Here is a 243793-nt window from a genome sequence, read left to right on the forward strand (position 1 = left end):
TCTTCCCCTTTATCTTTTTCCTCTCCTTCTGGTATTCTTATGATTTAAATTTTATTTCTTTTGCTATTATCTATCAAGAATATTATATTCTTTTCCATTCATTTTCTTTTCCTTTTTCACTTCATTATTGGTGATGGCTAATATTTTGTCTTCAATATCACTGATATGATCCTCTGCATGTTGAATTCTGTTGCTGTGACTTCTCATTGTATTTTCTAACTCATTCTTTTCCATTTTTATGGACTCTTTGATACTCTGGATCAGTTCATTTTTAAATTGGTTAATTTTTTTCTTCCAGTGATTGCTTGACTTCCATGGCCATTGCATGGAGCATTGATTTGAGTTCCTCATCAGTGAGGCTTGAGAGTTTGAGCTCAATCATTGTCCACAACTTCTATCCCTGTCTTCCAGAGCTGATGAAATATTTGATTTCACCATTGTTCATAAAGATTTGTGGGTGCTACGATTTGCATTTAAGATTCTGAATATCTAAGGTCTGATCTAACTATTTATTTTTTTCAGCAAGAAATACCCTTTATACTCTATTAGTCTAACAATGTCAGTGCCCTTAGGATGTTACTTCACTGATCATGCGGTTCAGAGTCTAATACATGTTTTTATAAAAGGATTAAAATAGGCAGAAATACATAAGGCCCCAAACCCTTAGAATTGATGGGGATGAAAGGGTGATATCATCTTTACTAATGCATCCACATAGTTTTTGGTTTGAGACGAGTTTTGGCGGGGTCTGAGACCCAAGAAGTGGTTGCAAATGGTGCAGAAGCTGAGGTTCAGGATGGTGCTGTTGCTCTTCCCACACGTGAATGATGAAAGAAACCAGAGTCAGTTTTCTGGGTTGGGGGCATGCCCTGGGTTCAAGAGGGACTTGGGAGAAGCTTCTTCTGTCAGGTGGACCCAGGAAAGGATCTCAAAGCACAGAAGTTGCTGGACAAGATCTGTTGCATTTCTAACTTTCTTCTTGAAACTGTACTTAGACTAATTCTGGGGCTTGGTAACATATTGGGCTAAATATCAAGTGAATCATAATTGGGTAGATGAATCCTCTAGGGTAATTTTATGACCATATGGAGTTATTTTTCAGTCTTCATAATGACTTTGGGTATGGGGAGGGGAGCAATCTACTTGTATTTAGTGTACAGGGTTCAGGATTCTAAATGTCCTATAGTCAGTGGGGGGCAGGACTCTTCTACCCTGGGAACAATTTTTTCCTGCCCCCAGTGACAACAACACTTCTGTAGAGAAGCATTCTTTGTCTTTACTTTTGTTTTGGGCCCACACTTGGTGGTACTCCGGGGCTCCTTCAGTATCAGCAGTGGTAGGTCAACAATGCAGTGCCTCAACTGAAGCTGGGATCCTGAATGCTATGCATGCACTTCGTCCTGTAAGTCATCTCTCAACCTCCAGAAAAGATACTTTATGGTTCTTGTTTGTTTATTCGTTTTGGGGCCATACCTAATGGTGCTCAGGGACTCTTGCTGTCTCTGTGCTCAGGGGTTGTTCCTAGCAGTGCCAGACCATGTGTTGATGGGATCAATGAAGGGTCTCCTGTATGCAAAGCGTGTGCTCCAACACTTTAAGTAATTTCCCTACCTGGGAAATATTTTTAAGAAAGCAATTGTATATGAGTCCAAAACTTTTTTTCAATGGCAATTGATAGCCTTTCATCTAATAAAAGTATTTCGAGTATTTTGGAGGTCAGAAAGTTGGCTCAAAGGTCTGAAGAGCATGCTTTACATGCAGGAGGTCCAGGTTCAATTCAGGCAAGCACAAGGTAAGTTATACCAAGCATCAGGCTGACTATGACTAAAATGAGAGAGAGAGAGAGAGAGAGAGAGAGGAGAATTTCAAATTATTTCTTCCACCTGCTAAACCTCTGTTCCACAGCCCATTCATATACCTCTTGAATTTATAAACCTCTTGAGATCCTACAGTTTATCTCCTTTCCCTTGGCATCACTCCAGTATTATTTTTAAACTTGGAGGGAAGTCCCTCTTTCAGATTTTGTGTAAATATTAAATTAACTGAGACCCCCAGAATCTGGGCTTGCAGAGCCCAACTCACTATTTTTTCTGCCCAAAGAACCATCCTTTTCTTTTCCTCTTTGTTCCCTTCCTTGAGGTCAGTCTTCCATCCATGACAAAGCCTCCCTCCATGTGACCCATTTCCTTTGTTTTAGCAAAGCTCAGGGGGGGACCTTGTCAAAAGCTTTTTGAAAACTAAAATAAATTACATCTGCTGATTCCCTTATCCACTGTTTTTTTTCTCCACTTTTTCAAAGAGCTCTGGTTGGAAAGGATTTGGCAGATTTGGGGTTTGTATGGGCTTCTGTACCCTATTCCTGAATCGTCAGCCAAGATACCCAAAAAAGGGGAGGCCTGAGCTGAAGATGCAAATAAGCAACACTGAGGAAATGGATAATTCTTCAGGAGTCCTCCATACTTTATACAGACCTGTTATTAAAGGCTCTAACTGCCTTTCTATCACAGTCATGTCCCCAGAAATTCTGTCAAGGTTCCTGGGGTCACTTGGACAATCCTCCAAATGCCTGACCAGGTGAGTCAAGAATATAAATAATTTTCCCAGGATGACTAGATATATGGATTGTGAGTATTAAACACATAAAAATAAAGAAAAATAAAGATATATAATATATCTTTGGGCTGGAGTGATAGCACAGCGGTAGGGCGTTTGCCTTGCACGCAGCCAACATGGCCAACCCGAGTTCGATTCCTCCGCCCCTCTCGGAGAGCCCGGCAAGCTACCGAGAGTATCTCGCCCGCTCGGCAGAGCCTGGCAAGCTCCCTGTGACGTGTTCGATATGCCAGACACAGTAACAACAAAGTCTCCAATGGAGACATTACTGGGCCCGCTTGAGAAAATCGATGATCAACGGGAGGACAGTGACAGTGACAATATATCTTTATTTTTATAAATAAAAGTCATCATATATATTGAGCACCTACCCCGTGCCAGTTTCTTTCCTTTCAGATACATCTTAGCAAGCCTGTAAGGTAAGTGTGATGATTCCTATTTACCTGGGAGTAAATGGATTCTCAGATAGCTAAACAACTTGTTCAGACAGTAAATAATGAATTGAAATCAATGTTTGAGTCAAATTCTTTCCATTGCTAGAAGAAATACAATCAAGCTAGGCCACACTGATCTTTCTGAAGAGACCAGATGCCAGAACCACCTCTGCTGCTACAATTTGCAGCCTATATTGGGACTCTTGGGAACCACACCCTTTAGTGTCTGCACTCTTCACCAAACCAGATGTGCTGAGAAACATAGTTGAACAGGTTACAGTTCAAAGGTATAGTAGACTCAATATCTTGCCCAGTTATATATGGCTGAGATGCATACCTGTGGGAAAACTCAAGGTCAGACAAATCAATCTTGTCCATAGGTGCCAATTAAGCATTCCAAACTCACAAACAAGTCCATTTTAGTTCAAATACCTGTTTCTTACCAGTGAGGTGAAATTTAGCAAATAATTTCTCTATGTCTCCCTTCCCAATCTTTTAAAATGAAGATAAAGAATTTTAAGGTTGATAGGAAGATTGTGAATCATTGATAAAGTGCTTAGCAGAGTATGTGATGCAGAAAGTGTTAAATAAATCTGGATTTAAAAAGGCAAAATTCTTAATAATGCCCAAGATGAAAGTCCCACTGGCCCACTGGCTATCTCATAATTTTGATTCTTTACTCTTTTCCTGTTCTTCATCCTTAAGGTTATTGACCTCTGTCCTCTGGTGCACATATCCCTGGGATAGCTCCTCCCTGCCTCCTCATCTGCCTTCATGCTTACCCCAGAGCCATCAGATCCCATACACATTGGAGCCCTATTCAGTGAGACTTTTCTTCTCCCACATCATGGTCACGATCACAGTCCTCCCGTTGTTCATCGATTTGCTCGAGTGGGCCCAGTAACGTCTCCATTGGAAACTTTGTTGTTACTGTGTTTGGCATATCGAGTACGTCACGGGTAGCTTGCCAGGCTCTGCCGTGCAGGTGAGATACTCTCGGTAGCTTGCCGGGCTCTCCGAGAGGGGCGGAGGAATCGAACTCGGGTCGGCCATGTTGGCTGCGTGCAAGACAGACACCCTACCGCTGTGCTATCGCTCCCCCACATCACATATACTCAAAACTGTGGAACCAAGAAACTACTGTCTTACCTAATTTCCATTTTTATTAAAACACCACCAAACCACACACAGTTCCTTTAAATTTCGAGTGCTACAGCTCTTCCACTTTCCATATACCCTCCTGGCCATCCTGGCGGATCTCTCTTGACTTAACAAACTTCACCTCCTGCTCGCCCCCCACGTTAGCTTGGCTGCTCCTCTCTTTCTTTAAAGCCACCTCGTTCAACTTTATCTTTGCCCCAGCTCTAGTGCTTGTCCTGAGTATCTTTATCAGGTGACAGTACATTGCATCCTGGACATCCTTATCTTCAGTGACCTTCACCTTGGCTTCTTCTCTTTTTCTCCATGGATCTTATCATCACTCAAAGATGTTCCACTTCTGGACTCCTAAATTTTGACATTGTTTTGTTTTGATTTGGTTTGTTTTTTGAGGAACATACCCACTGTTTTTCAGGACTTTGCTTGCGTGTCACTCCCAGCAGTGCTTAGAGGACCAGGTTATGCCAGGTATTCAACTGAAGTCATCAAAAATGTGTGTTAGGCCATCTCCCTGGCCTCTGATATATATCACAATTTCTTCTGTTATCACTCACCACATCTTTTCTAGCTTCTTGAGTCATCTAGAGTAGACCAGCTCTGGCTGATAGAACTTTTGTGATGATAGTTTTTTATGGTTTTACCCACGTTATTTTTAACTTCATTTCATTCAAACTAAAATGAAAATAGCTGTATGCAGTTATTCGCTATGGTGTTGAACACTGCTGTAGATTCTGACTTCTTTCCATTAATGCCCTCCACTTCTCTAGCTTTATCTTAATGGTCCATCATATTTTCTTCTTTTTTTAATACCCAGTGGTGCTCAGGGCTTACTCCTGGTTTTGTGCTCAGAGATCACTGCTGGAAGGGCTGAGGGTACCACATATCAGGTGCCCAGGTCAGCTGCATGCAAGGTAAGTGCCCTACCCTCTGTACTATCCAACCCTGGTCATCATATTCTTATCCTTCTGTTCCACCTCATGGAAACAAATTCTCAATTCTGGGTTAATCTAATTGTTCTGCTCTCTTTAGGTCCTACTGAATATTATTAGGAAAGGTGGAAGTCTCATGACTTTGTTGTCTAGCATTTTCCTCCCACAGATGATCACCAACCTCAGTAGGACTTTGCATTATGTCCAGCAAGCATTATCCTCTTCTCTGCAGTGACCTAGGAGAGATGTCCCCCATTCTCTAAATTTCAGTGTCACCCTCACTCTCTGAAGTCCACTGAAACAAGAGATGCTTTCAGACTACTTGACCACCAATTTTACAAGACTAGTTTTATGTCTTTAACCACTCTCCTTCTGCCAGCTGCTTCCTGCCAACATTCAGCATGCTCAAATAGCCTTGTCTTTAAACAACAATAAAAAATCCTGACCTTCCCTCCATTCCATGTCACCTTCTACCAATCACCCTGGCTCATTCTTACCGCTTGTTTTCACACTTTTGAAAGTTGTCCACACTTGCTATCTCTACTTTCTCACCTCCCACTTACTCTATAACCTGAGGCAGTCTGGCTTCTGTCCCCACCACTCCTGCCACTGCTAGCCAAGGTCACCATTGACTTCTCTGTGATTGAACCAAAGGATTGTTTCAGATCTTATCTTGACCTTGAAGGCACTTTACATGATCTCAATTTCCCCCCCTCATCCTTCCACCTGCTCCCTGTTTCTTGGTTTCTAGTACACCAAAATTTTGTTTTCCTCCCCTTACTCTGCCTACTCTTAAGTTCTTGAAACCACCACATTCTCTTCTTCCTAGGGCCCATCCGTTGGAGTCTGATAGCTGAAGTTGGTTGCCAAGAATGGCAGCTCCCCTTCCTGACACTTTCCTCGAAGAAGAAACATTTGGGAATTTGCTTTCTCACCCAAGAGTCTCACTCATGTGATTTGAACTCCTATTTGTGTGGTTGGATCCTGCTGCTCAGAGCCTGACATGTCTTTACCAGTTTGTATTTACAGCCCCCACTCTGCCAGGCTCTCACAACACTGGGACATCTGTGTTTTTCATTTGTGCCTTCAAAAGGCGGTATGTTCTAGGAAAGGACACTGACAAATTGGAAGTCACTGGGAGAAACTGTGGAGTAGTCAGTAAACAATGACCCATGTGAGATCATTAAGACTAGAAACACTTTGTCTGGAAGAGAGAAAACAGAAATAATAGAGAGCTGATTTAAACATTTGAAGAGAAAGAGTCTTGATCTGTGTTGTTATATGGGATTAAAATTCAGCTAACTAAAGAAGTGACAGGGGAGTGAGAGCTAACATGAGTTTTGTGTCCAGGAATGTTATGGACCTGGAGGATACAAGGTGAGACAGATCTGCTCACCAAGAATTGAGATGATCACAATAAAAGTGGAAAGTGCTCCCACTCCTACTGAAGACCTCTGACCTGTGCTCAGCTGGCAATGTAGAGAAGCTGCACTCCAGAAGTGCAGTTATAGAGTTGCTACCAAGCAAGATTTATCAAGATCCATTTTGTTGGGGTCAGAGAGATGTGTCTCAAGGGTCTGGTACGAATGGTTTGTTTGCATCAGGGTACCTCAGGTTTTGTTCCCAGGGTCAATTCTGAGTGACATGAATGCCAAGCTATTGAGCACAGCCCTAAAACATACAACACACAAGCACACACACAGAGTTGACAAAAACAAAAGAAAAATGCCTAAAGAGCACTAGATGAATCAGTCTTATAGGCTCTTCAAAATATACCTAAGACTGATGCAATGAACTGGGCTCCCTGACTTGCCTCTTTCAGATCCATCTTTGCCAAACTGTCTTTTCCCTACTTGTGCTTTGGTGCAATGCCATCAGATTATATGGTGGGTTCTCATGAAACTGCCCTGTGTTGCTCATTGTGGATACTGTTCCAGGGACGTTGTTGAGGATGTTTGGTCATTACCTCATACTGTGTTCCTTTTATGAGGCCCACCAGGAGAAATTCCTGTCTGATTTTAGTACCAAGAATAGTTGTAATTTTCTTGAGTAATGGGTTTGTTTTTTTATCTTTTGGACACTGAGAATTGTGTAACTGATGTGGTCTTCTTTTCATTTTGGCTGCAGGGGAAACTAAAGGACATTTTTTTGTGGCCCACCCACAGGACATGAATAGGACTTTCCAGGGAGGCGTTTTAGCTTTATTCCTACTCTACGTAGTCTTTTCTGTTATTTTTTTCTTTCTTCTCCTAGGTTTCCTTCTTGATTCATAAAGCCAAGAACATTAAAGCAAAAATAAATTAGAATCACCTGTAATTAACTACCCAGTTAATCCATTAACCATAATTAACAATGTTATCTTTTATGCATGCTTTAAAATTTATTTAAAAGAGAGTGCACTATGCATAGGATTTTTGAATAATGTATTATAATCTTCTTTGTATTATTTTATAATATAAATATCTCTATATAATTAAATGTTCTTTAAATCATTTTAAATCTCCATGAAGAGTTAGTAACTTAATATTAATAACTACCATTATGGTAATCCACTTACCAATATGTCCAGCCTTATATATTTATGTACATAAGAGTAAAAGAACATTCATACAGATTATATAAATGCAACATGTATGTGTACATATTTAATTTACACTATTCATATATTTTGCTCGAGTGGGCCCAGTAACATCTCCATCAGGAGACTTGTTGTTACTGTGTTTGGCATATTGAATACGTCACGGGGAGCTTGCTATAGCACAGCGGTAGGGCATTTGCCTTGCACGCAGCCAACATGGCAGACCCGAGTTCGATTCCTCGGTCCCTCTCGGAGAGCCCGGCAAGCTACCGAGAGTATCTCGCCCGCGTGGCAGAGCCTGGCAAGCTCCCCGTGATGTATTCGATATGCCAAACACAGTGACAACAAGTCTCCTGATGGAGATGTTACTGGGCCCGCTCGAGCAAATTGATGAACAACGGGAGGACCGTGACTACCGTGATTCATATTTGATGTTCACGGTCCTTTAAAGTAGACATTATTGTTCCCCCCTTTTCTATGAGGAAACCAAAGTAAAGTAAGATGCAAAACTCACCAGTGCCATACCCTGGCTTCAAAGTGTGTGCTGCTAGTGGCTAGTTTGTCTTTCAGTGCACTATTGGTAATCTACGGTCCACGGTAGTTAAACATTTTGCTAATCTTCATTTCACTTTTGAATTTAGTCTTTCCCATGTCTCCTCTTCTTCTTTCTCTTCCTTTGTTTTGGTGCCACACTTGATGGTGCTTTGAGCATACTCCTAGCATGGTGCTCCAGAGTTACTTCTGTCATTCCTGCAGTTAGAGTTCTGGAACTACAGAATGCTCAGAATCCAGCCTAGGCCTGCTGTGTGCAAAGCATGTGCTCAATTCCTTGAGCTCAACTCACTGGCTCTATTTGTCATGTTTTAAGTACCTGAAATTCTCTGTGCTACAAAACAGAGCATAAATAAACAGGTAGATGATGGTATATGGCACAAGAATGCAAAACAACAATGCTAACCCAGGGGGAGAGGATGAATTCAAGCTGACAAGCAATGAAATAGATTTATTTCCTGGGGTTATGGTAAACTCCTATCCCTGGAAAAGCAGACCTGCGGTTTCTGTAAGGGAGGCTGGCAAAAGTATTCTTCTAAGGAAACTGCCGGGCCAGAGGAGGTCTAAGGTTCATTCTTCAATTCTCAGTTTATAAAAATGCCAATAAGGAAAAAAATGATGTGCTTCAATGAAGATATTGCAGCAAGTCAGCCTTTAGACCAGGACCAGGACCCAAGACCCTTTCAATCTAGTTTATCACTAGACTATTTAAAAGTAACAAACCAACACAAGTTGGGTTCCAAAGTCTAACCGCATTGTATTATTTTCAAAATCTTTGCTGCTTTAAGATGGTTAAAGGTTGCTTTCTTCAGTCCTTTTGTTAAGAAGGCAGAAAATAAGTCAGGGTGGCTCTGGGGTTTCCCCGTGAGACAGTAATTGCGTGGGATTATGCTTTTGAAAACAACGAGAGAAAGGAGCCCAGGTTTCTATTTATGAACTCACTGTTTACTATTAGGAGACCTTGGGCAAATTCTTTCACCTCCTGAGGACTCAGTTTTCTCATTTGCACATGCCTTCATTGCAAAGCTGTTGTGGTGTTCCCACACAGTATCCTCAAAAACGCGAGGCAGGAAGTACTCGCGCACTTGCCTGGTGGGGCGGGGGTGTGGGTGGGGGTTTGGAGAGAGCCGAGTTGCCCCCTGCAGCCCCGCCCCCCCCCGAGGTAAACAGGCCTGTCTTAAAAATTTGGGGGAGAGGAGAGACGCTATTCCTGTTAGACTCCAGGGTCTTGGGAGACAAGCAGAGTTTACGTGCTCTTTCTCTTTCTCACGATCTCTGGGTGAGCTCGTGAGCCCTTCGCGCTGTGCCACTGGGGCCAAAAGGCTGGGCTTAGCGGAAGGCCCAAGCTCGGTGCAGCAAAGAAAACAAACACAGATAATGTTCTATTGGGACCGATCGAGAGACGACCGTCCTCGCCTCCACATCTGGAGTTCTCCGGGGGGCATTAAGGCCGGGAGACACCCGTGGGGCTCTCCCGGCGGCGTGGGGCCGGGAGAAGGCTGACAGTCCCGGTCCGCCCCTCCTTTCGCTCTGGGGTGCGCGCCCGGCCCAGCCCCCTCTCCGGGGTTTCCCCGGGCGCTCTTCTCGCTTTCTCTTTGTCTCTGCTTCTCTCCCCGACCTCCCGGGTCCCACCCGCTCGCGCTCGCGCTTTCTCCGAGTCCCGGGCGGGCTCCCTTTAACTTTTCTCTTTCCCGGGGTTACAACTTCAGCTCGGAGCCGGCGGCTGCTGGCCGCAGTTATTGGCCGGCTCCCCGCCTGGCAGCCCCGCCCCCCGCCCCCGCTCGCCCCTCCGCCCCCCACTCCCGGCGCTAGCCTTCTGGGGGCGTGCGTGCGTGTGTGTGCGCGCGCCAGCGAGCGTGAGTGTGTGCGCCCCGGGCGCGGGCTGGGCAGCACCGCGAGCGCGGCCGGAGCAGCGGGAGCCGGGCGGCCGCGGCGTCACTCGGGCCAGAGAGGCGGCGGCAGCGGCCGGGCCGGGGCCGGGTTTGGGGCAGCGGCGGCCGCGCGGGGCATGGAGCTGGCGAGCCCGCGCTGAAGTGGGACGCGCCTGCGAGGAGCTGCGAGAGGCTTTCCACCGTCCGTCCGGTGCGCGGGCTCTTCGGTCCGAGCCAGGCAAACTTTTCTTTCGCGTCTGTCCCCTCCGGAGGTAAAGTCTCCAGGGTGCGGTGGCTGCAGGCCGGGAGAGACTCGGGTCCCCCGCGCTCGTCTGCGTCCGAGACTTGGGGTCCCGGGGCGGGCTGACTGCGGACCGGCACACGGGCGCGGGCATGCTCCTGGGCGGCGTGGAAGTGGCGGTGGTGAGTCCGGCTCCCTCGCCGCCAGCCCGGGGAGAGGGGCGCGGGCGGTGCCGGGGATTGCGGGCGCCCATCCCGCCCGTTCCTCCCTCTTCTTCGGGGGCGCGAGAAGGGCAGTCGGATGTGGGTTATGTGCAGGGGGAGCCGGGCACCGGCCCGCGGCCCCGCTCGCCGGGGAGCGGTAGGGTGGGGGGCGCGAGGCGGGCTGACTGAGTGCAGCTTCCCTCTCTCCGCAGGAGCCTTTTGCTGCGGGCTGACCGACTCTGCGCGGCGGGACCGTGGCAAAGCTGGACGCAGCATGATGCGCGCCGTGTGGGAGGCGCTGGCCGCGCTGGCTGCAGTGGCCTGCCTGGTGGGCGCGGTGCGCGGTGGGCCCGGGCTCAGCATGTTCTCGGGTCAGGCGGCTCAGCCTGACCCCTGCTCAGACGAGAACGGCCACCCGCGCCGCTGCATTCCCGACTTTGTCAACGCGGCCTTCGGCAAGGATGTGCGCGTGTCCAGCACCTGCGGCCGCCCCCCGGCGCGCTACTGCGTGGTGAGCGAGCGCGGCGAGGAGCGACTGCGCTCTTGCCACCTCTGCAACGCGTCCGACCCCAAAAAGGCGCACCCTCCCGCCTTTCTTACGGATCTCAACAACCCGCACAACCTGACGTGCTGGCAGTCGGAGAACTATCTGCAGTTCCCGCACAACGTCACACTCACGCTGTCGCTCGGCAAGAAGTTCGAAGTGACCTACGTGAGCCTGCAGTTCTGCTCTCCTCGGCCCGAGTCCATGGCCATTTACAAGTCCATGGACTACGGGCGCACGTGGGTGCCCTTCCAGTTCTACTCCACGCAGTGCCGCAAGATGTACAACCGGCCGCACCGGGCGCCCATCACCAAGCAGAACGAGCAGGAGGCGGTCTGCACCGATTCCCACACCGACATGCGCCCGCTCTCCGGCGGCCTCATCGCCTTCAGCACGCTGGACGGGCGGCCCTCGGCGCACGACTTCGACAACTCCCCGGTGCTGCAGGACTGGGTCACAGCCACTGACATCCGCGTGACTTTCAGCCGCCTGCACACGTTCGGCGACGAGAACGAGGACGACTCGGAGCTGGCGCGCGACTCGTACTTCTACGCCGTGTCAGACCTGCAGGTGGGCGGCCGCTGCAAGTGCAACGGCCACGCGGCCCGCTGCGTGCGCGACCGCGACGACAGCCTGGTGTGCGACTGCAGGCACAACACCGCCGGCCCGGAGTGCGACCGCTGCAAGCCGTTCCACTACGATCGACCCTGGCAGCGCGCCACCGCCCGGGAAGCCAACGAGTGCGTGGGTAAGTGGGGCGCCGCGAGGACGTGGGCGGCGGGCGGGCTGACGCTGCGCCCCGGCTGGCCTCGGGCCACAGGTTCCTGCCAGCGGCAGAGGCAGCCTCAGCGAGAGCCGGCCAAGGTGTGGGTTTTGCTGGAGTGGTGAGAGCAGTTGTCCTGGATGTTCTGGACCCGGGAGGGCTGAAAGCCGAGTGTGTCCACTAGCCTTCATGGTGTGGGCAACAGATCCTCAGGTTTTCGTCCTGTGTTCTCCGGAAGCTAAAAAGCGTGAGATGCGGTGCAGGAAGACAGTATTTTGCAGAAAATATAGTCCTTGGATCCAAGGGCAAACATTGGTTGCCTTCTCAGTTCCTCCTTGGCCTCGCCCCTGTAACTGGGCGCTCTTTTGGAGATCCAGGCCAGGTTCCCAGGAAGTTCAGCATCAGAGCCACTGGTCCCTTGGGAGCCAGCAAAAAGGATTCGGAATTTGGGGGTAGTTCGAACGAACGAATATATCACTTCTGTGCCTTCCTTTTGTGTCTTATGGTCTGGGTTATTATTATTTTATTTGTAATTCTGTATAGTGAATTAGTGAAAGAATGAATGTGATTTAAATTAATTTCTATCTATAGATCACAAAGGAGAGTTCAGTAATTACTTTAATTTAATTCTTGTCTCCAAAAAAGAAGTCTACCAGAATTTTGGTTTAAAATCAAGGTTTGGTGAAATGGAACTATTTTTGAATAAAATTAGAGTCCAGCTTCTTTCCCCCCCCCCCTTTTAAAAATGCAATTTCAGTTCCTAAGACAAAAATCTGACAAAACCTGCACTTGTGAATACTATTTCGTCAGAAATGGAACTTTTATTTTTTTTAAAAGGATACTTTCTATCTCTGAATAGTAAAACTTTTTTGCTATTGACAATCTGAGGTATCCGTTTCTACCCAGAAAGAAGCAAAAGTAGGAAGGAAAAAGGTAGCAAGCTCTAGTAGGAGATGTCAGTTTCAAAATCCGGCATTTTATTTTGCTGAAAATCACTTAATCTGTCATTATACCATTTGGCCTGCATCTTTTGTAAATACATGGGATTTTTCCATCCCCTCCCCCAATCGAAAACAGTCTCTTCAATGCTTCACCCTCCCAGGCACATTGCAAAGTTTGCTGGTCCCCACAAACACACACTTTAAGGTCTGGTTCTGATTAATTGTGTCATGTTGTTGTCAAATAGTTTGTGCCTCATGATGGTGGATGCAGACTTTTGAGCAAGTGAATGGAAAACATGTCTTGGAGCTCATCGACACTGAGGCCCGTCAGGCCTGGTCTGCAGAGGGCTGCCCCTCCTGTTGCTGGCCTCCATTTTTTGCAGTCAGTGTGGCCTGCCCTTGCAGATCTAATTGTTCATCCCTTGCGTTAAGGAACAGAAGGATAGCTAGTTTGAAGAGACTTTTCAGGATTCTGCAGTGAGATAGTAGTTATGCCTCCCCAACTCCCATTTTAGTGGTGTTTGAGAATAAAATCCCTTTGATCCTTCAAAACTGTTGGTTTTCCCATTTTTCTTTCCCCCTTTCCTCTTTCTCCTTTTGTACATTAAAAAAAGCCCTTTATTGACATTTAAAGGACCTCCCAGGGTTTTGCTATCAGTTTTAGTTTTTATGTGCCTATGAAAGATAACTCTCCCAGCTTGGTTTAGATGAACAAATGCAAGTGAATATATTGAGTAGAATAAACTTAATATTGTGACTTGATATACTGGCTTGAAGTTTGTCTTGATTTGAGTATTGCTCAAAATTACCACTGCCCTATCTCTCCCTGTGATGTTGGATGTGGAGGCGTATTCTGAATTTGTTATAAAAATGATCATGTAGTTGAGGATTTTTGTCTTTTGACCAAAGTACTAATGGCACAAATTGGTTTGCCTGGACTGGACTTTTTTTAGTCAAATTGAGCAATCAACATATTAACTAATGCAATTAGTTAGTGGGGTTTTTTTTTGTCCAAAAACTTTAATTAGGCCTAATAAGTACATAATCTACATGAGAATTGACTAACAATATTTTCTGGTTTTTACTAAAGTTATTTGAATTCTCAGTAGACAGAGCATCTTTAAATCTTGCCAATTAGTCAGTCATCTCATAAAAGCAAAGCCAATTCAACTATGTAAAAGTTATTTATAGTTTCCTTTTTGAATAGATGTTCTGATACCTTGTAGATATAACTGGGAATGTCAGGTTAAAATTGCCATAATGTCTTAATTGAAGTCTTAGTGACTTTTCCATAATTCCGTAAAAAAGAAAGCCAGCAAAACAATTTAAAACGTGATTTACAATTAAAGGTTGAGCTTTTTATGAAAAGGCTCTGTAGTGGAGATATGTGAATGAATTAGTTTTTGACAGATGTTCAGAGACACTAAGGGGTCCTGGGCTAGGGAAAAGCATCTATAAATCCTTCAAACACTAACTTTTGTACTACGTTGGCTCAGATTTTTTTCCCTCCAACTATAATCCCATCTTGTGAATTTTACACTGTTGGCATATAAAGTCAAGCCTCTCAGATTATTTACAACTAAGACCAAATAAAGAAATAATTACATTTTTTATTCCCCAAATCAATCTTGATCAAAACTGAAACATCACTATTGCTATTGTCTTTGCCTTTATAAAATGAGTTGTAATTTATAATAGACCAAAAATAACTAGTTCCTTTCTAAAGGTCAGTGCCCCTTCTCCCCCCCCAAAAAAAACCCCTTAAAACTTAAATTGCAACTATAAATAGCTGTTGATATTATTTGATAGAATGGTTCTTCTGCATGGGAACAAGGTACTTTTAGATTACAAGAAATGCATGTAATCTATATATTTTCTTTAGTAAAACTCTTTTTTTTGGTGTGACTTCAAGGTTGAGTTCTTTTAATAAAAAATGAACTTTTATAAAAACCCAATTTTATTTTAAATGCAATGTTAGATTTCTCCTGGAAAGAAAAAAATCCTCAAAACAATATGAAAGACAAGACTATGTATAATGTTACAGCCTCGACAGCTCTCAGTGGAATAACTAAATACTTTCTTCCGCCCATATGTATCAGCGATGTTCACATGCTTTTATACACATGTGCATTTATATTCATCGTGTAAAGAAGCATCCATGCATGGTGGGGGTGTGTATATTCAAGGAAAAATGCATGAACAATTTTAAGCCACCTGGGTTGCTAGGCTCTTCCCTTCCTTCTTTTTTTCTTCTCAAAAGACCATCTGAAGACCAGATTGTGTTTCATAAATTATTGACATCAGTTTTAATCAGTGTCCCCCTGACGTCGGAGCTGTGTTAGTATTTAGTGCCTGATGAAGCATGCTGTTTAATCTTACTGTGGGGATGTCAGCATGAACCCCTGCCTGGTTTGTGACAGAGTGAGCTTATAAAAACTTGTTTTGTGACTCATTCAATGGCTTTGCATTGCCCAGCTGAAACCCAAAACCCATACAAAAGATATCTCTGCAAGATGAGCACCATACTGGGCTGGTCTCTGATGGTCATGGGTACCTGCAACATAAAACATAATGCTCATAATTGTTTAAACATGACTTTGAGATTGTGTGTTGGTGGGGGGGGGGGGGGGGGAGGTGGATCCCTGTAGCTGTGGTGCTTGGGTCAAGCTACCATGATCAAGCTACCATTAGAAGAAGAGGGAGATTCTATTGGTGATATTGCCATGAGATGTTGCCTGACTCAAGACTGGCAAAATCAGGAGGCTAAAATTTTTTGCTTTTCAGTCCAGAGTCTGGCACATAACGGTAGGTCAGTGAATATTTTCAGTAGTTCTAGTAATTACTGTCATCATTGTCATTATGATAATTAACCCTTGAGGGTTTATTATTTGTCGAGTACTTTAATTTTAATTTAATCAGTGTAACTATATTAGTAATAGGCACTGTTATTGTCCTTATTTTACAGATGAGGAAACAAACCACAGTCTAGAGACAATAAACGATTTAACCAAAGCCGTATGACGAGTAGTTGGTGGATCTGGGACTCCAGTCTGATGTTTATTCTTTCTTTGTTTTATCTTCCATGATGCTGCCTCCTTAGTCAGTGAATGGGTGGAGAGATGGCATAAATTTGCATATAGGAGAAATAGTGGAAGAATTTCTAATTTCTTGCTAGATCTAGAGGAGGTTAATTGTGTTTTATTGTTATATTAAATTATATTATGTTCATACATCGTTAAACATGAAATTGCCATGATGTGGATGGAGTTTAAGGATATCATTCTCAGTGAAGTCAGTCAGCAGGAAAGGGATAGAGACAGAGTCTCTGTCATATGTGGGACTTAAAGATATACAGCATGGTAGTAACAGGGTCAAAGGCAGCACAAAGAAGAGAGAGAGAACCCACCTACAAAACTGAGTTTATGGAGGATGGGGGAGTTGAAAGGGAGGGGCTGGGATTCTTGGAGGGGGGACACACACTGGTGATGGGCTGGTGTTGAAGTTATGTGCATGGGAAACCATCACTAATAATATTGTAAATCACAGTGCCTCATTCAATAAAAAATAGGAAGTTGTATATAGGAAATTGTTCTATATTTTAGCTATCAGGTGTTGTAGGGGCTGGGAGTTAGGAATACAAGTGAAGATTACTAAGATACTTTATTATTAGGGACCCAGGAGTGACACAGAGGCAAAAGTATCTACCTTAGAACTAGGATGTGTTTCAGTGGCAAAGCACTAGCACCAGTGAGACCTGGATTCAATCCCTGCCACTACCAGAAAAGTAAACAAAGTGTGCCTTGCAAGTTTGAGGTTGTGAATTCAATCTTGGATGCTCAGCTCAGCCCCGAGCATGTGCTGAGCTCAGTCCTGGCATCTCTGATCTGGGATCCCTGGATCCACAAGAGTATATGCAACCTTTGGCACATAGCCAGGTGAGTGCAAGCACCACAGCTAAAAAAATGTGCAAGACCACGTGCAAGAGCATGACCTCTGATGAGCACTATCAGAACGTGTAAGAAAGAATACTACAATTGAAAGAATGTGAATGCTCATGAGCATTTGGGCAAATATAACAGCTAAAAAGTATGTGACCCCTTGAAAGCACTATTGTTAGTGGGTGAGTGCCATAACCAAGTTTGTGTATGACTCCTGGTCGTCACAACCACCACTACCACAACAAAGGAAAGGGAAAGGGAATTAAAGAAAGTGATTCTCAGTTTCCACAGGTCCTGCTGCCAGTTAAGCCTTGCCAAATTTCAGGGCCTGTGATCATTCTGACAGGTGATGGGACAGAACTTGTACTCAGAAAAATCTCTTTGCTAAGACTGTCTTCTTCTAGTGTTTTCCTGTGGCTTTCCCAGAACAGATTGAAAAAATCTAGGAAGTGGCTATGAAGTGTTATTGAGACAGAAGAGTGCACTCTGGCTGTTGGCATAGTGCATTAGGTGCAGATTCATGTGTCAGCAGCATGGGAATCATGTATGTCTCTTAGTCCTATAGGACAGGAATGAGGGTCTCTGCTTTTTTCCTTATTGGCACCTGGGGGACAGGACCAACTGAAGCAATAAAGGTTGCTCTACCAGAGGAGAGAGATAAGTTGTGTTGGGATAAATCTGGGGCGGAAGCAGGGAAATCTGTGCATATATTTCCAGGCTCTCTTTAGCTCTGTACAGACTTTTTTCCCTGACTGTCTTCTCCTGTAGAAAAATGAGATCTTCAGGAAAGTATTTAAGACTTTATGTCCAGAGTAAATATTGGAAAGGCAGTGGGTTGAAATTCAGATGTTCCCTGGAAGAAATCCCTCCATTTTCTGCTCGCAGCTGATATCGATATTTTCTTCTTGAGATGAGTTGTGCTTTTCATTAAGTAAAAATTTTTGTCTTGGGATTAAATCAACATTGTTCTCTTAATAGACTTTTATGTTTACACTTCAGAATTCCACTTGGTTAATTTTTCATGTTATTTTGATGATGACTCCAGTGTCTGCAGTGCACACTGGCCTCACCAATTATAATGACTCTTGAGGGAACTGGATTATAAAGCAGACTTATTTGTCTATGCATAAGTATGGTTTGTTTGTGAACCAGTTGTTTTTCTACTTTTAGAAGTTATATTCATACCTTGTTTTTTTGCAATGCTAATCCTTACTACAAGACTGAGCTTTATAAAATGCCTATGATTTAAGCCTGGTACTTGCTTGTGGTCAGCGCATTTTACCTGTCACCTGGAAAATTAGCCTCAGTGATCTCTGCAGTGTTGGAAGGTGTGTCATATGTTTGGGTAGTCGGGGAACTCCAGTGTTTAGAAGGTCCAAGGTAGTTGTTAGGTTGGATCTGAAGACAGACCACAACCCTCTCCAAAGTGCCAGGTATTGCTCTAGATACTTTGTTTCAGTTAATCAGATACTCACAAGAAAATTTACAAAATCAGATGTCCCTGCCACCAAAGGCAGGTTTTGCACAATTAGAACTAAGTATGGACAAATCTACAGGGCATATATTGGTTTATCTGGAAAGATTGTTTTACACATTTACAAGAGCAAGGGTATCAGCAGCACTTGTTTTGAAGGCTGATCACATTAAAGCTGTCTCTTATTATAACCAGATCCAAGGGACAATTATGAGTAGTGCTTGAAATATGTGAGCTGCCTTGGACCTCTAGACATAGGATTGTTTACCTCTGTGGTGTCTGTTGTCCCGAGGTTTGGCTTGTTTAGCACAAAGTAGTGAGTTCAGTATTGCATTCCTCTATTCTTATTCCAAAACCGTGCTCCTATTAAATACTCAGAATTAGATTTTAATTACCCTTTGAAATGCTGTATAATTTATATGAATTTTCCCCTCTGGGATGGCAGATACCTATTTTGGTGGTCACTCCTTTGCCTGGACAGCTAATATATCCTCTCCTATTGCACCTCCTGAGAAGCCTTTGCCAGGTGTGTGTTATCCCCAACTATTGTGGCCCTGTGATTGATGACATTTGCAATGTTTCTTGCCAGAGTCTTTTCCTTCCAACATGTAAGCAGCTGCACAAGTGTCCTGAGAGAAGGACTTTTCTATCAGAGGCTTCAGTTGGCACTGAGAGAGGAGGGGAAGGTATTGTCTGAGCAGGAAAGCGTACCAGTGGTTCAGGAGTGCAGCCAAGGAAGGAATGGAGAAGCTTGCTTTGTCCATGTCAAAAAGCATGCCCATGTCAGGGCAATACCGGGGAGCTACTGAGCTTTTTGCTGTCATTTTTAATGAATTAGCTAGAGCTGAGGTAAAATGGAATCACTTTGCAGAGTATTTGTGTAGCTAAAGATGACTGAGAAGAAAGATAACTTTGTAGATCTGTGAATACAGTAGCCTTCCAGGTTAGTTAAAGAGAGGGATTTTTAGAAGACAATTAAAAGTTTTGGGGTAAGAAACTTGAAAGACAAAAAGTATCACTCTCTTTTCTAATTCGCTGCACAGTTGCTACCCAGAAAACCTTCACAGCTTTATCTGGAAGAAGGCACTTTTAGGACTAGCTTATGTGAGGACCCAGCCATCTGTAGGTGCATCCAGGCTCCCTTCTGTATACTGCAATGGATAGATTCTCTCCTTAGAAATAGATTTTTTTTGCATTTTATAGAGGATTCACATCTATGATAGTTTGTAAGGATTTAGGGCTTAATTCGATTAATTGAATCCTAGGTAACTAGAAAATGTCAAAGTTTCTTTAGTTTCCTGAGCACCTAAATATTGTGCTGCATTATGTATTTGAAGTCCAAAAGTGATGAACACTTCCTGGCTGCCTTGATTCTTGTAAGATATTCTACTAGGCTTCTGATTTCACCTGTTCCTGCCTGCAGGACATATGGTGAGGAGTTAGTAAATCACCCCAACTCTCCCATTCTGAACTCAGGGCAGACACAGATAATCAATAACAGCATTTTCTTTTGCCCTAAGTACACAAAAAGCTTATTAGAATCCTTTTCAATATAAAACCCCAGACTGCTAAATTAGCTAGAGCTGGAGTCCCAGGAGAACCCTCCAGTCCTCCTATACTCTTTTCCCCATTCTCCAGTCTATAGGAGTGCCTAGTAAGTGCTAGTAAAAGAGTATTTTTTGAGCATTCAGTGGTCAAGTAACTGTGCAAATTTAAGGAAGCATGATGCAGATGACCTCCCTGTAAATGGGGGTACTCTCTTCCTGGAGAGGTCATACACTGGGAAGGGGAATACTTGTGCACTTGTACCAACTATGAACATGGATGGACCACCCAGAGTAAGAAACTTTGCTGTGTACTCAAGATACTGGCAAGATGCTGTGGACTTGGTAAAAAGCAGATTTTGGTTTGGTTAGCATTCCACAGTGGTATCACTTTATATATTCTTCCTACACTTATTCTGTCATAGGGCGTTTGCCTTGCACGCAGCCAACATGGCTGACCCGAGTTCGATTCCTCCGCCCCTCTCGGAGAGCCCGGCAAGCTACCGAGAGTATCTCGCCCGCACAGCAGAGCCTGGCAAGCTACCCGGGATGTATTCGACATGCCAAACACAGTAACAACAAAGTCTCCAATGGAGACGTTACTGGGCCCGCTCGAGCAAATCGATGATCAACGGAGGGCCTTTACTTACTTACTTACTTGTTTTGTTTGGGGGGGGGCACACCTGGTGATGTTCAGGGTTACTCCTGGGTTTGTGCTCAGGAATTACTCTTGGTGATCCTTGTGGGACTATATGTGATACTGGGGATCAAACCCTGGACAGCTGTGTGTGAGACAAGTGCCCTATCCACTGTACTATATCCCTGACCCTCAGAATGTTTTATTTTTTTTTAAATCACATCAAGTGTGTGAGAGAATGGAGTTGACTGAAGTAAGAGATTTTTCCAGGAATGTCTGTCCTGAAACTGTAAGTTTCTCTACCCTAGGGGATCACCAGAACTGCCTTGTTTTTTTGAGACTAAAGATCATCATTGACATTGAAACACAAAGAAAATTATGTTCTAGTTGAGGTCAGACCTTTCTATACTTCATAGTGCATGAGGCTTCTGGGGGCCCTTTCTATCCTGGAAGTTGGGCCCAGGCCCCAAACTCTCTGTGTGGCACCAAGGCCTCTGCAAAGGCCATTTCCCCCTGCTTACATTTGGGCTGGCACAGAAAGTGCCGAACAATAGCAGCTCCAATCCCAGCATGAAAAAGGAAACACATTGTGTTTACAGATACAGAATTTGGCATCTGAAACATGAAAGTACCTTTGGGTTGGGCGCCCCAGGGCAGGACTGTTGGACACTGGCCCCCCTGCTTTGAGTTCTGCGGCCAACTTGTTTCCTCTTCCCAAAGCCAGATCTCAGAGGTGGGCAGGTTGATGTCAGCCAACTCTTTCTTCACAGACCCAGCCCTGTGTCATTGCATGGCTTAGATCTAGAGAGAACTCACGAGAAAGTGACTGGTCTTTTGAGCAGTTGCAAGGATAAACATTGCTTCTCACTCCTATCCACAGAAACTAGCCCTGCTAAAACCAAATTTGGGGGCAGGTTTGCATCATGATGATATCCCTAAATTCAAGAAGAATGGGACTGGGCAATCCCCTGTATTTCTGACTCCCACCCCAACCCCCATGGTTTGTTGGAATCAATATAAGCAAACTGTTTTTTCAAGACTCAAAGACTCCAGAAGACTATCATTCATGTTTAAGTTAAAAAAAAAAAAGGACTCTGATTTTCTTGATCCATGGAAATTACCAAGTTTCAAATCAAGATCAGTTAGCAAACACATCATTCTGATTTAATATGTAAGAATGATCAAATAATAGGGGTTCTGATTGAAAGAACCTACTTCCAATGTCAGACTGACCCAGTTTAAATGCTAAATCACCCAAAGTGGGCATGTTGTTTTAGAGCTCTGTGCCTCCCATGCTCCAGTGTCTTGAGGGCTCTGCTCTAGACTACGGTTGTCATATGGGTGGGGCTGAAAATGAAAGAAATGAGAATGCCCTGTATCTTGGAGGACACTCAGCTGAGGGATATTGGGAGAAGACCTGGAGCCGGAGGCTTGTCAGATATTGCATTTTAATCACCATGCATTCTTTTTTATTTATTTATTTATTTTTGTTTTGGATCATATCCAGTAATGTTCAGATCTTACTCTTGGTTCTATGCTATGGTTCCTTGAGCCCAAGGAGTGAGGAGGTCAGGGGGCCATCAATGATGCTGGGGATCAAAACCAGTTGGATCACATGCCAGGCAAGTACCTTACCTGGTATATTATCTCTCTGGTCCCTATTAGAACACATTCTTTTTTTTTTCCCTGTGGGTTTTTTTTTAATTAGTGAAACACCATGAGGTACAGTTGTAGATTTACAATTTTTTGTGTTTGGGTTTCGATTATACAATGATCAGATACCCATCCCTCCACCAGTGCCCATTTTCCACCACCATGGATAATATCCCTCCCACCCCCATCCCTCCCATCCCACCCTGCCTCTGTGGCAGGGCGATACCTTGTGTTCTCTCTCTCCTTTTGGGTGCTGTGGTTTGCAAAAGAGGCATTGAGTGGCAAACATGTTCAGTCCATAGTCTACTTTCAACATGCATCTCCCCTCTTGGGAGGATCCTCCAAACACCCTTTATTTGGTGCTCCCTTCTCTATCTGAGCTGCCCTTTCCTCTAGAATGCCCGGCTGGCCACTAAGCTATGGAGTAATCCTCCTGGTGCTGATCTCAGCTATTCTTGGGTATTAATCTCATATTTTGTTACTTTATATCCCCCAGATGAATGCAATCTTTCTATGTCTATCCATCTCTTTCTGACTCATTTCGCTTAGCATGATACTTTCCATGTTGTACCACTTGTATGTAAATTTCATGACTTCATCTTTTCTAACAGCTACATAGTACTCCATTGTGTAGATGTACCAAAGTTTCTTTAACCAGTCATCTGTTCTTGGGCATTCAGGTTTCTTCCAGTTTCTGGCTATTGTAAAGAGTGCTGCAATGAACAAACAAGTGCAGATGTCACTTCGACTATACATTTTTGCCTCTCTGGGATATATTCCCAGGAGTGGTATTGCTGGGTCAAATGGGAGCTCAATTTCTAATTTTTTTGAGAATCGTCCATACTGTTTTCCAGAAGGGCTGAACCAGTCGACATTCCCACCAACAGTGAAGGAGTGTCCCTTTCTCGCCACATCCATGCCAGCATTGGTTGCTTTTGTTCTTTTGAATGTAGGCCAATCTCTGAGGTGTGAGATGGTATCTCATTGTGGTTTTGATCTGCATCTCCCTGATGATTAATGATGTAGAGCATTTTCTCATGTGCTTTTTTGCCATTCGGATTTCTTCTTTGAGAAAGTTTCTGTTCATTTCATTGCCCCATTTTTGGATGGGGTTGGATGTTTTCTTCTTGTGGAGCTTAACCAGTATTTTGTATATCCTGGATATCAACCCCTTGTCAGATGTGTATTCGGCGAATATCCTTTCCCATTCTGTAGACTGTCTTTGTATTTTGGTCACTGTTTCTTTGGAGGTGCAGAAGCTTCTTAGTTTAAGATAGTCTCCTTTATCTATCTCAGTTTTCACTTGCTCGGACAGTGGCGTGGCATCTTTGAAGATACCATTAGCTTCAATGTCATGGAGGGTTTTGCCAACTTTGTCTTCAGTGTACCTTATGGTTTCTGGTCTGATGTTGAGGTCTTTAATCCATTTTGATCTTACTTTTGTACATGGTGTTAGGCAGAGTTCTGAGCCCATTTTTTTGCATGTAGCCATCCAGTGATGCCAGCACAATTTGTTAAAGAGGCTTTCCTTACTCCACTTCACATTACTTGCACCTTTATCAAAGATTAGATGATCATATGATTGAGGGGAGATGTCAGTGTATTCAACCCTGTTCCATTGGTCTGCAGTTCTGCCTTTGTTCCAGTACCATGCTGTTTTATTTATTACTGCTTTGTAGTACAGTTTGAAGTTCAGGAGGTTGATTCCTCCCATTTTCTTTTTCCCAAGAATTGCTTTAGCTATTCGTGGGGGCTTATTGTTCCATATAAATTTCAGGAGTGTTTGCTCCATTTCTTTGAAGAATGTCATGGGTATCCTTATAGGGATAAGTTGTTCACTCGAGTCATCCTAAATAGGATTGGCAGAACACTAGATGAAGGACAACCATGCGAGCAAGCCGGGTTCTGCAAAGGATTCAGCACCATTGACCATATCCACACGATAACCAAGCTCATTGAGGTTTCTTGGGAGTTCAAGATGCCACTCTGTTTAACATTCATTGATTTAAAGAAGGACTTTGATTCTGTTGAGACGGAAGCGGTCATTGAAGCCCTAGCCAATCAAGGCATTCAAGCCCAATACATCAGGATCCTCCGTGAGCTGTATTGCGGATTCACTACCAGGATCTCACCATTTTACAAAGAAGTGATCGTTGATGTCAAAAGAGGGGTGCAGCAGGGTGATACCATTTCACCGAAACTCTTCAGTGCCACCCTCGAGAACATCATGCGTCGACTGGAATGGGAAGGAATGGGAGTGAAGATAGATGGTCGGCAACTACACCACCTCCGCTTTGCTGATGACATTGTTTTAATAACACCGAACATCAGCCAAGCGGCACAAATGCTGGCCGACTTTGACCATGAGTGTGGAAAGGTAGGACTACAGCTGAATCTTACGAAGACAATGTTCATGAGAAACAGCCTCGTTCCTGATGCCCCATTCGCTCTCAACAGAACGACCATCTCCAAATGCAACAGCTATGTGTACCTAGGTCGAGAAGTCAACATGACAAATGACCTGGCACCCGAGCTGCGCAGGAGGAAGAGAGCAGCTTGGAACGCCTTCAAGAACGTTGAAGAAATAGCTAAGAGGACGAAGAACCTCCAGCTCCGGGCACATCTCTTTGATTCCACTGTTCTTCCTGCATTAACATATGCCTCAGAGACCTGGGTCCTACGCAAACAAGATGAGAATGCTATTCAGGTCTCCCAAAGAAGAATAGAAAGAGCTATGCTTGGAATATCACGTTTCACTCAAATGAGAGAAAGAATCCAGAGTTCTGACATCTGTCAACGATCAAGAATCAGGGACGCTGTCTCGTTTGCCAAGGTGTCAAAAATCAGATGGGCTGGTCACGTTATGAGATTTAAAGATGACCACTGGACTAGAGCTGTTACTGACTGGATTCCACGGGATGTCAAAAGACCGCATGGCCACCCACCTACCAGATGGTCAGACTTCTTCCTCAAGATCATGAACGATCGGTTTGAGGCTCTTCATGTTCCCAGAGCGAACAGATGCCATTGGGCTACACTAGCACGCGACAGGGACAAATGGAGACGTTACTGGCGCCCGCTCGAGCAAATCGACGACTAACGGGAAGTTAAGTGATTAAGTGATTAAGTGATTCTTATAGGGATTGCATTGAATTTATACAATGCTTTTGGTAGTATTGCCATTTTGACAATGTTAAGTCTCCCGACCCATGAGCAGGGGATATTTTTCCATTTCCTCATGTCCTCTTTCATTTCCTGAAGTAGCGTTTTGTAGTTTTCTTCGTACAGGTCCTTTACTTCCTTAGTTAAGCTGATTCCTAGGTACTTGATTTTCTGGGGCACAATTGTGAACGGGATTGTTTTTTTCATGTTGCTTTCTTCTCTCTCACTGTTTGCATATAGGAAAGCCATGGACTTTTGGGTATTGATTTTATAGCCTGCAACTTTACTATACGAGTCTATTGTTTCTAGGAGTTTTTTGGTGGAGGTTATTGGGTTCTCTAAGTATAGTACCATATCAATTGCAAATAGTGAGAGCTTGATTTCTTCCTTTCCTACCTGAATGCCCTTAATATCTTTTTCTTGCCTAATCTCTATTGCAAGTACTTCCAGTACTATATTGAACAGCAGTGGAGAAGTGGGCATCCTTGTCTCGTCCTTGATCTCAGAGGGAAGGCTCTCAGATTTTCCCCATTGAGGATGATGCTGTAGGCTTGTGGTAGATGGCTTTAATTATGTTGAGGAAGGTCCCCTCTATACCCATTTTGGCTAGGGTTTTCATCATAAAGGGGTGCTGGATCTTGTCAAATGCTTTCTCTGCATCTATTGATATAATCATATGCTTTTTATCTTTTCTTTTGTTGATATGATGGATTATGTTGATTGATTTCCGAATGTTAAACCATCCTTGCATCCCTGGGATGAATCCTACTTGGTCATGGTGTATGATCTTTTTGATGAGTAGTTGGATTCTATTTGCTAGTAGTTTGTTGAAGATCTTTGCATCTGTGTTCATCAGGGATATCGGTCTGTAATTCTCTTTCTTTGTGGTATCTCTGTCTGCTTTTGGTATCGGTGTGATATTTGCTTCGTAGAAACTGTTCGGAAGTGTTTTTGATATTTCAATTTCGTGGAAAAGCTTAAAGAGGATTGGGAGTAAGTCCTCTTTAAAGATTTGGAAGAATTCACTATTGAATCCATCCGGGCCAGGACTTTTGTGCTTGGGGAGACTTTTTATTACCATTTCAATTTCCTTGATGGTGATAGGTCTGTTCAGGTATTCCAGGTCTTCTTGGTTCAGCCTTGGGAGTCTGTAAGAGTCTAGGAATTTATCCATTTCCTCGAGGTTTTGATGTTCTGTGGCATAAAGCTTCTCAAAGTATTCCCTGAGGATCCTTTGAATTTCTGTAGTTTCTGTTGTAGAACACATTCTTATAACTCCAACTGCTATCCTGATCTATTATAAGCACTTTATAGATATCACTTCATTTAATCCTCAAGATATGAGTCTTATAAGATGAGCTTTGTTATGTCTATTAAGATTTATTTTGGAAGGGTATATGATCTGCCAACAAGTCAACCTGTACTTTCAGGGCGAGTATATCAGCAGCCTGATGGTGCCTTTGGGCTTCCTGACACCCCAAAATTGCCTCTGTGCCTTTGGCTGGACCCCAATAACTTGTGACCAAGTTTACCAAGATTTTTTTTTTATTAGTGAAACACCATGAGGTACAGTTGTAGACTTACGAACTTTTGTGCTTACCAAGAAATTAAATGGCCAAAAGTTTGGTGTGTGGTAGCCATGCCACAAACCACCTTCAGCTCACTTATATAAGCTCATTTATTGGTCTTATCTCAGAGACCCATAGATAAATCTCAAAAGAGACCAAAAGCCACAGTTACTCTCAGATCCGCGCATGGCTGAACAGACTGGGGTAAGTTAGGGTTGGCCTGTGCCTGCCCAAGCAGAACCCCCAGCAGCCGCTTGCTTCCATAATCCAAAATCGCTGTCATACCCCCAGCCTGACTCCACCATCTCAGGACAGATCTCACCAAGATATAATCTGCTGAAAATCAGCAGATGCAGGTTTTGTGACTGAAATCTTCAGGCTTTCATGGATTTGGGGTGGGCTAACCCCCCCACTTCCCAATACACGTGGAAGCACTGGCAGTCACCCCCCACAAACCAACTCCAGTGCACCCTGGAAACTCTATTACTGGCCTTGCTTTAGAGACCCATAAATAAATCTTGAAAGAGATCAAAAGCCAGAGACACAGCAGTGAGTCCCGGAAGACACTGCAGAGCCAGAGATCTCTTCAGGCCCCATACTGAGCCAATTTCACTGGGGCACCCGAGATGGAGCAGGTGCAGTCTCCCTGTCTACTCCAGATGGAATCCCAGCAACCAAGAGCTTCCACAAGCAAGGCCCAGGTTATGTAGGTTCCAGGATTAAACCTCTATGCTGCATAGTGGCATAGGCGCTGGGCTGTCCCTCCCTGGCTCCCCTCCTGCTTGTGAGTCTGGCTATCACCCCTATAATGTGCCTTCAGATGCCATCTTAGTGCACCAATAGAATCCTGGTCCAGAGACCAAAATGAATTAGTGCCCGACAGAAATGTCTCTGGAACCCAGCCATTTACAATCTAGGATTCCAGAAGTGTGTGGCTGCGGCATCCAAGATATTCAGAATGAGCAATGGACAATAAATGATCTAGCATCTGCCCTTGCAGGCAGGCTTGAATGGTGGTGGGAAATTCAAGCAAAACATAATGCCCAAAAGTTAGAGAGAGAGTGTTGTGGACATTGCCTGCCATGGATGCAGGGCTAGCACTGGAATGTGGTGGTGGTGGGGATATTCTGGAAAATATGGTGGTGGAAAGTGTGCACTGGTGGAGGAATGGGTGTATGATCATTGTATGGCTGAATCTTGAGCATGAAAGCTTTGTAACTATCTCACGGTGATTCAATTAAAAAATTGTGGAGTTCATGCCTAATTCAAACAGCTTAATCAATGGCTGAATAAATAGCAGTACTCCTACACTCCTACATAAAAAAGATCGCATATATATATATATATATATATATATATATATATATATATATGCAAGGCCCAACCTGTAACAACACGTTAGTACAGGACCTTAAAGGCTCCAAGGTGAGATACAACAATTTTCACATACTTTCCTATAAGGAAACCTTCTTTTGATCATTTTTAATTGATTGTTAATAACAAACAATACAAACTAAATTATTTAGCATCTTCCTTTGGGGCAGTTTTGGGTGGTGGTGGGAAAATTCAAAATAATGGTTGTGGGAAGGTGTAATGGTAGTGAGATGGTGTTGAAATGTTGAATGTAATTATTGTGAACAATTTTTTTAAAAAAAGATTTATTTTGGAGGGGGACAGAGAGATAGGACAAAGGGGTTAAAGCACTTACCCTGCATGTCACTGCAGCTGCAGTGATGACAATGGCTTGAATTCTGTCACTGCATATGGTCCCCTGAGCAATACTAGAAGTGACTCCTGACCATAAACCTATCTAATACTCTGTCATCTGTGGAAATGTTCCCCTTCCTGAGGGCTTTCTGATATACATAACTCACTTTCCTCCATTCCCTTTTCAACCAGAAGCAATTTTATTGTGTGAATAAAGTATTTTCCATCCTATCCACTCCATTTAGAGTCCCCTAAAAGACTGCTCAATCTCTGATTGGGGAACACCTGAGCCTGCCCTTCAAGACAGCTGGGCATTTCCACAGTACTCATTCCCCTGTTCTTTCACTAAAGGAGAGGAAGAAGCTCTTCCTTTTTCGTCCTCCAGTGTGTTAGCCAATTTTTCTTCGAAGCTTGCTTGTTTGGCTGGACAAATGTTCACAAAGTCAACTCATTTTTATGAGCCAAGGAATAAAAGATTTTCAGAAAATTCCATTATACTTCTCTCAGTCATGACCCCAGTGTAACCACCATGGATTTTTTACTTCTAACCATAGATTTTGTTTTGCCTGTTCTTGAATTTTATACAAGTGAAATCAAACCATATTTCCTCTTCTCTATCTGCTGCCTTTTGTTCAGCATTGTTTCCCTGTAAATTGATTTAAGTATACTTAGATCTTTCTGTTTTCTGGAAAGCACATTTTGTTTCACTGCTCTGTTTTTTTTCCCCTACCATTTCTTCTTTTGGGGAGTTGAAAGGCCATACCTGGAAAGGCTTCCCTCAGCCTCTGCACTCAGGGATCCCTTCTGGTGGGACGTGGGGTATTGAACCCAGGTCAGCTGCATTCTAGACAGATGCCCTGCCTACTGTACTATCTCTCCTGCCCCATCCTACCACTTCTTAAATGTATGTATTTATTTTTTTCCCCCAGTGTTTTTAGTTTATTTGTGTATTTTGAGATTCAACTATGATGTTATGTTGTGAGTAGCTCATACCTTTCTTTGATGACTAGTTTCCCAGTATTTGGGTTCTGTCAGTATTTATACATGCCTACTGATGGACATTTAGGTTATTTCCAACTTTTTAACATTGTAGATAAAGCAGCTATGAACATTTCTATGAATGTTTCATTTTTTCTTTTCTATTGTTACAGCGTCTGGGGTTTTACATTTGATTGTGATATATTTGCACACACTTGACTGCAGTGTCCAGAGATTACATATTTGCTGAGATGCCAGGGATCCTAATGGCAGTTCTGCTGCGATTGCCCCCAGAGATGTGTGATGAATTGAACTTGTGGTCTTGGACCTTAGCAACAGATGCTCGATCACTGATCTATGCCTGGGCCTTTAGAATATTCTTATTTAAGTCTTTGCCTAGGTTTGTTTATTTTCCTGATTTTTTCCTTGGCTTTGTTTTTGTTTGTTTTGTTTTGGGGCCACATTCAGCAGTGCTCAAGGTTTACTCCTGGCTGTGTGCTCAGAGATCACTCTATGGAGGCTCAAGGGACCATATCAGGTACTATGGATTGAACCTGGGTTGGTTGCATGCAAGGCAAGTGCCTTACTCACTATACTGTTGCTCTGGGCCCTTTCCTGACATTAAAACAAATGATAATGAAACCTGTGCTAACTATATTTTTACACATATATCATTAATAAGACTTTTACAGTTCTCTAAGTTGAGCACTATCCTCATTTTATAGGTGGTGGAAAAATTAAAAAGTTTAACTTGCCTGATGTTGCATATTTTCAAAACCCAAAGCTATATTTAGACTTTGTAGTCCCCTTAGTAACTTTGTGTTGACTGTCTGCACTGTAGCACTGTTCTCCCGTTGTTCATCAATTTGCTCGAGCGGGCACCAGTAACGTCTCCATTGTGAGACTTGTTACTGTTTTTGACATACTGAATACACCATGGGGAGCTTGTCAGGCTCCGTCGTGTGGGTAGGATACGCTTCGTAGCTTGCCGGGCTCTCTGAGAGGGATGGAAGAATAGAACCCAGGTCAGCTGTGTGCAAGGCAAACGTCCTACCTGCTGCGCTATTGCTCCAGCCCTTGTGTTGACTATTCAGTTCAAAAATGTTGTTATTCCTGTTTAGCAGTAAATCTATAAAGACTATGTCTTCTTCTCCCTAGAGTAGCTTTCTCCAATTCCATTAGTTTTGATTTGTAGAGCTGTCATTGTTACTGCTTTTACAGTGACTGTTATTGTAGTTTTGGTGCTCGTTTTTGCTTCCAGAGTATTTATTAGTTGTATTTTCATTTCAAGAGTAGCACTGTAGCACTCCTGTTATTCATCGATTTGCTCGAGCAGGCACCAGTAACATCTCACAACAAATTGTGAGACTTCTAGTTACTGTTTTTGGCATATCAAATACGGCATGGGTAAGTTGCCAGGCTTTGCTGTGCGGGCGAGATATTCTTGGTAGCTTGATGGGCTCTCCAAGAGGGGTGGAGGAATTGAACCCAGGTCGGTCACATGCAAGGAAAAGGCCCTACCCGCTGTGCTCCAGCCCCATTTTAAGAGTAGGTCCTTAAAAGATATATACACATTTTATTTAATTTACTTATTTTTTTTAAAATGTAGGAGTACTGCTATTTATTCAGCCACAGATTAGGCTGATTGAATTGTGGATGAACTCCACCTTACTTTTTTCCCCCCCATTTTTTATAATTTTATTTATTGAATCACCTTGGGGCTGGAGCGATAGCACAGCGGTAGGGCGTTCTTCTTGCACGCAGCCAACATGGCCAACCCGAGTTCGATTCCTCCGCCCCTCTCAGAGAGCCTGGCAAGCTACCGAGAGTATCTTGCCCGCATGGCAGAGCCTGGCAAGCTACCCGTGATGTATTCGATATGCCAAAACACAGTAACAACAAAGTCTCCAATGGAGACGTTACTGGGCCCGCGCGAGCAAATCGATGAACAATGGGAGGACAGTGACAATGACAGTGAATCACCTTGAGAGCAGTTACAAAGCTTTCAGTTTTAAGTCTCGGTCATACAATGAAACACCCGTACCTTCACCAGTGCCCATTATCCACCACCAAAATCCCCAGTATACCCCCATCCCACAACCTCCCCCTACCTGTAGGGCAGATGATTTCCAAATTATTCTCTCTATACTTTGATTACATTCAACATTTCGACACCACATTCACCATTATTATTTGGGATTTTACCCCAACACTCAGATCTGCCAAAAAGGCAACAGTAGACAATTTGTTTTTTATTGCTAGTTATGAATAACATATGATGTCATGTGGCTGCATTAGTGGCCTTGCGATTTTGAAATTCCGAAATTTTAACAATTAAATCCGGAGGGATTTCTTGCCAAAACCTGCTGGGTTCCGAGATTTGTTGCTGAGTCTCTGGAATCATGGCCATTAAGCAGCTTGATCAGGAGCCAGAGAGGCCTTTCATGGGTGGCGACTCTGGGTCTCGTTGGGACAGGGAGGAAAGGGCCGGCTCCAACCCCATCCCATGAGGCCCCGCATGTTTCGTCACTGCTGTCCCGAATCTGACTGTCCAGTGGCCTCTGGAGAATGACGGCCACCAGGCCACCAGGGGAACAGGCCAAGGCATGAAACCTGTTCCCACCTGGAGTGGCCTAGCACTGGTAGCCTACTGCAGGGACCAGACACATTTCTGCCAAAAGCCGTTGGGTTTCGAGATTTGTTTCTGAGTCTCTGGATCATGGCCATTAAGCAGTTCAATCAGAAACCAGAGAGTCCATGCCTCCAATTATATAGCTGAGCCAGAGGTGGTTTGTGGGTGTGGCTCCCACATACCTAACTTTTGGCTGTTTACTTTCTTGGTAAACTTTTCCCCAAGTTTTTGGGGTCTGGCCAAAGGCACAACAGCAATTTTGGGGTATCTGGAAGTCTGAAGGCACCATCCATCAGGCTGCTGATGCACTCACCTCACAGGTACAGATTGACCTGCTGGCGGCACCATACCCCCAAAAGATATATACACATTTTAATTTTTTAATGATGTATCATAGTTTGCAATAGTGTTGAAGTCTTTTTTTTTTTTAATTGGAGTATGGGGTCCACACGTGGTGTTATTAAACGTTATTTCTTGCTCTCTGCTAAGAGTGACCTCTGGTGGTACTCAGGAACCCTATGTGGTGACAGGGATTCAAACTGCAATTGGCTGCATGCAAGGCAGATGCCTTTACTCCTGTATTATCTCCCTGCCACTGAAGTCATTATTTTGTACTCAAAACTCCAACAGTGTTTCAAGATCCTCCCACTATTTACCCCATGGTCCCCTGTTCCTCTTCTCACTCCTCAGTTCCCTGTTCTGATGATAATATTTCAGGGTTTATTTGCATTGAGACTTTTCTAATGCCCATATATGTTTATTTTACTCCACCTGTGTATATTTTATATTCTGACACACTTCATTTAGCATGACACCCTCCAGTTACATTCAAGTTGCAGCAAATTGCAACATTTCATCTTTTCTCCTGGGTGAATAGTATTTCATTTTGTACATATATCACAGTTTCTTTATCCATTCATTTGTTGTTGGGCACTTATGTTGTTTCCAGATATTAGCCATTATAAACAGGGCTGTAATGAACATAGGTATGCACATGTCCTTTCAAATTAGTGCTTTTGTGTCCTTGGGCAGCAGAACCTGAATCATACAGAAATTCTGTTTATAATACTTCTCTCTCTTTCCCTCTCCCTTTCTCTCATTCTCTCTTTCTGGTTTTTGGGCCATAACTAGATCTGCTAGGGCTTACCCCTTGTTTTGAACTTAGGGATCATTCTTTGTGGGACTCTTGGAACCATATGAGATTCTGGGGATTGACTGTGTGCAAGGCAAGCACCTTCCTTGCTGTACTATCACCCAGGCCATGTTTGTAATGTTTTAAGAAGCACCTAAACCATTTCTTTTTTAATAGGCTGAACCAATCAAAAGTTCGATGAGCAGTGAACTAGAGTTCCTTGTTTTTTAAAAAACTACACCTCTGCCTTTTTGGTCTTTTTTCATACACTTTTTCATCTCACTGGTACAAAAATGTTCTCTATTGTTTTGATTTGCATTTCCCTGATTATTAGTGACAATGAACATTTTTAATAGTTGCATTAAAAACTATTAAAATAGTTGGACCATCTTTATGACTTCTTTGAGGAACTGTCTGTTTTAATGTTTGATTTTATTTTGTTGCAGCTGGTATAATTTTTGTTTTTAATAGTCTCATGTGTGTATGCAAGATCACGTTTTTGTTGGGGGGATGGGGGAAGAGGGCCACACTCAGTGTTTCTCAGAACTTACTCCTGGCTCTGTGCTCAGGGACATTCCTGTCAGTGTTGAGGGGATCATATTATAATGATTTTGGAGTTCCTCCTACTAAGTGATCCCAATGATAAAATTACCTAGGAGTAAGGATTAGAAGCAAAGAAAAGGATAGAATGATTCTTATCTGAATCAAGAGCAGTTTGAGCTGACAGCAGGGGTTGAGTTTGTTGCTTTGGCTCGTGCCTGTCTTACATGAGCATCTGCCTCATTCCTTTTGTCCCAGTAGAAGAATTACTGATATTCAGTCTGTAAGATGGAGAAGCCACAAGAACTCACTGACTTGGGATGCCACCTCCCATAATGAAATACTGCTTTGCATGAATTATTTTAATTCCAAAATATGCCAATCTTTATTCTCCCATACTTTCACAGCTCTGAGAAAGACCACTTCCATAAGAGGTTTTTTGGGGGGAAGGGTGCCGGGAGAGGAACAGGAAAGTTGTGCAGCTCCAGGTTTGCCTATGATTCTCCTCATTCTCCTGCAATGAGGGAGGGGGCATTAATTTATAAAGAAAAGAAGTATGCTGAATAAAATCATGTATTTTATAGTATACTAGAACCACGAAAAAAGGTGAAAATTAATGAGTAATATTTCTCATTTAAGAGGTTAGAGGAAAAAATTAACAAAATAAGCCAGGGGTGGCATGAGAGGGTTTTGGGGAGAGAGTCAATAATTACAGAAATCAATGAAAACACAAAAACAAATATTCAACAAAGGATCAGCAAAAGCTGAAAGTTGATTGTTTGGAAAGACTAACAAAGTAAGAAAATGTCTGGAAAGATTGGTCAAAAAAAAGGAGAAGTAAATAAGTAACATTAGGATGAGAGATATAATTAGAGATTTGACAAAAGCTAAAAAAAGGTAACTATGAGCTGTGTGATTTCTAGTATCTTGACCAAACCCATGGAGTATTTCTCATAGCACTCTCCATATATAAGCTGCATCAAACTCTCCATGAAAACAAAGGAAAGCATATAAATTGAACTTCATCAAAATGTAAAACTTGTGCTTGGAAAGGCACTATGAAGGCAATGAAGGACACTAACCAGTGGTATAAAATAGCTGCAAATCATATATTTGATTTTATTAAGAAATCTTACAGTTCATCTACAAAAAGACAACCCAGTATAAAAATAGGAAGAGTACAGGAGTAGACATACCCCCAAAGAAGATATACACATGACCAAATGACCAATAATTTTATGAAGACATTTTAATATCATTAGTCATCAGAAAAATGTAAATCAAAATCATAGGAAACAACCAGTTTAAGCCCACTAGAATGGCTCTAATCACAAAGACAGTAAAGGCCAGGGAGATAGCTCAAATGGTAGCCTAGTACCAAATTTCATACCTTTACTTCCTGGACTCCTAGGCACATCTGATCATGGTGACCCTGGTGACCCTGGTGACCCTCAAGCTCTGGTGGGCCTATCTGTATCTCAAATACTTCCTGTTATGGCTCCTTGCCTTGACAATTTTATGCTGATTGAAAGAAATCAAACACATTCAGACTGTATAGTATTTGGTTCTACTTATGAGAAATGCCCCAAATAGACAGATCCATATAGAAGCAAATTATTGATTGCTACAGACTGATGGGATGGCTGGGTGGGGAGTTACTGCTTAGTGGGTGTGTGATTTCTTTCGGGGCTGATCAAAATTAAATTAAGATGATGATAATTTGAAATCTTCTGGAGATACTAAAATCCCTAGAGCTTTACTCTGTGAAAGGGTAAGTTGGGGCTGGAGAGATAGTTAAAGTACTGAGTCAGGGTTAAGGTACTGAACCTGGTATTCCAGGTTCGGTCCCTGACACCACATATGATCCTCTGAGCACTCCCAGGACTATTCCTTGAGCACAGAACCAGGAGTAAGTCTTGAACACAAGCCCCAATTCTCTCCCTCCCCTAAAATAATAAAAAGTGTCGGATGTATATTATAATTGAAAAGTACCCTTGGGAATTGGGAAATGAGTATTGACTGGTATATTGCTAAACCTTCCCTTGGCTTAATGAAGTCACATCTCTTGGGGGTAGGACCTGAAAGTCTATACTTTGATTAGTATACTGAATGAAATCACTATGCATAGACGTTTAAGATTTACTGTCCACTTTTGATTTAAGTAGAATTCCACTTGATAAATGTTAAATAGAATGATGAAGATAGAATATCACAGTTTGATACAGAAAAAAGTAACAATCAGCCAAAGAGAAGGACCACATGGAGGGTGGGAACCACAGATCCCGGAGGGGGGGGAAAAAAAAAAAGGTTCCAAAAAGAGCCGAGATCACCGGGAAGTCCCAGATGGGGTAGGTACCGCATCCCGCCTCCCCCAGATGGAACCCCGGTGACCAGAAGCCTCTACAAGCACAGCTCGAGTATGCGGGAACTAGGACTTTTTCTCAAATCTGCCGGACTACAGCTCCCAGGTAACCTCTGATTCCGGAAGTCACGCCCACAGCCCGCCCCCCAGTGCAATCTTTACAACATACAGCCGAAGAGAAGGACCACATGGAGGGCGGGAACCACAGATCCTGGAGGGGGAAAAAAAAAAACAGGTTCCAAAAAGAGCCGAGATCACCGGGAAGTCCCAGATGGGGTAGGTACCGCATCCCGCCTCCCCCAGATGGAACCCTGATGACCAGAAGCCTCTACAAGCACAGCTTGAGTATGCGGGAACTAGGACTTTTTCTCAAAACATCTCGCGCGACATCTCTCTATATACAAAGTGATCAATGGGAAGTAAACCACCCAACCTTTCTCCTTGAAAATCAGAGTTAAGTTTGGAGCATGGCCACAGCCCCAGAAACACAAGGACTTAATGCAGAACCCAGCAGCTTGGAGCAGAAAAGTGAACGGACTATGCGTTAATCCAGGCCATCATGTCTGCCCGGAGGGGAAAAGGTGTTGCCCCATTCGCCCTCTCTTTTCTGGAAAGAAGGATGGCGGCCGCATGGGAGCCTTGTGGACAGCAGGCCATCATGTCTGCCCAGAGGGGAAAGGGTGTTGTCCCATTCGCCCTCTCTTCTCTGGAAAGAAAGATGGTGGCCGCATGGGAGCCTTGTGGACAGCAGGTATGAGCTGGGGGTGTGGGGGCGACTAAAACCTCATGGGAAGGTGGCGTTCCGGTCCGTCCTTCACACCCTACCGAGGCCACCAGTTGCCCCCCACGAGCGGTTCTCCAGCACGGCCACAGCCCCAGAAGCACAAGGACTTAATGCAGAACCCGGCAGCTTGGAGCAGAAAAGTGAACGGACTATGTGTTAATCCAGGCCATCAAGTCTGCCGGAGGGGAAAGGCTGTTGCTCCCTTCCGCCCTCCTCCCTCTGGAAAGAAAGATGGCGGCCACATGGGAGCCTTGTGGACAGCAGGTATGAGCCGGGGGTGTGGGGGCGACTAAAACCTCATGGGTCGGGGGGCGTTCCTGTCCGTCCTTCACGCCCTACCGAGGTCACCAGTTGCCCCCCGCGAGCGGCTCTCCAGCACAGCCACGGCCCCTGAAGCACAAGGACTTAATGCAGAACCCGGCAGCTTGGAGCAGAAAAGTGAATGGACTATGCGTTAATCCAGGCCATCAAGTCTGCCGGAGGGGAAAGGGTGTTGCCCCATTCGCCCTCTCCTCTCTGGAAAGAAAGATGGCGGCCGCATGGGAGCCTTGTGGACAGCAGGTATGAGCCGGGGGTGTGGGGGCGACTAAAACCTCATGGGAAGGGGGGTGTTTCGGTCCTCCCTTCATGCCCTACTGAGGCCACCAGTTGCCCCCCACGAGCGGCTCTCCAGCACGGCCATGACTCCAGAACACAGAAACCAATTTCTTAACTATCTGACTTTCAGTAGAAATACTTCCAGGGTCAATAGGTAAAATAGCAGAAATCCAAAACCAACATTTAATTCTTGAACCCAGCTGTAGAAAGCAAATCACTTCACAATGCTTTTTCAGCATGTCTGATTTGGGGGGGGCGGTAAACTCTAAATAATAGTGGTGAATCTTTTATTGAAACAGTGAATCTAATCAAAGCAGATAGAGTGTTAACTAGAATTCATCTGCCTCACAGGGACTGGGAGGGGTGGGGGGTGGGGTTTTATTGGGGTTCTTCATGGTAAAAAATAAGTATTGGTAAAGGGAAATGTGTTTGATATTTGCATGACTGAGACCTAAACCTGAAAGCTTTGTAACCTTTCCCACAGTGATTCAATAAATAAAAAAAAAAAGTAACAATCAGCAGTAGATGTAAGAATCACAATGTCTGATAAAGTTAGTGTATTAGTATGTAAAAGTATAAGAAAAATTTAGTCAGACTATCTCTCTACAAGTTCAGAAGTAACTTTACCCTGAAGTCAAGTATGCATCCCTTGAATCATGTGGTCATAACTAAGCTAATCATCAGTAGATATTCCGGCATCTAGTGTACTGACAAAACAACTTTGACTTTGTGGGATCTTGCTAAGATTCATAACCTGAATTTAATCATGAATATATGACAGCTAATCCCAAATAAGAGGTATTCTACAAAAGAATTTTCAGTGCTCTTCAGGAGTATCAAAGTAAGGGGCTAGCAGAATACTCAGTGCTCAGTGGTTCATGTCTTGCATGTATCACGACCCAAGTTTAACACTTGAAGACCCCCGAGCACTATGAAGTATAGTTTTGAAAGTTCTCAAGTAATGCTGGCGTTGCCCTGGTGGGCTCCCAGCACTGCCAGTCTAAATAGCAGCACATCACCAAGCATGAGCATTGAGCTGTCCAGCCAAGTTGGCTGAATTTCACTGAGAGTGCCCCCAAAGTTACCTGAGCACTCCTTGGGGATGCCCCTTCAAATTCAAACAGCATCAGGGTCATTTCTGACAAGAAAGACGGGGGTACACTAAAAGGCTGAGGGAGATGGAAGACTAAAATAGAATACCACAATCTGGATTAAATCTATTTGAACCAGAAAAGGACTTTAGTGGAAAAATTAGTAACATTTAGATAAGGTTTGAAGATTAGGTGTCATTATTCTTGTTTGGCATTTATGGGATAGATTTGTGAGATATTAACATTTAGGGAAGTTGGGTGATGGATAATAATCCATTGTACTGTTCTAAAATTATTCCAATTTGGAAAAGGAAAACCCAATCACTATTTTAGTCATTGTTTCCAGTTTGAAACCGTTAGTATGGGAGAAAAAAAAAAACTGGTTCATGTCTCAGTGTCAGTTCCTCATCTGTGAAACAGTATTCATCAGGTCTGTGTCCAGGGGCTTTTGGTGAGTTATGTGAAACTTGTGCCTACAATTCTATGTGAAGTGCCTGCATATATCAGGAAATGTCAGCCCCACTCATTAGTCTCATCAATTTTTTTGTCTTGGAGCTGGAGAATCAGTGCTTATTTTGGGCTGGTAGGTCCTGGAGAGGAGTCCTTGAAGCTTCCCAGTCTAGCAGTTGAGAAAAGGTGCATCACAGGAAACTGATTTGACCCAGGTTGAGATAGGGAAAAGGAAAACAGTTTGGCCCTTGAGTTTTCTCACACTCTTCTTTGGCAGGCTGCTTAAAGTCACACCAGCTTCAAACAAAAAAAGGTTTTCAGACACAAAGGAAGGCTCAACCTTGGTAGCACCAGGCCTGGCTTGGCATTTGAATTTAGAAATTCACATTCTTAGTGCTCATAGATTGTCCAGATCATCCCCAAAGAGTTTTGCCCCCACTCCAGGAATGCCAAGAACTTACTGTAGAGCTTTTCTCCTGAGCTTGCTCCCTTTGTTGACCCAGGGTTCAAATTAATTAGAGTTCAGTAAGAGCCAGTTCCCCAGGGTGTCAGTGTTGCAGACAGCGGCGCCGGGGCTGCAGCTCAAAGATGGTGTTCTCGTTTCCACTTCTGATTTCTCCCCTCAACAGTACATGGGGGTGTGATGGTGCTTTTGGTGATTGATTTACTGCTTAATTAATTAATTTTGGACCTCCTAAGCAGTGCTTAGGGAGTGCCCAGGATCACTTGGGGCCCCTCGTTGGTGCTCAGGAGCAGATAGGGGTGTCTTGAGGGTTGCATCAGTGACACTTGAGGGACCATGTGATGCTGGGGATTGAAGCAGAGAAAGTTGCGTGCAAGGCCTGTCCCTTAACACCTATGCTATCACTCTGGACCCTTAATTGAATGCCTTACAAGAAAACAAAGCAGATAATGTTAGTTTACAGTTAGACCCAGCACCTGAGAAGTTTTTCAGTCCATGTTTTTATATAAATTCTTCCATATCCTGTATTATTTAAATTCATCCATATTCTGTCATTTGCCTCTCCCATGTGACGGGAGATATGTGTGAGTGAGCTAACATTCAATTAGAGAACACGGAAATTTGGAATATCTTGGTACAATTTAAATTTGCTTGCTCTATGACCTGGGAATGCCATCTCTCTGTCCTCCCTAGAGAAATATGTAGATACATAAGAAGGCATGTATAAGTGTGTTTTTCCCAGATTAGAGAGAGAAATATGATTTAAATATGTACCAATAAATTGGCAAAATATATAGACAAAATAATAGGGTCACATCCTGGAATATCCAGGTAAAACCATAAACCTACGTGAGTACCAACAATAGGACTCTGTGCTTTATGGATTTTGATGCCACTTATGTATCAAAACAAAAGGACATTTTCTCCACCATTAAAGGATCACAGTGCTTCAGCAGAGGCCTTCATGCTCTTTTCTCTGTCCTGTCAGCACTGGCACGTAGTATTACTTCACAGTTGCCTTTGGAATAGCATCAGATTCAGAAAATTTGTGACAAGTGAATTTGCTGTTACTATGTGGATTATAAATTTAATCTTTAGTTTAAACAAAGAACCAGGCCTTCCTCAGTGCTGAACTAGACCATGTAATTGGCAAACGACAGCCTGTAGGCCAAATACTGCCTGTTTGTTATATAAATTCTAATTGGAACGCAGCCACTCTCATTTGTTTATATATTGTCTGTGTCTGCTTTTGGTGCAATGGCAGAGTGCAATAATTGCAATAGAGATGCTGTGTTCTGAAAAACATAAAATAGTTATCTGACTCTTTAAGAGAAAGTCTGTTGAACTTTGGCCTTAACTTTTTTAGAGCAACCTCATTTCTTCCAATACCTAGGTCTATTGAAAGAAATTGGCTTCCCTGCTGTTGCCGTATGAGTCAGTGGGGTTTGGATGGGTTCTTTGTAAAAGCCTGGACTAATTTTAAGACAAATTAAGAATGTCACTGTATCCCTTTGCCTCTCTAACACACAAAGACTTGTGGTAAGGTCCTATCTAATTTAGCTCCTCTATGGGAATTAGGTAGAGGCTGGGATGCCTATTCACTAAGAATCTCCCCACTGTTCCCTGGTACACTTGATCTCCATCCCAAGTACAGTCCTTTAACTATAATCTTTCTGTGCTCAGGACTTAGTGATACTATGGTTCATGGTGGGTGCTTAATAAATACACAGGGGATTAACATATCAAGGGAAGTCCTGGAAAACAAAAAGACACCTTTAGTCTCTTTTCCCTGGGTGGCCTATTCAGAGAGTGTTGCCAGAAATTAAGTAAATCTGCTCACTTAGGTGGAAGAACCAGCTGTACAAATGTGGGCAAATGACTCTGGGTCTATTGCTTCCAGGGGTAAAAAAGGATGTCATGCCTCTTTCAGTGAGGTTGAGGGAGGTGCAAGGTATCATCAAGAGGCAGTTTGGAGACGGTTCATCTTGCCCAGGCACATGCATTCTAATGTTCTTCAGGGCTGCCAAGATACTTCTCACAGCGATTGGGTGGTCATCCTTTTGCTTTGCCTGGAATTTCCATTAGATATCTAACATCTGATTTTTGACACCTTTTATAGGAAAGGCTGTCCTAAGAAATGAGAATCAGTCTGATGCGAGCTAAGGGGCAGACAGCAAACATAATTCTCCCTGAAAACTTAGCAATTGCATTCGCATATCTAGAAGGGTTTTTGTTCGATTCGCATGCCAATTTTAGCAGCAGGCTTATCTAGAATATGCCACGCAGAATGAGATCAGTCCCAGATAAGCGGAAACGTTAAGTTTAGGAAGGATCGCTTATTTAGGCTCCTGAACATCAGGACCTCCCAGATGCTCCTGCCTGTCCAAGTGTGCCTAACCTATCACTTGGAAAATGGATTGTGCTTTCTCTTTGACCTGGATGCAGGGCAAAGTAAGGAGGGGGCGAGGAGAGGATTAAATCCCCCCGCCCCTCACTCGCGCCCTGTTTGCTCTTTAATGGGGATATTCATCTTGCCTTGCAGATGAGGCCTTTCATTGGAAAGTTTTCAATGAAAAGTTTTTACCCCATGCAGTATTTAACCAAAGGTGCCCTTATTAGGCTTAAATAAAGAGGGAGTGAGATTCTTCAGGACAAGAGTCAGAGAACAAGAATAATGCTAAATATCTGAAATGAGAGGGTAAATTGAGTTTGGTGAACAAGGGAGGAGGCGCTGCCAAGTGGCAGGGATGTTGGAGGGCTGTGCTTCAGCCACAGCATCTCACTGGGCATAAGCCACTGCTCAGCCCCTCCTCTGGAACCACCTCCAGCCAGGCAGCACCAGAGCTTTGGCATGCTAATGGCCCTTTAGGAATGCTAAATGGAGCATTTCTGCTGCAACAAAGGGGTGAAATGAGGAGAGAAAGGAAAGTTCCCATCAGAGAGGATCTAACAATGGTAGTTTAAATAGAGAATGTGTAAGTTGTATCTGTGTTCTAAAAAGAATAAAATGTAAAGTCCCTCTTGATAGCATCTTGGTTGTGTTTAATGGGTGCCAAAGCAGGTCAGTAGAAGTTGAACTGGAGTTTGCAGGGTTTCCATCCCAGCTGGTCAAAAGGCAACAGGTTGAATTGAGAACTGCTGGATGGATGATTTGAAATATCTTCCTTGCTGCCTTTTTCACTGCCTGACTCATTCATGCTTACATTCATTCAGGCTGTTCATTCACTTTTGCATTTTCTCATTCATTCACTCATACTTCTTGCACCCATTCATTGACTTAGGCATTTTCTCATTCATTCACCCATTATTCACTAATTTTTCTCATTCATTCACATACTTATTGATTAATTCACCCAACAATCAGTTGCTAAAATCTTGTGTCCTCCACAGACAGGCTTCTAAATACCGCAAACACCATGGTAATGGGTAGAGTCTCTCTCTTTCTCTCATAAAGGTGATGTTTTGTGGGGAAAGACATACCCAACAAGGAAATGATGGGAAATCATAGTATTGAGTGAGAAGGCAGTGGTTAGACAGGGTGCCTAAGAGGCTTCTCTGAGGAGATGTTTTTGAACTGAGACCTTTATGAGGAGAAGGAGGCATCCAAGTGGTGGCTAGAGATAGGAACTTTCAGTTCTTAAGAACAAATGCAGGGACCCATTGAAGGATCTTGTATGGTTTGGGAATAGAGGAAAGGCCAGCAGTGAGGAAATGGGGAGATGAGGCAGGAGGGTGAAAGAGGAAGCCTCAGTTTCCCCTTGCGAACAAGAGAGGAGCCCACAGTTTCCATTTCTCCCCATAGACCAACCACATCTCATCCCCAAGGTCCTATCTTTGACATTCCTGGAATTCCCCCAGGACACTATTCTTCTATTACTCCAGGACTAGGAGTCACAAGACTAAGATAATGAATAATATCAGAGGCAGGGGACCAGAAAGATAAACCAGGGCGACCATTCTGTAGATTCCCTGCATTCTCTGTAACACTAAGACCCTGTTTTCCTATAAAAACCTCACAAAAAGAGTTAACTTAGTTCTATACGAAGTTCCTCCCCACTTGGGAGTTCCTTTTCTTTTCTCTTCTATTTTCTAATAAATGTTTCTTCTTTCCAACCCCGAGTCTGAGCATCTTTATTATTCAATATTTTCATTCTGGGAATTGCGTACAAACACAGAGATCTGCCACTGCCTCTTCTGCCTTGCCTGCATCAAAGGTTGCAATCAAGATGGGCTTGTGGGATGGGTAAAGAGGTTAGATTTTATTTTGAAGATCGTAGTGAGCATCAAAGCCTGATATTGGTACTTGATAACATTTATAAATAATACTTTTGTTGCTAGTGAAAGACAGAGTGATCCTACTCGCAGAGACCAGTCTGCTACCCTGTGCCATTGTTTCTGTCTACCCTCCTCCTTTTCTAACAGTATTTCTGTCATTGGGCAGTAAGAAGGGGTTAAGAGAATTTCATGGAGCTTCAGAATGTAATGTGGACATCCTCTCTTCATTGTAATTTCATCAGTTAGAGCCTGGGTGCCCAGCAAGCTACCGAGAGTATCCCGCCTGCACAGGCAGAGCCTGGCAAGCTCCCCATGGCATATTCGACATGCCAAAAACAGTAACGATAACAGGTTTCATTCCCCTGACCCTGAAAGAGCCTCCAGTCGTTGGAAAAGATGAGTAAAGAGAGGCTGCTAAAATCTCAGGGCTGGGATGAATAGAGACATTACTGGCCCCTGCTCGAGTAAATCGATGAACAACAGGATGACAGTGATACAGTGTGATACAGAGCCTGGATGCACCAGGGAGAAATAATACTATTAACTCTTGGAGTTGCAGAAATACTATAGAGGGTCCAGACCCTTGTTAATGAGTGAACTGAGTCAGTGGCCTGAGATATTCTCTGGGGCCAGCAAGGACATTTGGATCCTTTTGTTCACTAGAAACATTAGAAAAGTATTAAGGACACCAGGAGAAATGGCAGGAAGAAGCCAATTGGAAGGGAGCAGAGCAATAGTACAGCAGGTAGGGTGTTTGTCCTGTACGTGGGCTGACCCTGGTTTGATCCCTGGCATCCCATATAGTCCCTTGGGCCCACCAAGAGTATTCCATGGTCACCAGTGGGTATGCCCCCAAGCCAGAAAAATATAGGAAGCCAATTGGAGGATTAGTGGTGGCATTCAGGGAGCAGGCAAGAAAGACAAACTTGCTGTCGTTGGGATCATGGAAATGAGAAAGAAGTGAGTTTTTTTTCTATTGAAGAAAGAACTGATAGGATTAGGGACCCAATCTGATATCAAGGTTGGAGAGAAGTTGATGAGTCAGTCAAGAAAAGTAAGGCACAGCTGGATTTGCTCTGTGCTCACCCACTCCACCAACCAGCAGAGACCCTTTGAGATGTCAAGGGCAGGTCTTTTTGCACCACGCACTTTTCAAATGTTTTTTAGTATCAGACTTCTCTATTCATCCATAATCTTATGTAGAAATTAGTTAGTAAAAGCTGAACTGCTCTGTTGAAGGAAGTGTTTTTTTTCTCCCAGACCCTGGCCCTTCACCCAAAGGATCAAAGGACCCTCTGGGCCCCCTAAGGGATACAAAGAAGCCTGTGAGCCACTTATCCAACCTTTTATTTTTCACCTCACTGCTTTACTATGTAAACAATGGGCAGTTGGGGGTGTTGACTGAAATAATTTCATCTCTTAATCCCCAGTTTGGTTGATGTCACACAAATCCTGCAGTGACCTTTTGAGTGTTTCCTATGATTTCCCAGGGTTATCTCTGTCTTTTTTGCTTTTTGGTTTTTTTGCTGATGTGTCCCAGGGACAAAAGTATGGCTGTTCCACCTTTTGGTCACCTCTTCCCACTCTGCTCGACTTATTTTCCTCTCCCATTCCAGTTCACAGTGATTCAGAGGTATTTCTCATGCATTTTCATTTTTTTATTAAAATTTTAAAAAATTGAGAGTTGGTGCTTTACACTACCATTGATAATGGTTTTTAATCCATGTAATTTAAACACCACACCCATCACCAGTGTACCCCCTTCTTTTCCCCAGGACCCTACACTCCTCTCTCCTTACCCCCCTTTCATTTGTCTGCTATTTCTTCCTTGTTTTTATAATTCATCTGTTGAATGCTATTTACAGACCATCTCCATAAAGCTATCAGACACAGTGCAGGCTCATAACTATTTTCTATCACCAGTTTGGAGAGGTTTCCCCACTTAGAAAATCTTTTGGAAAATTATATATGTTTAACACTTCTTAATATCATTCTAATAATTTTAATAACAACCTCTCTGAAATGTATTTTATAGTTTTTTGTCTTCTAAGAGCACTCCCTAAGTTCTTAAAATTTTGTTTGTGAAACCATACCTGAATGTACTCAGGGCTTAAAACTGGTCCTATGCTCAGGGATCACTCCTAGCAGACCCAGAGTACATATAGTGTGCTGGATACTGAACCCAGGTCTGATTTGTGCAAGGCAAATACCTTACCCATAGTACTATCTCTCTGACCGCCTAACTTTTATAATCATGATCACGATCATCCTGTTGTTTGTTGATTGCCTCGGGCAGGCACCAGTAATGTCTCCTTCGCCCTAGCCCTGAGATTTTAAAAAGTGCCATATTCAAGGATCTTTCAGGGTTAGGAGAATGAGACCCATCATTGTTACTGGTATTTGGCATATTGGGTACACCATAGGGAGTTTGCCAGACTCTGCCGTATGGGCAGGTTACATTCAGTAGCCTGCCAGGTTTTCTAAAGTAAGAATGAGATAATAAGATGTCGCCTTGCTGCAAATGCGGCCGCACATGCGCTTTCGGGAGCTGGGTTTTTATAGGTTTCTCTGGGTCTTGGCTTTGATGGGATTACACGGCGGGGGGGGGGGGGGGGGGGGAGGGGGGCGGGGGGCGGGCAGTTGGTGGGTGTGACCCTGCCTACTGGAAGATGGAGGATCTGGGTGGAGGATGCTCAGCCCCTTTTATAATGACTCAGGCATATGTGTATGAATGTCAGTTATTGCATTATTTTCAATTTAAAAACTTTTATTGAGTTCAAAACTGTGAATTCAAATATGAGTTATAGAAAAAAAATTATTGCATTCTGTTGTATGGATTGTGCAAGTGAGTAGGACTGTATACCTGGTCCTAAATATCCCACATCATCAAATCTTAAGACCTAAGCATTCTGTCATAAAGTTCACTTTTCCTGCACATAAAATTGGGATAATTTTGTCTTTCAGGATTTGGACGAGGATTTGAATGTATATTTTGACCCATGGAAAGGTACTAAAAAAAAGGTACTAAATAAAATTGCCATTAGACTCTGGGGATTTCACTTAATGGTAGAGCACATGCCTTGCATGTGTGAGACCCTGGGTTAAATCCTGGCTAGTGGGGTGTGTATGGGGAGGAGGAAGTGGATGCTAGGGAGACTGAATATGTCCTTTTTTATGTTGGATATAATTTTATAATCATTATGATTGATCAGGTTTATAACACTATGACGATTTAACAATAAGGTTTTATACATATGATGTTCCAGTACTACACTCTACACCAGTGTCGCCTTCCCTCTGCCATTGTGTGGAACCTGGCTTTGAGTTTTTAACCTAGACTATCTGAAACAATTCTGCTCTGTGTGAGAAATCAGCCAAAATGTCCATCAACTGGGACTGGTGAAATAGCTCAGAAAGCTAGTGTACATACTTTGCATGCAGAAAGTCTGGCTTCAGTCCCTTGCATTGTGTGGTCCCCTGAGCACTGCTGGAAGTGACTCCTGAGTACTTTTGGGTGTGCTACCCAAACCCAGAACCAAAACAAACACCAAAGGTTCATCAGTGGAGTGTTTTCCTACAGTGCACAGTTATTCAATCATAGGAAGGAATGAAATACTGATACATGTGGCTAAGTGAAAGAAGCCAAGCATAAAAGACCATAAACCATGAAAATCCATTAACCCAGAATAGGCAAATATCCAGACCAAGAAATACCCAGAATAGGTCTATAGAGACAGAAAACAGATTAGTGTTTGCCAGGATGGTGGGAGGAGGAAAAATCAATACTGTTTAATGAACATGGGAGGTGATGAAAATGCTTTGGAACTACACAGAGGTGATGGCCGCACTACACTGTGAAGATATACAGTCCATCCAGCTAGATGCTGTCGGTGTAGGTAGTTACATGAATTTCATATCAATTTAAAATAAAAGACATGCAGATAGGACTAAATTCAAGTCCAAACTACCAGGATGTTTTGCCATCAGATTAACCCTGGGACCAGAGTGGGGAGTAGCAGGGAGCAAAGAATGACATAGAGGTACTGAGATGTAGCTTAGCAGTAGGGTTTTCCCTTAGATATGTTAGACCCTATTCACGCTCTGGAATGAACCAAAAAACACATGGCATGGGATGAAGAAAACTGGACACACTTTCACCATTGTGTAAGTGACTGTGCATATTTATTTACGCAAAATACTAGCCATTCGATTAGGTTGAATATAAGATATATAAAGATAAAAGTATATTTTTACAATAGAAGTTAGATTGACTGCCAAGTAACTGGTACCACAGTTAGCTTTGGAATAAGAGGAGCAGATGCCATTTGAAGTGATCATGTTCTTTACAGAATTGGATTGTCTGTTTTGTCATTTTTCAGTATTCAAGTGGGATAACAAGGACCAGACAACAGAGGTTTTGGAAAGAAGAATAAAATTGAGAAATTTCCTCTAGTTTTTCTGTTATGATTCTCTTAATAGAGTCATTGTAGGTTATTTTTGTTGTACTAGGGAAACACTACCATGTTAGAACATCGTAATAGATGAGCATTGTGCTGTTTCTACCAACTGTTCTTCCCAGCAGATCTGTAACAAGTAGAGATAGCAAGGCCTAGTAGAAACGGTAGAAAGAGTTCTTTCTAGAAAATGGAGCACCGGGTAGAAGGGGGTGATGGTGGAACGTTCTAGCCATTTGAGTACAATGAATGCCAGACTGAAGGGAAAGCATGGGGCTGGTATTTTCAGCAAGCATGAAGTAGATGAGAGGACCTAAGCTTGCTGTGGAAAAGTAATAGGGGATGGAGCAGAGAGAGAGAGAGAGAGAGAGAGCATTTGCAACATGGTGGTCAAGTAAAAGGATGTGGGATTTTTATGTAGGTAACTGGTTGTCTACTTTAGCTGCATCAAAGACACAGAATGCTGTGGTCCTTACCTAGAGGTTCAGTAAGTCTGGGATAGGATCCTGAAATTTACATTCCTAGTAGTTTCCAAGTGGTGCTTCTGCCTCTAATCTGGGACCACACTTTGAGAATTACTAATAAGCACTGGAGAATGGTCCAAGTGGTGACTGTTGGATATGGTTGTGAGAACAATGATTAGTTAAATCAGATGGTCATGTTCTTCACTCACTCATGTATCTCAGTATATTTTTAGCACTGGATGTTCAGCTTGCTGGCCAAAAATTATTATATTTGGTGATTACAGTCCTTCTTGGTATCACGTTCTCAGTACCAAGGCCTAAACAAAAGATTTTTGATCCTTACTGGACTAGAGAAATAATGTAGAAAAAGGTTTCCACACCTAATGTGTTATCTTTTCTGGGTGTTTTAATGAGAGACAGGGACATTGAACTGAATGTTTGAACGTAGACCTTTTTTGTTGCTGGGATCATATAGGGTCCTGGAGATTAAACCTGACAGGCTGAATAGAAGGCAGGTGCCCTACCTGCTGTACTATTTCTATGGCCCCTCAACTTAGACCCCTTATGAGTTATAGTATTTTAGCTTTCTCTTGAAAAGCAGGGCAACTTCTTGGGTAGTAGCAATTTAGATTGTTTCTGGTGCCCACTCGAGCAAATTGATGAACAATGGGAGGACAGTGCTACAGTGCTAAACATTTGATAATTTGTTATATGCATATCTAAAATCTAAAAGCACATCATTTCAAACTTCCCTGTTTTTCACTGAGAAATCATACCTCAGAAATTTCAGCGATGGACTATTAGGTTAGAATGTTTCTCAAGGATTTTGACACATTTTTTTTTGGTTCCCTATTCAGTATTTCCCACAGAAATACAGTTTTTCCAGGTGTGCACTTAACACTTGCATCTTTGCAACTAGCTAAGGAAAAAAGCCCTCCTACCCTTGGTTTCAAAAGGGTTTTGAAATGATAATTCACAACCCTGAAATATTCTGACAGCCTGGAATGTTATTCAGGGTAATCAGGCAGCTTGATTATTACAGTAGTGTGAAAGGTAAATTACTGCTACTCAAGAAGTCACCCTGCTTTTCAAGAGAAAGCTCAAGAAAATAATACTTAAAATTATGTTCCAGGCATTACATTTCCTGTGTCATGTGATGAGGATACCTGACACCTAGTGTATCTGTAAGTATGACAATATCAACGCATAGAAGTCTTACGTGCATTTGCTAGCATTGCCTTTATATTAGGGAAAAAAGACTCATCAGGGTTGTGGAAAATATTTCAAAATTTGTATGTGTATCTAAACTACATGTGAATCTAAAATCTGAAAACACATCATTTTGAACTTCCCTGTTTTTCACTGAGAAATAATACCTCAAGAGATGAGACTATTAAATCCCCAGCATATTTATTTATTTATTTATCTATTTTGAAGTTATGCCCAACTGTGCTCCAGGCTTCCTCTATAGCTCCAGGCCCAGTACCCCAGCCCCTTTTTTAAAGGAAAAGACTCTGATTTTCATCCATCCAGTAGCCTTTTAAAGAATATTTATTATTAACCTTTAAAGCTTTGTTGCCCTTTTTTGCCACACTGAACACAAAGTGGTATTCTCCATGTCTGAGAACAAAGGTAGGATTTAGTTTATAATCCAAAGCCTCCACTATTTCTGTGAAAGAGGTTAGCAGGTATATTTAGCAGAGGCCCAGTTCTGCTTCAGCCAAGATTCACATGTGTCTCCAGATACGACCTGTTGTCTTTTCTGGAGGCATACTGCTTAGGGTAAGAAGATAGATTCATCTTGATTGCTTTATCCAGTATTTTCCAGTGTGACTTACTATATTTTCTCAATCAGTTATATAAGGTATCCTAGCTAGAATTCCTGTATTTGGCTGTTTTCTTATTCAAGATCTAGGGGAGTCCTTGTAGTTTATTACTGTCCTTGGAGAAGTAGTACAAAAACTGATGGAGAGGAGAGTAAGTATATTGAGTAAATAGTCCTATTTTCTTTTCTGATTACAGTAATTGATTAGGATTGTTTGTATATTAACTCATGGATACGTTCATCCTTGCATTCACCTATGACTTGCCCACCTCTTGTTCCTGGCTATTCCTTGTACCGACTTCCACATGTAGGGGATTACTTCAGAGCATTCTCCCTTTTCAGTACTTACTTATTTTCATTAAGTTATTTTTAGAAATCACTCTTCTCTTCCCTTTTTTGTTGTTTTGTTTCCATGAGTTTTGCATACTTAGTTGAGGTGCTCGGACAACTTTTAGCTGCAGTACTAGCACATTCTTGGTTGTGTTACACTGGAGATTGCACCCTTTGTAGTTGTGCCAGGGATCCTGAATGGCAGCCAGGACAACTCTGAGTACATGTGGGACAGTTTTGGGGATCAAAATCTTGGTCTCATGCTTGTAAGATGGATACATTTTTGCTTGGCAAAGTGCGAGCTCGCCCTGGACTCTGTTTATCTCTATTGGCTTTCTTTTTGAGTTCTCACCTCTCTTTATTCTATCCATACTCCCTGCAGATAATTCATCTTTATAGAGGCAAAGCCTCTCATTTTTACCTTTCTGACTGTGTCCTCTCTCTGAACCCTTGACTTCCCAACTCTTACTTCTTACTTCCACTTAGAAATCTAATAGGCATACCACACTGCCCATGCTAAGTATCCAGTAGAGCTGTCCTCAGTTTCTCTTTAGAGCTCTTAATCTCCATCCCAAACAATTTATTACTGATTCTGATTAGAACTATCTGAAACATTTTAAATCAGTCTGCTTCATGCCATCCCCTGAGCTACCACTGTTGCTGTTCACTTAAACCACTCAGGTGGCCACTTTCCAGCTCTTCTTTTTCTGATAGCATCCCTTGTGTCCATGCACATGGCAGAAGGAGGATGTAGTCCAATACTCTGTTGTAAACCTTGAGTGGTCAGAGCAATAGTTCAGCAGGTAGGGTACTTACCTTTCACATGGCACACCTGGGTTTGATCCCTGGCATCCTGTGTGGTCCCCTGAGCACCGCCAGGTGTGATTCCTGAGTGCAGAGCTAGAAGTAACCGCTGAGCATTGCTAGTTGTGGAGTCAAAAAGCAAAACAAACAAACAAGTAAAAAACCATCCCCCCCAAAAAAACAACAAAACCAAAACAAAACAAAAACTCAAAAATAAAAACCAAAACAACAAACCAACAAAACCAACCCCAAATCCCTAAAGAACTCCCTCATGTGTCCCCCCAAACTAAAAAAAAAAAACCCAAACAAATAAGAAAAAAATTGCACCACTGACAGGGATGTGAACATGGCAAGAATTCTTAAGGTTATTCAATAATTCAGTTGAGTGTGGAAATGGAGTATAAACAAAGTCTATACTGAGTTTTAACCATATATGCAATAATACCCATTTCAAATAAGTTTCTTTGAATTTCCTTCTCAAATTTAGAATTTCCCATGATAGTAAATAGGATGTTACTGAAAAAGGACAATTTTTTTAATCCACACTCATTAAAATGCCCATTGTACCTTGGCCACCTGTCACCCAAATCCCCTTTTTCTGTAATTCTAGTTCTTATTTTTTGTCTTTCACAAAATTAAGTCTTTTGCAGGGAATTTGAGGCTCCTCTTTGTGACTTAGTCCCCACAATCTCTTCTTTCTAGCTTCTGTAGCTTCCTCCCATGTTTGCGTGGCTCATATATCCTTGGGGCTAGACTAGGATTTCTTTGGGACATTTCTGCATATTTATTTTCCTACCAGATGAGATGAAATGGGGATCGAGTCTCTGGACTCAAGGGGATGAATGCCAAGTCCATGGCTCTGTGGGTAGGATTGTCCATGCTCAGTTGTTGAACCCTCCAGTGCAAACTCACATTTTCTTTTGCCTCTGTAAAGCTCAGTTTGTGTTTCTCAGCATAGCACCTCTGTTTCATTGGAGACACTTAATAAAGGGTTATTGTCTGGATAAATGAATAAACAGCTAGGCTAAAAAAGGGACTGATGAGTTTATGGAAGTACCTCTTTGATGCAATTAGAGTTTGATTGTGTGCCCCAGTTGAGAAATTTTTTTTAATGAATAGTTTTTTTTTTCTCACTTTAGATCCTTGGAAGGAAACAGTATGTCAGCCTCAAGTTTTCAGCAGGGAATCTAAGATGGAGGAGAGGGCTGACTGGTTTCCAAATCACCTGACAGTAATACAGACTGACCTCTTACTCTCTTCCTAGCTGATGCCCTGCATTCTGGTCACACATCCACCCTGCCACGAGTCTAGGAAATAAACTTGTCTGCTTTTCAAAGTGATTTTCCTATCCTTGCAAACAGCTTCTGACTTTCAAGTGTGGCTTCTTCTAATTGTGAAAACCAGGCACCAAGATCTTTTTGTTGTTGAATTTCGCAATCTTGTGGGGATTGTGAGCTGCTAAGATACTTTTCTCAACTGTTAAATTTGAACCTCTTTGACACCAAGATTTCACTTCCCCTCTCAGGAATTTTCTTATTAAAACGTTTTAAAGGTCTACTGAACTAGTTCATAGTTATGGGAATTTAAAAAAAATGAGTGGAAATTAAGTTTTAGCAACATTTCTTTCTGGTCTTCTTTAAAGATCAATTTAATTTCCACTTTATTGGCTTTTTGTTATTCCAAAGCAGAAGAATGAACTTTTTCATATTTCATAATTTAAAAGTCCTAAAAAACTGTGTATAAACTATTTTTGAACATGGATTATTCACTCTCACTTTTTAAAAACAAAATTAAATGGAGCAGAGAAATTTATTTCCTTTTCAAGAAGAGTTTGAGTCTTCAGACTGTTAAACTTCCCATGTTCTTCACATTATCTCTGCATCTCAAGAAACTGCTTTCATGGAATTTGAGGACAGATGAGTGAAAAGGCAGCTTGAGATGAGAACGTGAAAAGCTAGAGTAGGAGAGTTATTTGGGGCTCCCAACAAGGAAAGATTGGTGAGGTTGATCGCCTCGTTAGGAAAATGGCTTTAGTTTTTATCTCCTACTTGTGTCTCTTATATGTCCTATTTTTGCCTCCCTGGGTGTATGTACCAAGACACAGCAGGACACAGGACAAATGTGCCACCTGTGTATTTCCTCAAGTGGGTGACCAGATACCCACCTTTAGAATAAAAAGGGTAAACTAGTCTTGTTGCTTTCAAAAGCACATGGCCAAGAGCCTTCATGGTCAAAGCATACTGGGAATTCTATACTCACATCTGCTTGTTAGTTAGCCACAGAGTGTAGTGGGCTCATAGATGGCTTTATACCAGTATCTACACTCAAAGTCCACTTCTACCACTTAATTACTCAGTGATATTAGGAAGGTATCTCAGGCATTCTGGGACTCAACTTCTCCTTCTGTCTTTAGGGGAGTGGATAAGGTCCCTTTATTTTGGGATTACTGGGAGGTAGTGCTTGGGACTGTATGTAATTTATAGTAAGTGCCCAGTCAAAATTAGCAACAAGTCTTCTGGGTGTATTTTAATTACTAAAGAAAATTTTATCTGTAGACATTTTCATCTTCCAGAAAGGGGATTGTTTTACTATGTCTAAATGAGTTTACTGAGTCCACTCTTACTGAGTCCATTCTTTACTGAGACCACTGAGACATAGTGAATTGACACAGAGCTGAAATGACTCTTTTAGTCAAACCTCTGAGAGTTTGTACTGTGATAAAAAGATCACTTACCTCTTTATTATGCACTTTTACCACTAATTTAAGCTGCTACTGATTTGGAGTCCTTCTGTAAGAGATATATTTGGCTGAAGAATCACTTTGTGGGGACTAGACCCACAATTGGGGCTTCCCATGATTTCTTGTTACTGTTTTTTGGCATATTCCTGCTATGTATTTCTGCTACTAGAGCCCAACTGTGGTCCCCAGCATAACCCACTCTCCACAGACCCCAATTTCTCCAACATCTCAGAACTTTCCATATCGAGAGAAGAGCCACAAACCACTAAGACTGTAAGTTTCATGAGCCCAGATTATTTTTTTTGCCTGTCAGCTGCCTGAAGGAGTTCACTCTCTGGGACACAGATCTAATTTTGATGAAACACGGATCTACTGAACACTGAAACCCTTGAAATGAGTGATTATTTTCCCTCGTATTTCTCAAAATTTAAAGAGCAGTCTCTGGAACCACTACATTAAGCTTCTGACACGGTTCAATGCTTGCTCTAAGCCTGTTTTGATCACTTTTCTAATATAACGATAGCTCTTCACATTCTCAGTAATTAGACTTTGTAATCCCTCTGTTCTACTCTTCTTGACCTTTATCTTAAATTAAATTTTATGTGAAGTATAAAATCCAAAACATGCTTTCAGAGACAAAAATATACTGAATGAATTCGTTTATGCGTCTAGCACTGTCACATTGTCACACCTCACAGAGGCCCAAGGACCTGATGTAAATCTTGCTCTGGAGCAGGTCATATGCTTTTCTTTTGCCCACCTGCCTGTCAGGGCTGAGGGAGTACGTCCCCTCCCACCCCTATGTCCTTTAGCCAGAGATCTGGAATTGAGTCCTAGGGGCAATGTGGTAGTCATATTCTGGCCTATTTCACTTGTATTGTTTTCTCTACACCCTAAAAAGAGACTTAAACTGCAAACATATGTCTCCCAAGTCACATCCGGGGTTTGCTTCTCTCCAGAATTCCCAAGACACTCTGAATCCCAGCTTGAAATCTGAGCAGATGCTTGGTGGACCAAGTGATAGGGTTATGATAAGTTGCTTTATGTGGCATGGTGCTCCCTACATATCAATACCTTGAAGAGCAGTTTCTGTTTTAGCACCCCACTTGGAAGAGACAGAGAACCCCAACAGGCTCTGGGTAGGGTTCTGAATAGATAGGTAACCCTGAAGGATGGGAGAGACATGTCAGAGCTGGAAATCAGAGCTGTCTGTCCTTCACAGAGCTGACGTCTACCGTGATCTCTCTGAAGCCATAGCCTCTGAGGAAACATCTTTTCTGTATGCACCCTCATATCCTGGGTGTCTGCATGAAATATTTTCCCCAGCTTTCCAGTGTTACACCAGCTCCTCCCTGGTGGCTCTGAGGTTTGGGTTATTTGCTGTTTTTTCAAACTAGCACCACACCCTAGGACTGTCTGCCAAGAAGGACCATTGTTCATGAGAATTCCTCTCTGGCTACAGTCAATCCTTAGCTGCATTATTCTAGTTGTGCCCCAGATTATTCCTTTTGCTTTTTTAAAAGACTCCCACCCCTCTTTTCCTGTGTTCTCTTCCTCAACTCTGCCTTCTCACCAACATTCTCTTATCTAGCCTTTTTTTTTTATTGTCTGAAGAGTTTGAGAGATGGGCATGAGTACCCTTCAAGGAAATCTAAAGTGGCTGTTTGACCTGGTCTCGAGAGTAGCTCTGCACGCCAGCTCAGAGAGGAGGCAGGGAGGTCCTGTTGGGCTCTGAGAAGAGTGTCAGGTCATCTTAGCTGGGAGACAGGGGTGCCGAGGGGGAGGGAAGGGGTGGGAGGTGGAGGTGGGGTGGAAATAAAAGTGAAGCTAAGGAATGAAAACCAATATCTCCCCCCTCCTGAATTGAGCTGATTAACCTGTAGAAATGGAGGTTCTGCCAAGCCCAACTTCCTTGTTTCCAGAAACCTTGGCAGAGAGGCCCTGTTTCTGGCAGAGGCCTGTCCTCATCAGGGGAACCAGCAAAAGCAGCTGCTGTGATTTTCTTTTTCCTCTAATTTCTGGCAATCCCGAATGGGACTGTTTACTTTTTTCTTCTCCTTTCCTTCCTCACCCTCCTGTAGCAGGGAGTTGGTTCTGGTTAATGTTGAAGATCATAACATGATTACCCCAAAGTCTCATGAAATTAAATCACTTTTCTTCAAAGGGAAAAGGGTGGGGGGACCGTCTGGCTGGTAGGCCAGTGAGGGACGAGCGGATATTGGAAGCAGGCTGGCAGCCGTGCCTCCCTATGCATGGTGGAGGCCAGGCATATAGGAGGCCACTGCAAGGGGCCCTGCTCTGCAAACAGTGACTCTGAGGAGTGAGAGCCCTTAACTGTGCCCAGACACCTGCCTCCTGAATGCAGGACAGGAGAGGGTAGGAGGCAAGAATCAGAGTTGAGGCCAAAGGTGGACTCTGGGTGGTTCAGAAAGCTGAACCTGAAAGTAAGTCATCTGGGAAGAAATTAAACCCTTAAAGCAAGTCTCCAGGAGAGTTCTCCAATCACCTCCAACCCTGGGAGTTCATTGGGTCAGGACACAGATTTTAAGGAAGCTTTCCCACTGTAGTAGTTAGAATGGAAGACTCAACTTTCCTGATGAAGACTTGGACATCTGTTTTATACTAGATAGTATGTATGCATGTGTCCATTTCTTTGCATCAGATTTTTATAGACACGAAATTTTAAAGGTGAGAGGACTCTGGAGATTATTCTGAATCTTATATCTTATTCAGTGCAGGAATCTGTTTTACACTTAAACTGACAAAGAGCACTGCATCTCTGCTTCCTCTTCTCCAGGCATGGGTGCCCACTTTCTGGTAAGGCCAGTTTTTAGAGAGGTTCTGGTAATTGTACATGTTGATTTTGAGTGTATCGTCTGTGAACAGTGATCCAGGTTGGTTAGTGCTTGGCATATTGTGTTTAGAAAGTGCTTAATGTGAAAGTGGACATTGCTTTCACTTGAATGTCAGCCTGTTGGGATTTTCAGTTCTTGGTGCAAAGAAACATCTCTGGTAATTTTTCTGAGCTGGTTTCCCAACATTTTTAAAGTGCAAGGAAAAAGAGAAAGAAGGAAGGCCTTTGGCATCAAGTTCTGGGAAATGCGTTATTCTTATTACCAATGCCCCAGCACTTTAAGCATTTTGAGGATGGGGTCCCAGGAGGCCCATATGCTGAGTGAAGACTTTAGGGGATGTCTACTGGCATAAGAATCAGAGGGTGCCACTTAGGCCATGATGCATTCTAGAGAAGACAGTGGTGCTGGCTACTTGTACTATTGAAATACAACCAGTGCAGAAAGAAAATCTAGGTTGGAGAGTATGATGGCATATAAGTTTGATTATTACTTTGTTCAGAAGGGTTAGGGGTGGGATACAGCCAGCTCACTCTGGTTGTAATATGGTGCTGTGACTCATTCTCATCAAGGATCACTGACTTGTGTTTCGGTGCACGGCCTTGGGCTGAACTCCACACCTGGCTAGCCTTCTTGAAAATGTGTGTCATTCTTTACAAGGCAGAGTTGGGGAATGGGTGAGCGGGTGTACAAATCAGGAAATTTATCTCCACCATTGGATAAACAGCTCCCAAGTTCATGACTTGTTGGCTTCAGAGGTGTGACTGCAAAGGATGGAGTTGACTTTTTTCTTTTTTATTTTTTTTACCAAACAGACCCAAGCTAACAAGTCCAGATGAGTATCCTATGCTTTGGGAGGAGAAATATTTCTTCACTGGCCTGAAAAGTCATTTTCCCAGCCTCAGGGGCAATTTTTAAATTTTTATAGTTATGGTTAATTTTTTTGTCCAAAATCAACATCACCCTAACTTGATCCCTGAACCTTCTCCTTAGATTTGATACCCAAGAATTGGGGCTGGATAAAAAAAAATCCTACCCAGATCCTGGTTCAAGAAACTGCCATCACCTAAGATCTTCACAAGTCCTGGAAATGTTTTGGGCTGGAATAAATGAACAGCTCTCACATTGTTGGAATAAATGAGCAGCTCTCACTCTGCCTTCCCTAACACCCAAGGATCTTACTCAAATAAATATATGGGTATGGATGTGGAATTTTATGGTTTGGTAAAGACCATATCACCATATTGTAGTCAGGCCTAGTTGGTCTCAAGAACTTCTATCAGTAGGATTAAGCAAGTAGCCCAGAACTGGACTACCTGTATTTAGACCAGAGTCTCTCTCCCACCTCCACCCCAACCATCTGTGGTTTTAGGGAAGTTATCTGCTCTCTACCTAAATTTTTTCATCTATAAAATGGAAAATGGAGTCTGTAAAAGTCCCATCTGGTTAGTATTAGGATGAGTTGCCTTTGGTAGATGACACAGTGAAAGAGGAGAGTCTTTTATCTTCTAGTTCATGAAGCATCCATGTTGATTCTCTTGACTCTCTTGGGAGGAGGTCTTGAGAACTTAAGCACTTCAGCCCTGGGGTCTTGGGTTTGTGCTGTATCTATCCCTGCTTTTGTTTGTAGATACCTGGAAGAATGAGCCCTGCTAGCATTATAGATAAAAAGTGAGAGTAAGTAGGGGAAAACATGCTTCCCTAGGGGTAAAAAGCACCTTTGAACTGGTGAGTGGTTGGCAAACTCTATATGGATCCTGAGTACAAAAAATAGGAGAAAGCAGTGTTGTATGTATTGAATTTAGGGAAGCACCAGGGCTGGGTCACCTTTAAACCCCAAAGTTACCCTTGATGTATTTTATTTTATTTTTTTATGTTTTAAAATCACTCTTCAATCAATGGACCAACTTCACAATTAGTGTTAGAGTTCATGACTTTTATTAACCTATATGTGTAATTATTTGTCTTCTGGTTTGTTAAAATAATAGGTCAGACAACTTTTACCACAATAATGTCTGTTGAAGTGGCTGGCCATAAAAACTCCAGCACCGTATTTTTCTATCTGAAGGACATTTCTGGCAAAGGTGACTAATTTCGCCATTCTTATTTACCTTGTAGTATTTCAGGACAGCCAGTTTAACCTTCGTTCTCTTACATTTATTCTTCTTGGGAGTTACGTAAGAATTCTTCCTTTTCTTGGTGTCACCCTAAATCTCAAAACAAGATGAAGGGTGGACTCTTTTGAATGTTGTAGTCAAAGTATATCCATCTTCAAGTTGTTTACCAGCAAAGAATAACCTTCTTTATCTTCAATCTTGGCTTTTACATTTTCTATCATATCTAAGAGTTCAACCTCAAGAGTTAATCATCTTTCCCATAAGATAGAATGGAATCAACCCTGGGTGAGCTTCTTGAAGAGTCCTCTGTTCACCAAACCAGCTACCCTTACATCAGCCACAGCTGGGAATAACTTGGAAGCGTAATCATGGAAATGCTGCCTATGTTTCCTCTAGGTCCCCTATTTAGACCACTTAATGGTCTTCAACATGCTTGGCAAGTAGAGTTCAAAGTAAATATGCAGAGTCATGAAGTTTGCTAATATTGGTGATTTCAATGATTTTTTTTGGTTGGTGTGGGAGTAGGGATTTCAAGCAGTTGCTCAGGACCTTAGGTGGCCCCACTGGCAACTTTCGGCCAATTTGGTTGTCAGTTCAGTGCAAGGGCATTGAATGCAATGCTGCTTGGACGCTGTGGTGGTGCAGACCCAGGCCACCCTGGCAGTGCCGGGAACTTATAGGACCACACCTGGAGATGCTTGGGAAACATGCAATGCCAGGAATTCAGTCTTACTTGGCTGCATGCTAGGTATGTGCACTTACAGCTGTACTATCTCTTGGCCTTGATTTCAGTGATTTTCTTGGGTATTTTGGCAGCTAGTTATTTTCATTATTTAATGTGATTTTATCACCACCTACCACCACCCAGGCTGGAACTTCTGTAAGCTAGGACTCAGGTGTCCTGTTTCCTGATTCTGTATAATTAGATGTGTGAAGATTTGTTGCTGGGGTCGCCTCTACATTCACACAAGGAAAGGTAGCATGGTCTCTTCCCATTTTCCTTGACTCTGGATTTTGTGCATTGAGAAAGAGTCTGAGCATCTTGCTAACAGTGCAGAGAAGTCAGAGGGGCAAAACACACATTTTTGAAACTGAAAGCTGACAATCTTACTTATTTTTTGTCTTTTTCCTGGAAAAGTACCATAACCTATTCTGAATTGGGTTAACATAGCATTGTGTGTGGTAATTTTCTTTTGGGGACATCTCGGAATTAATCAAGAGATAGAGGAAAGAACTGATAACAACTGAAGATATAGTGTCTCCAAAGTGTGGACAATCAGCCCCTACCCTTCAGTGGAAAATGGAAAGATTTAAAAAAAAAGAAAGAAAGAAAAGAAAAGAAATGATGTCGGTTTTGGCCAGGAAGAGGGACAAGATTTGGGCTACATGTTGTTTGAGGAATGGACCCAGGAGAACATGAGTTCAGATCACTAGAGGTGAGAGAAAGGGCATCCAGATGCAACAGGATATGGAGGTGGAGCCCTGGGCTGGGAGTCAGAGTCTTTGTTTCCCATTCAGGTCTTATACATCATCTCATTTTAGCATTTACAGCAGTCATTCACCTTTTTCAGCTTCAGTGCCCTTACTTGTAAAGTGGAGATAATAAATCTAGACCAAATTATATAATCTAAAATAGCATATTTTTGTAAGTCACTGCATAAATAATAGTGACAACAAAAATGCAGTGTCTCTGGTGGAAATGAAGTTTGGGCAGATGAACTTTTCTATTAGTAACATCCAGAAAGATGGAAGGATGATGAAGGTATCATTAGAGAAAATTTAAGACAGATGAAGTGACATCTAACGACTCATTTCCCTTGTTTTAAACAAGATATCCAGAACCTCAGCAAACCTGACAGGGCAACTGAGAACACCTGGTGAGTGAGCGTTGAAGAGCTGACGTCCATTCTGTGTCTCTTGGTCTTAAGTATTTGTGGAGGTATATGCGGTTCTGAGCTCCATGTCGGGAGTATGAAGGTTATTCCAAGAAAGATATTTTCCATAAAAAGTTTTATTATCATTGTTCAACTCTTGGTTTTAATTCCCAGACAGTGGTTAAGCTCTCCTTGTCAGTATTCAATATCTGTATGCTTTTTTTGTCCTTTCCTCGGCCCCTCCCACTCTCTCTCCTGTTTTTCTTTGAACCCTTTATTTGAGGTTCATGAAAACTGACTAAGGAGGTCTGGACACATCTAGATGGAAAGAAATTACACATCTAAGGAGGCTTCCAGTGATTTCTTTAGTCTGAATAGCTCTTCAATCTCTCTTCCTTGACCTGCCAGCATTGGGTCTTTTATTTTTCTTTTTGGGTCACACCTCGAATGCTCAGGGGTCACTCCTGGCTTTGCACTCAGGAATTACTCCTGGTGGTGCTCAGGGGACCATATGGGATGCTGGGAATCGAACCTGGGTTGACCACATGCAAGGCAAAGACCCTACCCGCTGTGCTATCGCTCCAGCCTCAGCATTGGGTCCTAGAAAAGGAGAACCACTGCAGAAGTGGCAAAGCAGCAGAAATTTAAAGATATGTGGCTTCTGGAATCCTTTGTGTAGCCTGGAATTGAGATTGTAATGGAAAGGCCTTTTCTGTAGATCTCTGTCCCCATGCTTATAGCAGTGGAACCCTGCTTAGGGGTGCAGGTCATCCATCTTGGGGTGACAGATGCTTAGAGAGTGAGCTGCAGTGGTTTGTATTTCTTCTTCTGCTTGGCTATTGTTTTAATAGCTGAAGCACTTCTCCCGTAGCTTTCGGTCTTTTTCTAGCACTCCTAAGGCATAAAGAGGTGGGCTGAGGAATTTATGTTTCCTTTCACCATGTATTGATGACTTTAGGGGTAAGCCAAGTTTCTTCTTTTCTTGGATGCCCTCCCTTTCCCCCTAACTTCTAACTTCTTCTGGGCACTAATGGAATGTCTCCCAGGCAGACATGATTTTTGGACCTTCAGATCTCTTACAGTCTCTTCCAAACTTTGGAAGGGAGTTGGATTTTGAGGTTGTATCTGATGCTGCTCTGGGGTCGCTCCTAGTGATGTTCAGAGGACTTTCTTTAGTGTTGGGGGTGGAGCTAGGGTCAATAACATTTAAGGCATCTGCCTTTTACTTGTACTATCTCACTTTCCCGGTCTGGAATTTTTAAATTTAGTTAACCAGTGACCTTGATCTCCAAATATGGGAGCTTACATCTCTGCTTTGAAGCATTTGGCTACAAAAACCTTTCCTCTACTCAGTCATCCCCCACCTATTTTAAGTTTGTGGGATATGCCCAGAGGCACTCAAGTGTTACTTCCCACTCTGTTGGAGGTTCCTCCTGGTGGCATAATAAAATAGTCAAATCCCAGCTCTATGTGTGCCAAGCATGCTTTCAGCCTATTGTGCTATCTCTCTACCCCTCTACCCTCACTCTTTTCTTTCATTCTCTCTTTCTTTCTTTCTTTCTTTCTTTCTTTCTTTCTTTCTTTCTTTCTTTCTTCCTTCCTTTTATTTTCTTTCTTTCTTTACCTCCCTCCCTCTCTCCCTTCCTTCCTTCCTCCCTCCCTCCTTTTTTTTCCTGGGCAAAGGTTTACTTCTAGTGCTTTGCATGACTGAATGTGCTCTACCATATTCCTAACACTTTCCTTTTTCTTTCTTTTACCTGTCTCTTCATGACTGTGGTTTCTCCACTCAGGCTTTGTCTGTCACCCTACTTGGTCTGGTTTCCTACTTCAGGCCTGAAAACACAGAGATGTTCTAGGATGGGCCCTTTTTTCTACTTAGATTTTTTTTATATATTGTGTTACTTTTTTTCTTGTATATGTCATGCTCTAAGTGTTACTTTGATTTGAGATTAAAGTGGTTTCTAATTATCCTTCTAGTCTTTTTTTTCCAAGATTTTTTTATTGTGAGATTAATCTGTGAGATATCTGTGAGATGCACCCTTACAAAGCTCTAGTCTTTCTTAAACTATCTAATATTGTTATGACAAATATTGGTGTCACAAACTTAGAGTGTTTGAAATCCTGTCTTTCAAACAATAAGTACTTTCTTTGTGATCTTCTCTGTTTATGCCAACAATAGTCACCCAGAAACTCCATCTAGGTCTTCTTTGACTTCTCAACCAAGAATCAAGTCTTGATTCCTTTGTAATATCCCATTTGTACCTGCTCCCTTTCCTTTACATTGCCAACCCTCAATCTCTGCTTATATGGAGATCTTTCCAGCCAGTCAGCTCTGTTCCTACTAATCCCACCTGCTCCACAGAATCCCACAGACTCCATCCTGTCCAGAAGTTCCTCCTTCATATCAAGGAAACAGACCACTAACACAGTGGATACTAAGTTCAAGCCCACCTTTCTCAACATTTTTAGTACTTTGTGGAAAGATTGTTGACAAGTGACAACCTTGTAAATAACAGGAAACTGGGGTGTGGTGGGGGGAGGGAAGCCAGAAGGAAAGCCCTTTAATGTTGCACACTTGAAGGCAATAGTTGGCTGGACAATCAAATAAGTCATACATTGAAATATTTGATATTAATTTAAGACATGTAAATGTACATCCACTTGCCAGGCTTTTGATGTGGGGCCAAGACATTTTCTTTGAGTCTGAGTCTGCTGGTAGGGTTCTGTGTTGTTTCTTGCATTAACCTTGCCTGCAATACATCGTCTGTAGTCTCCATTTTCATTGAAGTGAATCAGTTTCTCAGAGAAGCTCTTGAAGTTATCTGATTTCAGAATCTTATACTTTTAATCCTTCTCCCTTGGCCATTTTCAGGCATCTCCACCGCCATCTTAAGTAGATCTGATAACATATCTTTTGAAAATTTGGTGACTTTTGTTGAGCTTTCCTGGTTTATTTTCATAGAAAAATATGTATCTTTAACACGTTTTTCCTGGGTGGGGCCAGATGAGAGCAGCCTTATGGGTCACACAGCAGAGAGCCTGAAAGCCTATTCAGGAGTAAACCACAGTTATCTTGCTTTGGATCCAGGCCTGAGAATGACACAGAGAGAGTGACAGGTGTGGATTATTACTTTGGTCAGTACAGTAATTGATTTTGTGATTTTGATTTTGTTTTATAACTTTGGAGAACAACTTTAGTCGCAGAATTATCTTGATTGGCTACAATGACTGAGCTACATAATTGAATGCAATATTGGGGAGGGGGGAATAAATCTTGGCTATGGGTCTGAAAAAATAAATATTAGGACAGTATGATGTATCCTTATCTATAGACTTAAGGAGATACTTTAAGGCTTTAATAAACTAAAATTTGACTTTAAAATCTAGTACTTATGCTTTAAAATCCATATTTTTTGAAAAAAGCAAGACTTGAGCTGAAAAAATGGTTCAAAGAAAAGAGTTAAAATGTATGCCTCGATGGCAGACAATATTCCCCATGGCAGACAATAATCATACTGATATCATCACTCTCTACTTTTGGGTCCGGATGGGAGATATGTGCTGAAAGTAGATGAAGGACCAAACATGATAACCTTTCAGTGTCTGAATTACAAACGATAATGCCCAGGAGGGAAAATTTTTTTTAAAAAAGCAGACTTTATCCAAGTTTAAATTCTCAACATACAGGGGCTAGGGAGGTAGAACAGGGCTTAAGGAGGATACCTTGCATGTGGCTGACCTTGGGTCAATCAATTACTTGCACTATATTGGTCCCCTGAGCATTTGTATGTTTTACCTTCGAAGTCCCTGTCACTGCTGGTGTGGCTTGAATTATCCTTGATACCACAGGTCTCTAGCAGCAACACAACTTTGAACCTCCTCTCCTCTCTTTCCTCTCCTCTTCTCTCTACTCCTTTCTCTTGTCCTTTCCTCTCTTCTTCCTTTCCTGTTCATTCACTTTCCTCTTCCCTTTTCCTTCCCTTTTATTCTTTTGCCTCACCTTTTCCTTCCATTCCCCTTCCCTTCCTCCTTCTTCCTTCTCTCTTTCCCTTCTCCTTTCCCTTCCCCTTCTACCTCTACTCCCTTTTACCTTTTACCCCTTCCTTTTACTCCTTGCCCCCCCCCTCCCCTTCCCATCCCTTCCTTTCTCTTCTGCCCAACATTCACCTTACCCAGGTTTGTGACTTGTTTGATACAGTCAGTCAGAGGAGTCTCCATTCTGTGTGCCTTGATAAAACATTGATAAATACATTTATTCTGCATTGATAAATTGTTTTCTCCTGACTATGGAAAGTGGCCCAGTTTGATCTAGTGAGGCCCAAGAGGATACTGACTGGAGGCTTTGTCATATGATAAGTGACTCCTCTATAGGAGATTCTGGAAGTCAGCCTTCTTTTTTATTGAGGATGGTGATGTTGTGGATATAAAGTCTGGAACCTCTAGCCATTTTTCCAGGATGAGGAACACCCATTTTATAATCATACTGATATCATCAAGATCTTGAGTACAGATAGAAGAAACCAAGATCTTAATGATATATCTGATGGGAAGCAAGCTCTGCCTCCAGATATTTTATTACTGGAACTATAAAATTCTCTGGAGTTGGGCCAGAGAGAAAGTACACAGTTGAATACACTTGCCTAGCATTTGTGTCTGTGATCCTTGTTTGGTTCCTGGCAACACAGATCATCTCTAAACACAGACCCAGGAGTGGTCCCTGAACATAGAGACAGGTATATCTGCATCCCCTCCAAAAAATGAATTCTTAAAATTCTCTGGATTAGTTTTGAGTTGAGTTTCCTGAGATTTGGTACATAGACAATCCCAGTTGCCACAGAGATGAGAGCCGTTCCTTCTCCAGGAAGAGGCATATACTGGAATATTGCAAGTACTTCTGGATCCTGGTCTTTTAGGGACACATTATAGGAACTACACAGTAGCTGATTAACAGCCATTAGATTGGGATTGAGATATGGATTCAGGTCTAAAGGGAATGTACAGAGGTGATGAGCTACTAGTATGTGGAGATTCATAATGCTAGATCTTTAAAAGAAAATCACTACATACTTTAATAAAAGTAATTTTGTGGAGAACTGTTAACTTGTAAAGAGCATTCAAATTGCATGATGTAAGATGTACTTGTAGTCACCATGGACATGCTTGAAATAGCAATAGAAAATTTCCACGAAGTCACCAACAGTTGGAATCAATGAAGCTATTCTGGCTCGTCATTTAGTGATACAGAAACACAAACCCGCACAATTCTCATTCCAGTGTAGCCACCAGAGTGGTGTTTTCACATGGCATTTCACAGGGTGCCACTTTTAAAATATTATTGTATTTATTTAAAAATAAGTTGCATGTTCTATTTATTTTTTTATAAAGCTGTTCATGAAGATTTGTAAATTCAATATTCCAATCCCAATCCCATCACCATTGTACCTTCCCAAGGTGGCATTTAAGGGAGTGTAGAATGACTCACTGAGGAAGTGTCAGATAGAACTGATAGAAATCCTGAATGCTGTCTCCTTTTTCTTACCCTGGTGGAAGAGATGAAGGGGAGATGACTTTCCTACGGGCTTCTTTTTCTCTATTTTTGTCTTTTGCTGTTCTTAGCACTGCATTCTGATACTGAAGGAATGTGATCAGCATTTTTGTTGCTTCGTAGGGGGATGCTTCAGAGACAAACCAAAGTAATAAACTGTGATTTGGGCAAGGACCCTGGTTAGCTATAAGCTCAGTGTCTAAAAGTGGAGGCCTCAAAATGCACTGACTCAGGCAAAGTGAATGTTTACATTTCATGTAAGAGCAAGAGGAAGGGGGCGATTTGGGATGAGCTCACAGCTTTACTCCATGACATTGTGCAGAACAGGACCCAAGAGCAACAAGTAATTTGTTACTCCTCTCTGGGATGTTCCCCTTAGCTCCACGGTGGGAGTTGGTCTACCTGCTTGCTGACTTCCTTGAATTCAGCCTGCCAAGGGGTGAAGAGAGAGCAACTTCCTTTAAGGAAGTGATGTGGAAGCACTCATAATTTCCACTTAGATTTCATTACCCCTAAATTTGTCATATTGTAACACCTAGCTGAAAAATATCTTGGAACTGGCACCCAAAAGGAGAGAGAGAACAAGGGGGAATGCCCTGCCACGGAGGCAGGGTAGGATGGGGGGGGAAGAGGGGAGGGAGGGATACTGGGATCAGTGATGGTGGAGAATGGGCACTGGTGGAAGGATGGGTATTCGATCATTGTATAACTGAAACCCAAGCACAAAAATTTGTAAATCTACAACTGTACCTCATGGTGTTTCACTAATAGAAATCTAAAAATAAATATCTTGGAAGTATGACTAGGTAGTCCTGTGTCCTAAAACTAAAAGAACAAGGCAGAATGGATACTGGGGATGGTTAACTTCTCTGATTCAGAGTCTCAGCTCTTGCAACTACAGAACAGAGTCATTTGGATCATTAGTGGTCACTCTAGCTCTTGCCTCAGCCCCTCCAAACCTCAGAACCTTCATTTCTGATATAGAAACCATGCACATGCTAACCTCAGTGACAGGGGAGAGGACTTTGCACATCACGAGTGCAAATGGTAGCTGGCACTATGGCTGCTTTTATTCTCTCAATCAACAAATTGGCTATGAGTTCCTACTGTGTATCAAGATGCTGGATGGAGATTTGATAGTGAAAAGAAACAGACAAAAGCCCAAGTCAGGACATCTAGAGGGGCAGGGGAAGACAGGAGCACTCATTCAGGAGGGTCATCTCTTCTAATCATTCTTCTCCCTGGTGCTTGTTGTTAACCAGACGTGATTACTGAGTTGGGATGCTTTGCCAAGTGTCTTCTTTGTGGTTGTTTCTAGGTACAATTAGCAATAGAGCCTATGTAAGTATATTTCTGCATTCTCATTGATAATTTATTAAGACAATTTAATAAAAATCAGGGATTAGCATCCCATTTGTGTTCATTTAAAAATCACTATTTTCCTCATTTTAAAAACGAGGACTATTGGGGCTGGAGCGATGGCACAGCAGGTAGGGCATTTGCCTTGCACGCAGCCAACAAGGCTGATGCGGGTTCTATTCCCAGCATCCCATGTGGTCCCCCGAGCACCTCCAGGAGCGATTCCTGAGTGCATGAGTCGGGAGTAACCCCTGAGCATCGCCGGGTGTGACCCAAAAAGGAAAAAAAAAATGAGGACTATTTTCAATGTTGGCAGTTGGATGTAGTTGTAAGAAGGTAAGTTGTCATGGTATCTTTGTAAATAAAAACAAACTTAGTTCATGGTTGTGGCTCAGTGACAAAGTGCCTGCATTGCAGGCAACAAACTTCAACTTCTGTCCCTGCCACTGCCTCACATGCCAAGTAAGATCCAGGCAGCAGCACTACTGTTTGTGATACCTGCAACCACAACTGCAGTTTCTGATATCCTTAGGAATTTATTGTGCCCCTACTTTGTTTCTCTATATCCCACATATGAGAAAGATCATTCTGTGTCCCTCTTATTAATTTCACTCAGCTTTATGTGCTCCAAATCATCCACATAACAGAAAATTGTATGATTTCATCTTTTCTTATCAGTAAAGTAGTATTCCATTATGTGTATATACACCATAGTTTCTTTATTCAATCATTTATTGTTATGGCAAATTGCATGATTTTGTTCTTTCTTAGAGCCGCATAGTATTCCATGATGTTTATACACCACAACTTCTTGATTCATTCATCTGCAGTTGGGCATTTGGGTTGTTTCCATGTTTTGGCTATTTCACTAAGTGCTGCTGTGATCATAGTTATGCTTTGATCATAGTTCTTTCAGATTAATGTTTTTGTATTTTGGGCATAGATGCCAAGAATCAGCATTGCTTGGTCCTATGGGAGTTCTATTTATATATTTTTGATAGGTCTTTGGCCTTTTGCACAGGTCTCCCTCTAATGTAAGTAAAAATAAAGTAAAGGCCCTCCCGTTGATCTTCGATTTGCTCGAGCGGGCCCAGTAACGTCTCCATTGGAGACTTTGTTGTTACTGTGTTTGGCATATCGAATACGTCACGGGGAGCTTGCCAGGCTCTGCCCCGCGGGCAAGATACTCTCGGTAGCTTGCCAGGCTCTCTGAGAGGGGCGGAGGAATCGAACTCGGTTCGGCCATGTTGGCTGCGTGCAAGGCAAACGCCCTACCGCTGTGCTATCACTCCAGCCCTCTAATGATTAGGGAAATATTTAACTATTATCTCTTCCACTGGTCATTCTTCCCCTTTCCCATTGACCTCTTTTCTGGTGTTTCTGTGATTTGGAGATTGTTCCTCTTGCTATTTGTTACATATTGTACACTTCTTTCCCATGTTAAAAGTCACTTTTCTTTTGCTTCATCTTTTGTCTTATAGTTTGTGTTTTGTCTTCAAGATCACTGATATGGTTTTGACATTCCAAGTTCTGTGGCTGTAACTTGTTATTGTGTTCTTTATGTCTTTCAGTTGCTCTTAGATTAATTCTTTAATGTTTTGCATCAGTTTTCCTTTGAGTTAATTGAATTTCCCTTCCAGGCTTCTTTCCTTTCTTCTAGCATCATGAAGACAGTTGCTCTGAGGTCTCGCATTGTGTTAAGGTTTTAGATGGACTGGAGTGTACCCCTAAACTTTGGTTTCCTTGTACTTTAGAATCTGATTTTCTGGGATTGTTCATTCTCAGTGTTTCACGGATGGTAGGTAACAATGAAGGTTTTGGTGACCTCCTGTACTATGTCTCTGACCCCTGCACACAATTTTAAATATGTTGTCACTTTTTATTTCTTTCTCTTCTAGTTTGATATTTGCAGATTTTTATTTGTTTATTTTGGGGCCACATGTAGCAGTGCTTAGGGTTTACTGCTGGCTCTGTACTGAGAAATTACTCCTGAAGGGCTTAAGGAACATATATGATGTGAGGGATCAAATTCAAGGCAAGCACTCTACTAATTGTACTATCTCTCCAACCCCCAAATGCAACAGATTTTTATGTGTTCATCTTGTAGCCTGCTCCTTTTCTATTCCTAGTTTATTATTTTTAAGAGTTTTCTTTGTGGAACCGTTAGGGTTTTCTATGTATATTAGCATGTAATCTGCAAATAGTGATTGCTATTTTTTCCCCAAAATTGGATCCCCGTTTTTTTTAAAAAAAAATCTTTCCTGGTTTCTGTGATGAGGACTCCTGAAACTGCATTGAATTAAGTATATAAAGTAGGGTCTGATCTCAGAGGGAAGGTTTTCAGAATTTTTGCTGTTGAATATGTTATTTATTTCTTGTAAATGGCCATGACTGTCTTGAGATATGTTTGTTCTATCTCTATTTTGTTGGTTTTTTTTTCTTCCTTTTTTTTTTATCATGAATGACTGTTGAATCTTGTCAAAAGCTGCATCTATTTATATGATCATCTTTCACTGTCACTGTCCTCCCATTGTTCATCAATTTGCTCAAGTGGGCACCAGTAACATCTCTATTGTGAGTCTTGTTGTTACTGTTTTTGGCATATTGAATACCTCACGGGTAGCTTGCCAGGCTTTGCTCTGAGGGTGCGATACTCTCTGTAGCTTGCCGGGTTCTCCAAGAGGGGCGGAGGAATTGAACCAGGGTTGGCCCGGGTTGACCACGTGCAAGGCAAACGCCATACCCGCTGTGCTATCGCTCCAGCCCTTATATGATCATAATATTTTTTATTTTCCTTTTCTTTGTATGGTATATTGTATTAACTGAGTTGTGATTTTTGAGTCATCTTTGTAAACTGAAATAAATTCTACTGGTGTATGATCCTTTTGAAATATTGTAGACTTATTTTGCTAAGATAATGTTTATGATCTTTGTATCTGTGCTTATCAGAAATATTGGTCTATTTTTATTTTTTATTTTTTTATTTTATTTTTTTTTTCTTTTTGGGTCACACCCGGCAATGCTCAGGGGTTACTCCTGGCTCATGTACTCAGGAATTGCTCCTGGCGGTGCTCGGGAGACCATATGGGATGCAGGGAATCGAACCTGTGTCGGCCATGTTGGCTGCATGCAAGGCAAACGCCTTACCCGCTGTGCTATCGCTCCAGCCCTGGTCTATTTTTAAAAGTGATCTCTGCATGTTCCTGGTACTTTATGGAAAAATTTGCTTCATTGATGCTATTAAGAATGATTCCTGTTTTGGAGGAGCTTGATGAGTATAGGTAGTGAATCTGAAGATTTGTGAACCCATCCACTAGTGAACCCATTTTGATCAGGGCTTTTTGTTCTTGGAGTGATTTTTAAATTACTGTTTCAGTTTCCTTGCTATGGTCAATTTATTCATGTGTTCTATTTCCTTCTAGTTTAGTCTGAAGTTATATATTTTCACAATTCATCTTTTTTTTCTAGGTTCTCCATCTTAGTGTACAGAGTTGTTTCATAGTAACTTCTTATGATATTTTGCATTTCTGAAGTGTTTGTTATAATGTGAATGTCCCTCTTGGACTGCTTTTTACTGTATCTCATGGATTCTGATAGTTTGTATCTTTATTCTCTTTTGCTTTGAGACATTTTTTAAACTTCTTTGATTTCCTCTTTGATACATGCTATTATTTAACAATTTGTTGTTCAGTTTCCAAATTTCGGATCTTTCCCCAACTTTCTTTTTAGGATTAATTTCTGCCTTCATGGCATTGTGATCTGAAAAGATTCCCAGTACGACTTCATTTTTTGTGACATTTTTTGTGTGACTTTATGAAGCATGTGATACATCCTAGAAAATGTTCCGATTGCTGTGGAGAGTAATATGTATTTGGCTCTGTGGGAATGTGGGTATATGTCTATTAATCCCAAATCTTCATTTCCCTATTGAGGACTCTTCTTTATTTATTGATGTTTCACCTTGTTGGTTTGTCCAATAAATAGAATGGGCTGTTAATCAGGTTAATTATGTGGCCATCAGTGTATCTCCACAGTCTATTACCAGTTCTTTTATAAACTTTGCTTCCGTATCACTTGGTGCATGTATGTTGATGAGACTTAAGTTCTCTTGCTCTATTTATGTATTTGTCCCTTAACAAGTATTTCATATCCATATCTGTCTTATTTTTTATCTTGATTACTGTTTGGTCTCATATAAACATTGCTGTCTCTGCTTTTTTAAAAAATGCCTTTAGCCTTGATACTAGTTTTCTAGCTTTTCACTCTGAGCCTATGTTTATTGTGAGAGTTCAAGTGTCTGTCTCTTGTACACCAAAGAAAGTTGGATGTTCTTTCATGATTCATCTAGCAACTCTGCCTTTTGATAGGGAGGTTCAGTTCATTGGCATTTAGAGATATTATTGATATAAAGGAATTTGTTAGCATTTTTTGTAAGAATTTTTTTAATTAAACATTTTCATAGGAGGCCATTAAGTATCACCTGGAGAGCTGTTTTATATGTTTTACATATATACTATCACAACTGTTCAGCAAGCTGATCTTCATAGCTTTGGGGGAATTTTTGCGTATGTCAATACCAGTTTGGAGATAGATGCTCTGAACCATCTCCTGATGGGCAGAGCTCAGCTTTGGGGTATTAACTACCTGTTAAACCTCCTGTGTAGCAGCTCCCATTTGCTTTCGTGGGAAAAGCTGATCCCAGTGTGGCCTAGAGACAACCTCTAGCAATAGTCTTCCTCTGCATCAAGGCACAAAACTGAACTTTCTTGGATATTTTGTGCTAGGTGTTTTCTGATCTAGGTTGGAAATGGAGTCTGAAGCATCTTCTTTTGGTTCTGAGCTGGCTACTACTACTGGACTATCCCATAGCTGGAACCTAAAGATTGGGGCCTCTTGGAGCATAGCTGAGGTTATGAGCTTGTCGGGATGGGCTTAGACCGTGCGCCTGTGTGGGCAAAGCTGTGACTGTGCCCCCCACCCTGGGTTTAGCTGAGGCTGGAACCATGATTGGCAGTGCTCACTTTTAGAATGACTCCTCCTCATATGGACGAGGTATGGTCCTTTGGTAGGCTTAAGAAGTCCTGAGACTCGACATCTCATGTGATTCAATACAAAGGTGATTTCTGTGGAGAGCCTTAAGTACTCATTAGGAATCTGTTTGGTACAAAGACTGGGCTTGGACCTTCAGCTCAGGAATTGAATCTGCTGGGTAACTGTAACCCTATTAGGTGTGACTCACCCTGAGAATGGCAGCTCATTTCTCACACCAGGAGCAACAGCACATAGTATTGTGCCATGGAGAACCAAAATGAGTCTGTTTTTAACTAGTGAGCACCAGTATAAAATAAATATTCTCTAAGTCCTTTGTGCTCAATTTCTCCACTCTATTTTGGTGATTTCCGTCAGGTACTAGACTTGCATTCCCTTTTCTCATTCAGTGTCCGCATCTCCCCTCTTCACACCAGGGGAAGCATTTCTTACCTCTGCCCATATTTTTGCCTTCCATGAAATTGAGTCTCCCAGAGGTGATTGCTATTTTCTCTAGTGAATTCTTTCATTGTTTCCCCTTAAACTATGCTATGCTTTTTGCTTTTTATGTATTCTTTGTGTTAATGCCACAGGAGCACGGCAGAACCGGTCCTTTTCAACCCTAGCACTAATTCACCACTAGTTCATTGGGACATCTCTGTTTCTTTTTTTTTTTATTAGTGAAACACCATGAGGTACAGTTGTAGATTTACAATTTTTTGTGCTTGGGTTTCTATTATACAATGATCAAATACCCATCCCTCCACCAGTGCCCATTTTCCACCACCATGGATAATATCCCTCCCACCCCCATCCCTCCCATCCCACCCTGCCTCTGTGGCAGGGCGATACCTTGTGTTCTCTCTCTCCTTTTCGGTGTGGTCTGCAAAAGAGGCTTTGAGTGGAAAACATGTTCAGTCCATAGTCTACTTTCAACATGCAACTCCCCTCCTGGGAGGATACTCCAAACACCCTTTATTTGGTGCTCCCTTCTCTATCTGAGCTGCCCTTTCCCCTAGAATGCTGACATCTCTGTTTCTTTGGGCCTCAGTTTCCCTTTTTGGGGGCAGACCCAACAGTGCTCAAGAATTACTCCTGGCTCTGCACTCAGGAATTACTCCTTCAGGCTCAGGGGACTATATGGGATGAGAGGAATTGAACCTGAGTCAGCTGCGTGCAAGGCAGAGGCCTTACCCACTGTACTATAGCTCTGTCCCTTCAGTTTTCCTTTTATGAACAAGAGACTGACCTGAGAAGTCCTCTGGGGTCTCTTCCAGATAAGAGACTATATGTTAGGTCCAAACACCTGAGTGACAACACTAAACAGGAGACCAACCAAAAGGTGGATGGATTTGGAGTCCTCCCTCCACACCACTCCCAGGTGCCTTATAAATTTAAGGACTTGAGACCTCCGGGCAGCCCCGGAAGCTTGGAACACTTTCAGATTTCACAGATGGAGGGTTTTTCTGCTTCAGTTATTTTCTTTGCAGGTTTTGGGTTTTCAGACAGGGCTGGCAGCTTGGCTGATCCATGATAACTATTTCTGAGCTGGCTGGAAGCATGAGTAGAGCTCCTTAGGGTTGAAAATCTGTTCTTTCAGCACCAAGAGTCAGAATGATTTCAATACAGAGAACCAACCTTTCTCTAGATTCCTAATGGCCAACTATCACGAAATCTTCTCTTGTACCTGTCCAGTCTGCAAAATATGGTGTGATTGAACTATTTAAATGATTGAGTTTGCTGGCTAATTTCTCCTATTTCATGCCTGGACCTGAAGTGGCTACCATGAGAATAGGGGAAAGGGAAATAGTGCTTCCTGTTCAGGGAAAAGCCTCTCCTCTATAAGAGAACTGAGAAAACCAAGTACAAGGAGCTCTGTGATCTACCTCTTTATTGCTAGAATAACAGCATAAATTTTAGTTACTCTGCATTTTAGCTTTTTGAGTCTTAATAAATTCAGGGCAACATTCTGGATGTCAATAATATCTGTTTCAGAATCTACATTGTAGTGAAAGTTTTACTGTGTTTTTCCTTAGATGCTCCCTGCTACCACTCTGGGGGTTTCTTACTGCTGGTTGAACCTGAATCTTAAATGCCTTTTCTGAGAACTTCTGCTCTGCACCCTCCCATACCTTCTCAGGCTTTCTGCTCTGAGCCTGACTCCCCCAAATAACTCTGGTGGTGTCTCTTTCTACTTTCTCCAAATGCTGCAGCACTGGAGACAAGTTTTGTGTTCACAGCTGCAGCTGCTTGTGTATGATCATCGTTTTCCATTTCGGGGTTTCATCTCTCTTTAATAACCCAACTCCTGCCAGCAGCCTCCTGCAGATTCTGGTGTGCACTTGTTGGAGTGGTCAAACAGATATGTATTCATGTACAAAAAAGCTATCTGAACATAGCAGCATAGTTACTAAGAAAATTTAGCCCTTCTTCCTTCTATGCTGTGAATCCCCAAAGTGCATATGCTTATCCTTTGGTGGTCCAAATAGGGAGATGGACATTTAAGGACATGGAGGGCTTACTGAGGCCACAAGACAGGCCATAAGTGGTGTGTGAGCAAAAGGTTGTGTTCAAACTTGGCTCCTGACTCCAGGCTTTAGTTTATCTTTTAGTGGGAACAAGGGGCTGGGTGCCAATGCTAACTTGATTTTTCTCACTTTTCCAAGCAGTTAAGGACACACTGTATGACACTGAGCAGGGAGGTCATTTAATGCTTCTGGCCATGAATGAACAGAATGATGAGGCATGTTGGTGCTCCATAGGGTGAGAGGCAGATGGATTGGACCTCTTGCTGTGGTGGTGTTTACTGTCTGCCTATTCTGGCCATCACTGCTTGAGTACAGAAACCAGGCCAACTGCCTGAGGAACATTTAGCTTTTTGTTGCGAGGAAGGAAGAATTAGAAAGTCAAATGCTCCCTAAGACAAGGGGGCAGGGAGGCTGGCAGGATCTGGCCACATTCGGGGTATGTGCCCACCCTGACACTGCTGTAAGGAGGAATAGGCCTTGACCCTGAGAAGCCCTGCTGCTCTGGGTCACTTCCTTCCCATGAGATCCCTCAGTCTGGTGCCAGCGGTGAGTTTGAGCCCTGGAAGCAGGGGAGAGGGAAAAAGTGCCAGTTGGAAAAGGGTGCTAGCTGCCAGGCAGAGGAATCAGCAGTGCCAAATTAAAGGTCTCTGGAGTGTTGATTATGTCTTACTTTCTACAACACCTCGTTTATTTGGCATTATCAGAGAATGAGCTGTTTCTCCTTAGTAATTTTTAAGGCCCCAAAACTCCCCCATACTTTAAAAATTAAACTGTATTCAATTAGAATACTATAGACTATAAGAAATCCTACAATTTGCTGAGTGCCATGCTGAGTAAAGTTAATCAGAAAGAGAGGGACAGATGTAGAAGACCTCTCTTGGAATAACAAATGATCAGAAGCCAACAGTATGCAGAACTGAGTTTACCAACGTGGGGGTAAAGTTGAAGTGGTGAGTTTTTGAGTGGGGACACTCTGGTGGAGAGGGTGATGTGGGAGCATTGTATGCACAAAACCTATCATTAACAATATTGTAAATCATGGTGCCTAAAATAAAATAAATTTTAAAAGTTAAGTGGTTTTACATGTGAATTTTTAAAGGTATTGTGATAAAATGCACAAAGCAGAATGTTTGACATAGTACACATTTATTTATTTTTATTAGTTAATTTCTTAACATTAAAATCACTGTGAGATAAACAGTTACAAAGTTGTTCATGATTGGGTTTCAGTCATACAATGTTCAACATCCATCTCTTCACCAGTGTACATTTCCCACCACCGATGCCCCCAGTTTCCCTCCTTCTGCCCTCCAACCTCAGTCTGCCTCTATGGCAGGCACTTTTCCTTTCTCTCTCTCTCTCTTTCTTGCTCTCTCTCTCTTACCTTTTGGGTATTATATGTAGTACAGGACGATAGTATACATTTAAATGTATGGGTTTGTGTCATGTATATCTACGTTGTTGGGCAACCATCACTGCCATCCATTTGAAGAACTTTTTTAAAAAAATCTTTTAAACTGAAAACTTCATTCTTATTAAACAGTAACTTATTGGGGCTGGAGAGATAGCAGGTAAGGCACATAGCTGACCTGAGTTTGATCCCTGGCACCCTACATTGTTCCCTGAGTGCCTTCAGGAATGATACCTTTGTGCAGAGCCAGGAGTGAGCTATTTAGGTATGACACAAAACCCAAAATAAAAATAAAATAACTTCCCGTTTCTTGCTTCTCACAACTGCTTTCATCCACCATTCTGCTTTCAATGAATTTGACTGCTCTGGTGCCTCTTGAGTGGAGTCATGTCCCTGTGTCCTTTTGTTGTCTGTTTATTTCACTTACTATAATGTCCTTGGGTTTCATCCATATTGTGCATGTGTCCGAATTTCCTTACTTTTAAAGACCGAATAATATATGTCTTTGTATTCAGATACCGCATTTTGCTTACCAAACCTCTTTGAGTTTCTTCCACCTTTTGGTTATTGTGAATAGATACGTATTTATAATGACTATTCATAATGCTATGAATATGTTTATACTCAAGCTATTTTTAGCAAATAACTTTGAATCAATGTTCTTCTTGTTTCAAAAGTATATTTTAAACATTTAAAAAATTTAAACAAGTAAAAAGAAAATTTCTTTCATATTTTCATTCTCCATATATATTTCTGGTATATAGGCTATTAACATTTTGGTACATATATTTGTGTTTTACCTCTTTGAAAAGTGATGGGCAAAGGTTTGGGCTATACCCTGCAGTACTCAGGGTCTATTCCTGGATATGTGCTTGGGGTAGTGAGTCACTCCTAGTGGTCCTGTGGATTGCATACGTATCTTAACTCCTATAATACTTCTCTGGCCCCATTTGGGGGAGGGGGCACTGGAGGCGGGTCATACCTGGCGGTGATTAGGGAAGCTGGGATATGGTCAAAGCTTCCCACAGGCTATTAGCCGATTGAGCTATCTCTCTGGCCCATGATTTCCTCCCCTCCTTTTTTAATTGAATCACTGTGAGACACATACACAGTTAAAAAGCTGTTAATGATCTGGTTTCAGTCATAGTGTCCAAAACCTATCCTCCTCTAGTGTACATTTTCTACCACCAATACCCCTAGTTTCACTCCTGTCACCACCCTCCTAGCCTATATCTATGGTAGGCATGTTCTGTCTCTGTCACTGTCTCTGTCTCTGTCTCTGTCTCTGTCTCTGTCTCTGTGTGTCTCTCTCTCTCTGCATTATGGTTTGCAATACAGATACTGAAGTTATCATGTTTGTTCCTTTACCTACTTTCAGCACGCATTTCTTACCTAGAGTGATCATTTCCAGCTATCTTTGTCATAGAGGTCCCTTCTCTATCTCATCTGCCTTCTCCCTCAGCACTTGAAGTAGGCTTTCAACAATGACTGAATCCTCCTGGTCCTTGTTTCTAATGTTCTTGGGTATTAGTCTCATATTATGCTTTTTTTTTTATGTTCCACAAAATAGTAAAGTCATTCTGTGTCTGTCCCTCTCCGCTGACTTATTTCACTCAGCATGATACTCTCTATGTCCGTTTATTTATAAGTGAATCTCATGAGTTCATTTTCTCTAACAGTTGCATAGTATTCCATCGTCTAGTTATATCATAGTTTCTTTAACTACTTGTCTGTTCTTGGGCACTCAGATTGTTTCAGGATTCTGGTTATTGTGAATAGACCTGCAATAAATACAGAAGTGCAGATGGCATTTCTGATATTTATTTTTGGACCCCCAGGGTATATTTCCAGAAGTGGCATTGCTGGCTCAGATGGAAACTCAATTTCTAGCTTTGAGGAATGCCCATATAGTTTTCCAAAAAGGCTGTACAAGTAGGCATTCCCACCAACAATGAAGAAGAGTGTCTTTTTTCCTTCATTTGTGACAGAACTGGTTGCTCTTGTTGTTTTTGTGTACCAGTGTCTGTGTTGTGACATTATATCCTATTGTTGTTTTGATTTGCGTCTCCTCATGATTAGTGAAGTAGGGCATTTTTCATATGTCTTTTGGCCATTTGTATTTCTTCTGTGAAGAAGTTTTTGTTCATTTCTTCTCCCCATTTTTTGATGGGGTTGAATGTTTTTTCTTGTAAAGTTCTACCAGTGCCTTATATATCTTGGATATTAACCCCTTATCAGATGAGTATTGGGTCAATACATTTTTCCATCTGTGGGCTGTCTTTGTAGGCTGCCTTTGTATTTGGTCACTATTTATTTATTTATTTAAATTTTTATTAGTGAGACTATAAGGTACAGTTGTAGACTTACAAATTTTGTGCTTGGGTTCAATTTTGTGCTTGGGTTGATCAAATACCCATCCCTCCACCAGTGCCCACTTCCCACCACCATGGATCCCAATATCCCTCCCACCCCCCACCCCCCCGCACCTCACCCTGCCTCTGTGGCAGGGCATTCCTCTTTGTTCTCTCTCTCCTTTTGGGTGTTGTGGTTTGCAAAAGAGGCATTGAGTGGCAATCATGTTTGGTCTATAGTCTCCCATCCTGGGAGGATCCTCCCAACACCCTTTATTTGGTGCTCCTTTCTCTATCTGAGCTCCCTTTTCCCCTAGCATGTGTGGCTGGCCTCCAAGCCATGGAACAAAATTCCTGGTACTAATCTCAGCCATTCTTGGGTGTTAGTCTCCTATTTTGTTACTTTATGTTCCCCAGATGAATGCAATCTTTCTATGTCTATCCCTCTCTTTCTGACTCATTTCGCTTAACATGATACCTTCCATGTAGTACCACTTAGATGTAAATTTCATGACTTCATCTTTTCTAACCGCTACATAGTACTCCATTGTGTAAATGTACCAAAGCTTCTTTAACCATTCATCTGTTCTTGGGCACTCAGGTTTCTTCCAGATTCTGGCTATTGTAAAAAGTGCTGCAATGAACAAACAAGTGCAGATGTCACTTCGACTATAGATTTTTGCCTCTCTGGGATATATTCCCAGGAGTGGTATTGCTGGGTCAAATGGGAGCTCAATTTCTAATTTTTTGAGAATCGTTCATACTGTTTTCCAGAAGGGCTGAACCAGTTGGCGTTCCCTCCAGCAGTGAAGGAGGGTCCCATTCTCGCCACATCCACGCCAGCACGGGTTACTTTTGTTCTTGTGGATGTGGGCCAGTCTCTGTGGTGTGAAATGATATCTCATTGTGGTTTTGATCTGCATCTCCCTGATGATTAATGTTGTGGAGCATTTTCTCATGTGCCTTTCAGCCATTCAGATTTCTTCTTTGAGAAAGTTTCTGTTCATTTCATCACCCCATTTTTGGATGGGGTTGGATGCTTTCTTCTTGTGAAGTTTAACCAGTATTTTGTATATCCTTGATATCAACCCCTTGTCAGATGTGTATTCGGCGAATATCCTTTCCCATTCTGTAAACTGTCTTTGTATTTTGGTCACTGTTTCTTTTGCGGTGCAGAAGCTTCTCAGTTTAAGATATTCCATTTTGTCTTTCTCTGTTTTCACTTGCTTGGCCAGTGGCAGGCCACTATTTATTTTGAAATATGGACGTTTCTTAGTTTAATGTAGTCCTATTTGTTTATCTGTGCTTCCACTTGCTTGACTAGTGGTGTTTCATTTATGAAGGTGCCTTTAGCTTCAGTGTCATGGAAGCTTCCCCCCACATTTTCCTCCATATATCTTATGAATTCAGGTCTGATATCGAGGTCAGAGTCTCCTACCCTATGCCTGACTGTCTCCACCAGGGCCCAACAGCTGAAGACCACCGAGGCCCAACCAAGGCCTTGCTGGGAGCACTCTCCACACACTTGGATGAGCCTCACGCATAAAAGAACTGACAGAGGAACCCAGGTGTGTGGGACCCGGGGCTGAGATCTCCAAGCCTGTACAGTTTGGGACTGGACCTGCCAGTAACTAGACAGTTACACCCACCAACTGCCGTGTAACTCCAACAACGGCCAGGATCCAGAGATTATCACATACACACTCGCGGCCGCGCGACATCTTATCATCTCATTCCTAATTCGGTCAAACTGGCAGGCTACCAAATGTAACATGCCCACACGGCAGAGTCTGGCAAACTCCCCGTGGTATACCCAATAAGCCAAATACCAGTAACAATGATGGGTCTCATTCTCCTAACCCTGAAAAAGCCTTGAATATGGCACTAAAAAAAAAAAAATCTCAGGGCTAGGACGAAGAAGACGTTACTGGCACCTGCTTGAGGCAATCGACGAACAACAGGGTGGTCGTGATCGTGATCGAGGTCTTTAATCTATTTTGATCTGACTTTTGTGCCTGGCTTTAGAAACAGTCTAAGTTCATTGTTTTTACGTGTAGCTGTCCAGTTTCCCCAGCATGACTTGTTGAAGAGGCTTTCCTTGCTCCACTTCATATTTCTTGCTCCTTTACCAAAGATTAGGTCATCATATATTTGAGAGTAAGTGTCAGGATATTCAACTCTATTCCATTGAGTTTTGTCTTTATTCCAAAACCATGTGGGTCTGTCTTTATTCCAATACTATGCTGTCTTAATTACTACCCCTTTGTAGTAGAATTTGAAGTTGGGGAAGGTGATGCCTCCCATTTTCGTTTTCCTAAGGACTGCTTTAGCTCTTCATGAAAGTTTATTATTCCATATGAATTTCAGGAGTGTTTGGTATATTTCATTGAAAATGGCGTGCTTATGCTTATTTAGGGACTGCACTAAATCTGTGTAATGCTTTGGGGAATATTGCCATTTTGATCATGTTAATCCTCCCAATCCATGACCAGGGGATTTGTCTCCATTTCCTCATGTCTTATTTCTTGAAATAGTTTTCTTTGTACAGGTCCTTCATCTCTTTAGTTAAATGGATTCCAAGGTATTTAATTTTTTTCTTTTGGTTTTTTGGGTCACCTGGCGATGCACAGGGGTTACTCCTGGCTCTGCACTCAGGAGTTACTCCTGGTGGTGCTCAGGGGACCATATGGGATGCTGGGGATCAAACCCGGGTAGGCGCATGCAAGGCAAACTCCCTACCCTCTGTGCTATCTCTCCAGCCCCGGAACTTCATTTTTTTGAGGCATAATTGTGAATGGAGTTGTTTTTCTAAAATATCTCTTTCACTATTTTTATATAGAAAAGCCACCAACTTCTGGGTATTGGTTTGTAACCTGCCACTTTACAAATCCATTGCTTCCAGAACATCTTTTGTAGATTAGTTGGGATTTTCTAAGCATAGTATCATGTTGGGCTGGAGTGATAGTACAGTGGGTAGGGCGTTTGCCTTGCATGCAGCCAACATGGCCGACCCGAGTTCGATTCCTCTGCCCCTCTTGGAGAGCCCGGCAAGCTACCAAGAGTATCTCCCCTGCACTGCAAAGCCCGGCAAGCTACCTGTGACGTATTCGATATGCCAAACACAGTAACAGTTGTCACAATGGAGACGTTACTGAGCCCGGTCAAGCAAATTGATGAACAACGGGAGGACAGTGACAGTGATAGTGACAGTATCGTGTTATCTGCAAATAATGAAATCTAGACTTCTTCCTTTCCTATCTGAATGCCCTTGATATATTTTTCTTACCTAACTGTTATGGCAAGTACTTTCAGTATTATATTGAATAGAAGTGGTGAGTGTGTACAGCTTTGTATTGTGCCTTATCTTAGTGGGTGAACCTTTATTTTCCCCAACGCCATGATTTACTTTCAAATGAACATTTAAATCCCCATTTTCTAAAATAGGGATTTTATATTCAAATATATAATATTTTATAATCTGCTTCTTAAAAACACCCATGACTTTATTGCTGGTACATCATTTTCATAGTTACTTAAGAATATGAATATACCATATGTTTTAACTAGTTTTCCATTATTTTTCCAATTTTTCCCATTACCATCATCCTTTGAGTTAAACTTCTATCCTCGTGTTTGACTCTGTCTTTGGAACAGTTTCTTAGAACCCCAATAGGTTTTTTGTTTTTCTTACTTATTTAAACATCATATTTTACAAAGTTGCTCACAATACAGTTGTTTCAGGCATGCAGTATTCCAACTATAATCCTATCACCTGCATCATTAAACCTTCCCTCCATCATTGTTCCCAGTTTCCCACCCATCTTTCAACCTGCCCCCTTTAAAGAACAAAATTATTTAATTTTGCTTGTTACAGCAAAATGGTAAATGGGATTATCAAAAACTAGTTTCATCGCCCTCTCCTCTCTGGAAGGAAAGATGGCGGCCACATGGGAGCCTTGTGGACAGCAGGTATGAGCCGGGAGTGTGGGGGCGACTAAAACCTCATGGGAAGGGGGGCGTTCCGGTCCGTCCTTCACGCCCTGCCGAGGTCACCAGTTGCCCCCCACGAGCGGCTCTCCAGCACGGCCACAGCCCCAGAAGCACAAGGGCTTAATGCAGAACCCAGCAGCTTGGAGCAGAAAAGTGAAAGGACTATGCGTTAATCCAGGCAATCATTTCTGCCCAGAGGGGAAAGGGTGTTGCTCCCTTCCGCCCTCCTCCCTCTGGAAAGAAAGATGGCGGCCACATGGGAGCCTTGTGGACAGCAGGTATGAGCCGGGGGTGTGGGGGCGACTAAAACCTCATGGGAGGGGGGGCGTTCCGGTCCGTCCTTCACGCCCTACTGAGGTCACCAGTTGCCCCCCACGAGCGGCTCTCCAGCACAGCCACGGCCCCAGAAGCACAAGGACTTAATGCAGAACCCAGCAGCTTGGAGCAGAAAAGTGAACGGACTATGCATTGATCCAGGCCATCAAGTCTGCCGGAGGGGAAAGGGTGTTGCCCCATTCGCCCTCTCCTCTCTGGAAAGAAAGATGGCAGCCACATGGGAGCCTTGTGGACAGCAGGTATGAGCCGGGGGAGTGGGGGCGACTAAGGCCTCATGGGTCGGGGGGCGTTCCGGTCCGTCCTTCACGCCCTACCGAGGTCACAAGTCGCCCCCCGCGAGCGGCTCTCCAGCACGGCCATGGCCCCAGAAGCACAAGGACTTAATGCAGAACCCAGCAGCTTGGAGCAGAGGGGTGAACGGACTATGCGTTGATCCAGCCCATCAAGTCTGCCGGAGGGGAAAGGGTGTTGCCCCATTCGCCCTCTCCTCTCTGGGGAGAAAGATGGCGGCCACATGGGAGCCTTGTGGACAGCAGGTATGGGCCGGGAGTGTGGGGGCGACTGGAGCCTCGTGGGAGGGGGGGCGTTTCGCTCCGCCCTTCACGCCCTACCGAGGCCACCGGTTGCCCCCCGCGAGCGGCTCTCCAGCACGGCCACGACTCCAGAACACAGAAACCAATTTCTTAACTATCTGACTTTCAGTAGAAATACTTCCAGGGTCAATAGGTAAAATGGCAGAAATCCAAAGCCAACATTTAATTCTTGAACCCAGCTGTAGAAAGCAGGTCACTTCACAATGCTTTTTCAGCATGTCTGATTTGGGGGGGGGGGTAAACTCTAAATAATAGTGGTGAATCTTTTATTGAAACAATCTAATCAAAGCGGATAGAGTGTTAACTAGAATTCATCTGCCTCACAGGGACGGGGAGGGGTGGGGGGTGGGGTTTTATTGGGGTTCTTCATGGGAAAGGGTAAGTGTTGGTAAAGGGAAATGTGTTTGATGTTTGCATGACTGAGACATAAAACTGAAGGCTTTGTAGCCTTTCCCACAGTGATTCAATAGATAAAAAAAAAAAAACTAGTTTCATAAAAGAAAATTTGTGAAAATTGTTATATCTTACAATGGCATTATTAAAGTTACTGAGGATTTACTGAGCTGTTTGTTTCTAGTTGAACCTCCTGGTTATTGTTTTCATTTATTGAGCATAGTAGGCTTCTATGCTACTTTCATATATAATTTGCTGGGTTGTCAGTATTTTGGAATTTGGAGCTGTAAGCCTAAAGCCCCACACTCCAGGAGCTGTAAAACTGGTACAATTCTTTGGCTTGTCATCTCTTGAGATTAATCGCGAATCAGTGAGACTGAGCTGATTATATGCTGGAGGCTGATTATACATGGGGTGTGGGTGTAGCTGGTGGGACTTCAGAACTGTGGGGACTTGGCTTGCTCCCTATCCCGAGAGTGCCCCAGAATTTTCAACCCTAAGACTGGCATATCTGGGAGATTCATTGGCTTGGTGTCTCTTCTGAGATTAGTCATGAAACTGTGAAGCAGGGCCATTTATATGCCGAGGCTGACTACAGGTATTTAAAATTTTTATTTATATAAAAATATTATCGAAGAACTGTGATTTAAAAAGTTATTGATAGTGGAGTTTTAGGCATATAATATTTCAGCACCAATCCCAATACCAGTGTCAACTTCCCTCCACCAGTGTCCCCATATTCACTCTCCACTGCAGCCTCGCCTGCCAACTTAATAGGCATGTTACAACATTTCAATGGTTGCAGCTTAGATCTCATGTTTTCAACTCTAGTGTTGTTGAGTCTGTGTTTTGAATATATTACTATACCACTCACCCATGTCACCAGTATAACTGAAGTCCTGATGCTGTTCACCCATTATTTCATATTCTCTTCTTCCCCGCTTGATTCCTTTTTTCGTCCTTCTCCTCTCTGAACACTGAGGTCAAGGATGATCAAGGTATCTCCTTTTTACTAAACTACTTTTCCTCATCCAGTATTCTAAATACCACAGATCAGTGAGATCATCCTGTGTTTTTAGTTCTTCTTCTAACTTCATTCAACATGATATCTTCCAGTTCCAACACGTTGCAGCAAATTGCATGGTTTTATCATTCCTTGCAAATAAATTGAAGAATAGATATTTCCCTATTCTTTCACTGATCCAGAGTATTGTCATTAAAAATACCTCTGAATTTGAATGCTAGAAAATAGAATCTTGGTACAGTGGATGAGGAACTTGCCTAGCACGTGGTTGACTCAGAGTGCAGAGCCCTGAGCACCACTGGGTGTGGACCCAAAGCCCCCCTCAAAAAAGTATGCATTTCTTTGACCATTAAAAAAATTGTAAGCCATTTGATTTTCTTCTTTTAGTATTTATTTATGTATGGACCTTGTATAGTTTTTTCATTGGGGAATTAAAATTTTCATATTAATATTGGTATATGAAGGATGTAATTTGTTATATCTATTGCTGACAATTCTACCCAAGTTTTGTACTTTTTTTTAGTTTTAATTGTTGAAATTTTTTAAAATGCTGCTAAGTTGCATGGAGACTTATTTTCAAGTGTTTTCTTTTTTAACCTCTGCCATTGTTGTTATTTTTAATAAATGATGATTATCAAATTTTATAGATATTCATTCAAATTTTAGCTTATTTTATAAGTCAACGCTCTCATACTTTAATTTTTTTATTAAAATTTTATTCTATTCCCAAAGCCATCCGATGTTTAAGTTATAAAATCTGTTAGATTTAGCAAATATTTTCTGTTGTCCTCCTGTTAGAAAATGTTCTTTATGTCATGTGTCAGTTTTTACATATTTTGGTTTCTATTTATAAAACTATGTTCTTGATTTTTTCGGTCTATTACATAATTTTTTATGTAACCTCTTATTCTCTAGTTCTCACTCTCAGAGAACCCGGCAGGCTAATGAGAGTATCCTGCCCGCATATTTGCCTGACTAGGAACACCTGTAAAGGTGATTGGAGACTGCCCCAAAAGCCACCATCCCTCTCAGAGAGCCTAGCAAGATACTGAGAGTATCTCGCCCGCACGGCAGAGCCTGGCAAGCTACCCGTGGCATACTCGATATGCCAAGAACAGTAACAATGATGGTCCTCATTCCCCTGATCCTGAAAGAGCCCCAAATATGCCATCAGGCTACAATAGCACATGACAGGGACGAATGGAGACGTTACTGGTGCCTGCTCGAGGAAATCAATGAACTGGGGTGATAGTGATAGTAATAGTGATTACATAATTTTAAAATTTTTAAATTATCTTAAGGCATGAGTCTTACAATCCCAAAATTTCTTGACTGTTATGTTACTGAAATTAACTCTAGAATTATTTGGCCAACTTGGAATTTTTTTTCTCTGTGATTTGATTAAAATTTAATTAAGTTTATAGACCAGTGCCAAAGAAACTGAAATCCTTATAATAGTGAATCTTCTGGTTTTGATGTTTATGTGTAGGTCCCTCTATATAATTTAAGTTTATACAAGTGAATTTTTAATCTTTGCAACTATGGTGAGTGGTAGTATTTTCTAGTATATTTTTAATTATATGTTCTTGATATAAATTTTAAAAATGCTCCTTCACGTATTTCTTTAGTCATTGGTTTGTTTGCTGACTGAAGGACTGCCTTTCTTGGTTTTACAGGTTGATTATTATAGCTTCTTCATGGCAATTTTTATTTTTTTCCCAAGACTTTTGCTATTTGTTCTTTTTCCTTTTCTTTTTCTTTTTGCATTGGCTATGCTGTCCAGGATAATTTTCAATAGTAGGAATAAAAGCATGTTTCTTTGACTTAATTTAAGTGCTTCAAACTTGTTACAGAATGTTAAACAAAGGCTAATCTTACTTTGATGTTATATGAGATTGTTTATACATAATTTAAAATTTTATAATATAGCAATGTCATGAAGCATCAGTGATTATCAACTATTTATTTGACTCCTTGTACTTGTTCTCATTTTCTTGCATTATTGACTTACTCAAAGTTTCTTTCTATGTCTTCTCTTGCTTCCAAACTGTATCAATTAGTCTATCATTGGATCTATTTCTAGAAGTCTTTCATCTCTTCTGCTTTCTTTCTTTTTTATTTCTCTCTCTCTCTCTCTCTCTCTCTCTCTCTCTTTTGCCTTTCAGGTCATACCCAGTGATACTCATGGGTTACTCCTGGCATTTCACTCAGAAATTACCCCTGGCGGTGGTACTTGGGAAACTGTATGGGATTCCAGATGCCAGGGATTGAACCTGGATCGACTGCATACAAGGCAAATGCCCTAGGTGCTGTACTATAACTCTAGCCCTTTCCTTCTTTTTTTAAACACTGGATTTAATGAAATAATAATTCACAGGTGTTGTGGTAAACATTTCGAGCACTACAAAAGTATATAGATTTTTAAAAAATCTGACATTATAAAAATGTTACTCTTTTCATGCCAAATTCTTGCTCACTTCAGAAAAGGCAACATTCTGTATACTTCCAGATATATTCATCATAAATTTTAAGATATATAAGAATATATATACCAGAAATAAAGGATGTAGGGGAGATACTGGGATGATGGTGGAGGAAATTGGACACTCTGGTGGATGATGTGGCATTGCAGTTCTTATCTATGAGACCATACCAATAAGAGTTTTATAAACCATGGCGCTTAAAATAAAATGTGAAAGAAAACTTTACAAAGGAAAAGGGAAATCTAAAAAAAAAACTTAAAAAGGAAAGAAAATGATCAACCAGCAAAATTAAGTCTTTTAAGTTATAAAAAGGGATATATGTCCATAATTTTATAGAAGTGGAAGCAACAATTCACCCAAGGAAGTGCTTTATTATTATATGTAGATAATCTAAATCAGCATATTATATATTTTTACTGATGTATTCAAGTAACAGTTGAAGGACTGGAGATATGATAGTATGGTAAGTATGATAAGGCCCTTGTTTTGTACATAGCACACCTGGATTCTGTCCCTGACACCACATGGTCTTTCAAACCCCACCAAGAGTAATTCTTGAGCACAGAGCCAGAAGTAAGCCCTGAGCACCACCAAGTGTGATCCAAATATGCAAACCAAAATAAATAATAATGTATTTAAATAGCCCCTAAGGGGATTTGAATTCATACATAGTAAAGCAGGTAAGGCCCTTGCCTTACACTCAGTTTACCAGGTTTGATATGCATTCCTGAGCCCGCCAGGAGTGATTCCTAAGCACAGAGCCAGGAGTAAAGCCTGAGAATTGACGGGAGTGCCCCTGAAATAATGACAAAATAATTGTACACAGGTTTTCCCAGTCTTTTGAAAAAATACCTTCTGTCAACATCCATGTAAATATAAGCCTTTGGTTTCCTTTTCTAACTTTCTACTTTTAATCTGCTTACTCTGACCTTAAAAGATGAACCCTCCGGGGGTATGGTGCCGCCAGCAGGCCAATCTGTACCTGTGAGGCGAGTGCATCAGCAGGCTGATGGCACCTTCAGACTTCCAGATACCCCAAAATTGCTGCTGTGCCTTTGGCCAGACCCCAAAAACTTGGGGCAAAGTTTAACAAGAAAGTAAACGGCCAAAAGTTAGGTATGTGGCCGTGCTGGAGAGCCGCACGGCCACATACCTAACTTTTGGCCGTTTACTTTCTTGGTAAACTTTGCCCCAAGTTTTTGGGGTCTGGCCAAAGGCACAGCAGCAATTTTGGGGTATCTGGAAGTCTGAAGGTGCCATCAGCCTGCTGATGCACTCGCCTCACAGGTACAGATTGGCCTGCTGGCGGCACACAGCCCCAGAAGCACAATGACCTAATGCAGAACCCAGCAGCTTGGAGCAGAAAAGTGAAAGGACTATGCGTTAATCCAGGCAATCATTTCTGCCCAGAGGGGAAAGGGTGTTGCTCCCTTCCGCCCTCCTCCCTCTGGAAAGAAAGATGGCGGCCACATGGGAGCCTTGTGGACAGCAGGTATGAGCCGGGGGTGTGGGGGCGACTAAAACCTCATGGGAAGGGGGGCGTTCTGGTCCGTCCTTCACGCCCTACCGAGGTCACCAGTTGCCCCCCGCGAGCAGCTCTCCAGCACGGCCACGGCCCCAGAAGCACAAGGACTTAATGCAGAACCCAGCAGCTTGGAGCAGAAAAGTGAACGGACTATGCATTGATCCAGGCCATCAAGTCTGCCGGAGGGGAAAGGGTGTTGCCCCATTCGCCCTCTCCTCTCTGGAAAGAAAGATGGCGGCCACATGGGAGCCTTGTGGACAGCAGGTATGAGCCGGGAGTGTGGGGGCGACTAAAACCTCATGGGAAGGGGGGCGTTTCGGTCCGCCCTTCACGCCCTACCGAGGCCACCGGTTGCCCCCCGCGAGCGGCTCTCCAGCACGGCCAGGACTCCAGAACACAGAAACCAATTTCTTAACTATCTGACTTTCAGTAGAAATACTTCCAGGGTCAATAGGTAAAAGAGCAGAAATCCAAAACCAACATTTAATTCTTGAACCCAGCCGTAGAAAGCAAATCACTTCACAATGCTTTTTCAGCATGTCTGATTTGGGGGGGGGGGGGGTAAACTCTAAATAATAGTGGTGAATCTTTTATTGAAACAATGAATCTAATCAAAGCAGATAGAGTGTTAACTAGAATTCATCTGCTTCACAGGGACGGGGAGGGGTTGGGGGTGGGGTTTTATTGGGGTTCTTCATGGTAAAAAATAAGTATTGGTAAAGGGAAATGTGTTTGATGTTTGCATGACTAAGACATAAACCTGAAAGCTTTGTAACCTTTCCCACAGTGATTCAATAAAAAAAAAAAAAAAAAAAGTTAGGTATGTGGGAAACACACCCACAAACCACCTCCGGCTCAGCTATATAATTGGAGGTAAGGCCTCTCTGGTTCCTGATTGAACTGCTTAATGGTCATGATCCCAGAGACTCAGAAACGAATCTTGGAAACCAGCGGCTTTAGGTAGAAATGCCTCCGGTCCCTGCAGTAGGTTACCGGTGCTGGGCCAACCCAGGTGGGAATAGATTTTGTGCCTTGACCTGTTCCCCCTGGTGGCCCAGTGGCCGCCATCCTTCAGAGGCCACTGGATAGTCAGGTTTGGGCCCCCAGTGACGAGACACACAGGGCCTCAAGGGATGGGGGTGGAGCCGGGCTTGTCCTCCCCACCCCAATGAAGCCCCAAGTCATCGCCCACGAATGGCCTCTCAGGGTCCTGATCCAGCTGCTTAACGGCCATGATCCCAGAGACTCAGAAACAAATCTCAAAACCCAGTGGCTTTTGGCAGAAATGTGTCCGGACCCCACAGTAGGTTACTGTCGCCGGGCCACCCCAGGGAGGAAAGGGTGTTGTCACTCCACCTGCTCCCTCTTGGCGGCTCGGTGGCCATCATCCTTCAGAGGCCATTGGACAGTCAGGCCTGGGCCCGCAGTGAAGAAACTTACTGGGCCTCATGGGATGAGGGGGGAGCTGGGCCTGTCCTCCCCTCCCCAACCAAGTCATCGCCCACGAATGGCCTCTCTGGCTCCTGATCAAGCTACTTAGTGGCCTTGATCCCAGAGACTCAGAAACAAATCCCGAAACCCAGCGGCTTTTGGCAGAAATGTGTCCGGACCCTGCAGTAGGTTACTGTCACCGGGCCACCCCAGGGAGGAAAGGGTGCTGTCCCTCCGCCTGTTTCCCCCTGGTGGCTCGGTGACTGCCATCCTCCAGAGGATGGACAGTCAAGCTTGGGCCCGAAGTGACGAAACTTGTTGGGCTTCAAGGGATGGGGTGGAGCTGGGCCTGTCCTCCCCACCCCTACGAGACCACAAGTCATCGCCCACGAACGGCCTCTCTGGCTCCTGATCAAGCAGCTCAACAGCCATGATCCCAGAGACTCTGGAGCAAATCTCGAAACCCAGTGGCTTTTGGCAGTAATCCCTCCAGATTTAAGTGTTAAAATTTCGGAATTTCAAAATCACATGGCCCTACTGCAGCCACGCGACATCATATGTTATTCATAACCAGCAATAGAACACAAACTGTCTATTGTTGCCTTTTCAGCATATCTGAGTGTTGGGGTAAAATATCAAATAATAATGGTGGGTCTGGTGTTGAAATATTGAACATGATCAAAGTAGCGAGAGAGTAATGTGGAAATCATCTGCCCCACAGGTTGGGGGAGGGTATGGGAAGGGGGTATACTAGGATTTTTGGTGGTGGAGAATGGGCACTGGTGAAGGTACGGGTGTTTCATTGTATGACCGAGACTTAGACCCAAAAGCTTTGTAACTGCTCTCACAGTGATTCAATAAATAAAATTATAAAAAATGAAAAAAATGTAAGGTGGAGTTCATGCGCAATTCAATCAGCTAATTAGTGGCTGAATAAATAGCAGTACTCCTACAAAAAAAAAAAAAGATGAACCCAACATTGAGAATAAACTTTCTTTTTTTTCTGGATGTGAATTTAAATAGCTTCTGAATGAGTATCTGATAATTTGTATTGGGCATAGTCAATAATTTAAGTCAAGGACTTTCTGCTATTTATTGTGATTATAAAGTGGACCTTGGGGCCAGAGAGACAGTTCAACAATTGGTAGGACATTTGCTCTGCATGCAGCCTACCTGAGTTCGATTCCTGGCATCCCTTCTGATCACCTGCGCACTACCAGAAGTAATATGATATCTAGTGCCGAGCCAGGAGTAACCCCTGAGCACTGCCGGGGGTGGCTCAAAAACAAAAATTAAAATTAAATGAAGAGGACATTTTCTTCATTTCTGCATTGTGCTCTGGAATTGCTTACTTCTGAATTCACTCAGTAAGTGTTTCTTTGGGCTGCCATTCTTATGAACAAGGTTCATACCATCTGTGGTCTGTATCCGTTACAGCTATTGTCTATTGTCTATTTCTTTATCATCACTCAGAGGCAAGGTTAGCCTTCCCTGGCCAGACAGCTTCCATGGTACAGCTTTCTGGAAAGTTGCTAATCACAGCAAAAGGATTAGCAACTGGGTAAGTGGGCTAATGGAGTCCCTGTGGAACTAACTGGTCTTGAAAACTGGCTTGGAAAAGTCACTGCAGTATCCTGCCTGGTAAAACAGGTGGAAAGAGAGGGACTGCTGGAGATCCTTCCTCTTACAGGATCACGTGAGCAGAGCTGAAAGCAGGACCTGGGTGGAATAGGCCACGTGGATACACCTGCACATGAAAAAAAAAAAAACCAAAAAAAACCCACAAAAAACAAGCCTCATCCCTAAGTGTAATGCCAGCCTGAAAGAAGACTGTGGTGCTGCTGGGGGTGTGGGTCAATTAAAGTAAAGGCCCTCCCGTTGATCATCGATTTGCTCGAGTGGGCCCAGTAACGTCTCCATTGGAGACTTTGTTGTTACTGTGTCTGGCATATCGAATACGTCACGGGGAGCTTGCCGGGCTCTGCTGTGCGGGCGAGATACTCTCGGTAGCTTGCCAGGCTCTCCGAGAGGGGCGGAGGAATCGAACTCGGGTCGGCCATGTTGGCTGCGTGCAAGGCAAACGCCCTACCGCTGTGCTATTTAATGGGTAATTATTTTCTTTCTTTTCTCTCAGCAGTATAGCTTTTATTTACCTGTAATATTCATTTTCTTTCTTATTTCAAAGTGGTACTTTGAGAAATTGGAGAAAATACAGAAAAATGCAAAAGAAAAATTATTTTAAAATCCTACCTTCCAGTGAAAACACTGATAACATTTTGACATAGATTTTTCCCCTCGTGTCTTTTTCATGTTTTAAAATATTTTTAATAGTACCTGTTGCACTATTTCCTTGGCCCCTGGGTTACTTTCATTCCATTACTGATTGCTGAGTTCTTCATATTATGTGTGGTGTGTATTTCCAAAGGAATTCTTTGTTTCTAAGATTTGCACACTTCAATTTGTTGTTTTTGACATTAGTCAGTGATATCTGCCACTTTTGGTGAAAGTCTTGATTCTTGGAACACTGTTAGTAATCACTGTTAGTAATAAACATCGATGGAGGAATAGGCCAGTCATGTCTAATTCAGCTCAGAGTCCATTATGATGCCATGCTAATGACTAATATAGCCTTATTTTATGTAATATAATTTAAGTCTGTGTTTCATTATGATACTAATTGGATGGGGAGACTGAAGATACCCAACAATATAATATATTGAGATTTAAGTTATAGAAAACTACCCCTACATATCCATCAGAATGATCCAAGAAATGAGAATATCAAATGTTGAAGAATTGTTTTGCTACTAGGGGTGTAAACTGTACAGTCACTTTTTGAAAACTCTTAAGTTTGTATCAACACACGTTATGACCTGTTCTACTCAAGTATTTATCCATTATGTGTGCTTTCCAAGAGGTGTATATTAAAACATTCATCTAATATGCAACTACATGGTTAGAAAATACTTCTAATTATATAATAAATGTGTACATATTTATGGCACAGCGGGTAGGGCGTCTGCCTTGCACGCAGCCAACATGGCTGACCCGAGTTCGATTTTCCGCCCCTCTCAGAGAGCCCGGCAAGCTACCGAGAGTATTCGATATGCCAAACACAGTAACAACAAAGTCTCCAATGGAGACATTACTGGGCCCGCTCGAGCAAATCGATGATCAACGGGAGGGCCTTTACTTTACTTTACTTACTTTTACATATTTTATATATTTATATTATATATTTCTATAGTCTATACTATTAGAATAATAATCTACATTTAAAATGAGCATAGTAACAGAGAAGACCTGCCTGAAAGTATTTATAATATACATAAGTGATTGGGCTGGAGCGATAGCACAGCGGGTAGGGCGTTCGCCTTACAAGCGACCAACATGGCCGACCCGAGTTCGATTCCTCCGCCCCTCTCGGAAAGCCCGGCAAGCTACCGAGAGTATTTGATATGCCAGACACAGTAACAACAAAGTCTCCAATGGAGACGTTACTGGGCCCGCTCGAGCAAATCGACGATCAACGGGAGGGCCTTTACCTTTACCTTTACCATCTAATATATTGGAGGTAGATATATATCTATGATGGAATTTTAATGAACCAGCATATATGGGTATCATCAATGGACCAGAAAAATAAATTGTGATAGGGGCTGGAGTGATAGCACAGTGGTAGGGCGTTTGCCTTGCACACAACCAACATTGCCAATCTGAGTTCGATTCCTCCGCCCCTCTCGGAAAGCTACCGAGAGTATCTCGCCCGCACGGCAAAGCCTGGCAAGCTACCCGTGACGTATTTGATATGCCAAACACAGACTCACAATGGAGATCTTACTGGGCCCATTCAAGCAAATCAATGAACAACAGGAGGACAGTGACAGTGACATATCATTAGAATGCCATGTAATAATGAGTATGATTAACACACAATTGTATGTAATTGTGGGATGAACATCACAAACATGATTTGAATAAAATAATACAGATACTTATTCATAGGGTTCAATTCATATGTATTGTAAGAACAAGTACAGCTAATATGTTGCTGTTATAAGTCAGGATATTGGTTATTCCAGTTAGGTGGGGGAATTTTACTGTGGATATAAAAGGGGGTTTGTGGGAGGTAGTATTCTAGTTCTTGATATGAATTTAAAGGCTTCTGGATGTATTCAGATCGTAAGAATTTTATGAGTACCATGCTTATCTGAGAAATTTTCTGACCAATACAATGTGTCAAGAAAAAAGTTATAGGTATATGCATCAAATAATTGAGAATAGAAACACTAATAGATACGTGCTCACCTCTGTTCATAGAATGATAGGGAAGGATATCCTGACATGCTATGTAGAAGACAGACTTTAAAGACAGTATTATTTTCAGTAAAATAAGCCAGACTTGGAAGACAAATATTGCGCGGTTGCACTTAGTTGAGGTATATAGAACAGTTATATTTATAGAGACAAACTACAGTAGTGGTTTCCTGAGGTGGAAGGAGGAGAGAATGAGTGGCTGTTGTGTCAGAGGTACAAAGTGTTCATTTTGGATGATGAAATGATTCTGGAGATGGATAATAGTGCTGGTTGTCTTTAATGTGTATTTAAAGCCACTGGTTTATATATTAAAATTATTTAAATGATATATTTATATTTTATGTATTTGGCCACATTGAAAAATAGATAAAAATTCCAAGACATAGATCAAAGAGCCAGAGTGTATGCTTTACATCCAGGAGTCTGGGTTCAATCTCTTGCATTGAGTTATTCTCCAGTACACCAGGGTGATCGCAAATATTATTATTACTGTGACTATTAATATTTATCTCGTCTTCCTCCTCCCTCACCCTCCCCCACACAGACAAACACACACACACATACAACCAGTGACAGTGCAGCACAATGACTGCTTTGCTGAAGGACTAAAAGCACCTTCCTGAGCCCAGGAAGGGTGCTTACAGGGCTGAAGTGTGCTCTCAGGCTGGAGAGGGCCTCATGTGACATTATTCATGCAAGAGGATAAGAATTACCAAGCAAACATGTCAAAACTGGCACATTGGAGGGTGTTTGTGCCTATTAGAATGAACCTTCTCTTTCTGTGGCACTTCTGGCTCATTGGTCACCCCGATAACACTCTGGTCTGTTTTCTGAATTTAAGCAGCTTTTCTGGCAGGTTCTGTTGACAAGGCTTTAGATGATGCATTTTATCCTATGGAAGGATAGACTACCCTGTTTTATGCTTTGTTTTATGGAGTGAGAGTGGGGACCACAGTCCTGGCCCGACAACCAAGGTCTGCTGCCCATAGGACATGTCAGAGTTAGAATTAACTTTCTTCACTGCTAGTGAGCTGAAGCAGAACCAGACTCAGGATCAGAACTCACAACAACTGTCTCCATGTGCCTCTTGGTCTTGAAGTAGAAACAGAGGCTCTGCTCAACACACGGGACTGCAAGCGCTCCTTGGACTTTTCCTGTTAGGACGGAAATCTTGCTTTGCATCTAAGCCAGACAATGAAGACATTGGCCATTTAGCCCTGTGCTTTGTTTTGAGCATTCACTTTGAAAGGGGAAGGTGTGGGGCTAACTTTTTGGTTAGCAGGGGGACAAGTTTTGCAGGAGCTTCCCAATGAAGCAGTTTCCCGACACCTTAACTACTGTGGTCACTTGTGGTGGATCTGTCCAAGAAATTCTCTCTGTCTGGTGCTAAGAAATGGACTCTTCTTTATCCACCCACCATACCCCGCTGGGTCTGCTCACAAGCCAACCATCTACCTCCCCTTTCTAAGTTTTACGGAGATTTACAGTATATATTATATTGATGTGTATATATTATGGCCCTGGAAAGATTTAGGAGCATTTTGGGGCTGAGAAAAAAAGAGTACTCCCAGCCAGAAAATTAATGTAAGAGGCATCAATCCAGAGTAATTTTTCCTGCTGAGATATTATAACTGTGGTGATGTGGGAGTTCCTGGTATTATCTCTGGCTTCTGCATGGTGTGGGAGTGAGGACTTCACAGAGTATAAATAAGATTTGCTTCCAAAAGTACTTTTTAAATTTTATTTTATTTTTTTATTTTGGTTTCTTCGGACCTAATACGCAAGTCCCCCAGTCCTCCTTCCTTTGATAAAGAAGTCAGTCACTGCTGATTCTTAGGCAACCATGGGAATCCTCACCCCTTCTACACCCATAGGTGTGGTAGAAAGGGTATCAATTCATGACAGAGAGGGTGGGGTTGAAGAGAAGGAAAATGAGATGTTTGTATGTGAGCAGCTATGTGCTTATGTTCTGATCAGAGTTCACTGGTCTGGGGATGGGGCTAGGGTGGAACCAAAAGTGGTTCCCAAAGTGTGGCATCAGCATCCCCTGGGAACTTGTCAACAAAGCAAATTCTTGCATTCAAACTTAACTGAATCAGAACTTGTATTTTATAATAAGATTCTCCATATGCACGTTGAAGATTGAGAAGTGCTAAATAGGTCAGTGGTTTCAACCACAGAATTGGTGCTGGACCAGCAACACATATGGTCCCTCGAGCCCTGCCAGGAGTGTCAGCTGACTGCAGAGGCAGAAGTAAACCCTGAGCACCGCTGGGTGTTGCCCAAAGCCACCCCCCCCCCCCAACAAACAAACACAAGAAATACTGAAATACTTATCTTTTCTGACCCAGAGATATGAAGTAACTCATTTCTGCTGGCATGGATGGTTAATTGCAGAGTTGCGATTTCCTGATTGCTCTGTAGGTAAGAGCATTTGACTTTGGTACTGTGAATTTTTGCCCAGATGAATGCTTTTGCATTTTGTACCTTGGGGATAAGAGTTTTACAGGAGCTCTTATTATGGAAAGGATAGACATGAAAAGTTGGAGGTGTATTTCAGGATTAGCAAGCAGGTAGGGCTTTTGCCTTGCACATGGCCGACCCGGGTTTGATTCCTCCTCCCCTCTCGGAGAGCCCAGCAAGCTTCCCAGAATATCCCACCTGCATGGCAAAGCCTGGCAAGCTACCCGTGACATATTTGATATGCCAAAAACAGTAACAACAAGTCTCGTAATGGAGACGTTACTGGTGCCTGCTCGAGCAAATTGATGAACAATGGGAGGACAGTGCTACAGTGATACTTAATATTATGGGCTTGGTTTTGATCACTGATTTCTCATCTGTTCACTAGCATTTCAAAACTTCCTTTTTCTGTCATCACCATCACAGTGCTGACACTTTATCAAGCACTTACTAGTAATCCATGTCCTAAGTCTGACAAGCAGGATGGATGGTACCAGCCACACCAACCACATACTGATCTCCTTAAAATGTTGGAAACCTAGACTTCAAAAGATAACTCTTGTCATCTGAGTTATAAAAGAGATGCAGTTTATAGGGCTGGAGTGATAGCACAGCGGTAGGGCATTTGCCTTGCACGCAGCCAACATGGCCGACCCGAGTTCGATTCCTCCGCCCCTCTCAGAGAGCCCGGCAAGCTACCGAGAGTATCTCGCCCGCACGGCAGAGCCTGGCAAGCTCCCCGTGACGTATTCGATATGCCAAACACAGTAACAACAAAGTCTCCAATGGAGACGTTACTGGGCCTGCTCGAGCAAATCGATGATCAACGGGAGGACCTTTACCTTACCTTTACCTATATGTTAAATTTATATCAAGACATTTTATAATACAAACATCAGTGTCTGTCTCTTAAGTTTCTGTATGCGTTTTATTTAATTTAATTTGTTTATTTATTTATTTATTTATTTATTTTTGCTTTTTGGGTCACACCCGGCGATGCACAGGGGTTGTTCCTGGCTCATGCACTCAGGAATTACTCCTGGCAGTGCTAGGAGGGAACCATATGGGATGCTGGGAATTGAACTCGGGTCGGCTGCATGCAAGGCCAATGACCTAACTGCTGTGCTATCAGTCCAGTCCCTCCATATGCATTTTAATTATATTTTAATTGAAGACTGCAATGGAAATTCTGTAAATCTCAGCTAGTTAAGAACAAGAATCCTAGATGTGCAAATAAAATTTGATTTATGATGTTGTAAAAGTAGTGTCAAGGACTGTGGGTACTCACTCATCCCTGTTTAGGACATTTCCAGATCATGTATTTTAAGAGAAAGATACTGGGGGAAGCTCTGTATGAATATTGCATGTATCCATGAGTCCTTCAGTTGTGGACAATATATAGATGCCCAGGTATTTCTTATTCCTTCCAACTTCTCCAGAGGTTAGGGTCATTTTGATTATTGTTTATTTTATTAGCAGGGTATAGTGGGGTGGTTAACAAATGATTGTTTAAGGACCAATTCAGTCAGACACCTGTTTTCATAAGTGAAGTTTTATTGGAACATAGCCATACCCTTTTGTTCACATACTGTCCACGGTTGCTTTCATACCAGAAAGCAGAATTGAGTTGTTGTGACAGATAATATGTCCTGCAAAGCCTAACATGTTTACCATCTGGTCCTTTACAGAAAACAAGCTTGCTAATCTCTGGCCTAATATCTTTTTTAGTAAGGTATTTTGGATACTTTCAAAGTTTTCTTTTTTATGTATATCATAAGCTCTTGGAACTCCTCCATTCATTGGTTTATTTGTTCTCCAAATATTTTACATAGTAAAGCAGGTAAGGCCCTTATATCATAATGGTAAGATATAGTTCAGGATGGTGGGTTCATTAGAAAAACTGTTATCCAAGACAGTAAGCTTGGTAAACAGAAATATTTGATGAAGATGAATTGATCATGGTTTTTAGCAGTAGATAATGGAATCACTAACTCAAGCAGAAAGGGATTTATTAAAGAGTTATGGTAAATCAGAATTTTAAGGGCTGCAGAAAATATTCAAGGCTGGATTGTAGTCATATTTCAAATTTAGCAGTTGTAGAACAGGGCAGTGGACCCAAGGCTCAGAAACATAACTCTCTGCACAAAAGGATGGCCTATCCTCAGCTTTCTTCCAACTGATTCATACCAAAGTCTGTCAAAAATTCACATTCATCAAAGAGCCTTGCTGAAAGGAAGTTCAGGAGGAGTCCAGCTCTCCAGCCTGGGTGTTGACCAGACATCCTATTGCATTGCCATGGTAATTTTGCTTTGAAATATAGTGTTTAACTCCTTCATTTTTATTTCAAAATTTGAAAATTTCAGACATTATAAGTAACCATAGCAAAACAGACAGAACCAGGTGCCCAATAGAACAATAATAAGCATGGAAGGCATTTTTAGGCGCATTTACAAATCTCAACCATCAATCTTTATTTATTATTATTTTGGGGCCACACCTGGCAGTGCTCAGGGCTGACTCCAAGCTTTGCACTCAGGGATCATTCCTGGTGGGCTTCAGAAACCATATCCCATACCAGGGATAGAGCACAGATTGGCCACATGCAAAGCAAGTGCTTTACCTGCTGTACTATCACTCTGACCTAGTCATCAATCTTTAAAAACTCTAGTGTTGTCTACTCCAGGATGTCTTTCCATGATGGAAGTATGTCTTCTACACTCTCAGAAAACAGTTTCTGCCCACAGGAAGCTGTGCTATTCCTTTTAATAGGATAGTTATGTGCTTTGCTGTTTTGCTTTTTATTTTCATTGGTTTTGTTTATTTTGTTTTGGAGGCCTACTCTCAGTGGTGCTCAGGGCTTACTCCTGGCTCTGTGTTCAGAGACCATTCCTAGAAGGTCTTGAGGGACTATATGGGATGCCAGGGATTGAGGCCGGCTAGGCCACGTGTAAGGCAAGCAGTCGACCTGCTGTACTATTGCTCTGGTCCTTGTTTTCACTGTTTTAAAATTAGAGAACATTGTTTGTAAGGGACTTTTGAAGTATCTTTTATTCTTGTCTTTAGTTTCATTAATTTTCCTTCCTCTCGGTGAATAAATAGTATAGCAAATTAATCTTCCACACTATTAAAAAATTTTAGTAGATATGCCAGAGCCAGAAACATAATATACATGTTAAGATGCTTACCTTGCATTGCGTCCAACTCTTGTTAAAACCCAGCACTGCAAAGGGTCTCTCAAGTACTACCAGGAATGACCTGTGAGCATAGAACCAAGAGTTAAGCTCTGAACACTGCCAAATATGGCCCAAACTCCACTCCCCTCTCCCCCCCCAACAGTAGACATATATATAAAATAATGTGTTATTTTATGAATTCATATAAACACAATTACCAGATGATTCACTTTGTACTCTGTGTGTTTGGGGAGTAAGTCATAGCTGGCAGTGCTGCTACAAGGTTATTCCTGACTCTGTGCTCAGTAGCAGCTGTTGATGGCACTTGGGGGAACTTATGTAGTACAAGCAGTTGAACAAGTCACATGCAAGTACCTTACCCCCTGAACCATTTCTCTGACCCCTAGCTATGTTTTTGAAATCAACACATATTGGTGTATAGAACTCTTAATTTTAAGGGTTACATGATATTCCACTGTAAGAAAAAATTCTTATTGATGGCTATTTGGCCTTTCTCTGGCATTTTTCTCACAAATATTGCTGCATTAAGAAATTTTGTTTAACTCTCTCATGTTTTATCCCATTTCTTCTGGGATAAGATATAAGGCAAGGATATCCTCTGTCTCCACTTTCAAAGTAGAAGTTAGGAAATTAAAAAAACTAGAGCAGAAAGCAATGATACAGAAATCAAGGAAAAAATGCAAAGAGCTAATAAAACCAGGAACTGATTCTTCAAAGTAACAAACGAGATAGATAAACTGTTCGTTAGACATATGAATAGAAAAGAGAAAAATGCTTAAATAAGTTGGATTAGAAATCATAGCTTCCAAACTGGAAAGAAGTCAAACTATCATTTGATATGATAATATACATAAATGATATGTGTATGATATGATATGAAAATATACATAAAAGACCTAAAGTGTTTACAAGATACCTCTACAAACAATGAACCAATGTAGCCAAATAAGAGACTACAAATTCTGTCACAAGAATCTTTCACATTCCTATATGCAAATAATTATTTAGAAGAGAATGAGTTCAGAAAACCTCCAGAACCCAATCATTGCCATGCTCATGGCCTATCTCATTCATGAATGAATCTGTTGAAAAACTCAGTTATGCGGGTTTTGTGACCAAAATCTCCAGGCTCTCATGGAGTTGGGGATGAATGACCTCCCCCCATCCCCTTGTTTTTTCCAGCACCCTGGCAGTCATGTCAGTGAACTGACTCTGGCGTTATATAAGCTCATTAACCAGCCATGATCCAGAGACTCTCAAATAAATCCTGGAAGAGAGCAACAAGCTGCAGAGATGCCCCTGGACCCCAGAGTCACCATCCAATTAAAATTTAACTCCAGATGTATCACTCTATTTAAAATTTTAGAATTCCTGGAGCACTTGGCAGTGATGTCTCATTCTCTATACCATTGATGTACCAGGAGTAGCACACATTGGATAGGATGTAAAGTAGAAGGCAACTAATCTCAATTAAAAAAGTATTAGCAATCCAAGCCTGCCCCAATAGCAGGTCCTAAATATTTATTTTGTATTGCTTGTTATGAAAATTTCTCTAAAAATGATTTAAAAAGATTTCCTTAGAAGAAAGTATGTAAAGATTGTTGTAGCTCACCCTGGAGTCATTGAGCCCTTATATAAAAGATTACTAACATATTGTTACAGATTGAGTCTTATGGGCTAATACTTGAAAAGGATCTGAACGACTATATTAAGGCATATAGGGTGATATTAGTTACTTTTAGCACAGAAAATGCATGATTCTCTTTTTTTAAAACATACTCAAGAAACTGCCTTTCTGGGGTCCTGGTTGACATACCCACAAACTGCCTCCTGGTGCCATTTAAGCGCATTAATAGTCATGATTCAGAGACTCACAAATAAATGTCACAACAGAGCAGCTCGCTGTAGAGATATCTCCAGACCCTAATTATTTAAAATTTTTAAAAAATTAGACTTCTAGGAGTACATGGCTGTAAAAGCAGCTGCAGAACATCACATACTATTTTTTTTACTCTTTTATTGAATCACTGTGAGATAGACTCTTACAGACATCTCATACTATTCATAACAAGCCATATAAAATAATAATAGTGGTGGGAAGATGTAATGGTGGTGGGAATGGTGTTGAAATATTGAATGGAATCAATTATTAGGAACAATTTTATGAAAATAAAATTTAAAAATATATACTCAAGAAATACATCAGTTTACTTTTAATAAACACAGTATAATGTCTTCCAGTTCTATCTATGTTGAGGCAAATTGCAAGACTTTATTCTTAGAGCCTGCATATAGTATTCCATTGTGTATATATACCACAACTTCTTGATCATTCCTCCATAATTGAGCATTTGGGTTGTTTCCATATCTTGGCTATTGTACTAAGCTCAATGTAGTGGTGCTGTTTGTATTCTTCAGAGGAGTAGTGTTGGGGAGAGAGTGGGAAGGGATGTATCAGGATGTCTGCCCTTCGTCCTTCTGCTCTCTCCTTACAGCTCTGCCTCATCCATCCTGAAATTTTTTCATGTTGGAACCATGGCATAAGAAAGGAAAAGGATACCATGAAGGTATGGAGAAGGATGAGCAACTAATCTTGAGCTTACCTGTTTGAGTGGATTATAGGTGTTTTGAGAATAAGTCCGTGAGTTCAACATTGGAGAGAACATTTTGAGTAAGAAGGAGAGTTATTATTTTTGAGTGATTCTTTGAAGCTATACTGTATTGGTGTCTCATCTCATCTCTCCAGGGTAGAACAAGGGTACACAGGTGTTCTGCTCATGGTTAAACATTTTATTCTCAGAGCTTATGGCAGGAAAAGAAAACTGAGTGTCTCTTGAAGTTGTATCCTTGTCCACTGAGGTTCTGAAAGCTGGACAGATCCCTGCTGAAATTTGAAGGATTAAGTAAATATCTTAAATGCTTCCACTTATGTGTAAGGTTAAAGACCAACCTTACAAGCACAATCAAGGAGGCCTTTTAAGGACAAGAGCAGGTCAACATGAGGTCTGCACATGAAGTCTGATTCATCCTTCCCCCAGGGGTAGTTAGATATGGCTCTGAAAAAAAGTGTTTTTTTTTTCATAGATATAGCCCTCAGAGTCAATGGCTCTAGGGAGGGCGGTCCCTAGAATGACACTTCAGATGAAGCTTACTGCTTGGGGCCATCCCTATGTGAAGGAGGAGCCAGGTTCCCCTAGAACACATAAAGGGACTTTGTGTCTCCCTCTATGAGTAGTTGGAGATTTCTCCCATAAACCAAACAAACATGACCTGATGGGGTGGGAAACTTAGTGAGAGGCTGGGTAGCCTTTCATCAACCTCTGTGTTTTTCTTCAAGGAAGCAGATTGTGAAGCTTCCTGAGTACCTAGAAAGCCACCTGTGAGTTTCATCGTCTTGTTTTGTTAACCAAGCATATCAGCTCTTGGTGCTGGCGAGGCTGATAGAAGCTATCTTATGAGCCTTCCAGATCCTTATCCAGATCCTTGTCCAAGCACTTATTCTGAAGAATACCTTGATGTCACCAATAGACTTGGTGCTGCTTAACAGGGACAGCAGATGGGTCGGATGGGCAGAAATTCCAGGGGTGAAAATACAGCCCTGATTTTTCCCTCAACCCACCAACTATTGGTGTGGCCTTCGCATTTCTTGGCCTTAGTTTCCCTATATTTTGCGCCAGAAGATTAAGGCAGATAATTTCTAGAAGTTTGATTAGCTGTTTGGTTTAGTGAACCAGGAAGGGAACTGATTGGTGGAGAGTAGAGTAGGACATTTTTCCCCAGAGCCCTCTTCCCCTACCTCCTTTACTTTCCCCACATCTCTCTGAATTCCACTATTTCACTTCTAAGACTGACATCCTAGGCTGTTGTTCTGTGAGTGGGAAGTTCTCTCCATAGCTTGAAAATATCTCATTCATTCCATTCTCATTGTTAATGTGGAAGGCCCCCGAAGGTCAGTGTTCAATTGCCTTATAGTACAGACTTTTACTTGTATTTTCCTGAGTCTATACTTTCATACATCTTGGGGGGAAATATATCCTGTCCTACCCAGAAAAGGTGTAAAGAAATGTGCTCTGTTGAAAGTGGAGAAGGTGTGAGAAAATTATGAAGTACAAGTATGGGATGAAAAAATTATTAAGCATTGAGTACAACCTGCTTTTCATCTTTTAAATTCTTGACTGAAGATATCTTATCTGCTTTCAGGAAGGATTTCTGACTGAGATGCATAGGGTGGCTTTTGATATGAAAACATGTATTGTGACACTGTGAATGATATCAGGGAGAAGGGTGAGGATAGCTCCTACTTGTTGTTTGTCTCACTTGTTCTCGTAGTTGGGGCCTACATGTAGGTTTGGTCCAGCTGGGGTGATACCTGAGAAAGCTACAAGGACAAAATAGTGCTTTAGGAAAGTCTGGATCAGATATGATGTTATAGGGGGAAATGCGGTGTCTAAGGAAACAGTGTGTGAATAGGAAACAGCATGTGAATAGAGCAAGTCCAGAGTTAGGGATAGGGAGGCAAGAGGACATAAACGAAATTACCACCAGGATCCAGGGAAAGAGGGTACCTTGCAGCTGGGATATCACTGATGACAAGAGGGAAAATGGCAAAAGATGCTATTTTCTGGGAGACAAATTAGACATTTGGGTTAGAAGAACTGCAGAATGGCAGGTGCATTTTGGAAGTGCAGGACAGAGAGGGCCACTGGTCCTTAGAGGTCCACCGGTCCTTACTCTACCTGCAGGTACAGTACCTGTTATTTTGAGCAACCTGTGAGGATTTGTACTCACAGAGGCTTTACCTCCAAACATTTGGGTGACAGGGTGCACAGTAGATTCATCTTCCTCCAGGCCTCCTTTGAGAAAGACTGAGAGGAGTTGAATCTGTCCACTTTACTCCTTCCACATTTGCAGTTCCAAGTGAGAAGGAAAGTGGCCATTTCTCAGACTGTGAGTAGTTTTTCCGCAGTTCTTGGGAGTATGGCCCTGGGTTGTTGGTCTCACTTCTTCCATTGCCAAGTGGTGGTCTTCTGTGACAAGTTATTCCATATACTTCATTTTTCTTACCTGTAAAAGGGTTTGCATCAGTGCCAATCTTAGAGGGATATAAGGATTAAGTTAGTTATTTTAAAAATAGCTTTAATAAGTATAAGTCACATGTTATATAAGGCACCCATAAATGTGTGCATTAACCATAGGTTAGTCTGCTGGTGGTTATGTTGTCTAGTGCTTGGTGTTGTTGGGGACCCCAAATCTGCCCTGACCCTTTCCCTGACATATTCTGGTGACTTAATTTTTTACTAAGGTTTTCTTATCATACCCATTTTTGGTTTGTTTTTGAGCCACATCTGACAATGTTCAGGGCTTATTCTTGGCTCTGTGCTCAGGAATCACTCCTAGCACTGCATGGAGGAACTAAATAGGATACCACGGATTGAACACGGGTTGGCTGCAAGCAAGGCAAATACCCTACCCACTGTTACTATCTCTTCATCCCCACATTATCGTCATTTTATTTTGTACCAGTTACTGGTTGCTGGGGTGGCTTTTTGACTCTGTATAACCTTTTTGTTTTCTTTTTGCCTGAAAATGCTTGGGTTTGTCTAAGAATCGATCTGTCTTTGACAATGATTAAACTCAGGTGTGATTTCAAGTACCTCTCTGGCTCTTTTGGGGGATCTGATAGTCTTTAGAGAGAAAATGACTATGGACCCCAAGAATCAAGTCATCAGGATAAATGTTATCCTCAGTGGTAGATCTGGGAAAAAACCTCACCTTCAGTACAGGGTAAGAAAAATGGAGGAGGCAGGTGATCCAGAAGAATGATCAGGCAGGTAGCTGGTACTATCAGTGCGATTTCTATGAGGTGTTAACTACTCATAGAGTGAACTGGGTCTCCACAGCCATCTCCTAAGAACCCCACTAGTGATAAAGCTCCTCCCTCAAGGACAGTTTCTCCTTTTCCTAGAGGTCATTTGCATTCAGACTCTTGTTCCTTGTAGATTTTCCCTTTGAACATCGTGGGTGATCTTTCACCTTGTTGGTTCCTTTGCAATAAAATATCTGGCATTTGAGTCTCATCCATTTTTTATTTTCTCCTGCATTTCTGTTTATTCATACCTACAATGGCAGGCTGCTTTTGTGACTTTCCCCCCACAGCTCATGCACTTGTTTTCATTTTGGGACTCTTGGCCTTTCTGTACCTGCTGATGATGACAAGGATTCTGGTACCAGACTCATTTGTGTTAAAAGTTATGACAATGTCTTATTAGTCTAGTTTTGTTTTTTGTTTTGTTTTGTTTTGTTTTTTATTTATTTATTGAATCACCGTGGGAAAGGTTACAAAGCTTTCAGGTTTAGGTCTCAGTCATGCAAATATCAAACACATTTCCCTTTACCTAAACTTATTTTTTACCATGAAGAACCCCAACAAACCCCCCCACCCCTCCCCGTCCCTGTGAGGCAGATGAATTCTAGTTAACACTCTATCTGCTTTGATTAGATTCATTGTTTCAATAAAAGATTCACCACTATTATTTAGAGTTTACCCCCCCCCCAAATCAGACATGCTGAAAAAGCATTGTGAAGTGATTTGCTTTCTACAGCTGGGTTCAAGAATTATATGTTGGTTTTGGATTTCTGCTATTTTACTTATTGACCCTGGAAGTATTTCTACTGAAAGTCAGATAGTTAAGAAATTGGTTTCTGTGCTCTGGAGACGTGGCCGTGCTGGAGAGCCGCTAGTGGGGGGCAAATGGTGGCCTCGGTAGGGCGTGAAGGGCGGACCGAAACGCCCCCCTTCCCATGAGGTTTTAGTCGCCCCCACACCCCCGGCTCATACCTGCTGTCCACAAGGCTCCCATGTGGCCACCATCTTTCTTTCCAGAGGGAGGAGGGCGGAAGGGAGCAACACCCTTTCCCCTCGGACAGACCTGATGGCCTGGATTAATGCATAGTATTTTCACTTTTCTGCTCCAAGCTGTTGGGTTCTGCATTAAGTCCTTGTGCTTCAGGGGCTATGGCCATGCTGGAGAGCCGCTCGTGAGGGGCAACTGGTGACCTCGGTAGGGCGTGAAGGACGGACCGGAACGCCCCCTTCCCATCAGGTTTTAGTCGCCCCCACACCCCCGGCTCATACCTGCTGTCCACAAGGCTCCCATGTGGCTGCCATCTTTCTTTCCAGAGGGAGGAGGGCGGAAGGGACCAACACCCTTTCCCCTCCGGGCAGACATGATGGCCTGGATTAATGCATAGTCCTTTCACTTTTCTGCTCCAAGCTGCTGGGTTCTGCATTAAGTCCTTGTGCTTCTGGGGCCGTGGCCGTGCTGGAGAGCCGCTCGCGGGGGGCAACTGGTGGCCTCGGTAGGACGTGAAGGACGGACCGGAACGCCCCCCTTCCCAATAGGTTTTAGTCGCCCCCACACCCCTGGCTCATACCTGCTGTCCACAAGGCTCCCATGCGGCCGCCATCCTTCTTTCCAGAGAAGAGAGGGCAAATGGGGCAACACCCTTTCCCCTCCGGCAGACTTGATGGCCTGGATTAATGCATAGTCCGTTCACTTTTCTGCTCCAAGCTGCCGGGTTCTGCATTAAGTCCTTGTGCTTCTGGGGCCGTGGCCGTGCTGGAGAGCCGCTCTCGGGGGGCAACTGGTGACCTTGGTAGGGCGTGAAGGACGGACCGGAACGCCCCCCTTCCCATGAGGTTTTAGTTGCCCCCACACCTCCGGCTCATACCTGCTGTCCACAAGGCTCCCATGTGGCCGCCATCTTTCTTTCCAGAGGGAGGAGGGTGGAAGGGCCCAACACCCTTTCCCCTTCGGGCAGACATGATGGCCTGGATTAACGCACAGTCCATTAACTTTTCTGCTCCAAGCTGCTGGGTTCTGCATTAAGTCCTTGTGCTTCTGGGGCCGTGGCCGTGCTGGAGAGCCACTCGCGGGGGGCAACTGGTGACCTCGGTAGGGCGTGAAGGACGGACTGGAACGCCCCCTTTCCCATGAGGTTTTAGTCGCCCCCACACCCCCGGCTCATACCTGCTGTCCACAAGGCTCCCATGCGACCGCCATCCTTCTTTCCAGAGAAGAGAGGGCGAATGGGGCAACATCCTTTCCCCTCTGGCAGACTTGATGGCCTGGATTAACACATAGTCCTTTCACTTTTCTGCTCCAAGCTGTTGGGTTCTGCATTAAGTCCTTGTGCTTCTGGGGCTGTGGCCATGCTGGAGAGCCGCTCGTGGGGGGCAACTGGTGACCTCGGTAGGGTGTGAAGGACGGACCGGAACGCCCCCCCTTCCCATGAGGTTTTAGTTGCCCCCACTCTCCCGGCTCATGCCTGCTGTCCACAAGGCTCCCATGTGGCCACCATCTTTCTTTCCAGAGAGGAGAGGGTGAATGGGGCAACACCTTTTCCCCTCCGGACAGTCATGATGGCCTGGATTAACGCATAGTCCATTCACTTTTCTGCTCCAAGCTGTCGGGTTCTGCATTTAAGTCCTTGTGCTTCTGGGGCCGTGGCCGTGCTGGAGAGCCGCTCTCGGGGGGCAACTGGTGACCTCAGTAGGACGTGAAGGACGGACCGGAACGCCCCCTTTCCCATGAGGTTTTAGTCGCCCCCACTCCCCCGGCTCATACCTGCTGTCCACAAGGCTCCCATGCAGCCGCCATCCTTCTTTCCAGAGAAGAGAGGGCGAATGGGGCAACACCCTTTCCCCTCTGGCAGACTTGATGGCCTGGATTAACGCATAGTCCTTTCACTTTTCTGCTCCAAGCTGCTGGGTTATGCATTAAGTCCTTGTGTTTCTGGGGCTGTGGCCATGCTCCAAACTTAACTATGATTTTCAGAGAGAAACGTTGGGTGGTTTACTTCCCATGGATCACTTTGTATATAGAGAGAGGAAAGGTTTTGAGGAAAAGTCCCAGTTCCCGCATACTCGAGCTGTGGTTGTAGAGGCTTCTGGTCACCGGGGTTCCATCTGGGGGAGGCTGGATGCGGTACCTACCCCATCTGGGGCTTCCCGATGATCTCGCCTCTTTTTGGAACCTGTTTTTTTTTTTCCTTCAGGATCTGTGGATCCCGCCCTCCATGTTGTCCTTCTCTTCGGCTGAATGCTGTAAATATGGCGCTGGGGGGCGGGCTGTGGGCGTGACTTTCGGAATCTGAGGTTACCTGGGAGTTGTAGTCCCGACAGATTTGAGGAAAAGTCCTAGTTCCCGCATACTCAAACTGTGGTTGTAGAGGCTTCTGGTCACCGGGGTTCCATCTGGGGGAGGCGGGATGCGGTACCTACCCCATCTGGGGCTTCCCGATGATCTCGGCTCTTTTTAGAACCTGTTTTTTTTTCCTTCGGGATCTGTGGATCCCGCCCTCCATGTTGTCCTTCTCTTCGCTGAATGCTGTAAATATGGCGCTGGGGGGTGGGCTGTGGGCGTGACTTCTGTTATCTGAGGTTACCTGGGAGTTGTAGTCCCGGCAGATTTGAGGAAAAGTCCTAGTTCCCGCATACTCGAGCTGTGGTTGTAGAGGTTTCTGGTCACCGGGGTTCCATCTGGGGGAAGCGGGATGCGGTACCTACCCCATCTGGGGCTTCCCAATGATCTCGGCTCTTTTTGGAACCTGTTTTTTTTTTCCTTCGGGATCTGTGGATCCTGCCCTCCATGTTGTCCAATGGGACTATCTTAAACTAAGAAGCTTCTGCACCTCAGGGAGAGATGAAGGGTGCTTTGCAGCCTGATGTGAGGGAGCTGAGATTCCTGATCCGCACATACGCCTCTCCTCCTCGACCTCAGGGCTCCTCCTTCCAGCCAGGAGATCACCACAGGCTTTATGCCAGAGTGCCTGAAAGCCTGCAGATTCTGGTAGGTCTCCAGCATCAAGTCCCTGTAGAACTTCCGCTGAGACGCCTCCAGGCATGACCATTCCTTCGGGGTGAAGTTCACAGTCATGGAAGGTCACTGCATCCTCATGTCATTCTATCCGTCTACTTCTACCTGCGGACGGTTTATCAGAAGCCACGTCACCATCTTCTTCTGTCACTATTGTTCTGAGTATCAGCAGGAGGCTCCGTGCAAAGACCTCTGGGAGACAATGGCAGAAGCTCCTGTCTCCGCTGGGGATGCAAATTTTGTTGGCATCTGTGCTGTACTTCAGGAGAGGAGCCTGGGCCCAGGCACAATGGCAGGTGTCGTCTGCTCAGGGAGAGATAAAGAGTCAGGGGTGCTTTGCAGCTTGATGTGAGGGAGCTGAAATTCATGAGCCAAAGCTCCGAGTCCCCCACAAAACCCTGCCGGGCGGCAGGAACCGCGTGGATATCAGTGGAAAAAGCTTAAAAGTGTCCTTAGAGCCAGCTTGGCTCCGCCCCTCAGTGCAGAAACTGGGACGCGCAGTGTGGGGTGCTCACGGGAGGCCGCTAGTGTCCTGCCACAAAACCGGCCTTCACAGACCCCTTCCACGACGGACAGACAGCCTCTTCTCCCTTCAACTCTTAGTCTAGTTTTGAATGGTGGTAGAATATTGCCTCTGTATCTTGTATGAGTTAAACATGTAGCACTATAGCACCTCTCTTTGTTCATCGATTTGCTCGAGCAGGCCCAGTAACATCTCCATTTTGAGACTTGTTCCTGTGTTCCTGTGTTTGACGTATCAAATACATCACGGGAAGCTTGCCAGGCTTTGCTGTGTGGGCGAGATACTCTCGGCAGCTCCCCGGGCTCTCCGAGAGGGGTGGGGGAATTAAACCCAGGTCAGCAGGGTCTGCCGAGTGCAAGGCAAATGCCCTACCCACTGTGCTATCGCTCCAGCCTGGGTTAAACATGAATTTATTTAAATTTGAAATTTTGAGCATTTAAAAATTTTGTTCCACTCTTGCGTATAATCTTTGTGGCATTCCTCAGTCTTTTCTTCAGGTTAATTCCTGTATGTGGATGTCACAGAGAATAAGCACAAATTTCAAGCTTCAGATATTTGTAACGTCACTGTGCTCCCTTTCCTTATGGATATTGGGCATGAATCTAAAAGCTGTTGGTTTTAGAAGACAAAAGGTGGTATTTGATTGTTTTAATTTGTATATTTTTAGAAACTAACAAGAAAAGTTAATCACTTTTCCTAAATTTATATCTTGTGGATTACTTTTTAGGAAATTAATTCATTTTTCTTATTCCTAATAAACTCATTATATATTATATATAGTAACTTTTATTCACTTCACTTAATCACTTAACTTCCCATTAGTCGTCGATTTGCTCGAGCGGGTGCCAGTAACGTCTCCATTTGTCCCTGTCGTGTGCTAGTGTAGCCCAATGGCATCTGTTGGCTCTGAGAACATGAAGAGCCTCAAACCGATCGTTCATGATCTTGATGAAGAAGTCTGACCATTTGGTAGGTGGGCAGCCACGCGGTCTTTTGACATCCTGTGGAATCCAGTCGGTAACAGCTCTAGTCCAGCGGTCGTCTTTAAATCACATTACATGACCATCCCATCTGATTTTTGACACCTTGGCAAATGAGACAGCGTCCCTGATTCTTGATCGTTGATGGATGTTGGAACTCCGGATTCTTTCTCTCATTTGAGTGAAACATGATATTCCAAGCATAGCTCTTTCAATTGCTCTTTGGGAGACCTGAATAGCGTTCTCATCCTGTTTGCATAGGGCCCAGGTCTCTGAGGCATATGTTAATGCAGGAAGAACAGTGGAATCAAAGAGCTGTGCCCGGAACCGGTCCTCTTAGCTATTTCTTCGATGTTCTTGAAGGCATTCCAAGCCGCTCTCTTCCTCCTGCACAGCTCGGGTGCCAGGTCATTTGTCATGTTGACTTCTCGACCTAGGTACACATAGCTGTTGCATTCGGAGATAGTCGTTCTGTTGAGAGCGAATGGGGTGTCAGGAACGAGGCTGTTTCTCGTAAACATTGTCTTCATAAGATTCAGCTGTAGTCCTACCTTTCCACATTCACGGTCAAAGTCGGCCAGCATTTGTGCCACTTGGCTGATGTTTGGTGTTATTAAAACAATGTCATCAGCAAAGCAGAGGTGGTGTAGTTGCCGACCATCTGTCTTCACTCCCATTCTTTCCCATTCCAGTCGTCGCATGATGTTCTCGAGGGTGGCACTGAAGAGTTTCGGTGAAATGGTATCACCCTGCCGAACCCCTCTCTTGACATCAACGATCACTTCTTTGTAGAATGGTGAGATCCTGGTAGTGAATCCGCAATACAGCTCACAGGGGATCTTGATGTATTGGACTTGAATGCCCTGATTGGCTAGGGCTTCAATGACCGCTTCTGTCTCAACAGAATCAAAGGCCTTCTTTAAATCAATGTATGTTAAACAGAGCGGCATCTTGAACTCCCGAGAAACCTCAATGAGCTTGGTTATCGTGTGGATATGGTCAATGGTGCTGAATCCTTTGCGGAACCCGGCTTGCTCGCATGGTTGTCCTTCATCTAGTGTTCTGCCAATCCTATTTAGGATGACTCGAGTGAACAACTTGTAGATGACAGACAATAGGCAGATCAGGTGATAGTTGCCAATGTCATGGATGTCTCTCTTCTTGAACAGTAGTACGGTCCTGCTGGTTTTCCATTGGGATGGAACCTTGCATTCAGACAGGTAGCGTGTGAAGAGCCGAGCCAGTATATTGATGAGTACTGGCGGCAGGTTCTTCAGGTGTTCAGGTCTGACCTTGTCTGGGCCGGGTGCTGTTCATTTCTTTACCGACGAAATGGCGTGTCGGATTTCGGAAGGAAGAACGTTGGGAACGACATATCCATCCTGTGGAATTTGGTATGTCGGCAAGTGGACATGGCTATCGAAGAGATTTGAGTAGAAGTCATGGATAATCTTCTCCATTGCCGTTCTGGAGGATGTGATGGATCCATCAGGACGTCAGAGGGCAGTCATCTTGGTCTTGTAGTTGGCGAAGGACAGGCGGGCGTTACGAATACTTTTCCCGGCTTCTGCCGCATCTACCAGCACTTCTGCTCTTCTCTCTTTGAGGTCTTCCTTGATCGCATCTCTGCACTGCTTTGCGAGCTCAGACGTTAGCTTGCGGTTGCCTGAGGCATGCGCCAAACCACGCTGGCGAATAAGCTCAAGAGTTTTCGAAGACAGGCGTTTTTTTGTGGCTATCTCTCTCTTGGCGTTCCACATTCATGGAGGTGCTGTACCAGTCGATCGTATTCCTCATCAAAGTTGTCAACAATGGCATCTTCCTATGTTGCACTATTTGGCACTATTGCGGCAACATGGGAACTTTTATTATTTTTATTTAAAAAATTCAATATTTCAACACCGATCCCACCACCATTACACCTTCCCACCAATATTATCTTCAATTTTACCATCACCATGCAAGCTTGCCCCAAAGGCAGATGATAATTTATTTTGTATTGCTTGTTATGAATAATCCACTAAAATGATCAAAAAGTGTGTGAAACTTGCTATATCTCACCCTGGGGGCATTAAGCCCCTATATGAGATCACTAACATGTTACAGGTTGAGCCTTTTGTGCTAATATTATGTGTATATATATATATATTTTAAATTTTTTAAATCAAGATCGGTTTCCTTATACTTTACACTCCCTCAAATGTGGTGTGCTGCTCTTGGTATGTCAGTGACATAAAGTATGAGATAATTGTGTGACCATAAAAGCGAATTCTAAAATTTTAAATAGGATGCTAGCCTGTTTCTCTTTTTTGTGATTTATTTGTGAGTCTCTAATCATGGCCATTAATGAGCTGATATGGAGCCCAGAGGCGGTTCATGGGCATGACTGCCAGGCAGCGAGAAGCATTTCAAGATGGTGGTGGTGGTTGGGAATGAGGCTCATTCCTGTCTCCCAATTCTGTGAAGATCAACCATGAGCATGTGGCAATTGGGTTCTGGAGTTTGCGGCTGTCAGGGTTCTGTTGGGGCAGGTGTGGGGATTAGCCCACCCACCCTTCAAGGTTCCCCGGATGAAGTCAGCCTGATGTGAAATGAGGCAATATCTCTCTGGGAGTTTTGTTTGTTTGCTTGCTTTTTGTCTTACAGATAAACTTCTCATTATTACTGATCTATTGTTACTGAAATTTAAAAAATTTCAGAAATTGGTGCCTCTTCACCTCTAATGTTTGAAGCTTATATTCAGGTTGTACTATTAGTATCATTCTATGAAAGGTCTTCTTAACCTCTGTCCTTTTTGTCCCCAATATCCCTACATTTTCTGATACTGATATTATGAATAGGTCCCCTTTTGGACTTAAAGTTTTCTTTCTGATCTCATGCCAACTGATGCTGTTTTGATTCTTGCAGCTCTGAGACTTTGGGATGTCCTGTGAAGGCCCCAGTTCCATGCAAAAAGCCAAGGATTGTTCACATTGTTAGACTGAGGTGAAAGTATAGCCCATTGTTATACTTCATTATTAGACCGAGTTTGAATCCACTTCATTTCAACATCCTGCTTGGTGAGAGCAAAAGATTTGTCTGGTTCACAGCTTTTCTTCAGAGCTCATGAATCAGTGCCTTATCTTAAGCTCAAGTTTGTTAGCTATACTTAACTTGTTCCCTGAACTTAAACCTCTAGTAGTACCTAAAACCCAGGAAAGGGAATTCTGTGTCAGCATGTACCTCCAGCTCCATCAACACTTTTCTTATTTTTGTTGTTTTTCTTAAAAATCAGCAACCTGACTGCTGTCTCATGTTCACTGACTCCAGATACTTTTTTTCCATAATTGGATATTCTGGGCATAGTGGTTGCTTTTTCCTTCCTGGGGAAACCAAGGTGTCAGTGTGTGTATTAGACATTGAGGGATGCCTTTCTCACTCTTGTTGCTGTTATTCCATGCTTGCCAGTGGTACAGACACTTCACTTCCGTCTTCACTCTAGCTTCTCTCCAGAGTCCACTTCCTAAACTTGGAGGGAGATTGTGAGTGGGAAGCCTGTTGGGTGGTCTACCCAGACTTCCAAGGCATTCTTGGCCACAACTTGTGCAGGGCTTAATGTGGGCTGGGTCACATTTAGACCTTGCTCAGTCCTGCTTTGTTCTCAACCATGATACCGACAAGAATGACAAGGTTGAGGAGCTGTTGACAAATAGGCAGTGGCCGGAAGACAAAGTGGAATCCTAGAAAAGCTCTGTTCACTGATCATGATTCTATTACTGAGTATCTACCCTTTTTTATGGGAGTTCAGAGAAATCTATTCCCTTTTTTTTTCATCATTCCCCTCATGGTAGGAGGGAGCCTAGTGTTTAATCTCCTGGTTCTCAGACCCTGCATGCTGTCAACATTGATTTTGATCCCTGACTCTGTCACTATTACAATACTTAGACAAATGACTTTGCTTTTCTGTATCATAATTTCTACATCTATAAAATGGGGGAAGTGCCTCACTGGGTTGGTGTGGACATTAAATTTAGAGTAGGCATAGATGAGATTATATCTGTATTTGCAGTTATTTGTGTATGTTATATGTGTTTTTCTATATGATGGCTTCTAATTTGTTGTATTTACCATCATACAATCTTTCCCAGAGAGTAGAAAGTATTTTTATACTTTCTTGATTAAAACAGTGAATATTAATGATAATACTGATGCAAAATTACCATCCACTTGGGTTTTTTTAGCACAAGTTACCGTCATCTTGGTTTTTTTTAGCACATTATCTGATCTTCACAAAGTCTTTAAACTAGGTGTTATGTATATTTTACAGATGAGAAACTCAAAGTTCAGAAAGTCTGATATTGTCAAGGGCCCTCTAAATAATGCCAAGGCTGACAGTCAACTACAGTCAAACTGAGTTTAGTCAGCTTAAAGTAGAATTGCATAATCAATAGGGTAGATACAAGGTAAACCTGTTTGAAAGAATGAACATATTAAATAGCATTTATTTGATGGAATCTTATGAAGAACCGGTAGAAGAGAAGACAAATAGACTTATTCATGTTGTTGTGTTCATGAGGGAAATAAAAACAAAGGGAGAAAGGAAGATGAAGGGGCTTAGATATTCTCTTCAGCCTTCTAGGAGTGCTCTTTTTTTAAAAAAAATTATTGAATCACTGTGAGATAAACCATTACAAAGCATTCATGATTGGGTTTTAGTCATTCAGTCATACAGTTTTCCAACACCCATACCTCTACCAGTGTACATTTTCCAGCACATGCCCCCAGTTCACTTCCCCAAACTCCTATCCCCCAGGCTGCCTCTGTGGCAGGCACTTGCTCCCCTCTCATTCCCCCCATACACACACCCAAGGTGCTCTTGCCTGGATACTCTGCCTTTTCTGTTGCAAGCATGGGCAGAGTTTGGAGTTAGTCTTTGTGACTGGTAAGAGTTCTTTGGTCAGAAATGAGTGGGCAAGAACACCACAAGTCAAGCTCACCTGGGGAACAAATCCAGGGTGAGTGAGTTAAACTTATAGTGTTATTCCACAGAGAGGGTGGTCCTTTCTACTGGATACCACCTTGGGAAGGTAGTATGTGGAGAGTAAGGTCGGTGGAGCGGGGCAGGATGAGAGAATGTGGGGGCATATGGAGAGCAGAGGGGGACCAGGCTCTGTCATCTGGGTTCCCTGAATGCATTCAGTCTTTACTGGGCACTGTTCTCCTTCACACCATTATGGACTGGAAAGTCAGGCACAAGGCCCCGCAAGCTTCTTACATCCCAGTTCTGGGAATGGTGGAAAGTCTCTAGGGAAACCATCCAACACCACCATCACCATGATCACTACAGTCACCACCAGTGACTTTATTGATGAATGGGACTTGAGTGGCTTTGGCAATTAATTGTAGGACTCAATAAAAGAAATTTCAGTTCATTTAAGGATCTCTCAAACCACCCTGGCCACTGTGCTTTAGGAACAGGGGCTTCTGATATGATCTGTCCCCTCTGGAACTCTTCCTGTATTTCATCAGTGGAGGTGGTGCATACTGAAGCAGAGCCATGGAAAAGATATTCCTTCTGGGCATCCCTGACCCAAGGAAGACAGAGGTAGAGAGGTCTTCCTGACCCAATATCTAAATGGGTCTTGCTCCTAGTACAAAGCAGCAAAATTGCTACATCCTCTCCCATGTTCTGAAACCCACCTTGTTTCAGACTGTTAGGACTAATTTTTTCTGTCTAAACCTAAAGTTTCACTTGGGTGTTTTTCTTGGATTCAGGTCTGGAGGAAGGAAGAATCATCGCCAGGGAATTCTCTTACCTATGTCCACTCACTACAGGGTCTCTAGAATGTTGCATATTTTTCCAGGATTGCATGGCTTGACATTTAACTAAACTACACAAGTAGTGAGAAAATTAGAACCTTCCTGAAACTTTCAGAGACTTATAAAATTAAGAAAATTTCTAAAGTTAAAAAAGAAATCTCTGGGCTGGAGTGATATAGCACAGCAAGTAGGACACTTGCCTTGCATGCAGCCGACCTACCAGAGTTCAATCCCTGGAATCCCATATGGTCCCCTAAGCACTGTCAGGAGTAATTCCTAAGTGCAGAGTGAGGATCAACAGAATAGTAGGTGGAGACTTCAACACTGCTTTATCACCTGTCAATAGATCAACCAAACTAAAGCTCAGCAAGGAAATATTTTATTTGAAGGAGGATTGGAAGAGAGGGGATTATTAGATATACACAGAATTTTTCATCCCTCAAAAGCTGAATAAATATTCTTCTCCGGTGCACATGGGATACTCCAAGATAGACCACATATCTACAAAAATTAAAAGGATAGAAATTATATCAACTATCTTTTTCAACCATGAGGCACTGAAGATGGAAGTAAATCACGCACAAAAATGGATAATCAAATCAAACACCTGGAAAATAAACAGCTCATTACTGAACAAACAGTAGGTTAGAGAGGAAATTAAGAGGAAATCAGAAGATTCCTGGAAACAAATGAAAATGAGGACATAAGCTACTAGAATTATGGGACACAGCAAAAGTAGGGTCAAGAGAAAAGTTTATAGCTCTGTAAGCATTCATCGGGAAGGAAGAAAGGGCCCATATCAATAACTTAACCTCACAGCTTAAGATCTTGGAAAATGACGAGCAAAAGGAGCCCAACCAGGCAGGAGGAAAGAAATGATGAAACTTAACATAGTAATCAATGAGCTGGAATCCCAAAAATAAGTCCAAAAGACCAATGAAACTAAGAGCTGTTTCTTTGAAAAAATAAACAGGATCGATAAACCACTACCAAGACCCGCAAAGAAATAGAGAGAAACCTAATAAACTGTATCAGAAATGCACATGGGGACATCACAACGGAAACTGTAAATATCTGTAGGATCATCAGCAATTACTTGGGAAATCTTTACAGCATGAAATAAAAGAACCTAGAAGAAATGGATAAATTCCTGGATTCTGATAACTTCCCAAGGTTGAACCAAGAAGATCTGGAATACCTAAACAAACCTATCACCATCGAGGAAATTGAAATAGTAAGCACTGTCTGCACTGTCCTCGCTTTATTCATCGATTTGCTCGAATGGGCACCAGTAACGTCTCCATTGTGAGACATGTTGTTACTGTTTTTGGCGTATCAAATACGCCATGGGGAACTAGCCAGGCTCTGCTGTGCAGGTGGGATACTCTTGGTAGCTTGCCAGGCTCTCTGAGAGGGACAGAGGAATCGAACCTGAGTCGGCCACATGCAAGGCAAACACCTTACCTACTATGCTACCACTCCTATATACAAATAATGAAAGAGAAGAGACAGATGTTAGAAAAACAATATTGTTCACAATCATGCCTCAGAAAACAAATACCTCAGAATCAGTTTAACTATACAACAAACAAACAAACAAAGCTTCAAAACACTACTTCAAGAAATAAAGGAGGACACGAGAAAATGGAAACACACTTCCTGCTTATGGATTAGGAGGATTAACATTGTCAAAATGGCAGTACTCACCAAAGCATTACACATATCCGATGCAGTCAAAATGGCAATACCCACCAAAGCATTAGACAGATTCATTGCACTACACATGACTTTTTTTCTTCTTTTTTAAAAATTTTATTTTTTGAATCACCGTAAGATACAGTGTTTGGGTTACAGTCACACAATGTTCAAACACCCATCCCTCCACAAGTTCACATTCCCCACCACTAATCTCCCTGGTATTCGCCCCCTTTCCCACCCTCCACGGCAGACAATTTCCCACATACTCTCTCTCTACTTTTGAGCATTGTGATTTACAACACAGATACCGAGAGGCCATCACTTTTGGTCCATTATCTACTTCATGACTTTTTTTTTCCAAGAAATAGATCCGACAGTCCTGAAATTCATATGGAAAAACAACCCCCCACGAAGGGCTAGAGCAATCCTTGGGGAAAAGAAGATGGGAGGCATCACCTTCCCCTACTTCAAACTGTATTACAAAGAGATAGTAATTAAGACAGAATGGTACTGGAAAAAAACAGATCCACCGATCAATGGAAAAAAGTGGAATATCCTGACACTAACTCTCAAATATATGATCACCTAAACTTTGATAAAGGAGCAAGAAATATGAAGTGGAGGGAAGCTTCTTCAACAAGTGGCTTTGGAAAAACTGGGCAACTACATGCAAAAATAATGAACTCAGACCTCTTTCTAACACCAGCCACAAAAGTCAGATCAAAATGGATTAAAGAATTCAATATCAGAACTGAATCTACAAGGTACATGAAGCAAAATGTGGGCAGAACCTGCACGTTATTGATGCTAAAGGCATTTTCAAAGATGTACCACGACTGACCAAGCAAGTGGGAGCAAAGATAAACTAATGGAACTAAATTAAACTAAAAAGCTTTTGCACCTCACAAGAAAAAGTGACCAAGATATAAAGACAGCCCACATCACTGTCACTGTCCTCCCGTTGTTCATCGATTTGCTCGAGTGGGCCCTGTAACGTCGCCATTGTGACACTTGTTACTGTATTTGGCATATTAAATACATCACGGGTAGGTTGCCAGGCTTTGCTGTGCAGGCGAGATACTCTTGGTAGCTTGCCGGTCTCTCTGAGAGGGGCGGAGGAACAGAACTCGGGTCAGCCATGTTGGCTGCATGCAAGGCAAACGCCCTACCCGCTGTGCTATCGCTCTACCCCAACAGCCCACATACAGGAAAAATATTTACCAAATACCTATTTAATAAAGTGTTAATCTCCAAGATATATAAATCACTGGCAGAACTTTACAAGAAAAAAATCCAACCCCATCAAAAAATGAGAAGAAATGAACAGAAACTTCCTCACAGATGAATACAAATAGCCAAAAGGAACATGAAAAAATTCTCTATGTGGCTAGTCATCGGGGAAATGCAAATCAAAACGACAATGAGATACCACCTTACACCACAGAGACTGGCACACATCAAAAGGAACAACGCAACCAATGCTGGCACAGGTGTGGGGAGAAAGGGACTCTTCTTTATTGTTGGTGGGAATGCTGACTGGTTCAGCCTTTTTGGAAAAGAATATGGGCATTCCTTAAAAAGCTAGAAATTGAGCTCCCACATGACCCAGCAATACTTACTTCTGGGAATATACCTTGGGGACCCAAAACACACAGCAGAAATGCTATATGCACTTCTATGTTCATTGCAGCACTGCTTATAGTAGCTAGAATCTGGAAACAACTTGAGTGTCCCAAAACAGACTACTTGTTAAAGAAATGATGGTGTATCTACACAATACATACGTTAGGAAAAATGAAATTATGAAATTTGCTTGTAAATGGATGGACATCTAGAATATTATGGTGAGTGAAATGAATAATAAGATGTGGGATAGACATAGAATAATTGGAAACATTTGCAGGATATGAAAGATAAAATCATAATATGAGGCAAATACCCAAGGACAGTAAAAAGAAGGGCCAAGAAGATGAAGAAGAAAGAAGTAGGAGGAGAAGGAGGAGGAGGAGGGAGGAGAAGCAGAAACAGTGGAGGAGGAAGAGGAAGAATAAGGAGGAGGGAGAAGGAGAAGCAGAAGCAGTGGAGGAGGAAGAGGAAGAATAAGGAGGAGGAGAAGGAGGAGGAAGAAAGAGAACCAGAAGCAGTGGAGGAGGAGGAAGAGGAAAGAGGAGGAGGAAGAGGGAAAAGAAGCAGAAGAAGAAGAGGAGGAAGAGGAAGAGGAGGAAGAATAAAGAAGATGAAAGAAGAGAAAAAGAGAAGAGGAGGAAGAGGAAGAGGAGGAGAAGGAGGAGAACCTGCCACAAAGGTGGGTGGTGAGAGTAGGGAGGGAAAATCAGGATGCATTGGCAGTGGGTATCTGTGCTCTGTCTACCCTAATTCTGGTTCTGCCGATTGCTTAGTTAGGGTCTCCCTGCCTTTCTTTTCCCCTGCTGTCCTTCCTCACACCCTAGCTATCTTTGGTTTGGGGTCCCAGGTATGCTCAGTGTTCTGTGCTCAGGAATCACTCTTGGCAGTTCTCAGGGGACCATATGGGGTGCTGGGGATGGAACCTGGATCAGCCACATACAAGGCAAATTATCTACCTGCTGTACCATCTCTCCAACCCTCTTAAGGTGGTTTCTCTACAGCACTCACTCAATGTCTTGCCATGCCAAATACCCACTTTGTTCTCCTCCCTATATTCCTCACACTCTCCTTTGGGGCTCTATTTCCTCCCAGGCCACACTTTGTCCCCTAACAGGTAATGCACTATCAGAAACATTGTATATTCCTACATCCAGTCCTTTGCACATGTTATTCCTCCAGCCAGGAGTGTTTTGACCTTAGTCTTCTGTGCATCCTTTCCTCAGTTTCCTAGTACATATCCTCACAACCACTCCTGCAGCAGAGACCCCATTCTCTAAATCAGATTAAGATTTCTTTTACTTTCTTCAATCAAGATCCTTTTTTGCTTAAGAAATTTTTATGAAACCCCAGGTATATAAACTCGGTCTACAAGTCAGATTGCATGACAATAAACATACTTTTATCTTCAAACTTTCACAACCTCCGCACTTAGTTACATGACCCAATATTAGGTTTTGACCTACTTTAAGAAACCTGTGCCTGAGTCCTAGAATGTGAACTTTTCAGGCAAATTCCCATCTCCTATTCAGCTTTTGCTCCCCTTGGCCTAGTACAGTGTCTGGCCTGTGGTTGTTGCATTGGAGACTGCTACTGCCCCTGAATCATTTCAGTACCTAGGGAGTGAATATGCCTATAGTCAATGTGATATGTGTGAAATCGGATTACTTCTCCTATTTCGTCAGACAAGGCAGAAGGTGCACAGGGCCTTCCAGTCTTTTAAAGGGCCTCTCTTGTGATATCTGAAAACTCCACCAATCTTGGAAACCAGGCCTTGAAATGTGATTTAAAAATTTTTTAATGAATCACAGTGAGTTATAAGGTTGTTTATGATTGGGTCTCAGTTACACAATGCTCCAACACCCATCCCTTTTCTACCTTTCTGACCCTTCTGATCTGGTATTTACTCACCACTAGATGGTCACTATCTTACAGAAACTGAGAGAAAGTATCTGCCCCTATCCGTAGCATACCTTTGCTTCTTTACAATTATTGCCTCTATGCCTATTTCTGGCTTCTGCCTTAGGCAGCCTTCCATGACTGCACTGATGCATGGTTTCCTCTTACCTGAGCCTTTGCACTTTCTTCTCCCTCTTCTTAGAAGGTTCAGCTTAATATCTTGTTCCCAACAATATTTTTTTATTAGCTATTCTCTGACTATGATTTTTCTCATTTTTTTTTGTGGCCTTCAGATGCTTTCTGCTGCCGAACAGACTATTCTCTTGAATTGTCAAGACCCCCAGCACTGTGGGGATTTTTGGTGTATGTGGAGCATGATTGTTTATTTTGTTTGTTTTCCTGTAGGGGCTAGATCCTGAATTCCATGTGTCATGTACAGATGAGAGTTTCAGACCTCTCTGAAGTAGTCACAATGGAATCTGCTTTTCCACTACCCCGTTGGCAATCTGATTTGGCTTCTAGTTTACTGGGTGTGGTACTGGCTTGAATTTAGAGAATAAGGGTTCTAACCCTGGTTCCACCCTGTTCAGACTGAGACTGCGACTCATCTGAATTTGGCTGGTATTTGAAGCACATAGTGAGCACTCCCAGCAAAACTTTGTGTCACAGCTCCATGGATAAATGTGGATGGGACACTGGTCCTCGCCTTTCTGTGGACTCTGAGACTCTTTTTCCACCATGCTCTGATACTCTGACCCATGCTGCTTTCTGAAATCTTCTTCTAGTCAGTTCCCAATGAGGGGAAGCTGTTACTATTTGTAGAAGGGACATTCTTCAAAAGGAATGATACAAGAGGCCACCAAACAGTGTCAGCTCCTTTGTTTTTACAAAACCAAATAAAACTGAACTGAAATTACAGGTATACTTAAGAGAATAATATACAGTTAAGATGATAATGTAAAACCTATGTGTTCCCATCCCCACCCAGCATTATCAACTTGAAACATCTAACAGTTTTTAAATCCCCTTTAAAAAACATCCCTACTTGGGGCTGGAGCAATAGCACAGTGGGTAGGGTGTTTGCCTTGCACACGGCAGACCCGGGTTCGATTCCCAGCATCCCATATGGTCCCCTGAGCACCGCCAGGAGTAATTCCTGAGTGCAGAGCCTGGAATAACCCCTCTGCATCGCCAGGTGTGACCTCCCCAAAAAAGCAAAAAAAAAAAAAAAATTCCTACTTGTTACAAGGTCTTGATCTTTATGACACCCTGCCCCTCATCCAAACTGGAACATTCACTGTGGAGAGAGGGGAAGGACGTCGAAATCAGAGAACCATCCCTCCTGATGCTGCCATACCATATGGAGCTTAAGAATTTTCCCTTGGGGACCGTATCCCCTCTGACATTTACTTCCATGCTATTCCTTGCCTTGTTCCTTGTGAGCAGAACATGGCTGGAGTCCAGGGGCAGAGGGAAACCCAGTGACTTTGGTGTCCCAAAAGGAAAATGACTTACGGTCTCTTGTTTATTTTGCCCCTTTCCAAACCCTGGTCAGTTACAGTAAGAAAACTGGAGTTAGCGAGTGTTCGCCGAGTGAGTCTTTGTTGCCTTCTATGATCCCAGTGCCCAAAAGAGGACTTGCAAGAAGGTGTCACCCACAAACAGTGGAGTGAGTGAATGGACAAAGTATCCTGTCCTTGGATGGACATGTTTCTACTAGTAGGAGTTGGTGAGCATTTCAGGCATTCCAGGATGGCCTAGAGCTTTCCTCATATTTCATTCAGGAGGTGGGTGGTTGAGGATGCCAGGGCCAGAGGCTGGGTTCCTGTGTTTTGCTCTGGGTGGGTGTTCCTCTCTGATAACCTGCTACTCTAGTCACGGAGGACTGAGCAACAGACAGCCCCCAGAGCCTTCCTAGACTGATCTTCACTGCTCCCCACTGGGAAACCAGTGGCTTCCCAGAGCCACAGGACTTTCTGCTTTGCCAGAATCCTGGTGTGTTTTCCCAGGGAGTGACTTTAAATCTTCTTTACAATTATTGCTCAACTTGAAAACCCCTGCAGGCGGGTGTCTGGGCTGGTTTGGATCCTGCTTAGCATTTCATTCCTTTTCCCAAATTGCTCATTATTTCATTTGCATAAATTTTAGTGGTGAGATGTTGCCCTAGGCAGAGGAAACTCAAATAGACCTCATAATGGGGCAGCAGACACTGGTGGCAGGGGGCTCAGTCCCGCCAGAGTGCTTGTGTCTATGATTTGTTGTGTTCTCTGCAGGAGCTCCTGCCAGAGTGGCCACAGAAGAAAAACAAAAGCACATGCACACTGCTTCCAGAAGGCTCCATGCTGGATCCCAACTTGCCTATCCCTGACCTTGGTCTGTCCCCCTCTCTCAGCACATTGTCACCAAAGATCAACCAGGGAGGGAGGCAGGCCAGACAGACCCTTACTCCCACCTGGGCTCTGGCATCCCTCCCCATCAGTCAATCTGTCTACACCAACTCATTGAGCGTGCACCCCACATATTGACAGCCAGACTCTGGGTGCGGCCAGGAGGAGAAGGAGAGGCAAGACACAGAGCACAAAAGACAAGGCAGCTGTTATGGACTGTGATCAGGTGGATGGGTGACCAGAGATTTTCAGGGGGACAGGAAATGAGGTGTGCTGAGAGGGGTCTGAGCATCTGAAGGCTGAAGAAAGGGACTTGAAGAAAGTCTTAAAGATTAGCCAGAAAGCCTCAGCTTCTGGGCTGGAGCTTAGATTCTCAGAAAGCACCTTAAGTTCTTGGTGGGGGTGGGGTGAGAGAGGTGCTGAGGCTGTCTCCCAAAGGACTGTCTTCTTTCTGTTCCTGAGTGCACTGCTTCTTAACATGGCTGGTAGAGCAGAGACTGGGCCTGCTGCACCAGTGCAAGTCTGTGGAATACGTGAAGAACAAGGTAAGTCAAAGGGATCCTCAGGGCACAGTGGGTAGGGGTGGACATAGCTTTCAGTGAAGGGGTATTGTGAGGGAGGGGTGACATCAGCCAGGAGATTGAGGAAATTGGGAGGAGTCTTCAATGCAAAGCTGAGCAAATTGACCTTGTCCTGTTGGCATTCTGGAACAAGGACAACTGTCTGACCAGACAAGGGGCCAGAGAAAAGAGACACTTAGACCTTTGTAGGGCCAGAAGGAAAGCATGGGGTCCAGGAGCTCAGGCCTGACACCATGTGATTGGAATGGGGGGGAAAGGGAAGCTCTGATCTTTCAGACTCTTCACCTTCCATCTACATTGTCCTCCTACTCTGCCTCAAGGTAATACTTCGAGGTAAACTGCTTTTCTCTGAATCCTGGCTTGGAGTCAAAGGTGAGACTATTGTGAGCCCAGGGTCTGCTTTTACCTGGCAAAGTTGAAGCAACAAACTTTCTAGGCAGCCAGGACCTGGGTTGTTAGATTTTGGTTCCAAGAGAAGAATCCATGCTATATCTCAAGGATTCAGTTTTCTAAAGATTTCCTCACCTTTTCTAGAAACTCTGTCAATCTCATATGTTTTACTGTCAGCAAGATTCTTCTAGGAGTACAACACGTTTCTATGTCAGTGAGAAAATGGAAGACAAACCATAGTTTTTTTTCTTCCAGGACTAACAGAAACCATAGTGGAATTTAAATTAAACATTTTTGGATCATGATCCACTGTGAAAAATACAGTCATTATTGTGAATTATGTCCTAGTATATATACCATAATCTGTCTCTTTCTTCCTCCCTTTTTCTTTCCCTTTCACAGTTCCCTTCCCTCTTTCTCTTTTTTCTTCCATCTACCCACCCAAGCATCAATCCATCCATCTAATAGGTTAGTGACCACTTATCTGTCTGATTCACCTGGTATTTTCATACTGGCTTCTTTAAAAAGAGAAAAGTTGTCCTATGATCTTTTTTTTTTTTTTGGATCACACCTAGCAATGCTCAGGGGTTACTCCTGGCTCTGCACTCAGGAATTACTCCTGGTGGTGCTCATATGGGATGATGGGAATCAAACCTGGGTCGGCTGCGTGCAAGGTAAATGCCATACCCATTGTGCTATTGCTCCAGCCCCTGTCCTATGATCTTTTAAACTGATTCCATTATTTGCTAACAGATTGTTACCTTCAAGTTGGTTAAGTACAGGCCACACTGGAGAATTGGTGCCACTACAGGGACACCAGGGAGCAGACTTTAACTCCTCTTGAAGTCTAGAGGAGCTGAAGTCTACTTAAAGAAATCCATTCAGGGTCGAAGAGAACATAGGAGGTAAAGTACTTGACTTGCATGTAGCTTACCCCAGTTGGATCCAGGCACTGTATATGGTTCCCTGAGCATTGTTAGGACTCATTCCTAAGGAAAGAGCTAGGAATAGCCCTGGAAAATCACTTGTGGTGTGTACTGGTCATGCTAAGGTCACCAGGAAGGTGGCCTCTATCCCACTGAATGCCTGCTTCCTGCTGTATGTAGCACTACCTACCTCCGAAAAAATGGACATAAAATATTAAACCAGATATTTTAACAATAGCAAAAGTGCAAGTTAAAAAAAGTATCCTCACGTTGATTAGAGATTGAAGGCATTTGTTAACGATCACAGGATACCCTCCCCCCAGCCTGTCTCTATGGAAGTTACTTTCCTTCATTCTCTGTCTGTCTGTCTCTGTTTGTCTGTCTCTTTCTCTGTGTGTGTGTGTGTGTGTGTGTGTGTGTGTGTGTGTGTGTCTCTTCCCTTTGGGGCATTATGATTTGCAATACAGGTACTGAGAGGTTATCATGTGTGTTCCTTTACCTGTTTTCAGCACGCAGTTATTAGCCAGATTGATCATTTCCAACTGTCTTTGTTCTGGTAGTCCCTTCTCTGTCTCAACTGCCTTCTCCCCCAGCATTTGAGGTAGGCTTACTCTGTCACTGTCCTCCCGTTGTTCATCGATTTGCTCGAGCGGGCCCAGTAACGTCTCCATTGGAGACTTTGTTGTTACTGTGTTTGGCATATCAAATACATCATGGGTAGCTTGCCAGGCTCTGCTGTGGGGGCGGGATACTCTCGGTAGCTTGCCAGGCTCTCCGAGAGAGGGCGGAGGAATCTAACTCAGGTCGGCCATGTTGGCTGCGTGCAAGGCAAATGCCCTACCACTGTGCTATCGCTCCAACCGTGGATAAATCCTCCTGGTCCTTGTTTCTGCTGTCCTTGGGTATTGATCTCATATTATCCTTAAAAAAAATCTCACAAATGAGTCTTATCATTTTATGTCTACCCCTTTCCTTCTGACACATTTCATTCAGCATGTTATTCAGAAAGTGTGCACTGGTGGAGGGATGGGTGTTGGAACATTGGTTGACTAAAACCCGACTATAATCAGCTGTGTATCTCACGGTGACTCAATAAAAAATAAAAAAAAATATTTTAAATTCAGATAACTAGTCTTTTAACTGTTGAAATGTACTAGTTTTGTATATTTTTACTATTAATAGTTCAGATATGTAGTTTACAAATATCTTTCCTATTCTGTAGGCTTCTTCTTATTCTATTGATTATAAACAGTAACAACAAGTCTCACAATGGAGACGTCACTGGTGCCTGCTTGAGCAAATCAATAAACAATGGGAGGACAGTGCTACAGTGCTACTGTGCAGAATAATTTTGTGTTATGTACTTCCTCTTTTTTGTTGTGTTTTGTTGCCTCTTATGCTAATATCACAGCAACAAAATAATTATGAAGAACATTGTTTTCTCTGTTTTCCTTTAGAAGTTTTTTTTTCCAAAAATTGTGTGAATGTAATTTATACATTTTGATTTTAGTGTACAAAATAAGATGTGGATCCAGTTTCATACTTTTGACTGTGTATGTCATGTTTTTCTGCACCACTTGCTGTAATAACTATTCCATCATCATTTCATCTTATTAAAATGCTTGTCAGAAATTTTTTAAAAAGTATCACAGGATATACATGAAATTGTGGAGATGAGCAAGTATAGAGCCAGCTTGCAGTGAGAGGGTATATCAGCCCTGTAACCTTGGGACCCAGGGCATCCGCCTACCCTGACCTTCTTTACATTCGATGAGAGGAACACGATGATCTTTCCTGAGACTTCAGAACCACCAGTCAGCCCTCAGGCAAGTTTAAAGTCCAATATCATGATCCCTATGTAGGCCAAAGATACATTGAACTAGGGAGATATGGGAGAAATATGGGCATCTAAAAGTGAACAGAACTTGGTGATGGATTGGATGTTGAGGTGAAGTAAGGATGAGGTGGCAGGGCGGCTTTCAATGTCCAGCTTGGATGTGTGAGAAGATAAAAGCATTGTTTCCTAGAAGACCACTGAATGTGGGAGGAAATATCATCACTTTGGTCTTGGACCATGTCAAATTTGAAGTGCCTCTCCTGGGAATATATCCCAGAGAGGCAAAAAGGTATAGTCGAAGTGACATCTGCAATTGTTTGTTCATTGCAGCACTTTTTACAATAGCCAGAATCTGGAAGAAACCTGAGTGCCCGAGAACAGATGACTGGTTAAAGAAACTTTGGTACATCTACACAATGGAGTACTATGTAGCTGTTAGAAAAGATGAAGTTATGAAATTTACATACAAGTGGTACTACATGGAAAGTATCATGTTAAGCGAAATGAGTCAGAAAGAGCGGGATAGACACAGAAAGATTGCATTCATCTGGGGAACAGAAAGCAACAAAAAGGGAGACTAACACCCAGGAATGGCTGAGATTAGTACCAGGAATTTTGCTCCATGACTTGAAGGCCAGCCATATGTGCTAGGTGAAAAGGAAGCTCAGATAGAGAAGAGAGCACCAAATAAAGGGTGTTGTGAAGACCCTCCCAGGGTGGGAGAGACATGCTAAAAGTAGTCTATAGACCAAACATGATTGCCACTCAGTGCCTCTCTGGCAAAACACAGTACCCAAAAGAAGAGAGAGAGAACAAGGGGGAATGCCCTGCCACAGCGGCAGGGTGGGACGGGGGGTGGGGGGGAGATGGGGGGGAAGGTAGGACCCGTGGTGGGGGAGGATGGGCACTGGTGGAGGGATGTGTACTTGATCATTGTATAACTGAAACCCAAGCACAAAAATTTATAAGTCTATAACTGTACCTCATGGTGTTTCACTAATAAAAAAAATGATAAGAAAAACAAAAAAAAAACAAATTTGAAGTGCCTTTGAGATATTCAAGATGGAGGTAGGCAGTTGGATATACATGTCAGAAGCTCAAGGATTATTTTCTGGATGAGACATATAAATCTGGGCGTTATTTCTCTGCAAGAATATCATAACTGAATTGGGTGAGGTTATCAAGAGAATAGTCAGATGAGAGGAGATAAAGCCCAACTTCTCCTGGCAGAACTCCAGCTTTAATTAGGGCAAGCCTGTAGGGACTGGAGGGCGAAAGCCAGGGTGCCACTGTTCATCAAAGAAAGAGAAGACTGCAGGAGATGTGGAAAGCACTGAACTGCCAAGAGGTCTAGGAGGAGAGCTGGAAACTTCCACTGGATTTGTATCAGGGTTGCAAGGCAAGTGGCTTCTAGTAGGTGCTCTGGTGGAATAATAGAATAACCTGTGGACTGAGCAAGAGGTGAAGGAGTGAAGAAACTGAGTTGGGAAAGCTAGAGAGAGGGTTCTGGGTGAGATGTGGAGTGGGAGGGAGAACCTTTGAAGAGTCTTCTCTTTGCAATTTGAGTAAAACCATCAGAAGAGTGAGAGGATCAAGGAGGATAAAATGAGAAATGTTAGTTGAGAGAGATGGACTAAGATTCTATTTCTTGAAGAGGCATAAAGGAGTGGATTACAAACATAACTGGGGAGAAGGCTGGCTCTAACCAGAGGGAGGTTTGAGCGTGCAGGCTCTACTACAGGTAACTTCAAGGTGGGTAAAGCCACAGATTTTAAAGAGCTCTTCCTAAGGGCCTCCATTTTCTTTAAAAAGTAGGTGGTAGGGCTAGGAGCAGAGGGTGAGCAGTATTTAAAATAGGATTACAAAGAGTGAGACGGAGAGCGGTATCTCTTCAGCTAGTCACCTATTCACTTTTACTTAGGAAATTATGTTATTCTTTATTCCCTTCACTGTTGATATTGACCAAGGGTCTTTCTCATACTTGGTTATGGTGCTCACACACTCAGCTGCTGTGTTTGCTGGGTTGCCCTTCTTTCATTGTGGTCCTTGCACACATTTTGGTTTTAGTGATTGCTGGTTGAGGTGTTTGCACAATTTTTGGTGTTGTTTTGGTACCATTCTTAGATATGCTAAGGTCTTACTCCTAGCTCTGTACTCAGGGGGTCACTCCAGGCGTTGCTGGGGAACCATCTACAATGCCGGGAATAAAGCCTTCATCAGCCATGTGGAAATTAAGAATTCTACCTTCTGTACTATTCTTGCCCAGCCCTGTGCTTGCACATCTTTAATTTCAGTTGTAGAGTTCATGCCCTTGAGCAGAGTTGCTTGCATAGACTTAGCTGCACTATGTCAGGAACTCTCTTGTGGCATCAGAAACCACAGACAGCAGGCTGCCAGTGAATTTTCAACTTAAAACTTGTAAGTTAGGAACTTTAGGTTCTGAGCCGTCTCCTGCCCACTGTCCTCATTTGGTCTTAACTCATCAAGTATTACTTTGTACTTACTGCGTACCAGGAGCTGTGCTCTAGGTCTTGGGGAACAAGGAACAAGAAGGACCAACATGAATTTAAAAAAACAAACAAACATGTCTTATGCAACTTCTAGATGGGAGTGGAAGTGAATATTACATATAGTAAGCAAAAATAAAACCAATAAGTAAAGTATGTCTGCACTTAAAGATATAAGATATGTGTGACAGAGAAAATTAAGGAGAGGACATGGAAAGACCAAAGTGAGGTATTTGAAATTTTTAGTTAGGTGATCTCACTGAGAAATAACAACTGAGCCAAGATTTGTAGGGAGTGAAGTGGGACGAACCACTTCATATCAATCAATCACGAATTGATGGAAATGTTTGTCTTTCCTTTACTCCAGAAGGACTATTTGAATGAGAGTAAAAGAGAGAGTGAAAAGGTCATGGTGACCTTAATTGTTCAGGTGAATAAACAGATCAGCCAATGTGGTAACAGGGTGAGGAGTGCCACATAGAAGTGGGACCTGGTTACTGTAGGGTGGTGGCTAGGGCTGAGTCCCAGAGGGGGAAGAGTTCCAAGAGTCAAAGGTGGGGAAACATTTTCCTCCACTGGAGTGTGAGGGGTGCATGAAATCATCTCGGAGTCTGTCACCATATCTATAAATACCAGTTATCTTACTTCCCTTAACAGAGGCCTATTGTAATGTAAGGACAACTTGCCCCTTCTCAATTGCCCTCACCTTGCAGGCTCTTTTTTGTTATTTCTTTTATGTTGTCTCCTACCTCCTTGTCAAACTTTGGTCCCCCACTTCTTGCTCTGTTATAATTTTGTGTCAGTGAAGAGTACCAAAAAAAAAAAAAAAAAAGAAAAGAAAAACAAAAAACAAACAGTTGGGATTCTTTCAGAACTAAAATAGCATTACTTGAGTGGGCAAAACTGTGATCTCTGTTTGGAATGTTCAAAGGTGGTTTTCCCTTGTTTGGTTCTGCAAAGTAAAGAAAGGCACAGTAAAAATCCCTTAATCCCTGACACAAATTATGTCAGGTGAACATTGGACCTGTGGCATTTACTATTGCAGGGACTATAGACATGAGCTTGTCTGACTTCCCAGAGACTGAGGCCTGCAGAGCTCAGGGTCTATCCTAAGGGTAGCTCTGTTTGTCCCCACTCCCAACATTGGACTTATTCTTTTTTTATTATTTTTAGTAAAAGTAAAGGCCCTCCCGTTGATCATCGATTTGCTCGAGCAGGCCCAGTAACGTCTCCATTGGAGACTTTGTTGTTACTGTGTCTGGCATATCGAATACTCTCGGTAGCTTGCCGGGCTCTCCGAGAGGGGCGGAGGAATCGAACTCGGGTCGGCCATGTTGGCTGCGTGCAAGGCAGACGCCCTACCGCTGTGCTTTAAAATTTTATTATTATTATCATTTTTTAAATTTTATTGAATCACCGTGAGATAGTTACAAGCTTGGGTTACAATCACACAATGATCAAACACTCATCCCTCCACCAGTGCACATTCCTCACTACCAATATCCCCAGTATACCCGCCTTTCCCACCCTCCCCCTGCCTCCATGGCAGACAATATTCCCCATACTCTCTCTCTACTTTTGGGCATTATGGTTTGCAATACAGACACTGAGAGGTTATCATGAGAAGATAGCTTCATAGCTGGAAGCCTGCCTCATGAGCAAGGGGGAGAGGGTAGCTCTGTTTGCAGTGTTCTCTTGGTACATTGTCCTGAGCAGATTTCTCTGCATCTGTGTGTCTCCTAATAAGCATCCCACCCAGAACATAGACTTGGGCCCAGTTTTGTGCCCCTGCATGTGTGGAACTGTGCCCTCAATGTTGGGTCTCCTAGCTAGCTGTTAACAGATGGAAGCTATTATTGTCTTTATTCCCTGATAAGGAAACTGAAGCCCACAGAGGTTAACAAACATACTCAGGTCAAGTACATTGTGACAGCATGTGGCAGAAGGGATTTGAACTCAGCATCCAGCTCCAGGAAGTTCTAGGAGCCTTATCTCATCTGAAAAGAGGGTGTGGGGGACAGGGTAGGGGGTTAATTGTTCTTCATTTACAGAGAGGCCTAATAATCTACTGGAGAGGTCAAGCCAGTGCTTGGCTTTTATGAGTGAAAATCCCAAGGGGTCCCATAGATGCTTCTTGATGCCTGACTCTCCTGCCTCAGCAGCTTTTCTGATGAAATAAATGAGCAAACATGAATTAAATAGTCCTGACTAGGTCTAATTAACCCAGCAGTTGCAGCTTGTTTGCATTTACTAAGTTAATTTGTTTTCCAGACAGAACCACAGACTAGTGTCCCTGACTTCTTCCCAGAGGGACCTGCCCCTGATGTCTGTTGGCAGCCTCTGCTCCTTCTCTGAACTCTGAACTGGGATGTAGGGAGAAGGGGCTGGAAGGCCAGGCCCACTGCCCGCCCAGCCTGAGGACAGTAGTGCCTCTGCTTGAGCCTCAAGCTTCCTCCCACCTCCCAACTAGGCCAGGCCCATGAAATTTGAACTCTGGAGGAAAATTTACTGCACACAAAAGAAGAATGGCCCACTTTGGGGACAATTAAAGCCATATTACTGTGGAATTATAGAAGACGCCCAGGGAATTAGCCAAATCCAAAGCAGTTAGAAGCACCAGGCCAAGAAATGTGAACGGACACTTACATGCTCCCAACTTCTCCATCGCCCTCCACCCCACCCTACCCCGACCTTTCAAGGAACCTGTTTGGCTCCCAAACCCCCTAATTTTAGAACAAGGAAAAACATTTCAAAACACTTTTATTTGAGAGGAACTATTGTCATAAAACTACCCTCAATTGGCCCAGTATGTGCCCTAAACAGATATATATTCTGGTTATAAAGCCAATCAAGTCACCAGTGGAAGGCCAACCGAGTCCTAGGGTGAATGTTTTAAAGTCCTGAGCTGGAGCCAAACATGGTTTGTGAGTCATACGAGCTCAGCACAGGGCCTCACTTTCCTGAGCTGTGAAATGGGTCAGGTAGTGCCTTCTCTTACCGCTGGGGAAAGAAAGTAAATAAAACCAGGCCCCAGGTGTTTGTATTTCATGGCTTCCTTTGGTAAAATGAAGCAAATTTGTGCAAGTAAAGTAGTGTGTTTATAAAAGCAAATGGTTTGCACTATTTTCCATCCACACTACAGTGTAGAGGAGGACTGATAAGGAGAATGTTTCAGAAATTACTAGTTAAAGAGCTTGAGCTGAACAGAGATAGAAGACCCTTCTGTAGGCTACAGAACCCTTTAATGCATGTATACCCCTCTGCTACCTCCACAGTGTTCTTTGAGAGTAGTATTGTATGTGTATATGACATTACTAGGGAACTGAAGCAGTGCTGGTGAGGCAGCATATTAAGGTACAAGTTCGACATCATAAATGCCTGCCTCAGCAGGAGGCTGAGAAGAGCTGATGCAGAAAGACAGCCTCAGGCGGTCTTCTGCCACTGTTAGGATGGCCACAGTGAGTCAGGAGAGTCAGTTATAAGCTGTCCCATCATTGGGAATTGCCTTCACATCTCACCTCAAGCCCTTTACTACCCATTGTGCCCCCTTTCTTTCTTCACGGCCTGCCATCTAGTATCTATCTTGGTGGAGCTTTCAGAAGTCCCTCACACCTTTTGGGCCTGTTGAAGTTCTAAAAGGGATAGACTTCTAGCCCCTTTGGGGGAGAGGCCTCAAGGAGGAGACGGACTCTGATATTGATTCCTTGGGACTTAGGCAAGAAAAGAAAGTTTTTTACGTCTTGCCTATAACTGGATTGGGAGATTACATGAGATTCTGAGTCTTAAGGCACATCCAGGAACCCTCAACATAATGCAATGAAATCTTTCTGATTTTTAGTGATCTGGGTGTTTGAATATGCTTTTGGCACTTACAGCAGTGTGGAGGGGAAACACGGAGGGGTGATCTTATCTGTTTTTTTTTGTAATTTTATTTTATTGAATGACCATGCACTCCATATGGTCTCCTGAATACCACCAGGAGTGATCCCAAGTGCAGAACCAGGAGTAAACCCTGAGCACTGCTGGGGGGTGTGGGCCAGAACCCCCAAAACAGAACAAAACTCTAATTTGTTTGGGGCTGAAGCAATAACACAGTGAATAGGGTGATTGCCTTGCTCGAGGCTGACCCTGGTTTGATCCCTGGTACTGAGCCTGCAAGAGTGATCCCTGAGCTCAGAGCCAGGGATTGAGCTTCTCTGGGAGGCCCAAAAACTTAAGAAAAAAAAAAAGTTGCATAGTTGCCACTTATCAATAGAATTGAATCCTATGATCCATTCCATCAAAATTTTACATTTTAGTTTATTATTTTATCATTTATCTATTTCCAGTTAAAGTTTGTCTTTCATAGGATTTTTTCCCCATATTGTGTGACATGGGCTGGAGCTATAGAACAGTGGGTAGGGCGTTTGCCTTGCACACAGCCAACCCGGTGGACCTGGGTTTGATTCCTCTGCCCTTCCCGGAGAGCCCGGTAAACGACGGAGAGTATCTCGCCCGCACGGCAAAGCCTGGCAAGCTACCCGTGACGTATTCAATATGCCAAACACAGTAACAAGTCTCACAATGGAGATGTTTTTGGGCCCGCTTGAGCAAATCAGTGAACAACGGGAGGACAGTGACAGTGACAGTGAATCACCATGAGATACAGTTACAAGCTTTCATGTTTGAGTTTCAATCATACAGTGATCAAACACCCATCCCTCCACCAGTTCACATTCCTCACCACCAATCTCCCCAGTATATTCCCTTTTCTCACCCTCCCCTGCCTCTCTCGCAGACAATTTCCCCCATACTCTCTCACTATCTTTGAGCATTGTGGTACTGAGAGGCCATCACTTTTGGTCCTTTATCTACTTTCAGCACATATCTTCCATACTGACTGATCCTTCCAACCATCATTTTCATAGTGATCCCTTCAGGTGAGCTTATCTTAGGGCTGGCTCTCTCCTTTCCTAAGAGAATCAACCTCTTGTTGGACACTTTTTGTTTGTTTATTTTTTCTTTTGGGCCACACCCATCGGAGTGCAGGGTTTACTCCTGGCTTACATTCAGAATCACTTCTGGTGAGGCTCAAAGGACCATATGTTGTGGGGGTTTGGGGGCTGAATCCAGGTGGGCTGCATGCAAGGAAAGCATCTTACCTGCTATTAACTCTCTGTCTCCTCCCTCACCCTATACCCTTATTGAATTATTGCCTGGGAGTTCCAGCATGTCACAACTAGCAAGACACTGGTTCTCTGAGCCTGATTTATCATCCCACATCTAGAGAAGAGGTTTGAAATGCTCAACAACAGATGTTTTACTGGCCCTAGTCAGTCATGGGGGAGCCAATTGCATATGGCTGAATTTATGCATTACCATAGAAGATGAGTTTGCATAAGAGTGGCTGGTCCCCTTTGCACACACTGATCCCAAGCTCCTTTCAAAACTATAAAATTCCCATGAGGATGAGATGACTTAATCCTAGGTCTCCAGGCCAATCCAATAAATCTCCCACATGTGCTCCCCCCCCCTTCCAGACTCCTGATAAGTTTGTTTGTTTGTTTTTGGCCACACCTTGTGGTGCTCAGAGCTATTTTTGACTCTGTGTCCCTGATGATACTAAGGAGCTCATATTCATAGCCTTGAATCTGAACTAGTCTGGCAGCTACCTCAGCAGCCACATGCAAAGCAAGTTCCTTCCTCCAGTACTACCTCTTCAGCCCAGGGAATAGTCCTGTATCTGAGGAGTCAGGGTCACTTACAGACTGAAAGGTTTCTGGAGACATCCCTTACAACAAGGTAATAAAGCCCATTCTAGTCTCCAACACAGGAGGATCTCCCAGACTTCACATTGTTTCTTTCTCTTCTAAGGCTCTCTAGGTTGGAAGGGATTTTGTCAGTCTAGTTCAGTCTTTCGAAAGGTGGAGATATTGACCCCTGGGGGCATTTTAACAGTTGGGGGTGGGCCTCTGGTGTAATTCTAAGTGTGTGAACTTTCTGTTTGTTTCGCTTAAGAAGGCAGATTTCCAGAAGAACACCAAGTGGTTTTTTTTTTTTCTGAAAAGGGGGTGATAGGCCAAATAAGTTTGGGAACCTCTGCTCTGGTTCATCCTCTCCAAGCTGGCGTCTCCTGTACTATGTTCCTATGCTTGGTTTAACAAACCACTCTTTTAGGGCAGGGGATGGACAATGGAAGGAGTAGGTTCATGTTATTCTTGGTTAGCTAGAATACATCATTTCCTTGGTTTTGTGGATACCATCTAATTTCTTCAGTGACATGATATTTTGTTGTAATTCCATAAATACTGGTAAAGGTAAAGGTAAAGGCCCTCCCGTTGTTTGTCGATTTGCTCGAGCGGGCTCAGTAATGTCTCCATTGGAGACTTTGTTGTTACTGTGTTTGGCATATCGAATACGTCACGGGGAGCTTGCCAGGCTCTGCTGTGCGGGCGAGATCCTCTCGGTAGCTTGCCGGGCTCTCTGAGAGGGGCGGAGGAATCAAACTCGGGTTGGCCATGTTGGCTGCGTGCAAGGCAAACGCCCTACCACTGTGCTATCGCTCCAGCCCATAAATACTGATATATGAATAAATTTTACCTAGTGCTCTTGACTTAAATAGCTGGTTTCAGATCTGGGGTTCATGATCTTTTGTACTACTGAATGTGTCTTGATCCAAATGACAAAAAAAGGTTCTTTTGGGAGATTAGGAGGAAAGAGTTTAACCATTTTTATCACAATTGCTTTCTTCCTCCTGTTTCCTAAATGACACAGTGATACCATGGGGAGGAATCTTTGCATGTGAAATTGGAGCAAGGTAGGGAAAATGGGATACTTAGAAAATTTTGAGAAGACCGAAATGTGGTCTATCCTATAACCAAAACACTTTTGAGAATCATCAGTCAGGCAGGGTTTTCCTCTTCTTTTAAGTTTCCATGTGGTTTTAGATATGGGATTTCTATTCTGGGTTAGTGAATAAAGAAATTGTGTGTGTGTGTGTGTGTGTGTGTGTGCGCGCGCGTGTGTGTGTATGACTTAGGAAGGACAAGATAACTCTCATTATAGAGGACTTGAATAAACAAACAAACCTTGGTGTTAAGAAATACTAAGCGAGCCTCATCTTCCTTGGTTAGGTTGAATTGAGAATACACTGGGATTTGTGAGTGCTGGGACAAATTGTTGCCTTTGATAAAAACTGTTGCATAAAATCACACATTATAGGGCAAAGCACAAGTTTGGGAGTTGAAAGTAGAATGTTCAGGTAATCCTTTCATTTAAAAGAAACTGTAGAAGAGCTGGAGAGATAACACCAGCAGTAGAGCACATGCCTAACATGTGTGAGACCTTGAGTTTGATCCCTAGCACCTTACTTGAAAAAACATTTGTGGAAATTTCAGTTTAACTGGATATGGTATTTTTTTTTTGTTTGCTGGATCTGGCAACCCTCGTTGGAGAGTGAATTAGAAAAAGGGGATCCAAAACCAGAAGCCTGGATCTCTTGGGCTTAGATAGTTTAGATTGCAGGTTAATCTGGTCTCTGGAATTGATTACTAAGTCAAAGAACTAAAGAGTTTCAAGGGCACACAGTTGACACTGCCCATAGGATATTGAAGGGAGTGAGAAAGGGGCCTCGGGACTTACACAATTTCCTACCTCATGTTAGAGGCATAGAAATAACTGTAAGTTGTTAAAATTCCCTCAGCATCAGCTTCTCCCATGCTGTTGAAATACAGCCTCACCTCTGTAGCTGGTCATTTTCAGGCTCATGTTGGGCATGTGCCCACTACATTTGGTTTTTATCTTTTCTTTTGTTGATATGATGGATTATGTTGATTGATTTCCAAATGTGAAACCATCCTTGCATCCCCAGGATGAATCCCACTTGGTCATGGGGTATGATCTTTTTGATGAGTTGTTGATTTCTATTTGCTAGTATTTTGTTGAGAATCTTCACATCCATGTTCATCAGGGTTATCGGCCTGTAGTTTTCTTTTCTTGTGTCTTTGTTTCCTTTTGGTATTAGAGAGTTATGGGGCTCATAAAAACTGTTTGGGAGAGTTTCTGTTTCTTCAATTTCCTGGAAAAGCTTGAGAAGAACTGGCAATAGGTCCTCTTTAAATGTTTGAAAAAATTCACTAGTGAATCCATCTGAACCTGGGCTTTTGTTTTTGGGTATACTTTTGATTACAATTTCAATTTCCTTGATGTTAATAGGTCCATTCAGGTACTCTAGATCTTCTTGGTTCAGCCTTGAGAGATTATAGGAATCCAGGAATTTATCCATTTCCTCTAGGTTCTCTTGTTTCATGGCATACAGGCTTTCAAAGTAGTCTCTGATGATCTTTTTAATTTCTTTGGTTTCTGTTGATAATTAATTTCTTTGGTTTCTGGTGATATCCTCCTTCTCATTTCCGATTCAGTTTATTAGGGTTCTCTCTCTCTCTCTTTCTTTGTGAGTCTTGCTAGTGCTTTATCTATCTTATTTATTTTCTCGAAGAACCAGTCCTTGGTTTCATTGATCTTTTGGATTGTTTGTTTGGTTTCCATGTCGTTGATTTCTGCTCTAAATTTTATGATCTCTTCCCTTCTGCCTGATTTGGGCTCCTTCTGTTGATCCTTTTCTAAGCTCTTGAGCTGTGAAGTCAAGTTGTTTATGTGGGCCCTTTCTTTCTTCCTGAGAAATGCTTGCAGAGCTATAAATTTTCCCCTTAAGGTGGCTTTAGCTGCATCCCATAGGTTCTGGTAGCTCGTGTCTTCATTCTCATTTGTTTCAGGTATCTTTTGATTTCGTCCTTGACTTCCTTCCTGACCCACTTGTTGTTCAACATTGAGTTGTTTAATTTCCAGGTGTTTGATTTGGTTCTCCGTGTCTGTGTGTGATTCACTTCTATTTTCAGTGCATTGTGGTCTGAAAAGATTGTTGAAACTATTTCTATCTTACTGATTCTATTGAGGTATGTTTTGTGTCCTAACACATGGTCTATTTTGGAAAATGTTCCATGTGCACTGGAGAAGAATATGTATTCTTTCTTTTGGGAGTGTAAAGCCCTGCATAGGTCTATAAGCCCTCTCTCTTCTATTTCTTCCTTCAAAGCCAATGTTTCTTTGTGGAGTTTGGTTCTTGTTTATCTATACAGAGGTGATAAGGTGATGTTGAAGTCACCGGCTACTATTGTGTTGCTAGCAATGTCCTCCTTAAAATCTGTTAGCAGTTGTTTTAAATATTTAGCTGTTCCCTCATTAGGTGCATATACATTTAAGAATATGATTTCTTTCTGATGTACGTATCCCTTGACGAATAGAAAATGGCCTTCGCTGTCCCTTCTAATCTTTTTCAACCTGAAATTTATGTTGTTGGATACTAGTATGGCCACCCCAGCTTTTTTTTTATTTAGATTTTTATTATTGAAACACCATGAGGTACAGTTGTAGATTTACAAATTTTTGTGCTTGGGTTTTAGTTATACAATGATCGAATACCTATCCCTCCACCAGTGCCCATTCTCCACCACCACTGATCCCAGTATCCCTCCCACCCCCTGTCCCCCCCATCCCACCCTACCTCTGTGGCAGGGCATTCCCCCTTGTTCTCTCACCCCAGCTTTTTTTGAGGGAGCTGTTTGCCTGCAGGATTGTTTTCCATCCTTTAACTTTGAGTCTGTATTTGCTCTGACTGTTCAGATGATCACTTGATCACTTGACATCCCATTACTCATCGAACGGGATGATGCCCACTACATTTGGGAAATAACTCCAGGGTACCAGAGGCCTGACTTGGCTGATGCACCTGGCACATCAGTTCTCAGCTGTCCATTTAATAAAGTACAGGGAGCTTGTGCCCCACCCTGAGCAGGAATTTTAAGGAAATCCTGTACTGCTAAGGCCAACATGTGAGTAGGTAGACAGGTCAGAAGGCAAAGAGGATTTTGTGGCAACCAGAGCTGCAGGAGTTTCTCAGACAGTCCCTGCTACATGAAAAGTTTTGACCTGATGGGGCTGGAGCAATAGCACAGTGGGTAGGGTGCTTGCCTTGCACGCAGCTGACCTGGGTTCGATTCCCAGCATCCCATATGGTCTCCCGAGCACCGCCAGGAGTAATTCCTGAGTGTGTGGGCCAGGAGTAACCCCTGTGCATTGCCAGGTGTGAACCAAAAAGCAAAAAAAAAAAAAAAAAGAAAAAGAAAAGAAAAGAAAAGAAAAGAAAAGAAAAGAAAAGAAGTTTTGACCTGAATGAATGAATTCCACCAGTCATCTTTTGGCCCAGGGTCATGCTGCCCTTTTTGGAGTCTGGAGAGAACCCTATTACTAGGAGTGCTCCCTAACTAGTTATAGATCCCTGAAAGTCTTTTTTATTTTTAAATTTTTATTAGTGAAACACCACGAAGTACAGTTGTAGACTTACAAATTTTTGTGCTTGGGTTTCAGTTATACAATGATCGAGTACACATCCCTCCACCAGTGCCCATTCTCCACCACGAATGATCCCAGTATCCTCCACCCACCATTGCACCCTGCCTCTGTGGCAGGGCATTCTCTTTTGTTCTCGCTCTCCTTTTGGGTGCTGTGGTTTGCAAAAGAGGCATTGAGTGGCAATCATGTTTGGTCTATAGTCTACTTTCTTGCATGCATCTCCCATCCCTTCCAACACCCTTTACTTGGTGCTCCCTCTCTATCTGAGCTGTCTTTTCCTCTAGTATGCAAGGCTGGCCTTCAAGCCATGGAGTGAACCTCCTGGTACTAATCTTGACTATTTCTGGGTATTAGTCTTCTATTTTGTTACTTTATATTCCCCAGATGAATGCATTCTTTCTATGTCTGTCCCTCTCTTTCTGACTCATTTCACTTAGCATGATACTTTCCTTGTAGTACCACTTGTATGTAAATTTTGTGACTTCATCTTCTGAAAGTCTTTTTGATTATTGAATCTTCCCTCACTTTTCCCATCTCTTCTATTACAGAAGGGTAGATTAGAAAACTTGGAAGCTCAAATAAGCCTCAAGATCTGTTTTTGCCTTGCAGTGAAGCCTTCTCTTTCTCTATTTGGCTGTTCTTGGACATGTATAGAAATTGTGTAGATATGTTGATATTGGGTCCCATTGTAAGAAAAAGCAACCCCCTAGTCTCTGGACCTCTGCTGGCTTCTAGTGTGAGTATTGGGTGGGGGTGAGGGGTGGGGAGGTGGTGGTTTACGCTATGCCCAGCAGGATTCAGGGCTTATTCCTGGCTCTGTGCTCATGGATATCTCCTGAAGGGGATCAAGGGACTATATGTGGTGTTAGGTATTGAACCATATGATCACATTGTATGTGGTGCAGGGGTGAGCTACATGTGAGGCAAGTCACTATCTTCTGACTGCCTGGGTCTCTCTCTTGAAGACAATGTTTTTGAGGATAAGAGAATTTACATCTTTTTATCCTTATCAGTGGATAACTCTGAAGGTTCCAGAATAAGGTAAAAGGAGTACTTAAAGAGGGATTGGTATGGAGCACAGTTGTAGTTAGGAATGTTACCCAGTTGGCCAAGACTGGTGTTAGGGAGGGAGGTGACAGGGCAGGACCCATCCTCTGTCTGGGTGTCTGGGGCGGGTTTTTGGACTGTGATGCAGAGGGAGGATCTGAGGAATGCCGCAGACAAAGAAATTTATAATGAATAAGGGCTTACCAAAGCCTTCTTGGCATTTCCTCCAGTGAAAGGGACCTACCCACTGGGTGAAGAGGAGGATGTTTATGCAGGAGGATCCTGAGTTATTCCTGAGCAATGAAATGCCTGGGAGATGATAGGAAGGAGGGACTATTTTAAAGCCTTCAGTGGAGTGGGGAGGGGGGGCACAGCAGCTAAAAAAGGGCAGGGAAAGAAAAGGCTAAGACATTTACAGAGAGAAAAAGTCAGTGGAAAAACTGACAATGAAGTCAGTCTGATTTGGGAGATGGCCCTGCATAGTCAACTGCGGAACTGGAGAAGACAGCACATGGCTGTGCTCTACTCTTGGGTGAGCGGGACCCCTGGGCCCTGCGCATTTATCCTGCCTGGGCCCTTATACCAGCCCCAGGATGTGCCCTCTCCATCTTTATCACCTATCTGCTCCTGAAAGCTGCATTGACTTCCCTGCCCATTTGGAGTTCCTGTTTCATGTTTCTGCTTGGAATGTCAGGCCTCAAATGTGCTCCCTACACCAAATCCCTTTTTCAGAAGATCATGAGTGTCTGTTTGGGTAGAGGCCTCTGTCTGACTTCTTGACAAAGGGGGTGGGTCTTTCCCAAGCCCCACAGGTGTGAAGAGCTTGTTACCCTGTTGTTTGTTCAACCCTATTAGTGGTCTGAAGGACTGTTGACAGAGGGCTCTTTTGTGTTCAGACGTGGCTAAAGCTCTCTAAGTCCTGGGCAAACTCAGGCCACTTACCTCCCAGACTTTATAAAAAAACTATACAGAACCTGTCTTTGACTGCAGGGAACTTTGACTTTCTTAACTGATTCTCCAGAGCTGGTCTGGATAACATTTCCCACTTTTTTTCTTTCCATTTTCCCTACACCTCGATCTACTTCTTGTATTGTTGATTCTTTTTCTAATAGTAGAGATAACATGACTGCCCATGGGGTCATATATATGTTTAAGTGAGTGTTTTTTAAAAGGTTGTGGCTGTAAGTAGGGCCTTCTGTCTCCCAAGAGGAGGCACTGTCCAAGAGATTTCTAGAGAGGTCAGTTGGCCCCCTCCTCCTTGACTTCTCAGGGGCTCCCAGACTTAGCAAAGAGTTTCCCGTTGCTGACTGTCCTCTTGGAAATTCTCTCACCAAACCCTACATTCACAGCTCACATGCCTCCAAAGTGGATATTTTCTCCACAGAATCTATTTTCTCCACAAAATGGTCCTTTCCTCCCAGAAGAACTAGCAGACCCCCTCATGGTGTCTACTCACCTTCTGAAACTCTTTTCCTACTGAAGGTCCTATTATCTCCACCTTGACACATTCATGTACCCAGAACCGAAGTCTCATCAGCCCTTTCTTTGCTCTAGAGTAAGGTGATATGTGCCACACCCCACACCTGTGACTACTCTGCCTGGAGTACTGCCCTGCAGAACTCCTCCTGCAAGCTTCTTTGCTAACCCACATCCACATTTCACCTCCCAGAAGTTTTTGTTTTCCTCAATTATAGAATTTTCAGGCCAGAAAAATGCTGGGATAATCAGAACCAATATTCTCATCCTTTGAATGGGAACATAGAGGCTCAGAAGCTCATTCACATTTGTGTGAGCTCAGAGTCAGGACTAACACCAGGTACCCACATATTCTGTTTGATTTTACATAATAATAATTCATTCACTTATAAGCTCAGAAGTCCTTGCCATCAGACATCTTTTTTTCCACGTCAGTTTTGGGAAAACTTGTTCTCAGTGAGTGGCCTTTGGATAGGTGGCATTAACTTAACTGAGGAGTCTGTTAGCAGTGCAGCTCTCAGACCCTGCTTGCAGCCTACCAAACCAGACTGTTTTGGGTGCGGGCCTCATATTTCAGTTTAACAAGTGATTCATGTGATTCTTTGCATCATATATTGGGGTCTTTGGATAGACATGCTTGAGTTGAGAAGCAAAGTTTGATTGAAAGAGCATAGTGTTGAGACAGAGAAGTGCCGAGTAATACTTCTACAGCTCAACACATTGAAGGTGCTTGGTCACTATTCGTTGAATGAAGATGAGAATAGGAAATCCATGGAACAACTGCAGATCCTGTTATGGATGTGACTTCACGTCATGTCTTAAGGTACCAAGCCATCTTTCTTGGGTTCTCTGAAAAATCCCAGAGTCCCATTGAACTCCCTCACCTTGACTAGGCTCTGTAATAACCAGCCCAGACTATTCACTCTCTTTAAGACAAGCAAGTTGTTTATGTCTACTGGCTATGTCTAGGTGATAAGGGGATAATTTTCAGAATATTTTATTATCTGGTTTTGGGGTCACACCTGGCAATGCTTTGAAGGAATAGTGTTCAGAGAACCATATGGTGCTGGAGAATGATGCAGTGCTCTATTCAAGGGTTCCCGTACGCAGAGCCTGCCACCAGCTCATTAAACCATCTTTCTAGACCCAGAATGTTTTTTTTAAAAAAATTAAAGTTGGGCTAGAAGGATAGTATAGATTTAATCTCCAGTACTGCATATGGTTCCCTGCATGACAGCAAGCATGATTCCTCAGCACAGAGCCAAGAGTAAGCATAGCCAGATGTGATTCAAACCCGCCCTCCCCTGCCAAAATAAATAAATAAAAATTTATCTGTCACTACTTCTTTTGCTCAGAGAAATAGTCGGTTAACAGATAAGGAGCTTACCTTGCACACAGCCTACTTAGGTTCAATCCTCAGCACTGCATATGGTCCTCCAGAGCACAGAACTAAGATTGAGTACTGAGCACAAATCCCCCTTCCCAAATTTAAATGGACACAGAATACTCCCAAATGATGCAAACCCTGCAACCTTGACTGGACCCTCTCTTCTCCTATGTGCTGCTTACCAATATCTCTGACTCTCCTTGACTGGTCCCCAGTGCATTGTTTCTCTCACTGTCTCTAAGCCCTATGTTTGGGGAATGAGAGTGGTCCCTCATATGGGGTGATAGATATTTATCAGGCATCTATGAAAACTGTTAGGGGAAGGGGATCTGCCTCTGTTGTGCTCACTGTTATATTCCTTGCCTACAGATGCCTTCTGTAGATTGCTTGGAGTATAGTAGATACATAATAATATACCCTGAATTAATAAATCATGAGCCTATAATATTTGTCTATAGTCCGGACCATATGGGGTACTGGGAACCAAATCTGAGTTGACTGCATGCAAGGCAAGTGCTCTATCCATTGTACGATTGTTACAGCCCAGGAGTCAAACAACTTATACTATACCAAATATAGATGCAACAAAATAAATGATTGTACAAACGGCCTCAAAGTCTTAATACTAAAATAATTTTGTTTCAGGACTTATCTCTTTGGAAGCTCCATTGTACTCAAAGTCTTAATACTAAAATAATTTTGTTTCAGGACTTATCTTTTTGGAAGTTCCATTGTAGACTCCCTGTGATTAACTCCCCCTCTTTACCTCTGGGAGGCTCTCTCTCCAGATTGCTTATATTCCAACTGATAGCTTTTAGTTTAATTCCAGCTCTTCTAGTTCATGCTACTGTGGAACTTGTTAGAAATGCAGTCCTGTAGGCCCTGTTGTAGTCTTTGTTGTTTTTTGTTTATTTTCTTGTTTGTTTTTGTTTATTTTTTAATTTATTATTTTATAAGGTCACTGTCACTGTCACTGTCCTCCCATTGTTCATCGATTTGCTGGAGTGGGCACCAGTAATGTCTCACATCAAATTGTGAGACTTGTTACTGTTTTTGGAATATTTAATATGTCACGGGGAGCTTGCCAGGCTTTGCCATACGGGCGAGATACTCTCAGCTTGCCAGGCTCTCCGAGAGGGGTGGAAGAATCGAACCCGGGTCGGCCGTGTCGGTCACGTGCAAGGCAAACTCCTTACTCACTGTGCTATCGCTCCAGTCCACAATATTTTATTACATTTAATATTCAAACACCAATCCCACCACCATTATACCTTCCCACCACCATATTTGGGATATTTCCATCCCAAGCCCCAATCCCTGTCCCAAAGCACAACCAAAATAATATATTTTGTATTGTCTGTTATGAAAAACTGCTGAAAATGCTGCCAAAAAAGTATCCATAAAGGAAACTGTGTGAAGATTGTTCTGTTTTGGAAGGGGCCATTAAGACATTCTTTAGGATATCACTAACATGTTGTTAAAGGTTGAGTGATGTGATGTATATATGCTATATATATATATATATATATATATATATATATATATTTCCCTCTATGATTGGCTGCCTACTATTTGAATCCCATCAAACGTGGTTTGGTACTCTTGGATAATGGGTAGGAAGTTTGAGGCCCCACGGTCCAGGAATACCTTCACTTGTACATGAGGCTTGGCGGAGCATGGGGGGATGGCGTTGAGCATGGCAATGGTTGGGTTGTGGGGGTTTTTGGCTGCCGGGGCTGGTTCCCTCGGGGTGGGGAGGGCTCTCACCCACCCCCCTCTGGGGCGCCCCAAGTGAAACAGCCTGGTGCAGAATCCGGTGGCATGATTATGGTGGGCATCATGTTGCTCCCTTACAGAAGAAAAAGCTGTGTGATCTCTATGGTGGCCGATGAAGAGTTTATCTGGTGCCAGCAGGAGGTGACTTATACGTGTGACCCCTGGGACACCGGAGACAGGAGGAAACGGGCAGAGGATCTCTGCTCCTGGTTTGTTGAACCCATAGTCCAAGATCACAAAGTTGCAATATTTGAATTAGACAGTTCACCTGCAGTTATAGAACTCCAAAGTTCCCCGATATGCTGCAGAAGTAACATGACCTTCCTAAAAGAATTGCCCTGCAGACCCCACCACCACCCCAGGTGAGGCTTGCCTTTGACTACGTCACTGAGCCTATTTCAGAATGGGAAGCAGAGCCCCCTCCTCACCAGGTGGGTCTCAGTAGCCTCCACACCTGACCTGCTCCAGAGTAAGGGCCCACATAAATGTTTGTGAAGTGCACTATCATGCAACAGTGCTACTCAACAAATTACACACAGCTCACAGTTATTCTTCGTTTCATTCTGTGAGGATGAGCCGAGAAGACAGAGCAACTTCCAACTTAATCCTTTAGCATCCTTCAGGAGAATTAACTTACCTCCAGCATAGAAAGAGCACTAGAAAATCAATGGAGAGAACACATAGAAGCCCATCAAGCTCAATGAGTGAAAATAGTCTCACTGAAGACATAAATCCCCAGACAGTATCCTTAGTGACACTGTGATGAGGATGTTCAATGAGTTGAAAGAAATGATAGCACAGGGAGTCAGCAAAGCACAAGAAAGTATGAGAGTCAAAATTTAAAATATGACGATAGTCAGAAATGACAGAAATAAACAACATGGTAGGTGATATAAAAACGTCAATAGAAGCTTTGAGCAGCAGCTGAGCAAAAGATCAAGGACCTTTAAGATGGGAAGGAGAAAAATGTAGGAAATAGCAGAAAGAAATGAAAAGAAATGAACAGCATACCAGAGAAAAATGGGATGATTTCGAGAGGGACAATATAAGAATCATCAGAATCACAGAAACTGGCACACATCAAAAAGAACAAGAACAACCAGTGCTGGTGCAGATGGGAGGAGAAAGGGACTCTCTTTCATTGTTGGTGGGAGTGCTGACTGGCCTAGCCTTTTTGGAAAACAATATGGGCATTCCTTAAAAAACTATAAATTGAGCTTTCATATGACCCACTTCTGGGAATATATCCAGGGGGTACAAAAAATTCATCATCCTGTTATTCGTCGATTGCCTCGAGCAGGCCCCAGTAACGTCTCTTTCATCCTAGCCCTGAGATTATATTCAAGGCTCTTTAGGAGAATGAGACCCATCATTGTTACTGGTATTTGGCATATTTGGTGCGCCATGGGAGTTTGCCAGACTCTGCCCTGTGGGCAGGCTATATTCGATAGCCTGCAAGTTTGTCCAAAGTAGGAATGAGATAATAAGATATCATAAAAAGATGTCCTGATAAGATGTCGCGCGGCCTCAATTGCAGCCGCGCGGTTCCAGGAGCTGGATTTTATAGTCTCTGAGTCTTGGCCGCTGATGGGATTACACGGCGCCAGGGGGCCAGGTGGTGGGTGTGACCCCCGCCTACTGGAATTTGGAGGATCTGGGTGGAAGATGCTCGACTCCAATCCGAGTAGGCTTGGAGATCTCGGCCCCGGAACCCGCATGGCTTTGTCCCTCTGCCAGTACCTTCACGTGTGCGGAGAGTGGTCTCAGCATGGTGGTGGCTGGTCCTGGAGGTCTTCGGCTGCCGGAGCCCTGGTCGGGGTGGGGAGGAAAGCTCAACCCACTCCCCTCCAAGGGACCCCAGTGAGGAACAGCCAGGCGCAGGAGCAGGAGACTTAGCTTTCATATGACCCAGGAATATCACTTCTGGGAATATATCCAGGGGGTACAAAAAAGCACAGTAGAAATGACATCTGTACCTGTATGTTCATTGCAGCACTTTTCACAATAGGCAGAATCTGGAAACAACCCGAATGACCAAGAACAGACGACTGGTTAAAGAAACTGTGGTGCATCTACACAGTGAAATACTGTGCAGCTGTTAGGAAAGATGAAGTCGTGAAATTTGCTTATGAGTGGATGGTCATGAGAGTATCATGCTAAGTGAAATGGGTCAGAAAGAGAGAGAAAGACATAAAATGACTGCACTCATTTGTGGAATTTAAAAATACATAATGTGAGACTGACACCTAAGGACAGTAGAGACAAGGGCCAGGAATATTGCTCCATGGTTGGTAGCCTGCCTTATGAACTGGAAGAGAAGGCAGCTGGAATAGAGGAGGGATTACTCACTCAATAATGGTTGGAGGGATCATTCAGGATGGGGAATGTGTGCTGGAAGTAGGTAAAGGACCAAACATGATGGCTTCTCAGTATCTGTATTGCAAACCATAATGCCCCAAATTAGAGAGATAGTGTGGGGGAAGTTATCTGCCATAGAGGCAGGGGGAGGGTTGGGATAGGGTGGCGGGGGGAGAGATGCTGGGGACATTGGTGGTGGAAAATGTACACTGCTGGAGGGGTGGGTGTTTGATCATTGTATGATGGAAACTCAAATTTGAAAACTTCGTAACTGTATCTCACAGTGATTCGATCACCTGTATCACCCATATCACCTGTCATTCCGTTGTTCATAGATTTGCTCAAGCAGGCACCAGTAACGTCTCCATTCGTCTCAGCCCTGATATTTTAGCAGCCTCTCCTTATTCATCTTGTGCCGTATTGGAGGCTCTTTCAGGATCAGGGGAATGAGGCTTGTTATTGTTACTGTTTTTGGCATATCGAATACGCCATGGGTAGCTTGCCAGGCTATGCTGTGCAGCTCTCTTCCAGGAGCTTTGTTTTATAGTCTCTGGATCTTGGCCATTGATGAGATTACATGGCGCTGGGGGCAATTTGTGGCTGTGACTGCCAAGCTACTGTAAAACTGGGCATTTGGGTGGAGGAGGCCCAGCCCTGATCCAAGCAGGTTTGGAGATCTCAGACACGGGCCCCGCATACTTGGGTTCCTCTGCTGGTGCCTTCATGTGTGAGGCTCATCCAAGTGCGTGGAGAGTGGCCTTGAGCATGGCTGTGGCTGGGTGCTGTAGGTTTTCGACTGCCGGGGTTCTGCTTGGAGCAGGGAGGGAGATTCACCCCTCTCATGGCAATTCAATAAAAAATAAATAAATAAGAGCCTTCTCAAAGGGAACAGAGGGTCTTCTGGTCCACAAAGAGTACTTTTGAGCCATGTGACATTTGGAGAAACCAGAGCTGAGTCTCTGAGACAAAGCTGGAGATTCTCAGGTCTGTGATATCTCTGATGAGACTTGGGGTTTTTCATCAGGTTGTTGATCCTGATGAAAAAGGATCAACACCTGTATTTGGTAAACTCATCAAACCAGTGGATAAAAATTTAGTCTGTGGTGGAAACGATGTTCCACTCAGGGTCCAGGAAGAGTCCAGGGTATATATGATGAGAGTTCTCTTTTTAATACTTCTTTGAATTTTTTTATTTAATTGAAGAGCCGTGATCTACAAAGTTATTGATAGTTGAGTTTTAGGCATATAATATTTAAACACTGATCAGTGTCAACTTCAATGAAGATTCTTTTCCTTAAGTCTCTCTAGTCTGTTTGAGCAGGGAGCTAAATCAGTAAGTTGCTAAAAGCAACATTAAAAGAAGCAAAAGCGTTAAAAGTGACAGAAATGTTACAAAATCATACCTTATCAGGTATCCCAGACTATACAATCTCCATCTCTCCTACCTTGCTCCCTACCTAGCCACTGTCACCTGTGCACCGACCTCCCCATCCATCACTCCACCCATCTGCTCATCCCTGCATCTGCTCACCCACCCACCACCCCACCCATCCATTATCCTGTCTGTCCACCTATCATCCATTCATCCATCCATCTATATCATCTCTTGCTTGTTCATTTCTGTCCTTTTTCCTCTGTAATTTGTATAACTAAGTGTATTGATGTCTGCTTTTTGAATTGAACTGGTCTGCGTTTTGTGAAGGAGAGGTTGGACACCCCAGGTTGGTGGGAAAAGTTTGGAAATGCTTAAGGAGTTGTGTTATTGGCATATGTTGTTGATGGAAAAGGGAAAGTTTCCTTCATTCTGTCAGGTTTCTGGCAGGCATATGTTATTGATGGGAAAGGGAAAGGTTCTTTCATTGTCAGGTTTCTGGCTAGGGAGTGGAGGACGAGGGGGGATTTCTTCATCTCCTGCCTCCTGCCTCACATTTATGTCCCTGGATTTAAAATGCAACCATGTGTGATTTTTGATAATCCTCACATGAGAGCTGAGGAGGGTTCAGAGCTTGGGGTGGAGAACATACCAGCTTACTCAGAGTGGGTTGGTGGCTGGGGGTTGCAGCACAGAACCCCCTGCCTTGAAGCCCCACACTCGAAAGGTGCTCCGCATCCCATCCCCCATTCTTTCCTGAGATGACCCTTCTTAGTTCTCATAAAGCTGCCCTTTCTTTCCCACCTTGAAATCTGATAATGAAACTAATACCCAATATTTGCCTCTGAGAGAAGCAGGAGATAAACAGGAAGGCTTGAGGGATTAAGGTGTCTCTCTGAGGAAGGGTATGGGGACAGGGTGACATCTCTGTGTGGAGCCTAGTGGTCCAGATGTTAGCTGCTTTGCTCAATGCATTTTTTCCACTTGTACAGAGAAAATAAAGAGAAAGGAAAACAAGCGGTAAGGTAAAATACTTTGCAGAAACCTAGCATGGGCAATTGCCACTTGATGTCCTCTGACAGCTCCAAGAGGAGGGGGAGGAAGGGGTGCCCTGTCTTTTGAAGTTTGGCCTCTGAGCTTTCTTTTGTGTGGTCAGTTGTTTGAGAAGAAGGTTGGGGAATGGTGCATATAGAAAGAGAAATTCCAGTCCAAGATTCCCCTTGGGGTGTGGAAGAAGGGACTAATCTCTGAGAAGAGGATCAGAGGCTACTGCAGCCCCATTGGCAGAATGGGAGATAATGGAAACTGTTTTGCAGGGGAGAACACAACATTTGCCTCTGCCTTCAAGATATATATATATATATATATATATATATATATATATACTAAGGTAAAGGCCCTCCCGTTGATCGTCGATTTGCTCGAGCGGGCCCAGTAACGTCTCCATTGGAGACTTTGTTGTTACTGTGTCTGGCATATCGAATACTCTCGGTAGCTTGCCGGGCTCTCCGAGAGGGGCGGAGGAATCGAACTCGGGTCGGCCATGTTGGCCGCTTGTAAGGCGAACGCCCTACCCGCTGTGCTATATACTAATATACAAATATACTACTCTGAGTAAATACTTTCCTGGTACTAGTGGATCATGAAGAAGTAAGGCCTAGATGGTCTTCCAGATTTCACTTCAGAAATGATGTGGCTTGCTCTCTACTTTCTATACTCTTGAAAAAGATTCAGACCCGGGCTGCTATCAGGGTCTTCTTGTTTCTTCTAGTGATAGAAAGTCTTTCATCTGGAGCAGTTGACCAGGAACCAGTTCTGGACCTGGGTTCTTGTTCCGGGCCTCTTGTTGCCTGAGTGGGTGGTCCTAAGATGGTTGTTTACCTTCTTTGAGTGGTTCCATTCGCTGTGTCTGGTTGAACTAAGCCCAGGGATTCAGTGTATGTATCATTTTATTCCGTATGGGAAGATATGGCTCAGTGGGATTCAGCCCCAAGTGGAAGATGCTGATAAGATACATGGTAAGGCTCTCGGGAACCATTTTTTTTAATCGGAGGAAAGACCACATTTAATAATGCATGTGTGGAGATTTTACTCTAAGTTCTAAAGTAAGTGAGGGAAACAAAGTGTTTACAGTCCTTTAATATGGGACCCTGGGTGTCAAGGAAAGAGGTTCCCCTTTGACTTCATTGGACACAATTCTGTCTTTTAGCTTTTCTTTTTCCTTAAGAGAGGTTTTCCCTTGGCCACCTCAGGTGGGAAAAGGTGCTGATCCAACACCTGTTCCCCCTGGCGGTCTGGTCACTGTCATCCTCCACAGGCCACTGGACAGTCAGGTTTGGGCCCTCAGTGACAAGACACGCGGGGCCTCACGGGATGGGGGTGGAACCCACCCTTTCCTCCCCACCCCAACGAGACCCCGAGTTGCCGCCCACAAACGGCCTCTCTGGCTCCTGATCAAACTGCTTAATGGCTACGATCCCAGAGACTCAGAAACAAATCTCTAAACCCAGTGGCTTTTGGCAGAAATGTGTCTGGTCCCTGTAGTGAGTTACTGATGCCGGGCCACCCCAAGGGGGAAAGGGTGCTATCCCTCCACCTGCTTCCCCTTGGCAGCTCGGAGGCCGCCATCTGCCAGAGGCGATTGGACAGTCAGGTTTGGGCCCGCAGTGACGAGACACGCTGGGCCTCATGGGGTTGAAGCCGGCTCTTTCCTCACCCGTCCCAACGAGACCCCAAGTCACCGCCCACAAGCTGACCCTCTGGTTACTCAATAAGCTGCTTAAGCCATGATCCCAGAGACTCAGAAACAAATCTCAGAACACGTCTTTTGGTAGAAATTCCTCCAGATTTAATTATTAAAATTTCAGAATTCCAAAATCATATGCTATTCATAATCAGCAGTAGAAAACAAATTGTCTAATGTTTCCTTTTCAGAAATCTGAATGTTGGGGTAAAATCCCAAATAACAATAGTGGGTCTGGTGTTGAAATATTGAATGTAATCAAAGTAGAGAGAGAATAATGTAGAAATCATCTGCCACACAGGTAGGGAGAGAGTGTGGAATTGGGAGTATACTGGGGTTTTTGGTGGTGGAAAATGTACACTGGTGAAGGAATGGGTGTTTTATTATTGTATGACCGAGACTTAAATCTGAAAGCTTTGTAACTGCTCTCACGGTTATTCAATAAATAAATTTATTAAAAAAAAGAAAGGTTTCCTCTAATACAAAAATTGTTTATGATGATATTCTTAAGTATTAGTACTCTTTATTGTTTTATCAATAATAGCTGTTTCCCAAGAGGACCACATGAATTGTATTGACATTAGTTCCACATACTGAGGTGACATATTACAAAAGGCTAGGTTTAGACATTGTGGAAACAATTTTTAAATTTTTTATTGAGGTCTGTGGTTTACAATGGTATTAATAATGGTTTAACACACACGTAATTCCAACAGCACGTTGCTCACCAGTGTATTTCCTCCCTCTCCCAAGGACCTCAAGACTCTTCCCTCCCAGGTCCTCTGAACTCAATTATGTTATTAAGTTTCCCCATTATGTTGCTTTTGGAACTTTGTTGCTACCTTGCTGTGTATCTTTTTTTCAATTGAATCACTATAAGCTAGACCATCATAAAGCTATTCATGATTGGGTTTCATGAATAGCTTTATGTTGAAAAATACAACATCCATCTCTCCACCAGTGTACATTTCCTACCACCAGTGTCCCCAGTTTTCCTCTCACCACCCCCTAGCCACCTTGGCGTCTTACCTGCCTCTATGACGGGTGCCTTTCTTCTCTCTCTCTCTCTCTCTCTCTCTCTCTCTCTCTCTCTCTCTCCTTTTGTGCATTGTGGTTTGCAATATAGGTACTAAGTGGTCATTGTATTTCTTTAGGATGTTGACTATTTTTATTGGAAAGGTACATCTGGAGTAGCCATTTTTTTTTCTTTAACTGGGTTGTGGCTCTGGGGTGTGGGCGTGACTGCTGGGGCTTCTAGAAGTACAGGGAAGTGGTGGGGAGGTAGCCCATCCTGACCTCAAGAAAGCCTGGAGATGGGCTGGAGCAATAGCACAGCAGGTAGGGTGTTTGCCTTACACGCGGCCGACCTGGGTTCAATTCCCAGCATCCCATATGGTCCCCTGAGCACCGCGAGGAGTAATTCCTGAGTGCAGAGCCAGGAGTAACCCCTGTGCATTGCCGGGTGTGACCCAAAAAGCAAAAAAAAAAAAAAAAAAAAAAAAGAAAGAAAGAAAGCCTGGAGAGTCACAAAACCTGCATACCCAAATTTTTAGCAGATTAATATCTCAGTGAGGTCCATCCCGAGACTGTGACGTCTGGCAGGGGGCATGGCGGTGATTTTGGATTTTGGGAGCAGTCCGCTGCTGCCTCGGGGCTTAGTTTGGGTGGGTACCACCAGGCTGACCTGCCCCCTTCCAATCTACCCTGATCTATTCAGTCTTGCGCTGGTCGAGATTAAATGTGACCTTTGATCTTTTCCAAGATTTATTTATGAATTTATGAAGTAAGGCTTATAAATGAGCCTGTATGGCTGAGCCAGAGGTGATTTGTGGGTGTGATTCCCACACACCTAATTTTTGGCAATTTAAAAAAATTAAATTTTGGCAATTTTCTCAGGAAGCTTGGTCCTGAGTTGTTAGAGTCTGGTCAAAGGCAGAACCGTGATTTGGGGGGTGTTAGTAAGGCCTAGGGCACCATAAGTCTGCTAATGCACTCACTCCATGGGTCACAGTTAACCTTCTGGCAGTGCCATGCCCCCTGGGCCCCAGTATCAATGGCAGTAGGGGCCCTGACAAGGACCAGACCGGGTCCAGGAGTGCTACCATTTGAGGCTTGGGCATTCTGGGCAGGCTGCAGCCACCAATCCAGTAGAACCTGACCAGTGGCACACGCTCCCATCCTCATTCTCCAGACAGTTGGTGCTCAGAGAGGTTTTCCTCCATAATAATGCTGTGGGTGGCATGTGCCAGTCTGAGGAAGAAATGGCGATGGGGCAGGTCTGCTAGTGGCGAATCACTGGGGCCTCAGGGCCCTAGGGTGCCTCTCAACTGGCACTTGCTGCTGCACCACAGCCATCTTGACTGGAAGCTCTTGTTGTGTATTTTAAAGTCACACATATGAGAGAGATCATTTTTGATCAGTTTGTCTGTAGTTTGGCACTTGGGTTGTTTCCAATTCTTGGCTCTTGTTCTTGGAGTGATGAACATAGGCAAACATATAGTTTTTGAATTTGGGAGATAGATGCCAAGAGTGGTATTACTGGATCATATGGTATTTCTCTTCTTTTTAAAAAAATATGTCTCCATATTGCTTTTCATAAAGGGTAAACATTCCCACCATCAGTGTATGAGGGTTTCCAGGAATCATTCTTTTCTCTGGCCTCAGTATATTTCCAGAAACATCCAGAATATCGGCATAAACTTAGTCTTTTTTTCTTTTGCTTTGTTTTTCAAGGTTCTCCTACTCAATTTATAAATTTTGAATTTTGTGATTTTGTGACTTATGGATACTACATTTGATCTTAGCCAAAAGGTCGAGAAGCACAGCGGGTGGGTAGGGCGTTTGCCTTGCATGTGGCCGACCCGGGCGACCCAGGTTCGATTCCTCCGTTCCTCTCGAAGAGCCCAGCAAGCTACCGAGAGTATCTTGCCCGCACAGCAAAGCCGGGCGAGCTACCCATGATGTATTCGATATACCAAACACAGTAACAACAAATCTCACAATGGAGATGTTACTGGACCTGCTCGAGCAAATTAATGAACAACGGGAGGACACTGCTACAGTGACTTATGGATGGTGCTAGGAATTGAGTGTAAGACTTTATGCTTTCAAAACATGTGCTCTACCACTGAGCTATATCACAGACTTGGGGATGTGATTTGTTGGGATAATTGAGCAAGAACATCTTAAAGAGTTTATAGCATCAAAGTAAAAACTTGTAGATTAAAAAAGAAATCACAAATGTAATATATGATTAGGAAACTGGTAAAAAAATTTCTGCTTGCATGGTAGAAAATATGTCATTGTCACTGTCCTCCTGTTGTTCATCAATTTGCTCGAGCTGGCCCAGTAACATTGTGAGAGTTGTTACTGTGTTTGGCATATCGAATACGTCACGGGTCGCTTGCCAGGCTTTGCTGTGCGGGCAAGATACTCTCGGTAGCTTGCTGGGCTCTCCGAGAGGGGTGGAGGAATCAAACTCGGGTCGGCCATATTGGCTGCATGCAAGGTAAACGCCCTACCCGCTGTGCTATCGCTCCTGCCCGGAAGAAAATATAGTTTTTTAAAAATAATCTTTTATATGTAAGAGCACTAGATTTTGTGAAAACAAAAACACACTTATACATTCAAGTAACCTAAATATAAAAACAAGCATATGGAAAAAATATTCAGCTTCACTGGTAATCAGAAGTTTCTGTGTGTGTGCATGTGTATATGCGTGTGCGTGTGTGTGTGTGCGTGTGTGTACGTGCACTTTTCAGGAGAACTGGAAAAAATTTTCAAAAGAGAATACAGATAGAAAATGCATATTTTGTTACATTTAAGGTCCTGGTGAAATAGCTCACATGTCTGTGGGAATGATGAGGTATCTTTAGCTAAGCCAGCTTTTCTTGAGGGCCATTTGGATCCCTAGTTTAAAATAATGTATCTTCAATAGCCAGGATCTGGAAAACACCTAAGTGCCCGAGAACAGATGACTGGTTAAAGAAACGTTGGTGCATCTACACAGTAGAATACTATGCAGCTGTTAGAAAAGATGAAGTCATGACATTTTCATATAAGTGGATCAACGTGTAAAGTATCATGCTAAGTGAAATGAGTCAGAAAGAGAAGGACAGACATAGAAGGACTGCACTCATTTATGGAATATAAAGTAACAGAATGGGAGACTAACACCCAAGGATAGTAGAGATAAGGACCAGGAGGATTGCTTGGAAGCTGGCCTCACATGCTGGGAGGGGAAAGGCAGCTCAGATAAAGAAGGGATCACCAAGTAAGGGGTGCTTGGAGGGCCCGCTCAGGATGGGAGATGAGTACTGAAAGTAGACTATAGACCGAACATGATAGCCAACCACAGCACCCTAAAGGAGAGAGAATAAAAGGAAATGTGTCTGCCACAGAGACGGGATGGGGGGGGATGGGGTGGTGGTGGTGGGAGGGTTACTGGGAACATTGGTGGTGGAGAATGGGCACTGATGGAAGCGTGGGTACTTGATCATTGTATGACTGAAACGTAAGCTCGAAAGTCTGTAAGTCTGTAACTGTACCTCACGATGATTCAATAAAAAAAATTAAAATAAATAAATAAAAACTGTCACTGTCACTGTCCTCCCATTGTTCATTGATTTGCTCTAGTGGGCCCAGTAACGTCTCCTTTGTGACAATTGTACTGTGCTTGGCATATTGAACACATCACAGGAAGATCGCCAGGCTTTGCCGTGTGGGCGAGATACTCTCAGTAGCTCGCCAGGCTCTCCGAGAGGGGCGGAAGAATCGAACTCAGGTCGCCAGGGTCGGGCGCATGCAAGGCAAACTCCCCACCACTGTGCTATCGCTCCAGCCCAAATAAATAAAACAAGACCAAGAAAAAAATGTATCTTAAAAATGTATCTTTTTTGAGAAATTTATTTAGCCTCAGAGCAGAATGGGGGCGGGAACGATAGCACAGTGGTAGGGCGTTTGCCTTGCACACGGCTCACCTGACCGACCCAGGTTCAATTCCTCCACCCTTCTCCGAGAGCCCGGCAAGCTACTGAGAGTACCTTCCTGCACGGCAAAGCCTGGCAAGCTATCCGTGACGTATTTGATACGCCAAATATCGTATCAAGAGATCTCACAATGGAGATGTTACTGGGCCTGCTCAAGCAAATTGATAAACAGTGGGAGGACAGTGGACAGTGGACAGTGGACAGAGCAGAATATAAGTGTAACGATCATGTAATGGTGTATACCATTATGTTGTTAGATATTGAGAAGCTACCAGTAACTTAATGCACAAATCAGAAAGGCCTTCCTTCTAATGCCTATAGTATAGCATATGCCTGTCCCTGTGGTGAAGGATTTACTAGCCTTTATGAAGAACATTATGTGGCATAAAAAATGATCCACACAACTGAGTTGGAATTTTAAAGGGAGGGACGTTGGGATCCTTGAAGGAGGGAGATGGGTACATTGGTGATGGATATGGTATTGGAATTATACGCATAAGAAACCATTATTAAGAGTAGTGTAAATCACATAATCTGAATCAGTTAATAAATAAGTCACCCTTAGGCAAAATAGACATAAGGTGTGCAAGGAGGACTCAGATTTGTAGGAAAGAACCCGACAGTTTCACAATTGAGTAAATATTTATCAACGCATGTAAAGAAAGAACCCTGTGTTAATAGTGACTGGTGGATATCTGGGTGCGTTGTTTTACTTTCTGCTTTTGCTTTTATAGTGTCTGGGATTAAGCATGTGTTTCTTTAGGAATGACGTGATATGTGATTTAAAACAAGTTTATCACAAAAGCAGAGCAAAACTAATGTAGAGTTATCATTATTAGGCCAGATGTAAGCTGTAGTTTTTCTGGAGTTGGAAACCTGAAGGTGGAGATCACAGTGACTGAAGGGATGAGGAGGGCTTCATGGGGGCTATGTGGGATGCCTGGGAGCCAGGAGCTCTGGAACTGAAGCCAGGCTGGCCAGAGATGGACCTGGGAGTGACACTGAAATCAGGGCTTCAAGGAGGAGAAGGATGTAAGCAAATGAGGAGGACACTTGGGCTAAGAAGGTTTTAGGAGGAAATGAGTAGCATATGCAAGGCCTCCAAGGGGATAGGTGAAGGCCCTCATCTCAAGCCCTCATGCCTGCTTGAGAAATCTGTAGCACTGAAACACTGTCCTCCTGTTCTTCATCAATTTGCTTGAGCGGGCACCAGAAATGTCTCATAAACAATCGTGAGACTTGTTACTATTTTTGGCATATCATAATACTTAATGGGTAGCTTGCCAGGCTTTGCCATGTGGGCAAGATACTCTCGGTAGCTTGCTGGGCTCTCCGAGAGGGGCGGAGGAATCGAACCTGGGTTGGCCCTGTGCAAGGCAATGCCCTGCCCGTTGTTCTATCGCTCTAGCCCCTGCTTGAGAAAATAATTTTAAAAATGGATATAGCTAACGATGAGAGGAGAGTGAGCAGCGCTCTAGTGGGAGGGGGAAACAAGATCCTAGTCATACCCCTTTATGAAGTCTGTGCTAAGTTATTAAGTCATGTAGATTTATCAGAAGGCGCCCCTGAGGATTTTAAATATGTGGAAGAAATCCTTGGAATGGTACTAAGGAAACCTGCTCTGGTTACAGTGTTGAGAACAGCATGGCCAACTCAGCCCAGGTTACACAGGCCTGAAGGAATGGGAATGGAGAAGGGTACATGATTTTGAGGATGCATTGAGGTCACTGTCGCGGTCCTCCCATTGTTCATCAATTTATTTGAGCAGGTCCAGTAACATCTCCATTTTGAGACTTGTTGTTACTGTGTTTTGGCATATTGAATATGTCACGGGTAGCTTGCCAGGCTTTGCTGTGTGGGCGAGATACTCTAGATAGCTTGCTGGGCTCTCCAGGAGGGGCGGAGGAATCGAACCCAGGTCCTCTGGGCTGGCTGCACCTAAGGCACATGCCCTACTGCTGTGCTATCGCTCAACCCTTTCAGAATACAAGAGGAAACCCCAAAACAGAAGTCAAAAATAGCCCAAATTAGAAAACTCCGAACCAGAAAGACTGGGAAAGTCAAAATCACCCAGGTGGTCACTGCCAGTTTAAAAAGGTGCAGGGGGCTTACCCAGGAGAGCAGCAGAGGGCTGAGAAAGGGGTGAGACATTTGAGGGGCAGCCAAAGAGAGGCAGAGGGAAGTATCACTGGACTGCAAGAAAACAAGTTAGGCAGATGCTGAGGGCACTCAACAGGGGATCCAGAATGGGAAGTCATCCATGTTGATGGTGGGAGGATGAGTGGAAGAAGAGGATACATCCTGGTGGGTTATCCTGTGGAATGTTCAGAATATAGAAAGGAATACCCTGGGAGCCATGTATGACTCAGCACCAACTGTCACAAAGTGCCACACACCTGGTAACCAGCAGCCATGAACTTGACATTCTGGGGGCTGTGTCCTCTCAACAGTTCTTTATGCCTTGGAAACTCTTTGTGTCCACATCTTTGTGTGCCACTTTAAAAAGGACACAAAGGACACCAGTCAGAGCGATGGAGCTCACCCTGATGGTCTTATATGGACTAGTTAAGGTCCTGTCTCCATACAGCACATTCTGAGGTAGACTTAGGGCTTCGTCCTATGGAAGGAAGATGAGACAATTCAGCCAGGGCAAGAATAATTCAGGTGCCAAGAGGATCCCAGACCCAGCCCCCAGCTCTGAGACAGGCCACACTGTGATGGGTGGGAAAAACCTGTGCCACAATTTCTATATTGCTTGGTGCTAAGTGTGCAGGGGAGAGAGCTCCCAGGGAAAGATTGCCTCCCCGCCTAGGCAGTGGGGAAAGATGGGGTTCTGATTTGCCCCCACAGGTGTTTTTCTCCTAATACCTCTCTCTGCTTCCCCACAGCCTGTAACTGTAACCTGCATGCCAGACGCTGCCGTTTCAACATGGAGCTCTATAAACTGTCTGGACGCAAGAGTGGGGGTGTCTGTCTCAACTGCCGCCACAACACTGCTGGCCGCCACTGCCACTACTGCAAAGAGGGCTACTACCGGGACCTGGGCAAACCCATCGCTCACAGGAAGGCCTGTAAAGGTAGGCAGGGGCTGGAGGTGGGGAGGTGCCAGCTCCCAGCCCCACTTTACCTGTTCTCTCTCTCTCTCTCTCTCTCTCTCTCTCCTCCCTCCTTCTCTCTCTTTCTCTCATCCCTCTTTCATCTTTTTCCCTCCCTGCCTCTCTTTTCTGCCCTCCACCTCCCAGTCTCTCTGGCATTTGGAAGTGTAAGCTGAAACAAAGGGCAATGGAGAAATGACTCCAAAGAGAAGAAAGGAGAAGGTGTGATCCTTCCGACGTGCAGGGCCCTTGACCTGCTTCATCCCCCCTCCCCCAGTTACCCCCCCCTTCTCCACACAGGTGTGCTGCATACCACAGGGCGGGGGTCATACTTAGCAGGCTCACCCTTTACACAAAGGACTCTCTTTCACCAAAACCCAACAGATGTATTTCTCTGGATGTGTGTGAGCCCCCACTCCGCCCCCCTGGCCTCCAACACTCATACAGACATGCACAATCACAGTCACAGAGAGGTTGGCAGCTTCAGGGGCAGTGTCTCAAAGGAACATTTAATCCACCTGAAAATGGCTTTTCTTCACAGCACAAAAAATCTTAAAGGGAGACAGGAGACTCTATTTTCGTTCACTGAAGCAAGCACTAATGTTTTAACTTTCTGTTGTTTGTTTTCTCCCACTAACAAAAATGAAGCAGTGGTTAGATGACTCAGGAGTTGATGAAATGCTGAAATGCCAGAAAATTTGGTGACATTTTAGGGGAGTGGGAGCCTCTGTCCCACATTAGCCTTTTGGGAATTCTGGGAACTAGGACTGCTTTCTGGTTCCAAAACTTGGGTCTAGATCCAGATCTTGTTTTGAGCATGACTTCCTAAGTAAATGTTTATCTCTGAGGGCTCCTGGGCCACAGTCAAGCATGGATGGAATCCTGAGACAGACCTTCCACAGGGGAGACCCAAGCCAGGCAGGTCTATGTCCAGAGAATGAGCAGCAGTCAAGGAAAACTTCGTGGCTGTGGTTAAAACTTAAGTATCATCTTCTCAATAGGAAATCCACCAGATGTTGGTCACTTGTGTACAGAACTGATTACAGAATTTGTGGGCCCTGGTGCAATATGAAAATACGAGTCTCCTTGTTTCTCATTGCTAACAATTGAAAATAGTCGTTGCAGATCAAGCATTGGTCTTTTATTGTTGGGCCCATGGAACTGGCCCTGTCTGTGAGAAAGTTTTCTCCAAACAAAATAAAGAATAACAGAGGCCTGAGAACAGCAGGTGGGGAAATTGCCTTGCACGTGGCTGACCTGGATTAGATACCCAGCACTTCATCAGAATGCTCTGACTACCACCAGGTGGAAGGAAGGAAGGAAGAAGGAAGAAGGAAGGAAGGAAGGAAGGAAGGAAGGAAGGAAGGAAGGAAGGAAGAAAGGGAGGGAGGGAGGGAGGGAGGGAGGGAAGAAAGAAGGAAAGAGTAAGAAATGAAGGAGGGAGGGAGGGAGGAAAGACAGACAGATGGACCACATAGAAGGAAGGAAGGACCACAAGAAACACCTCAGGTCCCATTCGGCCTCTATATGCAATTCCATGTATTCCATATCAGTTGGTTTTAGATAGGATGGGTCCAAAGACAACAGCAAATTCTCTCTCAAGATCTGTATATAAGCTACCTCTGGCAGAGGCAACGAGAAATTGAAGCATAGAGGTGGCTACACTATTTCCACATGAAAAACAAACAAACAGGGGAAAAACTGGTCTGGTGAGAATTCCACAAGAGACTTTGAGTGGGAAAAAGTAATCCATGCAGAGACCCAGAACCATCCATGGTTGTGGGAAAGATTGACCACGTGGAGATTTGGGATTTGAGAGAATGTAAGTGGAAAGTATCCAAGTTCTCCTGTGCCTGTTTGTTTATTGTCGTTCTTTTTTTGTTTTTGTTTTTGTTTTTGTTTTTGTCCCATACTCAGTGGTGGTCCTCGGTACACTTCCAGTTCTGTTCTCAAACCCTGACTTTTTTTTTTTTTTTTTGCTTTTTGGGTCACACCCGGCAATGCGCAGGGGTTACTCCTGGCTCATGCACTCAGGAATTACCCCTGGCGGTGCCCGGGGGACCATATGGGATGCTGGGAATCGAACCCGGGTCGGCCGTGTGCAAGGCAAACGCCCTACCCGCTGTGCTATCCCTCCAGCCCCAAACCCTGACTTCTTGCATGCAACTCCTGTAACTTTGCTTTTGAGCTATTGCATTGAGGTGTATCTCCAATCTTACCATTCCATTTTCACTGAAGAAATTGAAGCCACAATTTTGTAGATAGCTGGTTACATGTAGATTTCTTGGCATGTCGATTCCTACCTATGAATAATAATTCCGAACTCTGTGGAAGGATCATTTCCTTTTATGCCAGTTTCTGATGTCAGAGCAGGAAGTGGCAGAAGGTTTCTGGGAGCTTGAAGAAGCCAAGTCCTTGTTATTCGGCATTCACCTCTCATTCCTCTCCTCTGTTGCTGTGAGCAGAAACGAGGGACCCTGTATCTCATTCTACCACTCAGCCTAAATGGTGTGAAGGGTACACCAGGATCACTGGGTTGGTTTTCATGAGGAACAGCAGCTGCAGGTGAGAGGGTGCAATTCTATCTTTTTTATTTTAAGTGCTGTGCCCAATCTAGGAGGTTGTGTCTTCCCTTTCAACCTGGGCAGTAATTGTCCCCAGCCTTGGTGAGAGAACTCCCGGAAGAAGAGAAATGTAAGATGGTTTCTGCTCAGAAGAATATCCACATGCCTATCCTGCAGAAGCTAAGTGGAAAGAGTATGAATCTTTTGTTTGGGGAGGAAAGACGTTGCTTCAACAATCCTACCACCTGACTGGTGAGGAAAAACTTTGCCTGGAGGGTCCGGCTTCAAGATTGGTGAGAAAAGATATTGCCTGCCTACCTCAGGGTGCCACTCCAAGGTCAGGCACAGAAGACCTCCAGTAAAAGGCACTCCATTATAACACCCAAGAATGGCCAAGATTAGTACCAGGAATTTTACTCCATAGCTTGGAGGCCAGCCACACATGCTAGGGGAAAAGGGAGCCCAGATAGAGAAGGGAGCACCAAATAAAGGGTGTTGGGAGGATCCTCCCAGGATGGGAGCAGCATGCTGAAAGTAGACTATAGACCAAACATGATTGTCACCCATTGCCTCTTTTGCAAACCACAACATCCAGTAAGACAGAGAGAGAGAGAGAGAGAGAGAGAGAGAGAGAGAGAGAACAAAAGGGAATGCCCTGCCACAGAGGCAGGGTGGGATGAGGGGGATGGGGGGTGAGAGGGATACTGGGACCCATGGTGGTGGGAAATGGGCACTGGTGGAGGGATGGGTATTTGATCATTGTATAATTGAAGCCCAAGCACAAAAATTTGTAAGTCTACAATTGTACCTCTTGATGTCTCACTAATAGGAATTTAAAAAAAAACAATTAAGATTGTATAATCTTAAACAAAGAGATAGTTTTTTTACTCCTCTGAGTAGAGACCTATTCTTTCTTTGTGACCATCCTTTTTTTTTTTTAGTTTGACTAAAAAATATTATTTTTAATTAAAATGGGCTGGAGCAATAGCACAGCGGGTAGGGCGTTTGCCTTGCATGTGGCCGACCCGGGTTCGATTCCTCCACCCCTCTTGGAGAGACTGGCAAGCTACCGAGAGTATCTCGCTCGTATGGCAAAACTGTGACATATTCGATATGCCAAACACAATAACAAGTCTCCCAATGGAGACATTTCTGGGCCGCTCCAGCAAATCGATGGACAACAGGAGGACAGAGCTACAGGACAGTGCTACAGTGCTACAGTTGTTTCAGGCATGCAACGTTACAACACTAATCCCATCACCGATGTGAACTTCCCTCCCGCAGTGTCTTCAGTCCCCATTCCTGCCTCCAGCCTTCCCCTGTAGCAGATACAGAACAAATTTACTTCATATTGCTTGCTCCAACAAAACTCAAAGGAATGGAAAATGGAATAATCAGAAAATCAATCAGTGAAAGTCAATTTGTGATGATTGACTGCTGTATGGTTTTAACCTCCACTAGTTTGACTTCTTATCTTACAGACCTCATGGCTCTTTGGCTCTCTGCTAAATAGAGATTGACCCAAGGACAGGGAAATAGAGATTGACCCAAGGACAAGGGAAGATTCAGGCTGCTTGTAGTGAAGCTCTTGACTGCACACAAGGGAACCAGCCAGCATAGGTACTCCTGAATACTGGCCTGAGAACATTGGTGAGAGGCAAAGATGGGAAAGGAGAGACAGTTTAAGCAAAGAGGGGCAGGGAGATACTGGAAGCGGGCCAGCAGGCACAGTGGACATAACCTGCTTCACATGGGTTTCAGGTCTAATTATTATGTGACATCTCCACCTCGATGTGATTTTTCGTCTTCAAATGAGGGAGAGACATTGAAGGTTCTGCATCTAGCCCCAGCTTGGCATCAGCTGGTTCAGTCTGGTTGTCGTCTGTGGAGTTATTCTTTCTGATCAACATCTCCCTTTCTAACTGCTCAAAGATGGTAGCTTAGCCTTCTCTTTTGGGGTGGTAAGTGCAGAGCAGTGTACTTTGTGTTCTGATAGGGAGGGGGGTCTCAGACACAGCTTCCAGTCTACCTCAGTTACAACTCACATGGAAACACTACCTGCATTCTCAAAGGTATCACAAATTCGTTCTAAAAGATGGGCTGGAGCGATAGCACAGCATGCCTTGTGTGCAGCCGACTTGGCCCAGCCAGGTTCGATTCCTCCGCCCCTCTTGGAAAGCCTGGCAAGCTACTGAGAGTATCTCGCCCGCATGGCAAAGCCTGGCAAGCTCCCCGTGACGTATACAGTATGCCAAACACAGTAACAACAAGTTTCACGATGGAGATGTTACTGGGCCCACTCGAGCAAATCGATGAACAAGGGGAGAACCATGATGGTTCTAAAAGACATAGTTCGAAACCATACGTGGGGCCAGAAAGATAACACAGGGGGTAGACTCATGACTTGACTGCTGCTGACCCTGTTTCCATCTTCTTTCTTTGTTTTTTTCCTTGTGACCATTCTATTGCTTAAATAAACTTTAACCTTAAAAAAAACTGCTTAAAAGATATACTCTCTGGTGAGGGAGAAGATTTGGACCTGAAATTTTCAGATCCTTCTCAGTTATGTTTTGCCTTTTGTCACCCCTTAGGGCCTGTGGGTACTTAACTCTACCCACCGCCCCACCCCCCACCCCACCACATGTTTCAATACTAAAAAGAAATTCTGAGATATACTGGTGGGAACTAACTTCAGGGTTCTGATGCCAACAGGAGGGTGCACACCTTTGAGATCTTCAAGCATGAGTCCTCCTGAGGACACTTTTGTCTCCCTGTCTCCACTCGCCCCCCCACCCCCACCCTTCAGGGACAGACAGTGTAAGGAAATGGCTCTCTGATGGAACTACTTTGCTCCCCCCACCTCCATCCCCCAGACCCTGGTCTCCTGGCTCCTAAGGGAGCCTAATCTCAGACCCTCAGTGAAGTACATTCACAAGGGAACCAGGTCAGTGGTCCTTGACTCACAAGCTGGCACTTATCCCGAAGGTGCTTGAGAATGGCCAACGGGGGTCCCTCTATACACTGACTTCCAGGGCCTGGGAGGGGCGCTGGAAAGGGGCTGAGGCCACCCATACACTGTTGACGATTGGCTGACTCCAGACCTTGTTCAGTTTAGAGCAGGGGTGGACCCAGACAAGAACAGCTCCTAGCAAGGGCATTAGATTCCAAACATTATTATTCGATCCCCCATTTGGGAAGTTTCATAGCAACAAATTTGTTGCTTTCTTTTTCTCCTCCCCTAGTTTAGAACCAGACTAGAGCTGGCAAGACTGCTGCATACAAAGGGCTGTAATAAACATGCCCAGGAAACAGGCGGCTGCACTCTCCAGCTATTCAGCACAATTTCACAGCACTGGAAAGGCCTCATTATGGTGTGGCTGTTGTCCTATACAAAGTCAGATGAGATGAATTTCCCCCCTTTCTCAAAAGAATGGTTTGTGAATGATACTCATCCTGGAATCTATAAAAAAGATAGGAGGTTTTGTTTATCATTTGTCTTCTCTATAGACATGGAGGCTTTTTAGATTCAGCAAAGAAGATGATTCCATTTAACCATCTCAGCCAGGCCTCCATTTAAACAATATTAATTTATCATCTTTCTAAACTATCATTGATGAATAAAGACATTCCAGGAGTCTTCTGTGAACCAAATGGCAATGAAAATTAAGAAATTAACCGCCGAATTCAGACCCAGTCCTCCCTCTAACCCCCCAAACGGCTTGGGTTCCATCTCACTGAGCAGCCTGTTTCTTTCACTGCGGCCCTGCCCCCTTCCAGTCTGCAGTGACTGATTAAAGACGGCTCAGAAAGTGCCTGAAGAAGCTGCAGTCAGCAGTAGAATGGTGCACAGGCCCTGTGCCTACACCCACCCCTTCTTTCTTTCCTTTAAAAAAATGTTTATTAAAGAGACTTAACATAGGTTTCAGGTGTATAGCGTTTTAAATCAAGATGTTTGTGTACTGAATTATATTCCACACCAAAGTCTAGTTTCTGTCTTTCACCAGTTGACCTCTCTCGTTACCTGATTTACCTTTCTTCCTGTTTTCTTCTGATAATCACTCTTTTGTTTTTGTAGTCTGTGATCTGGTTGTTATTGTTGTTTGTTTTGTTTTATGTGTCCATTAGTTTGTTTCTTCCAACATTGCTGAAATTGTATCATGTTTGTATTTTTTATTTTACTTAGCTAAATGCCATTTAGGTTCGTCCATGTTGTTGCAAATGCCAGAATTTCCTCTTTCATTTTTCAAATTCAGTATTCCATGATGTTTATAAACCGTATCTTCGTTATTCATTCATGCATTGTTGAACACTTAGACTATCACTTGTTCTTAGCTATTGTGAATAAAGCCATGGGTTAACTCTTCAAATCAGTGTATTCCTATTCTTTGGGTAATAACCAGAAATGGACAAGTGAATCATATGGAATTCGTCCCCTCTCCTTCCTTTCTCTGCCTTTTCCTCCCTGACCCTTCCCTTCCCCTCTCCTCCCCTCTCCTCTCTTCCTGCTATCCTTTCCTCTCCTTTCCCCTCTGCTCCCTCCCTTTCCCTGTGGTTCTACAGATCAAACCCAGGACCTTACATGTTCAGACACGCACCTTACTGTTGATCCACACCTCCGGTTAGCTTTCATTTTCTGGGAATGTTCCAGCCTGTTTTTCATGATGTCTCTGTGCCCTTATTTCTTTCAGTAGGTCTACCAGGGTTTGACAAGGAGCCCAGCATCTTGAGTTGCTCCCTTGTTTCTCTGACCACTGTATGTGGCTCCCTGTGTTGTTCTTGATTTATGACCTTGATGGCATCCTCAATTTATTTGCCTCTAGTGTGTGTGGAGGTTTCAACCCTTAGTTTCACTTTGGAATAATTTGGTGATTTTAAGTACTAATGCTTCAGTTCTTTCCCCAGATTAGTGGGCTCAGATGGGGCCCAGGCACTGAGTACATCTACTGGGTAGCCAAGAATGAGATCCAGGGAAATGGAGTCTAAACATTAGGATGATGAACTGTTCTTGATGGTGCTGAGAAAGGGAATAATCATAGACTGAGGCCCTATGGTTTCTTACTTTAGGAGGAAAGACATGCTTGATATAATTTTTTATAGTTCTCTTTATAAAAATGAGTCAAAGGGGTCATTTAAAATTTTTTAAAGAAACTTAAATGTTTCTAGGTAAGCTTGGAGGCTTTATAAGTGCAGCCTATGTCAAAATGAAGGCATGGAATGGAACAGTCCCCTCCCTGACATTAATGTCAAGTTCACACAACCTCCAAAAGCTCTAACCCCTGAGAAAGATCAGTCATGCAAAGACAAGGCTCAGTCATTTTAGGAAGGACTGTCCTCTTTTCCTGGGGTAGCTCCCAGGTTAGGAGGAAAAGATCACAGCCCAAACACTGGACTCCAATGTTTGGGAATGGTTAAAGTCAGCTTCCATAGGGAGAAAGTCCCTGGTGGAATAGGTCTACTTTTCCTGTAGCCCTGTTTTGGGGGGACATGATAGTCAGCAGTGCTAATCTCCAGATGTGGCTTCAGGTTCACATCCCACAGAGCAGCAGGCAGGTCGTGTGACCCCCTCTAGTCCCATGTCATCTCATCCATGAAATAAGCCTCAAATGTATGATCTCTGAGCCCCACTCAGCTTTGACATTCCATATTCTGCGTACTTTCTCTCTTTTTTGTATTTTTTAAAATTAATCACCATGAGATTGTGAGGCACACAGTTACAAAGTTGTTCATGATTGAGTTTCAGTTTTACAATGTTCCAACACCCATCCCCTCACCAGTGCACATTTCCTGCCGCCAATATCCCGTTTCCCTTCTGCCCATAACTCCTTCCCCCTTCCAGCCTGCCTCTATGCTTTCTGTCATTCTGTCTCTCTGTCTCTCTCTCCCTCTCTCTCATTTTCCTTTTAGGCACTATAGGTTACAATACTGTTAGTAAAAGGGTATCATGTGTATCACTTTACCTCCTTTCAGCGCTCAGTTTTTATCCAAAGTGATTATTTCCAACTAAAATACTTGTCATAGTGGTCTTTTCTCAGTCCTAACTGCACTCCCCTTCCTGTTTTGTGGAAAAGGAAGGAGTGTCCTCTTTCCACAGCTTCCTACTGTGGATCAGTTCTCCTGGTTCTTGTTTCTGTGTTTTTGGTTATTTTTCACATACTATGGTGTTTTTTAAAAAATATAAACCCCACAAATGAATGTAATCATTCTATATTTGACCTTCTCCTTCTGACTGATTTCACTCAGTTTAGTACTCTCCATGTCCATCCATGTATAAGCAAATTTAATTGCTTCATTTTTTCCTAACATTTGTGTATAATGTTCCATTTGTAGATGTACTATAGTTTCTCTATCCACTCATCTGTTCTCAGGCACTTGGGTTATTTCCAGATTCTATTGTGAATAATGATGCAGTGAATATAAGAGTGCAGATGGCTTTTCTGCATTGTTTTTTTGGGCAACTAGATTATATTTACAGAAGTGGTATTGCTGTATCATATGGAAGTTCAAGGTCTAGAACTTTTTTTAAAAGGAATATCCATATTGTTTTCCTGACAAGTGGGACCAACCGGCATTCCCACAAGCAATGAATGAGAGTCCCTTTCTCTCTGCATCCATACCAGCATTGGTGGGGTTTTTTTTTTTTTTTTTTGCTTCTGAGATGATATCTCATTGTTGTTTAGATTTGAAATTCCCTGATATGCAAAAATTTTTGGCTTTTCTATATGCAAATAATAAAAGAGAAGAAAGAGATATTTAAAAATTATATCCCATTCACAATTAGGCTTTAGAAAATCAAGTACCTCAGAATAAGCTTAACTAAAGAGGTGAAATACCACCACATCAAGAGAAAGAAAGTTATAAACCACTATATCAAGAAATAAAAGAGGACACAAGGAAATGGAAATACATCCTCTACTCATGGGTTGGGATGATTAATATTATCAAAGGAAAATACTCCTCAAATAATTGTACAGATTTGCGCAGTCTCTATAAGGATACCCAGTCACCGCTCCCTCCCCCCCTGAGTAGCTAAAGCAATCCTTGGGGGAAAGATGGGAGGCATCATTTTCCTCAACTTTAAACTGTACTACAGAGTGATAGTAATTAAATAAGCATGGTATTGGAATAAAGATATACCCTCAAGTCAATGAGATAGACTTGAGTATCCTGAGACAGACCCTCAGATATCAGTTAATCTTCGATAAAGGAGAAAAAATTATGAAATGGAACAAAGAAAGACTCTTCAATAAGTGATGTTGGAAAAACTGATCAGCTATAAGAAAAAAATCAGATTCAGACCTCTTTCTAACACCATGCAAAAAGATCAAATAAAAATGGATTAAAGATCTTAATATCAGACCTAAAACCATAAGGTACCTAGAAGAAAAAGTAGGTAGAACTCCCCCATGACATTGAAGTTAAAGGCATCTTCAAGGATGAAACACCACTGACCAAGCAAGTGAAAGTAATGATAAACAAATGGGACCACATTAAACCACAAAGCTTCTGCACTTCAAAGGAAATGATGACCAGAATACAAAGACAGCCCAAGAAATGGGAAAAAATATTTACCCAACACTCATCTGATAAGTGGTTAGTATCCATGATATCCACTGGTGGAATTTTACAAGAAAAAAACATACAACTCCATCAAAAAATGAGGAGAAAAGATGAACAGAAACGTTCTCAAAGAAGAAAAACAAATTACCAAAAGCAAATGTAAAAGTACTCTCTCTCTTTTAAAAAAAACACATCATGATTTATAAGTCCTTGATAAGACTAGATAATGCTTTGTATGAGTAAGGTTTGTGGTAAAGCTCAGAGTCAGGAAATCAGGTAGAGGTGATTTTTGTTCCAAGGCTTTACAAATGCCCCATCTTACAGCCCAGCTCTCCCTGTAGTGCTCTGCTCTGTAACAGGATCTTTGAGGCCCAGCCCTTTATGCCTGTCCTTTGAACATCCCTGAGCAGTTTTGTTAACTCCCTGGTCTGTTCTCTAGTCTCTGATGCCTACTCTCATCCCATTTCCACATGATCACCTTTGAAGGATCCTTAGTGTTCCCTGACTTTGAGCAGAAAAGATTTTCATTCTTGAATCTTCCCCAGTTAACAAGGCCATTCTATGAATGAGTATCTTTTGCTATTTTTTCCTATTGGGAGACCAGCAGATAGAACCCATCCAATACACTTGGAGTGAAGCACTTTTAAGATCATGGAATATGGAGTTACTTAGACCAGGGTTCAGTTTCCTTCTATGGACAATTACTCTTAAGCATTTTATTTTTGTTGTCTAAAAGTGGAGATTCTTTTTCTCCTTACTTCTAAGGTTATGAGATTCACCAAGTGAGGTGGAGGGGTTTTCTGACAGAGCTATGCACTCTGGTCCTGTTGTTTGAGTCATTTAGAAGGTAAATGATGTATCATCTAAAAGCTGGACTTCTGCCTTGCAAGCAAGTACACAAAGCACCCAAACAGTGATGGTTTCTTGGCTGCCTCTGGTTCTGTCAGTGCAGTGTGCTATGGAGAATGGGCCCTGAGCACCTGAGCATCTGAAAGCTTTTTCTCTCATAGGAATTTTGAGGCTGGTTCTCACAGGATGAACAGGGCCCAAGGGATATTCCCTAAGGTCTTTGCACATTCTCAGTAAAGGATTGATACAATATGCCTTGAGAGCAGAATTGACAAATGAGTGTATTACTTCTCATTGGACTCATGTGTGCCTGGTAGCTTCTGTGGAGTTCCTAATAAGACAGGTAGGATAGATGCATCCAAATACAGTTGTGAATATGATGCTAGGAGAATCTGCATCATCTGAGAAGTTCCTGACTCATCTTAACTGGGAATCAGATGTGAAGCCAGAGCGAGCCCATTACTGTCCCATCTCACTGTTCCTCACTGCTGCTTCTGACCCAAGAGCTCTGGTACTTTGTATGCTATATTGATCAAACTCTTTCCTCCTGTTCCAGCTTGGGTATAGAGACATACTTTCACCCACAGTCCCAGGTGCATCTACACACACATGGACACATATTCTCTCTGGGAATTATCTATAGAACCTGTGTATTTTAATAAATCATCACAGGAAGACTGTATAATTACAGAGGGTCAGTAAGTCAGTTTGGTATTATTGGGATCCTTTCCTTTCCACATGCTGAGGTCTGAAAGTGGCAGGGGAAAGAGAGGGGTCATGCAATTTGAAACATTTGTTCTTTTGTACTTCTTAGCCCTTGTTGAAATAAATAACAACATAGTTATGGAGGAAGATGATGCAGGCAGTTAAAATGAAATTGCCTGGGATTATCTGGATTTAAATGATCCTTGCTCCCTCATCAGCATGGAAAATGTGAAAAATGGGAAGATTTACTGTAGTTAACATGAAAATGAGTTATTTTTACTGCGTGGTTCTCCTTTTTTTCTTCGAGATTCACTGGGTGAGTAAAATGTCCTTTCCCCTGTGGTGCATTAATTCAGCAGGTATTTTTTAAGCACCTGGTACATACAAAAACTTGGGCAATGCAGAAGACAAAGACAGATCCATTCCCTTGATCTTGTTTTTAGGCGAAGATTGAGAAGAAAATAACATTAATGATCATTATAGATTGTGGTCAATTATGTGGGAGAAACCAATGGGCTAGAAAAATAGTGTGCTGGTAAGAGCTGCTCTTGCAAGTAGCTGGGGGCCCTCTGAGATCAGGCCACTGGGTGCTTTTTGTTTGGCGGGGGGTGAGGGGATTGAGCCACAAATGGTAGTGTTCAGTTTTACTCTTGGCTCTGTGCTCAGGAGACTATAAATGGTGCCGAGGATTAATCCTGGGTCAGCCATGTGCAGGGCAAGTGCCAAGGGTTAGTATGAACATCTGTACTAAGCACAAACATTGACTTTGAGTCCCAGGCAACCTGATGACTGGCTGTAGAGGGAAGCCATTATCAGTGATAGCACCTATAATGCTGGTATTCTAGGGAGCTATAATTCAGCTAACACATAAGGACTGGCTCACAGCTGTCTTCACAGGAAATTAGAGGTCTGGGTGGCAGCCGTGCCACCTGAAGCAAGGATGGGTGCTGTAGTGACTGTCTGCAACCCTTATCTGCCTTTCTGGTCCATTTTTTTCTGGGACTCTGGGAAAACTCCATTGTGCTTCTTGGATGACAAACCAATATTCATGAGAAGTTTCTGGCAAAGTGTGTAGGACTGTGGTGTCAGGGCAGGGCATCCAGGTAGATTGAAGGCCTTGGGGGACTGGAAACATTGGCATTTTTGCTGCCCTTTTTTGCTGGTGTTCCACGGGAACAAGTAACCACTCTGGATCCTTTTTTTTTTCTTTTTGAGTCACACCTGGCGATGCATAGGAGTTACTCCTGGCTCTGCACTCAGGAGTTACTCCTGGCAGTGCTTGGGGGACCATATGGGATGCTGGGAATCGAACCTGCGCCGGCCGCGTGCAAGGCAAATGCCCTACCCACTGTTCTATAGCTCCAGCCTCCACCCTGGATCCTCTCAAGCAAATATGAAAACGAAACCTTAAGCAAAGTTACTTATTCGGACATGACTCTTGTGGGAGTGTTCTTCCGAGGCTCAGGGGCAAACTCAATGACTCTCTCTACAGTGTTATTGGTGAGACAGGACCAGATCTCCATTTCCTTATGCCCATCTGAAATTCTGCCCTGTGCTATCTCTGTGGTGGCCCAGAGCAAGAATAGTCTAGGCTGATTTCCCTATAGGGTGCCTCTTTGATTTTGAGTTTAAATGTGCCTGCCACGCATGTGAGAAACTCAATTCTGCCACCTTCTCAGGACCCTTCCATCTGGTCTTACCTTTCTTTTTATGTAAAAACCCTCTACTAGATTGATTTCCATGACCACGTGCAGCTGCTTTATGCAAGCAGTTGACCTTCTCTGAAAAGAAGTGGCGGACTTCCAGAGAAGTTTCCAGAGTCACCAGTCAGGCTTCCTGTGGCAGAAGACTTTCTGGCCAACCATGCTCAGTGTCACAGATGCTGTCTCTTTAGTCCCCTCATCAGCCTCTACAAAAGGGCCTGTCTCAAAAACTCACCTCACTCTTGCACTCTCCCAAGCCCTCTCTGCCCTCACTTCCTATGGTGGAACCATGTGAATCTGTGTGTGTGTGTGTGTGTGTGTGTGAGAGAGAGAGAGAGAGAGAGAGAGAGAGAGAGAGAGAGAGAGAGAGCGAGAGAGAGAGAGAGAGAGAGAGCGAGAGAGAGAGAGAGAATTTTAGGGGATCTGTGTTTGTACTTGTGAATTTGTAGGAATCTGTAGGTATTTGTGTCTGGGAATGTCCTTGCAACTGTTTATGTACCTGTGTATGTGATTTTGAGTCTAAATATGACTATGAGTTTGTAAGAATATGAATTACTTTGTGTGTGTGTGTGTGTGTGTGTGTGTGTGTGTGTGTGTGTGTCAGACATTAAATTAAACATTCTGTTATTTGTCTTGGGCTGGAGCAATAGCACAGCGGGAAGGGCATTTGCCTTGCATGCAGCCAACATGGCTGACCTGAGTTTGATTCCTCCGCCCCTCTCGGAGAACCCGGCAAGCTACCGAGAGTATCTCGCCCTCATGGCAAAGTCTGGCAAGCTCCCCGTGGCGTATTCGATATGCCAAACACAGTAGCAAGAAAGTCTCACAATGGCGACATTACTGGGCCCGCTTGAGAAAATTGATGAACAACGGGAGGACAGTGACAGTGACAATTATTTGTCTTATGTTTACTTGTTTTGGGGTCACACCAGGTGGCGCTCAGAGTTTACTCCAGGTTTTGAACTCAGGGATCATTCCTGATGGAGGCTGGAGGATCATATGTCGTGCTTGCTATGCATCTAACCTGTTGTATGTATTATTTTGTGTGTGTGTGTGTGTGTGTGTATCTGAATGTGACTGTGAGTTTATTGGACAATGGGAGAGTATGTGTGTCTTGGTTTATTTCAGTGTTGAGGAGATACAACAGGGCCTTTGGCTTTCTCTCTGATGACCAGAGCTCAGAACTTCCTTTTATATTTGATGGGCTCAGACATCTTCTTTACACCCTCCTGTTTTTATTGTAACACTGTCACTGTCACTGTTCTCCCATTATTCATCGATTTGCTCGAGCGGGCCCAGTAACATTGTGAGACTTGTTACTGTGTTTGGCATATCGAATACGTCATGGGTAGCTTGTCAGGCTTTGCCGTGGGGACGAGATACTCTCGGTAGCTTGCCAGGCCCTTCGAGAGGGGCGGAGGAATCGAACTTGGGTCGGTCACGTTGGCTGCGTGCATGGCAAACACCCTACCTGCTGTGCTATCACTCCAGCCCATTGTAACACTATGATTTACAATGATTATTTCATGTATACTTCATTCTAACATCACGCCCATCACCAGAGTGCCTATTTCACTCCACAGTGTCTCAAGAACCCTCTCATCCTGAATCCTCACCAAGTAAGCTCAGTTCTATTGAATATTTCCAGTTCTGATGTCTTTGGTATTTCTTACTTAATTATTGTGGGTTTTTTTATATCCCGAATATGAGAGAGATAGATTATTCTGTATCTGTCCTTCTGGTTCTTCTTCCTTCTGACTGACTTCACTCAACATGATATCCTCTAGTTCCATCCAGTATTCCATTGTGTCTATATACCACAGTTTCTTTAAGCACTTAGGTCATTTCCAAATCTTCACTATTGTGGCTACAGTGAACATAGGAGTACAGATGTTTTTTTAAATACCATCTTTGGGCTCTTGGGGTAGATGCTCAGAAGCGAAGTTGCTGAGTAATATGGAAGCTCAGTTCTTAGATTTTTGAGAATAGTTTTGTCATAACCCTTCATGAAGGGTTATGACAATGTTTTCCTCAATATAATTTCTGAATTGAGGTCTGTTATTGAGGTCTTTAATTCATTGTAAGCTGTTGTTACATAGTGATCTGAGTTGTTGTTGTTGTTGCTGTTATTGTTCTTCTTCTTCTCTGTCTCCCTTCTTCCTTCATTCTCCTCCTCTTCCTCCTCCTCTTTCTCTTCCTCTCCTCCACATCCTCCTCCTCTTCTTCCTTCTGCTGCTGCTGCTGCATGTGGCTGACCAGTTTTCCCAACACCATTTGTAGAAGATGATTTTCTTACTCCACTTCATGTTCTTTGTCAAAAAGATTAGCTGTCCATATACCTGAGGTCTGATTCTGGGCTCTCAGTTCATTTCCATTGGTCTTAGAGTTTGGTATTTATTCCCAATACCACACTACCTTGATTAGTATAATTTTATAGTATAACAGTGTTGGGGAAAAGAAGTTTTCATATGTTTTTTCATAGAATTATTTTTGACTATTTGGGTTTTTTTTAATACCATATAAATTTTTGTTTGTTTTGCTTTTTAGGCCACAGCAGCAATGCTTAGGGTTTACGCCTGCCTCTGCACTCAGGGATTATTCCTGTAGGGAATTGGGGGATTATAAAGGGTGCTAGGGACCAAACCTGGGTTGGCTGTATGCATGACAAGTACTCTGCGTGCTATACTACCTCCTTAGCCCAAGCATGGGTATTTTTTATGGGGACTGCATTGAATTTGTTTAGTACTTTGGGAAGGATGGCCATTTTGATAATATTGATCCTTTTGATTTATGAATTGGAGACGTATTTTCATTTCCTTGTGTCAAACCTCTTCCTTTGATATTGTTAACTAGATTCCCTTGTTTTGGTCTGCCAAGGAACCCACTGTGGGACACTGTCATCTGTCTGTCCTCCTTACAGTGATGAAGCTCACATTACTTTGCACTTGTTTTTAACAGTTTTTCTTAGTTCTTGGGTTTTTGGAAAGTCCTTATGCTAGAGCTGTTTTGCTTGGAATTGGGAGCATAAAAAGGAAGTCTTCTTAGATTGTATTTGACTGCAGATAGCAGAAAACCAGCCTAGCCTTGGTTTCAAGGGGAAAGCTCTTATTTCTTTTTTTTTTTCTGGAACAGGATGTGAGAGGTAGTGGGGGGAGGGAGGGAGTCCCACAAGGGGAGGGCCCTTATAGTGCCCTCAGAGGCCATACCCTTTTTATCTCTCTGCACTGTCTTCTCCTCATCTTCAGTCTCTTCTGTGAGATTCTGTTACTTTTACAGGCTGGCGTGAGAACCAAAGGGTTCATGAGAACCAGGTGATAGTGTTAAGCTGGAAGAATGTTGCACCTCAGAGGTGTGTCCTAGAGTTGATCTGAATAGTCTCAGAGACCCCTATCCTTTGGGAAAGTGACCTCTTCTCTTCCTGGACAGTCAGGTGTGGGTGGGAACAAAATTAGCTTTTCACTCTGTTTAACCCAGCAAAAGGACCAACTGATCAGGGTCTTTTCAGAATCTTGGAAAACCAGGCATTAAAGCCCATTTCCTTTAGTCAAAGAATGTACCCATATACCATATGGAGTGTCTGTTCCATAGAGGTGGCACACTGCCTGGTTTCACATGCTAACAGTAACTAACCTTGGTGGGGGCCCAACCCCTTCCTAGGAGTATATGCTAGGCCAGGCAGTGGACCAATTGTGAAGGATGAATCGGCCATTTCCCCAGATTTTGCTCTGCTCCAGCTTCTTCCTCAATAGAGCTGACCTTGGCCAATAGTGGTGCCCGTGGATAACTTGACTCACCCTTCAATGACCTAGCAACTTTTAGTGACCTCATTCCAGCCAATTCTGAGATGCAGAAACTTCTGGTACACAGCTGTGTTCTGTTAGCACTGACGGGAAGGCATCCTGGCATGAATCGTAGCATTACCAGTTGGCTCTGCACAGCAGCCAAGGGAGGTCAGCTGGCATGATCCTGGTAGGTCCTCATCTGCCTTTTGCCTGTGCCCACATCAGTGGCTTGGGAAAGCAGGGTCCTGTGCTTTTAACATGCTCAACTTAAAAATAGTCCAATGCTTGATTGCCCTTCCTGTCACAGAGAAAGTTCTGGTCTTCTTCAGCTTCCCTCCTCATCATTGTTACCTGCAATTTAACCCTTGGGGACTTAAGCCTGTGTCTTTATTTACGACTGAAAAGGAAAAAAATAAAAGAAAAGAAGAAAATGCCCATAAATATTGATCTGGATATAGGGTGCAGTAAAAAAGACTAGTTCTTAACAGAAGGATTCACTCCTATATAAAGATGCAAGACACCTCACTCAGATCCTCCCATGTGGGAAACCCAGAGTTGTCGAGGCATACTGCTTGCCCTCCAGGATTTGTGGCCTGTGTTCCCTTCAAACATGGTAAGGAGAGCTCATGGCCAGGACCCTTGCTCCCAAGCTTCCCCAAACTCTCACATGTACAGACATAATTTTGTCAAATAGTTCCTCGCATTATTCCTCTCTTTTCTACTTTCTCCCTCCCTGCTGCCCCCCCCCCCTTAGTCTTTGTAATTGATACCATGAGTCACTCCAGAACCTGTGGATGACTGGAAGAGACCATATTTTCATCTACAGACTCATCCCCTCATGCTTAGCAGTGCTGGCTGGGAAGTTTTCATTCTGCTCTTTTAGAATTTCTGCTTTCACTTAAGTTCTTGGATATCTTTTCTCCCTCTCCCTGTATGAAGTCAAAACACATAGCAGTGGCTTGTGGTGCCAGTTGTAATGACTATAGGACACCTCCTTGTAGACAACTTTCTATTCTTTCCAGGTTTTTCTGGGTTGGGCAAAGGGGTGGGGGACAGGAAGAGGCAGAACATTTACCTCCTCCTTCCCGTCAGCCCTTCCTTACCCGCATTCAGAATAGCACTGCACTGCACAGTCCTCCTGTTGTTTGCCGTGCTGGCGGAATACTCTTGGTAGCTTGCTGGGATCTCTCTGAGAGGGGCAGAGGAATTAAACCCAGGTCAGCTGCGTGCAAGGCTAACGCCCTACCCGCTATGCTATCACTCCAGCCCACACTCACACACTCAGAATATACTGCCTAAATTCAGGGAGGTCAGCTTCAGTAGAGGGTGCAGATATGCTGTATCTGCTGATTCCTGCTCAAGCATCATAGTGTTTGGTGGGGACCTAGCCAGCTGGGGCTGCTTACACATACACACACACACATACACACACACACACACACGAGATTGGGAGAGGTTGGAACAGACATTTCTCACTGCTATCAAGGCTGAGAAATACAAGGTTAGGATGCCAGCAGATACATTATTTTTGGCGAGAGTTCTCTTCCTGGTTGGTAGGCTGCTGCCTTCTTGCTATATGTTCACATTGCCAATCCTTTCCCCCAACCACTTCCCCCCGCACACATACATGTTTGCACGTAGAAAAACACAGGGATCTTTCTCTTCGTATTATTATCTCATAAGGAGGGCAGAGGAGTGAGGACCCTATCCAGTGAAGTGGCTTCTACACATTCTCCCACCTCGTCTTGGGATGCCTGAAAATGTAAATGAATGTGAGCTTCCTCTCAGGGCTTTGAAAGGCGCCCATAGCTTCATTTTCCTGAACAAAACAGTAGTTTCAAGTTGACTGTTTTGATTTTTATTCCCCATTCCATGTTTTGAGCTCCGAAATGTGTATAGGCTGGGCTGGGCCAGTACCCCATTCCCACTGTTCACTTAGGATAGGTTCCCTAGGGCACCCTTGGGTGGAGAAGGATCCTGAGGGAGGGTGTGCACTGGCGCCTCCCTGCCTTCTGAATCTTCTGTTGTTTTTTCTCTACAGCTTGTGATTGCCATCCTGTTGGTGCTGCTGGCAAAACCTGCAACCAGACTACAGGCCAATGTCCCTGCAAGGACGGTGTGACGGGCATCACCTGCAACCGCTGTGCCAAGGGCTACCAGCAAAGCCGCTCTCCCATTGCACCCTGCATAAGTAGGTGTGAGCCACCCTCTTCCTTCTGCCCAGGCATGGGTGCATTAGAATGGGGGGGGGGGGGAATCTTTTCTGAATAGATCACTGCATTGGTGAGTTTTATGCTCCTGCATGCAGATCTCTACCACCAGTGCCCTGTGATCAATGAGGTCTTCTGCCAAATAGTTAGGGAGCTTAGCAGAGCCAGCTTGCTACTCTCTAAGCTGACAAAGCCTGAATTAGAATCCCTTCCCACAAGTAAATGGAGGTCAGAAGGTTGCAAGTCCTAGATACCCCATCATGATGAGCCGTGAGGTCTGGGGAAGCCCATCTCCAACTGCCCCAGGTGTGAATCATGTTGATGACACCCACACAGTTGGGGGGCAAGGTTGGCACTCTTACTGGCCTTCTTTTCATGCCTGTCCTTCCTCAACAGCCAGGAGCCTCCACATCCCTATAGGCAAAGGAACTACTTTCACGGGAGAGTGGAGCATAGTGCCTGGGTCTTATGCCAGCTCTCTCCATTACCATTCAATTCTGGAAGTAGAGATGGACAGGAAAGGGGACTCAGGAGTGCTGACCTGAGTCTGTGCTGTACTTCCTCCCCTCTCCCTAAGATTAAAATTACATCTTCTGGTGGTATTTAGCATAGCTGGGTGAGGGAATTCAATGTTTCAAAGGAAGGATGCCCTGGTCAACCTTGAACCCAGGGTGTAGGGAGGAGAAGGAAAGAAAGAGGGAATGGGAGAGAGAGAAGATACAGATGAGACCAAATATCCAAACCACAGAGTCAACAACACTGAAATCAAGAGCCAAGCTTTAACAACCAAACTGATAAAGGTGCCTGTCAAGAGGGAAGGGTGGGAGAGGGGGGGTATGGAAGAGAACCTAGGAACACTGGGAGGGAAGTTGACAGTGACGGTGGGATTGGTGCTACAATATTGTATGTCTAAAACTCAACCATGAATAACTTTGTAAATTACACACACACCAAAAAACAGTCACATCTTCTGTGCTAGAGCTATAATAAAGCAGAGAGGACATTTGCCTTGTACATAGCTGACCCAGGTTTGATACCTGACAATCAATATGGTTCAATAAGTCCTTCCAGGAGCACAGAGCCAGGAGTAAACCCAAAGCCTAGGCAGGTGTGCCCCCAAAACAAAAACCAAAAAAATCTTACCCTGATTTTTCTTCCTTCCCTCTGAACCTCACAGAGATCCCTGTGGCACCACCGACCACTGTGGTTAGCAGCATGGAGGAGCCTGAAGGTGGGTTTTCTTCTGTTCTGCTCATTTCTTATTTTTCTCTGGGTAGGATTGGAGGTGAGGAATTGGGAGGGAGATTTCAAGGGCCAGATTTCAGAACCAGGTGGCTGCTGTTTTACGTAAGTCCCTGGCTGGATTGAGGAGGATAGAATCACTGGGCGTTTTACCATGATATTCCCTCCAATTAAAAAAAAGGAAGAGTGTTTGGTGATACATGTGGCCACACCCTCTCCCAAGCCTGGGATTCTCAAAGCTGCACTCCTATTCATCCAGGTAAGAAGCTTCCTACCAACCCAGCAACCTTCTAGAAACTGCAGAAAAGGACGGAGATGAGAGGTTGGGAAAGAAAGATGTTTTTGAGCTTAGGGGGTTCACACACAGAATTAAGTGTGATCTCTGAACTGGGATCAGAAAGGGAACCACATCTTCATGTTTGTTCAGCTTACAAACCACAAGCCATCATACTGCAGTGCCAGCACACTGGCATCCTGGCCACCCGCAGAAATCACAGCTCTTTTCACATCACATTACAGTTGGTGCCAATATCATAAAATCCTGCTATGCTCACTGTTGTTTCACAGTACTGTGTTAGAAGGCGTATCTATAACTCCTGATATATAATCATAAAATGTGGTTTTGCCATATATTTCAGTATTATAGTTTTCTTTTGGTTTGTGCATTTCACCTTTACCTTTGAGACTAATGTTGTAAGAAAGGGTTGACAAGCTTCCCTGATTTGGGGAACAGGAAAGGTTACACTGGGCTGGGAGCCTGGGTGAAATGGAGACCATGCAGACTAGACCAGGCCTGTACCTGGAACCCTGGTCCTGAGGATCAACAACTTCTGTGTGATGCACTTTGTGTATGGGTAGAAATGAGAGTAGAAAATAATAACAGTGATGCCCCATATAAAAAAGGTTTTCCCTAGGAAACCCTTTCCTTTCCAGATGGTATAATAGGAAGACATGGGAGAAATTTACAACTTCTGAATATTTTTTTCAATTTTTAAATATTTTATTTTCATAATGTAGTTCACAATAATTCATTGCAGATAATATTCAAACACCAATCCCACCACCGAGCACCTTCCCTCCACAATAAGAGGAAAGTGTGTGAAGGTTGTTGTATGTTGTTGTATTTCATTCCGTAGCCATTTAAACCCATATATAAGAGAATACAAGGAATGATGTTAAAACCAAGCAAATATGTGCTACTTTTGGTATGTAAGTGGGCTAGAATATAAGAGGTCATGCAGCCGTGAATGTGGCCACGTGTTCCAGGGAATTCTATGTCGCTCTCTTCTGGGAGCTTTAGTTTATAGTCTCTGGGTCTTGGTCGTTGATGAGATTACATGGCACCAGGGGCAGTTTGTGTGTGTGACTGCCAAACTATTGGAAAACTGGGGAGCTGGTGGTGGGGAGGTCCAGTCCTGATCTGAATATTCTAATAGGTGTGCTCACCTGAATATTTTATAATAAAAACTATGGATTCTTGGAGTATTGGCTGTGCGCTGGGAAGTTAAGAGAAATCACATTTAAAACTTGGCTAGATATAGTCCTTAAGTAGTTCACGGAGAAGAAAGGACATTTAAGGAGGTACCTGAAGTCACACTGGGGAAAAGCAGTTACAGTCTGGGGTTTTTTTTGGGGGGGGGAGTAGAATCTTCATTGACCCTTGGTTGACTTTTGGGAAAATAATTGTGAGAGTGGTTGAGAGAAGCAGCAGCTCTGGATCCAGACATTTGGAGTGACAGAAACCAACACGGCAGATGAGAGAACTCTCTGTATAGACAGTTGAAAGGCTTAGCTCCCATCAGCTCGGTTCTGAAGAAACCATAACTCTAAGATTTTTGAAGCTCTAAGACATTTCCATCTAGTGGAGTCTTACTTTTGCTTTCTTGATGTGACATCAGTTGTAACAGAGCATACCCAAACACTGGTGGGAGGTGCACACAGATCTTCCAAGTCAAGACTGAAGCTAACCATAGCTCTCACCCCACATTTCTCCAGTCCTTGTAGCTTGACTTTAGGCTATTGGGATAGATTTGTGTTTTTCCCTTCCAAATAAAAAGTGAACATAAAATATAATAAAGTAGATAAATGGAGATAAAATAGGATAAAATAGAAGTTGAATTTCAGTAAGAATTTGTGCAGTCAGTGGTATAAACTCTGTAGCAATCATTATCCAACCAAAGGATTCTCTGAGCAAGTGGTTAGAAACACAGCAGCATCTTTCTTTGGAAAGTTTTCCTTAAAGGTTGTTGCTTAATTAACATTTTGGACCTCGTTTGACTTTGTTACTATTTCCTTTCTTCCTTCTGGGTCTTTGATAATGTGATTTAAATAGAAGCTAGCAATAAATAAAATCCTTAGAAATGCACTTTTATCACAGAAGAAAAGGAGCAGATGAGACCTTGACCAAACCATTTCTGATATTCTCTGATGATCCTTAGATACTCAGGGTCTCTGAAGCTCTGTCTGAAGGTCTTGGTTTTGCCTGGCCTGAGTCCTGAACTTTGGAGTCTGCAATCACAAAGAACCAGGGTTCATCTTGTCTTAGCAGGCTGGGACGTTGTGGGCAGGAGGCCAGGAGGGCTCCCTGGGAAGCAGGGTCCGGGAATTGAATACTTCCAAGCCTGTCAATTCTTGCAGTGTTTGAATAGGGAAGGCCTCTGTGCCAGATTTCCTAAGAAAAGCTTATTTACTTTTGTCTGCATCAGAGAAGAGAATTAATAAGCTGAGAATTTGTCCTGAAAGTTGATGGATGTAACCTCACACTGAACTCGTCCCCTTGAAGGGCCAGTTCACTCAGGAAATGCTCCCCACCTGTTCACTGAGCTGACTGGTACTCCATCATGGAGTGGGACAGGAGGAACATGCATCCCTGGGAGGTGTGGGGGTGGGAGTGCCCAGGAGGGAAATGAAGGGAAGGGGATAAAGACCACCCACACCAAACCCACTTTTTAATGATTACTGGTACATACACCCAGGGCCTACCCTTATCCTCTGTCAATTCCTGGTAGTTATTGATCTGTGTTTGGTTTTGTAGGGGAGACTCAATTCAGTGAGTTGAGTGCTGGTTTGAAGCCACTTTCTCTGGAATTACTGGCTGTGAGGTGTTTGATGGTCAAAGACTTCTCCTTCCTGCATTTCTTAAAGAATGAGGTCAAGGGCCCCTTGGCTCTTCCCTACTTTTCTTCTAGTAGGAATGACACCCTCCTTCTTCTCATTTCACTTCTTTAGAAATGCCTAGTCTCTATTCTTCTGCATCTGATGATCAGCCATATTCCCTGGCAGAGATCCCCATGGACAGGGAATTGAAGATAAATAATGAACATTTGGTTGGTGCAGAAGCACCCCAGGTGAGAGGGAGAAATTTGCATGATTGTCTCAAATCCCATATGAGCAGATCACCCCATCATTACTTGTCACTGTCACTGTCACTGTCCTCCCGTTGTTCATCAATTTACTCGAGCGGGCCCAGTAACGTCTCCATTGTGAGACTTCTTGTTACTGTGTTTGGCATATCGAATACAACACAGGTAGCTTGCCAGGCTTTGCTGTTCGGGCGAGATACTCTCGATAGCTTGCCGGGCTCTCTGAGAGGGGCAGGGGAATTGAACTCGGGTCGGCCATGTTGGCCGCTTGCAAGGTAAACGCCTTCCCGCTGTGCTATCGCTTCAGCCCTGGGAAATACAGTATAGACTCGGAAACAAAGAAATTCAGAGGAAAGAAGGGCTGCCTCTCAAAGGGCAAAAACCGATTGGTTTTCCACTGACATAGTCAAAAAAGGCATTTTCAGTGGCAACCAGGATAGAGAGAAAAGAACAAGGAGTCAACCACTCTTCCCACTTCTTCTCTCATCAGGGTCTTGGGTCCCCTATAAGATGATGCTCTTCCACTAACCCCCATTTTAGGGGTCTAAAGTTAGGCTGCTTGCTCCAGTAAAATCAGTTTGGGAGTGTGACTTGCAAGACACATGATAGCCTTCAGGGTAGCTTAGAATTTCATTGTTTCTAGGCTTCTAAAGCTGACCTATGTGAGGAGTTCTTGCCTTGGGTGTTCAAGGCATGTCTATAGCAGGGAGCTGTGTCAACCTTTAGCACTTCCACTTTTATTATGAGAAAAGATTAAATTTATATAGACCTGAAATCTGTATACACATAAATTTTTCCTAGAATTTTGCTTTCCAAGATTGGGAATGGTGGGAATATAGGAAAAGGAGCTTTTCACACATGAAGATCAGATGTTAAGAGTAGGTCTATGGGTAGGGGGGTCACTTATTTGGAAGCCTGAATCTTGAGTTACACCTCATCTCCTCAGTGAAACAGGCAGGGATCAAGTGGGCTGATTGTGAAGATTAAATGAGTTAGGCTAAAGCTTTAGTGTTAGTGGTGGGCATGTCCTAAGTGCTCCATTGAAAACACAGTGATACAACATGGAATATAGAATTACAATGGTCTCTCTTAGAGTGGTTGAAATTTCTCACCTCATGACAAGAAAGTGGGATTTATAGCAGAAGGCATCGAATCAAGGACAAGTCTGGAGAATCAGTGAGATAGAGACTGGAGGCTTGATAAGACCTTGGGATTGGACAAGGCGGCACTTCCCACAACCAATGCCCCTGACAGAAAAGCTAATGATCTTGCTGTTGCCTTCTCAGAAGCTGATGTTGGACCCTAAACCCAGCAGGGAGATAAAGACTCGAAATCAATTAAAAGTCACATATTAGGCTTCACAATAGCTGAAATGTTGAAACAGCTCAAATGTTGATCTGTGGACAAGTTAAGTTCTTGGTCCATCAATATATTGGAATACTACTCAGCTATTAAAAGTAAAGGCCTGGAGTTTGAATAAATAGTACAGGAGTTTGGGCACCATATACAGTCCTCCAAGCATCACCAGAAGTGACCTGTAAGCACAAAAAAAAGAAAGTATTTGTCTCATGCTACATCTTGGATGAACCTTGAAAAGCATTCTTAAAAAGAATATAAACGCAACAGCCACATGCTATTTGATTCCACTTATATAAAATGTCCAGGAAAAGAAATACCAGAGAGAATAAGCTGATCGGTTCTTCCCAGTGACTAAGTGGGATGAGGGAGGAATGGGGACTTAATAGAGGCTTTTGTTTTGTGGTGTTGGGAAAGTTCTGGAACTAGATAGGGAATGTATAACCCTGTGACTGTACATTGTCACTGAATTGATTTAGAAAATAGTTAATCATTGGTCCCTGTGGCTGAAAACACCAGGGAGCCCTCAGGAGGCTGGCAGGCTAAGTACCAGCCCTGCCAAAGCCCTAGAAAGTGCATCCACACCCCACTACTGTAGCCACACCAAGGGCTCAATTCCACCACTTCACAAATATTCTCTAAAAGATGCCAGACTGTGAATAATTTTAGATACCCTGGTGCCCCGGCTGAGAACTCTGAGTCAGGGGCCTCTACTTAACCCCCTGTACTTCTAGAAGCCCTGGCAGCCATGCCCACTCCTAACAGCCACCACCATGTCAACTCATGGGTGCCAAACCATAGATCCATAAGTCTCTGATCTACACAACTGCAATTGCTCCTAATTCCTCAATGCTGAAATTCCAGTAGGAGCACATTAAATTAGTTGGGAAAGTAAGATAAAAGCAACTAAATCAATAAACAAAAACAGTAACACATATGGCTCAACTAGCAACACAGCCTAATAACTTTTAGACAAGGACATAACAATCCCATGATCAGATATAACAATTTTAACATAAAAATTCATTTTTTCTATACTTATTTTAACATTAGAGCATTATTATCTAATCAATTTCAACTCTAGAATTGTATCAACGGTTGTAGCTTTTGTCTACATTACAAATCAAATAAATAATTTAAAATAGAAATTAAAAATAAAATTAAAAGTAGTTACTATTTAAAATGATTAAAATGAACTTTATGATGATTATTTTGGGCCAAACCTGTCTCTGCTTAAGGCTTACTTCTGGCTCTGTGCTCAGGGATCATTCCCGGTGGTCTTCAGGGGACCTTAGGTCATACCAGAGTCAACCATATGCAAGGCAGGTGCCTTACTCCCTGAGCTATCGCTCTGGTCTTGTCTGGGAATATTTTATCACTCACTCAAATGATTCTTGATTACAGATTCTTTTACAGACCGTATATGGTGCCCAGACTCCTGTGTGTGCATGGGTGTGTGTGGGGGAGCTGAAGAAGGAGGGGCACACCCAGACACACTCAGGACTTACTCCAGTGATTATAAATTCTTTTCATTCAATACTTCAAATATATCATTTTATTGTCTTCTTGCTTATAGAAGCTCATTTGAGACATCTTATGTGGATTTTATGTTTCCTTACTTGTATTTGAGACTTTACTTCTCCCTAACCATTTCAGGAGTCCTTCCTCAGATTGGGAAAGTTCTCAATTCTAATCTCTTTCACAAGCCATTTCCCTTCTTTCTCTTCTTCTGTGATTCTGACACTGTTCTCTTGCTGTTGCCTATTAAATATCTTAAATTTTCTTCATTTAAAAATATCTTTTCTATTACTCTTCTTAATTAATGGTGTCTACTTTTACTTTGAGGCCACTGATTCAATCTTTGATGTCGTTCATTGTGTTTCTATTCTTTAGCTCCTTTGTTGCTGTTTGAGTAAGTTCTTTAATTTTTTTCTATTAGTCTTCGAGTTTACTGAATCTCTTTCAGTGATATCCTTAGTTCAGTGAACGTCTGGAGGATTGTTGCTTTAAAATCATCCTTAAGTCAGCACCAAAAGTTATAATTGGAGGGGAGTGGGTTCTGGACTTCTGTACCCCTCTGTTGATTCACTTGTTCATTGTTTCTGGTGCTTGTGGGGCTCTCATAATGTATCTTTGATTCCATCATTACTTTTAGAGCTTTAGCCTAAGGAAATGATGATACGAATTAATATTTGGCCATAAGGATATAGACTGAAGTATTATTTCTAAAATAACAAAAAGAGAAACAACCAAATGCCTTTCATTAGAGTTTCAGTTACTCATATAATTATGCTGTGGGCAGTATTTAAATATGAAATGGAATATACAAATGTTGACATTGGAGGGTCAGTTTTTACTGGTGAAAAGACCATTTCAAATAAATTAATTGTGTTATGTGGGTCTCAGTGAGGAGACTATTTTCTACCCAGGGAATATTTGACCACGTTGAGACATTTTTATATGTCATTAAAAAGGAGGATGATTGGCATCTACAGACCAGATTTGCTGTGTAGCTTTCTTTATTGCATAGGACAGCCTCCAACAACAAAGAATTTCTGGCTCCAAATACTCTTAAGTGCTGGGATTGAAAGACTGGTGTATTTATACAGGATAAAATTGGTCTCTTCTCTCCAAAAGTGTTAAGAAGAGATACCTACTGTCCCCCAGCTCATTTGTTAGTTACACATCCTATTGAAGTGGAAAACTAAGGATTCTCAAGATAGTGATCATTTTCTGTACGTTCTGTATGGCTTTTAGTTTGTTTGGTCCTTATCTGTGGTGCAATTTATCTCAACTGAAATGAAACTTGACTCAAATTTAAGTTTTACTTCTATAATTAATTATATTTTAATATATAATTATATTTTAGAATAAAATTATTTCTATGATTTTTAAATTTTGTATGAAATATCTTAAAGAAATAGAGAATAAAGTGGTGGACACCAACATTCTTATCAATTAGACTTAGAAAACATGTAACTTCATTTGTTTCAACCTTTTTTGACTTTTTTTAAACAAGCATTATGACATTTTACCCCTAAATAATTGAGAATGCCATTTCAAATTTTTCCTACATCTTTATATTATTACTAAATTTACCAAAATCAAAAAATTCCATAACTGTCTAGCTAGACGTTGCAGGCATAGCACAGAATTATTTTGTTACTTTCCTTAGAATATAAATATTTTAGGCTACCTTCATTTATTTTTATTTCAACAATTACCTCTTGAGTACTTTATTAGTATTATTTTTGTTTAAAATATAAAAATAAAAGCAAAGAAGTTATTTGAAACAATCTCATGGCCATCTTCAGAATTTCTGCGTTATCTTTCACAGCTGTTTGTTCAGTGATTTCACTCTTAAAACATGCTGCATTGTACAAAGCATTATATTTAGAATCCCCAGCACCTGAATCCCTAACCATTCTGGGGCTATAATGTATGTGAAGTGGCATCTCAAATTCAAAATGCTGACAGCATGTTACTTGACATTGTCATTAGCTTTATGCTCTTAAAGAAAAACCAGGACCATTTTCTTTTTATCAACTTCAGCCCTTCCTGTGGCTTTGACATGGGTAGCTAACCCTTCAGGGAAGAATACCTGAGGCATCCTGCAGCAAAGGAAACAGAAGCTTAAGACATCAAACTAAACCCTTCAATACCTCTTGGCACAGTGAGTGATATAAGGTGCCTATCAAGAGAAGGGACCAAGACAGTTCTCCCATCCTTCTACCACTATCAGTTGGGCTGGGTGCCTCTCTTGTGAGGGCTGTCTGTGTATTGGGAGTTAAGCATTAGCCATTATATCTACCCACTAGATGCTGGTACCTGCCATGAGTGATAATCAGATGTTCCCTCGGTGTCAAAGAGCTGTGGTTAAGAGACTCTGGGTTCACTCCCAACTAATATCAATTAGTCCAGGTCTCCAGAACACTCCATGAAAGTAAACCAGAGAGATTCAGAAGGACTTGGCACCTGAGTATATCTGCTCACTCTGCCCAGATTTGGCACAGACTGGTCACTTATATAATTTTTGTAAACCCAGAATAATTACTGTTTTATTTGACCCAGAAAAAATGGTAATTTCAGATGGTCCAAGTTATTGCTTACTTCCCGTTGGCTGAGTGACCCTCCTGGGTACCTCACATATGATCCACTTTTCTTGTTTCTTCTTTTCTGTTTCTCTCTCTCTCTCCCCCTCTCTCTCTGTCTTTCTCTCTGTCTTTCTCTCTGTCTGTCTCTGTCTCTGTCTCTGTCTCTGTCTGTCTGTCTCTCTCTCTGACTTTCTAGCCTGTCTCTCTCTGATGGTTTTCTTCCCTCTCCACTACCACTTCACACTTTTCCTGATTTCTTTCTTTCTTTCTTTCTTTCTTTCTTTCTTTCTTTCTTTCTTTCTTTCTTTCTTTCTTTCTTTCTTTCTCCCCTCTCTCCTCCTTTTTAGGACCCACACAAAAGACTGGGGCAGAGGTCAGGTTAGGGGTAGTTAGGGCCTCACTGCTAGGGGCCCTCTCAGCCCAGGGAGCATAAAAGAAACCATTTGCATTGCGGGTTTCAGGATCCCTTTTGTTCCTTATGCAGGTGGACTTCCACCAGTCTGAAGGATAAAGGGATGTGCGAGGAGGCCAGAGGAGCAAGTGGGGGTGGAATATTTAACTGCTTAGCCTTTCTTGAGTTCTGAAAACTAAAGAGAGGGGTGGGGGATGGGAATGGGACAGTGACAGGTTTCAATGAGAAAGAAGATTGAAATACTTTGGGCTGACTCCTGTGTCACACAGATGTCACAGAGTCCTTATTGATAGGTCCTTGGGAGACAGAGGGTACAAGTTACAGGGATAGGGTGAGGCAGAATGGATGTAGTAAACCCAAAGCAGCCTCTGTTCAGAGCTGTGTCCACTGGCGGGAGGGAGATGAACAGTATCTGGGCTGTGCCAGGCACCCTGGCTGCCCCAACTCAGTGCAGAGTCAGACTTCTTCCAACCCACTGACTGTCAAACATGGCCCCAGTGGAAATCTCAGCAGCCATGGAATTGGAGTGAGTAGTTTCTCATCCTCAGAAATTAGGGCTGGGTATCACCCACATTTCTCCTGTTACTAAAATATCCTTCCATATTCAAAGCCATATTTAAATACGGGTTTAATGTAATAGTAATAATAGTACTTTTCCTGAGCTGCTGTAACAGAAAACCACAAACTCGGGTTCTTCAGTAATAAAAGGCTAGAGGACCAAGATCAGGGGGGCAGCCAGCATGATTGGTTGTGAGAGGCTCTCTTCTTGACTTGGAGATAGCCACTGCCTTCTCATATATGCTCCTGTGATGGACAGAGAACATTCTAGTGTCCTTTCTGAGAAGGGCACTAATCTCCTTGTGAGCTCTGACCCCATGATCTTAGCTAACCAGAATAACTTCCCAGTGACTTCCCCTCCAAATACTTCAACCAATGTCCCTAGTTATCCGCCCACTTCCCAAGCCTATCCCCTTAGTAGGAACAAAACAATTTACTTTATATTGCTTGTTATAACAATGTCTCATAATGGCATTACTAAGTACATTTTCTAAGGATTAAAAATAAACTGTTAGGTGTTAGTTGAGCTGTCTGTATTATTGCTTTTTCTCACTGAACTTAGTGAGTTTCTATACTACTTTCCCATCTAATTTCCTGTGTTCCTACTGGACTGTAAGTACTGTGAGACTTGGAGATGCTGCTCCACTGCATATGCATCTGCACATTCCAGGAGCTGTGGACCTGGGGTAACTCAGCCGTTTGGTGTCTCTGAGATTAATTGTGGAGCCAGTTCCTCTGTATGCTGACAGAAGTCAGATGTGGGTAGAGTACTGGGTCTTTCAGCAGGGCAGGAACTCGGTCCACTCCCATCTCAATAAGGGTCCAGAAGTATGGGCCAGGAGACTAGGCCTCACTGAGCTTACTCAACTGCGATGTCTCTCCTGTATGTCTTTTGTTGGGGAGATGTGGGGTTTTTTGGTTTGTTTGCTTTTGAGGGTCGCACCTGGTTGTGCTTAGGGACTACTAGCATCTTTGGGACTGCTCCTAATGTGTCAGGAGCCATGCAGTGCCACACATAAAACAGGGGCTCCTTCATTGTACAGCTTTTTCTTCAGCCATTGGGCTTTTCCCCTGGCCCCAGGGAAAAATGTTTATTCAGATCGCCCTCCCATTCTAATATCAGATTGTTTTTTGCAATTGAATTGAATGGGTTCTTTATAGATTTTGAACATTGACCCCTTATTATACATTATCTTTAAATATATCATATTCAATAGACTTTTTGATTTGTTGATGATTTCTTTAAATGTGCAGAAAATAATTGGTTGATACTTCTCCATTTGTTTATTTTTCCTTTGTTTATGTTGCTAATGGAGTCAGATAAAAAATATTTATAAGGTCAGTGTCAAAAGCTTACCACCAATCTTTTTGAGTAGTAATTTTATGGTTCTAGGTTTTATTCAAGTATTTAATCTATTTGAGTCCATTTTCATATATGACATAAGATAGGGGTTCAGTTTCATTACTTCATATGTGACTGTCCAGTTTTCCCAGGACTATTGCTGAATAAATTTTTCCCATTTGTATTAGTTCCACCTTTGTGTGGCCATTATTGTTTGGGTTTATTTCTGGAATTTTTATTTTGATCTCTTCATCTATCTTCATTTTCATATTAGTTCCAACTGCTATTGCTTTTTAATATAGCTTGAAATTTTAGAGTGTAGGCCTCCTGTTCTATTCTTTCTTGAGATGGCTTTGATTGTTAAGTATCTTGTATCTTTCTACATACATTTTTAGGATTTCTTCTTCTTTATCTGTAAATTACTGGAATTTTGATAAACATTGCAAGTGAATCTGTATAATGCTTTGGGTAGTATGGGCATTTTAACAGGATTCTTCTAGTCTTTGGGAACAGAATAGCTTTTTATTTTGTCATTGTTGATTTATTTAGTTAGGGGCTAGAGCAATGGAACAATGGGTAGGGCGTTTTCCTTACACACAGCCAACCTTGGTTCTGTATCCGGTTCCCCATGTGTTCCCCCAAGACTGCCAAGAATGATTCCTGAGTGCAAAGCCAGGAGTAACCCTTAAGCACCATGCCACATGGCCCAAAAAGCAAACAAAAATTGTTTATTTCATTAGTTCTTTCACCTTATTGGTTAAATTTATTCCTAGGTAGTTTATTTCTTGTTTTTAATGAAACTTGAAATGGAATAGTTTTCTTCCCAGTATTTCATTTCTAGTGTTTAAAATCCAGCAGAATTTTTTTATGTTGGTATTACCCCCTGTTAAATATTGAATTGAATGTGTTTACTAGTTTTAACTCTGTGTGTGTTGTGGTTTTCTACCATCAGATAAAAATAGTTTTTTTTCTTCCTCTCCAGTAGGGATAACTCCAGTCTTTTTTTTCCTGCCTAATTGCTTTAGGTAGTTCTTCCACTACTACACCCAATTAAAGTTGTGAGAATGATGTCCTTGTATTGTTCCTGATTTTTATTTCTTTTCCTTCAAGTCACTGTGAAATTGCAAAATTATTTATGACTGAGTTTCAAGTATAAACTGTTTCAACACTTAATCCTTCTCCAATGTCCACTTCCCTCCACCAGTCCCCCCTCCACATCCATTGCCTCCCACCCACCAGCTTGCTTCTATGAGAGGCACTTCTTTTCCTTCTATTTTTTAAATTAGTTTCTGTACTGTGGTTTAGAGAATTATTGTTCATAGGGTTTCATATATAACACTTTATCACCTTTCAACACCATCTTTTCCTTCTAGTTGAATGCTTTCCTCCACAATAGATTTTGCCCCCTCCCTGTCCTGATTTTAGAGGAAAGATCTTAAGCTTTTCAGCATTGAAAATAATTCATATACATTGTCATATATGGCCTTTATTTTGTTGTGGTATATTCCCTTTAGATTCACTTATACAGGGCTTTTGTTTTGTTTTGCTTTTAAATCAGTTGAATTTTGTCAGATGTTTTTCTGTATCTATTGAGGTGGTTTAGAGCTTTATGCTTCCTTTTGTGGAGGTGGTACATCATATTGTTATCATGATTACTGGGCACCACTGGACTAAATCTCGCTTGATGGTTGTTATAATTCTTTTTATGTATTGTTAACTTGGATAAGATTTTGTCAAAGATTTTTTTCATCCATATTCATCAGAGATACTGACCTGTAAATTTTAGCTTTTGGTGTAGGGACCTCCCAAGTAGTTCTCCTAGGGCTTACTCCTAGCTCTGTGCTCAGTGATCATTCCTGGCAGTGCTTGGGGGATCATATGTGGTGTCAGGGATCAAACTGGGGCAAGCAGTTTTACAAGACAAAACCCTTGCTTCCTCTACTGTCTCTTTGTCCCTATTTTTCCTCTTTTTAAAGTGCCTTTGATTTTGGTGCCAATATGAGGCTGTTCTAAATTCATTTCAAGAGAAATGAAATGAGACTGAGGTGATAGTTCAAACGACCACAGTATACAGTTTCCACGCTGGAGGCTCTGGTTCAATTCTTGATACTGCATGGTCCCCATGCACTGCTTAGAGTGATTCACAAGCACTGGGCTGGGAGTAACAACCAGAACCACCAAATATGGTCTTGAAACAAAACAGTGAGTTTAGAAAAATTCTTTCCTTTTTAGTTTATTTTAATGAGTTCATGAAAATGGTTATTAAATTTTCTTTGACTGATTAGTAGGACTTCTTAACTGTTTAGTCCTGGACTTGTATATTGGGCAAGGATTTTTATTATTTAAGCAGTCTATTCAAATGTCCTATTTCTTCATGTGTTATATAGGATTCCCATACTACACAGTGATATTTCTTGTCATCTATACCCAAAACACAAAACCATTTTTTAAATGAACTTATATACACCTATCTTCATTACTACACTTTGTACAGTACCAAGATAAAAAAGCAACCTAAATGCCCAACAATGGATAAATGGAGTAATATGCAGTTCTACCTAAAGAATAAAATAATGCAGTTTGCCACAGTGTGAATGAATATCATGCTGAGTGAAGTCAGTCAGAAGCAAAGGGGTAGATACAGAGTAATATGTCTCATATGTGGGATTTGGGACTTACAGATATACAGTAAGGTAGTTAGGTAGCAACAGAAGGTCAAACACATAACTCAATGGGAGAACTGATCTACACAGTGGAGTTTTGGGGGCTGGGGAGGAAGGGTTGAAAGTGAGGACCTTTGTGTCCTTGGGGGAGAGTAATGACTATGGCATTGTAATTATGTGCATGAAAACCATCATTAACAGTATTGTAAATCACAGAACTTCAATCAATCAGAAAAGTTTTTTTAAATTCCTAGCGGTAGGGCGTTTGCCTTGCACGCAGCCAACATGGCCGACCCGAGTTCGATTCCTCCGCCCCTCTCGGAGAGCCCAGCAAGCTACCGAGAGTATCTCGCCCGCATGGCAGAGCCTGGCAAGCTCCCCGTGACGTATTCGATATGCCAGACACAGTAACAACAAAGTCTCACAATGGAGACGTTACTGGGCCCGCTCGAGCAAATCGATGATCAACGGGAGGGCCTTTCATGATTGGGGGGTATTGGGGCCACATAAATGCATATCATTTCTTGGCATCTGTCCCTAAAACACATGATTTTACTCTGTTGTACGTGAGTCCTATACAACAGAGGGTCCTTTAGAAATAGAGTAAGGTTGTTTTAAGATTTTTCTGTTTTAGATAGGGTTGTGTGGGGTAGGGTGGTAGATCTCCCAAGCTGTGTTCAGGAATCCCCAGGGGTTGTCTTTGAACTGGGCGTGTGATTCAATGAAAAACCCAAGGATGTGATGTTCCTCAAGCCCAACAGTGCTGTGGATTATCTGGTCTCTACTTGACAATGCCTGGGGGACCATGTGGTGCCCAGGAACTAAACTGGGGTCATACAAGGCATGCACCTTAGATTCCGTGATATTTTTCTAGCTCCTTAATATGTTTCTTATTATCAGATGTGTCTGTAATGCTATAATTTTATCTCAAAATATGATTTTATCATGTCATAGATTTAGGCACTTTGAATTTTTATTTCCATTTCTGTGAACATAGTTAATTTTTCTTTATTAATCTAGTAGTTGTTCATTAACATTATGTTATTAGCTTTTTCAATTTTCTCTTTGAAATTGATATCTTGTATTACAGCATTGTGACTAGAAAATATAATTGGAGAATTTCGGTCTTTTTAAGACTTTCTTTGTGACCTAACTTTTGATAATTCTGGAAAAAGCTCCAAGGTTCCTTGAGAAGAGTGTGTTTTTTGGCTTTCAGATGGAATGTTCTGTATATATCTATTAAATCCATCTGCTTTAAATATCTCTTAAAGCCAATATTTCCTTGTTGACTTTCTGTCTGGGTGATTTGTCCATTGATGTAACTAAGACAGAAATTATTATGTGATTTATTGAGGGGTTGAGGCAAGCAGTAGAGAGACCTTGCTAGAGAAAGAGGCTTAAGAAAAATAATTGGGTTCAGGAGAAGTCTAACCCAAATCTGGTCCCCCAGGGAGCTCATAGAGTGATTCACACCAAAGAAGTTGACCTACTTAACAGGCAAAGAGGTTTGGTTATTATACCTGCCTATTTCTCCCTGTGAAGGAAGTAAGTCTTCACATGTGTAACCCTTCACATATTTCCAAGCAAAGTAATATCATCAACCAAGGGCTAGCCTTCAGAGAAGAGTGAAAGTATGAAATGTTAAATGATAGTACCTGCAGCAGCTGGAGATGAGTGCAATAGCACAATTACCAACCAGTTACTATATTTGATAAGTGATTTTCTAGAAAGGCAAGAATTATTAGAATTTTGTGACCATGTATAAATTTTTTTTCCTACACTCCAGTAGCCTTGCATTGTAGAGACCTGGTGGGTCTCTGGGACCCAATGTCCTCCCTCTGACAGTAGTGACAATCTTATACTTCTCTTACCAGTGCACCACTGCTGTTGTTTACCTAATTCAAACAACTTTTTTTCAACTCCACATTTGTCAGGGCAGACTAAATCTTATAATAGGTCAAACAGTTCATTGCATGTGTTCCTGATTGGATAACTCTCTTCTAAGCATTAAGAAAATTCTCTTCCATTATGGTACTGCCAATGCCCTTAGCCTTGGAGTCTCTATTTAACCGCTGACTGCAGATAAGGAAAGAGATGCTTTTTCTGGCCATGGCTGGAAGCTCACATCAGTTCTGTACAGGGCCATTTGACCTAAATTCAGTTACATAACCACACTTAACCTCAAAGGATTATGGGTAAGGTAGTCCATAATCTCAGGAGGAAAGGGAAAAGGATTTTGCTAAGAGTAGCTATTTTTTTTGTTGACTTTGAAGTCATTTGTGTTTGTTTCTCACTCTGATGCCACAGTTTCTGATATCAGAAAGTGACCATGAACTTTGAAAGCCTTTTTCTTGTAGAAAGTGACTTACCTTGTCTTTGACTGGGAGATGCAATTTATGCTTGATAATTGCTTAGGTTTGGGGTGTAGCCAAGAGAACCAAGAAAAGGTTATGGCAGCTCCTAAGGAGTGACCTCCCCTCCTTGGCACTGGACTTACTAGCTGGGTTAATTGGTCAACCAGTCAGCTAGATGGGTGCTATAAGCCTCTCTTTCTTTCATGACCTTCCCAGGGAGTCCCAGTTTAAGCTCACTGTCTCGTTCTCAGATGAACTACTCTTTAGTACCTAAACCTGTGTCCACTATTGGCTCTCATTGGGAAGCATTATCAAGAACCAATCAGATCCCCATGGTTGTTTTTTCCCTTGCTCTTATCTGGATTAATGCTGCATATGGGTATTTTTTATTCAGCCAGTGTTGGTTGTTTTGTGTATTTCTTTCTCCCTGTCCACCTCCCCTATCTCTCAACTTCACTGCCAGTTTTCCTTTGGAATTCTTCCACTTCAGAGTCTGTGCAGTCAGAGAGTTGACAAGGAGATCCTATGGGGCTAACCCTTGGGAGTAGATACCAGTGAATACAGTGCTTGAATGGTTTCAGCTTATTAAAGTGAGTACACGGGATAACTCTGCCCTCTTACAGTGGATTAGCAGCTACAGATTGGTGAAAGCAGGTGCAGCGCTTTTTTTTGTCAATTGTGAAGGGTTTGTGAAATACTGTTCCTCTTCTCTATAAATCTTTCCCTTGGCCTTATCTGGATTAATGCTGTTAGTGGGGATTTCCTATTCAGCAAGTCTTGGTTGTTTTGAGTACTATCTTATTCCTGTCCACCTCCCCTACCCCTCAACTTCACCACCAGTTTTCCTTTGGAGTTCTTTTACTTCAGAGCCACTCACAGAATCCTTTTGCTGTTTCTGTTTTGTTGGATGTGACCCAGAGAACCTCACAGGACATCTTTCTCTCCCATCTTCCCCTCTGTTTCTTTGCTTGGGAATTCCTATTATAGTTTTTGTGAACTTGCTCATTTATTTATATTCCCTTCATTAGTTCCTGCATTCATTTCCCACATATTTTCTATGATGGGGCTGAACCCGGCCTTCAAGAAAACTCATGACTCACCAGTGAAGAAAGGCACATTATAAGTGAGAATGACAAGGAAGGACAGGAGTGGGGGAAATGACAAATCAGAGTGGAGATAACATACGGCATTTGGTTAAGGATCTTCAGCATTTCAGTGATGTGGAGGTAAGGTTATGTGTATCAAAACCAAGAATCAACACTAGTTGTAAGCATGTGAACTGAAATATAATAATCAAATTAAATGGAAATGAGTTTGCTAAGGAGGTGGATGAGGAGAGGGAGGGAATCTTGAATCACTGGTGAAGGAACACTAATATTGGTGACAGGTTTAGAATGGGAATATTTAATGCTTGTAGTCTATTATCTGCAGCTTTCTAAATCACAGTTATTTTTTAAAAGAAAGAAACATATTAAATTCAGACTGTTACCTGTCAAAGTTAAGCCAAGTGCACACATATTAGTACATATCCATGTGACCTTGGATGAGTCTTTTCCAGTGACAGGTTTTACTGTCTTCAGAGTCTGTTTAGCCCAAGTGAATAAAGTCTCGAATCCAAGATGGCTCATTTTCCCTTAAGATAGAGTGCTTTTACTAATGGCAAAAGTAAGAACAAGTCACGACTAGAAATTTAGGATTCTCTAGAAAGTCCATCTTAAATGTCATAATTTGCCACTTGCAAAGAGCTAGGGTCCCATTTTCTGATACAGGTTTGGTCTCCACACTTCACATTCTTTCTTCCCCATAGAGATGTGGACCCCCCTTAAAGCTCCAATCTAACAATCCTGATCCAGCAAACATATACCTCATCATGTAAAGTAAAGTAAAGTAAAGGCCCTCCCGTTGATCATGGATTTGCTCGAGCGGGCCCAGTAACGTCTCCATTGGAGACTTTGTTGTTACTGTGTTTGGCATATCGAATACATCACGGGGAGATTGCCAGGCTCTGCCGTGCGGGCGAGATACTCTCGGTAGCTTGCCGGGCTCTCCGAGAGGGGTGGAGGAATCGAACTCGGGTCGGCCATGTTGGCTGCGTGCAAGGCAAACGCCCTACCGCTGTGCTATCGCTCCAAACATAAAGTTTTATCTTTTCCAAGAACTGAGATTTGAATGCATGGCTAAAATGCAAGAGTTTTTGCATTTGACTGATAAAAGATGTTTGATCTTGATCTGTGGCTCAAGATCAAATTTGATGAGTTTTAGTAAGGAGTGGGATAAAGAGAGTGGGTTTTTTAGAATTTTTTTTTATTGAGTTACTGTTAGATACAGTTACAAAACTCAATACAAAGTTATTGAGTTTCAGTCATACAATGATCAAATACCCATTGCTCCACCAGTGTGCATTTTCCACTACCAATGTCTCCAGTATCCCTCTTGCCAGCCCAACCTCATCCCACCCACTGCCTCTGTGGCAGGCACCAAACTTCTTACTCTCTGTACTTTTGGGCATCATTATTTGCAGTACAGATACTGAGAGGCCATGATGTTTGTTTTTTTTTGTCTACTTTCAGCACACATCTCCCATCCCAAGCAATCCCTTCAACCATCAGTGACTTAGTGGTCCCTTCTCCTTCCCAACTGCCTTCTCCCCCAGCACATGAGGCAGGCTTCCAACTGTGAAGCAATTCTTCTGGCCCTTGTCTCTACTGTCCTTGGGTATTAGTTTCATATTGTTATTTTATATTACACAAATGAGTGAAGTCATTCTATGTGTGTCCCTCTCTTTCTGACACATTTCACTTAGCATGATACTCTCCATGACCATCCACTTATAAGCAAATTTTATGACTTCATCTTTTCTAACAGTTGCATAGTATCCCATTGTATAGATGTACCAAAGTTTCTTTAATCAATCGTCTCTTCTCAGGCCCTTGGGTTGTTTCCAGATTCTGGCTACTGTGAACAGTGCTGCAATAAACATACAAGTGCAGATTTCATTTCTACTGTGCTGTTTTGCTCCCTTGGGATATTCCCAGAAGTGGTATTGCTGGGTCATATGGAAGCTCAATTTCTAGTTTTCCAGGAATGTTCATATTATTTTCCAAAAAGACTGGACCAGTTGACATTCCAACCAACAATGAAAGAGAGACCATTTCTTCCCACATCCACGCCAGCACTGGTTGTTCTTGTTCTTTTGGATGTGTGCCAATTTCTGTGATGTAAGATTATTGTTTTGATTTGCAGCTCCCTAATAATTAGTGATGTCGAGCATTTTTTTCATGTGCCTTTTGGACACTTTTATTTCTTTTTGAGGAAGTTTCTGTTCATTTCTTCTCTTCTTTTTTTTTTTTTTTTTTTGCTTTTTGGGTCACACCTGGCAATGCACAGGGATTACTCCTGGTTCTGCACTTAGGAATCACCCCTGGCGGTGCTCAGGGAACCATATGGGATTCTGAAAATCGAACCTGGGTTGGCCACGTGCAAGGCAAATGCCTATCCACTATGCCATTTTTCCAGCCCCTTCTCTTCATTTTTTTGATGGGGCTGGTGGTTTTTTCTTGTAAAATTTTACCAGTGTGTTGTATAGCCTGGATATTAACCCTTTATTACCCAAAAACCCTGATGGATTTTGGGTAAATAATTTCTCCCATTCTGTGGGCTCTCTGTATTTTGGTCACTATTTCTTTTGAGGTGCAGAAGCTTCTTAGTTTAATATAGTCCCATTTGTTTATGTTTATTTCCACTTGCTTGGTCAGTGGTGTTTCATCTTTAAAATGCCCTTTGCTTCATTATCATGGAGGGTTCTTCCTACCTTTTCCTTCCATGTATCTTATGGATTCTGGTCTGATATTGAGGTCTTTAATCCATTTTGATTTTACTTTTGTGCCTGGCGTTAGACAGAGGTTTGAGTTCTTTTTTTTTCAGGTAGCTGTCCAGTTTTCCCAGCACCACTTGTTGAAGAGGATTTCCTTTCTCCACTTCACACTTCTTGCTCCTTTACCAAAGATTAAGTAATCATATACTTGGGAGTCTGTGTCAAAATATTGAACTATATTCCATTGGTCTGCAGGCCTGTTTCTATTCCAATTATTCCAGTAATGTTTTAATTACTACTGCTTTGTAGTACAGTTTGACTTTGTGGAAGATGATGTCACCCATCTTTTTCCCATTTATTGCTTTAGCTATTTATGGGAGTTTATTGTTCCATATGAATTTCCAGAGTGTTTTGTCTATTTCTTGGAAAAAATGTCATGTCTTTATAGGGACCACATTGAATCTGTATAATACTTTGGGGAGTATTGCCATTTTGACAATGTTAATCCTCCTGATTCATAAGCAGTGGATGTGTCTCCATTTCCTAGTGTCCTCTTTTATTTTTTGAAGTAGTGTTTTATAATTTTCTTTATATAGTTCCTTCACCTCTTTAGTTAAGCTGATCATAAGATACTTATTTTCTGAGGCATTATTGTGAAAGGGATTGTATTTTTGATATCTCTTTCTTCGTTTTCATTTTTTTATATAAAAAGCTATGGACTTTTGGGTATTGATTTTTTTCCCTTTATTTTATTTTATTTTTTTTTTAAAGTTGTAGATTTACAATTTTTTGTGCTTTGGTTTCAATTATACAATGATCAGATACCCATCCCTCCACCAGTGCCCATTTTCCACCACCATGGATAATATCCCTCCCACCCCCATCCCGCCATCCCCCCTGTCTCTGTGGCAGGGCAATCCCCTGTGTTCTCTCTCTCCTTTTGGGTGTTGTGGTCTGCAAAAGAGGCATTGAGTGGCAAACATGTTCAGTCCATAGTCTACTTTCAACATGCATCTCCCCTCCTGGGAGGATCCTCCAAACATCCTTTATTTGGTGCTCCCTTCTCTATCTGAACTGCCCTTTCCTCTAGGATACCCGGCTGGCCTCTAAGTTATGGAGTAATCCTCCTGGTGCTGATCTCAGCTATTCTTGGGTATTAATCTCATTCTTTGTTACTTTATATCCCCCAGATGAATGCAATCTTTCTATGTCTATCCCTCTCTTTCTGACTCATTTCGCTTAGCATGATACTTTCCATATTGTACCACTTGTATGTAAATTTCATGACTTCATCTTTTCTAACAGCTACATAGTACTCCATTGTGTAGATGTACCAAAGTTTCTTTAACCAGTCATCTGTTCGTGGGCATTCAGGTTTCTTCCAGTTTCTGGCTATTGTAAAGAGTGCTGCAATGAACAAACAAGTGCAGATGTCACTTCGACTATACATTTTTGCCTCTCTGGGATATATTCCCAGGAGTGGTATTGCTGGGTCAAATGGGAGCTCAATTTCTAATTTTTTGAGAATCATCCATACTGTTGTCCAGAAGGGCTGAACCAGTGGACATTCCCACCAACAGTGAAGGAGTGTCCCTTTCTCGCCACATCCGCGCCAGCATTGGTTGCTTTTGTTCTTTTGAATGTGGGCCAGTCTCTGAGGTGTGAGATGGTATCTCATTGTGGTTTTGATCTGCATCTCCCTGATGATTAATGATGTAGAGCATTTTCTCATGTGCTTTTTTGCTTGGGTATTGATTTTGTAGCCTGCCATTTTGCTATACAAACCTATTATTTCTAGGAGCTTTTTGTAGAGTCTTTAGATTTTCTAAGTATAGTATCATATTATCTGCAAATAGTGACAGCTTGACTTCTTCTTTACCTGTCTGGATGCCCTTTATATCATTTTCTTTCCTAACTCTTATAGCAAGTACTTCCAGCACTATATTGAATAGAAGTGAAATAGACATGTCTTGTCTCTGTTCTTAGAGGGAAGGCTTTTAGTTTTTCCCCATTGAGAATAATGTTTACTGTGGGCTTGTGGTAGATGGCCTGACTATACTGAGGAAAGTTCCCTTGACTCCAATTTTGTTGAGAGTTTTTATCATAAATGGATGCTGGATCTTGTCTAATGCCTTCTCTGCATCTATTGATATGATCATATGGTTTTATCTTTCCTTTTATTGATACGGTGAACACATGTTGATTGACTTGTGAGTGTTGAACCATCCTTGCATCCCCAGGATGAATCCTACTTGGTTGTGGTATATGATCTTTTTGATGAGTTGTTAGATTGCTTTTAAAGGGGGCTAATGCTTATGCTGTGCTTGGAATGGAACTTGATGATGTATCTCACACATAGAACCTATCCAGAGCAAGGAATCTGGGTAATTATGCTGTGTGTGAACTTCCTAGCCATACCTGAATTCCCACCAGTCTTTCGGGAATTTCCCACCAGACATTTTCTTTGGTCTGTGGATAGTGAGTGGGAATCCATGAAATATAGAACCCCACTTGTAGCCTCTAAGATTAGGGATAAATGTGGAAAAACAGTTGGAAATTTTGTGTGGAGAATTCCTGAAGGTAGAAAGGATGGTTAAGAAATGATATGTATCTACTCAGAATGACAAAAACCATCAGAATTTGAAATAGACTACTGAAAGCAGCAAGATCAAAGAAGGAAATTGCATACAAAGGAGCATGAGTGAGATATACAGCAGATCTATCAAACGAGACCCTCTGGGACCCAAAACAATGGTGAGATATAGGAAAAGAAGGAAGAAATAAACACCTTCTCAAGAATACTATATCCAGCCAGACTCTCATTTATATTTGAAGGGTCGATAGACAACAACATCTTTTTTGTTAATTTTATTATTTTTTAAAATTTATTTATTGAATCACTGTGAGAACAGTCACAAAGCTTTCATGTTTGAGTCTCTGTCATACAATGATTAAACACCCTTCACTAATGCACATTCTCCACCACCAAAATCCCCAGTATATCCTCCATCCCACCCCTACCCCTGCCAGTGTGGCAGAAAATTTGCACATTACTCTCTCTTTGATTATATTCAATATTTTAACACAAGTCCCACCATTATTATTTGGCATTTCCCCCAACACTCAGACCTGCCAAAAAAGGCAAAGTTAGACTTTTTTTTTTGTATTGCTGGTTATGAGTAGCATAAGATGTTGTGTGTGGCCACTCTCACATTTTGGAATTCTAAAATTTTAATAATTTGATCTGGCAGCGGTGGGATTCGAACCCACACCCCCAAAGAGACTGGAGCCTTAATCCAGCGCCTTAGACTGCTCGGCCACGCTACCTCATGCAGGGCTGGAGTGATAGCACAGTGGTAGGGCGCTTGCCTGGCACGCAGCCAACATGGCTGACCCGAGTTTGATTCCTCCGCCCCTCTCGGAGAGCCCGGCAAGCTCCCAAGAGGATCTCGCCCACACGGCAGAGCCTGGCAAACCACCCGTGATGTATTCGATATGCCAAATACAGTAACAACAAAGTCTCCAATGGAGACGTTACTGGGCCCGCTCGAGCAAATCGATGAACAATGGGAGGGCCTTTACCTTTACCTTTTTAATAATTAGGGTCTGGAGAGATTTCTACCAAAAGCTCCTTGGTTCCAAAATTTGTTTGTGTCTCTCTGGGATCATGACTGTTAAGGAACTTAATAAGTAGCCAGGAGCCGTTAGTGGGCATCATCTCAGGGTCCCATTGGGGTCGGGGAGGAGAAGGACTGGCTCTTCCCCTATCCTGTGAGACGTGGCCTGTGTCATCACTGCTGGCCCATACCTGGGTTTTCCTTTGAGTTCTGGAAGATGACGGCTGCCAGGCGTCTCGGGGAACAGGTGGAGAGAGGGCACCCACTCCCATCTGGGGCGGCCTAAAGAAAGTGGCCTAATGCAAAATCCGGAGGCATTTCTGCCAAGAACTGCTTGGTTGCAAGATTCATTTGTGTGTCTCTCGATAAACAACATCTTTACAAGAAGGACTAAAGGGACTACGTTAAGACAAGAAGAATCAGAAGAATCCTATGATCATGCCAAACTTCTTTAGGAAGATGGCACAAAACTGCATGATAATAATCTTACTCAATGTCAATGGCCTAAATGCAGCAAATAAGGATGCAAAGTGTCAGTATAAATTAGAAAATTGACTCCTACCTTCTGCTGCCTACAAGAAATATTTGAATTGTAAGAGCAGACATAGACTCATATTCAAAGATTGGAAGATAATAATTCAAGCAGACAACCCCCACAGAAAGTCAGGGCGGCCGTATTTGTATCAGACAACATTGTGTTCAGGATTAATAAAGTTATAAGAAACAGAAAAGGATCATATGTAATGATGAAGGGATATGTACATCAACAAGAATTCACACTTCTAAACATATGTGAATCTAATAAAGGACCAGCAAAATACTTATAAAAACTGCTGATAGATTTGAAAGAAGATATCAATAGCAACACAATAATAATTGTATATGTCAACACTGCTCTGTCCTCAATCGACCAATTGTCTAAAACTTAGCAAAGAAATACTTGATTTGAAGGAAGAAATGGAAGAGAGGGCTTAGTAGACTTAAATAGGGCTTTATTTCCCACTCTGAATGTCTTATATTCACTTATTTTTTAATTGTTTTAAATATTAATATTTTTTGAGTTAACATGAGGGACAGTTACAAAGCTGTTCATGGTCAGTTTCTGTCATACAGTGTTCCAACACATCTCTCCACCAATATAAATTTCCCACCACCAATTTCCCTCCTGCATTCCTTCCCCAACCCAGCCTGTCTTTGTAGCAGGCACCTTCCTTCCTTCCTTCCTTCCTTCCTTCCTTCCTTCCTTCCTTCCTTCTCTCTCTCTCTCTCTCTCTCTCTCTCTCTCTCTCTCTCTCTCTCTCTCTCTCTCTCTCTCTCTCCACACACCCACCTTTGGGGCATTATGGTTTGCAATACAAATACTAAGAGGTATAATGTTTGTTCCTTTACCTATCCTGTTTTCAACATGCATTCTTATCCACGTGATCATTTAAAACTTAGTCATGGTGGTCTCTTCCCTATCCCACTACCTTATCCTCCAGTATTTAAGGTAGGCTTCCAACCATGGATCAGTCCTCCTGGTCCTTGTTTCTACTGCCCTTGGGTATTGGTCTCATAATATGTTTTGGGTGTTTTTTTATATCCCACAAATGAGTCCAGATGACCAAAAGACACATAAGAAATGCTCTACATGCCTAATCATGTGGGAAATGCAAATAAAAGCAACAGTGAGAGGGGCTGGAGCAATAGCACAGTGGGTAGGGTGTTTACCTTGCACGTGACTGACCTGTGTTCAATTCCCAGTATCCCATATGGTCCCTTGAGCAATGCCAGGGGTAATTCCTGAGTGCAGAGCCAGGAATAACCCCTGTGTATCGCCAGTTGTGACCCAAAAAGGAAAACAAACAAACAAAACAACAATGAGATATCTCACACTACAGACGCTGGCACACATCGAAAAAAGAGCAACCAATTCTGGCATGGATGCAGGGAGAAAGGGATTTTTCTTTATTGTAATGGGAATGCCAACTGGTCCGGCCTTTTTGGAAAACAATATGGGCATTCCTCAGAAATCTAGAAATCAAGCTTCCTTATGACCCACCAATACCACTTCTGGGAATATACCCTGGGGGCCCAAAAACACATAGCAGAAATGCTACCTGCACTTCTATATTCATTGCAGCACTATTAACAACATCCCAAATCTGGAAACAACCCGAGTGCCTGAGAACAGACTACTGGTTAAAGAAACTATGGTACATCTACACAATGGAATACTATGCAGGTGTTAGGAAAAATGAAGATGTGAAATTTGCTTATAAATGGATGCACATGGAGAATATCATGCTGAGTGAAATCAGTCAGGATAAGGATAGACATAGGATGATAAATAGGGTTTTTAATATCCAAAAAGCTGAACACACATTCTTCACTGCACATGGGGCATTCTCCGTAATGGACCACATGGTAGGCCACAATATATACCTCCGTAAAGAAGATAGACTATCTTCCTCTTAATATTATCCTGTTAGGTATTTCCCAGACCATTATGCACTGAAAATATAAGCTAAGCATAAATAGAAATAGAGAAATAATTCAAACGCCCAGAAATTAAGCAATTCACTACTGGTTCAGAGAAGAAATCAAAATATTCTTGGTAACAAATGAGAATGGGTAACAAATGAGAATGAGTACATGAGCCTCCAGAACTTGTGGGACACAGCAAAAACGGTGTTTAGAGAAAAGTTCATAGTTATGCAAACATTCATCAGGAAGGAAGAAAGGGCCTGAGTAAGTAACGTAACTACACAGCATAAGAAACTGGAAAACGAGTAGCTGAAGGAGCATGAAGCAGGCATGAGGAAAGAAATAATAAAAACTTAGAGCAGAAATTAATGAACTTAAATCCCCTCTCAAAACATCCGGAAGATTAACAAAACCAAGAGTTGATTCCTTAAAAAATAAACAAGATTGATAAACTGCTAGCAAGGCAATAAGGAAAAGAAAAGAGAAAAAAATAAAGAAAGAAAGAGAGAAAGAAACAAAGAGAGAAAGAGAGGGAACCCTCATATGCTGAATCCGAAATGAAAGTGGGCACATTACAACAGACACCATAAATACTTAAAAGATCATATATTACTTTGAAAATCTATATGCCATTAAACCAGAGAACCTAGAAGATATGAATAAATTCTTGGAGTCCTTCATATATTACTTTGAAAACCTATATGCCATTAAACAAGAGAACCTAGAAGATATGGATAAATTCTTGGAGTCCTATAAGTTCCTAAGATTGAATGTAGATTATAGGGAATACCTGTACAGACATATCACTGTCGAGGAAATCAAAATGATAATCAAAAGTCTCCCCAGAATCAAAATCCCAGGCTCAGATGGATTCACTGGTAAAGTTCTTTCAAACCTTTAAAGAAGAGCTCTAGGCTTTTCCAGGAAATTGACGAAACAGAAACACTCCCAGTTTTTATGAAGTGAACATTACCTTGATACCAAAAACAGATAGAAGCAGCACACACAAAAAGGGAGGATTACAAAGATAAACATGTGTGCAAAGGTTCTCAACAAAATACTAGCAAATCTAATGACTCATCAGAAAGATGATACCCCATGACCATGTGGAATTAATCCCTGGGATACAAGGATGGTTCAAATATACAAGTCGATAGACATAATACACCATATCAAACAGGAAAAATAAAAATCATATGATCATATCAATAGATATAGAGAAAGCATTCTACCAGATCCAGCCCCATTCATGATAAAAATTCTCAACAAAATGAAAATTAAATGAACTTTCCTCATCATGGTCTAAGCCATTTACTACAACCCACAAAACATAATACTCAATGGGGAAAAACTGAAACCATTTCTCCTAAGATAAGGCTCAAGACAAGGTTGTCCACTCTCACCACATCTATTTAATATAGTGTTATAAGTACTTGTCATCACAGTTAGGTAAGAAAAAGATATTAAGCAAATCCAGATAGGAAAGGAAAAAAGTTAAGATCTCATTTTTTTTGTTTTGCTTTTTGGGTGACACCCGGTGATGCACAGGGCTTACTCCTGGCTCTGCACTCAGGAATTACTGGCGGTGCTCAGGGGACCATATGGGATGCTGGGAATCGAACTCAGGTCGGCTGCATGCAAGGCAAACGCCCTCCCCGCTGTGCTATCGTTCCAGCCCCAAGATCTCATTTTTTCCAGATGACATGAATTTAGAAAAAAATTCAGTTGACTATATTTAGAAAACCCTAAGGACTCTACCAAAAATGATCCTATAAACAATATATTTATATAATAGAATGGCAGGCTATGAAATTAATACAGAGGTCCATGGCGTTCCTGTATGAAATTCAAGAGAGAGATAGTAAAAAAAATCCTGTTCATAATTGTGCCTCATAAAATTATTAGCAACAATTAGCTTAACTAAACTGGTGAAAGACCTATATGAAGAAAACTATAAAACACAACTTTAAGAAAAACAAGAGGACATGAGGAAATGGGAACATCCCCTGCTCATGAATTGGAAAGACTAGTGCCATCAAAATGGCAGTGCTTCCCAAAACTATTTTACACATTCAGTGAAGTTCCCATAAGGATATGCATGACATTTTTCAATGTCATGCAGTGTCAGCAGCCAAAAACCTCCAGAACTCAATCACCATATGGAAAAAATACACCCTCTCCTTGAGTTGCTTTGGCTATTAGAAGTGCCACTTTCCCCAAGTTCAAACTGTACTATAAAGTGGTAGCAATTAAAACAGCGTGATACTGGAATAAAGACAGACCCTCAGATCAAAGAAACAGAATAGGAAATTCAGAGGTATACCCTCAGTTAATCTCAGTTAATTGTCAGTTAATCTTCAAAAAATGAGCAAAGAAGTATGAAGTGGAGCAAGGAAAGCCTCTTCAGCAAGTGATGTTGGGAAGACTGGTTGGCCACATGCAACAAAATAAAATTAGCACAGCGGTAGGGCGTTTGCCTTGCATGCAGCCAACATGGCCGACCCGAGTTCGATTCCTCCGCCCCTCTCGGAGAGCCCGGCAAGCTACCGAGAGTATCTCGCCCGCAGAGCAGAGCCTGGCAAGCGACCCGTGATGTATTCGATATGCCAGACACAGTAACAACAAAGTCTCCAATGGAGACGTTACTGGGCCCGCTCGAATAAATTTTTAACACCATGAACAAAAATTAAATCAAAATGGATTAAAGATCTCTGTATCAGAGCCCCAGCAGCCAAAAACCTCCAGAACTCAATCACCATCATGCTCACAGCCGTTCTTCACAGGCTCAGACAAGCCTCACCCATGATTGAATCTGCTGTAAAACAGTATTTTAAATTTTAGAATTCCTGGAGCACATAGTCGCATTTGCATCTGCATGACTTCTCATACTTTACAACACTGATGTACCAAGAGTAACACACCACAGTTAATGAGGTTTAAAGTAGAATGCAACCAGGGGCGGGGGAAATATGTGTGTGTGTGTGTGTGTGTGTGTGTGTGTGTGTCTGTGTGTGTGTGTACACAAGGCTCAACCTTTAACAACATGTTAGTAATCTCTTATAGAAGGGTTTAATGGCTCCAGGGTGAAATACAACAATCTTCACACACTTTCCTCTAAGGAAACGTTTTGGATCATTTTCAGCAGATTATTCATAACAAACAATACCAAATAAATTATTTTGGTTCTGCTATGAAGGCAGCGTTTGGGGTTCGGGGTGAAGATTTAAAATAAAGTGGTGGGAAGGTGTAATGGTGGTGGGATTAGTGTTCAAATATTAGATGTAATAAATTATTGTGAACAAAAAATAAATAAAAATAAAGATGTCTGTATCGGTCCTGAATCCTTAAGTTACATAGAGGAAAATATAGGAAGAAATCTCCATGACATTGAAACTAGGACATTTTAAAGGATGGAATACCAGTGAACAATCAAGTAGAAGCAAAGATAAATAAGTGGGAACGTATTAAATTAAAAAGCTTCTGCACCTCAAAAGAAACGATAATCAGAATACAAATATTGCCTGCAGATTAGGAGATACTATTTGTCCACCAGTCATTCAATGATGGCTAATATCCAAGATACACAAAGCACTGGTAGCAGGCTACCCCTAGTGGGGGAAATTCAGAGTCATTACCCATTGGTATTCGTGTTACTTTGGCTTTTAAGGACAAAACTCTTGTGGGTGACCCTGATCTGGAGGAAAAGGCAGTTGGTGCTAGGAAATTGCTGCCATTGGTTAGTAACCTGGGACACTGATCACTCTTACATGAGTATCAGAAAATAGCACTCTAACAATACTTGCTTAACAATACACACCATCTGTATATATGGGTAGGCAGATCAAATGGGGCTTTAGGTGGAAAACATTGTGGTGACCCAGACTTGTCACCATTTCAGGTGTTTACACTAGAGATGACTAAACTCCAGTTTAGACATTTGGATTGGACACAGCTGCCCTCTGAGGCTGAGGAAGGATTTTTAGGTGGGGGCAGAATGAGCCCCAAGGCTGTGTGGCTGGTGGCAGAGCAGGGTCTGTTACCTTACTGGAATCAGTCCCCCAGCTAAATTCTCAGTGCCTGGTGAGTACATAGGGCAGGTGATCAGGGGTCAAGAAAAAATTCTGGATATCCAGGAGCTTAGTTCAGCCTGCCAAGCTCTCATGCCTCCAATCAGAAGGCCTTTTACAATCCCAGCAACTCTGGGCAAGACACTTAATCTAATTACATGCTTTATTTGAGCCAATTTGTTTTCCAATCCATCTTGTCCAGCAAGAAGAAAGAGCAGCTGGGGATTCAGGGCACCCTCTAGTTCAATGTGGAGGAGGATCTATTTCTCCCCCTCATGTCGCCTCAACCTCTCTGGTCCTGGTCACCTCAGGCCCTAATACTCAATCAGACTGCATACTACTTTGCCCCACAAGGAGGGCTCTGCGGTTGAACGGCAGCTTTTATCCTAAAGAGAAAAATCCTTGCTTGGCATGCTGGGCTAGGTAAAAAGCACCCCCGTCAGCCTAGTTCATGGACCCCTACACAAGGCATAGTGAAACAGGATGAACTTCCAAGGATAAACTTGAGAAGGGGTTGCTGGTTCCCCCACGTCACTCTGGCCAAGAGCCTTCAGAATCCAAGCCCACTGTTTTAAACCTGAAAATATATATTTATAATAAGCAGTAAATTTAGAACTGTGTTATTAAAGTCCAAACAAAACACTGAAGTCCTTCAAACCTCCCCAGAGAGGGAAGATTTATCAGCTCCTGCCCTCTGCACTCCACAGGAAAGGAGCTATGCTCATCAAGCTTCTGCTTTTGGGTGCTTCCCAGTTTTTACAAAATTGTCTTTTTATACCTTTCTTAATCTTTTTTCAGAACCTTTTCTTTCCTGTGGACTCCCACGGGTGGGGTTTTCTGCCAGACTCGGTGTTTCAGCCCTGGAACAAGAGGAGTGGGTAGAATTTATTGGGCCATTGGTCACTCTGCTGGCCGCATGGTTGTAGCAAATGAGTCCCTTTTATTCAACTTATTCAACAAATATTTATTGAAGATTTGGATGTGTCCAGAGCCCTGGGGAGGGAGGAGAGAACACAGAAGCAGCATCATTTCTAGGGAGGAAGCTGGACAATAAACAAAACAAGTTGAAAAATGTCTGACTATCTATAACAAGTGCTGGGAGTAACCAGCCCTAAAGATGTATTTCATTTTTGAAACAGCCAAAGTTCAGTCTATCCATTCTTTTTGTTGGTGCCAGGAGAGCACACCCAACAATGCTCAGGAGGTACGGCTGGCAGTGTTCAGAGGACCATGGAGTGCTTGGGATTGAACTAAGGTTGTCTTATGCAAAGCCAACACCTTAACCTTGATGAGTCTGTAGTTCAGAGAAACCCAGTAACTTGTCTGAGGACACATCGTCTATAAGGCAGGATGCCAGCATTCTGAGTTCCTCAGCAATTTCCTCCAAGTGCACGCCATAATCCTGCAGCTGGGAAGTTTACTAGTATTCTGAGATAAACCACTGCTACTATGCTATGGATTGAATTTTGGAAGTCAGATAGAAATTATCTGTGCCCTGATAAACTTCTCCAAAACAGAGGCTCAGACCTCTGAAAGCCTTTGGACACAGAATGAGAAGGGTTGCTTTCCAGATGAGAGTTGCAAATCCTAATTCAGGCTTTTTGCCTTCTGATTTATGATGCCACTCCAGCCTTCTCTAGTCAAATCTTACCCTCTGTTTTTGTCAGTGAGCTTAGCAGATTTGAAAGACACCTAAACCCTTTCACTAGGCTTTCTTAACAGTGAAAGGGTTCTCTCTAAGGTTATCTTCTCTTGCAAAGGAACCTGAGTGTGTCTTTTGTTTAAAAGAGTCTTTATTTGTGGGTTGATCTGTCCAGGTAGGGTGATGCATTCAGCTTATTTTATACTGCCCTCTGTTACTCTGGGGGCTCCAGAGTTCTCAAGTATTTAATAGTGACACACATTGTGTCAGGAGCTGGGACCAACATCACTGTGGGGAGAGGAGACATTATCTCATTTTGAACTATGAGGTGAGCACTGAGAACCTAGGAGGTGCCCAGCTGGGGGATGGAAGGAAGACTGAGGGGAATTGATGCAGAAGTGGGGTGCAATAAAGATCACTAGAGAAACACAAGGAAGATCAGAGTGTGATGGCTGAGCTTGTGAAAGTCTCACTGAGGAATCTTTGGCTGTTATAACACCCTTGGGGATAGGTCCTTATCTTTTCTGATATCCTGCAAATAAGAGGATTCATAACCATTTATTGAAATGAAGGAAGAAATGGAAAGGGAGAAAATGTTTCAAGACCTCAAGCCAGGTTCCTAATGCTGTTCATCTGGATGTTTTCTCCCAGTCTGTCCATGTCTAGTCCACTGAGGAGCCCCTAGAAAGAATCTTGGAAGCAGATGCACTTCTTTTTGAGTGCTTTATCATCAAGATCTCACCACACCAACTGGTTCTCAATTTGGGTCAATTTTATAGTTTCTATTAAGGACTAGGGAAGCCTACATTCTTTCAGTTGTGAGCCCTTATCACCTTGTGACACCTATGTTTGCTGCTGCTTTGTCACATGTCATCATCCACTCACCTTAGTTTTGTTTGATTGGGGGCCATACCTGGTAGTGCTCAGGGCTTACCTGGTTCTACACTCAGGGATAACTCCTGGTGGACTTAATCCAAGGCATCTCATGGGATCCCAGCAGCACCAGGTGTGGCCATGGGAAACGAAACAAAAATGTGAAATCTCACTGCCCCCCGCCCCCATTCTCTAACAGTGTCCCTGCTTCTTGGCCATCTTTTTTGGGTGTGTCACTCTTGAGTCTATTATGCCCCATGTCTGCTTCTATAAAGAACCCTACTGGTCTATTTGTCTGTATGGAGCTCCAATGTGGCAAATTTGAAGCAAACGGGTTTGTGTGTGTGTGTGTGTGTGTGTGTGTGTGTGTGTGTGTGTGAGGGTGCGTGTGTATGATTGAATGGACGGTAAATTCATAGAAGTGGAGGTACTGCATTAAAGGTGCTTGTCTTTTCAGAATTTTCACTCCCATGCTGCCAGCTGCTATCAGAAAAGCTTGTGTTGTTTTGTATCCCAACCATATTATATGATTTTATCAGTTTGTAGGCAAACTGATAAAATATATAATAATTTTTTTCAAAAATGTTTTCATATGTTGGTTTGTTTCATTTATTTATTTGCAATTGAATTTTTTTATGTAGAAGTACTACTATTTATTCAGCCACTGATGAGATGATTGAATTGGGCATGAACTCCACCTTATTTTTTTTCATTTTTTATAATTCTATTTATTGAGTCACCGTGAGAGCAGTTACAAAGCTTTCGGGTTTAAGTCTCGGTCATACAATGAAACACCCATACCTTCATCAGTGCCCATTCTCCACCCTCAAAAACCCCTTGTGCCCCCATCCCAAACCCTCCCCCTACCTGTGGGGCAGATGATTTCCACATTACTCTCTCTCTACTTTGATCACATTCAATATTTTGAAACCAGACCCACCATTATTATTTGGGATTCTACCCCAACACTCAGATCTGCCAAAAAGGGAGTGGTAGACAAGTTGTTTTCTATTGCTAGCCTGGCAAGCTCCCTGTGACGTATTTGATATGCCAAACACAGTAACAAGTCTCACGATGGAGAGGTTACTGGGCTCACTCGAGCAAATCGATGAACAACGGGAGGACTGTAACCGTGACATTGCTGGTTATGAAAAACATATAATGTCGCGCGGCTGCAGTAGTGGCCATGCGATTCTGAAACTCCGAAATTTTAACACTTTAATCTGGATGGATTTCTGCCAAAAACCGCTGGGTTTTGAGATTTGTCTCTGACTCTCTGGGATCATGGCCGTTAAGCAGCTTGATCAGGAGCCAGAAAGGTCATTCAAGGGCAGCGACTCGGGGTCTTGTTGGGATGGGGAGGAATGGGCCGGCTCCACCCCCATCCCCTGAGGCCCCGCGTGTCTTGTCACTGCGGGCCCAAACCTGACTGTCCAATGGCCTCTGGCGGATGGTGGTCACTGAGCCACCAAGGGGAAGCAGGTAGGGGGACAGTACCCTTTCCCCCATGGGGTGGCCTGGCAACAGTAACCTACAGTGGGGTCTGGATGCATTTCTTCCAAAAGCCGCTGGGTTTTGAGATTTGTTTCTGAATCTCTGGGATCATGGCTGTTAAGCAGCTTGATCAGGAGCCAGAGAGGCCATTCGTGGGTGGCTACTCGTGGTCTTCATTGTGGTGGGGAGGAAATGGTCAGCTCTACCCCCCTCCCGTGAGGCCCCAGTGTCTTGTCACTGCAGGCCCAAACCTGACTGTCCAGTGTCCTCTGTAGGATGATGGCCACAGGGCTGCCAGGGGGAACAGACCAAGGCACAAAACTTATTCTCACCTGGGGTGGCCCGGCACTGGTAACCTACTGCAGGGACCGGACGCATTTCTGCCAAAAGCCAACCAGAGAGGCCATGCCTCCAATTATATAGCTGAGCCGGAGGTGGTTTATGGGTGTGTCTTCCACATACCTAACTTTTGGCCCTTTATTTTCTTGGTAAACTTTGCCCAAGTTTTTCGGGTCTGGCCAAAAGCAGCAATTTTGGGGTATCTGGAAGTTGAAGGCGCCATCAGGCTGTTGATGCACTTGCCTCCCAGGTACAGACTGACCTGCTGGCTGCACCATACATCCACAATTGAATATTTTTATATCTTATGATTCTTTTCCCCTCATTTGACTTGCCTGACAATATTAGTTAATTTTCCTTTTTGTAACTTGGCAGGCTACCGAATGTAGCCTTTTTTTTCCTTTTTTTTTTTAACTGGCAGGCTACCGAATGTAACCTGCCCACACGGCAGAGTCTGGCAAACTCCCCGTGGCGTACCCAATTTGCCAAATACCAGTAACAATGATGGGTCTCATTCTCCTAAAGAGCCTTGAATATAGCACTTTCTTAAAATTCTCAGGGCTAGGATGAAGGAGACGTTACTGGGGCCTGCTCGAGGCAATCGACGAATAACAGGATGGTCGTGATTCCTGATTCCTTTTTGTTGATTTTCAAAGACGCTGGCTATTGCAAACATTTGGGTCTTTGGGTGGTGGGGGAGCATACTCAGCTGGTCTAAAGGATTACTCCAAACTCTGTTCAGGGGACCATATGAGATACCAGGGATCTAACCCAAATCAGCTGCATGCAAAGCAAGCATCTTACCCACTGTACTATCTCTCCAACCAATTTTGGGATTTTTAAAAATTCCTTTCCTATCAAAGATGGCAAGGTACTTCACACCCAGTTTCTCCGCCAGTTCCTTGTTAGACACCCCCTCATTTGAGGAGTTCTCAGTTTTTCTGACCAGAGCTCAAAGTTAAATTATTCTATCAAGTGGGGCTGATAATGGCAGAACAGGTTAAGAGCTCTTTGTACCTGTTCTCCTGTCCTGGGTCTGTGCCTTGGGTTAAAGTGCTAAGGAGGGGAGAGTTGTAAATTGCCTGAACCTAGGACCAAGAGATCACACTTGGCTTTGTGAACAGTGCCTCCTCCTCCTTCAGCAGTCCCCTACATTGAAACCCTTGCACATCACACGCCAATTATACCTACTCAAAAGTAGACTCAGCCTCAGGGATTCCACGTGGCTTTGTCATTCCAGATCACATAGAACCCAAAACACTGTAGGCAGGCTGTTCTCATCGCTTCACTGTGATAGTGGACCAGATGAAATGGATGGAGCTGTAGAGTGCCTTTGTAGCCCCAGACTCCTGAGTTCTTTTGTTCTGGGCCAGAAAAGACCAGGAGCCCTCACTCATATTCAGCCACAGAGTCTGAAACTCAACCACCCCCAACACCATATCCCTGTCTTGGCAATGGACTGTGATGGTTGGGTGTTCCTCAGGCATTACCCCACTTCCCCACCTTTCAAGTCTGGCAGTCCAGAAGAGACAGAGGGTACTGCTGAGATGAGACCTGTCAGCAGCAGCTCCCCTCCCTGCTCCAAGGGAGTTGCCAGATGCAGCGGCCCTGGCTCCAAGCATGGGATTCTGGGCACCGCCTGCCATATGCTGGGTGATGAGCTTCTATCTGGTGAGCAGTCCTACTCAGCAGGAGTTTTGGCACCTGGGGCACAGGAGTGAGCTAAAAAGGTGGAAGAAGAAAAGGGAGGAGCTTGGCCATTGGGACTGGGCCTGCAGGGTCCTCTGGGGCTCTTGGCTGTGGGTTGGTCAGGGTAGCAGGTGGGGCAGGGGGGAATAGGAGGGTCATCTGCTCCCTGGAGTAGCTGAGATGCCAGCCAGTCAGGATGGACCTGCTGAGCTGCAGATGGTGGCTCTGGGCCTCCAGAGTTTCCTTGCAACAAGACATGTCTGAGTGGGGAACCAGGCAGTGCCTGTGTACTGCTTTAATGCTTCCCATCACCCTGGGAAGGAAAAAAGAGAGGGTGAACGGACAGTCTTGATGCAGGGCCCTGAAACACCTTCCACTAGACACTGGCCTCAATTTAAGGTTCCCTGAGAGAGAGAAGCAGCAAGCTTCCTGCAGACCTCTGACTGATTTTTCCTGTGTGGCATAGGCTGCTAGATCAGAGCTCCGGGGCCCCATCCTGGGTGGAGAAAGGATGGGAAACTGCCAGACATAAATGATCAGGACTTTGTTGGTAAATTCTCAGCTGGTCTACAACACCTGTGTATAAGCTTAAGTTGGATTTTATGATTGAACCATACAAAATGCTATTTTAAGTTAAACTATGTTCAATATTTTGGTACTTTCATGTGCTTCATTCTAATAATTTTCTCTCCTTTTCTGTTTCTATAAATCAAACAGTATGGAAATGATGTGTCCCTTTATTGTTTATATAGCTCCAGCCTCAGAAACCATCTAGATCCTGAGATTTTAAGAATATTTATCTGTTTAGATTTAATATATCTTCTTTACTCAGCTTGGTATTTGTTTTACTAAAATGAAATATATTTCATTCATATGTCCAAGATTCTAGTTTTAAGCTATCACTCAAAATTTTCTTCCTTTTCCATAATTAGACATGATAATGTCTAATTTTTAAATTTTTTTAATTTTTAGAGCATTGCAAAGCCATTCATGATTTCACTCACATAATATTCCAACTGGGCTAGAGCGATAGCACAGCGGTAGGGCGTTTGCCTTGCACACAGCCAACATGGCTGACCCAAGTTCAATTCTTCCGCCCCTCTCGGAGAGCCCGGCAAGCTACCGAGAGAATCTCGCCCGCACGGCAGAGCCTGGCAAGCTCCCCGTGACGCATTCGATATGCCAAACACAGTAACAACAAAGTCTCCAATGGAGACATTACTGGGCCCGCTCGAGCAAATCGACGAACAACAGGAGGGCCTTTTTTTTTTAATATTCCAACACCCATCCCTCCACCAGTGTACATTTCTCAGCACCAGTATTCCCATGATATCTCCCATCCCCCATTCCCCACCCTTTGCCTGCCTCTTTGGCAGGTGCTTTTCTTCTCTCTCTCTCTCTCTCTCTCTCTCTCTCTCTCTCTCTCTCTCTCTCTCTCTCTCTCTCTCTCTTCTCTCCCCATTTGGGCATTGCAGTTTGCAATATTGATACTGAAAGGTTATCAAGAATATTCCTTACCTACTTTTAACCCTCAGATCTTGTCCAGCATGATCATTCCCAACTATAGCCAGAATCTGGAAACAACCTGAATGTCCAAAAACAGATGAATGGATAAAGAAACTATGGCACATCTACACAATGGAATACTATGCAGCTGTCAGGAAAAAAGAAGCCATAAAATTTTCCTATAAATTGATGGATATGGGGAGTATGATGCTGAGTGAAATGAGTCCGAAGGAAATGACTGCATTCATTTGTGGTATATTATATATATATGTATATATATATATTAGCAGAATAATATCCATGGCCAGGGTAAACAGGGGTTAGGAGGACTGGTCAGTGGTTGGATCTAACCGCAAGCATGTGTGGGGCTGAAGGTAGGTAAGATAGAGAAGAGACAGATATAACATGATAGTGTTGTATCTGTTTCTTTATAAGTTTTTTTTTTTTGGAGTTTTGTTCAGAATTAATTCTTGGTTATATTGATAAATTTGGAGATTATTTTAATATTCAACTTTATTTCTACTTGTTACTGATTCCTTCTGCTCTCTTCAGGGTTTGGTTTTCCTTTTATCTAACTCTTGAATCGTATAATAATAATCTTTATTTGTTTTTATTATTTTTCATTTAATAGTAAAAAAAGTTTAATAATAATTATTATTTTGGAAAAATGTAACCTATGCAATTTTAGTTTCTTGGAATTAATTTAGTATTCTTTTACTTTTGAATATTTATACATTTTGTCTTTTTAGCATTTTTAATTAATATATTTTAAAAGTACAATACCAACAATATACTAGCCCAATATTTTTGTCATCTTTGTTTTCTTCTTTTAAAATATTTTTATTAAGGCACTTTGATTTACAAAGTTATTCATAGTTGAGGTTTTGAGTTTTAGGCATACAGTTTTCCAACGCCAACACCAGTGTCAATTTCCCTCCACCAATGTCCCCATTTTCCTTCCCTACCCTGAGCCTGTCTCCTTGAGCGTTACACTTTTGTTTGTTTGTTTTCTGGGCCACACCCAGCAATGCTTAAGGTTTACTCCTGGCTCTGAACTCAGGATTCACTCCTGGTGGTGTGCGGGGGAAGATATGGGGTGCCAAAGATTGAACCTAGGTTGGCTGCTTGCAAGTCACTGTCACTCCAGCCAATATTCTTTAAAATTAAAAGTTTTTTTGCTTTGAATTTTTTAAAATTTTTAATTAAAGAACTGTGGTTTACAAAGTTATTGATAGCTGACTTTTCGGCATATATTATTTCAACACCAATCCTACCACTAGTGTTCCCATATTCCCTCCCCACCTCAACCCATATTCTATTCCCACCTGTCAACTTGACGGGCACATTACAAAGTATCAGTGGTTTCAGCTTAGATTTGATGTTTTCAGTTTTATTGAGTCTGTGTTTTGGATATAATACTATACCACTCACCAACATCACTGGTATAACTGAAGCCTTGATGAATGTTTACCCATTACTTTTCCATTCTCTTCTTCCTCATCTTAATTTCTTTTTTTCTCCTGTTCTTTTACTCTCTAAACTCTGGGTTCAAGGGTGATCTAGGCACCCCGCCCCTTTTAATAAAATATGTTTCCTCGCCCAGTATTCTATATACCTATATACCAAAGATAAGTGAGATAATCCTGTATTTATCTTTCTTCTGCTTACTTTATTTAGCATGACATCTTCCCGTTCTAACCACATTGCAGCAAATTGCACTAAGCTCCACAGTATTCCTTTATATATATATCCATATATATATATTCCATCTTCATAATCCATTCTTCTGTTGTTAGACACCTAAGGTTGATTCCATATATTCGCTATTTCACTGAGTGCAGCAATCAGTAATGATATGCAAATGTCCTTTTGGGAGTGTTTTTATATCCTGAGGGTTGATTGTTGGGTCATATGGCAGTTTAATTCTAAGTTTATTGAGAACTCTCCATACTGTTTTCCACTGAGGTTGTACCAGACAACATTCCCACTGGCATCAGATGAGCGTTCCTTTCTCATCACATGTCTGCAAACACAGATTGTTTCTCCTAATTTTGAGCATTTTTTCATGTGCCTTCTGGTCATGCACCTGTCTTCCTCTGAGAAGTGTATATTAATTTCCTCTCCCCATTCTTTGATAGGGTATTTGAATTTTTATTTTTTGTTGGTCTTTGTGACTCCTGTATATAATAACCTGGATTTAAACCCTTTACCTGACATATTGAATGCAAATATTTTTCTCATTCAGCTAGCTTTAGCTCGTGTATTTTTTTTCTTTTTTCTTTTTTTGGCATGCAAATGTTTTTAAATTTTATGTAGTTCCATTTGTTGGTTTTTATTGTGTTGACTTTGTCAGTGGTATCAGATAACTGAAGACACCTTTGAAGTCAAAATCTTGAAACATTCTGCCTATAAGGTTTCCCTCAATACTTTGTAGTTTCTAGTTGGATCTCAAGGTCTTTGATCCACTTTGAATTGACTTTTGTGTGACTTTTGATTGCTTCCTCCTCTGATTCATTCTATGCATATAAGAATGAGACAGCTTTTTACGTGTAGACTTTGTAGCTGGCCATTGTGCTTGCTGTGTTGGTTTATTGTTTCTAGGGCTCATTCCTGGTGGTGCTGAGGTGACTGTACACACTGCCCCGGAGCAAAAACAGATTGGCTAGGTGCAAGGAAGGCCTTACCCACTGTACTATTTCTCCAGTTCCCTATATCTTTATAATCTGCAACCCTTTTCTTGTGCATATGTATATCAGTCTTTAGATCAGGAATCCTATCTTTGATTTATTTTGGGGTGTGGGGTTGCATCTTTGATCCTTATTTCCATTTCTTTGGCCTTTGCTACAGGTGTTGCAGCCAGGTGGTATCTCTCCATTTCCTTATGGTTTTGTTATTTTTTTCTCTCCTTTCCCTTTTCTCTATGATTTTGTGAGTTTCTACAATATATTCTACATGTTTTTAACTTTGTTTTCTTTGATAGCCTGTCTCTTCATTGCTTCTAAAGTGTCTTTTATTTCGGGCCTGGATTTTTGGGTGTTGGTTTTGGTTTTTGTCTCTCTGATTCTTCTTTCTCTCAAAGGTTTCCCTTTTGTATCATGATATTCAGTCCAATCTTCCCCTTTGAGTTTCCTTCCTAGAGGTCATACCTTTGTAAAACATTTAAATCTGCCTTGCTCATTTGGTTACATATTTTCTCTAGTTTTTTTTTTTAAACTACAGACACAGTTGGAATAATTGGGATAGAGACCTTTTATAGCCTGCAGACCCTGAATATTTACTGTTTGGCTTTTTGAAAACAAAATTTCAGATCCCTGTTCTAGCATGACAGCTAGATTCCCATCTTAACTCCCAGCAGGGAAATGTTTGTTGTCCCATCTCTGAATCTTAATTCCTCCCAGTCTATTCCCTTGATTCACCTTATTTCATCCTTACCCCTGAATTTTATTATTCTCTACCTCACTGATTTAGAAAAAATATATACATGCCAATTCAAATACCCACTGCCGTTACTGCAGTTCTCTACCTTCCCATAGCTTTCCCTTCCTGGAAGGGCACTGTCATATGGACCTTGCCCACTACCTGCCCATTTGTTTTCTGGTTGTTACATCTTTCCTCCCTGCTTTTTAGGGCTTTCTGTTCATTAAACATAGAGTTATGTCCTGAGGTAAAACCTGCATAGGTTTTTCATGTTCCACCACCATCTGCCTTTAGTTACTAGAGATTGCTCCCAGATTCCGGCATTGGATCATCTATCAGTATAGTTTTTTGGCATGAGTGTGATTTTTTTTCATTTTTTCCTTTGTCTTTATAGTTCTTTTTGAATAAAACAAGTAGAGACAACTTGGGTGGCTGCCAAGTAGATGCCATATTGAAGGAGCCAAAGCTGCATTTTAAAGCTGTAGTTTGTTCATCTTCATCTTGATGCATTTTCCGTTGCTTTGTATATTTGATAAAAATAGAAAACACAGAAATAATTTCTTTATCCAGGGACCACTTGTTCAGTGACCTCAGTTCTCTGGAATACAACCAAAACAAAGAGTCTACAACCAGCCAGAAAACTGCCACAGTGTCCATGTTCTAAAGGTTATTCACTTTACCCAAAGGAGTACATTCAGTCTCTTTACTCCAAGACAGTTTATCCATGTTTTACATACAATTCTAACAGGCTTGGTTTTTCTGTTTTCCTAGATTTTAGCTAAATTATAATTGGCAGATCATAAGGGAATAAGGGACATTTTACACCAGCACACTGACCTGGCTTACAGAAAGTAGAGGTGCAGGACCCCCAGTCAAAAACATGAATGCCAATCCCAGTGCTCACTGTTTCCTGCACTTGAGTATATCTGCATGAACACTAGTTTGAGTCAATAACCGCTGATCTGGGCTTTTCTTCTTCGCTGCTGAGGCTTCTGTGTAAGACCACAGGGATACTATCCCATCTCTGTATATCCACCCAGGTATATTTGTTCAACAGTGGTGTTGCCCCTGATGGTACTTTATTATCACCAGGGGAGCTTAAAAAATCTGGCCATGTGGCAGCCTCTGAAACAATGAAATGAAAACCTCTTTGGTAGGAATCAGATATCAGAGTTTGTATTAAACTGCTTGGTGAATCTTCTGTGAGAAATGGGGCATTAGGAATCTAGATTCAGTTTTCTCTTAATATAAAATAGGGGTCATTGGCAGAGTCAAAGATCAGTGCCATGCCTCCCCAGTGTTGTGTTAGGGGCTGCCTTGACTGAGTTCTTGATCTGCATGAAGACACATATGATTTGTCAAGTAGTATTTGAAGCAGTTACCACCCTCTGATTAGACAGTAAGAGGACAGTAAGTGCCACTGTGGGATGCCAATGCACTTGATCTGTGTGTTTAGACTACCTTCACCTGGTTCTCCTCCATCTCTTGAGCTTGGTTAGGGTAGAATAAAACCTTTCTATATGGCCCCTTTCCTGTATCCCAGGAGATTCCCTCCCCCACTAACCAAACCATCCATCAGGAGGGTCTGCATTGTGGTTTTCAGTGCTTTAAGGAATCTTTAAGGTCAGACTTCTTTGTCAAGGTCATGAACGATCGGTTTGAGGCCCTCCATGTTCCCGGAGCGAAGAGATGCCATTGGGCTACACTAGCACGCGACAGGGACAAATGGAGACGTTACTGGCGCCCGCTCGAGCAAATCGACGACTAACGGGAAGTTAAGTGATTAAGTGATTAAGTGAAGGAATCTTAAAGAGACTAATAATCTATGGTCCTCTAGAAGCTGGTATTGAAGACAACAGTGAACTTCCAGGCTTAGGTCTCCTAGAACAGTAGGATGGAGCTGTTGTGAAATCTGAGGTTCAATTTATCCTGGGACTACAAAGGAGACAGCCACCTTAGATACCAGAAGCTGACTCTGGGGTCATGTCCTCTGAATAGTCCCTCAGAACTAAACTGTGAGCTCTGGGGCAGGCAACTATGGGAGGCCCAGCCTCCTGTCCTGGCTTTGCCCTGAGTTTCCATATACTCTAACTTCCACATTGACCTTGTTTTACCTCTCTGCAGTATGGGTCCTATGTGTATGCGTATTGGTGTATGTGTATGTATACTCACATGCACATGCATGCACAAGCCCTGTTTCCCTTCCACCCATCTGCTCTCTCTCATTGTGTTACTCACTGGCACACCCCCCCCCCCACGACCACTTCTACCAATCTATGCTAGCACTGCTCAGAGAAAAATATGGGCTTAATGCTGCTTGCATTTAAGGGAGGAGTAAACAGCTGGGGATATTTACTGCCAGTGTGACATGGCACAAACCAGTGTTCATCTGAGTATGGCATCTGAGACCCTAATTAAAGTGGACTAGCATCTCAGATGCACTGGATAGGTGGCCCAGTTTTCTTAACTGCAGAATAAGAATATATCCATCATCTACTTTGATGTGAGAACCCACACATCAAAAATGGTTGTGAAAGTTGGATGAGGTCCAGTGTTAAGAAGGCAGTCTGGAGTGGCTTTTTGAGGTTCTGGGGTGGCCTGTCATCTTGCTGAGTATCTCAAATGGAATTCAGAATAGAACTGCAGCTCTGTGTCCAAAGAGTGGAAATAACTGTCAGGGTGGGTATTTGCACGTGGTGGGTTAATCCAGGCCATCCTCAGGAGAATCAAGCCCCACAGCAAGCAGGTCTCAGAAACTTGCACATCCTTCACTTCTTGTGCATAGGCTGTGGGAAGCCCCATAGAGATACCCACATTGTGGATTCCTCACAGTGATATCCAGCGGCTACAGGCACAGCATCCATTCCTCTCAGCAGTAGGGCCCATTAGAACTGAACTCTTCTTCGTGGGGCATTTTATTTGCACACTCCAGTAGAGTGGACACCAAAGGGGTTTTCTTATGCTTCATGGGCTGCTAATTTCCTCTGTGACCTCTTTTGTTGGGGTCTGACCCCAGCCAGAGGCTCCACACCATGAAAGCCAGCGCCTGACACAGAACCAGAGTGAGGGTGACAATGAGGCCTCTATCAGCTTTAATCAGGCTCCAGTTGTGTCTTAAGAACAGGGGGAATTTGTGTGGTGCTCAGAAGCCCTGGGTGGCATAATAGAGGAGCCGCCAAGTCCCTCGCAGAGACCAGGAGGGCTGCAGGCAGCGGCTCAAGGATCTGTCAGGCCAGAGGGGGTGGATGGGGCATGTTTTGTCCCAGGGGCCTCTTTAGAAGGCCCAGCCTACCCTGAATGACTGCTGGTTTGTGTGGCCCATGGCTATCACAAGCCTCTGGGTATTGTGGGCCTCCTGTGCCTCCCTCCAGCCTATTTGTTGCGAGCCTAATTAGTTTTTTTGTCTGTGCTTTTCCCTCCCCTGGCAGATTGTGATTCCTACTGCAAGGCCTCCAAAGGGAAGCTGAAGATTAACATGAAAAAGTACTGCAAGAAGGATTACGGTGAGTGAGAGTTCCCTTGTCTGGTGGGGAGGGCAATATGTGGCCAGCAGGAAGCTGGCATTGGGGTGCAGGTGGCCTTGGGTGGGTAGTGGTCATGAAGTCTCTGTGTTGGATCCCATGCATAGGAATTTCCTACAGTGGCTGGCTCTCCCTCTCATCCTGCAGGAAGGTACCAGGACCAGAGAGACCTGCTTGAGGCTGGTATTCTCCACTGGCTTCTGGCCTTGGTGCTATGCTTGAGGGGCTGTGAGGCCACAATTCACTGTTTTTTATGTGTCATCTGTTCAGTGACATTCTACCGGAATCTCTTTGGTTTAAAGTGAGATTCTCCAGATATCAGAAAAAAGGAGGGGGAGGGGGAGGGGGCTTCATGGTATGTTGGAAATGCAGATTCTTTTTGTTGTTGTGGTTGAGATACATTTTTGTTTGTTTGTTTGCTTGTTTGTTTTACTGAATTGTTGTGAGATACAGAGTTCCAAAGCTGTTCATGGTCAGGTTTCAGTCATACAGTATTCCAACACCCGAACCAGTGTACATTTCCCACCACCAGTGTCCCCAATTTCCCTCCCACAACCCTCCCTGCTGTCTTTCTCTATGGCAGGCACTTTCTTTCTCTCTGTCCCTCTTTCTTGCTCTGTCTTTCTCCTTTTGGGCATATCCAAGAACAGTAGAAATAAAGGCCAGAGAATTGGTCCGCAGTTGGAAGCCTGCCTTGAGTGCTGGGGGAGAAGGCAGTTGGGATAGAGAAGGGACAGATTTGGCAGAAATGTAGATTATTGAAGTCTCCTGCATTTTCTTCACAGGAACCAACGTAGGGTTGGAGTATCTGTATGTGAAACAAGTCATTCTAGTGTACCCAAAGTTTGAAAACAGACAAAGGATTTCTGAGGGCCTTTTCCCAGGAGTTATAGAATTAGTGGTATGAGGTGCCACCTTCCAGGCACCTTCATTGGAATGAGGTTAACCCATCTTCTGACTCCTCCCCAGAAGCCTAGACATTCTCTGTCAGATCTTCTTTCCTGCCTTTTGTAAGCACTGACGTAGAATCTTCTGCACCAGTACTGGTTTGGTGGCTTTGTACCTGTGATCAACACTTACTGGAGTCCTGGGCTGACCAGATACTGTGTGATATGGCATAAAAATCTAACTGAGGCACTGAAGATGTGTGAGGCTAAGGAATCTTTTCAGAGCAGTAGAGCAAACAGAAGTTCTCAGAGGGTAGTTTCAGATATCTGTTGGCAGAACTTGGGAAGGCTGCAACAATGAGCCACTTGGCCAAGAGATAGACACAATCTGGACACAGATCAGAGCCCAGAACTCAGACACAGGTCTTTGCTCCTTGGACATTCCTCTTGATGCCAAGGCCTGGTTTAGCTGAAGCAGGCTCTGCTCTGTCTTCAGTTCCCATCTGCCCACTTCCCCATTCTAGCTGAGTATTGCCAATTTTAATAGCCATCCATTCTCTAACTTACTGACCCCCACAGCAAGTCCCGGGTCTCCCCTTTCTCTCCATTTTCCTAAGGATGTGTGAGTATGCTTTTCTTGTAGGACCTGAGTGAGTCTAATCACTTCTCTGGTTTTGAGTTTCTTTGTCTATTTCATGGAGGTGATACATCTACTAGGGTGTATGGAAGGACCAAGCCCAGGGCCAGAACTCTCATAAAATGGCTTCTGGGAATAAGCAGGCAGCTGTGTGGAGAGTGAGGAAGAGACAGATGAAAGAATTGGGGTAAGAAAGAAGGGTACCCTGAGCAGACCTCATTATCCAGATTTTGTGTCTTGGTCTTCCCTGACTCAATGAGTTCTAACAGTCCATCTAGGAAATCAGAACTTTTGAGGGTAATAACTTGGGCCTACTGTGTGATAAGGTTTTTATTAATTTTCTTTTCATTAAGGGGGATAGTCAAGACTTTCCAGTATAATGAAACAAGGAGGCCCAAGTGAATTTTGAGAACTTCTAAAAATTCTCATTATACTGCATGTGCCCTGGGGTTTTCTTTTCTGCCCTGTCCAATGGGCCCCATATCAGTCAAAGGACCTGTCGAAGGATCATTCAAGGGTCTCCTTGGCTCTGCCCCTGTTGTGAGTCTGCCAGTGGGCAACTGAGGGCATCTATCCTAGGACAAGGAGCATACAATCTCTGGATTTTCCTGTTCTCTACTCCCTGATCGTTCCCTTCAGCCTGTTTTTAACTCCTCATGGGTTACAAAAGTGGGACTAGTGTCAAATATGAGGCTCCAGTATACCTCAAGTTTCAGGTTGGTACACCCTGGTCCAGTCAATGAGGTAACTTGCCCCTCCTGTTCCTTCCATAGACATCAGGGCCCTATTGTCCAGTGGCCAAGGAGGGTGAAGAACAGTTGGTACTTCACTTCCCCCACACCAGTTCATGCCCCTAAACCATAGTCCAGGTGCACTGCCCAGTTGTCCATTGCCTCTGGTGCTGGGGGAGAAGGCAGTTGGGATAGAGAAGAGACCACTTTGGCAGAAATGTAGATTGCCGAAGTCTCCTCAACCTTCCAGGACTTCACAGGACCAATGTTGGGTTGGAGTATCTGTATGTGAAACAAGTCATTCTGTTGTACCCAGAATTTTTGCTGGCAGCAAGAGTGAAAGGGCAACAGAGGCAAGAGTAATAGGGTGACCCTCAGCTAGTGCTGAGATCTAAAGATGTTACACCATTAGTCTTAATCATTTGTAATGACTATTATTATTTGGGGATGATAACTGGTGGTGCTTGGGAGCTCCTCCCCGCTATGTGCTCAGGAGTCACTCCCTGAGGTCGTCAGCAGACTGTGTGGTGCAAACATGTGCTCATCCCATTGAACTGTCCCTTTTTCTGGCACCATCCATTTATGTCATATTAATATGCCCTTCAGATTGTTTTCCTGAGGCTGGGATTATCACCTCCCTCCCGTTTCCCAAACACTTTTGGGGGCTTTGTTCTCAGAAACTGTCCCTAGTTCTCTTGGGGTCATCTAAAAGTGGGGAAGCACCCCTAACCCAAGTCAGCATCTAGGTTTTATGTTCAAACAAGACAAAGAGGCTTCTGGAGAGGGTGTGGAAGACACCCCCAGCCAGGTCAGGGTACAGGGCATGGGGAAGGATTGTTATGGAAGCTGCAAGTCACACAGCTTTCACCCCATCCAGCAAGGGCAGCTACAGACTTTGCTCCAAGACTAGTGTCTGGTCAGGATCTGGGAACCTTATTTTTTGTCAGGATCCTGCCCCTGGGATGAAGTGTGAGTCAAGAATGTTCCACACATCACTGGAGGCATACATATGCCAGCACCAAAGGGGGTTGAGCAGAAAAGTCAAGAGGCTGGCTCAGAGGAACTGGGACTGCTCTGTTCCACAGAGTGGCAGGGCTAGGTACCACGCAGAGCAAGAAAGAATTTGGTAGGGGGAGAGTCTCCCATTCAAGCTCCATATATAGATTTTTTTAATCCAGAGAGGCCTCATGACAGGGACAGTGGCTTCTCCATCCCATCTGTAGGGAATGAAGTCATGGAACACAAATTCCTATCTGAGGTATAACTTTGGACAGCCTGGACTTTAGAGAGCCTCATCAGCCTGGACCTTGTTCTCTTATCACAGGGAGTTGTATTCAGGTGTATTTGATGTTCTTCTACATGAGATATGGATGTTATGAACCATACCACTCCAGGTTCCACCCTCCAAGCAACCCAACCATGGTCAGTGGTGTCATCAGTGTCTGTTCACTTCTGCCACCTCCATTGCCTTATAGAAGAATCTGGCTCACATTACAAATGCTGAAAAAAGCACTATGAAAAGTCTGTTGGATTGTTCAGAGGGCAGGTTTTGTAACTTTCAAGCATGCTACATATCCCTGACAACTTTTCAGGAAAATCTCTACCTGGGGAGACCCTTATTTTGTGCAGTTTTGAGTGTGAACATTTGTGAGTAAATATGTATGAGTGTGCATGTGACTGTGTTCAAAGTGTATGTATGTGAGACCTCTCCATGTATGTGTGATCTGTGTCTTATTGTGAGTGTACACACAAGCAAAAGTGTACATGCAATCACAATGAAGTGCTGGGTGACTCCAGGAGGCGAAAAGCATTTCTGCTAGTGTTGTCAGCCCTGCAGAGTGTTATCCAGATGCTCCAATCCAGAAACCATAGATTGAGTCACATGACCAATTAACATTTGTTGGACTATTTGACTGCAGCCTGGCAGAGGTTCAGGGCAGATTATAAAGGGGAGTGGGGAGATAGCATCTTGCAGCCTCCTTGGAAGACCTACACGGGATTTCCCTGCACCCCAGTTCTCTGCCAGAATTCCCTTACCAGTCCAGTCTGGCCCACAGTGCCAACTCCAATCAACACAGCCTTGGTTCTGCCTTCTTACCTCAACCTCCTTTCTCTTCATCTCCTTCTTTCTTTCTCCTTTGGAGGTTTCACAGTGGTCCTCACTTACCTCTTCAAGTTTGAAACTCTGCATCTGACACAGCTTCTGAGTATAGGCCCCACACACAGCCCTGTCTACATGCCAGCCACACACCACACACATACACACACACACACACACACACACACACACTTGCACACATACATGCAGAAAATCACATTAGTGCTCACATCCTAAAAAGTAGTGCCATCTCATGTGACACCCACTCCTGGCTGTCCGGCTCTGGGCTATGTTTCTTCTCTTGTGCTGACTACAGACTTACAGCTACGGAGGTAACTCAATATTACCTCATAGAGTGCATAAAAATGGATCTGGGTTTGGGTCTTTTCTAAGAAGGAATAAGGGCATGGCTTATTTCTGGAGTGAGCAAAAAAGGAGGGACAGGCAGTCTTCCTGGGTGAGGGAGCACAGAAGCCAGTGTTCACTGGGTAACGCAGGGTTTCCAGGCACGGAGAGTGTAAGTTTCAATAATAAAAGAAGAAAAGAGGTTGTGATGGGCCCACACATGTGAGGGATGCAGGACTAGAGCGTTCTGTGGCCTGGAGCCACCTCCCCAGGCTGGATGATGGGCGGCAGACCGGCGGAGGAACTGAGAATTAGAAAGCGGGCACCAGGGCTGGTTGGCAGTCGGTTTCTTTCTTTCTCCTCCCCGGCTTCATCCAATCTCTCCCTTTATGGCACAGTCATAGTCGTCATTTTGGCTGTAGCCCAAATCATCAGAGTTCCATCATCCTAGTCTTCTCGTTGACCTCAAAGTCCTCTCCTTTGTTATCTCTTCTCTGTCATCTCAACATCTCATCAACTCTAGTCCCCAGCATCTAGTCTTCATCTCCCTCTCAGCATCTCCTTCTCAGAGTCCAGTCCTAGAGTCTTGTTCCAGAGTAGTTCTGTTTTCCTTCCCCAATGTCTGTTCTGTTCTGTTCTGTTCTGTTCTGTTCTGTTCTGTTCTGTTCTGTTCTGTGTTCTGTTCTGTTCTGTTCTCTTCTGTTTTGCCCAAGGGTGGGATTCCATCCCAGTTGTATTGCTTTCTTCTTTCCTCAGCTAGTAATCCATTTAAACAGTCATAGTAAATTTACTTCTTATAATATTTATAGCATGAAATATTTGTATGAACACAGTAATAGATATATTAAGCTTAAAGTTTGGCTCTTCCTGGGAATATCTCGCTATATGTTCCAGACCACATTCCTCAGGCCAGTCTTTCCTCAATAAGGAAAGGGTCCTTATTCAGTTACCTCTTTTTGGATCATGACAGAGTTTGTTCATGACTGTGCTCTTAGCTTATAGTTAAGTATAATGTACTTGGCCTGGCCCATTTTGATGCTGGGATAGCTCACAGCTTGCCCTGGGTCCATCCAGTCCCTCATTGGGACCTTCCTCTTGGAGTGCAAGAAACTAAGAACAACTGAAGCTTAAGTCAAGTAAATATGGATTCCCAGGAGTAAATACCATTTTTGTATTTGGAGTCAATTAACTGTTACATAGCACAGCATCAACTGTCTTCCTGTGTCTATACAAAAAGGACATTGTTTAATACACCATACAAATGACATAAAGGAAAGAGAAAAATCAATATAGAATTATTAGTGTCTGATGGAATTGGGTGTGCCTCAGTTGCACTGTTGTGGGAGTGGCTCCATAAACTTTAAGCTCCCTGAAGGAGCAGCAAGGACAACCCAGTGTTATCCAGCAGGGGAGAAAAACCTTTAAGCAGAGAAATGAAAACAGACAAGGGACATGGAAGGGGAGGGATCCTGAAGAGTTGGGGTGGGGAGGAGTGAAGCAGGCAGAGAGGCTGAGGAAAAGCTGATTGGGTCCATGCAGCTACAATTTGGGTCCATGCAGAGATCACTCTGACCCATCAAGAACCAGTCCTGCTCATCTTGACACCAGGAATCCCTGGGGACCTGGGTGCTGCCAGCTCATTCTTTCTTTTTCCCTGGAATTTAATAGTGGGGAAGACAGTTCACATTTTGAAAGGTGAGATCATCTCACTTTTGCCAATACTTGGAAAAATTATTCATGCCCAGAAATATTTATTATTCACCCCTTTTGTTGAAAGACATCTTGGAACCATCAGATGGAAAATCAAGATGATTTGTCTAGAGTGTAGACAGTGCTTGTTTCAGAGGGCCAATCACAGGGGGACATTATTGCATTGGTAGGGAAGAGCTGCACATGTACTCTCAGAGACTGTGGACAGATAGAGGCCTGGGTACCTTGCTGGAATTAGGATTTACATTACTATAGCCCCATGTGACCTGGCACCTGTGGAATGGAGCAAGACTGAGAGAAGGAACTTCAAAGCTAGTAACTGATCTCTTTCCTGCTACACACTGAATCCTCACAACCCCATCAGGGAGGATTCATATCTGTTGATGAAAAGGTGGAACTTGGAGGGCTTTGGTGGCTCTTCTCCCCAGACCAGAGCGCAATCTGTGTCAGCACAGAGGGACACTAGTCCTTAGGAGGCACAAGGGATAACTTTTCTATGCCTTGGGAGAGGCCACAAAGACATCTCTGTGAGGAAGTCAGACATGATGGTGGACATGGTAGACACAGGGTTGTTGGTGGGGATATGGGATTAGCACAGCCTTCCTATCACCAAGCACAACCTTTAGTGGTGAGAGTTTATGGTGGATTAATTGGGAGCATGGATAAAGTTGGGGGAGGGTGGAAATGACTGTAGATTACCCAGGAGATGGTGGGTTGAGGAGCTGGCAGGGATGGCACATGGAGTCAAAGCCTTGCTCAGGTAGAAACCAGAGGATCTAGAGCAGTGGACAGAGTTTCAGAACTCTCTCCAGATCACTGGGGGATGTGGACCCCTCAGTGAGGACAAGCCCTCCCCATTCTCTGACAACTTATTTCTCTTGGTCAGTAGCCCCCAATCAGGAATGCCCTAGAGATGAGGCATCTGTATCTATAGTAAACTGTGATGTAGGGACTAGGGGGCAGATTCTGATGTTAGATAAGTCCTCTAGGGACTATTCCACCAAGAGGGGGCATCCTGGTGAGCTAGGTGACTGGCTCTCACCCCTTGAGTATTGTTTTCACTCCTGTGATGGTTTTCTGATCAGCTAGTAACACATGGTTTCAGAGGCTCACTGACCCCTTCTCAGGGTAGTTGAGATGGGGGATAGGTCATCGGTCTCCTGGGGATCCTTCTCTTTCCCAAGCCAAATATGTCCCTGCCTGGAGTATTAGCTCATATGAAAGCCAGATGTGGAGTTGAGTCCATGAGTTAGCCTCAAAGAATGTGGGAACCTCAGGGAGATCCAGGGAGTCCCCAATGTCACCTCAACAGATAAGGCCCTGGGAGGTGCCACACTAAAGGGGGGGTCTTCTGTTGGGGAGGGTGGATTAAGTACAGTGACTGCTTAACCCAACAGATGGGTTCAAGAGACTGGCCCTCCAACACTGACCCTCACAGCTCACTGAAGATCTGGGAGCAGAAGAGATGCCAGCCTTAGGGTTCTGGGCACTTCTGGGCCTCCTCTCAGTCTCTAGAGCTTCTTTGTGTTCTTTTCTATACTTAGCCTGATTTTTTCTATCCTCTGATGGAGCATAACCCCTTTTTTCCTTTAAAGTGACTATGACTTGGAACCCTCCAAGGTATGGGGGTATGGGTCTGGGTTCTAATTACCATTATATGGCGTAGGCCTTTTTTTAGGGATCCTTGGGTAGAAATTCTAAAATCTCTCTATCTCTCTGTCTTTCTGTCTGTCTCTGTCTCTGTCTCTGTCTCTGTCTCTGTCTCTCTCTCTCTCTCTCTCACACACACACACACACACACACACACACACACACGACAGACTTACAGCCTTCCTGTGGAGGGGCTTACTAAGAAACACAGTTGTGAACAGCCAGTTTGAGATGGTGCCTTCTATGAAGAGGGTAAAATGTGGTGGAGGCAGCCACAAGTATCCTGTGCCCTAAGCTCTCTTTGGAGGTTTTGGTGTGGGGTCCTGGAAAAACTTGGAGGGTGAAGAGACATTGGGAAGGCTGAGTCTCTCAATTTGCCCCCCTTTAGAGACTGGGACCCCATGGATGTTGAGGGTACCTGTCTCAGGTCTTGGTCTGCCTTCCTGACTTGGTGGTCTTCAGTGGAACAAGCACATAGGTCTCACTCTCACTGTCTTTCCTGAGGTGCAGTGTGAGTCAGTTTAGGTTTGGGAGATTGGAGAGGCAGAGCATCTCATGAAGCTGTGATGTCCAGGGATGAAGTCTTGGCCACCCTCCAAAGTGACATTGGCAGTAGAGAGCTGTGGGGGGTATCTATGTTTGGGGGGAGGGACATACACTGGGATCAGGTTGGTCAGGCTGTGGTCTCCTGACATGGTGAGGAGATAGCATGAGGCTTTCCTCTGGGAGGGTCTCTCTCCCTTGGTTCTTTCAGGAAATCCTGGGTCTCCCTGCTGTCTGAACCTTTTTGCAAAGTGCTATAGCAGCTTCCTAATCTCTCCTTGATTTCAAGCTTGGATGTAAGCAGGACAGGTTGACATATCCACCAGGAAGAGGGGGCTGATGGTCTCCCTTGGGTTTGGTTCTCTGCCTCCCATCTCCCCCAAAAATGAATTTTATGAAAGCAGCTGCAATTTTATGAAAGCCCAAAAGAAGTGACTTTTTCTTCAGGATTCCCTGGCAGACAGCTTAACTCCAGGCACCTACACCCTTTCCCCAGGCACAAAGCCTATCATGGGATCTGGAGTCAGAAACTGAGGCGGCCCTCAACTAGCTGATAGAGTGTGGTACCAATACTCCTTTAGCTGAAGGTGTAATAGGAAAAATTTGTCTAGTCCTAAGTGAATCTCTGCCTTATTCAAGTTCTGGAACAGTGCCTTAGAGGGCTGTGTGGCAACCCCAGGATTCCCAGGATTTCTCAGATGGTGACTGTGGTGGAGGGCTGGGAATGGCCTCTGAGCTTCTAGCCCTACACCCCAGTTAATGAAAACTGGGCTCAGACAGTTGTGATACCCATTCCTGGGTATGCCAGCCCTGCCAAGCTCCTACTTGTTTGCTCACTCTTCCCTTGGCAGCAGCCTAGCATCCTTGAGAAAATGACTTGACCCTGCTCTGCAGCTCCGTACCTTCACAGGGGCCAGGGGACCATGGGGTCAGAGATGAATTTTATTAAAGCAGCTGCAATTCCTGACATGATTTCTGTGAGGGGATATTTATAGGGCTACATGGCTTAATTGTTTGTGTTAGTATCCTCCTGACATTTGTTCTGCTAGTTATCTCTGAGGTGGATGGGTTCAACCTCTCAGCTGGATTGACCGAACAGAAAAGTGTTCCTGGGTCTAGGGAGGTCAGAGCCAACCACCAAAGTTTTTCTGGAGGGACCATTATGGGGAAGATCCTGGTTCCTGGCCCCTCCAGCAGTCCATAAACCCAGGAGGCATAAAGATTCTCCTGCAGAAATATCCCTGCATTCAGACTCTCTGGGAGTAGAAGAAAGCCCAGGCCCAACATGGTTTTATTTCCTCAGGCTGAGAAGCAGAGGAATAAGAAGCAAATGTGTCCCCAGTCTTTCTACCCCTGCCCCCAAGCAGGTTCTGAGAATCTGGTCCCAGTCAGGAACTTTAATCACAGCAGTATCTCCCCAACCTGCAAGTGGAGCCACTGTCCAGGGTAGAGGCAGTGGCAGGCCCAGAGCTCGTTCCAAGGGGAGGAGTCTGTATAATTAGGGATTCTGGACAAAGTATTGCCATGGAACAGCTAGTCCCTGTGTAGGAATCCAAGCACAGGCACTGCCTAGGTTGACTTCAATCACCAGATCACTTCCAAGATCAAAAACTGCAGCTTGAGGCTCTCATTAAGGGTGGCCAGCTGCCTGTTCCCAGGGAAGGACATGCAGCTGCTGGAATGTAGGAAACAGTGGCCAGGAGGGTCCACAGGACTGGCCATGATATCTAGACTGCCTGGAACCTACTTCCTAGCTTTCTACACTCAGTGACCAGCACCAGCTGGCACATCTATTCACGATGACTCTGGCCTCCCTTGGCCCTGGTCCCTTTCTGTCTCTGAGTCATGGGCAACTCTCCACAGTTTCAGGTTTCTGTCAGAATGGCAAGTGTGCACTAGAGCAGGGATATTGATTCTAAGGACTCTGCCCTGCTAGCTTAAAGAATCCCTGACACCTTCCTGTGAAGCCAGGAATTGGGGTAGGGTTTGGGTTGGGGGCAATTTTGCCTGATGGTTGGCTAACACAGGAAAGGAGAGGTATTGCATCGAGGGAACAGTTCAAGGCCCCCAAGGCTGGGAGACCTCCCCTTGCTCTGCCACCCTCTAGATCTGCTCCATCTGAAGCTTGCTGGAGACCCACGGGTGTAACAGTTCAATTGGGCGAGGCCTGTGTCACCCATCCACCCTTGTGCTGCATGAGGCCAGTGCCACTATTGTGCCTCTTGAGCCCTCAATTTTTCTTTCTTTCTTTTTTTAAATTTTATTGAATCACCGTGAGATAATTACAAGCTTTCATGTTTGGGTTACAATCACACAATGATTAAACATCCATCCCTCCACCAGTGCACATTCCCCACCACCAATATCCCTGGTATATCCCCCCTTTCCCACCCTCCCCCTGCCTCCATGGCAGACAATATTCTCCATACTCTCTCTCTCTCTACTCTTGGAGCCCTCAATTTTTCATAGTGGAGACCTGAGGTAGGGCTGCTTGTCACCGAAACAGGCTGAAGAAGCAGTGGCTGGGGGCCAGTGGGTCTATGCTCTCAGCATCTCTCTGGAAGCTTCCTGCCTTTGTGTTAGCAACCGTTAGTCTGGCTTGTGCTGGAACCTTCTTCATCCAGGGCTTTTCGGGGCTCTCAGCCTACCCTTCCCTCATCTGATCCTACGGTCTCCCTTTTTGAGGTTTCTTTCCCTTTTCTGAAAACTGCTTGGGGGATCCTTGCCTACGCCCACATTCCAGCCTGGTGAGGTCAGTTTAAGACATCAGTGTAAGGGAGCTGGGGGCTCAGGTTCCTAAAGCTTGGAATGAATGTCCTGTGGTGTTCAGGGCCTGTTGTGATCTGCTCAGATGTGCAGAATTGCCCACAGTCACTGTGTCTAGCCCCTGACTGGATGATGCCCAGGCCCCCAGGAACCCCAGTTATTCCTGTCTGCCAGCAGGGCCCTCCAAAGTGGTAGTGGGCATGGAACATGCTGTGTGAGTGTGCTCTGAGCATACCAAGCAGATCTGTCGAAGGTCGCCATTTCAGTGTCTGTGAATATTTTCAGCTGTTGAGGACTTGGCCCATGTGCTCATGTGCAGTTTATACTTAGTGGGCTGTGTAATATGCAGAGGCATTGCCAAGAGCAGCAGAAATGTGAATTTTTTTCCAGCATTATCACATGATCACATTCTACCACCACCACTCTCTTTGCCCCTGCCCCAGACTTATGACTTATGCTGTCCCATGTAGGGGCCCATGAAACAGTCAGGAGTGGCTGGGGTGGAAGGAGGACAAGGTCAGTGCTTTCTTTCTTTTTTCTTTTGTTTTTGGATCAAACCTGGCAATGCTCAGGGCTCTGTTCCTGGCTCTGCACTCAGGCATCACTCCTGGTGGTGCTCAGGTGACATATGGGATGCTGGGAATTGAAGCAGCATGCAAGCAAATGCCCTATCCACTAAACTATCACTACAGTCCCCAGGCCAGTGCTTTCTGAACAAGACTCCTGAATTCTCCAGGGAAGCAAAGTATAGAGGAAGCCATCTCTCTAGGTTGTGTCCTCAGAGTTAAGCAGAACTATTCTAGGGCGGGGGATGGTGGCTGAGGGGCTATTTTGGGTGTTCTATCTGCTGGGTGATCCAGAGCATTCATTGAGTAGATAGAGCGTTCACTCCAGGAGTAAGAGGCACCTTTAGGGACCTGGAGGGCCAGCTCAAGGTCTGCTATTGTTTCACAGGGCTCCTCAGCAACCTTGGGAAAAGTTTCACCAAGCCTTCACTTACCCGCCCTGAGAGGAACCTGATCCTAAGTCCCTCAATCCATTGTTAGGATGGGGGGAAGCAAAACAGGAAGCCATAAATAATAAAAATGTATTTTCTCACAGGTTTAGATATTGGAAGTTTGACCATAGGGTTAGCAAGGCCGGTTTCCTGAGGCCTCTCCTTGGTTTACAGATGGATATTATTTGTATGTGTACCCGTCAGTGTCCTAATGCCCTTCTTAGCAATACTGGATTAGAGGCACCCCCAGTGACCGCATCTTAATCACCCCTTTAAAGATCCTATCTCCAAATACTGTCATGTCCTGTGATACTGGGGGATAGGACTTTAACATATGGATTTGGGGTGTGGGAAGACCCAGTTCTGCTCATAGCTAAGCCCATAGATGCTGAATGCCTGGGATCAATGCCGCTTTCTCCAGGGGCCTCCGTCAGAGGGAACTTCCACTGTAACCTTGCCAAACCACCTTGTCTGCTCCAGCAGAGAGGGGGCTCTGAGAGGGCATAGTGTGGCTGGCCTAGGACTATGCAGTCTTATGCTGGCAAACAGTGGATATAGAGGGAGGCTCATTGTGTTTTCAGTCTGTCCTGACAAGAGGAAACTGGGGCTCTGAGGGGTGTCAGGGATGGCTCTCCTGTTGCTGAGCTGAGTAGCACTCAGTTGCCAAGTTGACCTCAAGCTGCACAGTCAAACACACATGGCCCAGCCTCTTCGCCTGGCTTGAGGGCCACCCTCAGAGTTCACACTCTGTATTAAGTCTCTTAGCAACGAAAACATGGAAACTGTTTCCATGGCAGCCATTCTTGGAGCCCTCAGATGGAAGTGCAAAGTTCAAGATGCCCAAGAACAACTGAAATGAAAATACAGAAAATCTGCCACTTTTCTTACTCCAGAAACATGAGTGGAATGGTGTCTGGCTTGGACTCACCACTCTGGGCCAAGTTTAGGCATGGGTGGAGAGCAGGGTGACCCTGGGAAGGAAGATGGCATTGTGCCCCCCACCTACACAACCCCCCAGAAACTTTGAGAAATCAGCCAACATGAAAACCAGGCCATGCTGAGTAGAAGGTGAAGCATACGCTACATGTTCTGCCCATGTGACCTCATGGCTGCTGGAGCCACTGAGGTCTTCTGTCATCTGGAGAGCTGGGCTGCTGCTTCTTTCTTAATATGGAGCAAGTCCACTCAGCCACCAGAAGGATTGAGTATAAGAATAAAGGAAATCATGGTGGACTCAGCAAGGGGAAGATGCCTGTTTCCTGTGAATAAGGGTTAGAACAGCAGATACTACTGTCTCTGGTCTGGGACAGCCTGTGGAGCAGTTCCTGTGTAGGCCTTGTGGAGCTACTGGTAACTGTTGATGCACCAGCCAAAGGGTTTTGCAGTCAGCAGAGAGGAGAATCAGTGCACATATTAAAGGTGCTGAAAGGTCACACAGTAAGGAAGACTCTGACTTTGTTCAGTCTAGTACATACATTGTTCAATTCCCTACATATATTTTTGAAAAGATGTTCCCCTATTTTAATATTCAACAGAAATAACATTTGTTAACATTAAGTGGGAAGTGATTCACAAAAGTGTTAGAAGCACCAAGGAACTTGTGGAAAAATGCATATTTTGGGCCCCACCCAGAACTGTTGAATCAGAAACACCAAAACAACTCTGAGAATTTTGACAAGCCCTTCAGGGGTTTCAGATCCTGTGCAAGTTTGAGAACCTGGCACTAGGGGGAAATGCTAGGAGAGGATTGGGAAGACCAGGTGGATTTGAGAATGCCATGACGGAAGGAGGGCTAGGAAACCCTGAGCGCCCATCACTCTTTTCTAGTATGAGCAAAGACTGTATGTCTGGAAGTGTCGGGAGGCTTGGCGCTAGATGACAGGGACCTGTAGTAGCTCCACACCCCAATTTCTCAGCCTCTGAGGACCAGCCATTCTGGGCAGATGGAGCAGTGGCCTCCTCTTGTCTTCCTAGACCTTTTTGGAAGGCCTTCGCAGTCCTGGGCCTTAGGGAACAATGACCCTGACTCTGTGCGTGGCAGTTTGGGCTTCCGATCAGCGTTGCCACCACCCTCTCATTTCTCTTCCTGGCTTTGGGGCCCTTTCAACTTTTCCTTCAAATACACTGGGGGCCCTCCCAAGTATAGAGGGAGGATTCATCTGGCCAGCAGAACTGGCAGCTAACGGGCCCTTCTGTCCGTGCTCTCTTGCAGCCGTCCAGATCCACATCCTGAAGGCAGACAAGGCGGGGGATTGGTGGAAGTTCACGGTGAACATCATCTCTGTGTACAAGCAGGGCACAAGCCGCATCCGCCGTGGCGATCAGAGCCTTTGGATTCGCTCACGGGACATCGCCTGCAAGTGCCCCAAAATCAAGCCCCTAAAGAAGTACCTGTTGCTGGGCAACGCAGAGGACTCACCGGACCAGAGCGGCATCGTGGCTGATAAGAGCAGCCTGGTGATCCAGTGGCGGGACACATGGGCACGGCGACTGCGCAAGTTCCAGCAGCGCGAGAAGAAGGGCAAGTGCAAAAAGGCCTAGCGCGCAGGCCTCGGCGCCAGCGGCGGGGCAGGCGGGGCAGGGGGCGGGGCCGCAGGCAGCCTGGCAGCCCCACCCCGGCCCCACCCTGTTTGTCCCTGGCTGCGGAGCTGCCGGCCAGGCCCTGGAGAAAAGAGAATTTAGCTACCTCACGGGCTCCCTCCAGAGCAGAGTCGCGCTTCCGCTTCCAGAGGACCAGGAGAGGGGGGCTTGGGGGGTGTCACTGTGGAGGGGGGCGGGGCACTGACCCGCCCCTCTCCTACCCCCGCCCTGGTTAGTGGCTGGTGATGGTGTAGGAGACGTGAGGAGAACTGTGAATTCTCGGGGAATGGGGACTGATGGAGTCTGGCCAAACCACCACCCACAATATACAAGACTAAAAGTTCCCACCTTTTCCCTGGCCTTTCTTTGGGAATTCCCACAGGACCCCTGGCTGTGACAACTAGGGCCCCTTCTGAAGGCACCTGGCAGGCGTTTTGGGGAGAGAAAAAGTCTTTCTCATGCAGCCTGTGGTCCCTACTGCCACCTGCTGACCTGGGCCTCCTGGGTGGGGTCGTGGGTCGGTGATTATAGTCTCTGGATCCAGAGGGGAGAGGAAGCCCCTGTTGGTGCCTCTCCCCGCCCAGCTGGGGATTGAGATGGGCCCAGGACTTTGCCCTTTGCCAGAGGGCAGTGGGCCCAAGAACACCCCTGAGAAGCCCAAGCCGGGTGGTCACTGCCTCATGCTGGAGCTGCCTGCCGGAGGAGGCATTTCGAAGGCAAAAACCTCCCAGTTTCCTTTCTGGAAAC

General features: G+C 43.2%; 1 protein-coding gene and 1 non-coding gene across 3 annotated transcripts; one reads left to right on the top strand and one right to left on the bottom strand.

The window, feature by feature from the left end:
* The first annotated feature begins 9444 nt into the window (after positions 1-9444).
* On the top strand, positions 9445-243495 carry NTN1 (netrin 1). Of its 2 annotated transcripts, XM_056114920.1 has the most exons (7): positions 9445-10407; positions 10792-11871; positions 162698-162886; positions 182106-182255; positions 183452-183505; positions 228010-228084; positions 242679-243495. In XM_056114920.1, the coding sequence occupies exons 2-7, from the start codon at positions 10854-10856 to the stop codon at positions 243005-243007; spliced, it is 1815 nt and encodes a 604-aa protein (XP_055970895.1). In that variant the 5' UTR covers positions 9445-10407; positions 10792-10853; the 3' UTR covers positions 243008-243495. The 2 variants fall into 2 exon arrangements, with proteins under 2 accessions (XP_055970895.1, XP_055970894.1); XM_056114919.1 differs by lacking the exon at positions 9445-10407 and having other exon boundaries at positions 10678-11871.
* On the bottom strand, positions 206717-206798 carry TRNAL-AAG (transfer RNA leucine (anticodon AAG)). The gene has a single exon. It is a non-coding gene; the product is annotated as a tRNA-Leu (tRNA).
* Positions 243496-243793: the final 298 nt, after the last annotated feature.

The sequence above is a fragment of the Sorex fumeus genome, unplaced genomic scaffold (assembly GCF_029834395.1).
Source record: "Sorex fumeus unplaced genomic scaffold, SorFum_2.1 ptg000028l, whole genome shotgun sequence".
NCBI lineage: Eukaryota > Metazoa > Chordata > Mammalia > Eulipotyphla > Soricidae > Sorex > Sorex fumeus.

Excerpts from the sequence above, each read along its gene's own strand:
- NTN1 (XM_056114919.1), top strand. The coding sequence starts at position 10,686 with ATGTGCAGGGGGAGCCGGGCACCGGCCCGCGGCCCCGCTCGCCGGGGA. Across the intron at positions 11,872-162,697 it reads GGAAGCCAACGAGTGCGTGG|CCTGTAACTGTAACCTGCAT; the intron begins GTAAGTGGGGCG and ends GCTTCCCCACAG. Across the intron at positions 162,887-182,105 it reads TCACAGGAAGGCCTGTAAAG|CTTGTGATTGCCATCCTGTT; the intron begins GTAGGCAGGGGC and ends TTTTCTCTACAG.